At 37.6% G+C, this 250593-nt stretch overlaps 9 protein-coding genes and 2 long non-coding RNA genes across 17 annotated transcripts; 2 read left to right on the forward strand and 9 right to left on the reverse strand.

Moving 5' to 3' along the window:
* Positions 1-371: 371 nt before the first annotated feature.
* Positions 372-20657, reverse strand: ppp2r5ea (protein phosphatase 2, regulatory subunit B', epsilon isoform a). Its single transcript, XM_073855944.1, has 14 exons — positions 20165-20657; positions 11229-11389; positions 10180-10376; positions 9810-9911; positions 9614-9706; positions 8354-8484; positions 8205-8264; positions 6064-6172; positions 5847-5900; positions 5679-5729; positions 5442-5561; positions 5124-5251; positions 2149-2254; positions 372-2065 (listed from the first exon to the last, which is right to left on the reverse strand). Exons 2-14 carry the CDS (start codon positions 11383-11385, stop codon positions 1967-1969), a joined length of 1407 nt encoding a protein of 468 aa, XP_073712045.1. The 5' UTR covers positions 11386-11389; positions 20165-20657; the 3' UTR covers positions 372-1966.
* A 1747-nt stretch (positions 20658-22404) lies between these two features.
* sgpp1a (sphingosine-1-phosphate phosphatase 1a) lies at positions 22405-41343 on the reverse strand. The gene is made up of 3 exons (XM_055187131.2): positions 40252-41343; positions 36448-36537; positions 22405-27324 (listed from the first exon to the last, which is right to left on the reverse strand). The coding sequence occupies exons 1-3, from the start codon at positions 40969-40971 to the stop codon at positions 26773-26775; spliced, it is 1362 nt and encodes a 453-aa protein (XP_055043106.2). The 5' UTR covers positions 40972-41343; the 3' UTR covers positions 22405-26772.
* Positions 41344-44435: 3092 nt separating this feature from the next.
* snapc1a (small nuclear RNA activating complex, polypeptide 1a) lies at positions 44436-71750 on the reverse strand. Its single transcript, XM_055187132.2, has 11 exons — positions 71593-71750; positions 71373-71511; positions 46331-46490; positions 45954-46094; positions 45751-45852; positions 45519-45659; positions 45345-45395; positions 45163-45225; positions 44881-45013; positions 44734-44793; positions 44436-44649 (listed from the first exon to the last, which is right to left on the reverse strand). The coding sequence occupies exons 1-11, from the start codon at positions 71600-71602 to the stop codon at positions 44606-44608; spliced, it is 1044 nt and encodes a 347-aa protein (XP_055043107.2). The 5' UTR covers positions 71603-71750; the 3' UTR covers positions 44436-44605.
* On the reverse strand, positions 49376-55740 carry LOC129422771 (uncharacterized). 5 transcript variants are annotated; one of them, XR_012358624.1, is made up of 8 exons: positions 55722-55740; positions 54540-55044; positions 52759-52818; positions 52542-52616; positions 52322-52375; positions 52046-52132; positions 49938-50025; positions 49376-49779 (listed from the first exon to the last, which is right to left on the reverse strand). It is a non-coding gene; the product is annotated as an uncharacterized lncRNA (long non-coding RNA). The 5 variants fall into 5 exon arrangements; XR_012358625.1 differs by lacking the exon at positions 55722-55740 and having other exon boundaries at positions 49396-49779; positions 54540-54707; positions 54811-54995; XR_012358626.1 differs by lacking the exon at positions 55722-55740 and having other exon boundaries at positions 49404-49779; positions 52542-52568; positions 54540-54989.
* A 215-nt stretch (positions 71751-71965) lies between the features above and the next one.
* On the reverse strand, positions 71966-87499 carry hif1ab (hypoxia inducible factor 1 subunit alpha b). The gene is made up of 15 exons (XM_055187130.2): positions 87175-87499; positions 80560-80750; positions 80055-80203; positions 79889-79973; positions 79692-79801; positions 79132-79334; positions 77499-77605; positions 76075-76222; positions 75698-75948; positions 75332-75546; positions 75095-75217; positions 74696-75015; positions 73705-73813; positions 73502-73619; positions 71966-73415 (listed from the first exon to the last, which is right to left on the reverse strand). Exons 1-15 carry the CDS (start codon positions 87204-87206, stop codon positions 73261-73263), a joined length of 2316 nt encoding a protein of 771 aa, XP_055043105.2. The 5' UTR covers positions 87207-87499; the 3' UTR covers positions 71966-73260.
* A 2548-nt stretch (positions 87500-90047) lies between these two features.
* prkchb (protein kinase C, eta, b) lies at positions 90048-114428 on the reverse strand. The gene is made up of 14 exons (XM_055185910.2): positions 113740-114428; positions 110382-110445; positions 110104-110263; positions 109972-110006; positions 107954-108033; positions 107737-107866; positions 107503-107636; positions 107288-107413; positions 106928-107101; positions 101009-101163; positions 94594-94735; positions 94184-94372; positions 91401-91547; positions 90048-91140 (listed from the first exon to the last, which is right to left on the reverse strand). The coding sequence occupies exons 1-14, from the start codon at positions 114079-114081 to the stop codon at positions 90991-90993; spliced, it is 2028 nt and encodes a 675-aa protein (XP_055041885.2). The 5' UTR covers positions 114082-114428; the 3' UTR covers positions 90048-90990.
* A 1519-nt stretch (positions 114429-115947) lies between these two features.
* Positions 115948-117421, reverse strand: LOC141350561 (uncharacterized). Its single transcript, XR_012358629.1, has 2 exons — positions 117150-117421; positions 115948-116685 (listed from the first exon to the last, which is right to left on the reverse strand). It is a non-coding gene; the product is annotated as an uncharacterized lncRNA (long non-coding RNA).
* A 37181-nt stretch (positions 117422-154602) lies between these two features.
* six4b (SIX homeobox 4b) lies at positions 154603-161070 on the forward strand. Its single transcript, XM_055185914.2, has 3 exons — positions 154603-155626; positions 157491-158107; positions 160134-161070. The coding sequence occupies exons 1-3, from the start codon at positions 154842-154844 to the stop codon at positions 160628-160630; spliced, it is 1899 nt and encodes a 632-aa protein (XP_055041889.1). The 5' UTR covers positions 154603-154841; the 3' UTR covers positions 160631-161070.
* A 6339-nt stretch (positions 161071-167409) lies between these two features.
* six1b (SIX homeobox 1b) lies at positions 167410-169454 on the forward strand. The gene is made up of 2 exons (XM_055185916.2): positions 167410-168269; positions 168835-169454. Exons 1-2 carry the CDS (start codon positions 167710-167712, stop codon positions 169127-169129), a joined length of 855 nt encoding a protein of 284 aa, XP_055041891.1. The 5' UTR covers positions 167410-167709; the 3' UTR covers positions 169130-169454.
* Positions 169455-190134: 20680 nt separating this feature from the next.
* On the reverse strand, positions 190135-193148 carry six6b (SIX homeobox 6b). Of its 2 annotated transcripts, none has more exons than XM_055187260.2 (2): positions 191798-193148; positions 190135-190642 (listed from the first exon to the last, which is right to left on the reverse strand). In XM_055187260.2, exons 1-2 carry the CDS (start codon positions 192419-192421, stop codon positions 190565-190567), a joined length of 702 nt encoding a protein of 233 aa, XP_055043235.1. In that variant the 5' UTR covers positions 192422-193148; the 3' UTR covers positions 190135-190564. The 2 variants fall into 2 exon arrangements, with proteins under 2 accessions (XP_055043235.1, XP_055043234.1); XM_055187259.2 differs by having other exon boundaries at positions 191850-193137.
* Positions 193149-238738: 45590 nt separating this feature from the next.
* On the reverse strand, positions 238739-244030 carry ppm1ab (protein phosphatase, Mg2+/Mn2+ dependent, 1Ab). Of its 2 annotated transcripts, XM_055186205.2 has the most exons (4): positions 243566-244030; positions 242301-243164; positions 242074-242197; positions 238739-239332 (listed from the first exon to the last, which is right to left on the reverse strand). In XM_055186205.2, the coding sequence occupies exons 2-4, from the start codon at positions 243147-243149 to the stop codon at positions 239322-239324; spliced, it is 984 nt and encodes a 327-aa protein (XP_055042180.2). In that variant the 5' UTR covers positions 243150-243164; positions 243566-244030; the 3' UTR covers positions 238739-239321. The 2 variants fall into 2 exon arrangements, with proteins under 2 accessions (XP_055042180.2, XP_055042179.2); XM_055186204.2 differs by having other exon boundaries at positions 238739-242197; positions 243566-244029.
* Between the last annotated feature and the right edge of the window lie 6563 nt (positions 244031-250593).

Raw genomic sequence — 250593 nt, forward strand, 5'->3', positions numbered from 1 at the left:
TAAACACTTTATATCCAAATGTCAAAAAACTTACTAAAATCAATGAACAGCACTAATAAAGCCCCATTCTTACAGATCATTAACTAAAAAAAGTTGGTTTAGGGTTTAGTTACGCTTTAAAAAGAGAGAAAATCCCCATACTAGTGTGTAACAGAATTGTCATATGTCTATTTCATTTGTCTATTTCTTTAATGCTCTTTGACTAGTTTTATTTCGACACACCCATTCCTTTTATAAGATTGTGAAATGCTATACAAAATTAATTTTATATGAAATAATTTCATTGGTTAAAGAAGAATATCTAATTCTCTTTTAAAAAAGCATGACATTTTTCTTTGGAAATGCAATCTTGGGAAAATAAAAACAACAACTTATCACAAAAAACAGGTTTATTTAATATCTCTTTTTTTAAAATAATTAAATTTATTCTATTCATCAAACCCTTTCTTTGATTTTTTACATATCAAACGTGGGCCATCATAAACACACAATGAGCCTGGGAGAATTAAAACAAGGAAGAGCGAAAGAGACACATGATTAAGCCAAAAATAAAATATAATAAAATACATCCTCCTCACATGTAAAATCCACAACCACGATTATTGGAACTTCAAATAAAAGAGAAGAAAGGGGGTGAAGTCCCACGAGAACAACTAATTAGCGAACTTGAAGTGCTTTTGTAGCTCAAGCCTGCCCTGGCAGCTGGTGTTTCAGAAGAAAGATTACGACCTACTGGATCAGCTTTTACCTACATGGGCCCTAAAAACCCAACAGCAGGATTTTATTTTCAACACTCCATTAACAAAAAGAAAAACCTTGTCTTGCTTGACTCAGTCGTGGACAACATTCAACCATTGTGAAATCATTACTAACAGCTGATCAGTGGAAATCTGGGTGGCCCATGATAAGCAGTCCAGAAATGTTTTTTATGAAAAATATATATGTCACTTAACTGTTAAAAACACTGAATAAGCTTTGAACACAGCATCCCACCAAAATTCCCCTGGTTCTTACTATTGTCAGAGAAACTGAGCTTTTCTGAAAACATACTGACAATTGCGTTGCCACTTCTTGGTAAACTACTGAATTCCCATGTTGGAAATCCCAAGAGGCTTCCACAGCAGACAGCATGAATCTATTACCAGATCATAACCTGGTTCACAAGTTAAAAAAATAAAAGGTCCTCAGAGAGGTTTGTCCTCTGAATTCAGCACAACCATTGAAGCCAACTTTGGCCCATTCTTTACATTAAGCTTTCTGGTCTGTGGTGCCAATTGCAGTAAAGCACCTGTCCTTATTGTACAGTAAAGAACTGGACTGAATAGGCGTTTTGTTGATCCTGTCCAAAACAACATGAAAGTGCACACCACAAAGAGAATGTTTATCGCTTTCCCACCAGTCCTTAAACTTGCATCTTCGTTTGAGTATGGGGGTTTGTGTGTCCCCCGAGTCAGGGGAGATCAATGTTGTTTAGCTGGACAAGTCTTTCTTTGTACGGAAATAAAAATACATGGAGGTGAGGTCGTCATAAGACATCTTTTATCGCAGAGAGATCCGAAGCCCTCAAACGTCTTGATGAAAGGAGCCAGGGCACTTTCTTGGAGAACACGGGCATCACGCTCGGTATCGACATGAAGACGCTGAACAATTTCTGAAGTTTTTAAAATATATCCTTTGACCATAGTTGATTATCATTTTACCATTATCTTTTATACATACAGGAGTGCATGAAGTCTTTCTTCCCCATAGGTACACATAATCGATTTTTTTTCTTCCATTCAGTGTAGTAGCATGATACAGGAAAGAGGGAGAGGGTTATTTACAGTGCAGTTGAAAGGGAGGAAGTGATTGAGGGAGTGTGCGGTAAAGTACGTAGAGCATGAGAAGCAAAGAGGGGGCGGGATCCCTGTGGCAAAGTAGAAAGGGATTGGTTGGGGCCACGTAGAGGGGCAGAGCAAAGTCCGTGTTAGGTGGGAATGACGCCATCGCTGTTTTGGATGCCTCGTTTGAGTTCCAGATCCTCCAACTTTCTCCACAGGTCCTCCCGGTCCTTATCCTTCTTCTTTTCCCTGAGGGGGAGACAGAGTTTTATCCAATTCTGTTTGCATACAGCACGACTGCTTAAAGCAACCTTATACAGTGCGTTTCTTCCCTTTGCCTTTCTGATTTGTAACTGGCTGCAAGCTCGTCGAACAGTGCGCTGTTCATCTCCATGAATGCTTTGAGCACGTTGTAGATCAAAGCAGATATTGCCCTGAAGGTGAAGAAAACAGCTGTGATGAACATAAAACCACACACATCTAAAGTCCTGGAATGGGTGCAGAGAGGAAATCCGAATGCATCTTACTGAATCACTTGATAATTGTCATTACAGATCAGAACTTTAGGTTATAAATTAAAGGGACACTCCACTTTTTTGAAACTATGCTCATTCTCCAGCTCCCCTAGAGTTAAACATTTTATTCTTACTGTTTTGGAATCAATTCAGCTGAACTATGGGTCTGTTGCTACCACTTTTAGCACAGTTTAGCATAATCCATTGAATCTGATTAGACCATTAGCATTGTCCTAAAAAATAACCAAAGGGTTTCGATATTTTTCCTATTTAAAACTTGACTCTTCTGTAGTTACATCGTGTACTAAGACCGACAGAAAATTCAAAGTTGCGATTTTCTAGGCAGATACGGCCAGGAACTACACTCTCATTCTGGCGTAATAATCACGGACTTTGATACTACGCAGCACCTGAAAATAGTCCCCTGCTATTGAAAGTAACCATGGGGACTTTTATCGGGCAGTGCATCATATCACTACGCCTGCCGCAGCCATGCCACGGCAGCAAAGTCCTTGATCACTACGCCTGAACGAGAGTACAGTTCCCAGCCACATCCGCCCAGAAAATCACAACCTTCAACTTTCTGTCGGCCCCAGTACACAATCGAACCACAGAAGAGTCAAGTTCCAAATAGGAAAAATATCGAAACTCTTTGGTTATTTTTTAGCGCGATGCTAATGGTCTAATCAGATTCAATGGATTGTGCTTAGCTATGCTAAAAGTGGTACTGCAAGACCCGAAGATAAGCTGAATGTATTCCAAAACGGTAAAAATCAAATGGTTAAAAAAATTAGCATATTTTCAAAAAAGTGGAGTGTCCCTTTAAAGATTTATGCAAAACTTTAGCATTGTTTTCTCTCGACAAAAACCTATTGCGAAATGATGCCATGTTTCCATTAACCGACGTTATAGGCCTAAACGTAATTTTGTTATCTTAAGTCCTTTCAAAAACCATGGCGATGGCATCAAAGCACCGCACAGACTGACATGTTCATATTATCAAAAAGGTTCAGGCCAGTCAATTCCTTAATCGCTGTATTTTGATGTCATGCACTTGACGGTTCTTGTGACGCCAACAGGCCTGTAACGATACACCAAACCCACAATTCAGTTCGTATCACGTTTTTTTTCCTTGCCCCACGATTCTGTTCATATCACGATTCTTTGGGGGGGTTAAGGAGAGGACAAAAAGAAAGATTTTTATTCAAATGATATTTTTTTAAAATAACATTTCAAACTGAACTGTACACCAAAGAACAGATTAACTATACAAAGTATTAATAATATAAATATCGATATATGAAATAAATAAATAGCCAAAGCTATACTTGTGTTTTCTTTTTAACAAAATACTGTTGAAAAACAAACAGAACTAAACTCCATTGTGGAGATGATGTTTTACATTAAATGTCTTTAATGCTCTTCAAATAAATTGTCAAGAGTTAAGAGAGTAATTTGTTTTTTGTACATTTTTCAATTTATAATGTAATATAATAATTTCGTTAAATCATACAGTGAATGTGTGAAAAGTGAAACTAGGGTGAAAGAATTAGCGTCTTCTGCCTTTAAAGGCAGTTTAAAATGACTTTAATTCAACTGATCAACACAAATACAAAGCGCCATAATACAATTCTTAGCGACATTAAAAACACCTTAGATAAAAACCTTTAATGGTTTTATCTGTGTCTATCTACAGCGTCCGCACCGCGGATAAGCAGGTTGCAGCCAATAAACACACAGTAGTAAGGGACCATAGACTTCCATAGTAGGAAAAAAATATTTTAACTGATTGAACACTTGACTCTTACCGGGCATTTAGATATGCAAGTTTTTCATCAACAATATCTGCGTGAAACATTATAAACATGATGATAATCTGCCGACTCGACTGTTTCAGCACGTCCTCTACGTTATTAAGGAGTCTGCTTTATTAACGGCTTTTCGTTTGCTCCGTGAGCTAAAATGTTTTTGTTCTGTACTTTTTTTTTATTTCTACATATTTTCGACCAAGGAACACACAAGATAATGCAAGTTTACATTTACAGGTGCACATATACATGCTAATTTTAAATTCATTAAGACACCGCTGTGTTATTGACCGGGGTTCTATAAATTTGCACAATGTTCTTCAATTTCACCATAAGGGAAATTCCTTCAACGCAACAGCAATAGTCACACGTTATTGAAGGACATTTACAGGTAGGTCTACAATTAAATCATTTATCCTCAACTAGTAGCCTATTGTGTTGCAGGTCTACGTATTTTATTATGTTAACTTCAAATAATACTAACAGCAATTTAAGGATGTGGTAGCATTGGATCTGGATGGGAAGGATAACTCTAGCTGGGAGTTAAAAGGTGTGTGTCGCGATTCCGCCTTCTCAGACCGCGACACAGGTTCGTGGATCGGAGTTTCGCGATTCCGGTTATTTAATATCGCATATCGTTAGCCCTAGACGCCACAAAGCCACAACTTTTCCTTCTTGTCCTCCAATCAAACATACCGTGCTATATTTTAAGAATGATCATGTGACGTTTACACAATAAGCCAGCTAAACTCTTTCTATTACTTTTTTGCAATATACTCCTTTTTCAAATTGCCTAAAAAAGCCTCACCCAAGCATATGAACTTTTTGCAATATATGGGAGTTTATTACCGTGTTTCAATTGGGTGCATTTTTAATTTGCACAATTTGAAGGGTAATGAAACACAACTTATGACACAATAAATTAAGATTCGCTTTACAAGCAGCATATGGACGCAGGCTGGTGGGCATAAAAAACTCACGGGTTCCAGTGGTCTTTGGAGATCCTGTACAGGCTGGCAAACATGATGGGCAGGATGACGCTGGAGTTCTCCTCGATTAGACTCATGATGTACTCATTGTTCCAGTAGTACAAGGCTCTCTCCGCCACCTGGAAAATTGCACAACTTGCATTTCAAATTGGTCCATATATTTTAAAATCAGTATTGTTCAACACAGACCTGGCAGAAGATCAACAGGATTGCAAAATCAGAATTTTATAATTACAGACTAATCGCATGCGATAATAAAGCCTGTCAAAGATTTAAAAGTTTTCTAAGTGTATTGTTCATTTTTCTGACCTGAAAATGAGGGCTGGACACACATCTAGCAATTTGTTTGAAGAGCGGCTCCTGGATCTTAACAAACTGAGTGGGCTCAATCACATCGAGAATCTCCTCCAGCTCTCCAAGATACATAACCTTGAACCAAAGAACATAAGGTTACGAACACAAATTGGGAAAACATTTAAAAAAGTTTTTTACAAGACAGTTTCATTTGAAAGCAGCTCACTCAAAATCATCCTTCATTAAAATTACCTCTTTTTGACTGCAGGTTTTTGGCCAGAACTTCAACAAACCTCTGATCACCTAAAGCAAAACAAACATAACAGCTAGTGAGAAACTTTTAGGAGTGATCTAAAGCAAGACAAGACTCGATTAAGAATGGGGAAGATAATAGTGACAAATGCGGGAAAAAACACTTACAGGCTCAGTTAACGTGGGGTCTTTCTCCAAGAACTGTACGATGCAATAAGCCAGCTGAAACAGAAGATGACATCAGCTTAATAAAAAATCACTGCAATTGATTTAAACTACTTTTGTCATAAGCAAACGTGAAAAACAAGGAATGTATCTTCTTGAAATATATCGAGCAGGCACAGACTTGTATGGATATGGATGTAAGAGAGCAGTGCGTGTGTACCTGGGCATGGAAAAGAGACAAGCTCTTCACTGTGTGGAGAGGCAGCAGTACTTTAACCAGGAACTGCTTGTGTTCGGCTTTGAGCGGGAGTGCAAAACCATTGATGATGCTGTAAAATCAGACAAAGTGATCTGAATTTTGCTGCAAAACTTTTTTAGAAGTCACATACTTTGTGCCTACTTCCCACATACTTGATGTGAAACAGATGCTTTTGTAACTGAAGCGTGTGCAAATAAGTTTAAATTACACAGTAGCATTAATTTAAACCAACAAACAAGGATAGTTGGTTACTATTAAGGCATAAAATTACCTATAAATTTAATACAGACACTCTATCTGACATGTTAGAGGAGTGGTGACAGTGTTTGCCATACAAATATCATTGCACACTTGCATTGACATATCTTAAAGGATTAGTCAATTATCTTAAAAGAAAAATCCAGATAATTTACTCACCACCATGTCATCCAAAATGCCGATGTCTCTCCCTGCTCAGTCGAGAAGAAATTATGTTTTTTGAGGAAAAAACTGCAGGATTTTTCTAATTCTAATGGACTCCAATAGAGCCCAACATTCAATACTCAACTCAACACGTAACAGTTTTTTTTCCCTCAACAGAGTTCCAAAGGACTACAAACAATCCCAAACGAGGCACAAGGGTCCCATCCAGCAAAACGACCGTCATTTTCGACAAGAAAAACAACAAATATACACTTTTAAAGCACAACTTCTCGTCATGTAGATCTGGTCGTGATGCGCCAGCTGACCCAACGCAATATGTCATGACCAGTGTTGGGGGTAACGCATTACAAGTAACTTGAGTTACGTAATAATATTACTTTTCTGAAGTAACGAGTAAAGTAACGCATTACTTTTTAAATGTACACATTAATATTTGAGTTAATTTTTCAAAAAAGTAACTCAAGTTACTTTTTTAGTTTAATTAATTTGATTAAAAAATATGTACGGAATTAAACTAAACGTATGCATTCTCTGTGCCTGTGTGGAAACAGTTTGAGTCAGAAACTGAGATGGCAGGCCAGAGCTAAACATTTTTGTGATGAAATATGCAATTTCTGAATGCTGAACTTTTCAGTCATAAAAACTCCTTCACGGCCTGAAAGAGATCAAGCTTTAGCCAAGAAAAAGTAACGCAAAAGTAACTAAAAGTAACGTAAGCATTACTTTCCATGAAAAGTAACTAAGTAATGCAATTAGTTACTTTTTTGGGGAGTAACTTAATATTGTAATGCATTACTTTTAAAAGTAACTTTCCCCAACACTGGTCATGACATCAAGAGGTCAGAGAGGACGAACGCGAAACTCCGCCCCAGTGTTTACAAGCGTCTTGAAAGAGGACCGTTCCTACGTTGTTGTATGTTGAATGATACTAATTAATGTCTTTATTTCGTTTTATATATGTAACACGTGACCTCCCTACGTCACTACGCATTTACGTTAGGTCGCGCTGGACTGGACCTAGACAAAAAGTTGTGGTTTAAAAGTACATCTTTTTTATTTTTCTTGTCAAAAATGACAATCGTTTTGCTAGATAAGACACTTATGCCTCGTTTGGGATCGTTTATAGTCCTTTGAAACTCTGTTGAAAAAAACTGTTAAGTGTTGAGTTAAGTGTTAATTGTTGGTGTCTATTAAAGTCCATTAAAATGAGAAAAATCCTGCAATGTTTTCCTAAAAAAACATAATTTCTTCTCGACTGAACAAAGAAAGACATCAACATTTTGGATGACATGGTGGTGAGTAAATTATCTGGATTTTTCTTTTAAGAAAATGGACTAATCCTTTAACATATATCAATTTAACTGTTTTGTCCCAAGATGCACACCAGTAACATATTTTTGTAATAACTAAGGCATAGTCCTGGATTAATCTAAACCCTGTCTGGGAAATGGGCCCTATATCTGTTGCATGTCATGCTTTTGATCTTGACCCTTTCGCTTTCTTTTTGACAGGAACTGCTTTCTGTATGGCATTTTGCCTTTAATCTTTCAAGGACCATTTAAACAACATCTTTGCATTTTAAGTGGAGTGCAACCACAGGACAGAACACAGGGATCTGGATGTTATTTGATTATGCAATCGTGTCATGTTTAGACTAACACGTGTGAGATTAAGCTTACCTTCCCAAAATCTCCAGCAGCTCAGCTACTCCGTTGAAGTGCTCGGTCTCGTAAACAAAACTGTCAGAGTGGGAAAGAAGGACAAGGTTATTTCGGCTAACTTGAATATTTCCCCATCTATACAAACTAAAAAGCAAAGGCCACCTTACCAAAGGAAAATGTTGTTGATCTGTTTACGGATGAAGGCTCTGAGACCGAGGAACTTGCCATAGATTCTGTGAAGGACTGTCTTTAAGCAGTCTCTCTCCCGAGGGTCTTCGCTATCAAACAGCTCCAAGAGCTTAAAATACAGAAGCTTAGTTAACTATATAGTCTTATCTTGTGAGCATTGTCTGTTGTTTTTATACTCCCATTCAGCTAAATGAGAGATTATCACTCGATCATTATCACATATATTATATTTCTCGGCTGTTGACTGCTTTATTTTGATTGGTTGAGAAATGTTCCATGGGTATGCATTATTTTTTTGATAAACGCACACCTGACCTGTCAAATGTCTTAAAATAACCATCAGAGGAATGTCTGTGGTAACAGTGGTATAAAAGGAATAATTGACTCTGGTCCTTTGAATTATTTTTGAATAAACAAAAAAAATGCACACCCAAGTTGGTTTTCAAATTATGTTAGAATAATTTAACGGCCCATCGTCAATTATTCCTTGCGCTAATGACCAAATGATCATGATGTGTATTATCCAACTTTTTTAGATTTCATTTAAATTAACTTTACATTCAAATTAAGACACTTGAACTTGCACTGCGTAGAAGTATACCGTTTATATAAAGTCATTTATATATAAACATAATATATTAGGGGTGTCACGATTTTCCAAATCCTCAATTCGATTACATTTTCGATTCTAAGGCCACGATTCGATTCTCAATTTTGAAAGCACAAAAAAATGCTATGCCAATTTTAGACTAGACTTTTATGAAATATTTAATCTGACCTTGAACCCGGAGATGCCCTGCCATGTATGGTACACGCACATACCTGATAAAACGAAACTTCCTGGCAGATGAACATTCCTGTTTTGGATTTCTTGTCAGACGAGATTGTGAGACTATACCCCAATAAGTCATGTTTAAATGCTGTTTTCATAACTCTTAAGCTCGCGTGGTGTCTCCTGCATCTGCCATGCTATTTTTTGACTGGCTGTAGCTAGTGAAGTTAGAGGAAGTTGACTCGCAGCACTCAAAGCGTGTTTTTTCCCCGCTTGGCAAGCTGACCGGACGTGACATGGGGGCGTGGCAGCATTGACGATTCCATTTTTTAATTCGAAGTCCGAGGTTTTGACTTAGTTTCAATCGATTTAAAATTGAAATTGTGACACCCTTATAATATACACACAAAAGTTTATCACAACCAATATATTCAAAATAGTATGAAGCACAAATTATCTCACTCACCTGTAATACAAATTTCTGGTCGATGTATTTTTTGGCAATGCTGGGTTGAAATTCCTGACTCTCCAAGAAGCGAATGAAAAACTCATAGACAAGCTTAGGTGGAAAAGAAAAAGACTTATTCAAAATTCTGTCTCAAAAGATCAAACCTGACAGATATTATTTCATCCTAAAGTTCATAGTGATCATGGCTCTGTACCTGTAAATGTGGCCATGAGGCCTCCAGCGTTGGCTCGTCTTCCTCTGGATCAAACTCATTACTGTCACTAGGGGGAAGAGTCCGAAAAATATTGTAGGACACCTGTGATAAACAGATGCAGCATAAGGTGACGATCTTAACTTTGCATTATTAATGTGCATTCTTATATAGCTCAGTGGTAGAAAATTGCGTAGGCATTGCAAGAGGTCATGAACACACATGCATACATAACTGGATACCATGTAATGTCACTTTCTGCCAAATGCATATAAATAAAAAGCAATAAGTTTGCTATTACATTAAAAAAAATGTATTTCTTAAACACAGGGCACACAGTTATTACTTGTGCTCATGTGCAGGAGTTTCTTACCATTTTGACAACCTCAGGGTAAGTCTGTTCAGTAAGGTAGCCCCGGCTAACAGTGACATAGTCCACCAGCTCGTTGAGGGTTGTGCGTTTATACTCTTTCATTTTAAGATCAGACAGTGTGTCTATGAAGTCAAACAGAGTACAGCACTGCTGCACTTTCTTGAGGAACAACTCTGGCTGCTCCTGAGGCGAAACATCTACACATTAAGAGAGAAAAAGAAAGGGTGACTTAATGCGACAGTCCAGTAGCACTAAAAACCCACACAAGATTTACATCAACCCCCTTGACTTTTCTACTGTAATCGGTCTCAAGTCTCAGCACTGTTGGTGGGACGCCTAAAATACTTCACATACTCGCCCGGAGGTCCAAATGACATTTGACCCCAACTGTTCCAAATAATAGTGCTTTGATTTTTTTTTTAAACGCATTTAGCACAGCAAGGGTGAGGTACAGAATGGGGCGGTTTCTTGTACAGGGTTTAGATTAGGGTCCTTTGTTATAGTAGGACATTTAAGTAGTTTTTACAAACAAACTTTACAAAACAATACAGGTGTGCATCTTGATACAAAACAATGGCACTGATATATGATAGGATATGTCAATGCAAGGTGTTAAAAAAGTCTTGGACTAGGATAAGCCCTGTCTGGGAAACCATTTCAATATGGGCTTATTATTAGTATAAGGCCAATGTTCCCTGCTTAACTCTTTATCAGAAGACATAAGCGTTATTGGTTTATAACATTAACCTTGTCTACATAATGTAACTGACAAAGTTGACTATATCTACTAAAATGATTTGGAGAAGAGCTGGTTACAAAAATGAATCAGAAACATCTATTGTGTAAATGGCATGTAGCATAATTTATCCAACAAATCTCAAACATTTACTCTTTGGTGTCACTGTATATACATGCATGTACCGTATGATCTTGAAAATCAGCTCATTATCAGATCAAAATGAAAATAGTTCAAAGCTCTTTGACATCACAAAATGCTCTGCTATCCTGATATGACCAAGAGGTGTGTGGATAAATGGCATTTTGCATACCTTTGAGCAGCGGCAGCTGCACCAGATCTATGGGCTTATCCTGAGATCTGAACTGAGACGAGCTCTGTGCTCGCTTCTGCCTGGTTTTCCTGACAGACTTCCTGGTGAAGCCGTCCACCTTGTCCACCGACGGGGGTGTGGTGGGTGATGAAGACATAGCCCTGGACAGGAGGAGTAAACAGGAAGATAAATGGAAAATGAATAGAGGGCAGTTGGTTATATGTACAGAACGGATTAAACAAACCTCCACCAAACGTGCTTAAAACAAAAGATCAAAGGAGTTTATGTGAATGAGTCTGATCTGGCATTAATGTAGTGCCTCCTCTTCATTGTCAGGACAGTATTTCGAATATTATTTTAGCATTCATACTATTTTCAGCTGACACTGCTAATAACTTTGGTGAGATGATTCAGAACTAATTTTATGCAACTAAAAATAAATATTCACAATACTTTAATATTACTTAACATTAAATGCAACCCTCATGCAATCCTAGATGTTTGACTTTGTTTCTTTAGTTGAACACAAATCATTTGGAATTAGAGAGCTATAATTTTACCTAATACATAAAAGATTAAAATATAGTGGCACGTCAGTAATGTATTGTTCTATCTTGAGTAACTCCTAACAAAATATATGACAACTACACAAACAAGAACCAGTGAGATGTGATGTCACAGATGGGCCACTATATCTAAATGTTGCTGAAATTTGTTTGTTTTGGTTTCAATTTTGCTAAATAAGCTCAAAATATTAAAAGTTTTCTCTCAAAACATATTTGGTTCACTTCACAAACATTTTTAGCCCAACTGGCCTTAATTGGCTCATTTATTTATTTTGATAACTGCACACACTTTTGGAAGCATCATGTTAAGAGTCCCTAATAAAAATACAAAATGATGGCATTTTAATATAAAATTATTAGTTTGTGTTCAGCTGAAGAAAGTAAGCTGACATCTAGGATATCATGGGGGTGGGAAAAGTGCACTACAAAACACTGTATCATTGCAACTTTGTAACAATTAAAGTCCCCCTGTAGTCAATAATTTTATCACTCTAGAGCTGTTTATCACATACAAAATAAAAGTGTATGTTTGCATGATAAATTTGCATAAGTATTGTGTGTAATTATTATGTATATATAAAAACACACACACATTTAAGACATTTTAAAATCAAATTTATATATAAAATAAAATATATAAAAATGCATGTGTGTGTATCTATACATACAAAATAATTACACACAGTGCACACACATATATTATGCAAAAACAAACTTTTATTTTGTATGCAATTAATCGTGATTAATCTTTTGACAGACCTACTTAAAACTCATATTTGAGCATCATAACAGCCATATGTACAAGTTTTTCCTAAAACAGTATTTTCTTCATGTTTAAAACAGCTTAAATGTTGCCTCATTTAGTATACGCTGATCTATTATTATGCAAATTAGTCCCCGTCTCCACTAAATCGCACAGCTCGGACCATAGATAAAAATATGAAAACTCAATTTTCAGCAACAGTGTTGAATGATGAATTTGCACATGTTTGTCTTAAGCATATTAAAAACACCACAGACATATAACCAACAACAACTTTCACCACAGGGGGACTTTAAATAAATAAATAAATTGCAAGTTACTTGCACAGTTGTTGTTGGCTGTACTTTAGTACTGCCCTTCTACACAGATAAATCTGACAGTTAAAGGTACACTTATGGCCAACGATGACCATATCAGAGTAGATCTGACATTCCTTACTTCAAAACATGACATAAAGCTAGCATTTCACAACAAACTGTCATATATAAAACACATTCAAAGCTACATAACCCAGCACTCCTTGCAGGCCCGTCTGCATAAGAAAAGAATGACTTGAGTCATGTTGTTTGTGAAGGACGGCTTTTGTCCTGACTGTTTGTTGTGGCTAGACTATATTTAAAAGGAATATTCCATTTTCTCAAAAGAAAAATCCAGATAATTTACTCACCACCATGTCATCCAAAATGTTAATGTCTTTTTTTGTTCAGTCGAGAAGAAATTATGTTTTTTGAGGAAAACATTGCAGGATTTTTCTCATTTTAATGGACTTTAATAGAGCCAAACAATTAACACTTAACTCAACACGTAACAGTTTTTTTTCAACGGAGTTTCAAAGGACTATAAACAATCCTAAACGAGGCATAAGTGTCTTATCTAGCAAAACGATTGTCATTTTTGACAAGAAAAATAAAAAATGTACACTTTTAAAGCACAACTTCGCATCTAGATCTGGTCGTGATGCACCTATGCAATACGTCATGACGTCAAGAGGTCACAGAAGACGAATGCGAAACTTAACCCCAGTGTTTACAAGTGAGTTGAAAGAGGACCGTTCCTACGTTGTTGTATGTCAACTGATACTAATAAATGTCTTTGTGTCAGTTTATTGTTTACAATGGTCCGCAAATGTGCGTTTTATATGTAACACGTGACCTCCTACGTCACTACGCATTTACGTTAGGTCGCGCTTGACCGGACCTAGACGGAAAGTTGTGGTTTAAAAGAGCATATTTTTTATTTTTCTTGTCAAAAAAGACAATCGTTACACTAGATAAGACCCTTATGCCTCGTTTGGGATCGTTTATAGTCCTTTGAAACTCCGTTGAAAAAAACTGTTACGTGTTGAGTTAAGTGTTAATTGTTGGTGTCTATTAAAGTCCATTAAAATGAGAAAAATCCTGCAATGTTTTCCTCAAAAAACATAATTTCTTCTCGACTGAACAAAGAAAACATCAACATTTTGGATGACATTGTGGTGAGTAAATTATCTGGATTTTTACTTTATGAAAATTGAATATTCCTTTAATTTTACACATACGGTCTTCACTGGTAAGCCGAGAATAAGATTGTGATACAAGTAGTTTAGCACTACTAATGTGTGAAGGGTATACTGGTATAAAAATGTGTGAACAATTTACCTAAAAAGTGTATGGGTATTTACCCTGTGGTCATTTTATTGTCATTTTCCAGACTCCCGCTGCAAAACTTGCTATATGATTGTGTTTTTGGTTTGGACTTTTTTTGGTCACAGTCGAAACTATGTAGCTCACATAGTTAATTCCTTAAAATCTATTTATCACCTGAGAGGACACCATACCAGTGAGGTCTTTATCTGCCGAAAGAAGCCGAGCTTAATGAGGCTGAAACCAGGTCAATAGATTTCAGAAAGGATCCATCTAAATTTGTCATGTCTAAGGTGTGTCCACTTCATTGAAGTATTGTATTTCAACAACCAGTTTTCAGCACACCTGTGTAGTAGAGTTATTTGTTATAATGAAAGGAAAATACATTTAAAAAATGCTCTGTCATGTCCATACACCTTAACAAGCAGTCCTCTTCAAGTTCCTGGTTTTACTGCGTACAACAAAGCAATATTATTTGTTAACCACAAAACATGCTTGTAAGATAATTTTGAGGACTGTGACATATCAGGTTCATCAAAAATATAATTAAATGCTGGACTAAGTCATGATTACCACATTTATCAAGTAAAATTCTGATATCATCATGCCTTGAATCAGATTTATCCCCTCAAACTTCTAGTAAACACAAGGGTGCCATCACAGAGTAAATGCTTGGGCAGATTGGGGGCACATACAGTGTAAAGGCTGAGAAGGCCGTATGTAACACCCCTACAGGACTGCTGTACACAGTGACAGGAAGTGATTTAGCTTTCGCGCTCCAGCAGATAGCGAAGGAGCAGCAGGAGGAGGTGCAACTCTCTATGGAAACACTGAAGCTCGAGTCGCCATTGGCAAATATGTAATGCATGAACAATTCAAACTAAACTAGCATATTTTGAATTATTCTTCATGGTTACAAAAATGGATTTAATCTAGTTTGTTATAGCAAATACATCTCTTGCCACAGCGGATGATGGGTCATATTAACAGCCAGTTGGTAATTGCGAACTTTTTATGAGCCTCGACCAGAAAAAAACATTATAATGATTCTCAGTTCATTTGAGTTAGGAATGACTGAAGGTAATGACTTGTGTCTCAGTGAATTCAGAACCGTTCAAGCTTATTCAATTAGCGAATGATTCATTGCACTGATTATTTATTGGACACCAAGTCACTTGTTGGACTAAGTCATGCCAGCTGGACTATGCATTTCACGATGACTGTTTGTTGCAGAGTACAACACACAGCACTGTTGCTGAGTGCAGTTTTAGCACAGCATCAATGATCAACAGAAATGCATGTAACCACTGACAAAACAATGTCAGGCAAGTCATTTCACTATAGTATTTTTTTATATTGAGTAAGAACCTGATCTTGGTTCTCAACCCCACCTGTATATTTAGATAAAATCTTAACAACATTGTGTAGGTTGTTGGAGAAGCATCAGCACCAAATAGACAGCAGCTTTTGTTACAGCTAGAGTTGTTAAATATCACTCCTCAATTTGGTTCATTACCATTGCGAGCAGAAAAGCATACAAGGAAATGTCATGCTGGGGGGCTTCTAGACCAATTACAGCACTTGTGGAGATTTGCGTAGAGCTGACGCGCTGAGGTGTGTGTCAGGATATGGCGCAAGATCTGCAACTATACATAGGATTTGTGGTACGCTCGTAGCAGATGTATAAATTGAATTTCAATGTATAGATTTTTACTGTACTGCATTACTGAACACTGGCTTTATGACAGCACTGGGTCAGCATAAAAAAACTTTATGAACTCATAGTTAATGATCGTGGCCCTTTGCTTCCTTCTGAATTCCTGGACGGGGTGTTGGCGTACATTTACGATTACGATTACTGTGCATATCAAAGTACCCTTGATATGACAACAAAACATATATTATAACCATCATCAGAGCAATGTCCCTAACACAACCCTCCAACACAAGGCTGATAATAATCTGATGATAATCTGCCTCTTACTGACCTCTTCTCTTCAACAAGCTACTAGTTTTTTTATTTAGCTTAACTATTAAATACATTTCCATGACATACATTAAGGCATAAGCCTTTCCACTTGATAATTATTTTTACGTATATACTTTATGCTAACCGAGTGCCTGTAAGAGTTTGTAACTGTCAGAAATCTGACTGGCAAATCCGAGTCTCTCATAAATCCAGTAATAAACGAAAAGGACTTTGGAGGCAAAGCCATACTATGTAGGGAAGCATTTTTGCCATCTGTAAAACAGCTCATATGTTGGAAAAAACAGCGCCACACATTCAAGTAAAGCTAAATTTAATGTTTATGCAATGCTGTTAATTAAGGTCACCAATATTTTTTTGTGCAAAACCTTAGATATCAGCAGTCTGCAGCACAGGTAAAGAGATGGGCCACATGTAACCTAATGCCATTCTTGCAAAGCACACTTAAGGCAGCAATACTTTTGAGGTCCCTACGTGAAAGTGATATTTAAAGGTCGGCCTACTGCTTTCGATTCAGCAAGGATTTGTTTACATTGTGGCAGGTGTAATAAAGCCCTAAACAGTGGTGGTGGTTACAGCCTGAGATTTATACCATTGAGAAACAAAGCAAGCACTGTACATTTAGCGACAGTCTAGGATTTATATCATCTAACTGTATTACCAGTATTATAAACTGTTTAAAATACCATGTTGTTTATTACACGTTCAATGTCTATATGGACGGCCAAATAAATTGGTCAGACAAGGTTTTTGATAACATTTGAATAATCAGAAGCACTAATTACAGTCACATGGTACATTCACATGGGGCGTAAGCATTAATGCTTCTCATTTATTTTTAATAGGTGACGTCATGTGTTGCCAAACTGAATTGTGGATACGTCAACATCGCGTCACTGCCGTTGCTCGCCGAAGAAGTTGAACATTTCTCAACTTTTCAAGCGCCAACACATGCGTCAGCCAATCATTATGCAAATAGCTTTGTGTAAGCCAGCCAATTACGTTTATGCAAGACCACTCCATGTGAAAGTACTGGTTAGGCATGGGCCGGTATGAGATTTTGGCGGTATGATAACCTTAAGCAAAAATACCACGTTTTCACAGCATTGTGGTTTTATCATTGCAACACTAAAATATGTTATTTTCAGACGTATACAAACAACACATTTTTAACTTGACACAATACATTTGATTTTTAAGCAACATACAAAATGTATGCTGGGTGAATATAAAGCCTTTAAATTATAATTTTCTTTCAAAAAATATTTTTAATATATATATTAAATGTAAATTACATGACTTAATGATTTAATTTTGTATAAACCCAGCTCATACCTTGCAAATGGTATTACAGAAAATGTTAGTGGTTTTAACCTTGACCATTAAAACCTCGGTACACCTTGAAACCGGTAACGAGCCCAGGTAGCCTTACATTTGAGCTTACCTTCTTCAGAAATGTAATAGACACAGGCCATATTAAACAATTTAACTGTTCATGTACTTTAGTTGGGACACACTTTTGGGTCGCACAGTGGGTTGCACAAAGTCGCTTGGTGCAGTTTAACAGTTTAATCTAACCAATAACAAAGAATGACAATGGGGCAGTTTCCTGGACAAAATTTAGACTAAGCCAGGACTAGACCTAGTTATATTAAGACATTTAAGTAGTTTCAACAAGCAAGCAAGCCTTACAAAAAACATTACTGGTTTAAATGGGTCGCAAAATGAAAAGTTTGGGTACCCCTGCTCAAAGTATGAAACCAAAAAAGCTCTTTTAAAACATCCTGGCACAACAAAGAACCTAATTTCCTCAAAGAGCGCATGCAAATGTCACGTTCCTGAGGGGGCAATGCAGCCCAACCTGTTGAAATGCCTGATTCTTTATGCAAACAAACATTTTATTTTCCGTCAAAACATTCTGTCAATTCTTTTAATAGCTGAAATTGGAGGTCACGATTTTGTCCCTATACAACCATCTTTTGTTTATGTGGCTGGTTTTGCGACACAAGCTGATGTTAGCCAATACAAGAAGTGTTTGCAACCCCAACAGTACCTTGTAACCTACTGAAAAAAAATATTAAACATTTAAAGTCACAATGAAACGGAAGTAGCGATTGTCTTATTTTCCCCCGTTGTGACGCATGTACGAGTGAAATAAGAAAAAAAGGTAGGGGGCAGGACTTGAATTTGTCTATCGAAAACTCATTGGATCGTTGGAAGTTGGGTCTAGTTGCTAATCGCTGCAATTCTTTCCAGGGCCACGCCCTCTTGCCATTCCTTGTAATCAGATGTAAAAAGAGATCGTTACGAGGAGGAGAGGAAATTTGCGCTGTTGATTAAAGATTATGAGGGCACATGGATTTTTTTTAAATAAGAAGCTCACAGATAAGTCATTTGTAATATGCCACAATACTTTCTGCTTATTTAAATCACGCATGCGCAAACTTAGTCATGCAGAGTTTAGCTTTAACTTGCCGCAGCAAGTTTCTAGTATGCTTAGTAAGATCTTAATTAGCTACTTCAGGTGCGTTTGATTAGGGTTGGAGCTAAACTCTGCAAGACACCGGCCCTCCAGGGCCAAGTTTGGGCAACCCTGATTTAGATGGATCTGCCAAACGGTGCCTATATTTCCTTCATTTGTACACTATCTGTACGTCTGTAAATTCTACTGAAACACTTTATGAGTAGCAACGACCTGTTTCCTTATCACAAAGACATTATGCACTTCATAAAGCTATGATTTTAAGAGCATACTGCTATGCAACATCAGCTAGAGTCTGTGTTTGTTTTATAAGGAAGGGCCCTGACACTTACAATTGGCTCAACTCACTGATTGTAACGTCTGACTCAAATTACAACCTTTATACAGATGGTTTGACTTTAGACTTACACACGATTACTAATATAGTGAAGAATATTTTGTGGGATTTTTTAATAAGGCAACAAAACTTTTCTGTGGGTTTTGGTTAGCCTACTACTCGACACTAGCACAACTCACTTTCTGCAAGCTGACATTTATAGAAACTTTTGCTCTACCCACACCTATAAAACTGATAACTGAATTTCTGTTTACAAAAAAAGTGCAATTGCTTATGTCAAAGTCAGCATATTTTACCAGTGCATGGCTTCATTATGCTGGTAGCATGATCTAACATTGCCCTTTCCAACAAAACATCTGTCCTTGAAAGATAACGTTGTGTCCAGCACTTGGAAACAAACAGACCCAAACCTGGAGGTGAAGTCTGAATCAGCGAGCTTAAAACATCTCAATTGTCAGTATATGAAACGCATGACTGCAGCTGTGTAACAAAAACAGGTGTGGAGTATATTGCATTCTCAAGAGCCTGAAAGACAAGGCCAATAAAAAAGACTGTTGCCTTGGTAGATTACATGTAAAAGCTCAAGAAAACCTAAAAGAGACAAACCCAAAACATTATTAAGTCGTGTTTTGTTTATATTCAAAATTGACCCCATTTAACACATTATAGGTAAAAAAAATCTATACTTCTGACAGGAATATCTTGTGTAAAATTGGGTAAACAAACCAAGAGTAGTGAAGATTTGCTAACTGAGATTATGTTTAAGTAGAATCCTCCCATCTAAGACTTATTAGACTCTCATCAACCCAGTTTGATGACATGTGGGTGGAAAAGATCACATGGAAATCGATATTTGTACAAAAAACAAAGTAGTCACCACCACTGAATAGCTAACAGCCGGTGCTCATTCAACAGCAATGTCACCAATACTAAAAATAAATGCGTTGGTGAAAAGTGCAAATATTTATTAAAAATAAAGAAGATTGTACTTTGAATTGCCTATAAATACGACAAATGTTTTACATTTACAGCTACATCAAACTACACAGTAACAAATCGCTCTCGTGTTATAATTACTTAGTTTGTCATTCTAGGATTGACAGGACAGGGCACGTGTTAAATATCACATTACATTATTACAAACAGGTTGGTAATGCAGTGTTTAGTTGGTTTTCTTACCTCTCTTGACGGTTTTCGTGTCCAGGTGGCTCGTTTGAGGCAGCTAACCTTGCACTTGTAGGCGACCCAGCTAGCCAGCTAACTCAACCGCTTTAGTGTGTGACTTTTTAAACTAGTTTTGTCTTTGAAACGAACTCCAATTATAAACGGTAACGGCTTTTCCTATTCGAAACACACTAAATTCACCTTTTACCAGACAAATAGCAAGCCGCCTAAAGGTATGTGAGCATTGCTAGCAGGAGCTCACCGTACAGCTTATCCCTGTAGCTGCCGTCCCCGCCTGCACCAAAAGCCACATTCATACACATTCACTGACCGACTACATACCCAGATGTTTGGGCACTAAGGTCAGATTATCCTTCTCCCTAATGTTAAACTCAGTTAACTAGCGAATAATTGCTAACTTGTTATCACAAGTAATGTTAGCAGGCTGTGCTAGTCCTCAGTGCCAATTTTTCCCTGGCTCAAAACAGACCGCTAAACCGAACATGATGGAATGTCGGTTGGCGCGGTTAAGGCACTGATTGGTTGCTGTCTTCAGACGGAACGCGTCGATTGGTTAAAATGAAATGGCAGTCAAAAGCAGGCACCGCCTTGAAAGTCAAGCGTCATTGATGTCGAGGAAGGATGAAGGTAGGTTGCAGAGCAAATGTCTGAGATGGAGATTGAAGGCAAGGACCAGAAATGCCCGTATGGCGAGAAATGTCACACGAGCTTCAGTCCCTACTTGCCCAATTTGTCTCTCTTAATTTATATTTCAACAAATTAATTAAGTTTAAAATGCCTTAGACAGCTAGATAAACGGTTTCACTAGCTTGACTATTCTTAGAAAAGGATTTGGGGGATTTTTTCCTCTCTTGGATCACAATGTTACATAACATGAATGACACTGACCAGTAATGTTGTATTTGTTAGTAGCAATAACATTTACATTTCATTTTATGTGCTTTATGGGATTTATGGGCATGACAAAAAATGTATTTGCATTGTCAACGCATTTGCTTGTAGTTTACAATAATAACAGGGCAAATGTCTGCAAATGAAAATAAGATGTTTGCAGTGAAACTTTAAATAAAGTGAATTGGATGAAAGAAAGAAATGTATAAAAATAGATAAACAGAGATTCAACAAAAAAATTAAATATCAGAGTAAAAAAATAAAAATGCAAAGAAATGTACATTTAAGTTAAATTTCGACCCTGAACTTTCCACTGAACTACAGCATATATGAGAAATGAATATGTTAACATAAGATGTTTATGACTTAGGCCTACAACACTGTTGTAAGAAACAGCAAACGCCTTTTAAATTTGATGAGGATTAAATTAAGATGATTTTTTAAAATTATTTTGGTAGTTAATTATATTTCAGGATAATCACAAACAAACAAATGTTAGAACAAAACAAAGTGAATATGTGAGAAATGGGCCTACATTTTATTCTCCTCGATGCAGTGCGCACCTAAAACCACAGAGTGGCGATAAAGCACCAATGACCACTTTTTTTTACAATATGAGATCATTATATACTATATATTATATTACTTTAATCCAAACATTGAGATTAAAACAAAGAATATTTTTGGCTCTGTGATTGGTCAATAAGTTTATTTTTTATATTATTATTTTTTTTTAATGTTTGAGAGTTTTTTCTTATTAATTTATGCAGTAATTCTTGCAGTTATGCATCACATTTATTTTTGAAGTTATTTTAAAATATTTAAATAAGAGTTTAAAATATTTAATTTGGTAACCCAAGTAACAGGGTTTAAAAACTATGTAACTGTTGTACAGTAATTAAAAATGTTGTTTAGTTTTAGGAAAAGTGTCACACAACTACCCTCCCAATAAATTGACATTTTTTAAATTATATATACTGCAGTTCATGTAGCCTAAATGTATATGTGCTCTACAATAGTGCATATTCAGCAGAATTAAATCAATATACAATGCAGAAAACAGACCTTTGCCCACAACGCTGACATATTGAGAAATGAGTATGTCTTAACTTTGCTGGAACAAAGTGACCTCAACACACACTGATAACAGAGAGAAAACACTCTTACAAGTGCAGACCAAGAAATCACCTAGTAATCAGAAAGCAGTTTTCAGCCACACTTAAAATATTTTTTAAATGTTCATAAACAGCTTAATATCAGTGCAGATATTTTTTAATGACCGTCAAACCCAAATACAGTGGCTGTTCATGTTAGTTTTATTGCAGTCAATAATAAGAACAGAACATGATGAAAATCAGTTTATTTTTCACACTGCAAAGGAAATCGATAAGGTAACATACAGATTTGTGAGTTTATATGACCATGAACAGCCAGAATGTACAAGCTTCATTAATGTATACTGCACATTACAGGTGAGAAGTCCAAAAATATTATTTACCCATCGCTGTTACCCACATCGGCTCAGTGCACTGTATAATGACAGTAAAAAACAGCTTATCACTTAGAATTGTACATACACTGTACTTTATGCATAATGTGACACGGTCTGTGAAATCCAGGCTAACGTCTCATAATGTCATGATGGGATTAAAAGCATTAAAGTTTGATTTCAATACTTCACTTTGATTTTAAGGTTATATTTTCACAAAATGTTCTTTACAGGATGATTTTATGGAGAAATCAATAAATAAAAAAATAACTTCAGCTGGGTTTTTACAAACTGGGTCACAATTGATCACAATTTAATATATTCACAATTAATTTTTTTTACAGGTGAGTATTTCAGTATGTACTATGTTACTAGAAAAAAATATTACTAAACCTGAAACAAAAAAACTGCTGCATAATAGCTATTCCACATAAACGTAAATCAATCTGTGATGAAAGAAAGCATTAATTTATATTGTAACTAAAGCCTGGAGTAGAGTCTGTTTTATTTGCATGCAAACACAGAGGTGAGGAATTGCAACAAAATGCAAAGCATCTCCTAGTGATAGGCCAATATATTTTGATTTTTTCGGCCAGTAAATTTCTCTATTACTTAAATTTGTTGTTTGTAATGAAAAGACACACAGTGTCACTCGATGTAAAGCCAAAGTCTGACAGACAGTAAAATGACCAATCATTATTCACTTTTTAACATGACGTTATGTTGTGTCACACACAAGACCACACTAGTTCAACACACTTATTCAAACAATACCCTGAGATGTCAGATCCACCTATATTAAGTATATTTATAAATCTTATGAATAACAAATGTTTATTAGTTTCACCAATTTTCTGTTTGTCTCTTATTTACTGTAATAACATTTGTGTTTATCTGCCTCCAAATCGGCCGTACAGCTTTCTTAATATCGGTCTCGGCCATAAACCCCCCATATCAGTCGACCACTAATCTCCTGGGCTACATGCTACATTCTCCTAAATGTAGGCAAGGTTTCAAAAATCTGCCGGTGCACGTACAGTACAGCGGACCCAAATGTACACGTAAAAATTTAGTATTATGGATGTGTTTCTAAACAACATGTGCATCATCAAGTCAAAACAAGTCTAATCCTACATTTACCCTGAAAAGCAACAAGTCAAGGCACTGGGGTTTCTGGGATTCATCAGCGGAGATTAAAAATCACTCTGCATTTTAATTGGCCAGTTGCTTAAACTTGGTTACGTGTTACAAAATCCAAGGTAGCCACCACACTTCTTTGTGCGTACACCAACAAACTATACTGCAAGTACAGAGTAGTGCAATGACAAACGTATTAAAGCCACAATATGTAAGATTTTTGAAATAAAATATCCAAAAACTACTTGCACAGTGTGATATACTTACATTATCCCAAAAGTTTCCAAGAATTTGTAAATCCAAAGAAATTCCTGTTTTAAATAATGTCTCGTTGCTTGTCTACCTTGTAATTGTCGCTCTTTTAGTGACTTAATATTAGGGCTACTACACGATATTGAGAAAATATGCGTTATGCGATTCTACCATTAAATGTTGTGATAACCGTGTTTCTTGCGATATATAATTCCCCCAGAAAATATATATATTTTTAATTATACTGAAATAAACAGGTAATACATATGTAATTAAATCTAATTCAGGAAAAAAACAATTTCAGACATACCGTTCTATTTAGGCACAGGTTGCAATTTAGGAGTGCACCGATAAATGCTGATATACACTATAACACGTGTCCGATAACTATTCTGAATCACACAGGCGATATTATTCACAGCTATTTCATGTACTACGGCTTTTGATCAGCAATTCCTTATCGATCTGAAATCACTGTTAGTTTGAGTCGTTTATAACATGCATTTGAAAAAGCAACACTCGTCAAACATAATCATTATACATGTTCTTTATTATCATGAAAATACCTGAAGAACAGCAATATAAATATATCCTTAAGCCATTTCCTGAAGCTGCGTGTCATAGCTGCTTGTGTAATGGTTCTTTGTCTGCAGCGCATATTTAGCTTCTGCACGAGAGCGCCCCCTGGCTTTTGGATGTAGCGGCATTTCACCGTTGATTCAAGCCGATAGGTTCACCTTTGTGCTGCAGTCTAGCCTATAGTATAACAGTATAACTGTGGGTTCACACCAGATGCGAGTTCACACAACGATTTGTGCGAGTAGATTACATACAAAGTCAATGCAAAGACATGATCAGAAGCGTCCGCATTGGGTTGCGCGATTCCTGCGAAAATGCACTATTCACCTCAAACGCGCCTTTGCGCAAGTTGAAAATATTCAACTCAAGCAAAAAATTCGCATGACACAAAGTTAAATCCTGCGAGTATTCTAGAGCGAGCAACGCGATGCTAGGCGTTTGGTGTGTACGTAGAATATAAGACCTACTTGGTAAATATTGCGTAAGGCCCCCTCTGAATGAATCTACGCATGCAACACACAAATGCTAGACACGCAAAATAAATGTTAAATTATCGTAACTTTCAACAATAGAGATATCGCATACACAATTACCATGTCAGCTGCAAAATTTTTTCAATATACCGTGCAGCCCTACACTATCCTCAGTTTCCGGTTGTAAAAACTGTGGCAATGCAAGTGGACAAAAGCGTTAGCGGCAGGTATACAGCATCTAGTACGTAGTTGTTCTGCCTTTCAGCTAATTAATTACGATGACATAAAATAAAAAATTTATTAAAAAATATATATTTTAAAATAAAATAAATTCATTACCTCATCCATGAACATGATTATCGAACTCCATACATCTCCAGATGGTGAAAACATCACCTCCCATCGTTCCACTCTCCTTCATAACGTCGTTTAGCTTCGTCTTTGTTAATAGTGACCTCTAGTGGTGAAAATCTACATATTGTGGCTTTAACAGATTAATACTGACAACTTCAGGCAATCATAAAATACATGTATTTACTTTGGCAATGTTTGTCACGCCCATAATCATTACATAAAAGTTAAGTTCAAGCAGACAAAGCAAGAAAATCAGTAATAGAGATTTGAATGCATCATTTCCACACTGCAGACCGTCTTTATGACAAGAGGGACACCCTGAACATCTGCAACTATAAGCTGAATTTTAACTTGCTTTACCCATCAATAATTGAGCAGAACTGGAACAAAATTGTGGATCACTAAAAGAAAAATTACAAAATTGTGTTTCCAATTCATTCATTTTAGCTACCCTCTCTTTCTCTCCGTTAGCACAGCATTAATATTTAAAAACCTATGACTGAATTAAACATCTTTCCAAGTAAATGTTGAATTTACTGCCACATTTGAATTTATAGTGGCATTTTCCAAGCAACACATCCACAGGAAGTTTGTGTATACAGAATTCATACAGAGAGGAAGTTCCACTCCCATCATTCTCTCAGCGCATTACCGCTCATTGTAAAACGCCAGATAAGTACACAACTTTTACACCTAAAATTCAATGTGACCTGAATTTAAACATCAGGGTCATGCCACCGTTCACAGCCCAAGGAAGAACAGAGGATTATGGGAAAACTATTTTGCATTTCATTGCATCATGAGCATACAAATGTCTGACAGGCTTGGCCACAATAGAGCATCAGTCCATCACTGGGGTTATTTTGTTTTCCAGGCAAAAGTGCACACAGTACTGGTGAAATACAGCCACAGTCTATATGATTGTGGGAAACGTATTGTTGATGGAGAGATGGTACAAGAGTGCAGGATGGGTGGGATATACGGGTAAACATCTTCAGGAACTTCAAACATCCCGTTCAGGAACTTTTAATGCGATATCAATGCATGGTGCAATCACATACTCCTTAATAGTGTTCATCTAGTTCTGGTAGAGCATTGCATTAGCAGTGCAAAGGTCATGTGTTCAATTCCCATACAGGGAATGCAAAATGTATGCACCGAATGGAAAAGCATCTGCCAAATGCACGAATGCAAATCATGTGATGCTGAGGCCAACAAATTTATACCCCTGTTCAAATGTGTCAGATTAACAAAAATCTGTAAACAAAACCAAAAACATTACATTCTAAGAATGTGAATGTAAAATAAATACCTATTAAAAATTAAGGTGGTCAAATTAAAACAAAACAAAATCTAAACAAATCATATTGCCTACACCTTTGGACCCACAGTCAGGTACATTATATTACTAAAAATAAAAGGAGTAATTATGACAAGCCAAGGTAAATAAACAAAATGGGCACCAGAGAAGCACAGCAGTAGGCCACTGTGCCATAGACCAAATACCGATAAGAGATTTCCACATGTGCGTTTTGCCTAGCCTTCCGCACGTCGTCCGACGGCACGCGGAAGATCCTGCACGCCACAGGGATCGCCACCATCTTCATGATAGCCCTAACAGCCAAAAGCACGGCCACTCCCACCAGGAGACGCATAATTGAGCGGCCCAACAAAGCCCCGTCTATCAAGGGCATGGCGAGCGGCAGAGCTTCCGTAGAAGGATCCGGCAGCACACCCAGCTGATAGTTGAGACGGGACGCCAGGGCCGCACCGGAGGCAGTGGCCAACGCCTGAGCGGTGTCGCCACGGGAGGTGCTCCACGTGTCCAGGGAGAAGGCCACCAGGCTGAAACCAACATGCGAGATCAAGATAGCCAGAGGGGCATAGCTGTGGGACAGGTAGAATTCATCAATGTCATCCAACAAGGGCTGAAGAACTGCTAGGATTAGCACGCTGTAGAGGAAACCCGTGATCACCTCCTGTAAGATACGAGAAAAGAGAAGTCAGAGATTAACCAACAGCTGCTGTTTCAGCAAAAATGTGAATGCACGAGATCAAATGAATGGATATTAAAACATTTTCCATAAATGTTTCTGCACAAATCTGGTATACAGATACAAACATCTCTTCATGTACTATTTTGCACATGATTGTGTAAGTTGTTTTTTCCAAATTTAAAGGGAAAATTTTCATTACCGCAATGTGATTTGGGTTCCTTGACATGGAAATATTTATAATTTAAAAAATCTAAAAAAAATAAAAAGCTTCAGTGCATGTTGTACTATAAACATTTACAGTAAAGAAACATGTGGTATTTGGTGATCATTGGTAAATGTAGAGACAATAATAAGGAATGTTAATGTGTCCAAGAACAATTTTCTCATCCTCCGCAACAATTTTCAATCATCGTTTAAGCCCTCAAGGAAATAACATTTTCAAAAAAATTGTTGGAAGGGACATAATTGACTGTGACACTCAAGATGGCTACCAAGTAAGCAGTTCTTATTAAACGTTGTTTGTCATAGTACCTAGACAACTTTTTAGTTCTCATTACCGAAACATGAGATTGTATTTAATGTAATATCATGTTGCGGTAATGATCATTTTTGATAATGATAATCTAAAAAAATGTAAATAATTCTATAGAAAATATTTTGTACATTTTAAATATATGTGCAAAAAATGGCTTCAAGGGGTTTTTAAAAATTCTGATGCTGGACACCTTCTAAATCTGAATTTCGTGAGAATCACCCTTTTGCATCTGAGCTCCTCATTTCATTATGTAAAACTGCCCCGTTTAACACGTTAAAGATGTTTAGTGAAAACCTTGGCATACAGCAGGCTGTGTTCACACATCACTGATCTGGATAAACACTGAAGTCTATATGGAGGTACACATGACTCCACTGAGTACAGAATTATCAAGATGCCAATGATTTTCAGGAACATCCAGCCAAACTCAAACACTGGGTAGACTAAACACTGCATTCATTACCTTTAAAGGACGTCCACTCATTTATTTTAGGATTACAGGTTAAGAGCTCAAAAACATGGCATGTGAATATTATATTGGGTTTGAAACACACCTCAGCCTCTATTTTGTGGGTAGATCAATGTGTGTGGCACGCAAGTTTGAGATTAACATTTCTTTACTTGCAAATTCTGTTTCTACCACCTCACACTTGATCTTAAGCCCGGAGTATAGTCTGTTTTAACGTGTATGCACACGTTCAAATGCAGAGCCTTGCAAAGTATAGTTTATTTGATTCGTAAACATACACAGACATTCCAAACATGCACGTTGCGACAAAATGCTGGGCTACATACTACTTTCTCCTGTATGCACATACACGACCTGCGCATACAATGTACGCAGGGTTTTTAAAAATCCTGCAGTGCGTGTACAGTACGCGCACACTCTTCTGATGACGAAAATTGCATCACGCGCACTCTACACGGACCCTTGCACGTTTAAAAAAAATTAGGGATGCACGATATATCGGCCGACATATCGTTATTGGCCGATAACTGCTTATTTTTAGTATTATCGGTTATCGGTCTGATAGCAAAATTAGGCCGATAAATGAAAGCCGATAAGTTATGGATTATTTTGGTTTGTTGAACCACTTCACTTGCTCATTGCTGGCCATGTGGAGTTTTGATTGGTGCTTTCTGTGACATAGCACGAAGATGACACGTGTTGCGGGCTTAAGAAGAGTATGCTAGTCTGGCGCATACCACTTTTAGAGTTTTTCATTGTGAAAATAATATGAATATTTATCGGCCTATAGATATCGGTTATCGGCCCCCAAATACAAAGAGTTATCGCTTATCGGTATCGGCCAAAATTTCCATATCGGTGCATCCCTGAAAAAATGGGACTATACTTCGGCCTTTAGACTGCAGCTTTGCAGAAAAAATTAGAAACTGCTTTTAAAGGTCACATATGGTCAAAACTGAAATTTTGTGGCTTTTTTCATGCTAACTGAGGTCTAGGGGCTGTTAGTACCATATAAGTTTCAAAACAGTCATTTAAGAGTCAAATTCACACAGCCTGCTTGAAGTAGCTGTGAGTTAAAACGGTTCGTTTGTACTTCCGTGAAGTTGCTACATCACCGAGAGACAGTCGCCGCCTTCAGTCTCCACCCCGAGCACTGTCCACCGTCCACCACCCCACCCTCTTTTTGCCAAACAAACTCCTAATATCACACCACGTGAGAAAATGCTGTTCAATTGATGGATGCCTGGAAACTAAATCATTGCAAAAGCTTCTGAAAACATGAATATACGAGAACAATGGTTAATATTCATTTAATTAGAAATTCCTCAACAAATAGTTCGACTTTAGCCGTCTGTTCTAAACATTTCACAAGTGACTGCTTCAGTATGGCAGTTTAATGCTGGTTTCTCCAGGAATCTACTCAAGGATGTTGCAATCCTTACTTTGTTGGATCCGACCTCAAATCCACAACCCGTAAGTAAACATATTAAGCAGGGCTGCACGAAAACTTGCACGCGATTCACACGCGCATCTCGTTGTTAGTAGTAAAGCGGCATCACCTGCTCTCAGAACCGGCTGCCGGTTGCCACTTCTGAAAGCAGCTGATGGTGATTTACTACTAATCAATGAACCAGCTTTACTGAAGAGGTGCGCGAGACAATCGCATGCGATTTATCAGCAGTCCTAACTTTTAGTTTTTTTTTTTTTTAGATATTTTTGATAGAATATCTGTTGGAAATCAGATGTTGTTTGTATTCTTAAGTTACAGACACGAGCCCTGTTGGTGTCTGTTTGTTTATTGAGTTAAACATGGTAAGGTTAAAATCTCTAGTCTCTGTGTCTGTTGGTTTACTAACCTAACATTTAGTGTCCAGAAACTAACACTTAGTGTAATTCCAGGGTTTCCCGCAGCACTTTTCAGTTCGGGCGGCCCACCTAAGCTGGGATACCCTACCACCTTAACTAGGTCGTCCAAGTGCATCTCGGAGAATAGCGTGGACGCGCTTCACACCGCGAGCGGGCACGCGCGCCACATGGCCGAAATGAGAGAAAGACATGGTCCGTCACTGTCGGGAGGATAACTAGCCTTTTGATACAACATTTAATTCATTACTACATAACACATCTAGTATGTGTTCATTTTCTGTCATAGTTTCTTCAAAATTGAGTTTTATTTGAGTGTTTTACATTCACAATATTTTCATCATGACGCGTACGCCCCGCCCCTTTGATTGCCACGCCCCCCGCCCCTCCCACCTGCACAACCCTACCACCTTAACTAACAAATTTTCTGCGGGAAACCCTGAATTCCATGGGTAACTTTATTTCAACTGTGTATTTCACTCATAAAGCAACAGGCCTATCAGAAGATAGGCTCATGAATATTACTTATTACAGGCAAAATGACCTGTTTTTAGCAGAGCTCCTGAAAGAGGAGCTGTAAAAAATATATAGAGATTGTTTTTGGTACTTAAACTGCAAATATATATTGATGTGTGCTCTTTAAAACAATCACTGACTTTTTGCCCTTGCATTTTCTTCTACCTTGTCTTTTTGTTTGAGCAGCATCTTGTACAGCATCTTAATGAAGAGAGAACTTTAATATCATGCTCCTTATCTTTAAAGGGACCATGGCATGAAAATCTGACTTTTTCCATGTTTAAAGAGCCAGTAAGATGACAATTTTAAGCATCCTATCACTATTTATAAGTCCCAGACAACAGGTTTAAATGCATGCAAGGTCAAAAAACACTGTAATTTTCTCAAAATATAAATTTAAAATTACCCCATTTCTCAGAGATCCCCAAACGATTCGTGTGAAGCCTTTCAACGACTCAGCCTGCCTAAACCCCACCTTTCAGTAGCCTACTCTGCTCTGATTGGTCAACTGACAGAGTGTCTTTGCACACAATGCACAGATCACAGATCAGTCTCACAGACCAACAACAGTGCAACATGTATTGACCTCGTGCTAACATGATTTACCGAGAAGACATTGTCAACATCAATACACATCATTCATCATTAATCCAAGCAATAAAAACGACAATTGAAACTAACATTTTACACTCATTTAAGCATTTATTTAAACTATAACCGGGTCATAGCAAAACCTTAAATAAGCATGCATTAGCCGTTTGCTAACGTGACTCTCTGACAGTAAATTAACAGTTTAAACACACAACATCATTCATCATTAATCCAAACAATACAAACGACGATTGAAACTAACAATTTTACACTCATTTAAGCATTTATCTAAACTAACCGGGTCATAGCAAAACTGCTTGCTATCGTGGCTCTGACAGTATTAGAGTTTAAACAACAATATCATTCATCATTAATCCAAGCAATAAAAACGACTATAGACATTTTACACTCATTTAAGCAAGTATGTAGCTATAATCATACTTACAGGTTGTGGTTAGGAGACGCATGTTGTTCCAAATAAAGTGGGTACTGAACCATCTTTCATTGCCAAACGTCTAAATCCCTCCGTTAAAAATTAATTTTAACCACTGATTCTTCACAGCCAGACACATTTAGTATATCCCTCCTTGAAAAAGTCTCCTTTGTTAGTGAAAACAACAAAAGCTGAAAACAGCGTGAGCTGATGTTTACACTCACACACTAGCTAGCTGTGGGCGGGTCATAGTTTTCGTTTCTCCCGCAGGCAAGGCTGTAGGCGGAGATTAGTATCTCATGTGACGTGGATAAGTTCGTGTGACGTGGATAATATCAGGAAGAAGACTCACTCCCTATAACGACTCGTTTCAGCGATTCAGAGTCAACTCCCTGCTTTAGAAGCCAATAACTTTATTAATCGTGCACTTTTTGGTTCAACTACTTTACACGTCGTTTACATTGATGGACAGCTACACGACACACTGCAATAAAGGTTAGTTTCGATTTTGGATCTGTGTGGCTCTTTAAGTGCTATAATTGGGTTCCCAGTGCTTCTATCAACCTAAAAAATGTGAAAAAGAACATCCCAGTAACTTAGTTTTGGTAAACCATTTTCTGCAAGCACGTGAAAAATTTGGTCATTGAAATTTGGCTCTCCGTATGATGTCATAAGGAGCTCTTATTATAATAATACCGGCCCTAAATCTGCACTATCAAAGCACAGCACTGCCATTTAGTGCAGAGAGAAAGAGAGAGAAAATAATTCACAGCAAAATTGAGTTTGAATTGCAACAAACCACCATCATTGCGATCAGTGTTTGAATTTCATCCGCTCATTTCCATTTTAATGGACACACCCAAAAACGCCACTTTTTTGCTCAGGCCTACAAAGTGTCAATTTTAACATGTTATAATAAATTATCTGTATGGTTTTTTGAGCCAAAACTTCACATGTGTGCTCTGGGGACACCAAAGATTTATTTGACATCTTAAAAAAAGTCTTGTGACATGGCCCCTTTAAATCTTCCTGTAGCTCAACTGATAGAACATTGGGTTAGTAGTGCAAAAAGGTCATGGGTTCGATACCAGGGAACATGCATGCTGATAAAACGGATACCTTCCTTGTAATGCACTGTAAGTGTCTTCGGATAAAATGCCAAAATTTAATGTTAATAAGTGACACAAAGTGTGGTAAAGGCCCACTTAAGTGCCTTGGAACAGGCAGCATTATTTAATGTGGTAACATTTGTATAACTGAAACAAAACTGGAACTTTCAAGACCACCCCCTTTTTTTAAATAACCAATTGTGTTTCATCTAAGGCACAGTCCAGCAAATACTGTAACAAAACTTAAGGGCGAGATGCTTCATTATTTAAAGAACATTTGATTGGACATGAAATCTGATGAAAAGCTAAAGTGCAGGGTGATGTCATTTAGCGAATTTGCAAAACTACAGGTTTTGAATGCTTATAAACTGGTATGGTCCAAAACACTGACAACATTTTCATACAAAAGAAAAAAAGTTAAATTTTAATTTTATAGGGGCTTTAAATAACTTAATAGGCCAAGCATCAATCAAATCCTATCCACTCTTTATTAAAAACTTTGTTACTTGTGTCGCCTGATCTAACGTACTGCGTTGAAGGTTAACATGTTCAAAGTTAACAGTAGATTAGAACATGAACTTGAGAACTTGAAGACATTATGATCTGATGACTATCGTCTTTGTGTGATATATTCATGCTGAGGTTCACATAAAAAGGGTCAAAGGAACGTGCAGATGAAGGAAGTGTCTAATGACTGGAACTCAAACAATTATGACAAAAACTCTTTCTCTAAAGAATGCAGAAATCTCTGACAGACATACTGTATGGACTTATAGCCTGTTCAACCTGTTCATAAAGTACTTTAAATATGCATGCACAGGTGCACACGTGTCTTGTACTGCTCTACCTTTCCCTATATAGAGTATACACATACCACTGATCATTGTGATATATAAGCTTTAGGGACAATGTGAAGAGCTCAGATGCAAAAAAAAAAAGGAAATTCTTGTAAATTAGCAGTTTTTATTAGGCTCTTATATTTAGGTTCAGTAATTTTCACTTAATGGCAATAAAAAGTAGCCTGGCTCCGCCCTCCTACGTGCTTCCGCTTAATTTTCATTTCGCTTCAGTACTACGTCTGGGACTGCTCTGTAGAGTTTCGTTTTCTCCTTCAAAAATCTGCAGGACCAATCAGCGAACAGATGGGGGTGGCTAAGAACGATGATGTTGAGGTCGTGCGTCAGTTTGAGTTGTAGTTCAGTAATGGCAGCGGAGAAAGACGTGAGAAAATATATTCGGTCCGTTGTTGCAAAACTGCCAAAAATACAGAAGTTAAAGCCGGAGCAAGAACCAGGTTTGCTAAGTTTTGTTTGTCTGATTATTCTTACTTGTTGTTTCCGGACGGTTTCGGCACATGATATATGTCACGACTACACGTTAGCGATTGGCTATGGCAGATTCTGAGAGACTCTGGGCAGATCCAATAGTTTTTAACTTCAACAGAGGACCCTCCATAACGGAAGTAACACTTTGCAATGGAGTGTGGCCAGACTCTCTGTACAAATGAAATGAATGTACGAGAGTCTGGTTGGACCAGGCTAAATAAAAAGGTTATTAGTCAGTAAATGAAATGCCTTATTTTTTACAAATGGCACTTTTGTCATTTAACAAATTTGACTGCCTTTTGCTGAAAATGTTACATTCTAAAAAAGTTTTCAGTCACTCTTTACTGTCCTTTCTAAATAAAGGTTAAAAGCTTGAAAATTCAGTCAATATCCAAATATGTTTGCACCAAGACATCCAATTGTTCTTCCGTGCACTTAGAGGGCTTTGCTGAAAAAATTGCTGTGCAGTTTAACGCATTCTGCCAACAAAGTGGTATTTCTGAATGGTCTGAGGCCGGGATTACGCGAATTTAAAGTGAAAGTGTTTGATGAATGTATGCATGTATGTATGCTATTTTGATGGAGGTGGCGTTTAGTGGCTTTTGCATCTGAGCTCTTCATAATTGCGACTATGTGGCTATATAAATAAACTAAGAATGGAGCCTACATGGACTCTTACAAACTTAAGAGAATTAAACTTCTCCCACAACACTCGAAAAGTACAAGACTTCCTAAATCATTGAGTCTGCAGATTTACACCAAGATGATTCATGCATCCTCACTCAAAGCACAGCATTAAATTTACAAGGCTCCCATCACCTAGGCAACCAGCATCTGCTGTCTAATTTTGGCAGCAAAATTAAATAGACAACAATCCTGTCTTTAAAACACATATCAAGTGTGTAACTGCAAGTCATTTACGATTGTTACACTACACATACCATCAGCAACCCTGCAAACGACTACACAACATGGCAACTCTGAGGAATAACACAAATCTAACCAGATGTCTCTCTGATTTCTGATCTATTCATCTTAGAGACTGGCAAAATGTAAATGATCAACATTGGCTCTTGTAACCCCAGGGGAAGTAATTATCCAAACACGAGTGTTCAATCATCCGATGATACAGAGTCAGCCGTGATGACTCACTGATTTGTTTAGTTCCTGGCGTGCTACTGATGGACAGAAACTACAGCATAACACATTACATTGCTTCACGCTTCTTGAACAGTTCCCTAAATTTTAGTCACGAAGCTGCAATAAAAGTTTCAAAAAAGCTGTGGCTATACATTACAGTGAACAGCTGAAAGGGGCTGAGCAGTAAACCAAAGATATTAAGGTCAATGACATTTAAAGGGATAGTTCACCCAAAAATTCTGTCATCATTTTCATCATCCTCATGTTGTTGTAAATCTGTATGAATTTCTTTTTTCTGATGAACACAAAAGAAGATATTTTGTTAAATGATTGTAAGCACACAGCAGATTACAATCATTAAAGGAACAGTATGTAGGATTGTGGCCAAAACTGGTATTGCAATCACAAAACTTGTGGCTAAAACTGGTACTGCAATCACACAGCTAGTGGCCAATACACAAAATTACAACATAAACATCAGTTGAGGGCTGCAACTGATCTTTTTAAATGACAATATTCTGGCCAGAACACTGTTGTGAGTGATATAAGTATTTGAAATGAAAATGATTTCTTAATGTCTAGTGACATATAAGAGCCATTTTATGATTAATTGATATAAATTTATTACATACTGTTCCTTTAACTACCATAGTAGGAAAAACACATATTATGGAAATATTGCGATGTTAAGATATTTATTAAGACATTTCAATAAATGATGGTAAGCACACAACTGACGGTACACATAGAATTCAATCATATTGGTTTTTCCTGCTATGGAAGTCAACAATCAACTGTGTGATTGCTTACCATCTTTATCAAATATCTTTTTTCATGTTCATCAAAAACAAAAATCAAATTCATACAGGTTTAGAGCAACATAAGGATGAGAAAATAATAACAATTTTCATTTTTGGGTGAACTATCCCTTTAACAATTATTTCTTGGCAAGGCTTACAGGTTCAATCGATTGAGCGATATTACATTCGATTTCAACAGAAACTTCCAACTTTTAGTAGTGTGATAACACATTCTGCTTGTTCTCGTGCAAGCACTTAAACTGAACAACTACATATTTAACTATTTCACAATGATTTAAGTGTGTTGTTAAAAATTGTACTCACCAGCACAGAGTGCATGCCCATATAAATCCTGCTGACGCACACAAGGATGCACCAGGACAGAGCTACACCCAGTCCAAACATGAACGGATACTGTGAAGCATAAACAGCATCAAAGAGTTAGTACAGAAACATGACTATAAATCTCCTTACATGTGGTTTCTAATATTATCCTGTCAATAAATTAAAATTGTATTCCTAGGAAATTAATACTGCCTATATTTCTATCAAACCAAATACTGTGTTACATTTGAATCTACATATTAAGTTGGGATTTAAGATAATATTTTAACATTTGGGTGAATTAAAGAAAAAAAAAGAGGTATTTCAGACTGAGTTATAACTGGCAATGGCATTCAAATGAATTTTAAAAATGTCCTAATAATATGTACCATTTAGGTACATATATGTATACATTTGGTACCAATATGTACCTATGAAATGCTAATATGAATACCAATCAGGTACTAATATAGGTGCAAATGTGTGCTTTATGACAGGGTACCGCCCCAGTGACAGCTAGAGTCAATTTTTCTGACAGTGCAGTGTCGATTAAAAATGCTTCTCATTTGCAAGTTTGCCCAAATGCGCTTTCAGAACGGTTTAAATATGCTGCTTCATTAACTGTGCTGCATGCAAGCAAAGACTGCTTAAGGGACAGAAAGACATGAAGAATAACCTAAAAGCTTATTTTCGTTGAAGCATTACATAATAATGCATTTTTAATATCAGCATTCGTTGCAGTTTCAGTTCTCTTTGCTGAACTGAGAAAAGGCAAACCATTAACCATCATTGTTCAGCTTTCCAATCATATTGTATGTTTATCACCAGCTGTGACTTAAAACCAAACAGCCAACAACCTTAATTGCCATTCATGTTCGCAGCAGGTCTCCCTTAAAAACTGATGAAAAGGCCAGGTGCCACAATCCCTGGTTTTGTTTGAAAAAAGGTTTTGAGGTATCCAGATGAGATCTTTTATACTGTCACTCTTATCAAAGACAGCCTGTTTTAATTCAAAGCCTGTTCCAACTTGAAACAGGATTTGTGATGTGTTTAAATTCAATAAGCCAAAGCTGCAGAGAAGGAAAAGGAAACACGATTGAGGCTATTGTTCCTAGCTTCCGCTTATATCTAACCAGAGAAAATAAACTACAAGGATGCATTTTGTGACAAAAACCTTTTAATATTTTAAGGGGCGGTTTCCTGGACAGGGATTAGGCTAGGGCTGTGTATCGCCAAAAATTTCCTGATACGGTACGTATCCCGATACACGGCCACGGTACGGTGCACATCACGATACATGACTATTTTGAATTACATTTTTGTTCAGAATTTAGTAACATCATCATTATTACTATTATTCAGACGTACACTGAAAGTGAAAGTTTACCCCGCTACCTTTCACTCTACGTACTCTGCGAGTCACATGCATCCTTTCCATATGGATCACGGATCAACAGCAATTCATCACGCTACTTTCAAAAGTGCATCCGAATTGATACGGAAGGTGCTGTATCGATGCGTGCATCGTCATGCGTTCATGACAACATATCATCGTATCAATATTTTGAACACAGCACCAGATTAGACTAGTCCTAAAATAAATTTAAGAGCTGTCTTTCCCGACATATCTTAAAACACATCAGTGCCATTTGTTTTGCATCAAAATGCACACAAGAAATACTTTAGTAAGGCATGTTTGTTGAAACTAGTTATATTTCCTGATTAAACTAAGGCCTAGTCCTGGCTTAAAGGGACATTCCACTTTTTTTTGAAAATGTTCTCATTTTCCAGCTCCCCTAGAATTAAACCCTTTATTTCTTACCGTTTTGAAATCCATTCAGCTGATCTCTGGGTCTGGCGCTAGCAATTTTAGCACAGCTTAGCACAATCCACTGAATCTGACTAGACCACCAGCATCGCGCAAAAAAAAGAGTTTCAATGTTTTTCCTATTTAAAACTTGACTCTTCTGTAGTTACATTGTGTACTTGGTTACTTTCAATAGCAGGGGACTATTTTCGGGCAGTGCGTATTATCACTATGCCTGTTGCAGCCATGTTACATCAGCAAAGTCCTTGATTATTACGTCAGAATGAGAATATAGTTCCTAGCCATATCTGCCTAGTAAATCACAATTTTAAAATAGAAAAAATATTGTAACTTTTTATTTATTTTTTGCCGGATGCTAATGGTCTAATCAGATTCAATGGATTGTGCTAAGCTATGCTAAAAGTGCTAGCGCCAGACCCGGAGACCAGCTGAATGGACTCCAAAACGGCAAAAATCAAATGTTCAACTCTAGGGGAGCTGGAAAATTAGCCTTTTTTTAAAGTGGAGTGTCCCTTTAAGCTAATCTCTGTCCAGGAAACCTCCCCTAAATCTTTAGGAGGTGCAATGCACAACCATCAGCAGTTTTGAGCACTGCTGAGAAAGATGAATAAGAACTCAGATATAAAGTGTATAGAAAACAAGATAAAACCTTGACATATGGCTCTGAAAGCTTGGCAGAATTATGCAGAAGAATTCACAGTTACTGTAATGGTGTTAGTTTTAGAAATAAGTGCTACAAACCAGTGGAGCAATGCACATGACAGCGTTATATAAATGCTTTAATTTGGAATCGTGATTTTCGGATGAACGCCCTAATAATATGGTAAAACAAAACCATACTCCTAGCTAGGTGTAAAGAAAGATGACTTTCATGATGGGTAAATGCTTAAGGAACCGAGATAAATCAAATGTGCTAGATATACTTTGGCACTGAAAGTATTTGGTTGTTTCCAACTCTATTGGTTTGCTTTACAAATGTCATTATGAACCACTAGCTGTTCATGATTAACCCCCCTAAAATCCCTTTGTGTGGTGTATAGGCCTTGTGCTAACAGGATTCATTGGCGTGATGTCATCCACCAACAGAACCAGCAGAGATCACCCTACTGAAAAATCCAGCTAAGACCAGCATAAGCTGGTGGGCTGGTATTAGCTGGTCTCCCAGCTTGGTGTTAGCTGGTATTACTGGTGTAGCAAGCTGGTCTAGCTGTGTTTTGGTCACTTTTTAAGATGGTCAAGCTGGACTTTGCTGGGCAGGCTGGAAGACCAGCTGACCCACCAGCTTGACCACCTTTGCCAGGTTGGGAGAACCAGCTTAGACCTGCTCCTGCCACCTTAAACCAGCTAAAACCAGCTACCAGCTTATGCTGGTCTTTGCTGGATTTTTCTGACAGTTTTCATTAAAACAACACTATTCTCATTATAAACAATGAATCCATTACATTTTTAGTGATGTTTTTTTATTGGATTTAGCAGAGTTTTTAGCAGAGTTCACTGGGTTGAAAGTGGAAGACTTGGTGTTTGGTTATCATCAGCAGAACTGATGGTTGATAACTGGAAAGTTTGTTTTGATTATGATGACAGATGAATACAGGCACAACACACCTAGATTAACAACACAAAGCCAACTTTTACCTGTCTTGCAGGTTTATGCAAGATCACTGATGGGCTTTGTATCAAATATGGCAAATAAGGCAGTGCTCTCCAACCAGGGGTCCGGGGCCCACTAGGGGACCTTAAATGAATTTACATCATATAAAATAAAAAAAGCAATTAAATATGCTAAAATAAACAAAAAAATCGGAATAGTCGGTGTTTGACAAAAATAAACATCTGTCTAATTATGCCAAGGTCTAGAATATTTATAACTGGGTAGAAATCCTGAATGGGAGGGGTATTCAAATACTGCTGTGGACAATGGAGGTGGCTTGGAATAAAACAAACGTTTTAATGAAATGAATGCAAACACAATTTACCTCCCAACGGCTGTATGTGAGCATGAACAGGCTGAAGGGCATTGCGGTTCCGGTCATGGCGTGTGTGGATGGCATGCTGTACTCGGAGTTGTAATACACCTCTACTTTAACTACAGGAGGAGATGCAGGACGGGTCCACCGGATCAGATCTTTCGTGGACTGGCCGATTAACAACACCCAGGCCCACACCACGATGATGCACCGGCTCACATACGGATCCACGTTCCACATAAGAAATGGAAAGAAGACGATGAAGAACATCTCGTTGCCCAGCTCGGTACCAATGGTGAACAAATAGAAGAGAAGCTTGTTCTCGATGATAAACTCCTGTCCGACATCACCAGTCAATGAGTTCCTGCGTAAAGGCGTCACAATTTCTTTGGAGCCCTTCATCTCAATATCTCCCTCGGTCCGGTTTGAGGTTGTTGTTGTGGGTCTGTTGAGATCCCCGGAACATCCATCCTGTTTAATATCCCTATCATTTAAACTTTTTCTCAGCCTTTGTCCCGGAAGTCCCTGTGTTTTATCCCCACCGGCAGCGCAGTCCTCCTGACATTGCCCCGCGCACGCACCGTTGACCGAAAGCCTCGCGTCACCCTCGGACGGTTTTTTAGTAAATGTCCCTCGTACACCACAAAGTTGCTGAAATTTGGCGACGTGGCAAGGGTCTTGTAGATATCGGCATAAGCAAATGAACCTCTTGACCGCGTCGCTTGCCATTGTGAAAGCGAATTAGCTCTTAAACTAAAGCAATAACACGCTCGCTGCTCGTGAGACCCTGCAAACCTAATTTAAACATATGACGCGCGTGCACAGCGGCGCTTTTGACACTAAACGCTGCCAGGTTATAATGTACAGTACATGACTACACTGTGTATATCACGCCACTCTTCTGGAATACTAAAACCACGATTGATGATGGTAAGATAAAGCAGCACGACTAGGAAGTACCCGTCCGTTATTAAGCACCGGAGGGAGGGAGGGCGACGACCATGTGGGCGGAGACGCACTCTAGCGATGACGCACAGTAGGTCTCCGGTTTTTCAACGAGGGTCCGCAGACAGTGAAATGTAAGAAATGGTCGTTTACTTATTTGCATGAAACCGGAGATATAAAAATGGGCAGGGCTTAGTGGCCCGGACGTTTTCTCTAATTGGCCAGGACCGATAAGTTTAAATAATAAATCTATTTTAATTTATTGATTTTATTCAGAATAAATATAATGTATATTTTAAGATATTAGAGCTTTTGAGTTGTTATTTAGTTGTAAATTAGGCAGATTTCAAGGTAGCACGCTGACGGATTGTCACGTGGTGTCTGTTATTTTTCTCAGCGCTGACTGGATGAACGAATCGGCCGTTTCTCAAAGGGAAGGCTGCATCCTTCTTAGGGCGCATTTGTAGGTTGCATACGTCCTAAAGACTGGCTTATTGCAAAATGTTAACAATTATAAAGTTTGCTATTAACTTTAATTAATCGTAAATTGTCGTAATATGTTTATGACTTCCAAATGTAATACTCAGTTAACTGAAATAAACCAGGCTTGATGACGTATGCAGCCTGCATATGCCACCTCCGGAGGATGCATTCTTGCTTTTGAGACACGGCCATCGTTTCGCATTACTAAATACATTTTTTCCCGAAATATATGAGATAATGTTTTTAAGGAAAACTTTTTTAACTGAAAATTATTATTGTTCTAGCATGCAGATTTAGATGTGTCAAGAAGAGATTGAAATCCTGCTACTTTCGGTTACTGAACAATCTAACGCATTAGCGCCCTCAAGTGGAAGCCTTGTTCACTGTGCAAAAAAAAAACAAAATGCTGATGAAATGTAAAATATATTTAACATTTATTAAGCAAGATATAAAAGGCATAGAAAACATAAAATGTTTCATGGTCTTTATGATAAATAAAAAAAATAATGAAGGGGAAGCATTCATATTTCAGAAATGTTTAATTGTTTCCTGGTATTATACATATATTTATTATTTTAAACAATTGTCAAATTAAAAAATATAATTTCCATAAATTTGATAGGGTATACCTTGCAATTTAAAAATTGACTTAATCATATGTATTAATCCCAACAGAATGTTTCTGTAACTCTTTAAAGAGAACTGGATTATAAACTAATAAGATAACAAGATCATCTCTATTATTGAATAAGTCAGAAGCAAATATAACATTTAAAAAAATAAATCTGTATAAAAACAGACCTGTCCACCTGTAATCCCAAACAAGTTTTGAGAAACTGTGGTTTGAAACACACTCTGACACTATCTCTCTGATCTTGCCGTGTTTAAAAATAACTCTGCCTTTATCTGTACCATTGACATAACTTCATAACTTCAGGATTCTACAACATTTCATCATATGGCCAAAAGTATGTGTTAAACAGATTTAATCATTTATGTTTGCACAAATCATAATGCGACATTAACCAATGATACTACAGAAAATAGTGTGCTTTCAATATTACAGCAACAGTTTGGGCAGGGCCTGTTTTCTTTTTCCAACATGACAATGCCTCTACGCACAAAGCAAGGTTCACAAAGAAATGTTTTAGTCTGGTGTCAAAAGACTTGACTGGCCTCTGAAACATCAGTGCCTTGAAGACAGGGTACAGTAATGTTGTCATATTCAGGTCTATACTGTTTTCATTAAAGCATTAATATTTGTTTTGATTGGAATTACTGGAATAATTAAACAGCTTTATTGGAAGGAAGTGTCCATATACACTACCTTTACAACAGATATTACCTTATGAGTATTATTATCTCCTCCAGGCACTTGCAATTGTTATTGTTAAATAAACCAAAATTATAAAAAAATTATTAATTGAAATCTAATAAAATATACACTAAAAATGGTGATAAATTGCACTAAAATCTTTCACTGGCTCGTAATCATATAACCACTTTAAGTGCTGTACAGTATGTGGAACCGTAAGTGGCGCTATAGCACCTTTGGTGTTATTTATCACCCTTTCTTAGAGTGTAGACATCATTTAGTTAAAAAAACTTGATGTTGATGATATTTAGAAATGTTTTATTATCAAAGAACTGAATTAAGTTTGTTAAATTAGTAAAATTCTTAGCTAAAAATCTAGTAAAACAAATAAACATAAATAGCAACATTAGTTTGAAAAAGTATCAAAATGGCAAAAGCTCACAGGACAGTTGCCAAAAATTTAAATTAAGATAAAATCTAAAACATCATAAAAACGAATTTAAAATATTTATAAAATTAAGCTAAAAAACTTTGCTTTGACGTTTCAGAATTTCTTCACTAGATGGAGACATTGTCCATGTTTACCATTATTACCAGCCTAAATCATTTCATTAAAGGGGACATTTCACAAGACTTTTTAAAATGTAAATTAAATTTTTGGTGTCCCAAGAGGACATGTATTAAATTCTAGCTCAAAATACCATATAGATAATTTATTCTAGCATTGCCACTTTGCAGGTGTGAGCAAAAACGTGTCATTTTTGGGTGTGTACATTAAACTGCAAATGAGCTGATCTCTGCACTAAATGGTAGTGCTGTGGTTGGATAATACCGCCCCTTAATCTGCACTATTATAATAAGAACTCCCTTGTGACATCACAAGGGGGGCCAAATTCCAATGACCTATTTTTCACATGCTTGCAGAGAATGGTTTACCAAAACTAAGTTAGGTTGATAGAAGCACTGGGGATCCAATTATAGCACTTAAACATGAACTTTGAAGAACTTCAATACTATTTACCCAAAATAACACGTAATTCGAGTTAGCCAAGAAAAAATACATTACTATTAAAATCATAGTCAAATTATAATGGCAAAAGTAGTTCATATTTACATACAGAAGGTCTGGTCAAACTTCAATATTGGATGCCTTTGCTACAGTTTCCAAGGAAACATCTGAAACGAAGTAATGTGTTGCAGTTCGGGTGCAGGCGTTTAACTCAAGCCACATGTTAACGTCCATGAAGTTTAGATTACATGATTGTGAGCACGACAAACAGTGACCCATTGTTAGACACATTTCAGTCCTTTAACCCATCACAGATTCTCATCTGGTTTAGATGTTTTGTTGTTGAAAAACCACAAGACTGTTCATTTGGCAAAGGCCCAGAACATCATTTTAAAAGCTTCAAAACCTTGTAGAGCAGACAAAACAACGCAACCATAAAAGTGTCAAACAAACACGATTACATTTTATTTATTTTTCCAAACAGCACTTTACATTAATGCTAATGGCATAATATGGTTTTTGACAATGAAATTTAAAGAACTATGTGCAGGCAACACAACTCAATGCTCCACAACTCAATTGTTTTATAACAAAAATTTAAACTGACTTAACTACTGCTCCGACCAATTGAATCTTCTTTCCCTTTTGCGCTTTACTAAAAAGGAAAGATTAACATTAAAAGTAGTAACTGGATAATGCATTTAGTGAACATATGGCATTTATTTAAACATGCACTTACATGCGTTCTTGTCTTCCTCCATCACACTGAGAAGCCACTCCTTCGTCTGTTCAGTCTCCCCTTTTGAGAAAATTAAACAATACTCAAAATATGGGTCAGAAACTCATGTTGAGCTTTTGTGGTGAGAGACACTTGGGCAATTCTGACCTGGATTACCAAGGCTTTGGTAGGTTCTAGCCTTGAGCGAGGGGGGCTTCTTTTTACGGCTAAATAGGGCTTCATCAGTTCCAGGACCTGTCGTGGCCATCTCAGTCTGCCTGTGGCGCCTTGATCTTGATTCCTTTAGGCAAAGTACACAAGAAAAAAACCCGAATACCTTCAGAATCAGATGACTTATGCAAGCCATGAGATTATTTTGTGTGAGTAGATCATTTAGTCATTTAGTCGTTCAATCACCCACAGTCAAATAAAAACAGGACCATCTCAAACCTTTGTTAGATGACCATATGACTTTGTTTTGATGGAAGCCACTAGAGCTGCTCGATTAGAGGACTAGAGAAACACAAAGACAATGGTATTAGATACCATGAGTACTAGTGTACCATCTATTACTATGCATATTAATCGTCTCTAGTATGTCAAGTTTCTGGCAGGGAATGTAATTAACTCACCTCTGACTCCTGACTGGCTTCCTTCTTTTTAGTATTTTTAGTCCTTGCCGCCTGAATACAATGCATATTAGTAAGTTGAAGTAAGATCTTAAACTATTGAATGAAATAATAACATGCAGTGATAACAATAATACAGCTAGTTTAATACAGAGCATTCAAAGTCCACAGACTTACCGCAGCCTTTTCCTGCCACTGCTGGTACTCAAAGGTGCATTTTTTAAGCGCACCTGCCAGGTTAAGCAGCGTGACCCCCGCTGATGTGGGCAGTAACGCATTCTTCATTCTCTCATAACAGCCATGCACATTTGCAATCTCCTGTACGTCAACATGCATTTAAAAAGGTTATATTTCAGACAGCATTTTGTCATTAAATCTTATCCGACTATTATAGGCAATAAATGCTCACTTCTAGCATGTCAGCAGAAGCAAGTTCAGCCACATTATCCCTGCGGGCTCGAAACTCTTCGTTCACATTATGCTGAACCCGGTCACCGGATATAAACGTCAGCTGGAAAGTCAAGAGGACTCATCATCAAAATCCAACTTGTGGTAAATTAGATCCCATAATCATACCGTACATATAGCAGTGGTAGAGTTAGCTTACAGTACCTTCTTAGGCATTGCCGTGAAATAAAATGCCTTTTCTGACAAAAGCCTCCAGAAGATGTAGACAACATCCATATGCTGGCAACTTTTTGCATCGGCGATCAACTGTTGTATATGAAACCAATCCTTTATGGCAATTCTGACCTGAGTGACAGACATAAACTCAATCACCCTTTAATCAATCAGGGCCGTAACCACAATAGACATTGAGGGGGACATGCCTCCCCCCAAAAATCAGAAACTTTGCTATTTTTAATAAACATATAGATATAGCCCTGAATGTTTAAGATGTGGTTACTATCAATTACATTTTTCATGAAGTTCTTGCTCATTTTAATCAAGAATCAGTAAACAGTTATACAGTATAGCAAATTGATCACCTTTTCCTTAGGCCAAACAAGTTGTTTGTTGTAAAGGCCATAGATCATATACAGGGCCCCTACTCGGATTTGAAAGCTGTATGGGGGTATGAGGTAATTGACGGCTACAGTTAAAGTAAGCCGAGTGAAGGATTTCTTCTCGTGAATTGACTGGTAACCACTGTTGAAAAAGAGAACAAGCCACATTCAAGATTCAAAGGAATTGCAATGATTGATATCACACACATCAGTGATTAGTGTTGCCAAGTCCACGTCTTTCCCGAGCAGTTGGGCTACTTTTAATCTGTCACCACGGGTTGTTTTTTGTCTGTGGTTTAAAGGTGCAAGGGTTTTGTTCATCTGCCGTCCATCTTTCATGCTAAAAAAATGCTGGGTTATTTTCAACGCAGCATTGGGTCAAAAAGGGACAAACCTGAACCCACTGGGTTGTTCCAACTCAAGTGGCTGGGTTATTTGACCCATCGTTGGGTGAAATATAAACATTTTCTGGGTTAATTTAGCCCAGCGGCTGAATTTGTCCCCTTTTGACCCATGGGTTTATAACCCCACTCTTAATTCTGCTGGGTTATTATTTATTTGAACCCAAATATTGGGCAGAACACATGTTGGATTATAAATAAACCTATGCTGGGTTGTTCTTAACCCAACCATGAGTTCAAACAACCAATCATTGCATTGAAACAACACAGTGTACGTGTATTTAATAAGCCAACATGTGTTATGTCCAATATTTGCAGCATTGTGTTAAAAGCAACCCAGAAGAAGTTAAAGTGCAGCATTTGTGTAATGGTGATCTTATTAAATCACAATATTAGTTACAATTTATTTTTAAATCACTGTGTATAATGCATAAAATATGTATTTTATGTATAGGGGTGGCATATTTTGAGTCTTGACATTTGGCCTAAGCCCTAAGGTCACGTTTGGGTTATTTTTGAGATGGTTTTGTACCACAAACCTGGCAACCCGGAGAGTGATCCACTGACTATACTGAAATCTATGGATTCGCAGCCTTCAACTAGATCAACACATTTATTGAAATATTTTGGACATTTTAAGGGTAAATATAACTTAAATAAACAGTTATTGGGCAAGTAGGCAGCATAAAGCTAATAAATTATCCTTATTCATAGCAGGAAAGTTATGTTAGTTGACATCAACACAGATAAAAGTAGGCCTATTTCTAAATTTCTACAGACATCTTTTATGTTTTTATGTAATTATCCGAGCAAAAAGTTTACTTTTTCGTCGCTTATATTTGGATATTGTTTGTATTACATAAATACAATATATCATTCAACAATCACATGGCGTAGCCTATCAACAAACCTGCAACTGGGTCAGTGACAAAAACGGTTTGGCAAGATGAGAAATTCAAAAATCTTATTTGTAAAAAATTATGTTAATTTTATGCAATAAAAAATTACATTTGCATCATTTTTATGAAAGTTAAGACTGAATGGACCTGAAATTGTCAAAATGGTGTAGCCTAACCGTCAAAGAATGAGAAATATTAAATATTTTGTCCACCTTGATGGCATGTAAGTGTAATCATAAAAAAACATTTTAAAATAATTTATTAGTTATTTCTAAATGTAAATTTTAATGTGTTTTCGTAATATTTTTCCTGACATATGCTCTGTTTTCTTTGACAAATGATGTAAAAATGTTTAAAAAAATCTTATTTCACTAAACTTGATGATTATATTTTATTCCACATTTTTATGAATACGGTATATTTATATATATAAAAAAACTAGTTACACCAATTGAAACATCGGTTACACCACATTGACATTTTTGCAATTATCCCCCAAATATTCTTTCAAAATGAAATAAAACCAGAGATTTTACACTTCGTCTTCAAAAAAGGGAATATATGCAAATTTATTTTGAAATTTTAACCCTTTTACATTTAATTGAACCATAGGACACAAAATAATTAACGTCACGTCACTGACCCAACTATGTTTTAGACAGAGATGGTGATGAACCCAGACAGCAATTTAGCTCTTACCGACGTTGGGGCGCATGTACTTGCCCGACATAAAGTGCCTCGGTGAGATGTCTTATGGAGATCGGTAGCTAATAGGCAAGACATCGGGAAGATGGTGGCATTAGAATGATCGCCGACCGTGAGCCAACGTAAACCCGCCCTAATTATTATGACCTATATGCGGCGCGATCCGCTTCGCTCTCCCATTGAACACAGCTGATTTTCGGCTGCATCGCTGTAAACGTCAAGGCATGCTTATAAAGCAGCTGTTCCAGTGTTAAAGGGAGCGAGGCGTCAGGATCCCACCGTTATATAATTGATTTGTTTAGGCCAGGGGTCTCCATGGTGCCAGCACATTCTATTAGTCTCAATTGTAATATTTATTTATAACATACATATGTTTTATATTAACTTGGCTTGGTTTACGTATGTTAACATATTAAACAATACTAAAACATATCAAAAAGTAAAATAAAATAAAATCAGTAAGTAAAACAAAAAAGTTTTGAGTAGAATAAATAAAAAAGTAGCCCTCCAGATTGTTTTATACATATTGTTGTAGCCCTTGCTCACAATGTTGGAGACCCCTGCAGGCTAACTCATTTCATATTGTGTATCAACAACAATCAACCCTCAATAACAGTTTATGTTGTGTTAATCATAAAATTTCTTCCCTAACAATTTGACAAGAGCTAGTTGAGAAGTAGGCAACTAGCCCACTTGCATGCAAGACTCCGTCCGTGGCTGCGCAGTCTGCAGCCGCTTCCTTTTGAGTTGCCAGGTTTTATGACAAAAAAAGTTTAAATTGAAAGTAAGTGATTGTTATGTGTAGGGTGTATTTCATACACAATATGACAACCTGGTAAATGTCAGTCTATCAGAAAAAAATGGATCAGTGAGTTTTCCAGGAGAAATAACAAAACAGAAGGGCATCTGGAAATTTTTTTTACTTTGTTTTTGCAAAGGCAGTTTCATTTATTTTAACACTACACAAATTACACTTTGGGGTGGTTTCCCGGACAGGGATTATCTTAAAACGGGACTAGGCCTTAGTTTAATTCTGAAATATAACTAGTTTTAATAACATGTCTTAATAAAAACATAACTTGTGTGCATTTTGAAGCATCACAAAAGACACTGATGTATTTTATGATATGTCAGTGCAAGTTGTTTTCAGTTTGGACAGCTCTTACATTTATTTTAGTCTAGAACTAGTCTAATCCCTGTCCTTGAAACCGTCCCATAGCAAACTGCAACAAAAATAAGAAATTCCCTCCAGAATAAGTCATACTCCAGAATCAGTCCAATCAATTATTTCACTTAAGATGCTTGCTTGTCCCGCCTTTGCCGCCCCCATTCCTGTCTCTGCTCAGACAGCCGCAGCCAGTTTCTCACAGTCATCTTTATATCAGCCTCAGTGGAACTTTGTAGGCAGGATTTCTTAACACAGCACCTAAAAAAATGTAATAATGTAATAAGCAACAGAAAAAAATAAGACAGCACAAAAGTCTATATATCTTCGTGGATGGTTTCTAAAAAGACAATTCAGAAAAGTCAGAGCATTTTGCAAAAAAATAAAATCATGTTGTTTCAACACATTGTAGGACTTACTCAGGAGTACCTGATGAATAGGCTGTGATTTAAGGAGAGCACATCCCTTCATCACTGGGTGTGTCTTGCTGCCAATCATCTTGTGGCACTAGGAAATACAGAAAAAGTCCCGTTACACAAAGAACAGCATCACCCAGGTCCAACTAACAGAGCTAAATAAGTGACCCCACAGTAGTGGTTCTCAAACTTTTTCTGTCATTTTTGTCATTCCCCATTTTATGTAGGACTGTGCTGTGTGTGCGCTGTGTATTGTGTGTGTGTGTGTGCCTGTCTCAGTGTGTTCTTGATCTGCATGCTAAACAGCTTATGTTCAGGAGAGCCCAGCCCTTCATATTCATCTTCCTGCTGCCAATTAACGGTTGTCACTATGAAATGATAAAATTAGATTGTGAAACTGCTAAACAGTATGTAGGCTTTTTGCTCTCAAACTTTTCAAGTGCGCTTACAGCCACAAGTTTAAAGACCCAATAGACCCTTTTACTGTTTGTACACAATGGTGACGTGGCAACGTATGCACGAGCAGTTTGGCAACGGAAGTATGGCAAGAATCAGCAGTGAAGTAACACAGACAGAGAAAGTTATTTTAAAAAGTTGACTTATCAACTTTTTCAACACATCTAACAGATCCGTGTACTATAGTGGAGTGGATAGAAGATGTTAGCAGATGGCCAAATATAAAGTGGCCAGATACATATGAAGAGTTTGGTTCCAAAACCCAATAAATCCATTTTGACAAATTTTGTTAAAAACGTGTTTTCTATACCAAGAAAGTGACAAGATGAAAACCACTATTTTCTGTTACAAACTTTCACATAGCATCTTTAGGTTATAAAAACATAAAAAATTCAAATCCATAAGTTGATTTTCAAAGATTTATTATAAAAACAGATTCTTTTTTCCACAAAATGCAATAAATTCATGACAAGTTTTTATTCAAAATGCTAAAAATCTATTGAATTAATAGCCTTTATAAATGTGCATTCATCTTTGCCGTGTTATTCATTTAGTTGACTAGTGGTATACACCAATTAAAAATATAAACATTAATGGCATTAATCATAACACTTACTTTGTGATATTAAGAACACTGTCATTGATGCGGTTATACTTGACGTCGTCGCTTAACGTGTTTCACAGCGATCAGCTGTAAAATGTTTTGGTCCTGCTCGATTATCGTTGACTTTGAGTAAAATTATGGAAAGTTTTTCATAAGATCCTCTGGGGTCAATGTGTTAGCATGACAGAGACTTGATGCTGTCGGCCCGGGCAAACAAGCACCCGTCTCCCGAGTGTCTCTTGCGTAAATTATTAGATGTTGATGGCTTACGTTTCTTTCCCGTCACAGAAAACCATCACAGGTTTATCAATGCTATTAAAGTATTATTTTGTTTTTGTTTGTTTGTTGATCACGAAGTACAAAGTAGATGAGGAAAACTAGTATTCCGTGTACTCAACGCGCCGCCATTGTTTGTTTACATTGCAATGGTGCGCTGCAAACTGTGGAGCGGATTTATGGCATTCTGTAGAAAAGGAGGAGTGGCGTTTATTGCATTTTGGGAAAAAAGGGAGAAAAGATGACAGAATAAAACGGCGTATATTGGATTTTGCTTAAAATTAAGAATTTACTTTTTAATATTGACCTGATATAATACTGATTCTGGCAGCAACTCATTTTTTTCAAAAATGGCGTTTATTTGGGACCAAACTCTTTATACGTATATTAGTATATTATATTAGTACAACCAAACGCAACAACCAGACATTTTGATGCTGGGAAACCGTTTTAATAAACTTTCTGAGTTGCTAACACGTTAGAACAACTGGCGAACAACAACACTTCCGCACAAACTATTTGATCACGTGGGCTGTAAAAGGGTCTATGCATCACATATTTAAGGGAAACTTACATTCAGTACGAAGAAGGTCCTCATTCACTGATGTAATCACTTAAATGGAAAAAACACAAATGGCCCAGATCCAGCTTGATTTTAAAATCTGGCCCTAATTCATTTGCTATTGAATTATTCTGAAATGTATTGTTTTACTACCTCAGTATGATGTTCTGAGTAAAAAGTGCAGATTCATACATTACATGTAAAATATGTTACTATCGTTAGTCCTCTGACGGAGCCCTGGAAGAGGGTGACGTGGAGGCTGCTGCAAAGCACACAGGCCTTCGTTATTATTCGGTGTCACTAGAAAATACAGAAAAACGAAATTATTGGAGTGAACAGTAAGTCAAGTTTATCACAATTAGATAAACTAATGTCAGTGGGCTGAGTAATTGCCACACATTTCTAAACACACACACACACACACACACACACACACACACACACACACACAGGTCAGTGTTTTAATTGTCTGAGTTTTAAATGGCTTACAGTCAGGAAAGCCTTCAGTTCTCTGCGTCTCTTTCTGAATATTAACCGCAGTCTCTTGGAAAGACAGAAAACCTTGGTTTACTGATCACACTACTAATATAAACTCAAAAATCATATCTCTGGAACATCAAACTATGGTATGTGCTGTGGACCTGTGGAGTACATTGTGTCTGCTTGAATTTAGGGACCTGATGCATTTTACTATATAGGGTACACTTACCTTCACTCTACAATGATGTGGGATGGGCTGGAGGAGTTAAACAAGGGGTGGGAGGGTTAGCCAGCTTTCTTCTTACTGACAATTCAAGAAGATTAAAAAAGGTTACAACAGAAAGATGATCAAAAAGGCACATCAACCATAAAATTTGCACCTTAGATATCTACATCTGATATTCGCTGTATGAGAAGTGCAGCATTATACACATAAAATGTCTTACTAGGCTTGCTCCTTTGATGGAAACTTGGGTGGGCTAGAGAAGGCTGCTTCCTTTTTGTCACTGTCATGGCCATTTAAAAACAAGGATTAAAATTCGAAAAAATTTTAAACACAAATATTACAAATTCTTATCAGGCATAATTAAAGTATGAGCATGTAATTAAAGGGAGAGTTCACCCAGGGATGAAAATAATGTAATTAATGACTCACGAGTTTGGAACGACATGAGGGTAAGACCTCCGTTCATCTTCGAAACACAGTTTAAGATATTTTGGATTTGGTCTGAGAGCTTTCTGACCCTCCATTGAAAATCCACGCACAGCACACTGTCCAGGAACAGAGAGGCAACAAAAAAACACCATCAAAGTAGCCATCTGACACCAGTGGGTCAGCCAAAATGTGCCGAAGCATCGAAAACACATCCTGGTCCAAAAATAACAAAATTACGACATCATTCAGCATTGTCTTCTCCTCCGGTTCCGTTCTGAACGCGCACGAGACTAAAGTCACATGACTGCAGTGACGCAGCTGACGTACAACGTGGCTGATGTGTTATTAGGTGCGTCCCCGCTTTTTTTTGTGCGCCCGAGCTTCGTTTACAGTCTGAGGGAGACGAATGCTGTAAATGTGAAAAAAATTCACAAACATATCTGAGGATAACACGCCATCTGTGTCACAAGACTTTAGTCAGACACATGCGCTACACAATAGACATGGAAGAGAATGCTGAATAAATTTGTCATTTTTGGACCAAGATGTGTTTTGGATGCTTCAACACATTCTGGCTGACCCATTGATGTCAAATGGCAACTTTGATTATGTTTTTTATTATCTTTCTGGACATGGACAGCACACCGTGCATAGATTTTCAATGTAGGGTCAGAAAGCTCTCGGACTAAACATAAAACATCGGAGGTCTTACAAGTTTGGAACGACATGAGGGTGAGTCCTTAATGACATTATTTTTCATTTTTGGGTGAACTATCCCTCCAATTTTCTAATGGACATATGGAAACTTAAAGGAACACGCTGACTTTTTGGGATTTTAGCTCATTCACAGTAATCCCCAGAGTTAGATAAGTGCATACATACCCCTTTCATCTCTGTGCGTGCCGTAACTCTGTCTGACGCACCCACCGCTAGCCTATCTGAGCATAAAGACTTGAAGTAAATGGCTCCAGCTAGCATGCTGCTCCCAATGGGTGACAGAGTGACAGCAGCATTTTCCTGTTTGTGTGTTGTGATTTGTTTGGTCGCACCGTGTGCAAACGGCAGGGTCATGACACAGCCATCTTTTAGCAGTATGCATGCTGGGAGCTGTGTTCTCGGAGGGTGAAGCACTTGCTACGTGGGGGGAGTAACTGCACAACTCTGACCGAACTCTCTGCTCCTCACTGGGGGTTTCTCAGGTGCTGCTAGCAAATCACTGCACCCAAGTAGCCGGGCTTTGCCTTCTGAGAATATAGTTCCCTGTATGTATATGATTAATAGATGGCTGTGTCTCACATGACCTTGTTATCCGTACACGCTGTGACCACACAAATCACAACACACAAACAGGAAAAAGTTGGCATCACTCTGTCACTCATTGGGAGCAGCACGCCAGCCGGAGCCATCCACCCCAAGTCACCGTGCAAAGCTAAGCCAGCGGTGGGTGCACCAGACAGAGACACGGCACGCACAGAGACGAAAGGAGTATGCATGCACCCATCCAACTATGGGGACACAGTGAATAAGATAAAAAAATAAGCCTTTAAGGTCAAAATAGTTAATTCAACTTGCCAACTGTTATGTTGTTTCCAGCCATAGGTAGGAGGGAAGGGGGAGGAGGGTTTTTTGGAAGGTTTGTTGTGCGTTTTCTTCTTTTTCGCCTGTGATGTTTGTGGTGCATTTTGGGTGTCTGATGAAGGGCACGATGCAGGGGATGATGGTGATCTAAGTCAGGATGGTCTGTAAATGAAAAGTTTTTACAAAGATTAGTTTTCATATTGATCACATCGAACATAGAAAGTACAATGAGTAACATCAGAACAACATAGCCCCCCACTCTCACTTGTCTAATGTAGTATTCAACAAGAGTATTGTTTTCATCCTTTAGATGGGTTGGGTGATGTCCTCTTGAAAAAACTTTGGAGTATTTTGTATGAGTCTTTATAGACCCTTTTACTCTTTGTACACAATGATGATGTGGCAACGTAGGTGCACGCAGTTTGGCAACGGAAGTATTTGATCACGTGGGCTGTAAAAGGTTCTGGAGGCCACCAAGCCATGCCTTCATCGTATTTACCTGAGTGAAAAAAACAGAAAAGACATTTTATTTTGCCTAAATTACAAAGGTTAAATAAAGGCTCTATTTTATGAATAGGTGTGTGTCCAAAAACACTTACTTCCTATCACTTTATTACTTAATAACCACTTTGTCTGACTGTCTACAGTGGCTGTGCACTTGTACTTAACTAAGCTCTTTGATTGATATGTCTACTTTTAACGTTACCATAAAAACGCACAACAAGAGCTGCCTTTAATTTTAAGCATGTCACTTAGACAAAATCATTAAAAATGCATTTAGAGTGTAAGGGGTTGATATTATAAAATGACAGATGTCATTTTTGTGTAGACAAAAGACAGTCCGTCAATTTATTACCGTTTACCTAACTGTTTACCGAACGATCCCCTCACGTCAAAAATACTGTCTAAAACAACTCACTGAAAAATATTTAATACGCGAACATATTAATAATAACTAACCAGGGGTGCGTTTCCCAAAACCATGTTGCTTATTTTCCATTGCCAACCAACTAGTTGCTAACACAACAGGTTAGCAACTATGGTTTTGGGAAACGCACCCCAAGTCAACAGTTATAACAACAAACCAAGTCTAAAAACATGTAACGTTGCCTCCGACGCCAATTTCTGTCATCCGTTTATCGAAAACATTTCCACAATCATATTTAATCAACATACCTTCGCGCTTACACTGCCGTTGTTGTGCCGAAATCAGACTCCCTGCCAGAATCTGACTCCCCCTCGCGTGCACGCGCTTGACGCCGCTCGATGATTCTGGTGCGATTGGTTTAGTTTCCGTCTGTGTAAGATGTTTAAAATCATTGTTTTGCTTAAATCGTTGCAAAAATTGATCGAAGGATTAGACAGTGTGTGAAATACTATCTGTTCTGATGACGACTAAACATCGTAAATGTTTAAGTTACTTATATTTCACATCTGAACTGTCGCTCTGCTTTTACATTTGTGACTTTAGCGTTGATTGCAGCCTGTTGTTCTGTACGGTGTGTGTCTTGTACTGTAATTTATATGTAAGTGGGCTGCATGTTGACAGAATTCGGGGGTAAGTAATAAATAAAGTCTCATCAAACTTATTTGACGTTCGCTATTAATTATTAACGTTGCGATGTTGTATTGTATCAACTCGTCATTACACCTTAAATGTGAATACCACTAATAAAATGTCTGGTAATTGACCCGTGTTATTTTACACCTGAGATTTGTGTACACGTAACAAGTTACATTCGTATATACAAAAGAGAGAAAGTTAGAGAGAGAGTTACACATTCTTAAAGATAATAAGGAAGCAGATAAATCTGACAATGGAAAAAAATGAAATAAAATTGTAAATGAGTGCTGTCCAAATGTCTGTAAATAGCATACTTGCAAATTTTCTAAATGGTTAAAGATAATCCTGTTCCATGCAGAAAGATCTAATTTGACATTTATTTCTATTGTAATATATGTATTTTTTTTACTATGATACAATAAGTGCAATATAACCCAATTGTTTAAATTGAACATTTCCAATTGTTAAACTGTGTGTAACAATGTTTAATGAATATTTTTTGTAAGTCACTGGATGAAGTCTCTACCAAATGAATTAATGTAAATGTCAATGCTTATATTACTTTTGTTGCCAGTGCATTTTTCCCTGCCGTAGCTAACGCACTGTAATATCCCTTATGATGAACTAGGATCTTTTTTAGGGGTTACCATACTGTAGTTTCAGCAGTGTTAACAGGACATCTGCAAAAAATATACTGCCCTCAGCTTAACAAACAACACTTTGCTGTTGACAGTTTCGGTCGTGGAGCCTGTGCCTCTGGTTCCATAAAAGACAGTTAAATAGTAATGCCAAAATCATACTTACCTACATTAAAGGCTTATTGTTATGACTTTTATGGGTCTCTGACCTTGCAAACTTCAGTAACGACAAGGCGACTTCTGTTCAATAACGTACTCCCCTACTTTAAATGCTTCAAATTAAATCTAAACACTTGTGCTTTTTTCCAGGTGTTCTACAATATGAGATGTGTCACCAGAATACGTTATTTGGGTCTCTGACCTCGCAAACCTCAGATTTAAAGGGGGGTATGATTTCGGCAGGGGTTGCCAAAATCATACCCCCCCCAAGGTTAAATGCTTATTACTAAAGATATATGCTTTTACTTTTTTGTAGGTGTTCTAGTATAAAAGATGTGTCACCAGAATAAATTTGATGGGTCTCTGAGCTTGTAAACCTCAGATTTAAAGGGGGGTATGAGTTCGGCAGCTGTTGCCTAAATCATACTCCCCTACTTTAAATGCTTCAAATTGAATCTAAACACTTGTGCTCTTTTCCAGGTGTTCTAGTATAGGAGATGTGTCACCAGAATGATTTTTATTGGTCTCTGACCTTGCAAACCTCAGATTTAAAGGGGGGTATGATTTCGGCAGCTGTTGCCAAAATCATACTCCCCTACTTTAAATGCTTATTACTTAAGATATATGTTTGTGCTTTTTTGTAGGTGTTCTAGTATAGGAGATGTGTCACCAGAATACATTTAATGGGTCTCTGACCTTGCAAACCTTAGATTTAAAGGGGGGTAAGATATCGGCAGGTTTTGCCGAAATCATACTCCCCTACTTTAAATGCTTTAAATTGAATCTAAACACTTGTGCTTTTTACCCATTGTTCTACAATATGAGATGTGTCACCAGAATGAGTTTCATGGGTCTCTGACCTTGGAAACCTCAGATTTAAAGGGGGGTATGATTTTGGCAGGAGTTGCCAAAATCATACCCCCAAAGGTTAAATGCTTATTACTAAAGATATATGCTTGTGCTTTTTTGTAGGTATTCTAGTATAGGAGATTTGTCACCAGAATGAGTTTCATGGCTCTCTGACCTTGTAAACCTCAGATTTAAAGGGGGGGTTGATTTCGGCAGGTTTTGACGAAATCATACTCCCCTACTTTAAATGCTTTAAATTGAATCTAAACACTTGTGCTTTTTTCCAGGTGTTCTACAATATGAGATGTGTCACCAGAATACTTTATTTGGGTCTCTGACCTCGCAAACCTCAGATTTAAAGGGGGGGGTATGATTTCGGCAGGTGTTGCCGAAATCATGCTCCCCTACTTTAAATGCTTCAAATTGAATCTAAACACTTGTGCTTTTTTCCAGGTGTTCTACAATATGAGATGTGTCACCAGAATACTTTATTTGGGTCTCTGACCTCGCAAACCTCAGATTTAAAGGGGGGGGGTATGATTTCGGCAGGGTTGCCAAAATCATACCCCCCAAGGTTAAATGCTTATTTCTAAAGATATATGCTTTTACTTTTTTGAAGGTGTTTTACAATGAGAGATGTGTCACCAGAATACTTTATTTGGGTCTCTGACCTCGCAAACCTCAGATTAAAAGGGGGGTAGGAATTCGGCATGTGTTGCCGAAATCATACTCCCCTACTTTAAATGCTTCAAATTGAATCTAAACACTTATGCTTTTTACCCATTGTTCTACAACATGAGATGTGTCACCAGAATGAGTTTCATGGGTTTCTGACCTTGCAAACCTCAGGTTTAAAGGGGGGGGGTATGATTTCGGCAGGGGTTGCCGAAATCATACTCCCCTACTTTAAATGCTTTAAACTGAATCCAAACACTTGTGCCCCCCTCCAGGTGTTCCACAACATGAGACCTGTCACCAGAATGAATTTTATTGGTCTCCGACCCCGCAAACCCCAGATCCAAAGGGGGGCATGATTTCGGCAGGAGTTGCCGAAATCATACCCCCCAAGGTTAAATGCTTATTACTAAAGATGTATGCTTTTACTTTTTTGAAGGTGTTTTACAATGAGAGATGTGTCACCAGAATACTTTATTTGGGTCTCTGACCTCGCAAACCTCAGATTTAAAGGGGGGGGGGGGGGGTATGATTTCGGCAGGGTTGCCAAAATCATACCCCCCAAGGTTAAATGCTTATTTCTAAAGATATATGCTTTTACTTTTTTGAAGGTGTTTTACAATGAGAGATGTGTCACCAGAATACTTTATTTGGGTCTCTGACCTCGCAAACCTCAGATTAAAAGGGGGGTAGGAATTCGGCATGTGTTGCCGAAATCATACTCCCCTACTTTAAATGCTTTAAATTGAATCTAAACACTTGTGCTTTTTTCCAGGTGCTCCACAATATGAGATTTGTCACCAGAATGAATTTTATTGGTCTCCGACCTCGCAAACCTCAGATCTAAAGGGGGGTATGATTTCGGCAGGTGTTGCCAAAACCATACCCCCCAAGGTTAAATGCTTATTACTAAAGATGTATGCTTTCACTTTTTTGTAGGTGTTCAAGTATAAAAGATGTGTCACCAGAATACATTTGATGGGTCTCTGACCTTGGAAACCTTAGATTTAAAGGGGGGTAAGATATCGGCAGGTTTTGCCGAAATCATACTCCCCTACTTTAAATGCTTTATATTGAATCTAAACACTTGTGCTTTTTTCCAGGTGTTCTACAATATGAGAGGTGTCACCAGAATACTCCATTTGGGTCTCTGACCTCGCAAACCTCAGATTTAAAGGGGGGTATGATTTCGGCAGGGGTTGCCAAAATCATACCCCCCAAGGTTAAATGCTGCTTATTACTAAAGATATATGCTTTTTCTTTTTTGTAGGTGTTCTAGTATAAAAGATGTGTCACCAGAATAAATTTGATGGGTCTCTGACCTTGTAAACCTCAGATTTAAAGGGGGGTATGATTTCGGCAGGTGTTGCCGAAATCATACTCCCCTACTTTAAATGCTTCAAATTGAATCTAAACACTTGTGCTTTTTTCTAGGTGTTCTACAATATGAGATTTGTCACCAGAATGAATTTTATTGGTCTCCGACCCCGCAAACCTCAGATTTAAAGGGGGGCATGATTTCCGCAAGTGTTGCCAAAATCATACCCCCCAAGGTTAAATGCTTATTACTAAAGATGTATGCTTTCACTTTTTTGTAGGTGTTCAAGTATAAAAGATGTGTCACCAGAATACATTTGATGGGTCTCAGACCTTGGAAACCTTAGATTTAAAGGGGGGTAAGATATCGGCAGGTTTTGCCGAAATCATACTCCCCTACTTTAAATGCTTTAAATTGAATCTAAACACTTATGCTTTTTACCCATTGTTCAACACTATGAGATGTGTCACCAGAATGAGTTTCATGGGTCTCTGACCTTGCAAACCTCAGATTTAAAGGGGGGTATGATTTCGGCAAGTGTTGCCAAAATCATACCCCCCCAGGTTAAATGCTTATTACTTAAGATATATGTTTGTGCTTTTTTTGTAGGTGTTCCAGTGTAGGAGATGTGTCACCAGAATGAGTTTCATGGCTCTCTGACCTTGTAAACCTCAGATTTAAAGGGGGGGTTGATTTCGGCAGGTTTTGACGAAATCATACTCCCCTACTTTAAATGCTTTAAATTGAATCTAAACACTTGTGCTTTTTTCCAGGTGTTCTACAATATGAGATGTGTCACCAGAATACTTTATTTGGGTCTCTGACCTCGCAAACCTCAGATTTAAAGGGGGGGGTATGATTTCGGCAGGTGTTGCCGAAATCATGCTCCCCTACTTTAAATGCTTCAAATTGAATCTAAACACTTGTGCTTTTTTCCAGGTGTTCCACAATATGAGACGCGTCCCCAGAAAACTTTATTTGGGTCTCCGACCTCGCAAACCTCAGATTTAAAGGGGGGGGGGTATGATTTCGGCAGGGTTGCCAAAATCATACCCCCCAAGGTTTAATGCTTTTTTCTAAAGATATATGCTTTTACTTTTTTGAAGGTGTTTTACAATGAGAGATGTGTCACCAGAATACTTTATTTGGGTCTCTGACCTCGCAAACCTCAGATTTAAAGGGGGGGTTGATTTCGGCAGCTGTTGCCGAAATCATACTCCCCTACTTTAAATGCTTCAAATTGAATCTATACACTTATGCTTTTTACCCATTGTTCTACAATATGAGATGTGTCACCAGAATGAGTTTAAAGGGTCTCTGACCTTGCAAACCTCAAATTTAAAGGGGGGTATGATTTCGGCAGCTGTTGCCAAAATCATACTCCCCTACTTTAAATGCTTTAAATTGAATCTAAACACTTGTGCTTTTTTTCCAGGTGTTCTAGTATAGGAGATGTGTCACCAGAATGAGTTTTATTAGTCTCTGACCTTGCAAACCTCAGATTTAAAGGGGGGTATGATTTCGGCAAGTGTTGCCAAAATCATACCCCCCAAGGTTAAATGCTTATTACTTAAGATATATGTTTGTGCTTTTTTGTAGGTGTTCCAGTGTAGGAGATGTGTCACCAGAATGAGTTTAAAGGGTCTCTGACCTTGCAAACCTCAGATTTAAAGAGGGGTATGATTTCGGCAGGGGTTGCCAAAATCATACCCCCCAAGGTTAAATGCTTATTACTAAAGATATATGCTTTTACTTTTTTGTAGGTGTTCTAGTATAAAAGATGTGTCACCAGAATACATTTGATGGGTCTCTGACCTTGGAAACCTCAGATTTAAAGGGGGGGTATGATTTCGGCAGGGGTTGCCGAAATCATACTCCCCTACTTTAAATGCTTTAAATTGAATCTAAACACTTGTGCTTTTTTTCCGGGTGTTCTACAATAGGAGATGTGTCACCAGAATGAGTTTAATGGGTCTCTGACCTTGCAAACCTCAGATTTAAAGGGGGGTATGATTTCAGCAGCTGTTGCCAAAATCATACCCCCCAAGGTTAAATGCTTATTACTTAAGATATATGTTTGTGCTTTTTTTGTAGGTGTTCCAGTATAGGAGATGTGTCACCAGAATACATTTGATGGGTCTCTGACCTTGGAAACCTCAGATTTAAAGAGGGGTATGATTTCGGCAGGGGTTGCCAAAATCATACCCCCCAAGGTTAAATGCTTATTACTAAAGATATATGCTTTTACTTTTTTGTAGGTGTTCTAGTATAAAAGATGTGTCACCAGAATAAGTTGACTGGGTCTCTGACCTTGCAAACCTCAGATTTAAAGGGGGGTATGATTTCGGCAGCTGTTGCCAAAATCATACTCCCCTACTTTAAATGCTTATTACTTAAGATATATGTTTGTGCTTTTTTGTAGGTGTTCCAGTGTAGGAGATGTGTCACCAGAATGAGTTTAAAGGGTCTCTGACCTTGCAAACCTCAGATTTAAAGGGGGGTATGATTTCGGCAGCTGTTGCCAAAATCATACTCCCCTACTTTAAATGCTTTAAATTGAATCTAAACACTTGTGCTTTTTTTCCAGGTGTTCTAGTATAGGAGATGTGTCACCAGAATGAGTTTAAAGGGTCTCTGACCTTGCAAACCTCAGATTTAAAGGGGGGTATGATTTCGGCAGCTGTTGCCAAAATCATACCCCCCAAGGTTAAATGCTTATTACTTAAGATATATGTTTGTGCTTTTTTGTAGGTGTTCCAGTGTAGGAGATGTGTCACCAGAATACATTTGATGGGTCTCTGACCTTGGAAACCTCAGATTTAAAGAGGGGTATGATTTCGGCAGGGGTTGCCAAAATCATACCCCCCAAGGTTAAATGCTTATTACTAAAGATATATGCTTTTACTTTTTTGTAGGTGTTCTAGTATAAAAGATGTGTCACCAGAATACATTTGATGGGTCTCTGACCTTGGAAACCTCAGATTTAAAGAGGGGTATGATTTCGGCAGGGGTTGCCAAAATCATACCCCCCAAGGTTAAATGCTTATTACTAAAGATATATGCTTTTACTTTTTTGTAGGTGTTCTAGTATAAAAGATGTGTCACCAGAATACATTTGATGGGTCTCTGACCTTGCAAACCTCAGATTTAAAGGGGGGTAAGATTTCGGCAGGTTTTGCCGAAATCATACTCCCCATTAAATCTGAGGTTTGCGAGGTCAGAGACCCAAATAAAGTTTTCTGGGGACACATCTCATATTGTAGAACACCTGGAAAAAAGCACAAGTGTTTAGATTCAGTTTGAAGCATTTAAAGTAGGGGAGCGTGATTTCGGCAACACCTGCCGAGATCATGCCCCCCCCCCCTTAAATCTGAGGTTTGCGAGGTCAGAGACCCGAATAAGGTTTTCTGGGGACACATCTCGTATTGTGGAACACCTGGAAGGGAGCACAAGTGTTTAGATTCAATTTGAAGCATTTAAGGTGGGGGAGTGTGATTTCGGCAACACCTGCCGAGGTCATACCCCCCTTTAAATCTGAGGTTTGCGAGGTCAGAGACCCATCAGATGTGTTCTGGTGACACATCTTTTATACTGGAACACCTACAAAAAAGCACAAACATATATCTTAAGTAATAAGCATTTAACCTTGGGGGGTATGATTTTGGCAACAGCTGCTGAAATCATACCCCCCTTTAAATCTGAGGTTTGCAAGGTCAGAGACCCATTAAACTCATTCTGGTGACACATCTCCTATACTGGAACACCTGGAAAAGAGCACAAGTGTTTAGATTCAATTTGAAGCATTTAAAGTAGGGGAGTATGATTTTGGCAACAGCTGCCGAAATCATACCCCCCTTTAAATTTGAGGTTTGCAAGGTCAGAGACCCATTAAACTTATTCTGGTGACACATCTTTTATACTAGAACACCTACAAAAAAGTAAAAGCATACATCTTTAGTAATAAGCATTTAACCTTGGGGGGTATGATTTCGGCAACAGCCGCCAAAACCATACCCCCCTTTAAATCTGAGGTTTGCAAGGTCAGAGACCAGTAAAATTCATTCTGGTGACGAATCTCATGTTGTGGAGCACCTGGAAAAGAGCACAAGTGTTTAGATTCAATTTGAAGCATTTAAAGTGGGGGAGTGTGATTTCGGCAACACCTGCCGAGGTCATACTCCCCCCTTTAAATCCGAGGTTCGCGAGGTCAGAGACCCAAACAAAGTATTCCGGCGACACATCTCACACTGCAGAACACCCGGAAAAAAGCACAAGTGTTTAGATTCAATTTAAAGCATTTAAAGTAGGGGAGTATGATTTTCGGCAACACCTGCCGATATCTTACCCCCCTTTAAATCTAAGGTTTCCAAGGTCTGAGACCCATCAAATGTATTCTGGTGACACATCTTTTATACTAGAACACCTACAAAAAAGTAAAAGCATACATCTTTAGTAATAAGCATTTAACCTTGGGGGGTATGATTTTGGCAACACCTGCCGAAATCATACCCCCCTTTAAATCTGAGGTTTACAAGGTCAGAGACCCATCAAATGTATTCTGGTGACACATCTTTTATACTAGAACACCTACAAAAAAGAAAAAGCATATATCTTTAGTAATAAGCAGCATTTAACCTTGGGGGGTATGATTTTGGCAACCCCTGCCGAAATCATACCCCCCTTTAAATCTGAGGTTTGCGAGGTCAGAGACCCAAATAAAGTATTCTGGTGACACCTCTCATATTGTAGAACACCTGGAAAAAAGCACAAGTGTTTAGATTCAATATAAAGCATTTAAAGTAGGGGAGTATGATTTTGGCAACACCTGCCGATATCTTACCCCCCTTTAAATCTTAGGTTTACAAGGTCAGAGACCCATCAAATGTATTCTGGTGACACATCTTTTATACTTGAACACCTACAAAAAAGTGAAAGCATACATCTTTAGTAATAAGCATTTAACCTTGGGGGGTATGATTTTGGCAACAGCTGCCGAAATCATACCCCCCTTTAAATCTGAGGTTTGCGAGGTCAGAGACCAACAAAATTCATTCTGGTGACAAATCTCATATTGCAGAACACCTGGAAAAAAGCACAAGTGTTTAGATTCAATTTAAAGCATTTAAAGTAGGGGAGTATGATTTTGGCAACAGCTGCCGAAATCATACCCCCCTTTAAATCTGAGGTTTGCAAGGTCAGAGACCCTTTAAACTCATTCTGGTGACACATCTCATATTGTAGAACAATGGGTAAAAAGCATAAGTGTTTAGATTCAATTTGAAGCATTTAAAGTAGGGGAGTATGATTTCGGCAACACCTGCCGAATTCCTACCCCCCTTTTAATCTGAGGTTTGCGAGGTCAGAGACCCAAATAAAGTATTCTGGTGACACATCTCTCATTGTAAAACACCTTCAAAAAAGTAAAAGCATATATCTTTAGAAATAAGCATTTAACCTTGGGGGGTATGATTTTGGCGGCCCTGCCGAGGTCGTGCCCCCCTTTGGGTCTGGGGTTTGCGAGGTCGGATACCCAGATAAGGTATTCTGGTGACACATCTCATATTGTAGAACACCTGGAAAAAAGCACAAGTGTTTAGATTCAATTTAAAGCATTTAAAGTAGGGAAGTATGATTTCGTCAAAACCTGCCGAAATCAACCCCCCCTTTAAATCTGAGGTTTACAAGGTCAGAGACCAACAAAAATCATTCTGGTGACAAATCTCCTATACTGGAACACCTGGAAAAGAGCACAAGCATATATCTTAAGTAATAAGCACTTAACCTTGGGGGGTATGATTTCGGCAACAGCTGCCAAAATCATACCCCCCTTTAAATCTGAGGTTTGCAAGATCAGAGGCAAATAAAACACATTCTGGTGACAAATCTCATATTGTAGAACACCTGGAAAAGAGCACAAGTGTTTAGATTCAATTTAAAGCATTTAAAGTAGGGGAGTATGATTTCGGCAACCCCTGCCGAAATCATACCCCCCCTTTAAATCTGAGGTTTGCAAGATCAGAGACCCACCAAACTCACTCTGGTGACACATCTCATATTGTAGAACAATGGGTAAAAAGCATAAGTGTTTAGATTCAATTTGAAGCATTTAAAGTAGGGGAGTATGATTTCGGCAACACCTGCCGAATTCCTACCCCCCTTTTAATCTGAGGTTTGCGAGGTCAGAGACCCAAATAAAGTATTCTGGTGACACATCTCTCATTGTAAAACACCTTCAAAAAAGTAAAAGCATATATCTTTAGAAATAAGCATTTAACCTTGGGGGGTATGATTTTGGCAACCCTGCCGAAATCATACCCCCCTTTAAATCTGAGGTTTGCGAGGTCAGATACCCAAATAAAGTATTCTGGTGACACATCTCACATTGTAGAACACCTGGAAAAAAGCACAAGTGTTTAGATTCAATTTGAAGCATTTAAAGTAGGGGAGCATGATTTCGGCAACACATGCCGAAATCACACCCCCCCATTAAATCCGAGGTATACAAGATCAGAGACCAACAAAACTCACTCTGGTGACACATCTCCTATACTAGAACACCTGGAAAAGAGCACAAGCATATATCTTAAGTAATAAGCATTTAATGCAGGGGGGTATGATTTTGGCAACAGCTGCCGAAATCATACCCCCCTTTAAATCTGAGGTTTGCAAGGTCAGAGACCCTTTAAACTCATTCTGGTGACACATCTCGTGTTGTGGAGCAATGGGTAAAAAGCACAAGTGTTTAGATTCAATTTAAAGCATTTAAAGTAGGGGAGTATGATTTTGGCAAAACCTGCCGATATCATACCCCCCTTTAAATCTAAGGTTTGCAAGGTCAGAGACCCTTTAAACTCATTCTGGTGACACATCTCCTACACTGGAACACCTACAAAAAAGCACAAACATATATCTTAAGTAATAAGCATTTAACCTTGGGGGGTATGATTTTGGCAACAGCTGCCGAAATCATACCCCCCGTGAAATCTGAGGTTTGCAAGGTCAGAGACTAATAAAACTCATTCTGGTGACACATCTCCTATACTAGAACACCTGGAAAAGAGCACAAGCATATATCTTAAGTAATAAGCATTTAAAGTAGGGGAGTATGATTTTGGCAACAGCTGCCGAAAATCATACCCCCCTTTAAATCTGAGGTTTGCAAGGTCAGAGACCCTTTAAACTCATTCTGGTGACACATCTCATATTGTGGAACAATGGGTAAAAAGCACAAGTGTTTAGATTCAATTTAAAGCATTTAAAGTAGGGGAGTATGATTTCGGCAAAACCTGCCGATATCCTACCCCCCTTTAAATCTAAGGTTTCCAAGGTCTGAGACCCATCAAATGTATTCTGGTGACACATCTTTTATACTAGAACACCTACAAAAAAGTAAAAGCATACATCTTTAGTAATAAGCATTTAACCTTGGGGGGTATGATTTTGGCAACACCTGCCGAAATCAACCCCCCCTTTAAATCTGAGGTTTGCGAGGTCAGAGGCAAACAAAACACACTCTGGTGACAAATCCCATATTGTAGAACACCTGGAAAAGAGCACAAGTGTTTAGATTCAATTTGAAGCATTTAAAGTAGGGGAGTATGATTTCGGCAACACATGCCGAAATCATACCCCCCTTTAAATTTGAGGTTTGCAAGGTCAGAGACCCAGCAAATGTATTCTGGTGACACATCTTTTATACTAGAACACCCCCAAAAAAGAAAAAGCATATATCTTTAGTAATAAGCAGCATTTAACCTTGGGGGGTATGATTTTGGCAACCCCTGCCGAAATCATACCCCCCTTTAAATCTGAGGTTTGCGAGGTCAGAGACCCAAATAAAGTATTCTGGTGACACCTCTCATATTGTAGAACACCTGGAAAAAAGCACAAGTGTTTAGATTCAATTTAAAGCATTTAAAGTAGGGGAGTATGATTTCGGCAACACATGCCGAATTCCTACCCCCCTTTTAATCTGAGGTTTGCGAGGTCAGAGACCCAAATAAAGTATTCTGGTGACACATCTCTCATTGTAAAACACCTTCAAAAAAGTAAAAGCATATATCTTTAGAAATAAGCATTTAACCTTGGGGGGTATGATTTTGGCAACCCTGCCGAAATCATACCCCCCCCCCCTTTAAATCTGAGGTTTGCGAGGTCAGAGACCCAAATAAAGTATTCTGGTGACACATCTCTCATTGTAAAACACCTTCAAAAAAGTGAAAGCATACATCTTTAGTAATAAGCATAACCTTGGGGGGTATGATTTTGGCAACAGCTGCCGAAATCATACCCCCCTTTAAATCTGAGGTTTGCAAGATCAGAGGCAAATAAAACACATTCTGGTGACAAATCTCATATTGTAGAACACCTGGAAAAAAGCACAAGTGTTTAGATTCAATTTAAAGCATTTAAAGTAGGGGAGTATGATTTTGGCAACAGCTGCCGAAATCATACCCCCCTTTAAATCTGAGGTTTGCAAGGTCAGAGACCCTTTAAACTCATTCTGGTGACACATCTCATATTGTAGAACAATGGGTAAAAAGCATAAGTGTTTAGATTCAATTTGAAGCATTTAAAGTAGGGGAGTATGATTTCGGCAACACATGCCGAATTCCTACCCCCCTTTTAATCTGAGGTTTGCGAGGTCAGAGATCCAAATAAAGTATTCTGGTGACACATCTCTCATTGTAAAACACCTTCAAAAAAGTAAAAGCATATATCTTTAGAAATAAGCATTTAACCTTGGGGGGTATGATTTTGGCAACCCTGCCGAAATCATACCCCCCCCCCTTTAAATCTGAGGTTTGCGAGGTCAGAGACCCAAATAAAGTATTCTGGTGACACATCTCATATTGTAGAACACCTGGAAAAAAGCACAAGTGTTTAGATTCAATTTGAAGCATTCAAAGTAGGGGAGCATGATTTCGGCAACACCCGCCGAAATCACACCCCCCCCTTTAAATCTGAGGTTTGCGAGGTCAGAGACCCAAATAAAGTATTCTGGTGACACATCTCATATTGTAGAACACCTGGAAAAAAGCACAAGTGTTTAGATTCAATTTAAAGCATTTAAAGTAGGGGAGTATGATTTCGTCAAAACCTGCCGAAATCATACCCCCCTTTAAATCTGAGGTTTGCAAGATCAGAGACCAATAAAAATCATTCTGGTGACAAATCTCCTATACTATAACACCTATTATAAAGCACAAGCATATATCCTAAGTAATAAGCATTTAACCTTGGGGGGTATGATTTTGGCAGCAGCTGCCGAAATCATACCCCCCTTTAAATCTGAGGTTTGCAAGGTCAGAGACCCTTTAAACTCATTCTGGTGACACATCTCATATTGTTGAACAATGGGTAAAAAGCATAAGTGTTTAGATTCAATTTAAAGCATTTAAAGTAGGGGAGTATGATTTCGGCAAAACCTGCCGATATCTTACCCCCCTTTAAATCTAAGGTTTCCAAGGTCTGAGACCCATCAAATGTATTCTGGTGACACATCTCCTATACTGGAACACCTACAAAAAGCACAAACATATATCTTAAGTAATAAGCATTTAACCTTGGGGGGTATGATTTTGGCAACAGCTGCCGAAATCATACCCCCCTTTAAATCTGAGGTTTGCAAGGTCAGAGACTAATAAAACTCATTCTGGTGACACATCTCCTATACTAGAACACCTGGAAAAGAGCACAAGTGTTTAGATTCAATTTGAAGCATTTAAAGTAGGGGAGTATGATTTTGGCAACAGCTGCCGAAATCATACCCCCCTTTAAATTTGAGGTTTGCAAGGTCAGAGACCCATTAAACTTATTCTGGTGACACATCTCCTATACTGGAACACCTACAAAAAAGTAAAAGCATATATCTTTAGTAATAAGCATTTAACCTTGGGGGGGGTATGATTTTGGCAACCCCTGCCGAAATCATACCCCCCTTTAAATCTGAGGTTTGCGAGGTCAGAGACCCAAATAACGTATTCTGGTGACACATCTCATATTGTAGAACACCTGGAAAAAAGCACAAGTGTTTAGATTTAATTTGAAGCATTTAAAGTAGGGGAGTACGTTATTGAACAGAAGTCGCCTTGTCGTTACTGAAGTTTGCAAGGTCAGAGACCCATAAAAGTCATAACAATAAGCCTTTAATGTAGGTAAGTATGATTTTGGCATTACTATTTAACTGTCTTTTATGGAACCAGAGGCACAGGCTCCACGACCCAAATTGTTAACAGCAAAGTGTTGTTTGTTAAGCTGAGGGCAGTATATTTTTTGCAGATGTCCTGTTAACACTGCTGAAACTACAGTATGGTTACCCCTAAAAAAGATCCTAGTTCATCATAAGGGATATTACAGTGCGTTAGCTACGGCAGGGAAAAATGCACTGGCAACAAAAGTAATATAAGCATTGACATTTACATTAATTCATTTGGTAGAGACTTCATCCAGTGACTTACAAAAAATATTCATTAAACATTGTTACACACAGTTTAACAATTGGAAATGTTCAATTTAAACAATTGGGTTATATTGCACTTATTGTATCATAGTAAAAAAAATACATATATTACAATAGAAATAAATGTCAAATTAGATCTTTCTGCATGGAGCAGGATTATCTTCAACCATTTCGAAAATTTGCTATTTACAGACATTTGGACAGCACTCATTTAGAATTGTATTTCATTCTTTTCCATTGTCAGATTTGTCTGCATCCTTATTATCTTTAAGAATGTGTAACTTTCTATCTAATATATATTACACGAAGTTAACTTGTTACGTGTACACAAATCTCAGGTGTAAAATAACACGGGTCAATTACCAGACATTTTATTAGTGGTATTCACATTTAAGGTGTAATGACGAGTTGATACAATACAACATCGCAACGTTAATAATTAACAGCGAACGTCAAATAAGTTTGATGAGACTTTATTTATTACTTACCCCCGAATTCTGTCAACATGCAGCCCACTTACATATAAATTACAGTACAAGACACACACCGTACAGAACAACAGGCTGCAATCAACGCTAAAGTCACAAATGTAAAAGCAGAGCCACAGTTCAGATGTGAAATATAAGTAACTTAAACATTTACGATGTTTAGTCGTCATCAGAACAGATAGTATTTCACACACTGTCTAATCCTTCGATCAATTTTTGCAACGATTTAAGGAAAACAATGATTTTAAACATATTTTCAGACAGACGTAAACTAAACCAATCGCACCAGAATCATCGAGCGGCGTCAAGCGCGTGCTCGCGAGGGGGAGTCAGATTCTGGCAGGGGGTACGTTTTCGGCACAACACCGGCTTGATGTGGACCAACAACTGCGTAGATCTAGTGAAGAAAAAAAGAGGCGCGGTCGGCATAAAGGTTGCTCGCGGTTCCTCTGCCGATCTCCGGCTGCAGACTCATCGCGCCGATCGTTTACCCACCAACTTTTATTCTGTGTGCAGGGGAAAAACCCGAACCGACACTTTGCCGCTGGTGCCCTCCGATTGCCGACGTCGGTAAGACTGAACGTGCTGTCTGGGAAGCGAGTGTGTAAAGTTTTGTATTTCAGCTTTGAATTCTGTTCAAATAATGTAGTCCAAACATGTATGTGTGCCCTTACTAAAACACACTGGAGAAGTCCATCTCTCTCCAGACTGCAGCAAACTCCTCATATCGCACCGACTCGGTTTGCTGGAAGCGGCCCAGCAGATCCTCACAGTCGTTTTTTACTGGCAGCCAGTAATGCTCGCACGCTTTCCCTAGCGCGACACGACATTGTCAGTGTGAAATTAGACATGCTATCACGCAATTACGTTTAAATCATATTTGCAATAACTTACTCGAACCCATCACCTCAGGTCTGCTCTGTGTAGAGATAAAACGACGATCTTCTAACCAAACCTTGAACTGTAATTAAATTGTGATTGAGAGTGCACCTGTGAGCGATGATTTGATGGATCCAGTAGGTGTGTTCGACAGGCTTGATGCAGCGCTGCGCAGACCGATCGTCTTATGACGTCACATTATCGCGAACACAGATTTCGAATCGTTCTCGCGATACTTTGGTGTCAATGGTGAACGGTCTACGCAGCGCCGCGTCATGTTGACGATACTGTAGCTCTGTTAAATTCCGAGCAGTATCTATTAAAATAAAATTCATTTGCATCAAATTATCTTTATCAAAGGCGTGTAATAAAAAATAAATCACAAAAATCTGGTCCACAATTGTCTTTTTACTGATTATGCAATAAACAATACATTTAGTGTTAAGAGAATAAAGGTGAATACTGGAGACTGCAGAGATGAATAAACAGAAGATTACCGTAACAACAAAATAAAATGTTTTTTCAATTAATAAACAAGAAAAAAGCTCAGCAAATTTGCAGGACAACGTCAATATGAATGAAAGTTGACTTTTGTCTAAAAGTGAAAAAAGTTGTTTTATTTAACCTAAGCTTTTGTGTTCTAATGCCATTATAAATACTTGTAAAACTTGAATGAATGATACATCGGCTTTGCATGATCTAAAACAGTTTATAAATCAGACAAATTGACTTGCTAGCTAAACTTCTCACAAGCATGAATTACCAAGCATCTACTATGTAGATAACCAAACAGATAAACATGACCACTAAAAATATAAAAATCTATTGCATAATTAAACTATAAATCTGGTTTACGCTCTTTGAGATAAAAACCATTATGAGAACACCACAAAATACCAAATGATTTTGAATTCCCTTTTTGCACACATTCTCGATCATTACTTTTAAATGGCTCTGATAATCCACTTGTGCTGTTCAAGATGAAACTGAAAAATTATGCAAGCAAGCAAACATGTCCTACTGCAATGAAAAGCAACACGAACTCACGAAAACCCAATTGCGTTTAAGCACCGAGCTCATGTAACCGTTACAAAACACAACTCAGGAGACGAGAAATGACAAAAGGAAAATAAATGTTCAAACTTTCAATAAAAGTACATATTTGTAAAAATGGTATCGTATATTGCATGGACTGCTGGTATTCATTATAAGAAAATAGAATATTGTGCGACTGTAGCTACAATACACACTGCTTAAGGGGGGCGATCAATAGCACAGTTTTTTTTTTTTTTAAGGTTAAATTCGGGAATCCGGAGGGCGTGCGAGGGATCATACAGGTATGCACATTTACATCTATTATGTTATGTCATCCGGTACACATTTCACAATAACCCTCCTTCAGTATATTACACTCCTCTGTCTTTACTGCAAGGGAGAGACCGCCTTTTACACACGGTCATGTTTTCTGGACTCTTCACATCACTGATGGGAAAGAAGCCCAGTAAAATCAAAAGAAGGTGCAGGTAGTACATTTTTTTTTAAAACACTTGGGTTTATAGATAATATTATCAAACGGGGCAGTGTGTGGAATAAAGAGATAATGAAGACGGGAAGATTTAAGGGATCAAGGTCAAAGGGCAGAGAAGGGGATGCAGTGTCTGGAATTTCTAAATACAGAAGAGCTCAGTTAACTTGGTCCAGAGCACGCAGGAGTTCCTCTCCCTGGAGCAGATGATGACGGTCCTGGACAGGAGCGTTGACCTCACAGTCATAGCGTGTTAGCTGAGGCAGGCTGCGGCTGCTCTCATAAGAGCTGGACAACAGACGACTGGCCATTTCTGCAATATCAGACAGTCAAAGAAATGAGCATGTTACTTAAAATAAAGTTTAAATACACAGTGGTGACAATGGCCTCTTTACTCACCAGAGGGCAGTATGAGAATGGTTTTATTTCCTCCAAGCACACCTGATCCTTTAACCTCTACAACCTTTGCCCTCTTACCAGGCTCAATAGCACTGTCCACACTCTGAAGCAAAGCACCCTGGAAGATATTGTAAGAAGAATGTTAGATTGTGGATATTATCCCTTAAGTTTTCACACAAAATCGAATATAATATAAGACTAACCAGTCCAACAGCTTCAGAAAGCGACGTCACCTCTTCCAGCTTTCTTTTCCGTTGGGTGTTCTGAATGGCCAACATCTTTGGAGACAGCTCTTTGTCACCAACAGCCATTCTAGGAAATGGGAAAAACAGGCAATTTACAAAATATGCATCTTTGAATATCGTTATCTAAAACAAGGTCTTTATACAAGGTTCCCACACCTTAGTTAACTTCTAACTACCTTTCAAGGACTTTCAGGTCCAACACAATCCTCAAATTCAAGGACTAAATGTGGGGACACATTTCAAGTGAGAGCAAGGTTACATCGTGTTATCTTTTGAGATACATTTTAACAGTTCCCTTTTGAGGGAACTCGCGCTGCGTCACTGCGGTGACACTTTGGGGACGCCTCCAGGAGTAAGTGCGTCTGAATGTGTATATCAAATTCAACCAATGGTGAGGCTTAACGACAAAGACAGGGTGACGCGGGAGCCAGGAAGTTTATCGCTATCTGAAATATTGCCTAAGATGGCGTTACAGGGAAGCAGGAAGTATGGCAAGGGAGATGCAGCGTCTCCTCGTTCCCTTCTCAGGGAACAACAGTTACATACGTAACCCGAGACGTTTTCATGTGTCAAACACAACTATGCAAAAAATGTTGGTATGAATTAACATTTGCATACAGAAGATATAAGCATGTAAAGCGAACGGTTTAGCACGTGTGCTTAAAAAGTCTAGAATTTTATGATATTATCCTACACTACACAGGGAATAATATGGATTTTTTTCCAGAAAACTTCTTGCATAAAATAGATTCAAGCACTTTCAATGACCTGTATCTATGTATGTAGATTTTCAAAAACTTCCCAGGGCATGATTCACAAACTTTCAAGGACCTGTGGGAACCCTGTTTATAATTTACTCAAGTAATAAGATTACAGCTTATACTATCCGATACTTGCACTAACTGAGATTAAGTACATGGTAAATAGTGACAACAGAAAGAAGCTGTACCTGTTGTTCAGCTGTGGGGTTGAAGAACGTGCCGGGGAAGCGTCACGACTACCACTGAAAGGTGAGACGGGGGCACTGCACACCTCCTGCAGTAGATGCAGGGGTGAAGGGGCCCGTGACGATGCCTCCTGCTTCGCTGGACTGCTGGAGGCAGACGCTGGAGATCCAGGTGTGGGCAAAGGTTGGAACAAAGAGTTCATGGCCAGCACCGAGTGAAGGCCGGAGGGGATCGGATCCAGAGGAGATGGGATACGCAGTTGAAAGTCATCATCCATTGGGATGTATGGAGCTAGCATCTCCAAGTCAAGATCTTCCATGTCCTGGATTTCAAAATAAAGAAAGTTTATAGCACCACAACAATGCATGAACAAGCACAGGCAGGTACTGATTAAGGATTACCTGGTTGCTAAATGGGGTCTTTGCCTCTGTATCGATAGCAAATAGTTTCTCAACCAGATCCAGTTTGAATTCAGAACTGATGTCGGAGTCCACTTGAAAGCAGTAATCTATAGGGCTATTGGGCTGAAAAAGATTTAAAAATGAACTATTAATAATGGAAAAATATGCATGCTCCTACAGTCTTCTACTTAGGAGCCCACCAACCATCGAAAAGTAGAATTAAGTAACAGTTTTTACCCCAGGGGAGCAGAGTCCAGATGTGGTGGGTGTGTTGGTGGAGTTGGTTGCCACGCGGTAAGGAAAGTCCTCTGCTTCAGTCTCCAGTTTACTCAGAGCTGGTGTGGACTCAGTTGGGGTCAAAGGAGACAGAGTAAGAGGCAGCTTCTCGCTGCTGGAGGGCAGCATGACATCATTGTAGAGCGGCACCTCCTTGAGCAATTGCATGTCAGAGTCTAAAGAGAGTTAAATACAGTTTATTATTATAGACTGTAACCCTAAGCATTTAATTTGGAAGCAAAAGCATGCAAGCAAAGCATAATCACTACATTATAACTATTCACCAGCAAGCATCTCTCATGGTGTAGTGTGTGGATAAGTTCAAACCTGGGTTGCTGAAGTCCAAAGCGATGATGGTGTCTCCTGCGGCAGGTGCCAATAGGGTGAGGGCCTCGGGGTCCTCTTTCAGCTCGTCATACGGTTGAGAGCCTTTCATTGAGCTTTTGTCATCCTCAGACTTGAAAAGTGTGAGCACATTCACCTCAGACGCTAAATGTTCCACTTCTTTGCTCTCTTTTTCCACATCCTCGGTCTTGGTCTGCTGCAGGGACAGGACAACATCCCCTTCCACAATGCCACTAGAAAAAACAAAAAGTGAGATTTACGGTCACAATTCTGTGGGAATATTTCTATATATACACACCAAGAAACTTTAGAGGCCAAATGTCACATTCATCCCAAAGGTCCACGCCTGAGATCTGTACCTGAGAACGTAGTTGACACACACAATGCACTGTGGTTGGTTATTCTTAGGGCTGTAGATGACGGTGGCCTGAGTCTCCACCCACACGTAACCGCCTTTTTTAGCCAGCATGCGGTACTGGCCTGTGGTAGCCTGGCCTTTTGCAAACACTAGGAAGGCACAAATAGCACCGGGTTAAAATAAATCATCTTGAATAAGAATTCAGAAGCGTTCTGAAATAACTAGATTTCTTTCGGGCAATTCTGCATAATGATTATTTGACCAAAACAAGCTTAAAGTGAAACTTTCAGTACATTCTGTATATATAGCATATGTAGGGCCCTATAAAATCTGTTTTATTTTTTCTCAAATTCCGTTTTATTTTTTCCCAAATTCCGTTTTCTCCATTTTAATTTTTGCAAATTCCGTTTTATCCGTTTTAATTTTTGGCAATTATATTTTTTACCCTTTACTTTTATTTTAGTCATAAAAAGAGTGTGCCTTTAATGTTAATGATTAAAATGTAAATGATTTGGGGGAAAAACTGGATAACAGAATTACTTAATGACTATAAAAGATGCATTTACACACGCACATACACACAACTCAATTCAATGCATTGTTTTTTAGTGTTGTTGCAGGAGGCTACAACAAGGTGTCAAAGCAGTGGTGCCTTCAGAAGTGCCTTAAACACATCAATCCAGCGGATCGCGATCCATATTTTATACACAATCGCTTGAAATGCATATAACTTTACAAACATACACAGGATAGTGATCTGACTTAGGACAACATGAGCACGCAGCTCATTGCACGTGCGAGCGAAAGAGAGACAGAGAGCGGCGCCATGATGCAGATGATTATATTTTAAATGCGAGGGATAGTTAGTTTGCCTCAGCTCACTTGAAATGCATAAAACTGAACAAATACATGAGGATTTGTGTTCGCACTTCGGACAGATGCGTGAGCGCGTGACCGTGAGAGGTACAGTGAGACAGACATGGATGAGAGAGTGCATGTATCTTTGCGCTCACCGTGAACAGAGTGTTGACTAAACTTCCAAAATAACAGTTCTCCGGTCACATAAAAGTCATGTGAGACCTGCTCGGAACTAAGCCCTTTCGTCGAATTTCTTAATTTTTTCGCTGACGAAAGCAGAGTCGTGGAGAGCCGCTTCGCCATGGTTTCAGTGTTTTGGAGGAGGTCTGAAACGACGGGAGGGGGCGTGTCGCCCAGATTTACTTACCCCGGTCTGCATTTCCCCCAGACATACGTTCGTCTCCAACACAAAAACATAATTTTATTCAAAATATGTAAAATTCCGCAAAATTCCGCGTTAATACTAGATTCCGTGTTAATTAGCCAATTCCGCGATTCCGTCCGCGATTCCGTGATCGCGGAAATTATAGGGCCCTACATATGCACAACCTATGTCCGAATACTCACAGTTGTGATGCGTCTTGGTGAGGTGGTCTGAATCAAGTGCATGATAGTACTCATACACAGACCTGTTGAGCAGATCATCTGGCTCATATCCCATAAGCTCTGTGATCCTGCAAAAGAAAAATACAGAGATTGAGTTTAGCTACGTGCACAACAACTACCAGCTGACGAATCCTGAAGTCTTCATGGGATATAGACGCTGAATAGAGGGTATGCACACAATGTCACCATCGGCAAGAGGGACTGCGGTTACGCCCACTGAGTGGCAAAAGACAGAGCGGCAGCATTTGGGTACAGCGTGACATTGGCGAAAACACGGTGAAAACAGGTAGAAATGGGAAAAAGCTGTTGTGCGATAGACTGTACTAACAGATTAACAAGAATTTGTAGCTATCATTTCGTTTTACAGACTGACAAAAACAACGAAAGGAGAAGTAAATTGATCGTTCATTCCAAAGTCCACAGACCACAGGTGGGTTGATAAGTTGCTAGGGTCACTATCAAGCAGAGTTTTTACTTTCTACTTAAAAGTATTTTTCAAGTATTTGTATTAAATCCGTGTTTTTCTTTGGAAAACATACATTCCAAAGCATATTATCATAATTTTTTATCTATTACATTTCATAAATAATACGTTTTTGTTTTACATTTAATATTATGTACATGAATGTACTTTTACTCAAGTAAAAGTACACAATTTAAATGTAATTAGGTAAATTTTAATATGCAATATTAAAGGCGGAGTCCATAATGTATGAAAAACGCGTGGGAAAAGGAGACGGGCCGACTAACAAAACACACTTATAGCCAATCAAATCAAATCAAATGCCGGGTTGCGTATGTGTGGGGCGGGTCTATCAACAGAAGGTCCAGATTCTATTGGGGTAGGGGCGTGTTTATTTGGGTGATTTCAAATATCAACATTGGCTTTCAAACATCGTGGACTCCGCCTTTAAAGAATACACAGTATGATTATATGCTTAAGAATGTAGTAAAGTACAATTTTTCCAATACAAACACCCTAATAAAGCACAGATGCTTGGAAAATGTAACTAATGTAACTAAGTATTGTCCACCTCTGCTTTGAAGTCCAACTAAATTTAATTTAGGCTGATAATAGTCAGTTTTACTGGCATTTTCGCAGCAGCCTCTATGAAAACCAGCCATTTTTTGCACGCTTTGCCACTCAACCAGGCGAGCTCTTGCATGGTCATGTGGAAAAGTGACGTCAATGCATACCCTCTATTAGTCGAATGCAATCATAAGATTGAAACTGAATGGGCACTTCTGGTTTCTACCAGAAGGTGGTGCTAATGTAGCATTTGTAAGGATAAAAACAGGCCATTTTACTTTGGTGTGGTAGACCAGTTCTGCAGCATTGCTTTTATTGTTGTAAACAAACAAAACATTAATTTCAGGTATATATTCCTATTAGGGAACCCCCAAATATATATATATATATATATATAAATAATTGAAAACTTTGGTGTCAAATATTAATTAATATTTGTTTACATATATTTAATGCTGTTCAGTATTTTTAAGCTGTCTGGTATTTTCTGCTATCATTTTCCGTCTAATAAATATTGAGAACATGTCTGTTGTTAATAAGAGGGTATCATGTGTCCTTACTAACCTCTCATCACAATATGAGAACTTCATGTCCAGAGTGTGACGGCTGAGAAAAGTCTTGCTGTCCAGAGGAACCTCAATGTTTGAGGGATGAGGAATGGGTTCACAGATGAGCACAAGGTAGGTCAGTGGAGGTTCTTTAAAGCCACATTCACCAGAAGTGTCACTGTGCTCCTGCACGCGGATGTGTCCTGTGCAGTGGAGAACCTGGAGCCAGAGAGATGTTGGTTAAGAATCACATTACCTCTGTGATCCATTAGCTCTTGTACTTCTATTACCTACCAAAGCATATCTGTTCATTCTTTAGTAAAGCCATAAAATATCCAATCTGCTTTTACATCTATAGATGCTATGCGAACAGGAGGGATGTGGCAGATGGGAATTTATCCACGAGCGCTGGATTAGTGACACAACTTGGACACAAAAACGTGCCTGTTTCATTAGGTGCTCTGCTCCATTGTCAAAATAATCCAGTTTATTATTCACTGACTGTCCTGAGTTCGCCACATGACGAACGCTGAATGACTCACAGCAAACTGCTTAGGTATTCAAGCTCTGTCTCACCTTCCATGTAGCTGATTTGACATTGACAGTGCGTCCTCTGCTTGTGAGCGTACACTTCATTCGGAGGAAGAAGCTTCGCTCTGTGTTTTGCTCCTTGGATTTTTTGGATCCTAAAACAAGGGGAAATCTCAGTCATTACAATGGTATAAAATCGCTATTATCTGCTGTAATAATGGATAAAAGAGTAGCCAACTCACCAGTCCGGTGGACCAGCACCTCTCTTAACTCCTCCTGGTCACATGGGTGTGAAAAGTCAAAGATGCTGTGACCGGTCAGATCGAACTAAAAGAAAACAAAGCCAAAATAATTAGACACATCAATCAAAGGCATTTTAATTCCAAAATAATGCAAGTATCTGGCTACCTGTGTGAGGCCCATGCTCTTGCTGACATTCTCAGAGAGATAAACCATATCTCCATCGTCAGAGAGGACCATGAGGAAACCCTCCAGGGCCTTCAAGTAAAACGGGTTGAGCTGACTTTCCTTCTCGTTCTCCTTATTAGTCTCATCATCTGCACAGACAAACAATATCCGTAAACAATCTAATAAACAAGGGCAGAAAGGTCCAAAACACAGCAAGTCTTCCCAGGGTACTTAATAGCTGGATGTGGTGAGTACAACAGTGCCCATCACTGTTTTCACCCACAATGTCACATTTGTGGTTTTTAAGGTCACTACACTGCTATATGCCATGACGTAACCTCAAAATAAGTGCTGTTGTCTTTGCATTCTGGCTTGATTTGCAAGGCTCAATATTTACATAATCACTAGTGAGAGCTCAGGTGGCTTTTGTTAGTGCCGTACTGAACTTTGCATATCTAGGAAATACTAGGTAAGATTTGAATACCAATGTCTGGTGGAAACTGACCAGAGCTGAACAGCTTCCTCATGCGCAGATAGCTGATGGTCAGCCTCATGATGGAGGCTTTGTCCAGGTGGGTGGTGACATTGTGTGGCAGGGGGAGTTCGTGCGCTAGCTCGTAGAACACTTCAGACTCCTTTCCCCTGCGACATCGGGCCGCATCCCTAGACTTCTCCTTCCTGCGCTCCGAGCTCACCCTGAAAAGATAAGAACGAAGATTGTGGCATTAGTTTTAAAGGCACTGTGTGCGGTGCAGGCTGCAGCAAGGTCAAGTTTAAAATATCTGCATGGCATCGAAGCTCACAGTGTCATTAGTTACTACTAAGAGGCTAGTACTGTAACTGGCTGGTAAATGGGGTGTGCCACATGACTGTGTGTGTGTGGGAGGCAGGACAGATAACGTGACAACTTTTGGAGCTTATCCAAGTGTAGTAAATGTCGGGGTTTCAAACAGTTGTTCACAAATCCTCTCATAAACCTTTTGGCATATTGAAAGAACATCATTTTAGACACTATAAATATAAATATAGTATATACAAGCTATAAATATACTGCAAATACAACAACGGATCAGCAGTTCGCTTTATTATGCTTTCAAATGCAGACAATGTTTAAGTTAATACATAAAACCAGAAAGCTTTAAGATGCTTGTTTTACTAAACTATACTACTTGGTGTTTGCCCTGAAACTGTTAACTGAGTTATGTTTCTGGCCAGAAATCTTTCACTCTTCCATACCAGTGTTTTTTTTTTAAATTGCCAAATAAATGTGTGGTTTGCACAACAGGAACAGTTTAATGTATTGCAGAATATCTTCTTTAAAAATATAAACATACAACATATCAAATTAAAATTGCTTTCAAAACAAAAACGTTTTATCTTATATTCATTTGTTTTTATCACCTTGTTTTATCACAAAAACACCAAAAATAACTTTATAGATAATAGATCTAATAGAATATAGTATAGATAATTGCATTTTTGAAAAAGTACTTTCGTTGGAGATCAGATTCAGAACGATGATCAAAACATACAATGAAGCATCCACTGATCCAAAAACGGTGTTCTATAAGCTATAAAGGTAAGAGCGGCACCTAGTGAATAATATGGATAGCCCAAAAAACTTGTCATTGGCAGGGAACACTTTCTCTTTATTGAAGAGAGAACTCGTTAATAGCAGGAAAAGAGTTAAAATGCAAAATCATAATTGGGGATAAACGATTCATCAATGCCGTTTATGTAGGGCTTAGATAGGGCAGAATTTTACCACCGCGATGGTAAAGCACCAAATTCACCACAGTGGTTATAAAATGTGTGTTTGTGAGCGCATGTGCAGATTGTGTCTGCTGACAGTTTGCGTTCACAAGGACTAAAAACATCTTGCTGGGCGAGACTGTACTTTTTATTTTTCATAGTTTGAGACATGCACACTGGCTTTGGTTGGAATTCACCACCGTGGTGGTGTGGTGATCATGACAACCATCACAGCCCTAGGCGTACATGCAAATTGACGAAAGCATAACTTTTTACTGTCCTACTTCCACTATTAACTGCCCCACTTCCACTTGCTTTTTAAAGTCACTATTAAAAGCTTTCTTGCAAAAAACTTTCTATCTTATGGTTTCCAAAGAACAATTACCCCAGGGACCTCTGACTATTTAGTCAGATATCCAGACAGAGATCTTCCCCCAGATTGTTCTTCAGTTAAGTTCTTCGCTCGCTGCACAAATGAAGACTTTGGCAACAACCTACAACATGATTCAATCAATTTCCCAGCAGGGGATTAATAAAGTATATGTAGAAAAATGTATGTATGTCCCTATCTATCCATAAACAAATAAACTAAGTTGGTTTAACAATTAACCAAAAGATGCCAAAAAAGTAAAATTAAGACACTTTCACTTCATTCTGGTAAAATTAAGACACTTTCCGGTAAAAAAAAAAACAGCTGCATATCTGTTGCAATACTAATTCTGCTGACCAACAAACACTTTTCAATGGAAGTCACAAAGCTTAAAACATGAAGCAATGTCAAAAAAATGTAGCCTACAGTTACTGACATTAAAATAACAATGGAATACAACACAAAAGTCTGGTAAACATGGAAACATAACTGTTTCTGGTAAATCAGCTGTGATTTTATATAGTTTTATCCAAAAACGAAAATTGCTGCAATGGAGTGTTACATTGCAGTGATGCAATTTCTTACAAACTAGCAAAACAATATCTTACTCTTGGCAACTATTTGGATATTCCAAAATGTCTAATAAAACTTTACATTTTAAGTGACACAGGCTAGAGACTCAAAATGTTAGTTATTCAGCGTGTTGCTTTTATATGTAATAGGGATGTGTGCATTTATGTCATTTTTTCATTTCGATTAATCCATAGGTCTGAAGAACTAGAACTTGATTAACTGGGGGCGGGGCAAACATTGCGCGGATCGGCGGGTTCCTGCTGCGCGCCAGGCGTGGAATTATCTGTTTGTTTTTGAATCACGCATGGTAATGTTACTGATGTCATACGCCGGTCTGCGTATCTCGACACGACGTCAAACACGCATCTCCAGACGCAGTCTTTACTACCACATGCGCTTGTAACGCTAACCTGACATCCAAATGCTGCCATATCCACAATAAATAAATAAATAAACCCACATGATCATCGTTTTCGTGATCGATCATCGATGCCACGTTCGAGTACTCGCCTGCAATATGTATGCGATATGGCCCAGCTTGTCAGGGAACTATGGCTCTGTGTAGTTAAAGCTGCTCCATCTGAAAACAGCTGATAGCGATTTACTACTAATCAAGGAACCGGCATTACTGACGTGATGCGCGTGGTATCGCATGCGATTTATCGTGCAGCCCTAACCCAAGGTGGTTATTTTTTCCGCTTGTACCACGATTACCACAGACATTGTTCTGGTGGTATTTTAAGACATTTGATTGGTTAGGTGTGCATTTATTGTAAAATAATGCAAACCTGTGGAACATTTCTAAACCAATCAGAATAAAGGATGCAACAGCCCCATGGTATAATATTTATTAGATGTTAAAAATACGCTTTTTTATTTACCACAAGATAACTATAAACCAGTAAAATGAAATGACCCAAGGGGTTGATCATGATTAGCCTTTTCTCTATTCACATCCAAGAGCTTCAAGGACAAAGCAGCTAAAACAATACGGCGGCAACATTGTGTCTAACAGCAAAGCCACGCAAAACAAAAGAAGGAAGACAGTTAAGACGACCCTCTGTCCTGGCAGGAAAAAACAGCATCTTCACACATATGGTTTCCAAAGTGCAGCCGTGCTTCCAATCAAAGTGTGCTCCAAATAAAGAAGGAAATTGTTCATCAGAAAGACAGGAAGGCTCCTTTCCAAAAGTGATGTTCACACATACGCACTCAACCTATTTGTGTCTGTGCGTGGTACAAGATGCACCTACGTAAGATACGTTAGGTGCAGGGCTCAGTCATGTATGTCTAAATTATTGGGTGCTTTCAGTTTAACAAAAGGGGTCTTTAGAAAAGACAAGGCTTTTGAGATGGTTTATGACTGTAAAGAGAGTACAAGGCATCATGGTGCATTCATTTCAAAGAAAAGTGAAAGGGGAAACACAGAAAGACTGGTACTGTGCTTTAAAGATTTGCAAAACAAATGTGTCAGCTCATAATGACAAGAGGTTTCATTTTTAAACAGGTCAAATATAAATTGTGATGTTTTATACTAGATCTGTTAAATGTGACAAATGTCATGTTTTTGTGATGTACTGTTTTCTACATAAAATCATACAACGCAATGTTAAGAACATTGTGAAAATATAACCTTTATCTTTAATACTGACTGACTATGGTCATTTTAAAGATTTAAATAAATGTGAATTCAATAAGCGAAATCTCATACTCTCATACCGTACTTTCCAGACTATAAGCCGCACCGGAGTATAAGCCGAATTATTCGCGTCATTAAGATGAAATAACATATATAAGTCACAGTGGACTACGTTGCGTTTATTTTAAAATTTATTTCACAAAATCCAAGCCGCAGAACACACATTTATTCTGAAAAGGCAAGTTATTCAACTAAACAATAGCAGACAGAACAGCAGGCTGAATAGACGTCTGTACGTTAAAGTTACATTATCAGTTATTTAAACGATAAACCATAGAGAACTTACCTGGAAGGTTGAATAGGCCAAATTAACCGAACAAGCCAACTAGCGTGTCGTCATTCCACATTACTGAATCTATTGAATTACATAAATACAGAAGCAGCATATGGCAGTCTCTAGGCTGTAGACGGTAAATTGTTCAAATTAATTCATACTGACTTACAAGGCGCACCTGACTATAAGACGCAGCACCAGCCAAGTTAAAAATGCGGCTTATAGACCGAAAAATACGGTAATCACATTATGGGACTTAAGTCTGGATTTTACAGACAGGGTCACACATTTCTGTCAAATCAATTATCCTCCCCAAATATTTACTTTATTTAAGGTTAAATTTAACGTAACTGCATATTTGGAATAATTTATTCAGGAAGGCTAAAAACAAAAAATACTACTTTTAACCAAACTTCTAACTTGGGCTGGGTATTGGCAAGGGCCTCATGATACGATACATATCACGATACAATGTATCACGGTACGATGCATTGCACGTTGTGATACGTTGCAGTACTATTTTTTTTATTTTATTAAAAATTTAAAAAATAAAGCTGAATATTTGTAAGTGCTTCCACAAGTCGGCTTTGAAAGCTGCAGGTGTTTTTACATTTTCTGCCATTTTCTCACTCCCGCTAACTTCTGAGACATTGGCCGAATGTGACAGACAACTGGACAGCGACAACTACAGCAGCAGTGGCGGAGGAGGTCGTTTGGCGCACAGTAGAGATGGAAATATAGATACACTATCATGGGAAAATTTGTCACGATAGTTAGCTGTAGCGATATTTTTGCACAGCCCTACTTCTAACACTAACATACACGGTGAAATACCACAAAGGATTAGAAATTTAAGGCCCTACTGATCTCCTTAAAAGAGTTTGTTAAGTAATTATCAACAAACAACATTGGCACAGATCTACAGTGTAGTGGTTTGCTTTACAACATGATTCCCAGCGGTGTGTCCAACCTAATTGGATTTACATGGATCACACTCAAGTCTCACACACATGGATCACATTCAAGTCACTGGTGAGATACAATGACAGAATCAAGACATCCCTTTGACCCGAAGCTTAAAAACACTCCAGAAAGGGAAAATAAAGCAAGAAGGCCAAACATCCATATTGAACTAATAGCACTCTTGCAACAGTCTTGCCACAAGACCAGGCAGGAAGTTGCCCTGACGTCAATGCTGGGTAGGTGATTAAGATTTGAGAATAGATGAAGGCAGCCCAATATCTAAAAAAACATGTAGCATCTTGTATTTGAATTCCAGCCAAAACAACCATGTCAGACAAAAGCATGGCACAGAAATATAGATCTACTGAATACAGGTAAGCACACAGCATTGCTAAAACTACACAGTAAAGTCCACAGTCTAAAATGTCATTTACATGCTGAAAAATTAACTCACAGTCCCACACAGAGAAAATCAAGTAATATTTTCCAGGCATACTAGTACCACCATTTCCACCTCATCTTTTAAGCTTTTATCCACTTTATCGGACACATCTCTAAGAACATAAAGGCACTCTAAAGGAAAAATCCACTGATCCCAGACCATTATCCATAAATATGTGGGACAAGCGTGTCAAACAAGAGCAACAGGTTAGGTGTCACCTGCAGGGTCAAGTGGTCTGGGGGTCAAGAAGGGGGTCTATCAAATGATTATTCAATGGATCTTTCACCATATAGACAACAAGATCTATACTAATTGATTAAATCAGAAACACTCAGCTGTACCAAGAACAGAAATATTTATAAAAATGTCTAATATAAAACAAAGATTATGCATTTTAAACTACACTTGTAACAGACATGCAGAAGTATGACCACTGAATTGACATAACAGAAAAGTGCATATAAGTACATGTCATAAATACAATAAATCGTTTAGAAATGCTAAAATGTAACAAATAACCATTTCATTATCTCTTAACGTGTATTATGTACTAACATCCAAATATGTCATAAATGTTACAAAATGATAATAAAACTATAAATAATATGTCATATACAACAATCTAGTTGTTTATATAGTATTTTGGGCTCTAAAATGTCAGTGGTCCTATGTTTACATGTTAACGCCAAAGAACGCATGAAATCACGAGACGTATAATATGCATGAGGTTACAGTGTTAGCTTACAGTCACCGGGTGACAAACTTAAAATTTCATAAATACATCCCAAAACCACAAAAATTACTCATTACACCTCACATAACCACATTTAAATCGGATTTAAACACAAATTGTATATTTTTATGCATTTGTGCGGCTTGTAAACTTCCACTCAGTTGTTAAGTTAGCCATCCGGCACAAAATGGCGACGCGTTCAATCTGAGAGGGGGATGAAGACTTTCGGCCTCTGTGCTAGACTAAACACAACGAATATCGCGCCCACATCACTTTATTAGACAAAGATACTATAACAATGGGTTAAACCCTACCTTTTCTTTTCAGTGACAACTCCAGTATCCATTCCTGGGTGAAACCACTCAGTATGTTAGGTTTTTTCAAGCCGCCGAGGACAGAAAATGAAGGACGTGGCTACCTTAGTAACAAATAAAAATGTTTATCAAAAACAACAAAGCTCGGTAAAATGCTCCGATACGGGTCCGATGTGTTGTGTTGAATGCGTCTGAATTGGAGATAAACCCCTCTGGGTGGCTGAAGGTCAAATCATGTGTCTGGCATCAGTCGCCGCTGTGTGAGTTTGATACAAAAGAGTTAAACCGTGCCGTGCTTGCGCTCACTACGCTATGTGGCTAGCGCGTTCACGAGGCGCCACGGGGGCGAGCAGCCGCATGTATGGACGACAATGTAGCGCTCTAGAGGCGATGATGTCAATCAAATTAGCAAGTTAATCGATCAAACAGTGTGATGTAATCATCATTATCGATTTTATGAAGTACATTCATCTTACTTCTGTTGTAAAAAAAGACATTTGCATCTGAAACAATTCCAGGAAGGTTTATTTTATTCTTGTAAATTAAATGTAAGGCAAATTTAATAAAATGTATAAAAGTTAATGAAAGTTTGCGTTCTTAAACAAAACATCCTATCTCATATGTTCTCTTCTTATGTATTAATGCTTTTTAACACTGTAAAGCAATTTATAGTTATACAAGGAAAACTGGTGTTGATGTTTTTTTTAGCTAAAAGATAATTTCATGGGGTGTGTTAGGTTTAAAAATTTCATTCATATTTCAATTTTATTCCTTTATTTTTATATGATGTTCGGTTCATGTAAACACTGCTATTTAATCGACAATTGTGTTGTCTGCAGACATAATGTGTCATATCTCCAGTGTATCATTAGTTTTTTTCTAACTAGTTTATATTTATTTGATACCAGCAAATACTAGATCCGTGGTTTTCAAACTGGGGGCCGCGAGATGGTGCCAGGGGAGGCCCAGTTTTATGACATTTTATATAATACATTAATTTATCATGAATTCTGTGTAATTAAACCTAAAAAAATAAGACTACTAACCAAAAGCACTACTTTTTTGTATAATTTAATGTTTTTTTTTTATTATTAAAATATTGAGTTTTAGAACAGTTTTTGTCACAAATTTTCTTTGGGAGGGCCGCGAAGGAATGCACCGTACACAAGGGGGGCCGCATGCTGAAAAAGTTTGGGAACCACTGTACTAGATTTTCTAGATCAAAGTGTCTTTTTTGCCATTTTTATTTTATTTATCTTTTTTTGAATAAGAGTTGTGGCAGGACCAAGTAAACACTTAGCCTCACATTGACAGCTGATTTCCATGGAGGGCCAGGCTTTGTAGGAAAATGTAAAATGTTGTATTTGGTTGCACACAGGTAAACAAAAAGAGCCAAGAAAAATATTTTGCATTGTCTGTGTGAATGAGTAAATGCAGTTAAACCAGGAATGAAAGAGGATTAGTTTTCATTTAAGGTTGCATGTTGACAAGTTGTAGTGTGCTGTTCACAATGGCTTGAGTTTTGGTCCGTAAGCACCTGACAGCTTTGATCAAAGCTTGAAGTAAAGGAGTTTCTTTAGCAGGTGTTAAACTCTTTCACATGTCAAAGTGGGCTGTGAAGGGTGCTTTAAGGATCTAAAAATAAACCCATGCTTTCTCTCTGTCATTCAGAAAATATCCAGTTGCTGCTGGGAGAGTATGAGGAAAAACAATTATGGCAATTAGGAACGACCAGTAGACAAAACACCTTTTAACAGTGCATTCAGTCTATACATTTGTAGCATCAGTAGCTATTTGTGTTGCATTGGAAATCAAATTTGTGACCTCTGCATTGCTAACACAATTGAGAAATGCTAAAAATAACAAAAGCTAAAATACCATAAGCATGTCTGTATTACTACAGTTTGTCCATCTGTGAAAATCCAACACGTATTGGATGTGGGCAGGACAAAATCGTACCTATTTCACCTCCCAATTTAGAAGCTATCAACAACAACCTCTTATATCACAAGACAGTGGGAGCAGGACCTTTGTTTTATAAATAGGCACGCATGTGATCAGAGCCTTTCCGAAGTTGGAAAAATGATCAGCTGGACCATATGATATACTGGCAAACTGCAGAATGCAGTAAAGCCCTACAATAACATTAGCAGAGCACACTTTCATTCCAGTAAGAGCATAGTTTCCTTGCCAATATAAGTTTCTTTTGAATTTTAATAGTTGCAATACTTCTGGCTTATTCTCACTAAAGAAACTCCATGAACTTCTCAGCAGTGCTGACTCAATGAATGGCTTGAGTCATAATAAAGCCACCTCCCAACCAGACATGGCTGGTTTTTGGCAGTTATGATGACCATAAACCCAACTGAGAAATTCACCAGACCTACCTGACAAATATTTCACGGACCATCACTGCAAATCAAGTGGTATTATGTCACAAGGCTTACACTGGAGTAGGCTATACCAATGGAAACAATATCAAAATACAAAATGTGCTATAAATATACTTAACAAGTGCTTAAAATCATCAGATATGGTAACAAGAGACTGGGTCTAATGTCAAAGTGCGCAAGTGATGACAATCTTTCTTACTAATGTACAAACATGTTTGTTATTTTTGGCCTTTATGTCAATGCTTTGTCTAGCAGGCATGGATCCAAAACGTATCAGAGCAACAATGTTTTCATAATACATTTCTAGTTCCAACTGGTTTGTGGAAGTTGCGTATAAAAAATAATCACTGTTGGGTAATTCTATCATAGCATGAATCTATCTTCAAACAACAGAATGAAAACAAGACGCCAATGAGGTGCCAATCATTAACAGTAAAACAAAAAATATAAAATGAAAAACAAGGCAGATTGAAAAGTCTCTACAAGTGTAGTTGCTTTTAATCAAAGCTATACGGTCACTTATAGATATAAAAAGGGGTTGGCAATGACTCAATGGTTGAATCATATGGTAATAAAAGTGGTATATGTCTCAGTTTTTACCCATTAACAGTGCAGCACTGATATCTATTGTACATTAATCAGTGCATTAGGGCTCAGCACAGCAAATTAATAGATGATAATGAATAATTCATACGAGGATTTTCATGTCTACACAAAAACGTGACATGATAACAGTTCTGCTGTTCTTTTGTGGTGTAAAGAATATGTGTGTTTTTGAGTTTCTCATCAAAATTTCATTCCTCTTGCCACAGGTTAAGCTCCACTGATTTATTATTCAAAACAATAGACAGGTGATATGCCAGTACTGTCACATGATGTTTACATAAACACCACTGTTATTTAATTTTTAACGAACAAACTGACTTTTTATACAAGAAGGTGATGCAAATTTCTTAAACTTATAACATAACAAACTCGTTCCAGTGAATTCATTTGTAAGGTGAATCTGTTCCCATGCTTACCACAAAGTTGCTAAACAAAGCACTTGGCAACTGCATGACAAATATTATCAGCCTAGTAACAAATACAAAAGTAACACTGCACAGCTACACAAGTAACATAAATTACAAACTGCATTCAAAAAGCATCAGTTCTTTTTGGAATACATAATATTCTTTGGTCCTGTTGAAGTACATTGCAATGTATTTGTTTACAGTTATTGACCTTGACCTATGACCTATTTTTAAAAGGTGTGGCTTTTAATTCTGAAACCAGTTTACAGCATAAGTGTATTTGGAAAGCAGGGATTTAGAGAGTGTATAAAAAATATACATATATTTTAACAACAGAGGTTATTACAAGTTGAAAATGAAGTTTAAAATGATCATCTGTTCATGCAAAATAAATAAGCAATGTCTGGCTGCTAACTGGCTGATCGCAGTTCTGGTGCCGTGTACGTGAAGTCTTTAAAATCATCCGGGTTGAATGGGAAAATTCCATCTTCTATGGGTGTAAGTGTGGGTTCTTCTTGGGTAAAGTCAGGGTCAAAATTGTTCACGTCTTCAACCGATTCCTACAGAACACAACAAAGTCGTGAAGATTAAAATGCAGTGCATGTTTACTTTATTGCATTAACCATATAGTATATCAATACAACACAGATCAGCACAAACGTATCAGTTGTTCAATCAACGCTGCTAGCAACACCAATACGTTAAGAGTTTTTTTCTGGAAACACACAAACTGATCTAATGCATACCTTGCACTTTTTTTTTTATCTCACTTTGGTATCTGCCAAATATTTAAATGTATCAGTGGTTGTGCTTGGCTTACTATTCGAGGAGTGAAAGGTGGTTTGATCTCTCGTTTGTTCAGCTTCTCCCAGTCAAGTCCCGCAAAGAACGGATGTGCAGCTACGGCCTCTTCTCCTCCATCTCTGTTCGTGCAACCCAACCGGGATGCTGGGTCTCTGGTGAGGAGCTACGGCAAAAAAGCAAACAGCATTCATTGAAGTTCACAGTTCAAGAGATTAAATCTTCTTTGTGCATCATAAAGCTCTTAATAACGCTCTTAATTTGCATAGAAACCCACAAGAAATTTGGCCAGTATGGGTGATTATTATCTACCTCTCAATATTGATACAACTAATATCATATCAAACTTTCAGCAAAGCTGGTGTCAGGCACTCAGAAACATATGCAAATGAGTTAATGGAAAGGGAAGTTAAAAGGGGAACATGCTGAATGTGCACAGTTTATTAAATATAGAAAAAAATCCCTTCTTTCTTTCTTTTCTTTCTTTCTTTCTCACGCAGGTATGATTAGAAAAACTATGCAAAATTCACTTTCTATATTGCGAGATCCTAACAGATTTCATGAGTTCCTTGACTCAAAGCTATGCATATTAAGCTTGCTGAATAAGCGACAGTCGGATACGAAGCAGCAGAGATTACGCCATCTTAAACTGAGCCAAGGAGATCATAATGCATTACATTCCAGTGGTGTGCACTGCATTAACCGAGACGTTCAGCCAATCAGATCCTCTCAGGCTGGTATGAAGGGTCTCACCACACATCACTTCTGTCTACAGTGTCTGCCTCTAATAGTTTATGTAATGAGACACAGAGGGCAGAAGCAGTCTGCTGCACTCAGATTTGGTTGGCAGTGGGCCTGATTTTGTTGCTTATTAGACTTTCTCTTGGGGTTATACAGGACAGAACAACTATACACTGAACAGCTGGCCAAAACCCTCAGAGAAGTCACTTGACTGCATTTGCCAAAATGAAAAAACAGGTTCACACTAACATTGTCCAATGTTTTAACACGATCATGCACATGCAGTGACTGATTAATACGCAACAGGAAGAGGTTGTTTATTCAAAAGCAGTTACAGGAAAGTTTGTGATTTCCCAACATTGCTGCTTCAGACGTAAGCCAAGAAATTGTCAATTTCGTAAAGAAACAAGGACATGTAAAAGATTTGCATATTAAAGAGATTTGTGAAGTATACTATAATAATGAATGGGGACCAGGGCTGGACTGGGACAAAAAATTGGCCCTGGCATTTTGGCCCAGACCGGCCCACTACATCTTTGTGCAACCCTGACTACCAACTCCATGATTAAGTGCTGTAAAAGGCTTTGCAGGTTGTAAAAATCTGCTAATTGTCTTAGCCAGTGATGTGTAAACTAACCAATCTGACCACTTTATGATAACACTGAGACCTGATAAATATTACAATGAAGTCGCAAGTAAAGCCACAAGTCCCACAACGGTGTTTGCAGAATATTTTTATCACTTTTTTCTGAATAACTTTTACCAATAACAAACCACAGTAATTTTAATAACTAACATTAATTTTTGTATATATCTTTTCCTTTCATCCTATTTTATGACCTTGCTGCCCGAATCAGGATTTCTTGTATAATGGTCAGACTTCAATTTCGCAATTTCCATGCATGACGTATTTCTTATGGACATCAAATAATTAATTTCAAGTGTGTGTGTGTGTGTGTGTGTGTGTGTTAAACTTTTTTTGGCCCATTTTAAATGTAAAAGAAAATGTGCCTAATAATTCTGCACACCTGAATATAAGGTGCTTTTTTTCTCCAGCCAGTCATCATTAACAATAATGTATTACTTATAAATGCTTTATTTACAAAATAGATGGTAGTTATTATTATTTTGACAGACACACACTGATGCTTCATAAAAAAGCCCGAAAAGTTGTGATTGGGCTAGTTAAATGTCAAATAAAAAAGAACCAATGGGCTGCTGATTAGGTGTCTCATGGGCCGGTCTGTCCGAAAAAAAGCCTTTTAGCGCTATTAATGAATTAAAAACAGAAACAAAGAAAGAAAGCAACTGGCTGTGTTGTGCTATTAACGAATGTTATGGGCTGGTCAGACAAAAATAGTGTGAGATGTATGATACGTCTCACAAAATTAGTGTGTGTGGAGCCTGTTAAGTTTGGGCCAGCTCAGTGTCAGTATGGAAAATGAACCAATGGGCCGGTCGTTGGCAAATTAAAAACAACAACAACAAAAAAAACCATATTATTTCGACCGCCCCCAAGTGCTTCGGTATGCCAGTACCAGACCAGCCCTGATGGTGACTAGAGCTGTAAATCATTGAGATTCTGCCTAATATTTCCTTTTGTGCTCCACAAAATAAAGTATATGTGACCCTGTCTGTGAAATCCAGGCTAAGGTCTCAATCTATTTATGAAAATCAAATCATCAAAGTTTAATATTAATCAGTGATTTCAATAATGTCAGTCTTTGACATGACCTTACTCAGTCAATATTATAGATATCACTTTTAAAGTCAGTCAAAAGTACTAGAGAAGAAGAGAAAACTATTATTCAGTACACTGTAAAAAATTTCTGTAGAAATTACAGTATTATTGTGTATTACTGGCAACTAGCTGCCAATAACTTACTGTAGATTTTACATTTATGTTATTTACTGGCAACAGTTTGTTCAAAGTTAAATGAACATGAAACATTTTCTGTCTTTATCGTCTACAGTATGTTACTGGCAACCAGCTGCATAATTACAGCTAATTTTTTACAGTGTAGGTGCGTGATAAGTTAAGTTGAATGTTTCTCGACTCACTCCTTTAAGGATGTCTTCTGCCTCATTGCTAAGCCAGGATGAATAAATAACTTCATCTCGGAGGATACACTCAAAGAGCTCATCCTCAGTGTCTGCTTCAAATGGAGCATGACCTGACAGCATCTCATAGAGAAGAACACCAAGAGCCCACCAGTCCACTGACACACCATATGGTTCCTCCATGATGATCTGAAAGAGACACAATATATAACATCAGAAGAAGGTTCAACATCAGGTTTCCATTTTTATAGGGTCTTTCTCTAAACACAATGACTTGTATACTGTAAACTGTATATTCTATCCCCTTCCCTTAACCCGGTGGTTCTCATACTTTATGGTGTGCACCCCCCACACCCTTGGGTGCATCCCTTTACGCCCCAAAGAAAATTCATGACATTAAACAATCTTACCTCAGGTGCAATGTAATCTGGAGTCCCACAGAAAGTGGTAGTTAGTCTTCCATTTGACATGTCCAAAATTTTGCACATGCCAAAATCTGCCAGTTTGCAGTGGCCTTCACTGTCCAAAAGCACATTATCCAGCTTCAGGTCCCTTTGCCAGAAAACACATCAGAGGGGCATTATTACCACACTGTAAAACATATCTACTATAATGGAAGACACAGTGCAATATCTGATTACTATTTCCACTGCAAAAAAAAAAAAAGAATAAACACATATGACAAAAGTCATAAGTCATAAATCACGAGTAGAACGACAACACAGAAAACGCCACAGAGGGGTGACTGAGTTCATATAGTACTGACATTCCAGGATTAAATAAGCGTGTAATGCTCATGAGCAAGAAAATTCAATAATCTGTCATCAGTAAAGAGAGACAATGATGACCCAGGGGAAACACATACATTGGATGAACAGCTTCCTTGTGATAAAGATTTGCGAGGATATTTACTATAATTTCATTAAATGCAATTAGCAGTTCACATGAAGAGGCGGCTTTTTTACAATGTTTATGATTCTGCTATAAACACTCAAACTAACACTAAATTAAATAATTTCATTATATAATCTGGATACACTTAGACTACTGTTCGAATGTTGAGGGTCATAATAAGGTTTTATTTGTTAACAATTAGTTAACATTAGTTAATGCACCATGAACTAACATGAAAAACTGTATCGACATTGACTAACTTTTACAATTTTTTTTTTTTTTAATTAACCCATGCTGGGTTAAAAATGACCCAATTTTAACCCAACCGAGTGTTCTGTCTAATATTTACCCATTATGGGTCAAAAACAACCCAGACATTTTTAGAGTGAACTGTTTACTAATACAACGTTATTATAAAGTCTTAAAAAAAATCTTTGGTGTCCCCAGAGTACGCATGTGAAGTTTAGCTCAAAATACCTTATAGAAAGTTAAGTTAGCATGTTAAAATTGCCACTTTGTAGGTGTGAGCAAAAATGTGCGGTTTTGGGTGTGTCCTGTTATATGCAAATGAGCTGATGAAATGCAAACAGTAACGGCCATAATGGTGGTTTGTTGAAATTGAAATTCAATTGTGGTGTCAATTATTTTTTCACTCTGCACTAAATAACAGTGCCGTAGCTGGATAATGCAGATTAAAGGGTATTATTTTAATAAGATCCCTTTCTGACATCACAAGGCGAGACAAATTTTAATGGCCTATTTTTACAGGCTTGAAGAGAATGGTTTATCAAAAACTAAGTTACTGGATTGTTCTTTTTCACAATTTTTTAGGTTGATAGTAGCACTGGGGACCCAATTATAGCACTTAAACATGAAAAAAGTCAGATTTTCATATAATGTCCCCTTTTAACAATTTCCATGTTTTAGAATACTTAACAAAAGTGTAACTGTGGGAATTACAATGTGACTAAAAAAATCCTTAAATCAGGGATGGACAGGGGCCAAAAAACAGCCCTGGACTTTCTCCCAAATAGGCCCATCATCCGCCATTCGCCCGTAGCCGTGCGCAACAGACACAAGGATGTCCAGATACTATGCCACAAAATACCATCAGACAAGGTTATTTAATATTTTTTCAATGTCATATTACACTTTGATGTATAATAAGGCTGTGAAATAATGAAAATGGCTAAGTTAGGCCCTATATTTTGTCTGTAAAGCTTTCACAAACAACCACCAGGTCAGATTTTTTTTGGTTAAACTAATATTTGGTCAATTATTTAGCCCACTTTCTTGTATATTAGCATGTTTAGAGTGGTAGCAATGATATTTTCCCGTTTATTTCAAAAGTCTTCATTGTAGCAGAAAATGTGAGGTCACTACAACCTCTCATATACAATAAAGTCAATTAAAGAAATGAAAACCAATGCAATACGATGAATGTCCACCCACAGACTGTTTTAAATGGGGTTGGATAAATATTTTTTGCTTTGGTGTGTGTTTGTGTGTGTGTGATTTTGGTCAGATGACAGTTATAGGTTACAGTTTGACAACAGTTAACAGTTTGACAAAAGCATGTTTTGTTTTATTGCGATTGAATAATGTCCCACCATAAGAACAAAATGACAGAGTAATATGTATTGTTTTTACGTTTCCAATGTTCAACCGCGCTCGCGCCTCTCTCTCTGTCGCGCACGCACCCACACACTCACGTCTCTCTCTAACAGTAGTTGAGCATTACGTTAATTTTCACACAAGTTTTTATATCGTGTATATTATATTCTAATGTCACGTGTCCTGCTACTACTGGCACTTACAGGACCTCTTGCTGATGTGAGGTTAACTCTGTCTGTCCCTCATCATGACCAGGCTGTGGATGCTCAGGCTTGCGAATTCCGGGAATCCGTGGACCAATCACAGCTAGTATCTAGTAGCATAGGCCGACTCTTCTTCTTCCTCGTTTTTTATTTACATGTAGCAGCATATAAGTGATCGTATTAGTGCCCCTGCTGTTGGCTGTTCATATTGTGTTGTTAGACTTTTTTGCCGACGGCCGGCCCTCCATTGAACGGCCGTTCTGGACTTTTCCAGAACGCACAGATTGCCAATCCTTCCCTGCCTTAAATTGTTATGTTTTAGCATCTTTACAGTAGCCACCCTTAGTGAAAAATTTGAAAAGATGTACTCTTGACATTTTATTAACCAGCTTTTTGAGGAATAAAAGAAATTCATTTGTTGGCACATCAAATTTCTCTTCATCTTCAGATCAAAATTATGAAAAACATTTCAATTAAGTGGAATTAGCACATTCATGAATTTAAAGAAAACTTGTACTCTTTGTTAAACCATTCTTCACAAAAATCAATCAAAAATATGTCTTTCTGTACTTCACCGCACTCAAAGCCCTGAGACATGCCGAGTGTTGCGCCTGCAATGGTGGAAAGCTGGTGCTGGCAACAAAAACGATTGCGTGGCACATTCGCCAACCTGGCCATTAGCCACAAACCAAAATCTCCAGCTGGAAAACTGGCAGTGAAATTACAGAGCTTGACATCTGGAAAATATTTGTGTCAGTGAATAATGAGGAAAAACTTGTGATGTACACCTATGACAAAATGTGCTTTTATATGGTGCAACTGTGCTTTTTGGTTAGCACAGCCTAAATAAAAAAATTACCACAACGGAAAAGCAGCTGTAATTGCAAAAGTTTCAACAAACAGCCCTCTGTATCTGACCTGGAGTAACGCACTGTTACTGTCATCCAGTATAGTTAACTCCTCAGATTAAAGCAAGAGCAGATTAAAAACGGCATTACCGAAGCATCCAATATAAGATCACGGGTAAGGTAAAGTGGAGAGAAGCAGATTGACTAACTCACTGAATAATTGTTGTTGGATTAGTGCAGGGGTCTGTTATAGGTAGTCCTGCAAAACGTATGACATCATGAAATATCAATATGAAATTCAATGTGACATAATGATAATAAATGTATATCCTAAATGCACTAAGAAAGTTGTTTTAGATAAAAGCATCTGCCAAATGCATAAATGAAATGTTTTGAGAAGGTATACAAATATATTCATTAGGCATAATTTATGTGCATTGAAAGCTTTATTGCCCTTTGTACAGCAATACAGTAAAATTAGAGCAGAGTGCATGGCAGTTTCCCTCTCGAGTAAACAACTTATGTAATAATAGTTGCATTCTGTGTCAGGCAGGGAATGAGCCGCCCGTGACGTCAGCTCAGGTCCTCACTTAAACTACCGAATAGTAAACACTCAAAGTCTCACGCGAGCAGTTCTACAACAAACCACTGACATTTTCCTACGACCTTTTTTGTAGATGTGTTGTAATTCATTCAAAATAATTAAGCAATAAATGTGAAAGGAAAGGCATGGGTGGTTGTAAGGGGGGCTGTGCGATCATGTGGGGGACAAGGGGTCGGCAAAGTTCGCTGGGAAGGTTCTCGAAACAAGGCCCAGCAGGGAAGCTCGTAAATACCGTTAGTCTCATAGGACTCTTTTGTTTATTTTTGGGTTGGGCTTGCTACTATTACAAGGGTGAATGAAAAGCTTATTCAGGTAGACAAAGGTCATGTGATTAGAGCCAGAAAGGGCATGAGCGTACAGGAAGATTGAGCTTGGGGGCGGAGACTGCATGAAATCAGACTTGAGTGTGCATGCAAAAGCAAATAACTGTGGGCAGCAACACTGGGGTGTGAACATCTGCAATAGGTGCATAATGAATTATAAGTATTCTTTCCATTTTGCGTACATTAATACAATAGAAAAAGATAGTCCAGTTTGCACAGTTAGCTCAGAAATAATATAGCAATCCTTTGTGACAGTTATAAAGACTATAAAGACAAATGACCATAAATGCTGCTAAATCATATGGGCAAAGCTGTGAATTGGCTTTTTTAAAGGGGTGGTTCAATGGTATTTGATGCATTATGACTTATTAACACAGTTATAGAGTTGTTTCCTCATGCTAAACGTAGGCAAAGTGTCAAAAAAAAGTATTTCTGTGCCGAATGCACTTTACCAGGGTTCGTACAAGTTTCGGAAAGTTTTTTTCGATTACGGGTCCAGCTGATGTTTCAGGGGTTTCTATATGTATCACTTATTTATATGGGCACTTCCCCGTCAATCAGCGGGAGACGCTAGAACTTGCAAACATCACATCACGCGACAGCTTTGTTTAATTTCAAAACTCAACAATGGTACGAAAGAAAAAGTGTGTTTTTGGATGTAAGGAGAAGAAAGTCAGCCTTATGGAAACTTAACGGAAACGGTAAGTAAGACTTCTGTCTTATGTTGGAAATAGGCGCGTACATATTATATAAACAACCTGATCTCACGAATTTCCGTGGCATAGTCACTGAATTTTGTGCTAATTTTTCCGTGGCATTCTCACGGATCTCCGCATTTTTCCGTGGCCCTGCTACGGACTGTCTTTTTCCGTGGCATTCTCACGGATTGGTTACACAACTGTTTTGTCCTATTTTCTTACCATTTTCGCTTCGGTTTAGGGTTAGATTTACATGAAATGACATCCCTACCCAAACCCAACTCTAACCCCAACGCCAGGCGACAATTGTTTAAAGTTTAGAAAATATAAAAGAATAAATCAGAAAAAATAGTATAAAACAATAGTTAAATTGACATACTAACGCAAACACCAAATCTAACCCTAAACCGAAGCGAAAATGGTTTGAAAATAGGAAAAAGCAGTTGAGTAACCAATCCGTGAGAATGCCACAGAAAAAGACAGTCCGTAGCAGGGCCACGGAAAAATGCGGAGATCTGTGAGAATGCCATGGAAAAATGAGCACAAAATTCCGTGATTATCCCACGGAACTTTGTGAGATCATGTTGCATATAAATGACACGAACATGTAGTGAATCATAAGTTAACAGTGTTGTATAGTGTTGCATTACTCGTACTCGCTCCTCCCGCGGTAGTAACTCCTCCTCCTTCATTTTTTCGTACATTATAGGAAGGTTCGGTTAAACTAATCTGTCTTTTATAAATCTGATTAAACTAAAGACTCTTCGGAGATATAAAGGATGTAATACTACTCTATAGGTACTCCAGATTAACATCAGAAAAGCAGAAACAGTGTGTGTTATGTAAGCTTTAAAGTAAATTATATTTATAAATACTAATGACAGATAAACAGGGAGATACATAATGGTTTAACAGATCGGGGTGGCTTCCCAGACAGGGCTTATCCTAGTCCCAGACTAAAATGCATGTCTGAGATACCTTTATTTAAAAACACCTTGCATTGACATATTTTAACATATATCAGTGTTATTGTTTTTTTCTCATGATGCACACCTGTAATGTGTTGTGTAAGGTTCGTTGTTAAAACCACTTATATGTCCTAATATAACAAAGGCCTAGTCCTGGATTCATCTAAACCAGTGGTCTCCAACATGGTGCCTGCAGGTTTATTAATAGTCTCAATTGAATTATTTATTTATTACATATTTTATATTAGCTTGGCATCTTTTATGTGTTAACATTTTAAACAATGATAAAAATATTTACAAGTAAAATAAAATAAAATCAAACAGTAAAACACAAACATTTTGAGTAGATAAGTATCAAAAAGTAGCCCTTCAGATTGTCCTTGCTCACAAAAAAGTTGGAGACCCCTGATCTGAACCCTATCCGGGAAACGGCCCGTATAGTTTAGTATGTACCAACACAATCTCATAGCAATTCATAACTAGTTAAATAATGTATATAAAATCATACAATCTCATTTGTATGATGACTGTACATTTTTGTACAACTCTCTTCACACAAATTCATACCTAGTATTAGTCACCTTGTAAAATAGTTACTTATTCCCATGGGATCAGGATTTCTGTACTTGTATGTACGTGTGTGAACAAAAGTGTGTTACGTAGGGATGCTGACCTGTAAATGATGCCTTTGGAGTGAAGGAACCTAAGGGCCAAAGTGACCTCAGCAGCATAAAACTGTGCTCGTGGCTCTTCAAAACGCCTGGACTTCTGGATGTGGAACATGAGGTCACCGCCATTCACAAACTCCATGACAAAGAATAACCGCTCCTGAAAAACCAAGAGCAAATGTGAGCAGTTTTGCTTTATTAACTTTTTCAAGCAAAGAAACCACAAGTGTTATATATGTATATATTTAGAGAGAAAGAGTCATTTACATTGTTACACGTTACAGGAAGGAAACGAGAAAATAGATAGTAGATAGTGTGTTGTGAATGATTTCGACATAAGTTCTTTAAGCCACATATATAGTGTTTGAGGTGAGGACTGGTAATATGTGTAAGCCAACAGAGATCTTGCATCACTTCCTTCCCAGATTCACCCACAACTTTTACTTGCGAGCTGCACAACAACTTCTAACACTGACTTCTCAGCAATGCAAACCGCATGATACTGGTGTACTGCCATCTGATGGTGTGCTGCCATCTACTGTTTAAATTGGTATTACAATGGTGACCCAGTTTCATCTTGTAAAATAAGATCTTGAATCTGTGGTTTTAGTTGCTCCACACCCAAGACACATACCGGTAGGTAAATCACTTTCCTTTGTCTGTTAAACTTTTGCATAAATACAAAACTATACTCGCATTTGTGCTGTTATAGGTACAATGACACTTCAGAGTATTATTCTTTATTTAATAAAGCAATATCACATACTGTAAGCAGAAGTCTTATATCGCCTAGGGGAGATGACTGTCTCACTTACAGGGTAAATGTAATTTCCTAGCTAATAGCAAAACTAAACAGGACTGCAAATGTACTTATTATTTCAAACAAGTTTTAACCACTACATTGGCCACTGAGCGGAAATACAGATAGTCCTGCTCTACACCCACGCTATAAACATGTTACCAACTTCACCTTCTGTTAATCAGATCTTTCTGTACCAGGAAATCCTCTGATGAAAACAATTATGTGTTTCATGAGATTAAAATATGAACGAGAACAGCTCTGGTATTCGAGAAAATTTTGTTTACACAGAACATAATGTCAAGGGTGTTTTGCTAAAGAAGAGTGCATTTCTTGGTCAAGTGAATGACATTTGGTATTTATTCAACAACGCTTTGATTACTGTGTGCAAAACAGAACTCGATCTCTATTGCTTTGTGAAGTGTGATTTATTCCGGGCTCACATTACAAAATAATCCACTCTATGGCACATCTAATCAAACTCAACACTGAGTTTTCTTATGAGGGAAATACTGCACCCTTCTGGTAAATTTTGGTATACGCGGAAATTGTTTGAGAATCATTTCTAGATTCTTCAGGTGAATTCCTTGAAAGCCTTGATCTATTGATAAACAAAGATTTTAGTACATACTGTTTGAAAAAGTGGTCAAAATATGTACCCTAGATGTAACTAGGGCAGTACCCTTTGAAATGGTCCTAATATCTATGCATTGTATACATTGGATACAGATTTTCTTCCAATATGTACCTTTGAGATACTAATATGTATATAATATGAGGTACTAATAAGCTCTCTTTGGTAATAATATGTAATCTTTGACAGTTGGGGTACATATTTTGACCATTTTTTCTGACAGTGCACTATGATCTCATAAAATAACTATACCTACGAACCAAAACTTCCTTCCTACCATTCACAAACACAATTATTTAAAACTACCAGTGATGGCTCGTGACTTTTTTCTGAAGGGCACAAATTCAAAATACGTGTTCGGACTGTCTTGTGTTTTCAAAATATGTGTTTGTTGCGTCATGTGAACCATGTGCATCACGTGTTTTGCCAAAATAAGTGTCTGCTGCAAACGCGTCAAAACCGTTTATGATAAAAGAGACGCTCACTTTCACAAAATACACAAAAGACACTCCCTTAACATTAAACTCTGATTACGCATGAGATTATGCGAGTATCTGGCAAATGCGAGCGTCTCTTTTATCATAAACCCTTTAGACGCGTCTGCAGCAGTCACTAATTCTGAACAGACACGTGATGCACATAGGTTTACTCGACGCGCAGAACACATATTTTGAAATTATGAACCACACACATGACGGGCTACATACATGTTGTGACGAACTTCGCATCGTGCGCCCTCGTAAAAAGAAGTTACCAGCTGCCACTCGAAACTACATTACAAAATTTTAAACACTTATAAAAATTCTGGATTGTTTTCATGCCGTGGTTGGCTTTTCACACTGTTATATCCTATATTCTAGGGGTTAAAGGACAACACCACATTTTTTAAAAATATTTTACTATGTTCTTACCTCAACTTAGACGAATTAATACATATCTATCTTTTTCAATGTGTGCACTTAATCTGTGTACAGCTCGTCGTGAATGTGTTAGCATTTAGCCTAGCCCCATTCATTCCTTAGGATCCAAACAGGGATAAATTAAGAAGCCACCATGTTTTCCCTATATAAAGACTGTTATGTGAGTAGTAACATGAGTAAGTATGGTGGCACAAAATAAAACATGGTGATTTTTAAGCAGATAAAAAATGAGAACTATTGTATGGTGGGAAAGCACTTAGTTTGCATATTTTTCCTTTAGGATCTAAATCTGACGTTTCAAACTGTGTATTCCTAAACCTTTGGTTAATGTTCTTAAAGGGATACTCTGGAAAAAAAAACCCTGTGATTTACTCACCCTCAAGCCATCCGAGATGTATATGACTGTTATCTTTCTTTAAAACACAATCAGAGTTATATTTAAGCAATATCGCTCGAGTAGGAGTGTGATATAGCTCTATATCATCACGGCTGTGATTAGGCCATAGGCAATCACAGCCGTCATGATATAGAGCTATATCACACGACTCCGAGAGCGATATTGCTTTTATACAACAGTTCGACGGCACACGTTTGAAAAACGAAAACTAGAAAACAACCACGGAGTTATTTTAAAAGCCTCTTTGTTTGAGAACTACTTCTTCCGCCACGGATTTGAGGGCGGCCAGAATGACAGGTAAAACTTTCGGCTGCTTTGAAGCTCATAACAACTCAATGGACGGAAAAGCCGTTTCTTTATATTACCGTTTCTTGGTCACAAAGTGTAGTTTTAAGATTAGTTCAGTAGAGAATGTATCTCTATTATATTTAAATCTGCAGTCAATTAGTAAAGATAGCGCCTGTTTGAACGTTTGCTTAGTGAAATTCGGTACGAATGAGAACCAAAGCATGAGAGGACGTCAGTGTTCACTCGCCCCGCTGACCACCGCCCTCTCTGGGCTACATCTCTGAAAGGAATTCCCTGGCTCTCATGTTGGCCTTGTTTGTTTATGATCGTCAAAATGAGATCAAATCAGTAGTATTTGGTGTCATGATCAAACTAGTACTTGTTTTTTTTTATTCATATTTAGTGTCTTTTGTGTTGTTATTGTTTTGGCGCGAGGTAAAAGTGAATAAAACTATACTTGTATAACATTACTATTGCTTTCTCATTTATTCTTAACGCGATACGAGCACTCGATTATTATTATTTAACTTTGTTCTGGTCAGTACTATATAAAACTGTTTTTTATAAGTGTCAGAGAGATGTTTTTGCATGCTGCTTATAAATATACCAGTGGCGATATTCTCATAACATGTTTTAATAGTCACGTCACGATAAAGTAAATGATCAATGTCCACATTTAAAAGCTGCTGGGCTTACCTGCAGTTCCACGGTGTTTTCGCGTTCTAATAAAAGATATAGCTCCAGAAAAAAACGAGTGTTTATATTCCTCTTTCCAAGTGTTAATCGTCCACACAATGTGACAAGACATTTCTCCCATTAACTGTAACGTAACATCCAAGAGCGCTGATCTTTGACTAATAACTTCTGATTGCGGATTCACAGACTGATTTATGAGCTAGTAAACTAATGAGACACACAGAGAGTGAATCAAACAGCGCGTCTGTGTTTTTCCATTCAGAGATGAGCCTGCTTAGGACCTCCATTCACTAGGTGGCGGAATAATACGAAAGGTGAAGCGGTTACAGTGCCGTTATCAGCACAATATCGTATAGCTCTTAGCCAATCAGATTCGAGAACCAGAAAGAACTGTTGTATAATAGAAAATGTGCTGGCTCTTCCAAGCCTAATAATGGTAGAAAATGGTACTACTGATTTTAAAGGCCCAAAAAGTGCATCCATCCTTCACAGACGTAATCCATGCGGCCCCAGGCAGCCCAGTCACACGAAATTACGTACCTATAGCCACATAATTTTTTGATTCGTGATTTTGTGATACTGTCACGAATTTCTGCGTTTTTTTGTGATCGTATCACGAATATCTGTTTATGTGTCATTGTCACGTATTGGTTACTCAACTGTTTTGTCCTATTACCATTTTCGCTTCGGTTTAGGGTTAGATTTACATAAAATGACATCCTTACCTTAACCCAACTCTAACCCTAACGCCAGGTGACATTGTTTTAAAATTTAGAAAATATGAAAAAAAAAGAGCAGAAAAAATAGTATAAACCAATACTTAAAGTGACATCCTAATGCAAACACCAAATATAACCCTAAACCGAAGCGAAAATGGTTTGAAAATAGGAAAAAGCAGTACGTGACAATGACAATGACACATAAACAGAAATTTGTGATACGATCACGAAAAACCGCGGAAATTCGTGACAGTATCACAAAAAATTGTAAAAAATTAACGTGACTATATAATTTTGTGAGACTGGGTAGCCCCAGGAGGGTAATAAAGGGTAAACTATGCGATTTTGTAAGAAGAATATCTAGCTTCCAGTAAAGAAGGCGCTTCAGGTGTTTCACTGAGCTTTTTCTTTGTTTAAAGGAACACGCCCACATTTTGGGAATTTAGCTTATTCACCGTATCCCCCAGAGTTAGATAAGTCCATACATACCTCTCTCATCTCCGTGCGTGCTGTAACTCTGTCTGACGCAGCCCCCGCTAGCTTAGCTTAGCACAAAGACTGGAAATGCATGGCTCCAGCTAGTATACTGCTCCCAATAAGTGACAAAATAACGCGATCATTTTCCTATTTATGTGTTGTGATTTGTATAGTCAAACCGTGTACAAATAACAAGGTGATATGAGACACAGCGATCTTTTAACAGTATACATACTGAGAACTATATTCTCTGAAGACGAAGCACTGCCGCATGGGCGGAGTGATTTGCACAACTCTGACCGAATTCTCTGCTCCTCACCAGGGGCTTCTCGTGTGCTGCGAGCAGATCACTCCGCCCATGCGGCAGTGCTTCGTCTTCAGAGAATATAGTTCTCAGTATGTATACTGTTAAAAGATCGCTGTGTCTCATATCACCTTGTTATTTGTACACGGTTTGACTATACAAATCACAACACATAAATAGGAAAATGATCGCGTTATTTTGTCACTTATTGGGAGCAGTATACTAGCTGGAGCCATGCATTTCCAGTCTTTGTGCTAAGCTAAGCTAGCGGGGGCTGCGTCAGACAGAGTTACAGCACGCACGGAGATGAGAGAGGTATGTATGGACTTAACTAACTCTGGGGGATACGGTGAATAAGCTAAATTCCCAAAATGTGGGCGTGTTCCTTTAATGAAGAATGTTCTAGCTTAGTTTTGAATAGTTTTGAATGGCTTAAAAGTGTTTTCCCTCAATCATTTCAGTATAACAAATTGGTTAATAAATCTCAAATAACATTACTCACACTTTGTAAATAGGAAAATTGCTCTCTATTTAAATGGTTAGTTGTTTTAATCCAAATGTGCACAAATATGGGTTATTTTCTAGGTAAAAACAATAGTTGCCTATATTTACCCAACCATGGGTTGAAACAACTCAGTATTTTTAGAGTGTAGTGATAAAGATGGTGTGCATGTGATTGTCAACTCTTACAGGTGTCTGAAAGCAGTAGTAGAGCTGTGTAAGGAACGGGTGCTGGTGGGACAAAGTCAGCACTTTCTTCTCAATCATGGTCGATTCGACATCATCTTCCTGCAGTATGACATCCTTCTTCAACATTTTCACCGCAAAGACCCTATGGTCACTTTTCAAACGAGCCAGCATCACCTACAAACACACATTTATGGCTAATGTCATGAAATTCTTTTTTTAAAACACGTCTCCATGCTGTCTCACAAAATTTGCTGATTGTAGGTCAGCAAAGGTCATATAAAGTGTTAATAAAGCATGACTGCACCCAATGCAGCCATACTTTTAAGCAAAATGGGCTCTTGTCCAGGTAATGTGTCTTACCTTGCCAAAACTGCCTTTTCCTAGCACTTGCAAAAAACTGAAGTCCTCCAAACCCACTGTAACAGTTTCTTCATCAGAGCCATTTTCCAATTTAATAGAGCAGTTTGAAGTTCCTGGTATGTTCATTTGTGAAAAAAATGTGAAGAAATGTATACAAACATTAAAACACATTTGCTAACTGAAGATGCTTTTTGAGGGAATTCTAATGATATTACTTGTGACTGCCGTTTGGAAAGTCTGCCTGCTTGCAAACCCATCTCTGCTAGTTTGGTGGCCAGCTCTGCGTTGTTTATTCCGCAGTTAGGTGCAACGTTCTGCTGGCATCGTTTATGGATGTTCATCTTGCAACCTGGATAAATCCCCAACAAACACAACAATTGTGTATGACCACAAAGCAGGTGTGTACCAATTATCTGTACCAATAACTCTATAGCTAACCGCATGCTTACTCTTGCAGTGGAGACCCTGTTTCACTATTCCATAAAGTAGAGATCCGCAGTGGTTACAGTACGTGGGAACTTTGTAGTTGTGTTCCCGGAACTGGTGCGGCACGTTGATGCTGAATCCCAGGCTTGGGCCCTATAGGCAAATGTGTGTGTATATCAATTACATAACTATGCTATTATAACAATTATGAACAGGCAACACACACATACAGACTCTTACCTCAGTCATATTTTTCTTCATACGTGGGCACTCGGTTACAACCAAATCGTGGCATTTCTTATGGACCACACATGTGCACACTACATAAAAAGTGGATCATAAAGTTTTATTTAATTCAAAGCAGCTATACAAAAACATTTCACAAGGGACACACCTACACGCGCACACACACATCTTTACTGATCTATCTAAATTAGGACATTGCATAGAATTATATTGTTTTAAACACTTTCAGAAAAGAAGGTGCAAGAAGGTACAAAAATTGTCACTGGGGGGGTACCTCAAAGATATACATTGGTACCTTAGGGGTACCTACTGCTTCCTCAAAGGTACATATCTGTACCCAACACACCAGTGACAGGGTTCCCACACCTTAGTTAACATCAAATTCAAGGAACTTTTAAGGACTTTCCAGGTCCAATATCCTCAAGTTCAAGGACTAAATGTGGGGACACATTTCAAGTGAGAGCAAAGTTACATCGTGTTACCTTTTAAGATATATTGTTACAGTTCCCTTTCTGCGGTGACACTTTGGGGACGCCTCCAGGGGTAAGTGCGTCTGAATGTGTATATCAAATTCAACCAATGGTGAGGCTTAACGGCAAAGACAGGGTGACGCGGGAGCCAGGAAGTATAACGCTATCTGAAATATTGCCAAAGAAAGCGTTACAGGGACGCAGGAAGTATGGCAAGCGAGATGCAGCGTATCGTTCCCTTCTCAGGGAACAAGAGTTACATACGTAACCCGAGACGTTTTCATGTGTCAAACACAACTATGCAAAAAAGCATTTTGGTATGAATCAACATTTGCATACAGAAGATAAGCATTAAAAGTGAACAGTTTAGCATGTGTGCTTAAAAAGTCTAGAATTTGTATGATATTATCCTACACTACACAGGGAATAATATGGATTTTTTTTCCAGAAAACTTCTTAAACGAAAACGGGACAACTAAGTTTGCATTAATATTGTTGATGTAAATTTTAATCTATCACTACAAACTATATATCGTTGGAAAGGTCTAAGCCTCCAGAATAGACATTTCAACAGTGTTTTATAAAATAAATTATATAGGGAGAGTAATTGATTCATTTATGAAGAGAGTGTGCCTCAAAAAAATTATTTTCTGCTAAATGTCCCTGTCCCACCAGCAGGACAACTACATTTACTTCAATGTTTGCATATGAATTCTTATCTAATCATGACAAACTGTATATTGTTTGAAAGCTCCAAGAGTGTAGATTTAATTCAATAGGGTGGGGTGATGCTTACAAGGTTAACTAAAATAGATTCAAGCCCTTTCAATGACCTGTATCTAAGTATGTATATTTTCAAAAATTTCCCAGGGCCTTGATTTTTCCCCCAGATTCACAAACTTTCAAGGATTTCAAGGACCCGTGGGAACCTTGCAGTGATCCGCGGGTTGATCCAAAATGAGCGGTTGCCTGCGGTCACGAGTTATCCAAAAATATTTTTAATGATATTCAGATCGCGGTCGGTTGGGTCGTTTGAAATAAAGATGCCAATTAACTATTTTAAACAATTACTATTTTAAAAAAAAGAGTTGCGGGCAGGTTAGTTGAAAACGTCGGTCAGGTGCGGGTTGCTTATACATTGACCCGCGCATGGTACATATTAGGACCATTTTAAAAGGAAGTGTCCCAGTGACAACCTTTGTACCTTTTTTCTGAAAGTGTAGAGCCCTAGTTATAAATACTATAACCTTACTTTAACCCTAACCAAACAATGTCTACATTTTACAATATAAAAAAACTTTATTACTATATTATAGCGTTTTTACAAATGTGGATGTCCTCAAAGGGAGGTTTTGCTCAAGTTTCTCACTTTTTGGTACAAATATGTGTCTCTAAAATATGGTTAAGTAGGCACACACACACACACACACACACACACACACACACACACACACACACACACGCATAAATAACAGATAGCAAACTAATTGCGAATATGTACATTTTTATTCTTGCTTATTCTTAAATTATTTGCATACTCACCCTGACACTGATAACCTTGCTTTCCAAATACACCCCTGTGGTGAAAATAACACATATTTGCATATTTTCAGTTGCCATTTATTGAATGTAGTCGTATGCCTATGAATACATTTTTGTTATGTTAAGCCTCACCAGATGAAGTTTTTGCAATGGCAACAAAACGTTGGCTGCGGAAGAAAGGTCGCCATGAATTTATGTCCATTGACCTGATGGACCTTTCTTCTCTTCAATGCTCTTTGCCTCTTTCTGGTTAGGTTTCTATGACTCTTTATTATATTCACAACTGCTTCGTCTGAAAGTCATAGCACAGTGCTTGAATTAAGTATGACGCATAGTAGCGGGTGAGTAATGGTTTCACAGAGACAGTTATAAAGAAGACAAAATGTAATAGTATGTTTAAAACATCTCACCATCTGTAAAGGTGCCGGTGAGAGAGAGGGTGATATAAACACTTCCTTCTGGTTCCAGATTCACCTGGAAGAAAAATGAATATCTCAGTGAGTTTATATTTAACACTGTGTGAACTGGCTGACAGTATTACGACACAACTTAGTGACTAAAATGCTAGAACTTTATAACAACATCTTTACAAACATAGAGGGTCTGTTGTACTGTGGAAAAGTGTGCAAAAATTGCCAGAAATAAAAAATTCCAGACGTTTAAGATTCCTTTTAAATAGTTTACGTTCATTCACAAAGTTCAGAAGCTTATGTCACCCATAAAATATTGTGATTGTTGATAAACACACATTTGACAAAAAAATAAATGTATAAAAATTTTAAAGAAACTTTCTTTTGTACACTCGGCTGACCTTCATGTTTTACTGTTGACATTGTGTCGGTTAACGGAAATTATATTGGAATGGAAAGAAGGATGTGGTTAAATGAAAACGATGACAAGTCGCAACAGACCAATGATTTAAAATAAAACACTGAGCTTATTTTATTCTTCAAAGTCTGCACAAGTGAAAGCTTATTTGGTACATAACATGTACAGAATCAAATGGCATGTTGCTCTTTATGTTGAAGTTCCACCGTCTCAGTTATTATATCTCTTTGTCCATCACTTATCTTGTGCAAGGAATTCCCACCATATGAGGTTAGACAGGGAGAGCAGGACAAGCCGGTTTAGTGAGTCCATAACATGCACCGACAACAACACAACAAGCACTTTAAAAACTGTTTAGGCATTGGTGCCCTATCACCTAGTAACAGCATAGGAAATACTTAAAATTCACACTCTAAAAATGCTGGGTTGTTTTAACCAATGATTTAGCAAAATATGGACAAACCCAACCTTTGCATTTAAATTAACCTATATGGTTGTGTCAACCCTACCAAGCTTATATCTTCAGCCACCCCAAAATATGTATATTCAGGAACTGTTCAACACCTAAAGTTCAGACATCGGGGAATTTGAGTTGTAACAGATCTTAGTGTGTATGAGAGATTTTAAAAGGCAAAAAGAGGAATCTTGCTAGTTTGGTTGAGCAACATGTTTCTACTGATGGTATGTTAGTCCGTAAGCAGTGACATCAGTGAAACACGCACACAGATACACTGAGAGTGAGATAATAATGTGGGTTTTTAATGTTACGTAACTACATACACATCAACTTTACCCACATTTCAACTTCATGCACTGTTCTAATGAAGTGCAAACGCATACAAAATATTTCACTAAAAATAACCATGTTTTAAACCATAACATCAGAATTAAAATAAGACTCTAAAATAAAAATGCGTCCTTGAGAAATATCCTAAGCTTTATTACTAGGCATGGGCCGGTTACCGGTTTCATTGTGTACAGAGGTTTTAAAGAGTAAAGGTTTAAAATGTTTTAATTTTCTGTGAAAGCCTACCATTTCCAAGGTATGAGCTCTGTTTACAAAAAATTAGTTAAATCATTAAATCATGTAATTGATTTGATGTTTACATTTAATATATATCACAAAAATGTATTTTTTTGAAAGAATATTATGATTTAAAGGCTTTACCTGGCATACAAGTTGTATGTTGCTTAAAAATAAAATGTATTGTGTCCAGTTGAAAAGTTGTTGTTTGTATATGCAGAGATTTGAAAATAACACATTTTAACCCATTTTAGTGTTGCAATCGTACCCATACCGGCCCAAATTCTTCACATTTAATTGTAGGTTGTATTGTCCCCCTCTTCGGAAAAAGATCTTTCCAAATGTCGACAATATTTTGCTCTAGAAAAGTTAATTTTCTTTGGTCCAGATTAAAAAAGTAGATTTAGTACAAAAACACTAATGTATTAGTAAAAATGTAGACCTAGTGACCACTTAACACTTTGTATCAAACAAAAAACACGAGATTCACGATATTCTGTACTTTTATATCTTTCTTTAGCACAAGTATCTCAATAATCTAATATTCAATATATAGCCCAGCCCTAGGACCCTCTCTGCCAAGCCCAATGACTATAGGCCAGGGGTCTCCAACATGGTGCCCGCGGTCTGTGAGGTGCCCGCCACAGCATATTCTATTAATAGCCTCCATTTTAATATTTATTCATTATATATCTTTTATATAACCTTGGCTTCTTTTATGTATGTTAACATTTAAAACAATGATAAAACATATAACGTAAAATAAAATATAATCAACAAGTAAAACAAAAAAGTTTTTAGTAGACTATATCAAAAAGTAGCCTTCCAGATTGTTTTATCCTTTTCTCGCAAAAAGGGTGGAGATCCCTGGCTATACTATTGGGAACGGTAGTAGCACGGTTTCCCCATCCAGCAACTAAAATGTTAAGGATGCCTAAACCAGAATTAACTTTATTTTAGCTTCTGGACCGATTCAAAAGTAGGACACAATCATATCAAACCAAACATCACACCTCACACAGTTTAACCATAGATCTAACTGCAGGTACATCTCTACAGAGTTTCCGTGATGCATGGTGGGGTGCAACGTGTGGTTTTGAGCACGGCCTAGTTATTGCACATCTGAAAGAGTCAGACCCTCATGTAAAACAGCAGTGTCAGAAAAGACTACAAAGAAAAGGATGTTCTTGTGGCATTGATGGTTTCATCCAACTCCATTTTATATGCAAATATGAAACAATGCAAATGTCAAACTAATGCTTATGTTAACAGTAAAGTGTTAACTGTGCTATATAAATACAATACAAACTGTAATGGTTTCTTCCACAATGCTGTTTACCATCAAAACCTTTACAAACTCCTTTATCTGGTGTGTTTTTATTCAAGTAGGATTTCAGAATGATTTTCCAGTTTGGTCCAAACAATACTCCACTAACAGAAGTCAACACACAGATATCAGTTGAAATCCACAGACCATTACAGTTTTCATTAAAAACAATAGAAATCTCATTATAACCATTAAATCTGTTGGAACTTCTGCGATGGTTTCTATTTCCACTATTAAAATACTGTAGTACAGTTTAGTATTTACTATAGTAAACTGTAGATACTAAATAGCCTACATATCCAGTGTTTACTAATAAATATTGCATAAAACTGTATTTACTACACTAGTTATTACTACATGAACAAGTGTCCTATAATACACCACAGTATACTACAACTTTAGGCTACTGCAGTTTACTATAGGAAATACTAAAGTATACTACGTATTTTTACATGTTGTTTGTTTGTTTTAGCATAGGCCTATTACATTTTCAAATAAACGCATCGACATTTTAGCAATAATATTATAAAACTCATCCACTATATAATAACGTAATTTATTTACATTATATACAGGTGCACACACTCACCCATCCCTCAAACGTTTGTCTTGTGTTTGATGATGTTAATAAATCCTCCAGCTGGATTCTGTAATTGGCAACAAAGTCGTCGTATCCTATAGGGGTGCTGTGAAACACAGCCAGCTCCAACTCTTTGCCATTTGAGATGTATGGGCAGAATTCATCATTGAAGGTCGGTCTGTTGGTCTTTATTTTTGTTTCGGTCTGTCCAAGTATAACGTTATCCACTTTCACAACTATGTAGGGATCCAGGTGGCTTTTCCTTTGTAAGGTGTGCCGAGTCGAGAAAGTTGTCGGTTTTAAATTCACCGCTTCCCCGATACGAAGCCTCAGGTAGCCTTTGAATCTCATAATAGTCTATACTAGATACAAATAAACTAAATAAAGCAATCCTACACGGTGCTAAAAAGTCATATATCATTTGATTTTAAAAATAAAACGAACTAAAATGGCACTTTTGAAGACATTTATCCAGACGATCGTTTCAGAGAAATTCAAATGAATATCCAGTAAATGCGCTAATAAAGTTATTATATTGGTAAGTTTCTACACAGACAACAACATGAAGCAAGTCTTTGCGCAATGTAGGCAGGTAAAATTATTAAAAGAGTGACAGTCAAAAACAGCGACCCAAATCTGTCGTCCTTCGCAGGAAATCGTCTGTCTCTCTCTCTCACACTCTCTCTCTCTCTCTGTGTGTGTGTGTGTGTGTCTGAGTTGTGGCTCTGCGCAGACCAATCTGCCCATGTCATCACAGTACCGCGGAAGCGGTGGGTTTTGAATTTTTCTCGCGGTACTATGATGTCATAAACCGATCGGTCTGCGCAGTCGAATACACATTTAAAGTCCTCTCTCTCTCTCTCTCTCTCTCTCTCTCTCTCTCTCTCTCTGCGTCGTGTAGTAAAGCTCAGCGTCATTCTCACTCGTACAAGCCTCATTCCGCATGTATGCGCTCATAATTTCTAAAAAAGTATGCAAACAATGCTAGCACAAAGACAAAAGCCGATGATTTGACACACCTCACACTGTACTTTCGATAACAGATATGTAAAAAATACACACCTCACTGTACTTTCGATAGCAACCTATGAAAATCCATTCATCCAGAATTAATCGCAGAGTACGCCCAATATAGCCAACAAGGAAATGTGCAGTATTTATGTGAAACGGGGAAAACAGTAGCGTGCACAGACTAGTCACAATAAATACGGTACAATGTTTTCCACTCAATAAAGAGACTCATTTCATGATGTTGTTCATCACCTTAGAGACTTTAAGGAAGAATTTACTTACCGTAATGCTATGCACAGATGTCCAGATAAGGACAGATACAATTGTATGTAAGTTCAAGCACCACCTGTACCAGTAGCAAGACAAGACTGAAATTGTGTTTAATTGTGTTTGTTAGTTTTTTTTAACATTACATATTATTTTATGCTTTTATATGTCAAATTTTGTTACTGTGATTGACTGGTCACAAGTAGGCTATTCACCTTATTCCGCCACGCCCCTTTTTAATTCTTCGCTCTTCCGCATTTTGTCAACCGCCTTCCGCTGCTAATATGGCACAGTGCATTCGGTGGTTAGTTTGGTGGTTAAAAGATTGTTTGTAGTTCACTATAACTTTAGCGAAATGACAAATATCGCTACTGCTGTAAATGTTTTAAATTAGGAGGACGGTTAAAACTTCATATGACGCTCGGATAGTCTTATATTGTCCCATCAATCGTCTCGTGGTTAGACGATATGAAGCGGCCGCGGCAAGTAACCTGGCATATTTAATTACCTCGTCCTGTCAGGAGTTGATGGAGCAGCATTGAAAATTATTAAAAGTATGTCTACCAATATTTACACAGTGATTTAGTCTTTTTTAAAGCAAATGTGCACCTTAGCCAGTCCAATAACTATTTCGTTTTTATGTGGTAATGTATGATAGAATTCATTTGCAAACTTGTCAACACTTATTCCTTCAAATCAGGAGACTTAAATCCTTTTAAGTGGAATCTACAAAGCTCACATATGATTTAAGAAATTCCCTACAGATACTATCTGATCACATTGTAAAGGTTTATATAACTGTATGACAAGTAACATCTGGTCACATTGTGGAGGTTTAATATAAATGCACAACATCATATCACATTGTAGGGGTTTAATATAACTGCATGGCAGGTAACACCTGATCACATTGTAAAGGTTTAATAAATGCACAACAGCTCACATTGTAAATGTTTAATATCACTGCATGACATCTAATCACATATGAAGGTTTAATGTAACTTTACAACAGGTAAAATCAGGTCACACTGTAAAGGTTTATAAAGATAACTAGACTAAGAAACAGCTAACTTTTCAGCAAGACCACCCTGCAATAAATTAAGACACAGCTTTATCAGAGTCATCAGGAGCTGATCCCAAGTGTTTATCTGGAAGCTGTTGGTGTATGTACTGGTAAAGTGCTTGGTGACTGTGTAATTGATGCAATATCAACCCTCTGTAAAGCTGACAAAGATGGTTGTTTCTCAGTAGAGATATGTGTGCCAGCTTAACACATTGAAGCGGTTTCTTCGACAGGGTTTACAGGACTAGGCCTCAATTATATTAGGACATTTTAGTTTTTACAAACAAACCTTACAAAAAAACAAGACTGGTGCGCATCTTGTGACAAAACAATGGCACTCATATATGTTGAGGTATGTCAGTACAAGGTGTTTTTACATTTTTGTAGCTCAAATATGCATTTTAGCCTGGTACCAGCATAAGCCCTGTCTGAGAAACCGCACCATTGTTTTCCCATATCAGATGTAGGTTGCTTCAGGTTGAGTTGTGATTTTAAAGTGTAGTTGTGGTCAGAGACGGATGGATCCTCCCATTGTGTTTCTGCATCACAGTTTAGGAACATGTTGATTGTATCATCCTCACAGTTGTTCACTGCATCACTACACATCAATGCATCTGTGAAAACAATATAACCATAAACATTTTTATGTTAGTATTTAAAGTAAAGTTGCATCATGAGAATTAATATATAAATGGCACCCATACTTAAACAGAACAGTGTGTAAGAGAGAGATGCATTAAAAAGAGACAGTAACATTATACACACAACCTTTAGCTTCAGTGTTAAATAATACGTTGTTTAATAGGTCATTATCAATATCTGAATGAGAAATGAACTTACATTCTAGCATCTGAAATCTCAGTAACTTGTAGGAATCACGTGGGCTACTGTAATAATGTAATGTACTATAATATCTCGTTGTACTATCGTAAATATATAAATATTGGTGGACAATTAAAACCATTCAAAATAGTTGCATTTTATAAACTAACGTTACTGATCTTAAGTGTATTTGTAGAACGGACTTCACAAATCTAACTTTAGACGAACGAGCACATAGTTAGCTAAGATAGCTTACCTGAAACTGGACACCTTTTCAACACCCGGCGTGGTTTAAAGTTACCGGACCATCGTAGTCGAACTATTGCCTGGGATAAGGGTGTTCCTCAGTCGGCTTCCCGTCCGTTAAAATTGGTAAGAAACAAACATAAAGGAGCTTGAATGAACTTTTTAAGCTTAACGCGTCGCCTTCAGTCACTGCCTCAGCTGCTCTTCTTCTATGCGGCCGGAAGTACGTTGACAAACTGAGCGCTATGGCGCCGCCCTTGTTGTCGTGAAAAATAAGGTGAATATGGAAGGAATAAGATGTAGGCTATTAAAAGTAAAAGTGTTTAAAGTATTTTTTTCTAACATTATTATTATTTTTTTTTACAGTAATTGGTAATATTTTGTGAGTATCATATATAGGCCTACAAATAATTAAATTAATTTATTGCCTCAGCCCTTAAATGTTATTGTCTTAAATAAAAAAGTGCTATAATAAATAATTGTTTTTTATTATTATTAATTATTTCATATACATTAAGTCTTTGACGTGGTTGCTAAAGCAAGTGCGAACATTGTGCTAAATAATACAAAATGAATGTAGTTGAATAAATCAGAGCACTAGATGTCACTGCAGCTCAAGAAAAGCAGACAAAGAGTTTTCTCCTTTTAGTTTAACTTTGTTTATAACATGAGACCAAATCTATTTAAAGTGTTCAAGCAATAAATAATTCATATTTACTACGTGTCTAAACTATGTAACATTATATACTCACATTTTTTAAGCCACAACTAATAGTATGCTAATAAACCTCTTTAATATGGATAATTTGCTCAAATGTCAAAAATACACAGCTTTTCATTTACTGTGCATTCAAGCCATACATTTTATCAGCATGTCTATTCGTTGGGAATCAAACCCATGACCTTTGAGGTCCTAACGCAATGCTCAGTTGAGGTACAGCCTCATATCATTAAGACGTCTCTTTCCATTTAATGTGGTAAATGTGGAAGTGCATTAAGATAACCAAATTCCCAAAAGCGAACGAGAAGTTCTTGCATGTATATCTGCCAAAGTGGTTGGGTAAAGTGACAGAAAAATATAGATATTTGTGATAATATCTGTACCATTACATAAAAAATGTAAGTAAAAAATAAATTAAAATACAGCACCTGTTTTACCATCACAACCCTGCAATGTGAATGTCACCAACTGGTGTACTGACTTACTATATTGGCAGCCGCAAGAGTCAGCCCTTAAACTGTGAATAGCACCTCATTCATCATGCTCCGTAAAGAACCCAGGGGAACACGTGCATCACAACCACATGCGTAAAAATAGACGCTGCAGATTTACAAAACCTCTCAAACACCTTCATATTCATATCCAGTTATATTGATTTGGAGCAGAATTGATTGGATGTTTCTTAAGTGGCATGAGAGCAATTCAGGCCGCTCATGTCTCATACCCATCCAATGTGCTTTTAGCTTGAGTCTCTTAATTGTGCCATATGGTGTTTGAAACCAAACCCAGGCTTTAGTGGATACTTCTTTGTCTAGACTATCAGCGAAGACACATTTCAAATGCATCCACCTGCCATAAGGTTTGCCTGTATCAAACTATAGCTGAACCCTTCACCACAATGATGGTAAATTACAAAAGTATCACCATGGTTACAGAATGATTGACACATGTGTACATGTTCGTGTCTGGAGCTGCATGGCTGAAATAAAATGCAGTAGTAATTTAATTTACTGCCTATTGTATTGTCAACAGGACTGTTATTAACCCAGCTTTTTAGTTCTTAGACACTCACGGTGTCATCTGACTCATTTGTTAGAGCAAATCTTAGACAAAGATTAATATTTATGCACAGCACAGTGTATCACATTAATAGAAAACTCTTGATACAGAGAGGTCATATTTGAAAGGTATTGACCCCATCTATAAAGCACTCCAACAGGTCACCACAATTCACCTTTGGAGCAGGAAAAATGGCATGTTAGGGATCCGATTTAGGAAGTAATGTGGACACGTGTAACCCTAGATCCCCGCTGCTCTTTCAAATGATAGTGAGGAGCCAATAAAAGCTTTATCTATTTTCTTCACTTATTTCTTCAAGGGCAAAGCTTGTGTGTCTCTGTGGCTGTGAGGGTCTGATTAAATTAGAAACTATAAATGTGTTTGTATACCCGATCGATATACGCATTCTACCCAATGCCAGGAAAAAGGTTTGTTATTTTGTGGAGTCCTGCTTTGAGGACTTAAAACCACATACACTGATAGCATGCTTCATGTAATGCAAACCTGCACGAGTAAATAGAGCAGTTTATTGTATTGATTTCAATTTGGGTGTGTTATTTTGCAAAGTTGTCTAAAGCAAATGCTTAACTTTATTAGATTTGTTTATATGAGTTTAGATGTGTTGAAAGTGCAGACAGTGTTGGGGGGCTTGAATAGAAATCTTCCATGGGATTTACCATAATAACTGATGTGTACATCTTCAATTAGCAAGACTGGAAAGCTTTGGATACATCTGTATTATGACAGTCATTTTTAAAAGTCAGCGTTGGATTTCTTTGAAGTTATCCAAAATTTCCACGCTCATGCGAAATGAAGCTGTAAGTGTGTGACCGGGGAACACCTGGGAAACATTTGCCCAGTGAAGTCTAATGCAAGCCAGCTGCGTGGACACGCCAGTCACTCTTAGGATGATCCGCTGCATGATTTGACTCTCACCAGAGGGGAGAAAATCAGAGCAAAATGTAATTTTCTCATCCTGGATTTCAATAAAATACTCGACTGGAGCCACAAACTGCATTATAATCCTGCTCTGGTTTCAGTTTGGAGTGATAGATTGTGCGTGGTGTACTCTTCCAGTATTGCTTGTGATTAATCTTTACAGTTTGATACTATACTGTTAATGTTTAAGTGGTTTTACAGGATTAAATGTCCCACCTATGGATCTTAGTCATGGATGATATTGGTATTCGGTTGCTTGCTTAATCAATTGTTAATGATGCAACACTTAAAATACTTAAAAAAATCCAGATGGCATGATCTTATGTGACAAGTTTGCGTAGAAATCTACATTAATGGCAGACAGCATTATTTTTTTTGTGAAATTACTAAATATGACACCTTTAAAATATATTAAAAGTTAAAAGTGCAGTTAAATTGAAATATTTAAGCATTTAAATGTACTTTTACTTGAAAGTAAACACATTCATAGTATGAATTCAAAGTCATAAATTCAATTTCCAGGGACCTAACAAATTGATAAAATCTATACCTTAATTGTAAGTCATTTTGGATAAAAGCAATTGCCAAATGCATAAACACACTGCATTTTTCAAAAATATATGGGTCATTCTACAAAAAAGGTAGAAATGCTTGTCCCTTGCTTTTGCAGACCCATTAATCATTTACATTTGACCCAATAATCCCATAATGATATATATTTAATAAATATAGACTGTCCTTAACATGATGAGAGAGTTTATTTATGTATTTTCTTTTTTTCCCTTTTTTAAACTTTTTTTTAAATGTCTGGTCCTGAAAATTGCCCTGTCCCTTTTATCATACATGGAAGTTGATGTGTACTTATTATTTAAAACCATGTTTTTTATAAAACAAATCTAATTTACACTTACCTTTAACCCTGTATAAATTTACAACAACACTGACATGGTAAAAAATACACTATTAATATGAATAATATCAAATAAATATTTGTCCCCCAAAATTATGTCATTGGTGTTACGCTATCCAAAGCACTTTTATTTTGAAACAATGCATCAGCTCTTTGAAGTTTGTCATTAGTCAAGAGGTCAGTGGAAGAAGTGCAGTGGAGAAGGCAAAAGGTTTGTGAGATGTCTTACCTTATTTGTCTAAAATATCATGATATATCTAAGAATTTTGAGATAAGATTTTTTGGATGTCATTAGTGTTACTCTTTTTTATAGCTGGGAGTGTTAAGATCTTTACATAAAAATACATTATACTGAGTAAGTATGTGATTGTTACATCTCTAATGAAATGGCACATGGCTAATGGCAGCCATTTTGTTAAAATGTTGTTTTTTTCTGTAAATTGTCATTGGTGTTACCGTCATTGGTGTTACTGTACCGTCTTCTCTAATGAGTACTTCCTAAGCACTATTCCAACTGACCAACATAAAAGCATACAAACAAAACAAGATGGAAAAATGTTTAAGTTTATAAGTTTTATCATATTCATTATCTATTATTATTCTCATTTTGTCAGGTATTGAAGATACAACATCATGGATTCTTTATTAAAATGTATTAAAAATTAAACATAGATTAAGCTCCTTGTTTTGCGGATTCATAGATTTGACAAGTTAATTAATGCTATTATAGAAGTTTTGGGTGTTTTGAAAGAAGTTCATTTAAGCAGATTTCCATCTCCCGAATTCCACCTTTTTTGTAGAATGACCCATATATTACAAGGCTTTAAAACCTCCATCAAGCCAAGAATCTTCAGAAAGTAACCACAATTTACTGTAAATCCCAAATGTGACATATTAGGTGCCAAGTAAGCGTATGTTGATTTGTGGCAAGTAAATTTGGTTATGAGGGCAAGCCTTAGGTGAATGGTTATATCAAATTAGACTGATGATTCACATAGGGACATGTCTAAAATAAGATATGAACTTATCCAAAACAAATAATCCTCTGTGACCTAATTAGAACATATGAGAAAACATAATCACATACAGAGATAAATAATCTTTGAGCCAAGAAAAATTTTATGCATCTTATTTCAAGAGTGTGCCAGCAGGTTCAGGAAATCTCTTGGAAAGCCAAGAGTATTAGAGTCCAGGCCCCGACCGGATGCCTTAAAGCCTAGGGTTCAAGCCTTATCCACTTCTTCCTCTCCTGGAGGAAATTCAAATAAATAAATACATGATTTTATTTATTCATTCATCACTTTTGTTTGCTATTACCGAGACTGTACACATATTTTTATATTTAGCCTACATGAAAATCCCCACTCTATTCAATTCTATCCCATAAGCTATGCATCATCCATGTGCCCTAAGCTTTCATGACAGCATACCATCCCTCAGGGATGTTTTATTCAGGTCTCAGTGAAGGTAATCCCCAGACCCTAAGACAACAAGTAGTCCTTTTACACTGTCCCATTGAGAAACACCCTACCCGCCCCAGCCTCTCCCTTTTTCTTCACCATCAGCAGGCCAGCTGTCAGTGTAAACTGAGCCGGGCGGACCTTAGCGAACAACTCAGCCTCTGCCCAGCTGCCACCCTGGGATCTTATCAGCCCCAGGACTGCGCAGAATAAGCAATCTTGACCTGATTGGATCACTTCAGAATGACCTAAATTGTATCAATAATATAGTGGCGGAAACAAACATCGACTCAGAACTGTATGTTTGTATTCACACAAACACACTGGAGAAGGAGTTCAACACATAGACTGGGTACACTGTCAGACAAAATTGTCCCAAGTTTTCACTTGGTCCTAATGTACCATTTAGGTATACATTTGGTACCAGTATGTACCTTTGAAGTATTAATATGCACTCTTTGGTATCAGTATGTACTTTTGAAGTATTAATACACACTCTTTGGTACCATTATGTTCCTATGAGGTATTTATATGAATTAAGAAGAATTATTTGGGTCATATTAGCCACAAATTTTATAGCTCTATAGTCTATAGTTTCTTAACGTATGCCCATGTAATGTGGGCGCCGCCATCTTTGAGCTTTCCTGTTTATGACTTCAGGTGAGCGACTAAAGCTAGGTTATTGCGAAGGACACAAGTGTGCTGTTTTGGCTGGCTGTTTAATGTTTGTTATGAGGAAGACCAACATAATTTGTGCAGTTAGGGGTTGCCATAATAGCTAATACAAATGCAGTAAACCTCTACAAAACCCCATGCACAAGAGCAAAAATCCATCCAGTAAAACCTTTACTAGAAGCTGCCAGTAAACAATAAATACAGTAATTGTTCATAAACAACTAATATTATTCTGATAAAAATATGCTAATTTATTTATTCTGCTACTATATATTATTACAAAAATGCGATTACAGTACAGAATATATACAACATAATCTGCTTAGTTAATGTTTATAATAGTTCGTAATGTGTTTGCGGGTACATTTGTTATTTTTTAAATGAAAAAGCAATACTTTAAATAGTTATTAATTTCATAAGCTCATGTCTCGATCTAGTGCGTAAGAAGCGATGTAATACTATTTTCATAAAACAAAAACAATACTCAATACATGTAGTAGTTTAATATGTTTATTATGGTTTGTTCAAATAACTTACAATGTGTTGAATGAGAAAGATACTGCTGACTGTGTCGGATGCGTGAAGCTCGAAGTGTCGCCATAAACAAGACCATAAAAAAATTTATCGTTTAAAAAAACCTCACACCAGAGGGACAGTTGTGACATTTTAAACCATCCCCTGAAAAAAAAACGAAGTCTTGGTAAATTCCATGTACAAACACTTGACCATTGTAAAGATACTGGTATGTCTGTGTGGTTTTATATTTGCGCATTGAAGACCCGTCACCTCCGATCAACAACACGTAATGATTGAATATATCTTCATATATCAAGCCACTTCTTAATTTCAACCTCACACTGGTTCATAGGTGGCAGGTGTGGTAAATATTAACTGTTTAAATCATGTTTTATGCGTGCTCCCACTACACTGTTTTCTACAGGCTGGCTATTGAACTGGAAGTCTCGGACCGGAAAGGAAATACGTCACATCACTTACTTCCGCGTTTGAGAAAAAGGTGGATTGGTAAAAAGAGTACACACAACCCTGCTGAAAAAACCAGCATACCAGCAAGACCAGCATATGTTGTGTTTTGGTGCTGGTTTGCTAGTGAACACCAGCTAAACCAGCATCAGCACCAGCTAATCCAGCAGCAAACCAGCATTAGCACCAGCCAAACCAGCATTAGCACCAGAATCCCATGCTGGTCATACCAGCAAGACCAGCATATGTTGTGTTTTGGTGCTGGTATGCTGGTGACCACCAGCAAAACCAGCATCAAACCAGCATAGATCAGCATAATTCCCATGCAGGTCCATGCTGGTTTGACGCTGTTTTTTTCAGCAGGGAAGCACTGCAAAGATACATATTAGTACCTCAAAGGTACATATTGGTACCAAATATATACATATCTGTACACATAAATGACACATATTAGGACCTTTTTAAAGGGGACTGCCCCAGTGACAGCTTGGGACCATTTATTTTTGACAGTGGGTGCACTGTAAAAAATACTTTGCTGCCTTAAATTTTTTTCATTTACAAGTCATTTCAACTTATTATTATTAATGTTGACTAGAGAGGAGTTGTTATAACTACAGGTGAGTTGTTATACTTATAAAATTAAGTTGACTTTTCTCAACTATATTTTATAAGTTGTGACAACTCATCTCTGTTGACATGACTTGTTAATCTGAGTTGATTTAACAAAAACTTTTAAGGCAGCAAAGTATTTTTTACAGTGTGGTTTCCCATACAGGGTTTAGATTAATCCAGGACTAGGCCTTAGTTATACTAGGACATTTAAGTTGTTTTTACAAACATCTTACAAAAACATTACTGGTGTGCATCTGGAGACAAAACTATGGCAGGTATATTTTAAGACAGTGGTTTTCGGCGTCTGGCCCACCTTGTATACAGTGCATCCCTTCATGGCCCCCCAAAAAAAAATTATGACATAAAATATTCCAAATCTTAAAATCTGAATTATACAAAACATAAATTATACAATGTAATGAGTTGGTAAGTAACCTTATTTTTATGAGGTTTAATTACACAGAATTTATGATAAATTAATGTATTTTATAAAATATCATTAAACTGCGGCCCCCCTGGCACAATCTCAGGGCCCCCAGTTTGAGAACCACTGTTTTAAGACAGGCCAGCGCAAGCATTTTAGTCTTGGACTAGACTTAAGCCCCGTCTGGGAAACCGCCCCTATATTAGAGTCTATTTTGTGTTTCCAAAATAATTTCAGAAAAATTATGAAGCTGTGATAACTAAGAAGTCTATTGAGGTACAAAAGAACAATCGTTCCTCAACAAAACTTTTCTCTGTTTCGTCAAAATGAATACGACAAAAGCTCTCAAAATGTGCAGGTCCACATCACAGCAGTGGAATTCATGAAACAACATTACCTCAAACCGCGGAGCGCAGCTCACTCATTTAATTGGAACAAATGCCCACCCTCCAGGCTTCTTCCCATAACAGTGGGACTGTAATTAAGCTCAATTAGCTCATCAGCTTTAGACTGGGTTAAGTGATGTTTACTCAACATGGGCTAATTGTGTGGCAGATGGGAAGCTTGGTAAATGGAAGTGTAGAGGTGGGTTTGTTGTTGGAAGGTTTGGGATAGGTCTACTGAACTGCTGCAGTAAGTCTTTTGGGATTACTCAAACTAATGGCGGTAGTCCTAAAGACCTTGAGGGGACTTAATGTTTGACAATTCTTAATCCGCCCCATACAATCAGCAGGGGGCTTCAAGTTCTCTTCCTTAGACAGTGAAGGAATTTAAAAAACTGTATAAGCTAAACATGTACATGTAGATAGATCCTATAACTATGTCATAAATTAAGCTTGGATTTGCAAATAAAGTCTGTTTTTAATAACATTTCTAAAAAAAATTTACAAAACAATTTTGGCTATATGTGTCATAAGTTGCACGAGTATATATAGCAATAGCCAACAATACATTGGATGGGTCAAAATTATAGATTTTTCTCATGCCAGTAACTAAATGATTCATTGAATTTAATAAATTTTTTTAAGGTAAGTGGTTGTAATCAATTTATTTAAGCTACATTTAAGCAAAAAAGATTAGTAAAGTAAAATAAAATATAAAACTTTTGTTTAAATGTAGCTTAAAGTAATTGATTGCAACCACTTACCTTAAAAAATTGATTAAATTCAATGAATATTTTTTTCAGTGTATTATATTAACTATTATAATCAAAGATCATGTTCCATGAAGATATTTAGTAAATTTCCTACCATAAATATATAAAAAAAATATTTATAATTAGTAATGTTACTAAGGCCTTCATTTTGACAACTTTAAAGATTTTTTGCACACTCCGATTGAAGATTTTTATATAAGTTTGAAAATGGTAATCTTACTTATTTAGGATAGGTTTAGGTTTTAGGTTAGGTTCCGCATGTTAAAGAGCACCTATTATCCGATTCACGATTTTACATTTCCTTTGGTTTCCTTGTTGTTTCTACGATCACAAATGCAGATGAGTTTTGTACAAAATCTAGCATTTCAGGCAATACATAAAGGAGCAACAATAATACAGTATCTAAACAAAATGTTTTTTCAACCATAAACTACGTGAACACATTGTATTACACCAAATACACAAAAATAACATTGTTTTTAGCAACGTAATAGTTGCTCTTTATGTCTGACATTATGCACAGCTTCCGGGTCCAACCGATCTCAAATGCCATAGCAAATAATCACTGCCCTCGTATGAAAAACTACCAAAAACACCCAAACCTATTTTTATCTCCATATTAAAAGCCGAGATGACCAGACATGGATTCATGGACATGGATTTTTTATGAATTATTAATATATTTCTGTTTGTGATTCTGTGAGCCTGGAGACTGCAATTTTCACCTAAATGTGTTATATAAATAAAAAGTGCATAATTGGTTGTTTAAATAATATCCTCTATTGAAATGAGTGGAGACTTGGACCCAGAAACAGTATTCTGGAATATCATGGAATTTTAAAACGTCTATTCCGGACATTGAAAGTCAGGGAATTATTATAATTTTTTGACCAAGTCATATGAAATATCAGGGATTTTTTTGGAATCTGTTCGTTAAGTTGTGACATCAGGAATGCAGTTTCTGGGTCCAAGCCTCCACTGATTTCAAGTGAAACTACAATTTAAACACCCGATTATTGGCATTGTTTATTACTTTTAAGCATTTCAACTATTTTTTATGAATCACGGCATCTCAAACGTATGTCATGAAAATGCAACTTTATAATCAGTGAAAGTAAGGAAATTTGACATTTGGAGTGGAAACCCTGAGAATTCCTTAGGACTTAACAAGCTGGTTTAATTATAGTCTTATTGGTTTTTCCTTTTATCTTCTTTCTTTATTAATTTTAGGATTACAAATAAGACTAAGACTTAAAGGAACAGTATGTAAGGAATATATATCAATTAATCATAAAATGGCCCTGATATGTCACTAGACATTAAGAAATCATTTTCATTTCAAATACTTATATCACTGACAACAGTGGTATGGCCAGGATATTGCCATTTAAAAAGTGGAGTGGCAGCCGTCAACTGATGTTTATGTTGTCATGTTGTGTATTGGCCACCAGTTTTGTGATTGCAATACCAGTTTTGGCCACAATCCTACATACTGTTCCTTTAAGAATAAGTTACTTAAATGAAACACAACTAAGAACTCCATCAAATCTTTAAGGAATAATTAACTCCGGTTCTTTGAATTATACTGCACACCCAAGGTGGTAATGCAGCACGACGCGTAGCGGAGTATTCAAATAATTCAAAGGACCGGAGTCAATTATTCCGCTTATACCACAGTTACCAAAAATATTGCTTTGGTGCCTATTTTTAAGACATTTTAAAGGTTAGGCGTGCGGCTCAGCCAATCAGAATACAGCATTCAGTAGGTCCGTGGTATAACCTGAGATATGAAACCTTTAAAGAATAACAGTTTTCTATGAGGATAGATAGGCAGACAGACAGACAGGGAGACAAACTGACAGATCTAAAATGTAGTCATGCAGAAAACTTTAGCTCTCTTATGGCCACCCTAGGGAAACAGACTATTTTATTTTAGCATAAATGTAGATCATATAGCATTCTGTGATTGGTTACAAGAAGACAGGACGAGAGACTCTTCTCCTTCTACCCGGGGCTCAGCGACAGCTGTGAGGCCATCGGTGAGCCCCAGCTCTTTTGCAGCTGTCCCGTGTGCCTGGGGTGGAATGGTTCAATGATCCTTCTCTAACTGGACAAATCCGGACCAACACAACACCTGCTTTTTCTGGCACAGCACACACAGGGCAACCTTGGCATGGGATTATTGTGCAACAACACTTATTGACGATGAACTGATTTAGCTTTATTTGTGCATCACCCATTTGCAATATATTGCGTTGTGCTTCCGAATATGGCTCATTGAAGAGGGATTTTTAAAGCAGAGCTAAATTCGTGTAAAGCTGAGAACAATAGGCCGGAATGCCCTCTGTGCTTCTGGATTTGCTACGCTCAGTATTTTCATGTTTCTGTTAGTCAGCAAATGAATCATATTATAAATTCTGATGACTGCAGGATAAATTGCAGTTTTTTTTAGAGACCCAAAGGAATTGACTACGAAGAAGGTTTCGTAGTCGCTGGATTTTTTGCCACATTATTTTGCATGACCAAACGGATCTGGTTTAGCTTGCATGCAGCTTGATTTATGTCTGTGTCCCATTATTTACTTAAACATTTGAGCTATTTTGGGTTTTTGTCTCCTTCAGCAGTCAGAATAGACTAGCTAAGCCTGTAACCTGTAGGCCCTGGAGTGAGACTGATGTCCACAAAGTACAAAATATAGCCTAATCAATACGCTTTCATCTGACTCTAAAATACTTAGTTCACCCAAAAATAAAAGTTTTGTCATCATTTACTCACTCTCATGTTGTTACAAACCTGTATAAATGTCTCTGTTCTGATAAACATGGAGGAAGATATGTTAAGGAACATTTGTAAACAAACCAATCAGAAGCCCCATTGACTTCCATAGTAGGAAAAACGACAATGGGGCTTTTGATCAGTTTGGGTACAACATGAGAGTGAAAAAATTATGTCAGAATTTTCATTTTTGGATGAACCATTCCTTTAAAGGGCCATGGCATGAAAATCTGACCATGTTTAAGTGCTATAATTGGGTCCCCAGTGCTTCTATCAACCAAGAAAATGTGAAAAAGATCAACCCAGTAACTTCGTTTTGGTAAACATTCTCTACAAGCACATACAAAAATAGGTCGTTGATATTTGGCCCTCTTTATGATGTCAAATAGGGGCTGTTTACACTTGGTATTGAGATGTGTTTTCGTCGATCGGATCACAAGTGGACGAGAGAGACACATTACGTTTACACCTGGACCTGGTATTTAAATCCGTCTCTTTTGTCCACTTTCGACCGCTTCTGTGCTGAATACTATGAGGGGGTGGTCTGTGAGACGGTGGGCGAGTCTCTCTGCTGTCATTCAAACCCGAGCGGGAGTAATTATGAGTGTTTATGGACGCAAACTAATATTATGTTGGAGTGCACTGCTTGTTTAGCAAGTAAACATGCTGCACAGTGTTTTGTACACGAGTATGTAAGAGCTTTCTTTGAATTTTCAGCGCAATTGATGAAATAGGATCGCGCATCTTTCACACGGTTTCAAAACGAAACTACGGAGATCAGCCGCTCAGTTTTATCAATGAAATGCTAAAAACAGCGCTGTTCACCGAATGTTCACGCCAGAAGTCAAAAAAGACGTAAAACTTGTGTTTAATACCTCAGATTAGATAAATGGGCGGAGAGAAGGCGGTCGCGTGTGGCTGTTCGAACGCATTCAACCACATGTGCGTTCCGCAACTCCAAAGCGATCCGATCGAAAGTGGTTTCGACCACCTCTGGATGTGGTTGAAAGTGGTCGAAAGTGGACGAGCTCAAAACGTTTTGAACACCGTTTACACCTGGCATTAACGTCGTCCACTTGTGATCCGATCGATGAAAACACATGTTAATGCCAAGTGTAAACAGCCTTATAAAGAGCTCTTATTAGATACCGCCCCCTTTATCTGCACTATCCAATCACAATTTGACATCTTAAGTCTTGTGCCATGGCCCCTTTGTTTTTTTTTCTCATTAAACTTCTCCAAAATAAAGTTTTGGTAATTTCTAATTTGTTCCAGGTATCTAAAATGTTCAGAGAGAGTCAATGTAGGCAATTGTACAATAATTGAACCTTTATCACAATTTCTTCTTGAAGGGCGTATGTTATTAACTGTGCTGACAGACAGATATTTCACATGGCTATCATCTGCACGAGAGTAAGAGGCTTAACAATGGCTTTTTTGGGATCCATCGCCAAGTTTGAGGAAGTATATATCAGACATCCCAACCTGCAAAAAGTCATTTCAGGGAGGTATCCCGAAGCCCCCTACCCCCCCCCCCCCAAAAAAAAAAAAAAAATTAAGGAGGACAAGGATATGACATTTCAAGATATAAAAGCATAATATTAATTTCTAGAGGCCTATGCAATTATTGGTAACACTTTACTAGGTCTCATTTGTTAACATTAGTTAATGTATTAACTAACATGAACTAACCATGAGCAGTACATTTGTTACTGTATTTGCTAATCTTTGTTAACGTTGGTTAATAAAAATACAGCTGTTCATGGTTTGTTCGTGTTAGTTCACAGTGCATTAACTAATGTTAACAAGATTTGAATAATGTATTAGTAAATGTTTAAATTAACATTAACAAAGATAAAAAATGCTTTATAAATGCAGTTCATTATTATATGTTAACTAATGTAGTAAACTAATGTTAGCTAATGAACCTTATTGTAAAGTGTTACCCAATTATTTGTTAATTATTTTACAATATGTAGATCACTTTTACTATTTATATAAGCTGCTTATAATATTTATATAAACTGTTTTATTTATATTCTATTGCAACCTTAAGCAGGTCTAAGGAGTTTGTTGTTTTCATGTAGCCTTGGCAATTAGCCAGCCTGAAAAATATGCACATGATATTAAACTTGTTGAACTCACCTTCGGGAGAACTGTATATATCTATGTCCGGAGAAGAGATAAAAGCCCGCCCACACTGACAATTGATTGGTTGATTTACCGGAGCAGGCCAATCAGGATGCTCTCTGTCTTACATGCGCTTAATGAGGCACACTAGCACACACACGCAAGGTCTCCCCCTCCCTCTCTGCCGTGCGCGTGCTACTCTTTCTTGCTCGCTCTAGATTCCGGGAGATTATAACTAATTTGCGGGCATCAGGGAGCCGCTATCAAAATGCGGGAGACTCCCGGAACTTCCGGGAGACTTGGGATGTCTGATATATTTAAAGCATTTATAAGGGTCACCCTCTATAACTTATGATCATCGATGGGAGGAGGGATAGAGTGCCTACTGCTGCCCTTCTGAAGGACAAATGTAAAAGTTTGGACAGGGAGAGAGGGAGAATTGGGGAGAAGAAAATGCTGATGTGACCGGGTGATGCGGTAAGACGAGAACAGCATGGCACAGTGTAAATGGAGTTGGCACCGTACAAATAGAGCAAAAAGATCCTCAGTTACCCATCATCACCATTTGCCCAAAGATGCAGTATTTATACTGTAAAAAAACTTAAATGGAATCGTAAGTACAAATTTGCTAGATTAGAAATAATTTTTAAGGGTTAGATCATACATAGAAAAAGATTGTTACACTAAAAATGTTCAAAATAGGTACCCCAGCTGTCATTGGGACCCTTTTAAAAGATCCTAATACAGTATGTACCATTGGGTACAGATTTACAGTACTGTGCAAATGTCTGATGCCACCATGCTACCATTGTTTTTGCAATTGTATAGTGATTATATATCATTATTTTTTCAGTCTCTTTATTAGAATACAACCAGAAAATACAGGACATGTGTATGTAGTATTAAAAACAGTATAAAAGTATAAGCTAAATTGTCAAGTATTTAGGGTAAACTCCCCTTTCAATTGAGTAATAGCAGGCAACTGCAGGATCTCTTAAACCGAAGTTAAATCCTAATTTTTAATTCTAAATTCAGGACTTCAGTCTTCTCAAAAAAGCTCAAGATGTGTTTTGTGCCAAGAGAAGTCACACAAAATACTGACTGATGCCTAAAGAAGACATTTCGTTTTGAAAAGTGGTTTTTCGTTTTGAGAAATATTTCCTGTATTTTCTGTTTGTATCTTAATAAAAAGAGTGAAAAATAAATATGGACGGACATTAAAACTTTGCTAAAACAACAAAGCTGGTGATGGTGGCCTAAGACTTTTGCACAGTACTGTATGTTTGATATAAATATGCATCTTTGAGGTACTAATAAGCTCTTTTTGGTACCAATTATAAGTTCTGAGGTACTAATATGAACTGTTTAGGTGCAAAGCTGTACTTTGTAAAAGTGTAAAGACCCATTTTTGACTCACAGTCTAAAGGTGCACGTTACCACTAGTGTACAGTAACTCTTAAGAAACACATAAACATGATAAGTCGGTTTTTAATTTCTTTTATTATAAAGAAACTTTACTTTCATACTTTGCATGCATACTAAGATCTAATATTTATTATATTATACCTGCACTGTAAAAAATTGCTGTAGTTGTGCAGCTGTTTGCCAGTAACTTACTGTAGATTTAAATGTATGTTATTTACTGGCAACAGTTTGTTTAAAGTTAAATAAACATGAAACATGAAAAGTCTTTGTCTTTACAGAATATAACTATAAAATAACAGCCTCATGCAAAGCATTCTGGGAACCAAAAAATCCTCATGAACCTTTTTCTGTTTTTTCCTTTAGATTTTGGTTCTGTAAAGATAAAGACTTGTTAATGTTGATTTAAATTTTAACAAACTGTTGGCAGCAAATAACATAAATTTAAATCTACAGTAAGTTACTGGGAAACAGCTGCCAGTAATACTGTCATTTCTATATACATTTATTCACAGTGTGGCGAAAAGCTTTATTTTGAGTGGTATTAATTCAAATGCGTATTAGTAACAAAAAGTGCACTTCAAAATAAATAAATAAATAAATAAATAAATAAACATAGGAACAAAGACATGAAACAAGTATCATATGCAGACCAATATCCTTTGGGAAATAGGCATCATTAAATTATCCCCAAGACTCAACAAGCAAACAAATTAAAGAAGAAATAGCTTTACCAGGATATGGAGTTTAATTTTTGGATTTTACATTTTTTTAAGGTTTAACAGACAACAGAGTTCCCAAACATGAACTATTAAAAACACAAACATACATGTGAGTGAGTGTACAGTTTGATGTAAAAAGCAGAATATCAAGGTAACGTTTCACAGTGGTGGGAGTGTTTTAAATGCTACTAACGGGACCCCACATGCTTCACATAAAACTGAGGGTTCACCTCATCCAAACCAGACACCAATATAACTGCCAAACACCTGACCTTTGACCTCAAATTACACTAATACTTCCTGTGTTTATTACAGCACATCTCCTAGAGAAAAGTGACATGAGGGACTTCCCAAAAACACACTAGATCTTCTGCCAGAGGACAGTAAGCTCAAAGGTACGAACACGCAGGCTGATGTGATCGAACACACGCGTATAGATGGTGTTATGGTGGTAAGCAAAACTTAAAAGGAGATTATCTCTGAGAGTCCATCAGCATATTGATTTGCTCAGATGTTTTTTCTCTGCCAGAGCTCCAAGGCTATTTCCAGCTCAACCCGGGCGGCTGTCCTTCCTGGTTTGATCCCCTAGGCAACCGATGTGGTCATTCCTTCCAGAAAATGGAGAGCAATGTGTAACCAAACACCAACAGGGGCCCCTGAAAACCAGTGGTGCGTGTATGCGTGTGCGTCGATAGGTACGCATACATGGCGTACATTATAGTTAAAGAGGGAAAGAAAGTCTGATATTTTTTGCAATCTATGTTTGCATTCACATTTAGGCATTTTATCCAAGGTGACTTACGGTGCATTCAAGCTATGTGTTACATGGAAATGTTGTATGTTTATGTTTTTATCACAATTAGTCATTACACTTTTAGATCCATAAGTGAATAACACTCGTACATCACATATTTATAATTGTGTACCACACACACATATAAAATTAATACTTTACCTCTCTCTCCTTGCATCTCTTTTAGACAATCGTCTTTGTGCCCATCCCTTACTGCTCAAATGTCTTTCATATTCTATTGTGCCCTTCCCACTTTCGGCCTTTCTTCTTATTTCCCAACTCTCCCTCCGAATAATTTCCTTTCTACAGGCTGCGCTCTGCTTTGTTAGGTACCTTGAAACCCAAGCCGTTTCAAATAGCAACGTCTCTCAGCAGCAGGTCCTTGCTATAGCATTAGATGCAACTCGATCTGGGCCCTCAAGCACAGCCTTGTTATTAGATAAATACAGGGCTCCTACAGGGACCAGCATCTCCTACAGGGGGCACTAGAGGAGAAAAGATTCAAGCAGCACAAAATATAATGTTGAAATTTGACTAATTATCTATTTACTGACACATTTCGAGGTAGGCATTTATATACTTTGATAAAAGGATTAATTATAAATGTGTTATGCCGCTGCTCCGTGTGAACTGTTAAAGGGGCAACTAGCTTCTCTATAGGAAGCCTCTTATTGTAAGTAAACAGTGAGAGAGGTTGAGTATGTGGGCCGGCCCCACATCAGTAGACGCTCTCTGAGCTCCATTAGGGGAATAATGAAGATACAAATCAATCTAATCCTATTGTGAAGACATTCCCTCCCACTCATCCACATAATCCCAGCGTGCAGTGAGGCTGAGTCCTGCTGGAATGCAGTGCTGAGGGAATCACAGATCTCACACAGAGATCAGGAGCATCTCACTGTAACTTCAAGCCTCAGTCATACAGCCCTTTCACTATATGACACACAAAATGATCATACACTGTAAAAAAATATTTGTTGGTTCAACTTAAAAATAGGTTAACTCAAAAAAGTTGTGTAAAATTGCTGTCAACTAATATTTTTAAGTTGATTAACTCAAAAAAGTAAGTTTCCTGGTTGCCTTAAAATTTAAAGTTTTTTTTTTTAATACATTTTCCATATTATAATAATAGGCCTATTGTGGGCGTACTGAAAATGCCTGCTTTTCTTTGCATGTGGTTTTTGCAATCTAAAAGAGAGGTTTTCAGTTTCAAAGTACAGTACTTATATAATTAATATATACAATTTATCATACAATATTAGGCCTATATTATGCAACATTACACGCAGGGTTGTTTTTAACCCATGGTGTGATCTGTCCTATATTTACCCAGCATGGTTTAAAAACAACCCAGGATTTGTAAGAGTGTGTAGGGCTGCCAAAATATTCATCGTATACAAAATAAAAGTTTGTGTTTGCATAATATATTTATGTGTGCATTGTGTGTACTTATTATGTATATATAAATACTCACATACATGTATACATTTATGGAAAGAAGTTATTTATATGTTTTTTATGTGTGTATAATACACACACGTAAATGTTTCTTTAAAGGTGCAGTGTGCATAGTGGCATATAGTGGTGATGTTGTGAATTGCAAACAACTGCTTAGTCCACTGCTTACCCCTCGCTTTTGAAACACACAGAGAAGCTACGGTAGCCATCACTGGACAAACATGTAATCGTCGGAGACAACTTTGTAAAAAAAGTTTGTCCGTTAAGGGCTTCTGCAGAAACATGGTGGCACAAAATGGCGACTTCCATGTAAGGGGACCCTCTGTATGTAGATTAAAACATCTCATTCTAAGGTAATAAACACATAACGGTTCATTATGAAAGGTCTTTATAAACACCTGATAATATAGTTTTGTATATTATTTTGCATTTCTGTCAAGAGATCCTTCTAAAAATTACACACTGCACCTTTAATACATACATGCATGTGTATGTATTAATATACACAAAAAACTACACACAGTGGCGCATATATATTATGCAAAACTTTTAATTTGTATGCAATTAATTGTGATTAATCTTTTGACAACCCTAGTATATATCATATAATACAAAATTGCCAAAGTATCAATGCACACAACGAAAGACAAGAAAGATTTGAATAATAGTGATAAAGATATAACATTTTTATTTTTTAAAGTCCCCATGAAATCAAAATTGATTTCTTTTGCTTTTAGTACAAATCTATAAATTAATGTCCTTCAAAACTACCCAGGCTCATGTAGATGCGTATAAATAGCACAAAGTATGAAAATCGTGCAGTACATATGCCAAATTCAACTGTGGCGTGCATATGATACGCCAGTCCTTCCCATTCACTTAAACGGCGCATCTTTTTTGTTGTTTTATTTATTGGTTTCTAAATTTTTTTCTGTTTTTTAAACCATTTTCGCTTGGAAATACAATTTTGAGCTAGAAATACAATCAAAAGGTACGATAGCCGAGAGAGGCCATGCATTATTATTATTTTTGCTTGCTTAATTTTCTCATGATCTCGTAATAGCAAAAGTAGTTTTTCCGTTATCCTGACATGATAATCCAAATGTCATAATGTAATTTCCTGTCCATAATATTTTGTCTTCGCTGTTACAATAGACTAAATAAATAAATAAAGTTGGAAGGTTAATGTTTGTGAATTTACGGACCATCTCTAAAGTAATATTGTACATGTTTCTATCTTCAATACACTGTAAAAAATACTTTGCTGCCTTAAAATTTTTTGTTAAATCAACTCAGATTTACAAGTCATGTCAACAGAGAAAAGTCAACTTAATTTTATAAGTTATAACATCTCACCTGTAGTTATAACAACTCATCTCTAGTCAAGATAAATAATAGAAAGTTGAAATGACTTGATTCAACAAAATTTTTTAAGGCAGCAACATTTTTTACAGTGTAATATTTAATAGTTTATTTAAATAAATATCAAAAATCTAAAAAGTGTGAATTATAGCTAACAACCACATGAACAAGTTTTTATGACTGTTTGTTGACTTTCAGTCATTCCATTTAAATGCTGTTAAAAGTAGGAATGTGTATATTATGGAGTGTAAAAAAGGTGTAAAAAGTGAACATAAAACTTTATTTACACTAAATTTGTGCTCCAGGCGCTTTCTGAAGCGTTTTTTTTTTCCGCACTAGACCAGGCTCAACCAATCACATTCTCTGCGCATGCCCACGCATAGAATTGTGGGACAAGATGATAAAGGTATCCCAGAAGTCAGGAAGTAAACCAAACATTGGATTTGGACGTCCCTTGATGCCTTCCTGCCTTGGAGCTTTCGGACACATCAACGCATCGAACAAAAAACCTATTTCAAGTACTGCATACTCTCTCATATGTAATGGTGCCAATAAAGCTTTGCTGAGGTTGTGATTGAGAGAGAAAAGTAAGAACTGGAGCCTTTGAGTGACTGATACAAATGATGGGAAGGAGGCCAGGTCCATCAGAGCAATTTTTGGGGGCCAGGTCTTCTCAGCAGGGCTGCTTCAGGTTCTCTACCACATGTGTTCCACATAAAGACTATCAAAGGCTAAGTCCCCCCTGCAGTACAAGCCTGCCCTGCTGTAAAGAGCCATCAAACGAAAGTGTGACAGACTGAAATGGCTGTAATAGGGATATGAGGGGTTGGAGAGAGTCCAGATACACACACATACACACAAACGCATGCATAAACTAGAGGAGTTTACCTTTATAACTGTTGCTCTGTGTCACGCACACATGCTCGCATACTCAGCTAAATGAGAAAAAGATTAAACGTGCTGTAGATGCTGACCTTTTATTTGTGGTGCTCTCGCTTATGTTAAAATTGGATGCCTTTTTATGATATGGTTAAAGTAAAGAAACACGCAAAAACCTGTAGCTGAACCTCACCTGTGATGCACAACCCTTAGTGGCTTTTATACCATAGCTTGTTACAAATGGCAATATGCCTAAAGACAGACCAATTTTATTCAATTACAGTTACATTTACTAAAAAATATTGTCAGTATAAACTATCCTTCCATCAAGTAATATCAGAATTTGTTTTATTTTATAGGAACTCTGTATGTTGGCTGATAAGCTCATGGTTCAGATACTGTACGTGTCAACCCATGGGAAAATGTTAATAGACAGATGTTGCTCTTTTATATCTCAGGAAATTTGATGGAGTTCTCAGTTGTGTTTCGTTCAAGCATCAACATAGTCTTAGATGTTTCCAGAATGAGAAGAAAAGAAATAAATGAGACTTTTTAAATTTTGAGCGTGGCATGGTTGTTGGTGCCAGACGGCCCGGTTTAATTACTCACAACCATTTCTAGGGTTTACAAAGAATGGTGTGAAAAGGGAAAAACATCTAGTATGCGCCAGTCCTGTGGGGGAAAATACCTTGTTGATGCTAGAGGTCAGAGGAGAATGGGCCGACTGATTCAAGCTGATAGAAGAGCAACTTTGACTGTAATAACCGCTCGTTACAACCGAGGTATGCAGCAAAGCATTTGTGAAGCCACAACACGCACAACCTTGAGGCGGATGGGCTACAACAGCAGAAGACCCCACCGGGTACCACTCATCTCCCCTACAAATACAAAAATGAATTCACGAGCTCACCAAAATTGGACAGTTAAAGACTGAAAAAATGTTGCCTGGTCTGATGAGTCTCGATTTCTGTTGAGACATTCAGATGGTAGAGTCAGAATTTGGCATAAACAGAATGAGAACATGGATCCATCATGCCTTGTTACCACTGTGCAGGCTGGTGGTGTAATGTGGGGGATGTTTTCTTGGCACACTTTAGGCCTCTAAGTGCCAATTGGGCATCATTTAAATGCCACGGCCTACCCGAGCATTGTTTCTGACAATGTCCATCACTATATGACAACTAAGTACACATCCTATGATGGCTACTTCAAGAAGGATAATTCACCATGTCACAAATCTCGAATCAGTTCAAATTGGTTTCTTGAACATGACAATGAGTTCACTGTACTAAAATGGCCCCCACAGTCACCAGATCTCAACCCAATAGAGCATCTTTGGGATGTTGTGGAACGGGAGCTTCGTGCCCTGGATTTGCATCCCACAAATCAAGATTCAAGATGCTATCCTATCAATATGGGCCAACATTTGTAAAAAAAATGCTTTCAGCACCTAGCACGTAGAATTAAGGCAGTTCTGAAGGTGAAAGGGGGTCAAACACAGTATTAGTATGGTGTTCCTAATAATCCTTTAGGTAAGTGTATATATGTTTAAGAAATTTTAATGTCCATCCATATTTATTTTCCAATCTATTTTATTAAGATACAAAGAGAAAATACAGGAAATATGTACAAAAAAATAAAAAATTACATTTTCAGGACTAAATGTCTTCTTTAGGCATCGGCAGTGTTTAGTGTGACCGCTCTTGGCACTAAACACATCTTGAGCGTTTTTGAACAGAATTAAGTAAAAAGACGAATTTCTTTAAAATCAGAAATTATGGTTTAAGAGATCCTGCAGTTTCCTTCTATTGCTCAAGTGGAAGGGGAGTTTACCCTAAAAACTTGATACATAAGTTTAAATTTTTATACCGTTTTTTAATACTATACAAACATTTCTTGTAATTTCTGAATGTATTCTATTAAAGAGACTGAGAAACAATTATATATGATCACTATAACATAGCAAAAACAACAAATCTAATTCTGGCATGGTGGCATAAGACTGTTGCACAGTACTGTATGTTCCATGCATGTAGATTGGGGAGGGTATGGAGCTGCAGGGCACAGAAGTGTTGGCTCTACTTGAGGGATGGGTGGCACACCTGCTGAGTAATCTGTCATTACAGCTGGGGGACAAATCTCAGCTGCCCACACTAATCATACTCTCCCCCTGTCCACCCCAAAACACCCCCTACATTCCTCACACTGGTCTGTTTTCAGTCCTCTCTCCGTACGTGTGTGTTTGTCACAACACAGATTCTGCTGTCCTGTTGTTTACATGGATAAAATTAAATTAGGATTGGTACAATATGTGACTTCAGACAACTGCATACACACTCACTTTCATTCTGTCTAAGCAGATTACTGATGGAGGTCTGTCTTCTGTCTGTCAGTGCCAAAACATTTTGGTTACTATCTCTATAGCTACTCATAAATCTTCCTCAGCTGGCATGTTTCAATAAATTAAAAGAGCAAATTAGTGACTAACAGTTTGGTTTCCTCAGGTTTAGCTGTAGGGTCAAACCCATAGTGTGATGTGATATGGTAGACAAAGACAGATGAGGTGAATGAAACCATTATCCGAATAGACTGCATGTCTGGTCTTGTTTGCTGTGCCTATAGGCACTGAATTGACAACTGATGGAAGGACAACAAATAAAAAAGCAAAAAACTTAAAAATAAAACTTTAAAATCAGATATTAAATTTGATACTTGGTTTCTGAAATTTAAATTGAAGGGAGCATCAACGTCAATCTTTGACATGACCTTACTCAGTCAGTATTAAAGATATTAAGGTTATTTCAAATAAATTTTTTTACATTATGTAAGATGATTTTTAGAAAACATTTAATTACAAAAAAAAATGACTTAGCTGGGTATTCATAGACTGGGTCACAAATTATTTTCTTTGACTTTTGGGACAAAACATTTTATAGAAAATCTATAAATAGATTTTTCTGAGTATGGAAGCCAATTGCATTATTTGCTCACCTCTCTGGCTGATGTAATTGGCTATAAGTAGGCCTATAGTAGATGCAGTAGCTTTGTGCCTGTGATGGTTTGGCGTGAAACTTGATATATAGGAAATCCCAGCTGTGTTGAGTGCTGTAGACTGGGAATGAAGGCACTGAAAGAGGTTGGGATTTTATTCAAGGTTTAATGGCTGGAGAAAATGAAACCAACAATTTCCTAATCGGGCCAAGAAGATGATTCGTTTAAAACATTTCACAAAGAAACCAAGTTAAAGGTCTAAATTTGCTTCTTAATTAAAACCTAAATTTAGGCATCTTAAGAATTTGTGTGAACTTTAAAATAGATGAGGGCACATTTTACACAATGTAAAAAATAAAATAAATATGTACTGCCTTTAATTTATAAGTATACACTGTAAAAGTGAAAAGTTGGATCAACTTTTTGGATTAAAGTTTTTTTAACCTAAAAATTCACTTTAGGCGAAAAATGTAACTTAGTTTTTTTAAGTGTTACCAATTGAAATAATCAAATCTAATTTTTTACTTCTAACAGTGTAATCCAATTACGGGCATGTCCGCGGAAGGGGGATGATTTTGGGTGCACGAGTAAAGCATGCGGACCACCTCCAGGTCACTTCTGTAACCGCCCCCATTTTGCCGCTTTCCTCATGTCCTCTATTGAAAATGTACTAAACACTCGCGGCTGCTGCGTATTGTGTGAAACGGCTATTAGATTTAAAACAAGTAATTACAACTTACCAGTGGCATCCGGTGACTTTTCTTCCGAGGGACGAGACTTCAAAATATGCGTTCGAAGGTGGAGTTCTGAGTTCGCGTGTTGGTCATCATTTTAAAATATGTGTTTGTTGCATCATGTTTACCATGTGCATCATGTGTCTTGTCAAAATATGTGCCTACTGCATATGCATCAAAAAGGATTTATGATAAAAGAGATGCTCACATTCACAAAATAATTGCAAGACACTAACTTAAAGACATAATTCAATGAAGACAAAAAGTGAGTCATTAAAGACAATGTCATTAATGACTCACCCTCATGTCGCTCCAAACTCGCAAGACCTCCGTTCATCTTCGGAACCCAGTTTAAGATGTTTTATATTTAGTCTGAGAGCTTGCTGACCCTTCATTTAAAATCTATATACTGTCCATGTCCAGAAAGGCAACAAAAACATCATCAAAGTAGTCCATGTGACATCAGTGGGCCAGCCAGAATGCGCCGAAGCATCGAAAATACACCCCGGTCCAAAAACAACAAAAACTACGACCCCATTCAGCATTGTCTTCTCTTCTGGTTCTGTTGTGAAACGCCATGCACAAAACTGAAGTCACGTGACTGCAGTGACGCGGCTGACGTGTTATCTGGTGCTCCCCAGCTTTTTTTCTTTTTTTTGTGTGCCCGGGCTTTGTTTACAGTCTAAGGGAGACGCACTCCGTAAGACTGATAAAAAACACTTCGCAAACATGTCTGAGGATAACACCTCAGCCGCATCACTCCAGTCACGTGACTTTAGGAGAAGAGAAGACAATGCTGAACAAAGACATATTTTTTGTTATTTTTGGACCGAAATGTATTTTCAATGCCTCAACACACTCCAACTGACCCACTGATGTAACATGGACCACCCCGACTATGTTTCTATTACCTTTCTGGACATGGACAGCATACCATACACAGACTTCCAATAAAGGGTCAGCAAGGTCTTGGACTAAATCTTAAATATCTTAAACTCTGTTCCGAAGATGAACGGAGGTTTTACGAGTTTGGATTGACATGAGGGCGAGTCATCAATGACACCATTTTCTGGCAAACGCAAGCGTCTCGTTTATCACAAACCCCCCTAAAGCGTCCGCAGCAGGCCCGTACCTCGACATCTCGTTTGATGCACATAAGTTTACATGACTTGCCGAACACATATTTTGAAATGACAAGCCACACACAATGGGCTACATACATGTTATGATGAACTTCGCATCGTGCACCCTCGAAAAAGTCGTCACCGGTCGCCACTGCAACTTACTATTTTAAATATTATCTACACTTTAACTTACCAAATTAAAAAAATTCAACTTTAAATTGTTGCATTAACTTACAAACGCAAGTTAAAGTTCGATCAAGTTAAAGTTGCTGAACTTAATTTCTTCAGCACAGATTGTGTTGATATAAATTATGTGTTTCAATTATATGATTGTTCAAATGAAAAAAATCCAATACATTTGGGTTGGCATGAAAGCGAGTAAATTATGACACATTTTTATATCTGGGAGAACGATTCCCTTAATAGTCTAGTTTCTGACATTTTTATTGTTATCTCTTAATAGGAACACAAGTAAAGAAAATCGTGTTATGCGTAACACGGGGCTTACAGAGAGAGCCAAGTCACTTGAGATCCCCGGTTAGTGAAGCAAGGGCGTTAGCTAAACTAATAAACATTAAATTATTAATCATGACCTTTCCAGCCACTCAGCTAAGCCAGAGGTCCATAAGGGAGATGGGTGGAGGTCGAACTTCCTGTTTTGTCGTCACATTGCTCTTGCTCGAAGAAAGGGTGCAAGCAGACGGAACGCTCGCTGCCGTCCTTTTCTTCTCCATCTGATGATGAGAGATGACTTCCCGACAACTGCTCCTCTGTAAAAATGAACAGAAAATCTGCTGGGCATTTCACCAATTGACCCAAAAGGGAAAAATGTGTCTTTGTAATGTTCTGACTGACAGTTAATGCGTCTCTCTGAGATGAAATCATGCTTGTGCGCTATGCCAACAGAAACAAAAGCAAGACCCCCCCCCTCCCTCTCTCTCTCTCTGTCAGCACTTGAGGTTTAAGTCAAGTTTGGGGAACTACTTTTTATCCCTCCCCTAATACAGCACACACTGCCAGCTGCCAAGATAGGTTTCAAGAAAACACACTCGCATGTCGAAAACTATATCTCAGCAAGGCAGAATATATGAGTCAGAGCACTCCGATGCATTTTGCACTTATCGATGTGAACGTTTTGCAGATGACTATATTAACATAATGGCTTTCCACTTTTAATGTAGGTATAAAACTTCTAGCATTGATTTGGTCATGAACAATCCTGATATCCCGATCTTCACCAGTGACTCATCTGTGTACTCTTAAATATATAAGATTTGAAGTAGAATGTTAAAACAAAAAACTTGTTTAACGGCATTGATGCGGGTTTATATTTAAGGAAATATGAGATGTGTTTATATCTGCTCTGATTTATCCACATGCTTTCTTTTATTTAACTGTTGTTTGAAGGACAATTATTCTTTTTGTATGATAAACACAGAGCTAAGTAATGACATCATTTCTATAGTGTAATACGCTGGATGATTTATTATGAAACCATGTAGGGCCCATGCAGCTTGCTTATAAAAAGCCAAAAAACATAGTCTCTCGTGGCTTAAGAAATGTGTTAAAAAATGTGTGTGTGTGTGTGTGTGTGCACAGAGAGAAAAGAGAGAGAGAGCAGTGGAGGCAGAGATAATGGCCATTATTAATGGCAATATTAATGGCAAGACAGCACTTGCCAGCTTTCTAATGACCATTTATCATCCTTCTAGAAAATATTGATTATTGAATGAGACATGGTCAGATGAGCTAGGCAGGTTAAGCACGCCATGCAAAAAATAGTATGGTAAAAAACAATACTTATTTGCCTGATGTCTGCAAAGGCCAAAATGTGTGTTCCAGTATACAGTGTATATGTATATAGAGATGACTGCATTATCTGCTGAATGCTTCGGCATCTATTTTTACAAAACAAATGCAGCCCTACCATCTTAAAGGTACAGTGTCTAATTTCTGTAGTGTTAAAGGGATAGTTCACCCAAAAATAAAAATTCTGTCATCATTTATTCACCCTCATGTTGTTACAAACCTGTATACATTTCTTTGTTCTTATGAACACAAAGAAAGATATTTTGAGGAATGTTTGTAACCAAACTGCCCCATCAAAAGCCCCATTGGCATCCTTAATAGGAAAAAAGAATACTATGGAAGTAAATGGGACTCCCGGTCGGTTTGCAAACATTTGCTGAAGACATTGTAAGTAGTGCTTGTTAAAAAACTGTAGGCAAAATTTTAGAGTGTTTTGGGTTGTTGCGAGGGCATTGCTATGTTAAAGGGACGGGCATACCTTTTTTCCGCATCTGGCTCAGCTTTCCAAGTATACTCATCGCGTGTGGCCGCGTTCGACGTGTACGCAATAAAAATTATTTCTTATTCAAATTATTACTCTACCAGGCCGTCAGAGCAGCACAACGTCGAAACATTTACAGTACATAAAAAATTGGATAGATGAAGAAAAATAGCGGATCCACCATTGGAAACAAACAGTTTAGAACAAACAACAAGAAAACAAAGAACAGGAATCAAATATCATGGTGACAAAAATGCTCCTCAGCTTTCTGTTATTGGAAGAAGTGAAAATAAAAGACGCAAAGACGATGGTGTGTGTGCAAACGCTGTCTATTGCCTTCGTGTAAATAACATTTTCACGCGCATGCGCTGTCGTAAGCTTTGTTTATAGTCACGTTTTGGTCCGCAACGCGAGTCTCCACTGATCGGGTGCGCGTCTCAACAAACGGACGTGACATTTATAGTTGACACACTAGCTGTTGCACTATTCTTTGAACCGCCAGGGGTGACGCAAGCAATCAAGTCAAAAACAAACACAAAGAAGAGGATAGAAGTCGTCGTCCGCTGGAACAACCCTGGTGCTTCTAACATCAGAACTAATTTCTGATAAACACACACCTTACTTGTCAAATGTCTTAAGAATAGGCACCAGAGCAATGTTTGTGGTAACCGTGGTATAAGAGAAATAATTGACTCCGGTCCTTTAAATTATTTGAAAATAATGCATTGCACCTTATTTTTTTTAGAATTGATTTGACAGAACGGCATGCTGTTTGACAGATATCCGTGAAGAGATACGTCACAGGCTTGCCTGCTCGGACAGAACGGCTCGAGTTTGGTCATTTTCGGATGCGGAGCTGCGTGCACAGTTACACAACAAATAGCCGTGCACACCTCCACGCGAAATGGGGTCTCAAGCACCCAACGCGCACGACCACCCACTCCGCGTTGACGTCATTTTTGCAGCGCGCACCAGCACACCCATGCAGACGCGTCGGGTAAAATTATGTTTACTTAATAAACATTGGCTTAGAAGTTTAGGTAGCTTTTAGCATGTTAAGGGCCGGTCACACTACACATTTTGTTCTATTAACTTCCATTCATATGCATGCGAATGTGTCAGACAGGAAATGCAAGCTCGTGTGAAGATATTTTGCTGCATACCAAAGTTCAAGATTGGTAAACTCTATCCTGCGAATTCGTATCATATGAAGACCATAACCATATGTGACCAGTAGAAAACCAGTACGTCACGACAGGAACTTTATTTCTAATAAAAAGCAATGATGGATGAAGCGCTCCCCGCCCATATCCCAAAGCAACATCCGAAAAATATTATACTGCCCCATTTTCTCTGTTAGGGTGTTCTGGTATCTAGCTTGTGGTCAAAGTCCAACCCTGCGTACGAAATCCCATACTGTGAGAGTATGTACTGAATTAGATAAAGTCCTCACTGACCGTTAAAACAGTACGTATAGTAAAAATATGAGTAGTGTATCCGCCTTATTGATACATCACATGACATAAGTCGTCATAACAACAAGCGAGCCATTAACTTGATGTTAGTTTGATTAAACAAGCGCAATTTAACCATAATTTATCACAATTGTTTTCCAACTGTTTTCATTTTTGAAAATGAACACGTCACGTCCTTATTTTTTAATCATTTAAACTCAAAATCAACACGAAATGACACATAATATGTTAAATAGGATAACACAAAACAATGTGTTAAAATTAACACATTCTTTCTTAGAGTGTAGATACTATTAGATATTATTCATACTGTACTAATGAGTACATGATCCTTGTAAAACTGTTACGTTTAAACCTTCAATGAGAGGCTAGTTGTCTCTTCTACCAGGTAAAAACTGTACGATGGATCACTTTAAAATAGTGACAGCACACCTTTAGTCAATATAATCAACATAGGAGGTTCTGTCAAACAGCATGCCGGTTTTGACTATGTAAACATTTAGCAGGCTGGTGAGAAGTTATCATCTTTATAGAGGAACTCATCCACAGCTTGCGCTCTTACTGTGGGACGCATGGCTGACAAAGATGTTTCTCATCCATATAAAAATCAACCCGAAATGCAAGTCTAATATTAAGTTATTTAAGCCCATATTTATGCCACATCATAACAAAAGTGTAATTGGCTTTAACTGTAGTGCTGAAATGCTGAGACCCAAATGTCTTTGTATATTTGCGTTCCTCTTTTTATGAAAGATGATTGGGTCCAAGAAAAACACTTTCTCAAACATTTCTTCTAAAAATTTTTTTTGATAATGACATGTCTGACTAGAAGACGAAGGATTAAATACCTGTGAAAGATGGAATGATGCCAGAGGGTGGTATATATAAACAACACTGAGACGTAAGCCAACTATGCCGAGAGCAAAAGCCCTGACGGAGCAAACTCACACCTGCAAGCTTTCTGCAGCGGCCCCTATGTGCACACTCGAGGAGAAAGAGATAGTCAAGTGCTGATAAGATAAGACATTTCCCACATTTATGAGGCTAAATTGAAAACTACTGTTTGAATAGATCAGGTCCTAAATGAATTCTATGAGCTATTTGATATATATAGTAAAGGAGCACTTAATGAAGTGCACAATATGCATTGATGAATCACTTTTATACTTTTATATACCTTTTCTTTTTATCCCCCTAATCTACACTTTTCTTTTTATCAGTCATCATTAAAACCTAGATGTCAGCACTGTATTTTTAAAACACTGTGTTTACACGTAATTACTAGAAACAATAAAACCACAGAGTGGACGTTGTCCACATTGTGAGTATGTATGTACACAGACTTGCGTGTGTATTGTGGTAGGGGCATAATTTGACAAAATTGACATACAGTATAACCACCCATGGAGCAAAAATCACTGTAACAACAAATAGTTTAGTTTGTAGAAAATCATTATTTTAATAAATACGCAGTAATTTTAATAAAATCAGTTGGTCTGGAAAAAGAAAACAAATATTCTTAGACCACCTGATTTTATTATTTTTGTAGTGTTTATATTTGTGTCTGTGTGTGTGTTGTACTCGTCTGTTGTTGACAGTACACAAGGTTAAGACACACCCTGGGCTCAAAGGCCTGGGAATGAAAGGTTTGGTGGCAATACAAAATAATGCACAGTCATCACAGGTGAAAGATTTGTCGAATTATGAAATAATTTAGATTTTGTCAGAATTATAATTGGAACATTTTAATTTTTTGTGAAACGTTTCATTTGCAGAACTGGACATTTTTGGGATTAAATCTATTTTATTACTATTTAATTCCTTTAAGCAAATGTTTGCTAACTGAAAATGCAACTTCTATGATTTTAGCTTTGTGTATTACCAAAAGACACTTAGTTCCTAGGGTTAGTTAATCCCCAAAAAATTATCTTTATTTACTTAGGCCATGTTGGGGAAATTTGGCTCTGCAATAACATAATAATTGTATCAATTTCATTTAAAACACATTGACTGTCTTCACATGATGCCAGTATGTCACCGATATGTCACTAAGAGTGGTAAGGATTACTTTTGTATTACATATTTCAACTTTCAAAGTTGTGGAAACCGCTGACTTTATATACATCACAGAGCACTGGGGTTTTTGCAAAAAAAAAATTCTAATTGTCCAACATATTGGATTTGTGGTTGTTCATAGCCATAGCATGGGTGGAGTGGTTGACCCAAAAAAGCAATTTAATCACAAATTAGATATGTTCATCAAATACATTCGCTTCAAATCTGCTTAATCCCGGCCGCAGACAATTCAGAAATACCTCTTTGTTTGCAGAAACAAAATGTCACATCCATTTTTCAGCAAAGTCTCTAAGTGCACAGAAGATGAATTGGATGAATGACAGCGCGCAAAACAACTTTGTAACCGTTTTCTATGTCTTGCCCAAAGAAGTGGATTTTTTTTAAAAGTGGAGGTTTTTGCAAAAAATTTGAATGCACTTAGAGGGTTTTGCAGCTAAATACAGTCAAAATATGTTAAATAATGAAATGACTAAAGTGATATGGGAAAATAATTCATTTCCATTACTGTCTAATAACCAGTGTTGGGGAAAGTTACTTTTCTTAAAGTTATATTTTAGGGCCTTTATTTGGATGGTATTGTAGTAGAGAGTTGACAGGAAAGTGTTGGGTGGAGACAGGGAAGCAGGATCGGCAAAGGACCGCAGAGATGGAAATCGAACTCGGGTCGCGGTGACCCCACTGGCGCTATTTGTCGACACACTGACCATGGGGCTATCGGTGCCGACGAAAGTTACTTTTAAAAGTAATGCATTACAATATTAAGTTACTCTCCAAAAAAGTAACTAATTGCGTTACTTAGTTACTTTTCATGGAAAGTATATGCTTTTATTACTTTTGCGTTACTTTTTCTTACTTGGCTGAGGCTTGGTCTCTTTCAGGCCTTGCAGGTGTTTTTATGATCGCAAAAATGTCAAGCTCTGGCCTACCGTCGCGGTTTCTGACTCGAACTGTTCCTGGTCAGGCGCACAGAGTGCATAATTCTACGTTAATATGTTCAGTTTAATTCAGTACATTATCATTCTTTTTAAATTGAATTAATTAAACTGAAAAGTAACTCCCATTACTTTTTTTTTTAAAGTAACTCAAATATTAATGTGTACATTTATAAAGTAATGCGTTACTTTACTCGTTACTTCAGAAAAGTAATATTACGTAATGCGCGTTACCTGTAATGCGTTACTCCCAACACTGCTAATAACCTTTTTATTGCCATTAAACTTAAATTACTGAAGCTAAGCATAAGAGCCTGATTAAAACTTTAATTTACAAGAAACCATGTCAGACGCACTTAGGGGCCGATCACACCAAACGCGTTTAATGCAGTTGCAGGCGCCTTCCTTGAATAATTTTCTATGGGCAGTGAGCAGTATGCGCGCTGTTTATCTGTGCCGAACCCCTTGCGTTATTTGTCGCCTACCGCAGCACGTACTTTTGAATGAGCGCTGAGAGCAGAAAACCGCTTGATGTCATTCGCGTCCTTCCATTGTCCAATCGAATAAGGGGAACGGCGGGCCTTCCGTTGTTGTGACAAAAGTTTACAGTTGCTTGAAACAACTGGACTGCACGCGCTCACTGTCTCCTGTGTGTTTGTGCCGACTCGGTGGTTGCCTAGCAATATAAAAAGCTGCTGCACTGCTCTTTTTTAAAGTGACCAAAACAAAGGCAGTGCAGCACGCCTTGCGTTTCTAAGTGTTTAAAACGCGTTTGGTGTGATTGGGCCCCTAGATGGGTTTAGATGCAAAACTTTCACATTAATGATGATTACAGTGATTGTGCCATTCATTGACATACAACAGTGGTTTTCCTGACCTCTTCACAAAGTTCATTCGGTAGAAAATTGTACAAGGGCCAATTAGCAATGACCGATCCTAATAAATAATTCAAAGAACAAGATTACCTGTTGAAGATTAGTTGCAACAACCTATGATTATAGAAACCAAAAAAGCTTACTCTTCAAAGTTACGATTTGTTCCACTTGTCAATCATTCTTAGCTGAATTTAGTATTTCTCCTGCAGCAGAAAGTGACAGCTAGATTACACACACGTATGACCTGAGCTGATGATTACGCACCTAATTCTTCAGTAGTCAATCAAAAAGGTGAAAAATTCAACACCTAAAAAAGGTAACCAGGTCGACTCTAATACAGTATAAAATGGGTTATAGCACAAATTTCCCAAACTTTTGTCATTATCGCCTTGATGGCAATGCATTAGTTAAATGAAGCGTTTATCTAACAGCAACAATGAGACAATAAGTAAAAAGCATTAGTCCGGTGCTGACAGGAGCTTCCTTAGTGGGCTGCCTCACCTTAAATGAGTGTGTTTACCCTCACTGTGTTTGAAGTTTGTGTTTATTTCCCTGTCTGTCAGAGATGGTCATTTAACAGTTCACACACAGACTAACGCAAACATACGCATGCTAAAACACACGCCCCGCGCGGCAACACATTTACTCACAAATGCAAAATATCCAACAAACAACATTAATGGATCTCCGTTCAACCCAAGCGTTTCCAGCAAATATGTCCTCCATACAGGATACACTCAACCATAAACTTACCAGCCCCGATGAGATCACTTCTAGGAAGATGAACCCTGTTAAAGCCAATAAAATCGCTTATTTTTAAGGACGAGCATGTTTTAAAAACACATTGCCAAACCTCTGTCAGAAAGAATCGAAAACTCTTGCGTCGACTCGTTTTGCTTACATTCCATCTTAAACTCGCCATTACAGTCAAATCAAGAACATTTTATTCTTTAGCATGCATAGATCTCATAGATAACCGCTCTGTACGAACTGAAAAAATCCCCTTTGTAGGACTGGTAAAACCAGACATGGGGGAGAGCCAAAGAAAGACATGCAAACAGATGCACAAAGCACATAGACAAACACACACTAGCACAAATGCACACATTGCCATAGACTCTCTCTCATAATCCGTCACCTTCAGAAACCTGTATTATGAAAGGACACATGTCCCTTTTCTTTCCGTATCCTCTTTCTGATATACCCAAATCATGAGTGTCGCCCTGTCCATCCTTTATAAAGAATAGACCTCATTGTAACTGGGCAAGGGCAGGGGCAGGTGCTTAGTGGTAGCCCCCAGGCCACAGGTTCAGATGTATTAGGAACATATGGAGGGAAGGGTGGAGGTTGCATAGGGGTTGGGATGGGTTGCTTCTGTGCAGTCGCAATACCACAAAGGATTCATTCATGGCCATAGTGTTCGACATGTGGAGATGCCACAAGCGACGAAACAGACAGCGGGCAGAGTTCGTGTCCGCAGTTTAGAGGAACAATGATCCACACTTCACATTTTGAATGCAAGGGTGGTGATCACAAAGTAATTAAATGGATGATGGACATGTTGTATTTGGATCCCCCGAAGCAGCTTTGATATTTAAATATTATATTAATTATTAAAATAGTGCACTGGTTTTCATTGCATGTGTTTCCTATCATCTGCTGGTATTACAGTCACAATTATGACTAACCCAATGAAAAACTGCATCCGACTCATACACATGGACTTCGCTAAAAGACAAAACTCACCAAGAGTAACAGCACTTTTTCAATTGCGAAGCAAGAAAGATAAATTAAATAAAATGTGTGTGTGGGTTTGTACATGCGTACGTGCTGACAAATATGGTCATGTGACAGTGATTGATTGTTAAAAGTGACTGATTTCATCATACCTTGATTAGAGATAACACCCTTATAAAGAAAATGTGGAAAATAAAACACGCCAATATGAAAATAAAAACAGAAGACATGCAGAACGACTAAGCGTACAATGATTTGTGATGTTCACCACAAAAAAAAACTAGAAATTAACTGATAATCAGCCTAACAGACAGTAAGCAACAACAACAGGCGTGTTTTAAGGCACAAAGGCAACACAGTGGACAATTTACAGCTGCAAGCCGTCATAAGCTAGCTGTGAATACCTCAAGGTTACGCAAAGGTTGTATACTGATGTTCGTAAAGCGCCATAAACACAAGTTCATGACAGCTCTCCTCATTACACGTCCGTTCCTGATAGCGCTGTAGATCCAAGACTTAGTTTACTGCTGTAAACCGGGCCACGCGCCCCCATGAGCACTGGGCAGCATAAATACCGGTACCTACGTACCACCCTCATACCAAAGAGCATGTGAATACTCGGTTGTGCACAGAGCTGCTGCCAGGTATTCTGTTTGTGCTGCGTTTAATTTTAGGGATGCAGTCACGTCAAACTCCCTCTGCTTTTGTGTAAGAGGTTTCTAGGGCCTCCTGTCAGCTGTTGCCGTTGTTGGCTCCGATACAAAACTTCAGTTTCCAGTAAACAGCATGACAAACTGAGAAACAAAGTGTGCGATGAAGAGGCAGAGCATGTCTGACAAATAAACGAACGGATATGCTCTTAAAAATAAAGACTATTCTAGGTTATTCTCTGCAAAGAATCTTTTGTGGATATGAAAGGTTCTGCAGATGTTAAAGGTTCTGTATGGAACCATAAAGCCTGACAAAGAACCTCTAACTTTTATTTTTAAAAGTGTAGACAGTTGAGAGGCACAGTGCAACATTTAGGATTCCCAAAATGTTTGGTTCTTACAGATCACGCCATACAAAGATAACCAATTAGCTTTTACAGGCTGCATTTGGTTGTTGTATTATTCATATTGCGATATTAAGGTCAGGTGCCCCATTTGTTTAAGGTGGACAGTAATGTTGGATATCTCTGAACTGAGATGGTACGTGTACTTAAAAGGAGGGTTCTTTGCAGTGATGCCATTTTTGGTCCCAAAAACAATTTCTTTGTCAAATGTTCCCAAAGGAACCATTTCTTTCAAACCTTTTTATAAATCCTTTCTCCACTGCAAGAACTTTTTGTGCAACAGAAAGGCTTTAAAGGTTCCTTATATATCATCTGGCCTATCATCGAAATATGTTTTGGATGTCTATGAACGTGCAAGACAGGTGCAAGTAATTGACATATGAACTAAATTTAAATGTTGTCAATGTCAGCTAGGGTGAATAGCATAATATTAATATTGCTGCTATTGTGTTCTGTACAAACATTTGGACAAATTGTTGGTATTAATTTTTTTAACAAAATGCTAAGCCAACAGACCCTTCAAAGGGATAGTTTAGCCAAAAATGAATAATCATTTATTCACTCTCATGTTGTTGTTACAAACCTGTGTAAATTTCTTTGCTCTAATGAACACAAAGGAAAATATTTTGAGGAATTTTTGTAACCAAACCATTTATAAGTCCAATTCACTTCCATAGTATTATTTTTTCCTACTATGGAAGTGAATGATGCTCATGATCGGTTTGGATACAAACATTCCTCAAAATATCTTCATTTGTGTTAAATTTATACAGGTTTGTAACAATATGAGAGTAAAATCATTTTTGGGTGAACTATCCTTTTAAATTGAACCAAATGTTAAATAATTGTATGCTATGTTACAACAGTAAACCATGCAACGCCACCTAAACTAAATGTTACACTTTTACACAGTTCTGTGTGTTTATCAAAGTGGTGCAGCCGTACCTAGCAGTCCAAAGGGGCATCACACATCCATACCCTATTATATGTGCTGCTCTTGCAAGGACAGCGTTTCATCAAGCTTGTTGAACACACCTAAGGTAAGGTCAACCAAGTCAATGTTATGTTTATGAATTTGCTTAGTGTAACATTTTGAAAACCAATGTCAGCCTGCTATGGCTAGGTACTGTAACAAAGTTGGTGTGTACAAGGAATTCAAAACTTGATGTTTTCAAATAATGTACTAAAGCAGCCTGTAGTCAGTTTGTTTCACTCTTGCAGCTGCAGTAATAAAATAGGATAAAATGCAATCAAAAAGATCAAACAGCATGCACTGGAACAGCCTAAACATGCACTAGCAAGAAAAGGAGTTAAAAAAACTTTCAAATTGCAAAAAAATGTGTTAGGTGTGTTAGGTGCATTGATGTTGATTGATATTTGTTAATTGTTATTCACTGCAGCATAGTTTCACTTTTGTTTAATAATTTTTGAAAACAAACATATAGCCTACATGTAAACTTAATGTACCAAGAAACTCTTTGTTTGGTCCAGAATCATTAAATATCTCAAATGAGTTTCACCACGTACATATTAATTAACTACATTTTAAATAGCGTTTAACCTTGCACAGAGGTCCTGAGGACATCAACATTTAACGTTCAGAAGACGTCGTAAATAATTTCATACTCAGAGAAAATCTTTTCTCTCATACCTGGGAAACACATCTTCTGCACGTTTCTTTGCTTAATGGTTCGCTTACCTTGCACAGGTACCAACGTTATAAACTCCACGCCTGATAGACGTTCCCAGGGCAAACATTTGCCTTCGCGTACTCGCTCCTCCCCGCGGAGTCCCGGCGGCGAATCAAAAACGCGCACCCCACTCGCACTCCTTTTCAACGTGGGCTGTGGAGTTAAACTTGTGGTGGAGACGCGAGATCTTATCCACAGCAGTTACCTGATCGCGCTAGGATGGAGGGGCGAAACCCGATCGCCTGATGTGCTGCCTGAAACCCATAGGAGTGACTTATCAGGACGCGTTAAAAATGTCTTCTTCCTCGAGCGAGGTCATTGGTGCCGATGAGATCAAGAGGGAGAACGCAAGAGTACTGGAGAACCGTGGGAGTGTCAAGCTGTCACCGCTGGACCCCGCGGAGTTGTCTATGGAGAATACAACTTCAGTCTCGTCCATCGATGGAGTCCGAGCCGAACTTTTGGACTGCGCACCGGGCTCCCTGGCTTTCTCCCCCGAGCAGGTTGCGTGCGTCTGCGAAGCGCTGCTGCAGGGTGGAAACGTGGAGCGCTTGGCGAGGTTCCTCTGGTCACTGCCGCAGAGCGACCTGCTGCGGGGCAACGAGAGCATCCTTAAAGCGCAAGCCATAGTTGCGTTTCACCAGGCGCGCTACCAAGAGCTGTACTGTATTTTGGAGAATCACAGTTTCAGTCCGTCAAACCACTCGTCTCTCCAGGATATGTGGTACAAGGCGCGTTACACCGAAGCGGAGAAGGCGCGGGGTCGACCGCTGGGTGCCGTGGACAAGTATCGCTTACGCAGGAAATATCCTCTGCCTCGGACTATTTGGGACGGAGAGGAGACAGTGTATTGTTTTAAAGAGAGGTCCAGAAATGCCTTAAAGGATATGTATAAACGAAACCGATATCCCTCTCCGGCCGAAAAACGAAATCTGGCAAAAATAACAGGACTGTCTCTGACGCAAGTCAGCAACTGGTTCAAGAACAGGAGACAGAGAGATCGAAATCCCTCCGAAGCGCAGTCAAAAAGGTAGGACACAGTTTATATTTACGCATATTTTAGTGATTTTATCCAAAGCGCAATGCATTGAAGCTACAGGCATTTTATTAGTATGTGTAGCCTATTCCCTGGGAAACGAACTCATGACCTTGGTGCAATGTTTTACCAGTTGAGTTACAAGAACACACTATACGTCAAGTTATTTGTGTGGATATTATGCATTAGTTTAGGAGGCTCTTAGTGAAAATGGATGCGAGAACGCGCACTGATCTGGCCGTGGGCACGTTTCGTCAGTGTTTTGAAATACGAAGCTTAAATGAGGTGTAGTTTTTACAAACCTTGAGACCGTGACGCCTTTAGTTCGGCCCACACACAAGCCTCTATTTTATAAACTGGATAAGTATTCAATTAAACGTGTCGCATTAATTGGATAAGTAAAACAAAGACCCGACAAACATTTTAACAGGCAAAATACAGTCAAAACAGACCCTCGGTTTACCTTAGATATCATCAGTCATTACATTACCATAGCCATTGTCTGTGTTTGTTTCTGGATTTGAAGCCCATTGTCCCACCCTGATAATCAGACAGAGAGATCTCCACTCAATCTCCTGACGTGCCCAAAATCCTCTTCACAGCTTGAGGCTCTGAAGCAGATAAGGACGGATCTGTATGTGCAAACTTCTTGTTTGCTTTACAGAGTTTCATGCTGCGGTAGAAAATAGTTTTAAATCATCCCGCATGTGTTGCTTTATCATATACATAAATTCAAAGTCTTGTAAATAAGGGAAGTCAACTTTTTTTCCGTATGGGTCAGGATTGCTTTGACGCCGAGATAAATACTTATTGTGTGAACGGAGATGCTCATGAACTCCATATGTGCGCCGTATGGATGAAGAAACACTAACGGCTTGTCGTGTCAATAAGATCTTTGTATAGATGACTTGGCTGTTCTGGTCTCTGGACGATGCACCCGCAGCTGTCATGGTCTGTAAAGAGACCCACCAAATGCCTCCAAGAGCCAAGATGCTTTTATCTGTTTTTTGACCCCAGAGGGCAAGAGGTCCTCTCTGGAAATGATGACTGAGATATTTGCAGATTGTTTTTATTGTGAATACGTTTTTTAGAGCAGTACTTTTTATAGAGATGAACTACTGTTAAACATTTGGAGTATTATGGATTTGATAAGGTCTAATTTATTCTGTTTTATTACATTATAGTGCATAAGTGCTGCTGATGAAGCTATTAGTGGATTACCATAAAACCAAGATAATTGTTTTAAATTTGTATGCAATTTTTCCATATTGAAATATTGAACTATTTTTTTTAATTCACAGATTAAGGTGCAATGTTACAACTTAGTTCTCTTTTTTGCAGCCAACACAGCTTTGCAATGAATATGGATAATTTTCATAGTAGAATCTAAAATGGACAAAATAATTAAAAACAGAATTTGGGGTTTTTACATAAATGCATTTTATGTAAACACCAACAACTATGCTTTGAATTTGTTGACAATTAATAACATTAGCTGAATCGGTTTCTTACCAGACTGAGCATTAAGAACACAAGATTATTCAATAAACTACTCGTTTAATTCTATCATCACTTCATCTCCTGCCCGCTGTACTTCCCCTCCATCTCTGTTTTTGCCTCATGGTTGAGTAGAAGTGTTAACTCACAACAGAGTTAAGTATCTTTGACTAACGCACAAAGATCTATTGAGTCCTAGTGCAAGAACCAGCAAACTAGATCCCAAACCTGGATCTGCAGGATCATAGTTAGATAAATAATTTCTGGTGTAGTAGGCAGGATGATTGTTTGGACAAAGGACAAAGATTTTGGTTTTAACAAGGTGATTGATCTGTTTCATAAACCACATGTCTTTTTTCAGTGAGTCAGATGGCAATCACAGTACAGAAGATGAGTCCACTAAGGGCCAGGAGGATTTGTCACCACGTCCCCTGTCAAGCGGCTCTTCAAGCTCAGTCACACATGGAACAGCCCCCCCTACGCTTTATTCGGATGGAGGAACGACTGTCATTCAACAGATCGGAGATGTTAAGATGTCCTCACATGCAGCTGGAGGAATGGGTTTTAATGGCGACCTGGCAAGTGTGAATGCTCACTACATCAATGGTGGAGCCTATGTTCAGTCCCATAGTAACAATGCTCTCCTCAATGGACTTGGTGCCACAGGTGGCCATTTCTTTTCTCATCATAGCCAGGAGAGACTGTTGGGTGGGTCTTCTGTGTCATATGCTCCTTTCTCAATGGGGGTCTCTGAAACGTCCTCTGGAAAGCTGGAGGCCATGCAAACTCTCGTTTCCAGTGGTGAAGATGGAGTCATTTCTTCGGTGGTCTCTTTTGCTTCTGCCCCATCCACACCATCCACTACCTCAGGAGCTCTTCATCTTAGCGGTTACAGTGTAGTCAACCTCCCAGGTACTGAAACAACAATGGGTCTTCCTCCTCTGATGCTTGCACCATCCTCTACATCATCAAATCATGGTAGGAAGGCCTTTGCTATGTTATATATATTTGTTAAACATGTGACCCTGTCTGTGAAATCAAATTATGAGAGTAGGATTTCACTCATTGATTTATTTACTCAGTCAATATTAAATAGATCAAGGTTATATTTTCACCGAAATGTTCTTTACATTATGAAAAAGTCTTGGTTTGGGTTTTCACAGACTGAATCTCATATGCATACATATGCTGTGTACTGTAAATGTCGTCCTTTATGATTTATTTTACAATCCAATTGGGTACAGAAAGAAGTTGTAATTTTTCCTGCCACTTTTGATTTGAAACTGCAGACTCTGCTTCTCCGCGTCTCATGCATATTTCTTTGAAGATACAATTACAATGTGTAAAGTAGTCAGAACACTTCTAGTAAGCTCATAAGAGCGGGGTAATTACATCATCACTTTGGAGAATACTTTGACGGCACATTGTATATGGATAAGCTCGCCAAAAGTAACCGCAGTGCTTGGTGCAAAAAAGCTGAGGTCTCGCTAGAGAGCACAGAGGGTCATGGCCGGTTGGAGTGTATTGTGGGTAAAATCGTGAGAGGCATGTGGGGGTCCAGGTCAACTGGCTAGAGGATCATACCAAATGCAGGCCTCTCAACACTGTCCCCACCTCCTCTCCATGGCCCTAACCACTCACTAATGGTTCTTTCCATGAATATTTTATGGCCACATCAATAACAGCAAGGCTAGCTGTGTTCTGCTCCTCTCTCGCTCGTCTGTTTTATCCTTTAATATGCAGTTTACGAGCCACATAAAAACAAACCCACCCCTGGCTGAACTTTTGATTTAGAAGGAAAACAGTTGAGCACAAACGATCCAGCAAGAAAATGAAGATATTAAAATTGTTTAGCCAAAACCCTGTTTCCTTCTGCTCGTAATTTAAAAGGCAATTCAATAAAATAAGTCTTCATAAAAACGCAAAGTTTGATGTCCAGCGCCTCACTCAAAAATACAAAGAAACAATAGCAATTTCCTTTTAGTGGCGTTCTCGTCTCTGTAGTAAAGACTGGGGAGATATGGTTTCTGAACAATAGCAGAAAATCCAACGCTATCTCATGGCAATTCGTACGTATTTTATGAGTTGAGTAATTCGTACGACCACATTCATACATTTCTGTACGATTTGCCTTGACCCCTGTGTCATTGGGGTTAGGGGTGGGGTTTCAAAATGGTTTTTTATGATAATCGTACACTTTTGCATGATTAACTTTGTACGAATTCATAGGAATTAGCCATCTCGTAAAATATGTACAAATTCTCGTGAGATCAGGCTGGAAAATCTAATGGTTTTGGATTCCAGCAGTCTTCTCCAATAAGCAATGCTTGGGGAAACTAAAAAAAAATCATTAAAAATTCTCAAGATTTTTTGGCACAAAATTCTAAAGATTTTTGTGAGATGTAAAGAAAACAAAAAATTTGGTTCTAGTTTTGAGAAAGTAGGTATAGGGGGAGTACGGGGTGTGATTGTTTATCAGACATTTGTGCGAGCCTAATGGAAGAAAAGTGTCGGGCCACAAGCCAGAAGCTGTCACTGCAAGAGACATGTGCCAAGAACCACATTCTAGAATTACAAGGAAATCATAGCGAGTCTAACCGCAAACAGAAAAAGAAAAAGGTGTTTCATTTTACAGTTCACTAGAAAAGTTCAGAGCAAAAGAAAGAGAAATAAAGAGAGAGAGAAAAACAAGCGAATCACTTGGGATAGAAATTAAAGAGTCTTCTCTGGATAAACGTATCGCACCTTCGCCTCTCTCTCTTATACATTCAGTTGTTTTAAGTGGTAATGGTTATAGCAGCTATATAGCCAGCTAAAAATTGCATTACACGGGGGGAGGGAGTCTGGTTTATCTGGTTTGGCCCGGTCAAAGTGTTTCGGGTTACCTTGAAGTCACAGCACAATATATTCATTGGTTTAAAAAGCAAAAAAAGTAAAAAAGTCAAATCTTGAGCATGATGAGAACAAACCAAACTAAGTTTGTTGTACATTTGTTCCCCCACAGGCTCGGCTCCTTTGGGCAATGTGGTCAGCAACTCCCCCCAGCACTCGAGCCAAACTCTGCTCTACACCCAGACCGTCAAGCAGGAGCCTTTGGACGTGGCTGGAAGTTATACCTATCCCTCTGAAATACCCCTGGACCAAGGCGGCAATCTGGGCTACACAGCCTCCCTCTTCCTTTCTTCAAATCTTGGCTCTTCTTCATCCACCAGTGGTTCTCTCGGCCCTACAGTCACAGCCACCGTCACCTCTGCTCTCTCCGGCTCAGAAGTCCACCACACCCTGAATCAAACTGGACGGGGCCTCCAGGAAAACAATGGAATTCTGTCCTCAGACTACGGATCCCGAGGTGTCCGGTTGTCCCTGTCCAACAGCCTGCCGGTCCCCGCTAGGCCAGGAGAAGGTCCGGTTAGGGTTGTTTGTGGAGATCTGGACATGGAAGGTAAAGAGCTGGCTAAGCTGCAGACCGTACAAATGGAAGATGACGGAAGTGACCTATGATTTGTGCATTAGCAATCAAAACTGGTTTTGTCGCATTGCATCGTGGCGTAATAACAAGGACCCCGCAAGCACAAATCAAAGCTTCAAAGCCTAATGGTGGATTTTAGTAGTGAAACAATGTGAACAGTGCCTTTTTGTCCTAAGTTGCACTAAGAGGGCTGCAAACATACCAGGCAATGCACTGACCTTTTGAAGATTATTTAGCTGCACTGTCTTCACGCTCACCTCATAAAAATATAAGACTGAAAGACGGACCCATTAAAGCACAATGCAAATGTGCTCTGAATCAAAATGCAAAAACTGTAGCCTTACAGGAATTTCTTTTAAGAGGACGTTATTGAAGCACATGTGTTTTTGTTGTTGTCGTTGTTGGTCTTTTGTATTTAAATTCTTTAAGTGTGATTATACAAATGCGATAAAGCTTATTTTGTTATGTTTGACTTTTGAGGATTTTTGTGTTATAATTTTTGTGATTCAAACTTATATGCATTGATACGCATCCCGGTGTGGAAATTGTTTTTTTTTTTAAATATGTAATCTTTAGCGAAACGTGCCTTCCACATAAACTGTCAATATGCAAGGAAGCGATAAGAGCGAAGTTAAACATGCATCTTATTTGTTCGCAAGAAATCATCAAAAGTAATTCAAGTATGGAGTGCTTGTTTTTCTCTGTTGTATTTTCAAATGACTTGGACGTGTTGATATGTCTACTTCAGTTTCGGTTCACACTTTCTTTAGAATTAAGCCCAACACAGAGTTTGCCGCAGGACGCCCAAATATAAATATACAAACATATGCACTGTACATACTGCAAGAACCATGAAAAACTTCAAACGTACGTACGTCCTGCTTGAAAGATAGCTATTTTTCTAAACCCTCCCACCCTATTAAATATTTATATTTGTACATATATAATGAATGATCCATGAGTTGTCTATGTCATATACACCAATGTCTCACGTTAGAATCCTTAGTCTCAACTTGTGACATCACCTGAAATCTTTTATTGGAAGCACCAGGTAAGATGCCTCACGCTTTTAACCAATATCACGTGTGACGTCAGTCTTCAGGATACCCAAGACTCTCCATTTAACAAGATTAGGCTACGGCTTGGACCCCCTGGATGGCTGGCTGTGATCTCAGACATTACTAATGCATGAATGTACACATATGCAGAGCACTACAGATCAGGGTTGTGTTCTCACCAGGGGCGTCCTCTATGATCGTCTGCCAAAGCCTGGCAGCTGAACACCCCCACTCGGTCTTACAGGGTGTCATATGGTACCTGTCATTACTCAAAGTAAAGGTCATCCAAAAAGACAAGAGTATATGAGGAGAAGTTACATATCCTTATTAGATTTCCTGAATCTTTGTCACATGATCTGACAGAAATAGAATTTTGGCTAGGACATCGGGGCAAAATCGGGGCAAGGCATAATTTGTGACTGTTTATGAAGAGGCGATGACAGATTTTTTTTTGATATTATGATGATCATTAATCAGGATTCTGCTAAGGTTTGTTAGCACTGCTTTGGTAGCTCATTGCTTTATTTACTTCAAAACGAAATTTTTGATTGTAGAAACATGAGTGGGACAGTCTGTGTACTGTCGTGGGAACGTTTCCTTCTCATGCACAGTCGTCTACCAAGTGCCGTGTGAGTCAGCGCTTACTAAATGCCGCCCAGGTAAGATTTTCTGTCTTGCACAAAGGAAAAGACAAAAAAGCACATTGGGCAAAGAATCTATTGTTACCTGCCCAAAGGTGACCTTGTCGCCTAGGGCACTAGATTAGATGATTACCAGGTATCAGATAACGCCTCCTGGAATATTGAAGGGTAAGAAAGCGCCATTGTCTGGGGCTTTGAGCAAAGAAGCGATGGCCGCAAGAAAAAGGGACATGTGTGTTTCATGTCCCCAATTTCCACCTGGCTGACTATGTGTCACTTTGTGTTTTATGAGAAACGGTATTATGTTGCTTTTACAGTATTATTTCAATACAGATATCACACCATCATCTTGTATGAATAGGGTGAATTATTGAGTTACCTTACAAAAGGCACAGAGAAGAAGAAAACATTTTTCCATTTAATTCGCTATCCAATTTCACCAAAAGAATGAAGTAAAGATAAGGTCGCTTAATGTGAAGCATATCAAACATCTTATGAGAAAAGCACTTCAAAATCATAAACAGAGTTCAAGGAATTTTAACAGACTTGTTTTTATCACATGACGTAAAAATAGGTTCACGCTGCAGCAAAAAGAAAAGCAATGTTCTGTCCACGTTTTTAAACGTAGTGTTAAAGATACCAATAAATTTTGGGAGAGACGGGTCGTAAAAATGAAGGAATCCTGCAGAAGTGGGCTTATTAAAGAACCTGACCCCTGACTTTTTCTATAGAGGTTTCAAAGTGTGACATTTAGTAAGGCACAGCAGACTCTGTGGCATATGTAACCTGACCCTCGTGCCCACTGCGCCACAGCACTATACACTGTGCTAATGTGAGGTCAAGGGGCAACTGGGTCTGGGACCCACCACTTGTACACTCCCTCTTAAATCTAGGGAGCAGGGATTCAGTGGGGCCACATTTAGGGTTTGTTTATGAAGACGCTGGGCAAAAGAATGCATGAGTATGTGTTTAAGAATGGATGTCCACAAAAATTGCTAATAATTTTATACACATAGTCAATAATTAGGGGTTATATAAAAGTATATTATATAACCATATTTCATGAACACACAGACACACGCACAGATTTTGTTCTATCACTAGAACATCCGAGCCAGCAGGGGTCAGTGCTAAATGACCTCCATTTTTATAATCCATTAATATTGTGAGAGATGATCATAATTATACATTTGAAAATGTTGATAAGAAAGGATCACATCTACAAAATAACTATTGTAAAAAATAGCCCTTTCCTGGTAAATTAAAGTCATTTAATAATATTTTTAAATTCATCTGAATATTTAAATTTTTATATCCTCTTCACCTGTTTGTGTCATTCAAATAAGTGAAACAATAAGCTTTGCATTTGAATTTTTCAGGATATGTTTATTTAAAATCCATTTAAAATCCATTTATGGATGGTGAAATAAAACACATAAACAAGACATTATCTACAACAGTGGTTCTTAAACTTTTTCTGCGTGCGGCCCCCCTTGTGCATGGTGCATCCCTTTGCAAAACTTACATTTTTTAATTAAACAAAACATATTAAATTATACAACATATTGCTGTTGATTGGTGGCCTTGGTTTTTTAGGTTTTAGGTTTAATTACACAGAAATTATGATAAACGAATGCATTTTATAAAATGGCATAAAACTGGGCCCCGTACCATCTCGCAGCGCCCAGGCCCCGTGACGTCATTACGCCCATGCATTAGTGCTCGTCAAAAAGTTTTAAGAACCGCTAATCTACAACACTAAATTAATAAAAAAAACATCCAGACTTTAGAAAATAACTTTGGTAAAATTTAAAAACTGTTTTATTGTAAAGTACTTAACATACTAGCAATAAGCTTTGATTAATGACCCTTAAGAAAAAAAAACAATTAGCTTAAATGAGCTAAAGTGATGTATTTGGTGAATTAAGGTAATTTGGGACAACACTTCAGACCACCTATAGCAAATGAGATCAGCATAACCCATGATTATGTTAACATAAGACTGCTTGTGAGGCCAGATTACATTCATTTATCCAATGATGACTACAATAATTAAAAGTCCAACTTCCGCCTTTTTGAATGAATTACCTCTTCATAAATGATTAAGAATATTAGACTTGTGAGATTTGTTAAAAATGCTTTATTTTAATCAGCATTATTTAATTAAATCAAATTAAATGATAATTGAAAAACAATCGTTTTAGTCATCTCAGATTAATGGATTATTTTGAGCACAGTTGAGCAGATTGCATGAAAATGGAAGTTTTGTTGTGTTTTTGACACAGAACTGTAATTCTTTTAGCATGCTTATAAATATATGAATAGACATTTCTGCAGTTTTACAACATCTGATTTAATTTTTTACTAATTACTAACTCTGATTTTCTTGTACAATTTAAAAATAAAACGACAAAAAAAACAGAGTAGGGATTGTTTGGCCAGCTATGAATATGATTAAAGCTCATTTTAGAAGAATGATCTCATTGTATACATATTGTATAAGGTATACCGTGATGTATTTTTGAGGGAAGCAGTTTATGGTTTGTTTACCATCGGTATGTGTGCAGGAGTTAGCGTCGACCTTGCCAACCCTCGCCTTTAGGCCATAAAAGAGCACATCTTGAAATGATCAAGGCCTGAGAACGGGCACGGCCTTTCGATTTCTGAGGTTTAGGAGGGGGCGCGCCGCAATGTGCTGGAGACATTACGACAACCCGCTCGCCGTCAATCACAACCCTGCAGCTGATACTTTATACTATACTGACGAATAGACCTTAATGTCGTTAAATTCAATAAAGTCTCATACAACAATAGAAAATTTGTTACGAATTGGAAAACCACCGTTACAAACGTATAAAACTTAAATCCAATAAGAAATAAGGTGATCAAAATGTCATAAAATAAAAAATTTTCTTGGCGATACGCCTTTAAGTAAATATATTTAATTGATGTATGTTTGCAAAGTTGGTACGTCGACACGTTTATTTTAAAATCACAAAATGAAAAATATTGAAATCAAAATAGGCCTACGTAATTTTATTTATTTGTATTTTAAAATTTTGTAATATTTTTTATTTATTTAAACATTTTAAAACTGCAAGATTTAAAAAAGTATTATTTGTGTATTGGGTGATCCTTCAAGACAGACAGATGGGGCAGCTTTCATTAGCCGGTTTCTCGCTGACCCTTCAGAGACAGTGAGCAAAAAAAGTTGTTTTCACAGGTGTACGGATTGACAGCTAAACCGATTAAGTCCTCGTTTCATCCCAAAATTCTGAGGCCGAAAATGAGCTTGCAAAATCATTTCAGTTTGAAACAGAAGGAACAGGGGAAGCTCCTAAAGTGTAGTCTACATAAACGACCCCTGCTTGGAGAGTGCTTTAATGCTGCCTTAAACATGAACGCTGCGTCTAAATTAAATTAAAAAGAGGTGCTCCATTCTCGGTGAGTGATTGTGAGTTTTGCGTCGCCGTGGTGTCAGATTGCAGATCTCGACGTAGATAAAGAAACGCGATCTATGCCTTAAAACAACGTCTGGATGGCAGAACCTCGACGAACACAGAACTCATTTACTAATGCACCGGTTTTAGATTTCACTGTACCGGGAGAGAGAGAGAGAGAGAGAGAGAGCGAGGGAGAGAGAGAGAGAGAGAGAGAGAGAGAGAGAGAGAGAGAGAGAGAGAGAGAGACTGTATATACGAGCCAGCGGTATATACAAATCAGTTATGTGCCATTTATTCACAGTGTCTGATGTCTTTATCTTAAATGAAAGTAAACACAATAGAAAAATAATTAAGCAATTTTATATATAGAATATTTATAAACAAATTACACATCTAGCCCAACCCACATCTAAAACAACCCAAAGTGCAAGCTAAAAATATATGTATGTGTATGTTTATATATGTATTTTTGACATATTTGAGATGACTGCCAAAACTGTCCCTATTGAGGTGAAATCATCAAGTTTAACCATTTTTTCTTTATTTTGAAATTCAAATAAACATCTGATGCAGGGCAATTAAACTGAGTAAATGGCTTTGCTATTCTCTATAAATGGATCTCGATCATTTACAATCGCCATTTCAGGGATCGTACCAGGCTTGGGCGTTCGGTCGAATAATCTGAAGAGCCGAGGACGCGTGTTATCTGTGTCAAGCATTAGGTTATCTTACCAGCTCGAGAGGATGATTGTTTTTAATGGACCTCCAAGTATCTTTGCGTGTATCTGGACCTTGCGCACAGCGTGTGCCCTTGACAATAAGCACAAGCCAAGCCATAAAATGAAAATAGCCGTGTACCAATTACCTGTGTGACAATTATTACACCCTTAAGTGCTATCTATAAAATACTCGCTAGCATTGTTTTTGTACTCTACACTTAAAAAAAAATTGCATTTATTCATTTATATCTAGGAATTTATTCCTAAAGCAACAAACTATAAAACCTTGTCAGTTTTATAAAAAGTAAGAATGAAATGGTTCTTCTAAGAACCTATGACCGAATGGTTCCTTAGGGAACCAAAATGATTCTTCTATGCCATCGCTGTGAATAACCTTTTGTAGCACCTTTAAGAGATTGTGTAGCAATTACCTATATGACAGTTATTACACTCTTTATTGTTATATATAAAACACACTTTAATATGCAATTGTTTTGTACTTCGTTCTCGCAGCGATGCTATAGGAAAACATTTGTGTTTTTCCGTATGTACCGTTTAATTAAATGCAATTAATTGGAACCAATTCTTTCTTATCTTATGAAGAACCCTTTGTGTGCATTATGGTGGAAATTAGGGGTACGTAAGGAACTATACTGTCAAAAAAAAACACTCTTGAGAGTGTCAAATAGAAAAGAAACGTCTTTTCTCTTTAAAGTTTATAAATATAATTAATCGCCGTCTATCCTGATGTCTTTGTTTATAATATATGATTCAGATTTGGCAAACCAACAACGTTTGCTTAATAACATGTAAAGGCTGTATGGTGAAATGTGAGTAAATGCTACCTTTAGACAGTTGCTATAATTGATTAGTATCGAGGTGCCCGTCTCCCTCAGGTAGAACTGGAGACGGGGGATCCAGTTTCAGACCACCGAGTCCCCGTGGGAGGAAATGGAAGCAGACTTCTCTCCACACTGCTGCTGGGGATAGGGCAGATGGAGAGCCAATCAGCAGACGCGCAGTGCTCTTTTAGCGCGACATGACTCGATAGTGAGCAAACTGTCTTGAACAAACACCCAAAACTTCACGGCTCGCGCAGCGCACGTCGCCAAACGCACAATTACCTGCGCAAAATCTCGTCCAACGACCTCATCACTCTAATTAAACGAAGACTGAGGCTGTCACCCATCCCGCTTCCTTCATAGCATCTAAAGGAGAGCGGCTTGGATACAGCGCACTGACCAGACGTCATGTCAATGTTGCCTTCTTTCGGGTTCACCCAGGAGCAGGTAGCGTGCGTGTGCGAGGTACTGCAACAAGGAGGAAACCTTGAGCGTCTCGGCCGATTTTTGTGGTCGCTTCCGGCCTGCGACCATCTCCACAAGAACGAAAGCGTCCTTAAAGCCAAGTCTGTGGTCGCGTTTCATCGTGGAAACTTTAGGGAACTTTATAAGATACTTGAGAGTCACCAGTTCTCCCCGCACAACCATCCGAAACTGCAGCAGCTGTGGCTCAAGGCCCATTACATCGAGGCTGAGAAGCTAAGGGGGCGACCGCTGGGAGCGGTGGGCAAATACAGGGTGCGGAGGAAATTTCCTCTGCCGCGCACGATATGGGACGGCGAGGAGACCAGCTACTGTTTTAAGGAGAAATCCCGTGGCGTGTTACGCGAATGGTACACTCACAATCCCTATCCATCTCCCCGGGAAAAGAGGGAGCTGGCCGAGGCCACTGGGCTTACCACCACACAAGTGAGCAACTGGTTTAAAAACAGAAGGCAAAGAGATCGCGCAGCCGAGGCGAAAGAAAGGTGAGATACATTACCTGTGAAAAAAACATAAAATCCATTTCATACACAAAACAAGCATACTAAAAACAATCGTTTTACTTCTGGCATTCTGATCTACCTTACATGAATCTTGTTTTGAAATATAACTGTTGTTATCTATTGTTGACAAACAGAACAATTTCTACTTCTATTTCATGTGTCGCCTACTCATTTATTTTAGTATGATAACCCCTAAATATAATATATAAATGACAATATAAAATGAGATTATTCCTGCACTGGACTTTATAGTCTTCACATAGAATAAAAATAATATACAGTGAAGCCCGCTTTTAAGATTGAATAGCCTACTATTATTTTATATAGCTACTTTGCGAAATAAAAAAATCAATTCGATTATGATTAGAAATGTGTTTTTTTGCTATATTTGTTGATCTGTAAAATGCACAAATTCATCTTTATGACTGCTAATGAATTCTTCATTTTCAAAATCTGCTATTATGTAATTTGTTATTTAAATCGAAATACAATGTAAACATGTTAAATGCTTCTGCGTTACACTCATGCATCTCATAATTTGTTGCAGAGAAAACACCGAAAACAACAACACGGGCGCTAACAAACAGAACCAGCTGTCACCGTTGGACGGCGGGAAGTCCCTGATGTCAAGCTCGGAGGACGAATTCTCGCCCCCGCAGAGTCCAGACCAGAACTCCGTGCTTCTGCTCCAGAGTAATATGAGCCACCCCGGCGCGTCTGCGTACCCCATGACCGGGCTCGGCGCCGCGCAGTCGGTACACGGCATGCAAGGACACCCACATCAGCTCCAAGATTCATTACTGGGACCTTTAACTTCAAGCCTGGTGGACCTCGGTTCTTAAGCGATTAAGACTGGGTTTTTATTTATTTTGTTTATTTTATACCGAATAGACTGAGATCTGCCACTTTTACTGTATATATGAAAAAAATGAACAGTATAAATCTAAGAAAATCCCTTAGTTGTTCTCTGACTTGCAGAGGAATACTCAGTGAAATGCTTTACCACGGTGGGCTATTACAGACTGACATTTGCCAAGTCGTTAAACTGGTCAGAAGACAAACCAAAAGCAGATAATAAAACGATTCATTTCTTTAAATTCATGAGACCTTCAAGCATTTCATCATGCAATGTACTGTTTTGCACCAATAAAATCCGTCGAGACTATACACACTGGAAATTAAACTTTAATTTCGGGTGCTATTTTTGGCTATAAACATGGAATATGGATGCTGAAAAATTAGTTACAAATAGAGCGCTTGTTTTTGTACTAGAATTCAATTATTTACAAACACAATACATTTTAAGCAATGCAAGAGTGAATTAAAGGTGAATATTAGGTGAAAAGAGGACATATTATTCAGAAGTTCATTTTGAAGATTTTTTAAAAAAGATTTAAAGGAACAGGCTAAAGGTCAAATATTTAAGCTTCAAAAAAATCTACTAAACTTAAAAAAAATCCCGATTAGTTTGTCGCAATCATTCTAAATAATCATACTACTACGTTTTGTTTCGCTGTTTATGGTCCTACGGTAAAGGGGAAACAGCTATTAATAATAATAATAATAATAATAATTGAGACATAATTAATAAAAAGTACATCACGTGGTATGATCAATACGAATTATGATTATTACGTTTTAGCCCTCATTTTTTATAATTCATCCTGCCTATTTCTCTATAATTTAGCCTGCGCATGACATAAACGTTCTAATAATAATATGGGTCAACAAAAAGCTGGGAGTTGTTGATTTTCCTTTAGCCTCAGGAGGCGCGTGTTGCTTTTGTGGTCTCAGTGCATCGTTAGGTTTGTAGTGGGCTGTTTACTTTGCGCTCTCTCAATGTTTGTTCTGGCGGTTCTGGGCCATAGAGAAGACATACCAGCTGCGGGAGGCACACTCACGTGGCTTCATTCATAAGTTTCTTTTGAGCAAAAACGCAAACATACATTTTAGAGCAGCTGACTCGTGCTTTTATTTATTACATATTATTATTGTATTCTGTGCATTACAGCGTTTATTTCAAGAGGATGCCATTAAGTCTTAAGGTTATAATAATTTTAACAACAACAATAAAAAATACACGATTTGGCATTGCTCAATGTTGGCTCACTTAAAATGTGGTTAGATGGAAAAAAGATTTTACAAGGACCCCTGATATTAGGTCAAGCGAAAGGCAGACTCCCACCCATCTCCACGCACGCATGTCAGCGTAATTGTTTTTAACAGAGAGTACCGAGGATTTCCGGTCGCTAATCGGAACCAGTTGCTCGCACTAGGTTCGCTTTGTAGAGCACCGGAGGCCCAGAACCGCCCATAGAGGGGAAACTTCAATTCTGCCCCAAGGGTATGTGCAATTTTGACATTGAATGCAACATTTGTTGACGGCTGTAACATTTCATTTATCTTTTTTTTTTTGTTAAACGTGGCTTCATTTATTTTCAAATATTGAATTATCAAAACAGTAAATTCCTCTGACGTTCTTGAACGAATTAACTGGTCAATGGCTCGACTTTAACATTTTAATTTAGGCTAGGCCTATAGGGCGACGCATCTTTCTAATTTGCACTCATTTACTTAAATTGGTTAATTTATGTTAATTGATCTACTGCCAAATAAATCTCACAAGAAACAGACTTAGTCGTAGGATAGCTCTGCGTCTTACGCGTTTTTAACGAGTTCTGAAACATTAACAGAAAAAATATGTAACCTATACGAAGAAATTTATTTTTTATTTGTGCACATAAAATTGACAAATATAAACAGTCTAGAATAATTAACGTTTCTTATTACATAATAATTTTGGAGTAGGGGACCTGAACTTGAATATAAGAATGTGAAATTGACACAAATAAAAGTCAAGGCCCTTTAAATGAAAACAACAATAAAACATTAAAAACAATAAAATAAAATAATCATGAAATAAGTGATTTTTCACTCTAGTTGTTATTTGGCCTGAAAAGCGGGAACGAGTGTTTGGATCTCTAAGCCAAGGCTGATTTTAAAAGGTTCAGGTTTCTAGTCCCTGTTCTCTTTCAGTCCTCTACACCAGTGCTACCAAGGTAAGCACACAAAGCAGAGTCCTGTGCTGAACGTGAATGAGACAAATAGATTTTTTTTTACATGGGAAGAAAAAGGTTCAGCTGTAATGTGAGCAGCCTTCGTGGGGTTTAGGAGGGGGAATGAGTGAGTGCTATTTTCTTCATAGATAATAGTTTAGACTTTTGGGAGTTGGTAAGGGGGGTCAGGGAGAACAGGTGGGCTTCATGGCTCTCTGCCCTCTCTGTATTACCTTTTGTCACCTGAGCTCAGGTCATCCCTTGCCTCGAGGTTTGGCTCAGTGAAACATCATGGGATCCTAGGATGGGACAACAAACAATTGGAGGAATATTATGAAAAAGTCTTAACATACACACAGAAATGTTTGTCGGATGTTAAAGGTTCTTTATGGAAACATTTAAATAAAAAAAGGTTCTTATGGCATCACACCTTTACTTTTAAAGATTGAACATTTAGGAAATGTATAAAGATGTATAGACATAACGCTGTTTAAATTCATCTTGGAATTAGGAAGATTCAGGAAGATGTTAGTTTGTGCTAACGGCTTATAATAAATCACTGAAGCGCTGGGGGAGAGGTTGGGTATTTATAAGGAAATGTGAAAGCGGTTTTCCATATGGTTGTAATGTTGAAGAACCTGGCCTTGGAGAGATGGTGAAAATCCCTTATTAACTCTAGTTGTCTCTGAAAACCCTATGGACCATTTATTACAAGAAAGAGTCATAAATCAAAGAAAATGGATATATCCCATTCATGTTATTGCAATATAATGTAACAACAATAGAGAATCATAAAACAAAACAACACATGTTTGGTAATCCTCCTGTGCATTAGATTAAAAGATTTAGTTTTACACTGTTCTTCATGAAACAAAGAATCGAGTGATTCGTATGAGCCCTTTGCAGTACATTGGATCACTTTACAGGAAGTCCTGACTAATGACACGATACCACAGTGACTCTGCGTTTCTCAGACTGTCAATTGATCAGCATTGTATTGCATTTCAAAATGACATCAACATCTACATGAACTATTAAGTTGGTTTAATAACTCATCAGGCCGCAGTGCTTTTACAGCGCATGGTGCAGAATAAGAGCACATGATCATCTGCGCAGAAGGTCAGAAAAAAGACATCACTTGTGAACAAACACACGCCACGTTCCTTTATGCATTTACAAACACTCGAGCAAACACGCATCATAAAGCGTTGTGTACAAAAGGGTGGGACTGAACCCGTGCCGCACACCTGCCTGTCTGCGTGTCATCCCTGTACGGTAGATGAACAGCTCATTTCAGATTGGCTCTGGGAAAGCTTTTGTCTTCCATTATAGATTTGTCAAAAAAAGATTTGCTCCATCAATTTGGCAGGTTTTCACGCTTTTATCGGTACAGACTCAAGGGTCACACGCTTTCCCAGCACCCTCAATGGTCATGGTCTGTTCTACAGAGTTGGGTAACGGATTACTTCCAAACCGTCACAGAAGCTCAGGTTTCAAAGCCAAGCCCCACTGATAAACGAGTGGAGGCAGTTGTCGCCCAAGCAGGGAGTCCTCCATCAGCGGTGTCTGAGGAGTAAGAGGGCAAGGGTTTTTCACAGTCTCTCCGCAAGCCTGGCGTCAGTCGCTCCAGGGTTCATAAAGCAGGTATTTGTGGGTGATTGAAGCACACAAGAGGCAGAGCGTCGGTTGCCTGTGACCCTGTGTGCATTAACTTGAACTTTTTCACACATATAAACCACACTTATTTTCTTTGTACACTAGATCACTTGGTGGTTGAACTGTTTAGATAACTATTAGTAACAATAAAGTGACTTTAAGTAAGGGACTGTAAAAACTGTTATTCGTATCTTATTGTTTACACTTTAAAAAAAAAAATCGTCAAAAAAGTCCCTAGCTGCCACTGGGGCTGTACCACATATTTTCACCTAAAGAGGTCATATTAGTACCTCAAAGTTGCATATTAGCAAATATATTCACCCTTAAAAATGGTACTGTAGATATTAAAGGGATAGTTCGGCCAAAAATGATATCAAACCCATGATTTTCTCACCCCCAAGCCGTCCTGTTGTTGTAGAAATATTCATAATTAAAAGTTAATAAAGGAAAATAACTAGCTTCCGATAAAGTCGGCATCTTAGTCGCGTCCGCATTCAAGAGCGTTCGCCGTGTGTGGTGTTTGTCATACGTCACTAAGAAAAGTGCCTACACTGCTCTGATACTCTCTCCTGAATACAAAGTCGTCTAATGCTGCGTTTACACCAGTCGTGGTAGAGGCGTGAAGCGCGAGTGATTTCAATGTTAAGTCAATCTGAAGCCGCGTTGACGCACGTCTGGAGAACTCGCGGTGCGGATGTGGCGTTTGCCGCGGAAGACACCCTTCCGCCTCATTCGCGCATCTAGTTCGCGCTAATTGAGAACCTGGCGCGGTACGCGCAAATGGTGTTTTTTGTGCATTTTGCGCTTAACGCGAATTGCCGGCTGACGCCCTGGTTGAAAAATTTGAACTTTGGCGGAATTTTGCGCCGCGTTAACCATTCAGGAGCCTGCTTGCTGCTGTGGTGGCAGCCCCGCTCGGAGTCACTCATTCAACCTGAAGGAACGCTTGATATGGTCCGTAAGCAGTCACACGGAGCTATACGACGCAAGTTCTTATTTCTATAGAAACAGGAATAAAAAGGACCTCGCTTGAAAGAGTGTCAGTAAGGACATCGGGCAACCTGGTAAGTTGTAATACACATTTCACTTTTGAGTCACGTGACGTTTATCGACCCGCACCATTTATTTTTCCCCTATAGTAAGGTTACCAAATACAAACCGGTAACTCTGTCAATAAATGCACAATCAACATCAGTCATCTTGCAAACAGACAACCGCATAGCACTTGCCCCTCCCCACAAGAAGCGGATTTCGCCTCTGACGCGCGTCAAATGCTTGCTTTTTCCGCGCGTCTAGAGCAAATGCATTTAAAATGTTCAAGTGGCAAACTAGATGCGGTAGATGCGATTTTGACGCCTCAAACGCGGCTGGTGTAAACGCAGCATAAGATGGGGTGCTATCAGAAGCTAGACATTTTTGTTTATAAAGTTTTAAATATGGATTTTCTACAACAACACCGTGCGGATTACCCTCAGAAGGCCTTTGTTTATCATCCTGGAGCCATTTAGATTTCTTTGGGGAAGGATTACATTTTTTGGACTTGAAGGATGTAGATGCCGTAACTTAACATTTGATTAACTGAAAGATCTAAAAAAATTCTAAAATAACTGAAAATGTGTTCGTCTGAAAAATGAGGGACATAGGCATCTAGGACGGCTTGGGGTGAGTAAATCATGGGTTTAATATAAATTTTGGCCAAACTATTATTTTAGGTAATGCCCCATTGACAACTTGGGACCATTTTTCTCCGACAAGGCAAGATATGTCCCTTTGGTTGGGTTAAAACATTTCAGAAATCCCTCTTTTAGGGTAACTGTTTACACAAATATTCTGACGTTTTAAACACGGTAAACGCAGCGGTCATTTCACATATGGATTTTCCAATTTTTTTTTTTTTTGGAATGCAGACTTGACAAACACAGAAAGCAGATCCTTCCTGTGAAGAACAGAGGTGAAGATACACACAATTACAGAGGTGAAGAGGGGCATTATGGGAGGAGACTCCAAGGTGACCGGTGCTGACAGACACCTTGTCACAACATCTTAATATGAAAGAAAGATAATTATTTTGATTTATAATCATTGCTTAGCATCATATACTGCTATAGTGGCGGTTTTAATGAGACCGTGCTGGTTCTAATAATTTTATTTATTTATTTCATTTTTATTTCATAGCCATTCCAGTATATGGTTATATTAATGGTGAGAAGAACTGTTTAATCTATACATAAGTTAATCCACATACAAGTTGATGTATACATAAATTGGAAGAGGTGCAACTTGGCATCTCCAGTCTACCTAACCTACATGTTTTTGGACTGTGGGAAGAAACCGAAGTACCCGGAGTAAACCCACGGTGACAAAGTGAGAACATTCAACTTCACACAGAAAAACCTCCTGATGGGGCTCAAACCAGCAACCTTCTTATTGTAAGGAGGTTTGCCACCCCTCTAATAATTTTAAGCATCAATAGTGTAGATCAGTGGTTTTTCAGTGTGCAGTCCCCCTTGTGTACGGTGCATTCCTTTTGTCATTCATTTATGACCAAAAACTGTTCTAAAACTTTACATTTTAATTAAACAAAACATTAAATTATACAAAGTTGGTTAGTAGCCTTATTTTTTTAGGTTTAATTACACAGAATTCATGATAAATTGATGTATTTTGCAAAATGTCATAAAACTAGGGCTCCCCTGGAACCATCTTGCGGCCCGACCCCCAGTTTGAGAACCATTGGTGTAGACTGATAATAATATCAGTCATCTTGACCTCGTGCTGGTTGACTGAGATAGTCAATCATAAAACAGTACTGTTTAAACAGTATGGGGGGTATACTGTATGAGAAGGACAGATGCAAAAGCTGCTAAACGGCATGTTTTTTAAAAAAAAACATGCTGCTCTCGGCATGTAGGCCTATTATTTGTTCAACAAATACTTTTGCTTCAAATCTGCTTAATTAATTCCTGGCCTCAGGCCATTCAGAAATACCATTTTATTTTGCAGAATCCATTAAGAGTTAGCTCATTTACAAGACGACATGTCAGACGCACACTTAGAGGGTTTTGCATCTAAGCTCTTTGTATAGTTTTTCGTGCACATGTGCATTTTTGAGCGTTCTGAGCAAAAATTAATGCTAATGGAAAGGGGTATATACTCTGATCTCAAGTCAAAGAGAGAGTCGTTTGTTCATTGATGGCTAAGTAACTGGCCAGGTAACTCGAGCTCCCTCACCCCCACCCCCTTCTCCTCATTGAGTGTAACGGGCACTGATAAAACCCTGGATGTTCCCTCAAACATTTCAGGAAATGAAAGTTTGAAACATGATCTGGCTGCGCCAACATCTCCTCCTGCTCTGGGACAAAAGAGGCTCACAAAACTGGCGGATACTGTTCACCTAACAGATGATGGAGGGAAGAGTGAGCTCAAGGAGAAAAAGAGAGAGAGAGAATGAGAGAGAAAGAGGGTGCCAGAGAGGTAAGGGAGACAAAGTGGAGAGGAAAAAAGTGAAGGAAAAAAAACATCCTACAGACGGTTTCATCAGACGCAGGCGCGTTGCCACTGTTACGCGTCTGGCCTTAAGTTAACTTCCGGTCTGTGCTTGTTTATCGGTCTGCCTAGTGACTAAACTGACCTCTGGAACAAATACCTTGTGGAAAAAAAATTGGTTTTAAAAGAAGAGAGGAGAGAGTAAGCATTGATCACCGCTGTGTGGATTTGGGAGTCAGGCAACAATTTAAGGATCTGTAGCTCACATTGTATAAATTTATTACACACGGTAATGTTAGCTCAGTGTGATGGTTGATACGCTTTAGTTATAATTTGAACTAAGGTAATTTTAATTTAATGGTTATGTATTTTTTTTGTTATCAGAAATAATTTACTCTGTTGTTACTGATGGGCCACAAAAGCCGTTTTTTATGCAGTTGTCGCTGAAACGGTCTTAGCAGGCATAAAAAGAAAAGGTGGTTAAGTATATTTTTATATGTGCCAAAACAGTAATTATGTTTTTCATTTAATTATTTCTAATAAAAGTAAAACTAATAGTTGTTTTGTAAGAATAGCTGGAATCTATAAAGAAAAACTAACTTCTGCTGGAAAATTTCAATTACTTTATAAAGCACATAGTAATACAACAGTATTGACCAGTGCTAAACATAAAATAAACATATATCGCCCAATAATCGGTATCGGTCAATAAAAGCACTTTTTTCTCACTATCAAATATCAGTCGATTGTTTAAAAACAGACAGTAATGACCGATATATCCTTTTAATCAAAAAAGAACAGGAAAATGCAATGATTTTGAGCTTTGTGTATTGAAAATGTAAAAAATAAATGCACTTTTTCTCACTATCAACTATCGGCTGATAGTTTAAAAACAAGCGAAAGTCAAAACCGATATATCATTTTAATAAAAAAAGAACAGGAAATAGGGCTGCATAGTGATTAATCGCAACTAATCGTTTGCAGAATCAAGGTTTTTGTTTATATCACATATGTGTGTACTGTGTATAATAATTATGTAAAAATAAAAACACATACATGCATGTATAATTTTAAGGGGGAAAAATATTAATTATTCATATTTATATATAATATAAATTATATATAAATATATAAAGTTGTGCAAATATTTCTTAAACGTATAGGTGCATGTGTGTGTACTTAGTGAGACATATATATGATGTGAACGAAAACTTTAATTCTGCAACCAATTAGTCGAGATTAATCGCTATGCAGCCCTAACAGGAAAATGCAATGATTTTGAGCTCTGTTTATTGAAAATAAAAACGCACTAGTTTAATGTTCAATATTAATGGTCATTATGTGAATTAATAAAATTCACAAAATGTAATCTTCAGAATTTAGTTTATGCAAGTTAAAGGCGGAGTGCACAATGTTTGAAAGCCAATGTTGATATTTGAAATCACCTAAACAAACACGCCCATACCCCAATAGAATCTGGACCTTCTTTTAAAAGACCCGCCCCACACATACGCAACCCGGCAAGGATGTCGGTTAGTAGACACGCTCCTTACTGCTGACTGGCTATAAGTGTGTTTTTGTATTCGGACGGTCTCCTTTTCCAAAGCGTTTTTCAAACATTGTGCACTCCGCCTTTAATATAAACCCCAAACTATAACATACGACAACACTGTAAAATATTCTGTAGAAATTACAGTATTTCTGGCAGCTGTTTGCCATTACTGTAGATTTAAATTGATGTTATTTAAATGGCAACAGTTTGTTCAAAGTTAAAGAACAATAAACATTAAAAAATCTTTCTTTACAGAATAAACCTATAATAACACCCTCGTGCTAAGCATTCTGGGAACCAAAATCTGAAGGGAAAATGAAGAGGATTTCTGTAAAGACAAAAACTTGTTAATGTTACAGCGTATCAGCAGATATCAGTCTGAATAATCGGCTATCAGTGGTAAAATTAGTGCATCTCAAATAAAATAAATTCATCTATTTATATAATTATATATTTTGGTATAACTTGCAAACATATAACTTTCAAATAATTATGTTTGCAAGCAATCGCAATTTTGACAAATGTAACTGAGCCAGATAACTAGGGCTGCACGATTTGGGTAATTTTCCCCATTGCGGTTATTGGTGCTAATATTGCGATGTGCGATTGCGATTATACTAAATGGTATCATGAGTCAACCTGATGGGTTTTAAGAAAAAATCCACACAAAGTTTAGCTAAAATGTGTATTTGTAAAACTAGAAATTTTTCGTATTGCCACGTGATGTAGCAACTGCTCAGTGTCAGTAATCCTAAATCCAAAATACCGCCATACAACAGAAATAACGTTTTTTTTAGCTACCAGATCACCGTCAACCTCCTCTGCATCCATCTTCGATCTGGTCTAAGTGACGATGCACACCACACATGTGCATGCCCACACGTGCACTGCCTTTTTTGTTCGTTTTTCTTTCTTTTTTAAACAGCAAGGAAAATCATCAAACTGTTATTAGAAAGTTTGTGTTAACAAGTCCACACATTTATTTATTTAATATAATTGCAACATTTTGCAGTCATATAATCGCACAGGCTGACATTAATTGCGATGCGATTAATTGTGCAGCACTACAGATAACCAAACTTAATAAACCAACTAAAAAAAATGAATCGCAATGACAATGTTTAAACACTAATAGGCACAAAAACACATAGTACAACACAACTGAAAATATGATTTAACAACAAATCAGCACTGGCCTGATATGATGACTCTTACATTGAACCTGGACCCTTGAGCCATCCTGCTGAGCCCTGACTTTAGCACTTACACATCACAAACTCCAAGCACTCTCTCTCTCTCTCTCTCTCCTTTTCTGTTCTTAGTACATGAACAGCTGTCCTGTTCCCCACTGCTTGGAATGTTTAGTGCTGTCTGTCATTGCTCATTGCAGAGCCGGCCATGCTTCACTGAACCATGTCTTGAGAGTTAAATGAGTGACAAAGCATAAACTTATAAGGTGAGACAAAAACTGAAAACCTTTGATGTCCTCTTTCTTTCCTTTTGTGAGACAGGCCTGGACAACACTGTGTAGAAAATAAACTCACCTCCAGTCACCTCTATTGTCTCTGCACTGCATGCTAAAACGAGGGAACCACTGCCGCAATACGCTGCCCGCATTTCTCCCGGATATTCAAGTCATTGAACGTCAATAAAACAAATTATGCGAACACATCATTTGTACGCATGCGTTTACATATCGTTAGCCTCATAGCATAATTGCCGAAGTAATTTTTTGGCCAAATTGTGATATCTGCCTACTTTTACTGTCCTTGCTGCATCATCCTGCCTTTCTGGCTATGTCCTTACCCAATCCAAAAACTCTATTTGCCTTAGCATAACAATGTGATTTCTAATTTTAAATATTGTGTTTTTTCCATGTTTTCCAAAAACATTGAAATATGACTTAGGCAATTACGCTATGAGGCTAACGATATCTACATTATAAAATGCTGTGTTGTTGGGTAAGATATGGACAAACCCAAATTAACATAGAAAATAAAATGAACCAACATATGTTTTAATTTAAATCCACATAGTTGTGTTTGTCCATTTTTTACCCAACCATGCACACTCAGAAAAAAGTACAAAGATGTCACTGGGACGGTACCCTTTAAGAAGGTCCTAATATGTACCAGTCCAGATACCCGTGAAATACCAATACAGTACCTGATGTGAGGTACTAATATGCCCTCTTTAGGTACAAATATGTACTTTTTTTTTAAAGAGTACCATCCCAGTGACAGCTTTTGTACTTTTATTTCTGTAACAACGGATGGGTGATTCTCACGAAACCATTGAAACACCACGGCACTAATGATTTTAGCTTTAAAATGTGTAATATAGCAACATTAAAAAGCATCAGAATTAACACAATACTGTGTTCTACCTTGCACAATGTGTGATTTCAACATAAGAATTTATAATTGTAAATTTTATCTCATTTTCTGCTGAAATTCTCATAACCGCAATGTGTCCGGCTGTGTTTGAACATGCGTTATGTTGTAATTTAATCAAATGAATACAAAAATATTATGAAAAAAAAATAAATGGATGTTTTGCAAGACTACTTTAGATGACAGAAAAAATATTTACTGAATATTCATGTATAATAATAATGAAGAAAAATTAGGAAAATGATGTGTCCATGCCTGATGTTCTCATCCTCCGCAACACTTTTTGAGAACAGTTTAAGCACACATACAGAATTTTAATAAAGTTTGATTTTGAGTGACCAAGCACATGGACCAGTTACTTCAAGATGGCTACCAGGTAAGATCATTTTTTTACAGTTAATTTGAAATATTGTCTTGTCAGAATGCTTACACGACATTTTGATTATCATTACCGCAACAGATGCTTATTAAATGTTAATTTAATTAATAGAAGCATAATACTTTGATTTTAAATGCAAATGCAGAATCTCCAAATTATGTTCTTTCAGGTTTGTCATGTCATTTTGAATATATGTCAGGGTTGATGTTTTCTGACTGTTGCGGTAATGAGATTTTTTAGGACTAATTTTTTAAATTATGTTACAAAATTTTTTAAATGATAAGTAAAAGTTTTTAAATTAATATTACCATTTACTCCAGACTTTGTTTTTCAATGTCTGGTGGGAAAAAAAGTAAATTTAAGCAATTTTTACATTTTCATGCTTGACATTTTTAAAACCAAGTTTTCGTGAGAATCACCCGGATGCAGTGTCTGAATGCTTTGTGTAAATTTGTTCGAATGCGTTTATAATGTGGATTTCCCCAGTGGTGTCCCTTTTCTTTCGTTCATCCACTTAAACATCTTAGGGATTGCATTAATAGTGGCTATTCCAGTATATGGTGTCAAAAGGATGAAACAAAGCCCTGATGCCCTACTGAACATTCAGCTCCCTACGGAAGTGGCTGCTTTAGCCTCATTAGCACTCGGTCTCATCTAAAGGCCCGACGGGGTTCTGTGTGTGGGACGGGAATAACACCAATGAGCACAGTGATTCAGTAGCTCAGTCTGTATCCGGCCATCCTAAACCAGAATTACTGAGGAGCATTGGGGTTTAACACGCACTAATCCATGGTGGTTGCAGGGCGATAAATATTGAATGCAAGGAAGAAATTCAAATAAAAGCTACTTTACAGAAAGTAATATGCTTTTGTGTCTTATCATTTATCTCTTAAACTTTGTATTCAAATTGTACATATCACAAATTTCAAATGTGACAAAAAGATTACCTTAATGCCTGTTAGCTCATTAAGACTGCCTTCGTAGCTTTTTTCCTTTATAAGGGTGATTTCTGGTCTCAGATAAATATGCAGACTCTAGACCAAGACTTGTTAGGGTTTAGAGGGTGTACACAAGTAGTAGGAATTAACCATGGTGACAGCTGCAGAAACCGGAGACTAGAGTTATTTATAAACCCAGGACTGTAACATTTCAAGTCAGCATCCCTCCTCGGACAAGTGCACTTATTAATTGGTGAAATTAATCGTATGCTTTCTATACATACACACATCTATATACACAAAAGCAAAAACTCCTCAACCATCCAACATGTGATACTATTCTGCATTGTCTTTGCATTCCAGTGAAAATGGAGAATTACATATATTTTTTCAAGCATGCCAGTCCTTTTTTATTTGTTCAGAGCATCTGTTCAATTGTGGGATCAGTTGTGTTTTGGGGTCATAGTCACTGCATCATTAATGTGCTGCCATGCTACCAAGAAGTGCTAAAGCTACAGACCATCTGGACTGCAGGCCCAAGTAAGTGGGAAGAGTTTGTGTCCCAGGCCATCAATTTAAAAACGACCAGAGTCATTTTACAGCTTTTCATTAAGATCAAATGGTCAGTGTTCATGTATAAATAATTGTTTATAGGTGTCATGGCATTTTTCAATCATAGGAAATCAATTGCCACCATTGCCATATTTGTTTGTAAGTAGCCTATATGATATGTGTATATTCATGTATGCACCATTCAGTACAATACAAATGGTTGTTTGTATATTTGATGCAATAATCAGTTCTATGGATGTCATACAGATGGGAGCTGCAAAGTGATTTTAAAGCAACACTATGTAGTTTCCATGTAAAAATGACTTACAGCTCCCCCATGTGGTTGAAGAGCGCAACAGTGCCTGATATCAGACACTCTTCTGCAGGCAGGGGGAGGGGCGGGCTGTGTGATCTACCCTCCACCGCCACTTTCAGAGTGTGCTTGTAGAAGCTAGGAGGCTGCTCAGGTTGCAGCAACAGTACAATTTTTCCAGTTAAAGGTTGTTCTATCACTGAAATAAGTTTAGAGACATTATTTAAAGGTTAAAAAAACTACATAGTGTTGCTTTAAAGTCGCCATGAAATGGAAGTAGCATTTGCCTTATTTTCCACGTGGTGACGTAAAATGTGGGGGTGCACCGATATATCGGCCTGCTATGCTTCTCAATGAATTACAGTGAAATGCCGCTATATCCAAAAGCCAGAGGGTTCTCTCGTACAGAAATTCAATATTCAATAGACGAAGAACCATACACACGCAGCCAAAGAGTATAGAAGAACAAGAGGCAAAACTCTGATTCGTTTTTGCCAACAGCCACTAGGTGGCGCTTCAGTAGCGCGGCCGCCATTTTGGAATGAAAATTCTCACAGCCAATTCAGCCAGTTTTATGACATTTTATGAAATACATTAATTTATCATGAGGTTTGTGTAATTAAACCTAAAAAAAAATAAGACTACTAACCAAAAGCACTACTTTTTTGAATAATTTAATGATTTTTTTATTAAAATGTTGAGTTTTAGAACATTTTTGTGTCACAAATTTCCTTTGGGGGGCCGCAAAGTAATGCACCGTACACAAGGGGGGGCCGCACACTGAAAAAGTTTGGGAACCACTGTTATAGAACATGATGCATGCTCTGTCTGTTCTCCTATTGCCACGTTTGGACAGTGGCTGTGTTTTTTTTTTACTTAATCCATATTGAGCAATTCTGATGTATATGTTTGTATATGTGCATATGGAGCCAAAATATTATGTGTGGATGAGTTTATGTCGGTATGCATGTATGTAAAGTTAGCCTATATAAAAATGGAAGACTTGTCTAAATATCTGAAAATAAGCTGTAAAAAGGGATTAATGATCACTGTCTGATTGTATGTTATTCTGTGTTATCATCATTCAGTTTGAATTTGATCTTTTAATGTACAAAGTAGCAATGTAACGTTCTATTGACTTTCACTTCTTGTCAATATAAGTTCTTTGACGCAGCCATGACATGCAGATCCAGGAAATGGCTTAAAGGAGCATTTCACCCATAGAAACATTAATCTTTATTGAAAGTGCGTCATTTGTAGTCAAAATGTGACATACATTTCGAATTTCATGCCTATTTGACCGAGAAAAGGGGTGTTTGTAGTATCAACTCCTCAACAAAGATATTGGACTTCCTGCTTTCAATGATGCAAAATGATGGTTTTACATCATTGAAAGAAGGAAGTGCAACACTGAAATCTGTATTTCTTCTGTCTCAGCGGCAACTTAGGAAATGATGCATGACCGTACAAAAACATGACTGGGGTTCTAACTATACAAAGCTTAATGCAAATAGGTGAAGTGTCCCTTTAAGGATATATTTATATTGCTGTTCTTCAAACCATTTCAGGTATTTTCATGATAATAAAGTATATATGTATAATGATTATGTTTCACGAGAGAGGGCACATGATTTTTTTTAAATAATGAAAATTTTAAAACTTTAAAGGGATACACTCTCAAAAATAAAGGTACAAAAGTTGTCACTGGGACAGTACCCTTTCAAAAAGGCGCACCTTTGTACCCAAAAGTGCATGTAAGTACTTCAAAGGTACATATTGGCAGTTCAAAGATACATATTTGTACCTAAATGGTATATATTAGGACCTTTTTAAAGGGTACTGCCCAGTGACAGCTTTATAACTTTATTTTTTTACAGTATAGTTCACCCAAAAATTCGTATGAACGGTTCGGTTACAAACATTCCTAAAATACCTTCCTTTGTGTTCATCAGAATAACAAAATGTATACAGGTTTGTAACAACATGAGAGTGAGTAAATGATGACAGAATTTTCATTTTTGGGTTACTATCTCTTTAAGCTACCCCACACTTAGGACACTGAATTCTTAAAAGTTAAAAAAGTGGATTTGTTTCACAAATCATGGGTAGACCTCCATCTATTGGCTATAACTAGACATTACAAGTTTGGCCAAAGCTTTGTTACTTTGTAAACTTACAGATATGGCCAAAGGGACAGGACTTTTAATCAGTAAAATGTATACAGTTTATACATTTCTGAGACCGGATATCAATAAAACATGTAAAACGTGCTCGCGAAACAACCAAACTAAAAAACTGTGGGAAAAAATAAATGTGCTAATACAATTTGTTATATTTGCTGCCATCTGTAGGACAAAGTTTATAAAGCACTCCACTATATTACGGTAATCAGAATAAAATAAGGATTAATAAGACTGATTATGTATGATGTGTTTTTATAATTCTAAATAATTTAATATTGTATCTATCAGTCAATATTTAAAATTTTATTCTATCTTTTTTATTTAAAAAGATCATATACCAGAATGACTTAAGTTAGTAATAATGTACTATTTTATAAAGTAAATGTCAAATAATAAACAGACTGTTCCAGGATGTACACCTAAATTTGATCTGAAATATTTGCTTGTTAGAAACCTTATTTTAACCAAAATAGAATTAATCGTTTTACAAAGAGACTCGCCTCTGTGAAATATCTATTGGAAGAAATGTCATGTATAAAAGTGCCAGTTCTGTTGCAATTTGTGGAGTTGATTTAGGACATCAGTCCTAAACTTTCCATTACATGATACCAACTTCTTCTCAGAGAACAATATGCAAGACATCTACTTGCAAAAAAAAAAAAAAAAAAGGATAGGCCTATATTGTTTCAAAGGCACTGGCCATGGTGCTGAAACACTGAAATGCTAAACATAAATGACTGCAGTAGTGCAAATCAATAGAATACACATACTGGTTACATACATTTGAAGCAGAACATTATCAGACCTTACTACAGCAAGTCAGCCGTTAAGATTCTTAATATGATTTCTAATATAACCGTGTTTGACATCCTATGTTATCTTATGAAGATATACTTTATGCTGCAAGGTGCACAAATGACTGCTTTCTCTAGCAGTGTTATGCAGGACATAATTTGTAAAGGCAAAATGTATCTAAACTTGAGGTATTTTGTCCATAAATGTCAGTTTGGAGCATTATGCACAATTTTCTAGGCCAAAACCATGCATGGACATTTTGGAATATTACATTTTGTCTGTTTAGGAAATTGTAAGCATCTTTTTTTTAATTTATTCCCAAGCTTTTGTAATCTTAGTTTTTCCACAACTTTATACATCTTACTATCTTCACAACTATTTCAGCCTGTGGCCTAGGAAAGAACCAGAAATCATTGAGCTGAAATAGCTTTACATGGCTTCCCAAAAAGCTGAGGTTTGTAAACAAGTTAAATGTAACAAAAACAATTCAAATGTAAATAAACAATATAAACACATGTGATGCATTTGTTTGCCTAACAACAGATTACATTTATTATTCTTAACCAACTAATTTTCATCAGTAGGCAATATTAATTAGATGTCAATTTTTAGTAGTACCATTAGTGCTTCCATTGGAAACCGCTGGAAATGAATTTGATGATGTTGTTACAGTGAAAATAAAACAGGCTGGGGTTTTGAGTGAATGTAAGTAGTTTTTCATCCCAACTACATTTTTTTTTCAAAATCATTATTGTAACGTTACATGAACAAGCTCGTAGATTAGAGTCTTGAATCACTTAGATCCATATATGTATGAGATTTTAATAAAATCGAACAAAAACTAAATAAGCAATAATGCGTTTTGATATTTCTGAAAATAATAATAAAAATAAAGTGTGGGGGCTAACAATACTCTGAACTCCACGTGGCAGGCCCAAATTCACATGAGAAACAAGCCGGACAATCAAACCCTGCTTGAAACGAAATTATCTGAACGGTTCAGAACCATCTTTTGATGTGTGGTGAAGCAATTCTGTGGATAATGTTTCTGATAGCATCAATAAAGTAAAGGTTTAAACTTACTGCTTGTAAAACTGAGGAAAGCTGCATTGCTCGTTTTCTCGTCAACGCGTTGGATTATGGGAAACGTTTCCAAATCTATCCCACGAGAACTCGTACATATTTTACGAGTGGGTTAATTGGTATTAATTCATACGACCACATTCGAAAGATTTTTTTACGATAAATAAAGTGTTTGTACATTTGCCTTGACCCCTGTGACGTTGGGGTTATGGGCGTGGTTAGGGGTTGGGTTTCGTTGTTTTTCTTGAGAATCGTACGTTTTTGCATGATTAACTTCAAACTTAAATGCAAAATTACCGACTTCCGATAGGGTGCGATAAAAATGTGAAGTTAATACGATTTTATATTATATGCATATTAAAACAATTTACTTACCACTAATTAAGTTAAAGTCAGTTTAGTTTAGATTAAAATTATTACGTATCTCCACAGTCGTGGCGTGACCAACATTAGTAGCCAGTGTACACAAAATATAACTTTAATCATATTAAAAAAATAAAATCCAAAATTCGTGAGATCAGGTTGAATCCAAAACTTCGTTTAAACTAGCTAAATTCAGGTATGCTTTATTTAACTGAAAGAAAAAAAAAACATCCGTGTAGTGCTGTTTTATTACTGTAAAAAATTATCAGATACATCCGTTAATTACACAGAACAGGCTAAAGGTAGGCTATGAATCCGGGCAATGACGTTGACTGATAGCTTTATTAGTCTTGACAGCGGAGGGCGCTCTTTTCTAACAAAGTAAATCATCATGCACTGTCCTCGTCTGTCTTTTGTTCACCAGACTTAAAACACAGCGTTAAAAGAACATTCACCATCCTAAACACATAAGGAAATGATTCCACTCATAAACGTAGGAAAAAATTATTATATTACCCCTAAGAAAATTAAAATTTTTTGCAGTAGGCTTAACCATGTTTTTTTTCGTAACGATTATTGGTATCATACGCAAAACCATGGCTATTTGTAGTACCCTTGGTTTACCTATGTGGGTTTAGTCAAACCATGGTTAGGCTAATCTTTGTTATGCCGGTAAGCGTAATATCCTGTCAAACAATGTTAATTTTTGAGAGTGGATTTGTTTTTCACAATAACAGTCACATAATAACAAGCATTAGTGTGCGTTTTATATAAATTAGGAAGAAAAAACATAAATGAATAAAAAATGAATGTTTAGCCCTCCTATGACGTAAGCCTAGCATTTAGGTTTCTTCCTTATTCCTGTGACTAATGAGATTTCATTTAATATCCAAGAGCACGGCAACAAACACTTATTCAACACAATTATCTTAAATTAATCAAGCTAAACATTAAAGTTAAAGAAAAAATAATATCTTTGAAAAATAACTGTAATATTAAGTTTGAGGAATAGGAACGTGATGACATTTGAGTTATTGAGTCGTTGGACAAAGTAAACCATCCAGTGATTTCCTGTTTCAAAGATATAATTTTAGCATAATTTATCAATAGTGCGTGTTCTGGCCACAACAACTTTGCACGATAACTTTGCATTGTTGGTATTTTCATAAAACGCATGACAATTGTGAGGCGCTTACAATTCTGAATAGTCTTTTCATTAGCTTTAAAGATCTTTGTTTCATTGAATGCAAGTCACTGCCTGATGTTAGTAATGCCCTCCAAAAAATCTAAAATATTTGTGCTAACTTGTCTTTTGGAATGAAAATAATAATTAGTACAGCATCTATTTTTACAGTTAATTACTATTCTCAGTGTTTGTGGCATGATGTTTTTTTACACATTATTACAGTATACAGTTATAATACTTTAGCACTGAATAAGGCTTCTTGTTAGAGGGCGAAGGGAAGAAAGCTCCCCTTTAACCCCAACAGAGTTTGAAGGGCTCACTATTGTTCCAGTAGGGTTTGGAAATCGGTCATTACCGCTTATTAGAGCTGAAGAGTTTGACAACCTTATTGACTGTGAGAAACACTCTTTTCACCTAACCATTCCGCTTTTGTCCCTTTGCAAACTCAGTAACCCACCATCTCCTTTCCCCTACTTCAAATATTCATTTTTTTTTCTCAATGAGTTAGCCAAGCATTGTTAACAGACTATACAACTTGTCCTTCGCTCCTGGGACAGAAGTGAAAACTAACTTTGACATGACATGAAATATAAAACAAATAAATAGCAAGTAACAATAAATAATAATAATAATAATAATAATAATAATAATGCGTATTACACGATTGCTTTTAGATATTGAGGTTTCTCATACCAATAAATGGTTGAAATGGTTATAAAACAGTATTGAACTTGTGTCTGAACTTTATAGTTTATTTGTCTCTTGTAAACACTGCATTTTTGCAGTATCTATGTGGGACAAAATTTAAAGCAAAATATATATATATGAAGAGTTTCGTTGCAAAACGAGATAACCGCCGTTTTTTTAATTGTTCAGAAATCTCGTTTTTGGTTGTGCATTCCAATTAATTTCAATGCAACTGCAGTTGGTTTGTTTTGATTTAAACCTTCCTAACTTAAAAAATACAGCTAAGTAGCACCATAAAACAAAATAATAACATGATAACATACTAATAAACATGTTTTGACAAAAATGTTAAATATATATATATATATATATATATATATATATATATATATATATATATATATAAATACCTTAAATGTATTTTATTTACGTGACAATTTTCCACGTAAAATTATTAGGTCAACATTAAAAGAGTTTATTTGCATCAAACAAACATATTAGATACACCTATATTAGTGTAATAATATTACATGGAAATATGCCACGTAATTAAAATATATTCAACTGATGATACATTTTGAGTGTATGTTTTTATAAGTTAGAATTGTCTTATTTTAAAAGCTTTTCTTAGTTTGCTCGTTTTTAAAGCAATGCGCTACGCCCTCTCCATGACCTTCTCCTGTCAAAATGCATTACCGAACTGCAAAGCCAATCACTCCGTGCGGTTAACGCGTCTGGACACGCGGTAGCTATCAGGTTAAACACACCGATATATCCTACATTTACCACACACCACTATATCCTACATTTGCCGATTAGGCTACTGATTGTTCATTGACCTCACATTTTTACCTTTTATATCTGGAATACGGAGAGAAAAGTCCAAGTCCTTTGCTTAATGAATACATTGCATTCACACATGCTAATGTTTTTAAACAGGCTAACAAAATAAAATGACCTTACAAAATTAATTTAATCAAGTTTATCATAATGACAGATTACAGAAATTTAAAATAATAATGGGTATTGATAAAAATGTCTTTATGATTAGTTTGATAATGAAACATTTTATTAGCTTCAAGTCTTGCATTCATTAAAACATCTTCACTATCGGCGCACATGCTTTAAAAAATCAGTTGTTTATCGTCGAAAATGACCAGACTTAAAATGACCAAAAAACATTATTCAACAATTTAATGGTCAAACACTTTAGAAAACCAAATGTTTCAACTTAAAGTCCTTTCAAAACAAAACAAAAATATTTTCGGGGGCTTACAAAATCACTTTAATACAGTTGTTCTTTCTTCTGAATTTGATTTTTTGTTTGCCCCCTCTTTTGCTGTGGAAAAACGATAAATATTCTTTTTAAAGATAAAGCATTCCATGAATCCCACGACTCCGGGATGGTGTAACGCCCTTCAAATAAAAAAATAATAAAATAAAAAACACGGCCTCTGATACGTTAAGGCAGGCACTATTGTGCTTGTTTATCTTGCTGATTGTCTGTCTGAATTTCCTTCGTTATGTGTTAATTTTCTCATAGTCTTCCTGTATTGCCCCCGGGGCGGTTTGTGGTGCGACGTTAGATGTCACATTCGCTGTCACTTGAAGTGATGGAGATCGCCGAAGCAGCGGCTTTGCTCGACAGGCTCGCTTCAGGGCTGGACGCGTTCCCCAGTCGATCTACAGCACCATCCTCTCCAGTTAAGGACCGAATCGAGCCTTGTTGTAACCTATAAGAAAAAATAATATCACTTTTAGATGAAGGCTGTTCCTTTGAATAAACTTCAGTTATTAAATCCGTGTTCCACAATTATAGAATTTATGCGAAATTTTCCAATAAAATGCAGAACAGATTAAAACCCATATGACGTAATGTAATATTAAACGATGATAAGCTTGTCAGATTTAGCTTTGGATTTAGCCTTTTAACTTAATGCCCCGGAAGAACATAAAAATAAAGAGCATCTGTACAACCAATAGCCTACACGTACAGCACATTTATTTTCTGTGCGGGCTTTGTAAAAAAATAGATTGGCAATTTGAAGTAACAAATGCATTTCTCGTTTATTTACCCAAGCATTCTAACCAGGAGTAGGCTACCTAGTATAGTTTCAAATCCATTAATGTATTTTAAATATTTTAAGATTTTTGATTTGCTCTCATTTAATAAAAGCTTTAACCGGGACAGAAAAAGAAACAGAAAAAAATATCTACAAAAAATATAAAACAATTTCTGACAGATTAAATTATAAAGCTATTTGTAAAGAACTCCCGTTGTTAATGTCACTGACACTAACAGCTAGCAAAACAAATAGCAAATAGCCATAGCTAAGAGATCAAAGCCATAAACATTCGTTATGGGTAGATAAAATTATAACCGATAACCAAGAGTTAATCTTTCATTTTATTCATTTCTTGGTTGTTGTGATTTTTTCGTATAGCTATCGAAATGTTTTGCCCAGTGATGTAGACTAGGCCCAAACCATAATAAACACACAACCGCAGGCGATTAATTTTTCGTCAAAAGCGACGAGTCAACCTTGTTTGAACCTATCACGACACATTTTTTTACAATATTAAATCCCTGAAATAAGAATGTAAATAGGCGTCCAATGTTATGGCAAACTTCATCTTAAATGAGAAGAGACGCCTTACATTATACAATTACAAAGAACTACTCGTCACAATGATGGCGAGGACAGTTCGAATACCATTTTAAAACCATGTGTGATTTCCCATGTGGTTTGACCAATAACGCTGTCGAAAATGTATTAATTAATAACCCTGCCATTTTCATTATGCCGATAAAGCGCATAATGTTTTAGCCTTTGTCCAATTTTATTGTGTAATGTGAGTTTAATGATGGAGAAGAAAAGCAGCTGTACCTTGAAATATTTGCACAATGTGCCCGAAAGGTTGAAATTTGGAAAAACACACCTGTTTTTCGCGGCCGCCGCTCTGTCCCTTTGTCTGCGATTTTTAAACCAATTTCCCACTTGAGTGGGAGTGAGTCCAGTAGCTTGTGCAAGCTCTCTCTTTTTACTTGGGTTCGGATAAGGGTCCTGAAGATACCATTCTCGAAGTAAATGCCTGGTCCTTTCTTTAAAGCAGTGTGTCTTTTGCTCTCCATCCCAAATAGTTTTAGGCAGAGGAAACTTCTTTCGCACCCGGTATTTGTCCACTGGCCCTAGCGGGCGGCCTCGCAGCTTTTCTGCCTCCTGGTAGTGTGACTCCAGCCAAAGTGCTTGCAGTTTGGAATGCGACTCTTTGGTGAACTTGTGGTTCTCCAGAATGTGGTAAAGCTCACGGAAATTCCCAGTGTGAAAGGCTACGATAGCCCGAGCCCTCAGCACGGACTCATTCCGGCTAAGTACGTCGCAGGCAGCAGGTGCGACGGGCAGCGACCAGAGAAATCGGCCGAGACGCTCGATGTCTCCGCTCTCTTCCAAAGTCTCGCATACCCCCGCTACCTGCTGGGGACTAAAATTCAAGATTGGCAACTGAAACATGAAGGCTTTTCTTCCCCCCGCGGAGTCCCCTCTACCTTTAGCTTCAGGCTTTATGTGCCTTTCCTCTCTCTTTTCAAGTCGAATCCAGACAAAAACGCAACTCCAGTGTCAGCAGACAAACGATGATGCAGACGAATAGAAACGACGCTCCGGCTGGCTGCAGTTGCCTCGGCTGGGAATACCAAGAGTTGGAGGGCAGGAGATTATGGCACAAGAATGAAGATTTTTTTTGAGGAGGGAAAAGACGTGCTGCCCGCTTCTGATTTTCTATTGGACTTGGCAGATTGGTTGCGTAGTTTCCACGGACGCCTGTCAATCACTGTCAAGTGCGCCAATCAGGCGGAATGGAAGAGAGTGGATTTCAGCACCTCCCAGACCTCGACAGCGCCTTTTACGCTGTAAACATAAGCGATCTTTGCTTTAGTACTAGTTACGTGTTTTTACACACATCTTGGACTTAAACTGTACTTTTTGAGATTTAAAGTGTATAGGCTGCATTAACAGTTGTCTCATTTGGTCTCATCTAGTACGAAGTGAGATATTCGCGTAGAAAACCACTTTAAACTCAGGGCACGATTGGCTTTTAATCTTAAATACGTGCCCCCGGCAGTGCATTAGGCTACAAAAGTACATTTTTCAGATTGAAATTACATTAAGCTTATAGATTTTTAGTGAACGTTAAATAAAAAATGACGAACGCTGATGGAAAAGGGGAAAAGATAAGCAAGATTTTTTGAGCTCTTACACATTTGACAGCTCAGAGCAGAGCAGTAGTCACTAGACTGTCAAATTTTATTCTGTGCCGTTGAGGATGAAAGTAGTCTGAACAAATTCCGCTTTACAGATGCACGTCGTGTTTCTTTTGCAACCAATAGGCTAAATTATGAGGATTTGCAATCGAGCATTTATAAAAATGACAATGCAAAGATCAGTTTCTTTTTTACTTGCAATTTTATCATCCATATATTCAGCATTTTTGAGAATGGATCACTATTTGAGGAGGGGTATCACTGGACAGACCTGTCACCCTGCAGTTTGTGGAGATGCGATAGAAACAATGTGATGCTATGGTATCAGCCACAGCACGTTCTGTGATCCGACTGGGGCAATAAATAAGAAGGCGGATGGATAGCGCAGATGGTTTGAAGTGTCGGGTCAGATTATTTCACGGCTGACTACAGTGGAAAAGTTCATTCTGACGGAAAGCCCCTGATATTATTTTCACAGACCCACACCGTTCATTTGAAGAAAACCCTTCGGGCCCTTTTTGCATGATGTATGAGCTGCCCGCATCTCGCTACTGCTACGGGAAGCTGCTCATTTTCATGCACCACGGTCATGTCACAGAGACTAATCCTACTTTACACCATCGTGATCTAGATTTGTACCATTACTTCGGAAACAAATTAACCTCAAGGTTGTTAGCAACACGTTACATTTGTAACTAGTTGTGTGGCTGTAATAATAATAATAATAATAATAGGCCAATAATAATAATAATAATGACAACAAATTTCATATTAAAAAACATATTTATGCTAATAAAGGCGAAAGATAGTCAGGTTCGACGAGGCCAACATTTTTTACATTCAATGTTTGTCTGGGAAACATTTAAGAATTTGACTTAACTTTTCTATTGAATTGTAAATAAAGCTAACAGTGCAAAAAAAAAAAAAAAAAAAAAAAAAAAGCTAACAGTGCAATGAAATACATATTGCCGGTGGTCGTACAGGCATATGAAGCAAGGCAACAGTGCTCAACATTTTTCCATCTTCAAACATTAAAAGACTCTTTAAATTTTTATATTTTATCTTGTATGTTTGAAATGGCCTAAAAATTATCGTGAGTCCCTCCAAAGAATGACAAAAAGCGACATCGTCGCTTATTGACACTGTGAAAGAACTGCAGGTGAGTATGTATTTAAATCTATGAAAACACTTCACTGTCTTTGATTAGGTAATTGGTAAAATGATTAACCTGTAATTTGATCAAAAATGCGTACACTTTTGTTGTGTAGATTGGTGAAGTGTAACGTTTTGGATGGTCTGTGAAGTGTAACAAAACTGATATAATAATTCATTTATAATGTGTTTTTTACCCAGTGGTTCTCAAACTTTTTCGGTGAGCACTGTCCCTTGTGTACAGCGCATCCCTTTGTGGTCCCCAAAAAATGTATGACATAAAACATTCATAAAACTTACATTTTGAATTAAACAAAACAGTCAAAGGTTCTTTAAAGAAACATTTATTTCTTACCTTATTATAATCTGAATAAACATTTTTTAATCACAAAGAACCTTTTATGAAAAGGCTGTTAAATGTACTTTATAGAACAATTTAGACAAAAAAGTTATTCGTGAAGCACCTATATTTTTAAAGAGTACTTTCAGATGTAACAAAGTGAACACTTGCGTTACAAACATATTCGATCTGCATGGTTTCTCTTGCTCTTGTCATTTCTTATGTTCATGATTATCATGATTTTATATTACATTTTTTTTTACATTTCTGAATTGTTGTATTTCATGTGTATTCTACATTGTGTCCTTTTGTAAAGCTGCTAATTTAATTATGTTTGAATAGTAATAAAATATCACAAATATATTTGTCATTTTTTTGTTTTGTTTCGTTGCACATTTTGTTACATTTTTGTCAGACACAAAGGTTGTAGGTCTGTTAAAGTGAGAGGTAGTCACTTTTATGAGACAGTTAAAGTAATTTGCTGACCATAGATTCCCACGGTGCAAGGTCACAGCATTGCCTAAAGCACAAAAAGGGAGAAAAGAAGTGATGGAGCAGGAATAGTGGGTGAGGGGTCGGTAGGTGTCCCAGATTCCTCTGCATGAGCTGTGCATGCCTCATTCACAGACATTTGAATCGTCTCTCTCTCTCTCTCTCTCTCTCTCTCTCTCTCTCTCTCTCTCTCTCTCTCTCTCTCTCTCTCTCTATATATATATATATATATATATATATATATATATATATTTATATATATATATATATATATATATATATATATATATATATATATATCTCCTTCTAAATCCATGAAGATATGCTTCAAAATTCCATTAATCTTTTACATGCCATCATCCTGTTTCAAAGTGTGCTGTTGTTCGTGGCTCAATATCCATGTCCAGCTTTCCCTAGTCAAATAAAGGATTATCATTCATGATACATGTTAGATCAGTGACCATTAGATTGTGAATATTCCAAAAATCCACAAGGGAATAGATTAAACAAACATGGGCCTAATTTTGTCAGGGCACCACAGAATTTGCTACGACAGGCTGCAATCTGCATAGGGAGGACATCAATTGCTATAGTTGGATTATATTGTAATTAAGGTATCATGCCAGCAGTCATATTAAAGAACCCTCTGGTGGACTAAATATGCTAGAGTTAAGTCGTAAATGGGCATTTAGAGTGACAGGGATCCTAGGATCATTTGGAAAGTTGAGGATAATGCAGTGGATAAATCTGCTGCTTTAGATGGTGCCATCCAGCATTATAAGAGCTGGCTTTTTATAAACCATAATCTACAGATGTACTGTAACTGAGATCCAATATTCACAGGCCAGCATCATCATTCACACAAATACACACAGACCCAAACACAGATATGGGCTTAATCATCGTACGCAGTACTGTATTGCAATAATATTTTCGTTTTTTTTAAACCGCTCATTAAATTCCATAGAGCCATAGTGTTTTGCATTCATAGTGTCTTATTAATTCATCGTACATAGAAATGTGCATATAAATTAAATTATTTAGACACTGCATGTGGTTATGTTACCTTGATGTGATTATGTTAACTGCCTCAGTTCAATCAAGCATCCCTGAAAATATTAATAATATGCTATTCCTATACTGTCAGCTTTGGCATCATCTATTCCATTTGAGTGCACTTTCAGTTTGATGGGAATAGTAAAGGGCCCAGTAATCTTTTGATTGTGCAACATAACCTTATTTAAAGTTATGATTCAAAACACAAGGGTTTAGAGCTCCATCTCGCTAATTGGCTTATTGGGAATAAATGTAAATTGGCACAGAACCAAATATGACTTGTAAACACACACATGCTCAATATTTGACGACACTTGACCATGCGTCAATATGTTGACGCGGAGGGTATACCTTTCGCGTCATTTTTTGACGAACTGGGGACTTCAATACTATTAAGTCCGTTGCATTCTCTTTCCTATTTTCTTACCATTTTCTACCATTTTCGCGTCGGTTTAGGGTTAGATTTACATAATGACATCCCTACCCAAACCTTTCCCTAACCCCAATGCCAGGCGACAACTGTTTAATTTCGCGTACCTAATAGTATTGAAGTCCCCAGTTCGTCAAAAAATGACGCGAAAGGTATACCCTCCGCGTCAACATATTGACGCATGGTCAAGTGTCGTCAAGTGTTGGCGCCATGGGTGTGAGACCGTGTTAGCTTAACACATCGATTTCAATTTGTCAGTTTACATTTGTTAAATCCAGTTGGGCATCTACTCTAAGCAGTAGTCCGTCATGAAGCAGAAAACAGCATTCATTTTTAATCGGAACATATAAAGAACATCAAACAATATATAGAACAGTAATACATACATACATTCATACATATACATACATATACATATACATATACATATACATATATATATACATATATATATGTATATGTATATGTATATATGCTGTTTATTCAGCCATTCACATTGTTTACAAATCAGTGCTTAGCTGATACTGTAGTTGTGATAGTCTAATACATTCAACCTGTACAAAGCTGCCCTTAAGATATAAGACATGCTTACTTGACCTTGATACAAGGACCTTTACAGCACACTGCTTCACACACTCACACTGACAGCTCAGCGTCATCCTCCAACTCTAAATCTGCGAGGTGTCCAACAAACAAGATCATGCACTATGTTGAACCCCAATTAGAGCCCTGTGAATGATTTCACATCCATTAAATGCTGACAGCAGACAGGATTAAGAGTTTCAACCAGCCCATGAGCATTCCAAGAATTAGTAGAATGAGTTATAAATAGTGTTTTAAAATGGGTCGTGCTTTACCACAAATATCACCTGCTACCTAGAAAGATTTGCACAGAAATAGTTTTTTAAATATAGAAAGGGTGATTAATAGGGTAAAATAGCTTGTGTGGATTATACATTAAATTAAAATAGCAAAGTAACAAAACAGTATAAACAGAATAAAGTTTGTTTTGTGTTGAAGGGAAATTTAAATTGTCAAAATTAAAATTAAATTGTTTGTGTATTGTAAATAAGCCTTTGAAAACACTGGCGCTATAATTAAAATGCTGTAATTTCCAATTATATGTCAGGATTTAGGGACCTAAGCAAGTATGATTTAAAGGAACAGTATGTAGGATTGTGGCCAAAACTGGTATTGCAATAGCAAAACTTGTGGCTAAAACTGGTACTGCAATCACACAACTGGTGGCCAATACACAAAATGACAACATAAACATCAGTTGAGGGCTACAACTCCACTTTTTTTAATGACAATATCCTGGCCAGACCACTATTGTCAGTGAAATAAGTATTTGAAGTGCGTGCTCGAACTCATGAGCGACGGCCAGACTGAGACGCTACCGGAAAAAGCACCACACAACATGCTGGAAACACTCTTTAGTAAGCACAAATAACATTTTTGAACATCATGCTGTTAACAACAACTCTCCTACTCAACTTCACATTGTTGTAATTAAACACCCTCCACTTCTGAACTTTAAAGAGGAGCAGGATATGTTGCTCTCAACATTTCCTGAAGAAGGCAACCCTCTCATCGTACTCGGGGACTTTAACGTCCACATGGAGAAGCTTTACGCTGCGGACTTCCACACACTCACCTCCTCATTCGACCTAACTCGCCTCACCATCGCTGCCACTCACAGATCAGGAAAGCAGCTTGATCTCATCTACACCCGCAACTGCACTACAGACAACATTAAGGTTGTTTCTCTCTATTTATCTGACCACTTCTTCATCACTTTCAACATACATCCTTCAGGGCGTCGTCGAAGAGTGCACGGTCCACAGCTCACCAGATGGTCACTGGGGTCCCTCAGGGATCAGTGCTTGGTCCACTCCTTTTTTCAATCTACATAACATCCTTAGGACCTATCATACAAGCATATGGCTTCTTCTACCACTGCTATGCTGATGACACACAGATATTTTTCTCATTTCATCCTGATAATCCCACCATAGCAGCATGTATTACAGGCTGCTTAGAAGACATCTCGGATTGGATGAAGAAACACCACCTCCAGCTGAACCTCGCAAGAAACCTTGGTGTAGTCTTTGATGACGAACTATCCTTTTCTTATAACATTGCATAGATCATGCCGTTTTGCGTTATACAGTATCATGAAGATACAGCATACCTTCACACTTTTATACATTCCTACACCCCATCAAGAACTTTACTTTCAGCAAATGAGCAGCGCCTTGTGTTACCTTCACAAAGGGGCACTAAATCAAGTTCCAGTTCATTTTCCTTCACTTCTCCCCACTGGTGGAATGTAAATGAATGACATGATGATTAATAAATGTTGTCAGATTTTTTTTTTTGGGGGGGTCCCTTTAATGAAGGTGATTTTTATGTTGTAATTTCACTTTTATCTTCATAAATCTACAAAATAGATTCCCTAAAATCTGTGTAAGGTCCGATATTAAATGTATTCTCAGTTTGTGACACCACAGAAAAATATGTTATTAACCTCCTATTTGAATGATTGAAAAAACCTCCAAATAAATAAAATAAGTTATCAAAAACTATGGGCACTTAGGGGAAAGCTGCCGTCATCTCTATCAACCTTAAAATACCACTTGAATGGGTGCTGGCGATTGTGTTAGGGGTGGTACTTTGCTTGGTGGCTCCAGGGCTCATTGAGCCACTGTTAACTCCAACTCTACAATTACATAGTTCACAGTCTTTATAAAGTGTTTCAGCTATATTTCTAACATTTATAATATGTCTAGAACTATTTTCTCTGAAATTAAGAGACTTTAAGAGAGGATCATGCAAGCTGTTGTTGTCCTTTCTCAGTTCCATTTCATCCCAAGCAGTGATCTAGTGTGCCTGTTTAATCCGAAGAAGACACTGCTGTCACTGAGGTGCCATGTGTGGATATGAAGCTTTTGAATAATGAAGAGAGCCAATGGCACCCATGCAAGTTTCATGATGCCTGCTCTCCATGTCCGTGCAAGGGGAACGTCAAAAGCGCGTTGCGGTGTCGTCTTGTCAAATGGAGAAGACAAGTGAACTTTCATTTCGGCTTGAGTGAGCTGCCTCTCTGCCCCTACAGAAGCACACACACATACAAAAAACACAACCTGTTTCAACATTATAAATGTGCTTGGTTAACAGTTTTTCTGCTGTGTTTCATAATCTAAATGAGGTCAGAATTCTTATGAATTTAGCTCCTCTTACTCTTATTTCACCACATTTGGAGAAGTAGGAATCCAGACAGTTAAGCAGAGTCTTCCCTGACATGGTGCTGTATCAAAATGATGAGGTTTATTTTGCGCTAACAGCTGACTGGATGTATATTTTTACCTTTTTTACACAAGTAAATAATTGGACATAAAACATTGATTTGAAACAATTTATTAGCTCATTTGTCCTATTATGAAAATAATCACAGCGAACCACACAAAATTAAACATACACTGTAAAAAGTTGGTTCAACTTAAATATTCAACAAAATATTTCAATTGATAACACCTAAACATTTTGGGGCGGTTTCCCGGACAGGGATTAGACTAGTCCTAGACTAAAATAAATGTAAGAGCTGCCCAAACTGAAAACGACTTGCACTGCATATCTTAAAATACATCAGTGCCCTTTGTTTCTCCTCAAAATGCATACAAGTAATGTTTTTAATAAGGTGTTTGTTATATTTCCTAATTAAACTAACGCCTAGTCCTGACTTAAGCTAATCCCTGTCTGGGAAACCACCCCTTAAGTTCATTCAACTGTGGTGAAAGGTGAAATTTTAAGTTTAAATAACTTACTTTTTAGGTGTTAACAATTGAAGTATTTTTTTTTTACGTTGATCCAACTTTTTACAGTGTAAGTACCATTTCAACAATCATGGATTTTTTGGGGATTAAAATGCATCCAGAATATTTATATATTTAGCAGGCATTTTTTGGCTTCTTCACTTGAATCAAACTGGCATCATTAACATGATATTATATAAATGAATACTTGAATCTATAATTATTAGGTAATGTACGTATATTGCTCCATATATTATGTTGAGTAGTTATTTAATGTAAACAGTTTTAAAGTGTTATCAAGTGAGAAGATTTAAGTAATGTCAGATTGTTTTAACTTTGTATTACAGTTGATCTGCATAATCTTTACTGTATAGACGGTTTCAGCAGTAACAACATAAACAAGCGGCTGTCGTGGTCCGCACGTAACTTCATTGTTAGACTTAACTGTAATTTCTACAGTTACTTACCACAAAATGGCCAGTAAAATACCATAATTTTCTTTTCCAGTTCATTACTGTAATATACATTGCATTATGGGTATTAACATTTAATTTACAGTGATTTACTGTATGTTTTGAATTTGCGGTAGACTGCTGTAAAACAACAGCAGTAGTGCTGAATAAAAGCATATAAAATGGAAAAATAAAATAAATATCTCTAGGAAATGAAATACATTTTATTTGTTATGCTTTTAGCAGTGAAGCAAATTTCAAAATGTGATTTTTTTTCAGCAGTGTAAATAATTTATTGAGAATTGTAGATAGAAACAAGAAAGGGATTATGGATAAATGCTTGACACCAACACTAGTGACACCAAGATTTCGCTCCTCAGAGTGTCAGGGGAGTGACAGGAGAGGCTAATTGGGGAGTGTAGCAAGTAACTTTTACTAAGTGACTGTGGCACTGTGGTAGTGTTATGGACCTTCGACATGGGTGTCCTGGGTTCGATTACCCTTCAAGGCAATTTATTTTTTAAAACTAGGTTACAGTAAGGGTATTATACTGTAAAATGGAACTGCGGTAAAGTCATCATACTGTAAAAAAACATGTACAGTTATGGTACTGTAATGGGGCAGTTACAGAGTTACCGCATATATACAATAAAAAGTCTAACAGTGTTCCGGTAAACTCCACTAAGAATAAATAACAACAAAGTTCTTAAAACATAGTTTATTTATATAACAAGCAAAAAGCAACACATAGTTTACCTAGGAAACAAAAATCCTAGGTAAGCGCACGTGCGTCCGATGAAACTGTCTATACCCAGGTGAGAGATCTTAAAGGGATAGTTAACGCAAAAATGAAAATTCTATGATTATTTACTTACTCTCATGTTGTTACAAACCTGTATAAAATTCAAGGAAAACATTTTGAGGAATGCTTGTAACCAAACCAATGAGCCACATTCACTTGTTTTACGTGAACTTAACAAATTAAGTAATTTTAACTAGTTAATGAGTTATGTAAACTATATACTAGTCAAAACCTTAAAATAGTAGGTTCAATTGACTCTCATAACTAATATGATTAAACTTAGCCTACTGCTGCTGATAATATTTAATAAACACTAATGTGTTGTAGCATTAATATCAGCAAACATTAATCATACTTGATTGTTTAAACATTGGTTTTGGGTGGTTGGTTGCCCTTAACTTAACACTGCACAGATTTATCTGATGTGAGACACAGCCAGTCGGCCTACAGTAATGCCATCTTAGTGTCGCTGAGCCTCTTATAAACTCATAAACTTCAAACCAACAGGGAGATGGGAATCACAAAGGTAATCCACACCGGCTAGAATAAAAAACAAACCCTTGAAATGGTTATAATTTTAAAACATCATCATGAAGACACATTCAAATGATCTTAGACTGATACAAATATGGATATTCACTTATTGTGGAGCAGAATGGCAAATTAGCAATATTTTCACCAATTCACGTTAAGTAGTGTAACAAAGATGAGACGATACAAATGCGGGTTATTTGCCAGAAAAAAAAGTAGGCTTTGGAGACAGCACAATGTGGAAATGGAAAACTTGACTTAAGGAGGGATTGTAAGAAGGGAATGGGGACTTGACTGCTAATATGATCAATCAGTGGTTCTTAAACATGTGTGACTAGTGGCATAAACCCATATAGGGAATTATTGCCTAATTATTTCTGCAGATATAGTAGGGTACCAATTCTCAAGAGTGTAAAAGAAAAGTCTCTTTAAGGAAGTCGCACCACTACAGTAGACGGGAATGTTTGCAATGCAGTTATTTCAGTTATGCAAGACTCCAGTGCAAACTTAAATAGGGAAAAACATATCACGTGCTAAGATAACAAGCATATTTCTGACTAACAGTTAAACCTGACATCAACTGCACCAAAGCTTTTGTTTCTTAAGTTCAAACTGCAGTAAAAACACCTTGTTCAAGGTTGTTTCAGCTACTATGTGCACAGGTTAGCAAGTCTCTCATGCGACCCTGTACAAAACCTCTCCCCGAGAGTATCATCAGTCTTTATCGATTAGTTCTTTTAACTGAAAGGCAGGCCTTCCATCGCCAGAGCGGCCATATTGAGTGTTGCATTGTCCCTTGTTTATAGTGATAGCAGTGCACATCTTGTTGAATCCAATATTTTTTGGTAAACTGGCTCCCTTTTTTGGGAGTTTCCTCGCTTCAATTTGGACAAAGAAAGTATCATGTCTCTGCTAGACGAGCAACATGTGTGCTGAGTAAATGGAGAGTAACTAACCATAACTGACAGCCCCAGCATGCTGAGAGCATCCATGCTGTCAATGAAAGTGAGGTGAGAGTAAACAGTATACTGTTTGTGATTAGGATTTCCGAAATTTACACCTACACAATTCATTCTGCTGCTTGTTTATGTGTTTGTATGTGTATTTGTTGGCTTGTTGAAAATAAATGTTTGTCAAGTATTATTGATGAATATTTTGTGCACTGTAAAAAAAAAGAACTCTTCAAAATTAAACTGTTCAACTGGCTAAGCTGAGGTTCTATAAACGTATCACTCTTGGCAACAGTCTGTTCCTTAAATTTACAGAAAATGGAACTGAGCCAATTAAAAAATGTTGATTCATTTTGAAAATATACTTCGGAGGGGAGCCACATCCAACTTTCACTGTTTAAAGTCGTGTGCAGGATGTGATTGTATCCATTAAAGGACAAGTTCGGTATTTTACACTTAAAGCTCTGTTTTCAGATTGTTTATGATGAAATAGAACGGTTTTTACTGAAATTTCGACATATGCGGCTGCAACGAGAATTTTCGGGTGTTTGTTGTTTCACCTCCCACCTCTAGAATGGGTGTATAGGTGCACAGGAACAATCCTTCCTAAAATGCATTAAATTTTCATTTACAAAGACGTGAAACTCACCGAGTGGTCAGGGGTGTTCACTGATATGCTCACACAAAAATCGCTGCAAAAGATGCTTTTTAACAGGTGTTTTAGCATTCGTTGTAAACTTGTGGACCTATTTTTCCAAACGCCTCGCACTCGTATATTCTTCCGCTAAGAGCTTAAATAATAGACACTCCAGCCCAGTTGGTGGCGATAATCCACCTTCGCCAATTGCAAGAATACAAACAAAGTTCCCGGCGCGGAGTAATATTGTACCTCACAGCACATCTAATACAAGTCACGGGAGTTGGACAAAATCAGGGACGTCACTAGGATTGGAAGACAGGGGGGGCTCAGCCCACAGAGTATTTGTAACTTGTGTTTGCAAAATTTTTGCACTCACATCTGAGCTACAATTATGTCAACAACCAGTCAAGAAACCAAGATGTTAACAAGTAAAACATGACAGACATATCCTCCTCTTCCATACTCTGTTAAATAAAAGTTACTGTAATGTTAGCTTTTAGACACATCAAAGCTGCATGGGGGAATTTAGGCCAGACTTTGCTCCTGATTAGTTATTCTATAAGCAATGACTTAAATGCTATCTGTATGCTTTTGTAACTGTATGATAAAGTAATAGCATACTATATCTAATTTCTATATTAAGTTGTCCACACACAGAATGCTATGGTGGATAGGTTCAATCAGAGTGCAATTTTGTTTGACTTGCATACAGTTTAACCCAAGAACTAGAGTTTTAAAGTCATAGTGATATTTGACAACACACAGGTTTGAGCATTTCTCAATTAAAGATGATTTATTCTGCCAAATGAAAACAATGTATAATATAAATCAACAACAAAAACCCAGTATTTTACCAGGTAAGCTATTGATATGGATCCTTTTTAAAGTGGCTACTGTATAAATACAATAACCTGATGGCGGAAGGAATAAAAGATTTGGAGTAATGATTACTGTATAATATGTACTGTATGACTGCTTTCATTTTTGTTTCACATGTGTATCTGTGGAGAGTGTGGGCATTTACTCATCTTAAGCCTACTTTTAGGTAACATCTACGTATTTAATATTTAATTTATCACATTGGGGCAGTTTCCCGGACCAGGATTAGCTTAATCCAGGACTAGGTCTTAGTTTAATTAGGAAATATAAGTAGTTTTAACAAACATGCCTTACTAAAAACATTACCTGTGTGCATTTTGAGGTAAATCAAAGGGCCCTGATGTATTTGAAGATATGTAAGTGCAAGTTGTTTTCAGTTTGGAGAGCTCTTAAAAGTGTTTAAGTCTAGGACTAGTCTAATCCCTGTCCGCGAAACCGCCCATATATGATTAAAATAGTCTCAGGCCTAGTTAGAATATAGCTAGCATATTAAATATAATGAAAAAAAATGTAGTGTATGCTATGCATAGTGCCTAGACCTGCCAACAAATGCTTATTGTTATAAGAAATTCAAGAAAAGAAAAGAAAAACTATCCTTAGACCTATAGACCATTACTGACCTCAATCACACCGGGTCCGGCTCCCTCAGAATCAACTGGCCTGCCAATCTCCTGCAGTTGCTTCTCTTTCTCTCTCCTAAAATATTTTCTAATATCCATCTCATCTGCTCAATGAATTGAAGGATACAACAGTATTGCATTAACAGGGACCCAATGATGACATTTAGTTTTCAGTGACAACAACATTCTATGGGGATTGATACTGTTGAATATGCCTCTTTTAGAGATATTTTATTTAAGAGATATTTTATTTTAAAGATTATTAGGCCTATATTGTTGGCAAAGAATAAAGAGTTGTGATTAGATTGCTAAGTTAACAATTTCTTGTATTTTGCTTGTGCAAGACTAAAGTTTTTCATGACATAGCAAACCAAAATATTCCCATTCCTTTACCTCAAGAAAACGTAGCTAAAGGTAAGCAGCCAGCAGGTAATTAAAAACAACTTACAATTTCACTCCTCCGTATCACGACACTTACCAATCTTTATTTTACCATTAGCGTGCGTACTAGCGTGTGTATTAGTGATGGGCAGTCCAGCTCTTTCCATTGATTCGGCTCTTTCGGCTCAAGCGCTGGCTCTACATTTTAGTGATGGCAGTCCGGCTCTTTTCATAGATTCTGCTCTTCTGGCTCGGCTCCCTTAGAAGAGCCGGCTCCCCTGCATGCGTCTGAAGATTCGGCTCTGCTCGTTCGCTACAAAGAATCAGCTCTTAGAGCCGCTCGTTCGTGGACAAAACTACGATAAAACTTGTTGGAATGCGTATTTTGCAGCGATTTTTGTGTGAGCATCTCAGTGAACATCCCTGACCAATCGGTGAGTTTCACGTCTTTGTAAATGAAAGTTTAATGCATTTTAGGAAGGATTGTTCCTGTGCACCTATACAGCCATTAGAGGTGGGAGGTGAAACAACAAACACCCGAAAATTCTCGGGCCAGCATTATATGTCCAAATTTAATTCAAAACCGTTCTATTTCATAATAAACAATCTAAAAACAGGGCTTTAAGTGTAAAATACCGAACTTGTCCTTTAACAACACTGTGACATTTTACACTATAAACTTATGCAGTAATAAAAATGGCTGTTTTTAATGTTATGCATCACTGTAAAAAAGTGAAAAGTTGGATTTACTTAAAAATATACTTCAGTTGGTTACACTTAAACAAATTGAAAAAAGAAAGAAAAAAGTTTATTAAATTAAAAATGTGTGCCTAAAGTAAAACTTAAGTAAAATTTGAAGTTTTTTTTTTAAGTTGATCCAACTTTTCACTTTTTCACTTTGTGAATAATTTAATTCAAATTAAAAAAAGATTAGTTGTATCCCTTGAATCTGATTGGCCAATTAGATTTGTACTTCGTAAACTTGCATTCCACCACTGCCTAACAGGATGTTAGATACCTAACCTAACTGCGGCAGAAGTAGACATGCACAAAGTTGACAAGTCCTGCCCACGAAACCCGGAAGTGTGATAATCCCCTATTGACTTGGCTTCACATGCTTAACAAAGCCCTTCAGCCGTGACTTATTCCAAATTATTACACCGGTTAAATGTTTTATTCTGATTGATTGAGAAATGTTATATAGGTCTTTATTATTTTTCTGTTAAATGCACGCCTAACCCATTAAATGTCTTAAAATAACCACCAGAGCAATGTTTGTGGTAACCGTGGTATAAGTGGAATAATTGACTGTGGTCATTTGAATTATTTGAAAATAATGCACACCCACAGTGTAACTGCACTTCGCGTCATGCCGCATTGCCACCTTGGCTGTGCATTATTTTCGAATAATTCAAGGGAATAATTCATACACCATAGCCTACCTTATTGTTTACTCAACTGTTCTTGTTACTAGAAGCTAGTCCTATGAATGATTCATAGTAATGTACTGTAGAAATATCAACGTTACAAAAGTGTCTTGAAATGCCTGCACAGTAAGATGTTACTGGCCATGGTGTATACAGATGTCACAGCAGTCTACATCACATCAGGCCAGTTATAGGCACTGGTCCAGTCCAGTGTTTCTGGTTGGCATGCCAAAGTTGATTTATCTGGTCAGATGCTTGCTGTCATCAGACCGGGTGGAGGAGCTTAGAGTCCCTCTGGAGACTGTCTTAACATAGATGTGTAATAGTAAGTGAAGCCAGTGGCAAGCACTGCTGTCTACATGTAGTGTAAATATGGAGACTTGAAGACAGTGATATGCAATACCTACAGGGAAAAAGCAATCCTTCTGACCTCTGTGAACATTCTGCCCCTGTAAATCAGTAACCCCAAACATAATTTTCTCTATTTCCTCAGGATATAAAGCTTTTACATTTTAAGTTACATTTACATCTATGCACTTGGCAGATGCTTTACACAAAGCTAATTGCAGTGCATTTATATTTAAATGTATATACTGTATAATACAGTATCATATCAGTTTTATAGGAATCAATGATTTTGGATTTGTTAGAATGCTCTACAGTTGCAATAAATATTGTCTTCTTATCTCTATTTTTATACAGTTCTGTGCAAAAGTTTTGGGCCACCATGCTACCATTAGATTTGTTGTTTTTGCAATTGTATAGGGATCATATATAATTATTTCTTAGTCTCTTTTTTAGAATACAACCAGAAAATACAGGAAATGTGTATGTAAACAGTATAAAAGTATAAGCTGAAGTGTCAAGTACTTATTTTCTTCACATTTTTCATTTTTATTTTAAAATAAATTTGATTTGCACTTCTATAAATACTTGCTTACATTTGCATTTATCCATATTCTATTCATTTTGTACACATCTGTACTTGATATACTGGTTTAGATTCCGTACACTCCAGCTTACATTTGTTTATACTTGTAAATACATATACACAAAAAATACTGGGTTCTTTTCAACCATGTTATTGCATTGTAAATTAAGCAATGATGGGCTTTTTTAACCCTTCGTTGGGACAAATATAAATATATTCTTGATTAATTAATGGTTGGGTTTATCCCTTTAACACCTAGCTGGGTTATAGTTCCTGTAAAGTCAATCTTGGAAACTGTTTCCAAACACATATATGTTAGAAATGTATTTCACCATAAAGACTGTAATATGTTGTTGTAATGAATAGCAGAGTTATATCGTTAAACCGTTTTTACCAGTTCTGAGTTCAGGGTTTTTAGGCTGGGCTAAAACAGTGACACTCTTGAGCCACAGTGCATGTCCCCGCCCCTAACACAATCACAAGCATCCTTTCAGATTGTAGCTATATTTCAAAGTTAGCTGGTTTCAGCGCAGACAGTGGATATGCCCCCACTGCATGAAAGCAGAGAATGCTGCCTGTTTTCCAAGATTTTGATAACGTATTCAGGTTCAGGTTCAGGACCTCGGTTTTTTTGTACCCATAGATAAACTAAGTATGAGTGTTATGAAGTTTGGCAGAAGTTTAAATTCATTGTTCAAAGGATGAGAGTCATCATTTAGAATTGAGTTAAGGTGTTTTCACATCTGTAGTTCGGTTAATTTTGTCTGGACCAAAAGCAAAAAAATTATACATTGTAGCTTTTTTAGCACTTTTGGTTCCTTTTCATACCACACTGATCGCTCTGGTCCGCACCAGTTGAAACGAACCAAAAATTGGTCATGTGATAAGATCCACATCACTCATTGGCCACATGTCTTTGAACGTATTTCCTAAATTGCTTCTCGGTTGGTCAGAACCAACGTGCGGGAAATTCCAACGGAATACCAGAAGTAAACAGGAGGAAAATACAGCAGACACTATGGACAGATGACTGCGCGCTGTAATTATGTCCATGATTGTTATACATGGTTTGTATACAACACTCTCTAGTCTAGACACTGTTCATTTCCAGAATGAAGCGTGGATGTGGCTTGAAAACGTTTTTATGCACTGCAAGCAGCGAACCCACCAAATTTCTGAGGCTCCGCAACTCCAGGTATGTCCGCGACCTGCCATTGCTAATAGAAACTGTCAACAAACACTTCCTTATCCCGTAATGCACAGCGCAGCTAACTACGGCAGCTGGTTTAGTCCAAAAATGCGCAGTACTTTTGCAGTTAGGTCGGTTCGATCTGGGATCGTGTTCTCACCACAAACGAACCGCTCTAGAGTTCGTTTGAAAGCGTTTAGAGATCACCTCTTCAAGGAGGTCTCGGTCCGCTTGTTTGGTCCGCTTTTGGTGCGCACCAGAGTTCGTTTGCTGCATTCTCACCTGCCCAAACGAACCGCACCAAACGATTCAACCAAACTAAACAAGGCAGGTGTGAAAGCACCTTTAGTCATCCGCTGTAACTGTCTCGTATACAGGGATGCTGGACTAAGCTGTGACTCCCCAATCAGCTTACTAGACCATCTAACAATTTGACTCAGTGAATAGACAAATTTCCGAACCAAGACACAAAAGAAAACATTAAGATTGATTCAATAAAAGCACGATAAAATAACACCATCATTGTCATGTCAATGTGAAAACGGGTCAATTTTCTTAAACATAATATACGCTGGTGCCTCTTTTTACACACTGCTTCACAATTCGCTACAAAGTTCAGTTTAGAGTCAATGATGGTCCCAAGATATCATAAGATAACTTATTTGACTTATTTTATTAACTTGCCATTTTTTCATCATTCAAATTTTGTTGGATGGTTAATAACACATTTTTTCAGTGGCAAACTCAGAACACATTTAATATCTGATTTTATCTGAGATTTTGTTTGTTTATTTTATTTTATTTTATTTTATTTTTTATATTTTATTTTATTTTATGTTTTATTTATTTTATTTTATTGCATTTTATTTTATTTTTTTATTTTTTTATTTTTAATTTGTTAATTACATTTTATTTTTTATTTTATTTTATTTTATGTTATTTTATTTTATTTTATTTTATTTTATTTTATTTTATTTTATTTTATTTTATTTTATTTTATTTTATTTTATTTTATTTTATTTTATTTTATTTTATTGCATTGCATTGCATTGCATTGCATTGAATTGCATTGCATTGCATTGCATTGCATTGCATTGCATTGCATTTTATTGCATTTTATTTTATTTTATTGCATTTTATTTTTTGTTTTGTTTTGTTTTGTTTTGTTTTGTTTTGTTTTGTTTTGTTTTGTTTTGTTTTGTTTTGTTTTGTTTTGTTTTGTTTTGTTTTTTGTGTTGTGTTGGGTTGTGTTGTGTTTTTGTTTTGTTTTGTTTTGTTTTGTTTTTTGTTTTTTGTTTTTTGTTTTGTTTTTTTTTGTTTTGTTTTGTTTTGTTTTGTTTTGTTTTGTTTTGTTTTGTTTTGTTTTGTTTTGTTTTGTTTTGTTTTGTTTTGTTTTGTGTTTTGTTTTGTTTTGTTTTGTTTTGTTTTGTTTTGTGCTTTATTTCATTTTACACTGTATTATGTTTATTTTGTATATCGGCTCGATATAGAGAATCAAACCAATTTTGGATTCTTTACAGTGCAGGGAATGCTAGTGTGATTTGATGTGTGATTGATGCACCGAGTGAACTAAGGAAATTCAATGCTCTATGTGTGACACTGGTACACTGACTGAGAGCTTAAACAATACAAGCTTTAAGATTGTGAAATCATGCCATGAGCTCAGAGACGGCTCTACGATCTGTGATGTCATCCGGCCAGAGACAATAGAAGATGTTTTTATAAAAGAGGACTTTTAATCATATGTCAAAAATGTGACAGAAAATTAGAACTGGTTAAGACCTTTAATTAAAACTCAATAACACATTGCAATCAAAGCACGCAAAAATAACAATCATAGTTGCATTGATTAAATTGTTCATATAGATTAATTGGTATTTAGTAATGCAAAGGTTATGGGTTTGATTCCAAAGAAACACACGTAATGATACATTTTATAGCTGTGAGTCACTTTGGATGAAAAAGCCAAATGCATAAATGTAAATAGAGAGCTACAAACTCTGTTCACATCTTACAGTAGGCTATAACATCTTTGCCTTAGAAACTTTCTGGCAAGACACATCTCTTTTTTGCAGAATTGTGATATTTTAACAGTAAAAATTGTGAAAATAACAGTTACTGCGAGTGTTTGGTGTTGTATTGTGCAGAAATACTGTGTCCTGCTAGTTCTCTGTATAGACTTCTGTTCAATAGCTTTTTTTAAATCATCACTGTAACCAGCACAGAGTAGCACATGGAGGGTTAAAGACAATGTTTCCCCTCTCTGAGAACTCTCTTTATTTCACAGTAAGTGGCAGTAGTAAGGACAGGATGCGTCGAGAAAGAAATGAAGCAATCGGACTATCTGGGAGCAGAACGGAGAATTGAACAGCGCATAAAGGAAAAGAAAAAGACAGACACGCAGCGGTTGTTAGTCACCTAGCAACAAGTCTCCCATCAATTCCCTCAGCCTCTCTTCCAAAGTCTCCCCACTGTGCTTCCTTAATTCAGCAAATGTACTACGGATGTACCTCCCTCCCCCCGGTGATGTGCCGTGGACGCGAGACTGCACCTCACACACAACCACTCAGCCGCCCCATTGACCGCTGGGGCCTTTCTCTCAGCGCACAAAGACCCAAGGCACAAAGCCCTGAAAAGAGGGGCAGGACCAACAGGGAAAACATTTGCTTCTAATTGTGATTGACTGCATAATTAAATGATGTTCTTTTTTTGTGGGGGGGTCCCTAAATACTGAGGAGGGGCAGAAGGATGCTTGTTAAAGACAGCACTTTGTCACCAAGTAATGAGGAGAAAGCATTCCTGCTGGGTAGAGTGGCCAAATATTGAGATTGCGTCTGGAACAACTCAGAGCGCCTCTTCAAGTGTTTGCACAATGAGAGGAGAAATGCAGCGGGGTCTCACACATGTGCACACGATTAGAGGCGTATTTAAGCAGACATTTGTGTAGAAATATGAATGCACATATAGAAAATACACATACGTGAGACATAAAGAACATAGTAGAGCTGCTCCTATGCCAACACTTTCAAGAAACCCATTGCATTATTTTGTGTATCACTGTAGTCTTTCTTTATGCATTCACTTTGTGAGTGCAGTAAAGCTCATTCAGAGGCAATTTTGTATCATTTATGAATACTGAATGCAAACGTGTTTGTGTACATTGTTAACACAGCAAAATACAAAAAGCGCTTTCTGCTCATAAAAAGCCAGACTGCAATTCAGTCTTCCACGCTGGTAAATTGATGGTTTGTCATCAGAAGTCTCACCCAGGGTGCCATAATAGAGACATTCAAACACCCCCCAAAGGTCAACTTGTTTTCATTGCTTTGAATGTCAGAATCACCTTGGTCGCCGTTCTCCTCTCACCTCCATCACTGGGTTGCCTGTTCTGTTTATTCTCTTTGTCTCCTGCCTCAGTGGGTATATGATGGGTCACACGACATAAAAACAAACAGACTGGAAGGTGGCAAACCTGTAGGACACTAACAGGGATTCAAAATGCATTATACATTGAGCTGTTTTTCTGCAAATTCATTGAATTTTTTTATCTGTATCGAACACTTCATGGTTTGTTCTGGCATTGCTATTAAAGAGAGATACAATATACAGAAAGGTTGCAAAGTCCTGACAGTAGTTCTAGTTGTAAATGGAAATTATGCACTGAGGGTCACAGTTTGAATGTGCTGGAATTAATGCGTTTTGAATAAAAATAAAAAAAGTGTGATGTGACCCATTGGTTAAAGCTAAAAATCTCATCTTATTGGGTGTGTATGCATTTCAAGTGTATTAATATACTCATAAATCTCTCATGAAAATCATTTGAGTGGTAAATTCAGTAGGGGTGTATGAGATTACACAGCTAAGTTGAATAAAGAGAAGCATATTGCAAATATATGGGTCAGTCTTAAAAAACTGTGTCATTTGTGCTTAACATTTTTATTACCCTGGACTCCAAAAGTAACAAGCACAAGTTAATTAGTAGCAATAGCCAAAAATAAATAGTATGGGTCAAAATTATCGATTTTTCTTTTAAGCAGTGGTGGCTCTTGCCTGCTCTTAAGAGGAGGCGCAATTTCAAAATAAGTGTTCGGAGTGTCATGTATGTTGCTTGTGTTTTCAAAATATGTGTTTTTGCGTCATGTGAACCATGTGCATCGCATGTTTTGTCAAAATAAGTGCCTGCTGCAAACGCGTCAAAACCGTTTATGATTAAAGAGACGCTCACGTTCACAAAATACACGCAAGACACTCCCTAAACACTAAACTCTGATTACGCATGAGATTATGCGAGTGTCTGGCAAACGCGAGCGTCTTTTTTTATCATAAACCCTTTAGACGCGTCTGCAGCAGGCAGACAAGGTTAATTGACAAAGACACGTGATCCACATAGGTTCACTGGACGCGCCAAACACATATTTTGATTTTCGCCTGGATTTGGCCTACCCAATTTCAAAAGCTTCCCATACCCACATGCAGAGGTTTACATACAAATGTTTGGTATCATTTTACAGGAAACCCTTTGAAATTACATAAAACACTGTTGAAAGTGCTAAACATGGTTGTATGTGATGTCAGTCCTCTAATAAACACAAAAATAAATAGGCGCTTTTTGATGTTTTTTTTCTAAAGTTTTTATTTAAAAGTGTATAACTCTGGCCCTGGGTGCCTCAGCTCCCTGCAGATAGTTTTGTTTGATTCCAGCAATTGCCAGCTTACAGAGGAAAAAAGATTTTTTTCTCTATCATAATGTATGCAAAAGTTATTTTACTCCAACTGATTGGAGGAATAATACCCTTTTTGTATACAATTTCTGCCTAAAAACATTTAAAGTGCTCCATTAACCACATACAGTGGAATAAATGCAATTTCTTTATATCATTTTAAAGAAAACCCTTTGAAGTTACATAAAAAGCTGCTGTTTGTGACAAATAGTGTTATTTATGTTGTTTTCCATATGATGAAACACCAAATTTTCTTTTTTTATGTTGTAAATACTGCCTTTGATAGTGTATAACTCTGGTTCTAGGTGCTCTAGCAGACTGCAGACAGTTCTGGTTGTTACCAGCAGCAGACAGTAAACACCCAAAAAAAGAATGATCTCTTTAGCATGTCGCATTCAAAAGTTATTTTCATTTTACTGAAGTGTCAGAAAATACATTTTTCATATAAATATTAATTTTTTGTTTTGGACATATAATAAATAACAAGGGATTATTCATGCACACAACCAAAGAAAATGTTGTGAATGGACTCATTTTTTAGAGTAGGACCTAAGAGAAAAGATGGTGTATTATTTGTGGCTATCTGTGCTATCTGAGGCAGTCCACACTCAATTTTCCCATATGTTTACAAAAGACGATTTTTTACATCATTATTCATTCAATTATTGTTGGATATGTGTTAATAATAGAACAAAAATAACGCTGTAGCCTTATTCCTGAGAATGAGAGCTTTCATTTGATATAAGACTTGCCCATGTTTGTCATACTTGAAAAATATGAAATATGTGAATATTAAATCATATACAAAATTATGGGGGGGGTGATAGTGTAAATTAAGTGTAAATAACTTTCTTACAGTAAAAGATTTCTCAAAGTGATGCATATCTGGAGAAAGTAGAGAGTCTAAGCTTTCAAACAGTATCTCATATGTGTTACTGGGGTCCATGATGGACCATTAAAGATTAAAAGAATATTTTATTTGAGTCAAAATACGAAATTTTGTCCCCGGGACTGGGTCCTTAGGGTTTAAGAGGTTAATTTCCTACAGTAAATATATCAAATTATTTTTGTGAGTGGATGCAGTGCTAAGGACTTTTTTGTCACATCAACACCATAAGAAACCATACATCAATGGAAAGCTTATTACTTCAGCTACATCTCGATTTCAGTAAATTGACTCTTATGACTGGTTTTGTGGTCCAGGGTTACATATTTTGTATTTGTGTATTTTTTATTCCACCCTTTATGTCCTATCGTTTCATTTGAAAGGAAATGAATTGCTGATTCATTAACTATCAATTAATTATCTACATTCCCAAATATGTATTCACAGCCTTGCAAAGGAATTCATTTAAATATCATTTGAAAAAAAGTGAATTCTTGTAGTATCAGTTTTACTGTAATAAATGACACATTAAAAGACAGCCCAATTCAAAAATTATGACACTTTTCTTTTAAAACATGTTTTGTTCAAAATATTTTGGGGTAGAATATTACAATGTTTAAGATCAATGGAATACATTTTTAGCTAGAAATATCATTGCACCACATCATTTACAGTTAACATTAAAGTCTTGTATTCAATAATTTTATCAGTTAAGACTCACCTCGGACCATAGATATATATGAAAATAGATGCTACATTCTGCGCGTATTGCAGCACTAACCTTTTAGTGCTCATGCTAACAGGTGTGGATGTAACAGAAGTAAAGCTGAAGCAGCTGTGCTGCAATTGTTTCAGGGCAGAGTCTATGCGGCATTCATGCATAATGTCTATGACTGAAATTACTGATCAATGCATTTAACTGTGTTGATGTGATTGGTTACATGTTCGTGACTTTGGAAACCAAGGTTATTTTAAACTGTAGGAATGAGACTGTCTCCAATTGTATGATTAAGAATAAGCAGCAATGGTGTTGAATGATTGATTAAATTTGCATATTAAAAACACCATATAGACATATAAAAAAAAGAATTTTCCCCACAGGGGGGCTTTAACATATTCTTGCCCTACAGTATATGTATTACACACTTTTATTGAAGCAAACATCAACAAAACTATATGTCTGAGGTTGAACACAAATGACACAAATATCCTAAAATATCTTGATCAGCCCTTGTTTGGACTATTCCTGCAAGTTATCTGTCTCGAAATAATGAGCTTGAGTTCAAATATAACTGTGCTTTCCAAGACAGGGTGGAGTTGAGCTCTCCACAGGCAACACTTAGTTCAGGCCCTAACGTCACCTTTAGGTTTAAAATGATGTGACAGAGCAGGGACTGATCGTCTAGGGCAAATCCAAGCGAGGAAAGCCCAGTCACTACATCCCTCTTTAAAATAGAGGTTTGTTAAAGGTCACGAATACTTGCCATCCTCCCTAAGCCCCTCAATGTGTCTCTTAGCTGCAGAGACTCTAAGTTGACACCAATTAAAGAGATTACGTCTCAGTTTAAAAGAAAAGCTGAAGTCCTCCATGCTGGTGATTTTATCTGACAAGGTTACCAGATGCCAGGCAGGGAGGGCACGACCTCCGAGGCTTTCAAGTGGCCTCTTAAGAGTGCTGATTTTGCCACCCCAAACATCAGCACCCAGAGGCCCATTACTGAATTATGTGCTAGACACTGAAATTTAGCATGTATGATAATGTTGCTTCTGGTAAGAGATAAATATACATGTATGACTGCCCCATGAAACCAGCATTAAAATAAGTTTAATTTCTTTCTAAACAACATGGGAGAGCGGGGTAAGTTGTCACAGTGTTCATAACTCCAACACAAGAGGCTCTATCTCAAAAATCAAATAGCCACTTTGTATGACGAATTCTATAGTCAGCTCAGCGTAAAACATTTGCACTTTAAATTTTATGCAATACAACTTTGTTAGGTATGAATGTTAAAAATTATTATTTTGGACAAAATAGAGGAGACAAAACGTATCTTTTGATACTTTAGCTGACGTGCTATGTTGAGATTTAGTCAACACTAGCACACATGTCTGTTTGGGGCAAGATGCCTCAATGACTTTGGGGCAAGTTGTTGCATTTCACACTGGTTATAGTTAACCCCGGGTTATTCTAAACCCCAGATTATTCTAAACCCTGGATTATTCTAAACCCCGGGTTAATGGAATCCTAGGTTATCTGTTTCACGTTTCACACTGTTTGTACTTAACAAGGGGTTAAGAGATAACCCTGGGTATTCATAATCTGACGTTTTACACTGTGCATTCCTAAACCCTAGGTCAGGTGTTGACACCCTGCTCCTACACCTGTCTCTAATTATCAAGCAACCCTGCACACCTTGATGAGCTGTACAATTGGGATCATAACATTCTAACCCTGCTTCATTTCACATTGTGTGCGTTTGGCACCGCAATGCAGGGTTAACCTCACAAAAGCAGGACTAGCAGGATTTCATAACCCTGGGTTATTTTCAGGGATAACCCCGCTCCTAAATTACAAGAAGGGTTTCAAAACCCTGGGTTAATTTCAGGGATAACCCCGCTTCTAAATTACAAGCAGGGTTTCATAACCCTGGGTTAATTTCAGGGATAACCCCGCTCCTAAATTACAAGCAGGGTTTCATAACCCTGGGTTAATTTCAGGAACAACCCCGCTTTAAAATTACACACAGGATTACATAACCCTGGGTTAATTTCAGGAATAACCCTGCTCCCAAATTACAAGTAGGGTTTCATAACCCTGGGTTATTTTCAGGGATAACCCCGCTCCTAAATTACAAGCAGGGTTTCATAACCCTGGGTTATTTTCAGGGATAACCACGCTTCTAAATTACAAGCAGGGTTTCATAACCCTGGGTTATTTTCAGGGATAACCCCGCTTCTAGATTACAAGCAGGGTTTCGTAACCCTGGGTTATTTTCAGGGATAACCACGCTTCTAAATTACAAGCAGGGTTTCGTAACCCTGGGTTATTTTCAGGGATAACCCCGCTCCTAAATTACAAGCACGGTTTCATAACCCTGAGTTATTTTCAGGGATAACCCCGCTCCTAAATTACAAGAAGGGTTTCAAAACCCTGGGTGAATTTCAGGGATAACCCCGCTTCTAAATTACAAGCAGGTTTTCAAATTACAAGCAGGGTTTCATAACCCTGGGTTATTTTCAGGGATAACCCCGCTCCTAAATTACAAGAAGGGTTTCATAACCCTGTGTTATTTTCAGGGATAACCCCGCTTCTAAATTACAAGCACGGTTTCATAACCCTGGGTTATTTTCAGGGATAACCCCGCTTCTAAATTACAAGCAGGGTTTCATAATCCTGGGTTAATTTCAGGGATAACCCCGCTTCTAAATTATAAGCAGGTTTTCATAACCCTGGGTTAATTTCAGGGATAACCCCGCTCCTAAATTACAAGAAGGGTTTCATAACCCTGGGTTATTTTCAGGGATAACCACGCTTCTAAATTACAAGCAGGGTTTCATAACCCTGGGTTAATTTCAGGGATAACCCCGCTCCTAAATTACAAGAAGGGTTTCATAACCCTGGGTTATTTTCAGGGATAACCACGCTTCTAAATTACAAGCAGGGTTTCATAACCCTGGGTTATTTTCAGGGATAACCCCGCTTCTAAATTACAAGCAGGGTTTCGTAACCCTGGGTCATTTTCAGGAATAACCCCGCTTTAAAATTACAAGCAAGGTTTCGTAACCCTGGGTTATTTTCAGGGAAAACCCTGCTCCTAAATTACAAGAAGGGTTTCAAAACCCTGGGTTATTTTCAGGGATAACCCTGCTCCTAAATTACAAGAAGGGTTTCAAAACCCTGGGTGAATTTCAGGGATAACCCCGCTTCTAAATTACAAGACGGGTTTCATAACCCTGGGTTATTTTCAGGGATAACCCCGCTTCTAAATTACAAGCAGGGTTTCGTAACCCTGGGTTATTTTCAGGGATAACCCCGCTTCTAGATTACAAGCAGGGTTTCGTAACCCTGGGTTATTTTCAGGGATAACCACACTTCTAAATTACAAGCAGGGTTTCGTAACCCTGGGTTATTTTCAGGGATAACCCTGCTCCTAAATTACAAGAAGGGTTTCAAAACCCTGGGTGAATTTCAGGGATAACCCCGCTTCTAAATTACAAGACGGGTTTCATAACCCTGGGTTATTTTCAGGGATAACCACGCTTCTAAATTACAAGCAGGGTTTCGTAACCCTGGGTTATTTTCAGGGATAACCCCGCTTCTAGATTACAAGCAGGGTTTCGTAACCCTGGGTTATTTTCAGGGATAACCACACTTCTAAATTACAAGCAGGGTTTCGTAACCCTGGGTTATTTTCAGGGATAACCCCGCTCCTAAATTATAAGCAGGTTTTCATAACCCTGGGTTATTTTCAGGGATAACCACACTTCTAAATTACAAGCAGGGTTTCGTAACCCTGGGTTATTTTCAGGGATAACCCCGCTCCTAAATTATAAGCAGGTTTTCATAACCCTGGGTTAATTTCAGGGATAACCCCGCTCCTAAATTACAAGAAGGGTTTCATAACCCTGGGTTATTTTCAGGGATAACCACGCTTCTAAATTACAAGCAGGGTTTCATAACCCTGGGTTATTTTCAGGGATAACCCCGCTTCTAGATTACAAGCAGGGTTTCGTAACCCTGGGTTATTTTCAGGGATAACCACGCTTCTAAATTACAAGCAGGGTTTCGTAACCCTGGGTTATTTTCAGGGATAACCCCGCTCCTAAATTACAAGCACGGTTTCATAACCCTGGGTGAATTTCAGGGATAACCCCGCTTCTAAATTACAAGCAGGTTTTCATAACCTTGGGTTATTTTCAGGGATAACCACGCTTCTAAATTACAAGAAGGGTTTCAAAACCCTGGGTGAATTTCAGGGATAACCCCGCTTCTAAATTACAAGCACGTTTTCATAACCCTGGGTTATTTTCAGGGATAACCCCGCTCCTAAATTACAAGAAGGGTTTCAAAACCCTGGGTGAATTTCAGGGACAACCCCGCTTCTAAATTACAAGCAGGGTTTCATAACCCTGGGTTATTTTCAGGGATAACCCCGCTCCTAAATTACAAGAAGGGTTTCATAACCCTGTGTTATTTTCAGGGATAACCCCGCTTCTAAATTACAAGCACGGTTTCATAACCCTGGGTTATTTTCAGGGATAACCCCGCTTCTAAATTACAAGCAGGGTTTCATAATCCTGGGTTAATTTCAGGGATAACCCCGCTTCTAAATTATAAGCAGGTTTTCATAACCCTGGGTTAATTTCAGGGATAACCCCGCTCCTAAATTACAAGAAGGGTTTCATAACCCTGGGTTATTTTCAGGGATAACCACGCTTCTAAATTACAAGCAGGGTTTCATAACCCTGGGTTATTTTCAGGGATAACCCCGCTTCTAAATTACAAGCAGGGTTTCGTAACCCTGGGTCAGTTTCAGGAATAACCCCGCTTTAAAATTACAAGCAAGGTTTCGTAACCCTGGGTTATTTTCAGGGAAAACCCTGCTCCTAAATTACAAGAAGGGTTTCAAAACCCTGGGTTATTTTCAGGGATAACCCTGCTCCTAAATTACAAGAAGGGTTTCAAAACCCTGGGTGAATTTCAGGGATAACCCCGCTTCTAAATTACAAGACGGGTTTCATAACCCTGGGTTATTTTCAGGGATAACCACGCTTCTAAATTACAAGCAGGGTTTCGTAACCCTGGGTTATTTTCAGGGATAACCCCGCTTCTAGATTACAAGCAGGGTTTCGTAACCCTGGGTTATTTTCAGGGATAACCACACTTCTAAATTACAAGCAGGGTTTCGTAACCCTGGGTTATTTTCAGGGATAACCCCGCTCCTAAATTATAAGCAGGTTTTCATAACCCTGGGTTAATTTCAGGGATAACCCCGCTCCTAAATTACAAGAAGGGTTTCATAACCCTGGGTTATTTTCAGGGATAACCACGCTTCTAAATTACAAGCAGGGTTTCATAACCCTGGGTTATTTTCAGGGATAACCCCGCTTCTAGATTACAAGCAGGGTTTCGTAACCCTGGGTTATTTTCAGGGATAACCACGCTTCTAAATTACAAGCAGGGTTTCGTAACCCTTGGTTATTTTCAGGGATAACCCCGCTTCTAAATTACAAGCAGGGTTTCATAATCCTGGGTTAATTTCAGGGATAACCCCGCTCCTAAATTACAAGAAGGGTTTCATAACCCTGGGTTATTTTCAGGGATAACCCCGCTTCTAAATTACAAGAAGGGTTTCATAACCCTGGGTTATTTTCAGGGATAACCCCGCTTCTAAATTACAAGCAGGGTTTCATAATCCTGGGTTAATTTCAGGGATAACCCCGCTTCTAAATTATAAGCAGGTTTTCATAACCCTGGGTTAATTTCAGGGATAACCCCGCTCCTAAATTACAAGAAGGGTTTCATAACCCTGGGTTATTTTCAGGGATAACCACGCTTCTAAATTACAAGCAGGGTTTCATAACCCTGGGTTATTTTCAGGGATAACCCCGCTTCTAAATTACAAGCAGGGTTTCGTAACCCTGGGTCATTTTCAGGAATAACCCCGCTTTAAAATTACAAGCAAGGTTTCGTAACCCTGGGTTATTTTCAGGGAAAACCCTGCTCCTAAATTACAAGAAGGGTTTCAAAACCCTGGGTTATTTTCAGGGATAACCCTGCTCCTAAATTACAAGAAGGGTTTCAAAACCCTGGGTGAATTTCAGGGATAACCCCGCTTCTAAATTACAAGACGGGTTTCATAACCCTGGGTTATTTTCAGGGATAACCACGCTTCTAAATTACAAGCAGGGTTTCGTAACCCTGGGTTATTTTCAGGGATAACCCCGCTTCTAGATTACAAGCAGGGTTTCGTAACCCTGGGTTATTTTCAGGGATAACCACACTTCTAAATTACAAGCAGGGTTTCGTAACCCTGGGTTATTTTCAGGGATAACCCCGCTCCTAAATTATAAGCAGGTTTTCATAACCCTGGGTAAATTTCAGGGATAACCCCGCTTCTAGATTACAAGCAGGGTTTCGTAACCCTGGGTTATTTTCAGGGATAACCACGCTTCTAAATTACAAGCAGGGTTTCGTAACCCTGTGTTATTTTCAGGGATAACCCCGCTCCTAAATTACAAGCACGGTTTCATAACCCTGAGTTATTTTCAGGGATAACCCCGCTCCTAAATTACAAGAAGGGTTTCAAAACCCTGGGTGAATTTCAGGAATAACCCCGCTTCTAAATTACAAGCAGGTTTTCATAACCTTGGGTTATTTTCAGGGATAACCCTGCTCCTAAATTACAAGAAGGGTTTCAAAACCCTGGGTGAATTTCAGGGATAACCCCGCTTCTAAATTACAAGCAGGGTTTCATAACCCTGGGTTATTTTCAGGGATAACCCCGCTCCTAAATTACAAGAAGGGTTTCATAACCCTGTGTTATTTTCAGGGATAACCCCGCTTCTAAATTACAAGCACGGTTTCATAACCCTGGGTTATTTTCAGGGATAACCCCGCTTCTAAATTACAAGCAGGGTTTCATAACCCTGGGTTATTGTCAGGGAAAACCCCGCTCCTAAATTACAAGAAGGGTTTCAAAACCCTGGGTTAATTTCAGGGATAACCCCACTTCTAAATTACAAGTGTGAAAGGATCTTTAACCTAGGGTTAAAAGCAGGGTTTAGAAGGAAAATAACCAGGGTTAAGCACAGTGTGAAAAGCCCTAGAGTTAATATTTCCAGTTCTGGTCTGAATTTAAAAATTAAAATCAATAATCACAATTAAATTGTGTTGTTCATTTTAGATAATCTAGTGAATTTACCCAACGATATAGGTCAAATTGTCACAAGTGAACATTCTCTATTCAACAGTCTTCAATTCCATAATGAGATAAGATATGAAAATGTAGTGACTACAACATATGTGCCCAAGACTTCCTTCTTTCATTTGGTATGAGATTTATACCATTAAGATGTATTGTGCTCAGTAAATGTTAGACAACATTAGTGTGAAAATGTGACAACTTACCCTACTATTACCCATCCTAAATACATAAACACATCAGATAAACATAATTTACATTATAAAAGATACTAATATATGCTAGTAGTAGCAGATGTAATTCTTTTGTGCCCCCCCCCCATACAGACAAGAGCTCTTGATGTGGTTGACTGGTGCACTCTTTTAGTGAACTCTTGCTCCTTCAAACTGATTTTTCACCTTCCTGTGGCTTCTCTCACAAGTCCCCTCAAGAGTTTGTAGGAACAGCCTTTTTTTGGGCTATTGTAGTATGACGTGGCATATAGACGGTTTCATCGGACGCATGCTGTCATGTTTGCACCCCTGAACCGACCATCCGGTCCTTATTCATTTATCGGTCTGGGTAGTGGCTAAATGATCTCTGAAACAAATACCTTGTCGAAAATAAAATGTTTTGTTCTGCTAAAGATGAGGGGAGACGACGAGCATGGACCACATCTGTGCTGACACTTTTGATATGTGCACTTACTTCTTTGAAATGATTTTTGTATTCATTGTAACATCAGTCCTTTCAACTTGAATAATTTAAATTTAGAACATACATTGTAAAAATTATGTAATCAAGTCAACAATTTGGGTTTAACTCATTAGAATTTGTTAAGTTGAAATGATTTCTAGTTAAGATAATAAGTTGAAATGACTTGTACAGACAATTTTATTATACTTTTAAACTTTTCGATACATGAGGCATGTTTAATAGTTTATAAAAATCGTTATAAAGTAGGATAACTGATTATTTTGTCTGTATAACATACAGAGGAGCTTCCACATCAAAACATTTTACACTGCAATTGCGATGCTGTTAAAATTAAAATGTGCATTAAAATGCTCATCGTTAATTAAAAAGCCTTGTGTGTTAAACAAGCCTCATGTGATGCTCTATGTGAGAAATGGCTGCTGTGATTCTAATGAATGCTTTTATGTGTTATTTGTTGCTTTAGAATTGAGTTCTGTGGGGAAGGTTGCAGCATATTTACTCTCACATTTCACATAGCCGGCTGTGATTTATTTTCCTAGCACCTTGTCAGTGTGGTTTTCACATTAATCTGTTTTAAATATTATTAAATTATTTCACCGTTTTTAATATACTGCAGTTCAGAGAGTCGTTTTATTATATAAGTAAATAAATATTTATTAAAGAAAAAAACGAAAGCCATTTTCAGCATGTTTACAGGAAAAATTTATTTAATGGATGGCATACACTTTCACATGATTTAAATAAAGGAAGTCAGGAACTAAAGGTGGTGGAAAGGCCTGATGTTTCATTTAAAAGAATGTTTGGATAAGACATTATTCTGTATTGTACTATATGATAATGCAGAGGATGCTGTTGATTTGTTTGGCTGTTTCTGGCTGCCCACTTCTTTGTCTATCTTCCTGCACTTCATTGAAGAGTAACTGACCAGCTGCAAAAGTCAACACCCCCACCCCATCCATTTCCCCAATCATAGTGTGAAGAGTTGTTCTGCTGTACCTCCGGAAACCAACATGATGCAGTACACATGAGAGGCAGGTGCACAGAAGGTTTGTTTGTTTGTGTATGTGTGTGTGTGTGTGTGTGTGTGTGTGTGTGTGTGTGCGCGCGCGTGCGTTTGAGAAACAGGTGCAAAGGAACTTGTGTAGATGGGGTGCGCGCCTTCGCTTTCACAGTCTGCTGTGTTGGCTTGATGTCTGTATAAAATAGCTTGACGTGACCTGTTTTATAAAAAATGTACAGGCTTAATATTTGTATTTGTTGGTAGGGAAATTATGAGATCTTACGTTTTAAGAAAATTGGAATCCATAGTTCAGATGAAATTGCTGGAAGTGTGTGTGTGGGTATTCAAAAAAACATAATGTATTTTCCCATTACAAATCGAAGAAGGCATATAAGGTAAAGACTCAATTCAGGAGAAAAGCCGACTAGCTATTGCAGTGTACCAATCCCTTCCAGTGGTTCACATTAAAATCTACATGAAACTTTTAATTTTCAAAGAGTTACAAAAAAATTAGAATAGTATGCTAATATTTTATTCATCTAATTATAATAAATGACTTTTTACATTTTTCATTTTACATTTTCCATCTGCTAGGCCGCATTGCTACCGTAACTTTTGTCAACATAATGTGATTATGCATTTCACAGAATATTGAGATATATGCTAATACACTGAACAATATACTTTATTAGCCTACTTGAAAAATTGTTTCAAAACATTTTTTCCATACCTAATAAATGCATTGCGCCGAAACAACGCTTTTTATGAAAAGGTTAAATTGTTTTCTCTTTATACTCACTCGAGAATTTAAATAAACAAACAAATAAATAAATAAATGCAAGGAAACAAATCCGCGGCATGTTACGTGAAGGTCTTTACGTTTTAGTTGCTTTTTTAATAAGATCTTGGCAATTTGTTTAGGTCAGGCAACGTTTCAAATCGCAGCTGGCGACAAATATTTATTTATTCCCTTCCAGCTGTGTGCTGCTTAAAAATCTATATTAGCCTAATGTGTTGTTTTTGGCCTTGAATTTAATTTGCTTATGTTTTAATCGCTCAGGATGCCAACTGCGAAGTCTTTGATTTTTCAAATAAATCTCATTAATGCTTTAGGTGACCTTTATCAAAAGCAGTGCTTTTCCACAAATACAGCGAGAGTCCAATCAGACGGGCACTGTACATCTCATTGTGGATTTAAATGGAACATTCACGAAGCCTTTGCCTCCAAACACTGTGGGTTTTTCAGAAGAACATTGAATGGAAAAATGCTATTGCACAGCTGAGTCCTGCTGTTTGTGTGTAGATGCGGTGGGTGTGTGAATATCATATAGCCTATGTGTTTGTTGGTGCCATCTAGTTCATTGTTGAACAAGTTCAAAACATTTACAAACATAAAAAAATAACAAATAGAAGCTGCATTCGATTCCTGTATATTTACACGTGTAAATGTGTGCCGACCTTGAAAATATGGACAATTTTGGAATAGGCGCAGCAACAGAAATTTTGATAAAATAATTCATAACTCTGTAAATCCATATTTTAGTTATACATATTGGATATGAGATCCTGATATCGGATGCTGACGTCGGATCAACGTTGGATTTTCACGTCAATACCCAATGTTGAGCAGATGTCAAGGTGAATTAGACTATTTAAGACCTGCAGAAACCCTTTAGGTTGTAAACTAATATTTTATAATAAATGTCCACAGCAGGCTTGTGCCCAGACATTTTGAGGGGCAGTTGCCCAATCCAAAAAAAGGGGCACTAAGGGGGTGGTACCATTAATATGGTTTTAATAAAGTATTATTATTATTATTATTATAGATTACTATAGCAACTATGACAAGTGATTATAATATACTTAATATCAAGAATTAAAGTGTGACAAACTGCTATATATTCATATGATTTACCTGCTGGCTTGCTGGAGCTTTGAATTAATCCATGTTTGCAATCCTTTAGCAGCCTCCCTTTCCACTTCTTTTTTGTGAAGGCATTGTTTTTTGTATTTTTTGTCTACAAAGTGTGTCAACAATACAACAATCACAAATTTGGTGATATTTATGATTAGGTATTTTAATTTGATAAGACAAGCATTGTAATTCTAAGAATGTGAATATTGTTGTTACTGATGGCACACATACATCTCGCAGATGTCTGTTTGATGTCTGCATTTACATCTGCAAGATGTTGTTTTTTGATTGTTTGCTCATCTGCAATACGTCTCTGAGAGGTTTCCTAAAAGATGTGATATAGACACATTGAAGAAGTCTTTGATTTGATTTGGAATGTATGTATAACAGTTCTTTGGCAGACATCTGACGTACCTGCTTGCTTGCTAAGTTGTAAGCAATTTTAGAAGACAGAGAGCAAATCATTATCAACCGAAATACAAAAACAAACTACCAAATTACTAATTCAGCTGATCAACAACTGAGGTAATGTTATGAATCTACCTGTGAATGCAAGAAACTTCAGGGTTCCCACACCTTAGTTAACTTCAAATTCAAGGACCTTTCAAGGACTTTCCAGGTCCAATACCCTTAAATTCAAGGAGTTAATGTGGGGACACATTTCAAATGAGAGCAAGGTTACATTGTGTTATCTTTTAAGATACATTGTTACGGTTCCCTTTCGAGGGAACTTGTGCTGCGTCACTGCGGTGACACTTTGGGGACGCCTCCAGGGGTAAGTGCGTCTGAATGTTTATTTGAAATTCAACCAATGGTGATGCTTAACGACAAAGACAGGGTGACGTGGGAGCCAGTAAGTATATCACTATCTGAAATATTGCCTAAGACGGCATTACAGGTACACAGGAAGTATGGCAAGGGAGACACAGCGTCTCGTTCCCTTCTCAGGGAACAACACTAACATACGTAACCCGAGACACAAAACTCTCCAAAAAAGCATTTCAACATTTGCATACAGAAGATAGACCTGTATCTATATATGTATATTTTCAAAAACTTTCAAAACATTTTCACCAGACTTTCAAGGATTTCAAGGACCCGTGGGAACCCTGAAACTTAGGGAACTGTCGTCTTCACTCTCCAAATATATATATATATATATATATATATATATATATATATATATATATATATATATATATATATATATATATATATATATATATATATATATATATATATAATACCTATTTGTATCTTGCAAAGTTATTACTTCTTCATTTTAGACATTCAAATGTCACCGTAATTGTCACATATAGCGCTCAAACTGTATCTCATATCAAAAAAGGCTCTTATATCTGGGGACATGAAGTCACAATTTAGGACCTTGAGAGAAAAACTAGCTCTATTAAACCTGAACTCTCAATACATTCATGTAACAAAGACTTTGTACTTACAGTACAGATACACTTAAGAAGGTAGACACTCTAAGTCTGATCTAACAAAGACAAAAACCAATGGCAGAGACAACTGTAATCACAGAATTAATTGCAAAGTAAAAGGCAAAATGTGAAAATCATTGTGTGATATATCAACAAAACAGAACATAAAAGAGAATAATATCCTCTGTCAGCAGAGCAAAGGTTTACCCAGCACAGTGTTTTTAGACATTTCAACCGAAAACATTTAATGGTATTTTGCAATTCAAGGACTGTGAGTATTTATCATGGACTTGTACAAGTATTTCTTACTCTTTTGAAACAACGGCATTTCTTTTGACCCTGCAGCAAAAACAAAGCAGACACTGTGAACCATTTTCAGTCAGAAGAAACCGGAATGATTTTAAGGTTTGGGATTTTTAAGATTTTACTGATTGTCTTTTTGTGCAGTATGATGATCCCATATCAGACTGTGCATTTGCCTGGCATCAATCAGTACTGTGTTCATGTCTGAGTGGTGGCCATAGACTGAACAGGAAATACACCAACCAATGCTAAATGAGACATTTGCTGTTAGATTTAGGTCAAAAGTATGCATTCCCTTCTACATAAATGGAGCATGAAAATAAATCATTTCCATGCATTATGGATTATTAGTGTCTACAGTAATATGAACGGGAGTATAGCTTGGTGTTTCTGTGCATGATAAATCCTGACACTAATAATGCCTTTATTAATGGTTTGGTGATTTGCAGGGGAAAATGTATATTCTGTTGCACTGTAAGTTGCATGTATTAATGTGTATGTCAAATGCATAAATGTAAGTTTCTAAAAGTGTAGGTATTGTCTGGTCTGTTATCATGGGCCATGGCATCAGTAAACATGATATAGTGTCACATATTTAGGTGATAAAATGAACAAATTCATAAAATTCTATTACATTTTCTTTTTTTAATAGTGCTCTACAGTACAGTCAAGCAATTGATTATTAATATTAAAAATAGGTTTTATGCCGATTGTTATGTCCCAAAAACCTGTCTCATCGCATTCACTTAATAAAGAAAGGGTTAACAACAGCATTATGAACTGATGCTGAAATCTATTGGCAAGACAATATCTATTGATATCTATGGACTAAGGTAATAAGCTTACCTATATAACTGTTTTTACTCTGGGTGTTTTATTCAGTTTATATCTGTGAAAAGGAGAAATATATCAATAGATATTAATCTGCATATGCAAAATACATCTGTTATGCTCATCTTTGGTAGCTCCTTTGAAGGCATCTTCAGTAAAAAGCTCCAGAAGCACACACAAAAGACTTAAAAACAGGAGTGATGCATCCTGTTTTTTAACGAATACTGAACTTTGTTGTGCGTAACTCAAATTCTTTTCAAAATTCTTCCTAAGCGATTGGAAAAAGGTATGAAAATCTGACAATAAATAATACACAGCAGGACTTGCAGCTAACCGCATCATTTGTTGCTCATCTCAAGCAAAACACTGTGCAATACTACAACCTTTAACCCTCCGTACCCTGTCAGTCACGTCCTGGCTCAAGAGGGCCCATGCAGGAAGAGCAGACAAAGCCGGTCCAGTTCCAGATGGACCGCAGCTGTGGTTCAGTGGAGCGTGGGCAAACAGTCCTTGTCAGCTGCCTGCATTGCAGCTTTGTCGCATGTTATGCAAGCCCCTCGCTCTCTTGCTGTCTCCACTGCACGAGCAGGGCTCTTAATGGCACCCCGGTGACTCAGGGGAAAAGGAGCGAGCTATTTTACCCAGCAAGCATTGCGGAGAAATCCAGCATAGAGTCGTGGGGGCAGATATCTTTGCTGAACCGTCCATCAGGGGAGTGTGGCAGAGACAGCGAGTCCAAAGCACCTGAAGACACAACGGCCACTGGTGAAATTTATGTCATGCCCTGTCAGGATGTCTTTTATTCTTGTACCTCAACTGCATGTCAATTGGGAAACCGAGTTCAAGGATTTGATCCCAGGAACACACACATTGAATGTGACCCTGCTTGTAAAATCCAAGACAAAAGTCTCATAATTAAGTCTCAAGATTAGGAGCATCAAAGTTTGATTTCAATTATAGATAGTCAGTGTTAAAGATATCAAGGTTATATTTTCACAGAATGTTCTATAGGGTGACTTTATGTAAATAGCTGGGTTTTCGCATGGCAGGGTCACAAATATGTACTTTGAACAAAGCATAAGCTAAATCCACAATGAATGCAATGTATTGAATCTAGAATATTTCATCTATTATTTAAAGAATTTGTTTATACAATTATTCAAAGTTCAAATTAAAACAATGCTTGACTTTAATTGGCTATGTGTAAAATTCATCCTCCAGAACAGTATAGCTTCCGCTAGTCAAATATTAGAGAGAGAAATCATGGAACAAAAAAATCGCTAGTGAATGTAAATGTTCAGAGCCAAACTTACAATGATAGTTTCTATTGTTTCTGCTAAGCAAAAATGAGGTCAACTGACATGGGATACAAACAAGGCAATTTAAACTAATTGGGTGAAGCCGGAGGCTGGGATATGGCAGAAGAGCTACTGTCAGAACAAAATGGTCAAAAAATTGTTCCCAGACTGTAACTGAGGCAGTACCTTTTTAAAAGGTCCTAATATTTACCAGTTACAGATATGTATACATGTGTTACTATAGTACCTTTGAGTTACTAATATGCACTCTTTGCCAAAGTGTACCCTTTATTTTTATTTTTTTCTGACTGTGTATAAGTAACAATCCCTGTTAGCTACAGTTTGACTGTTTATTAAAAACCACACATACACACAAAAAAAAGAATATGCACTTTTGTTTAGTAGCATAAAGCATTGTGTTAGGTTGTGGGTTTAAGGCCCAGGAAATACACATTAATTAAATGTATTGCTTGTCATGCACTGTCCATTTGGATAAAATTTCACAAAACTTTTTAAGATGTAAAATAAATCTTTGGTGTCCCCACATATGTGAAGTTTTAGCTCAAATTACCATATAGATAGTTTATTATACTGTAGCAAGTTAAAATTCACTTTGTATAGGTTTGAGCAAAAATGTGCTGTTTTGGGTGTGTCCTTTAACATGCAAATGAGCTCATCTCTGCACTAAATGGCAGTGACGTGGTTGGATAGTACAAGATAAGGGGTGGTATTATCCCCTTCTGACATCACAGGGGACCCAAATTTCAATTACCTATTTTTTCACATGCTTGCAGAGAATGGTTTACCAAAAGTTACTGGGTTTAAACTTTTTCCAGATTTTCTAGGTAAATAAAAGCACCGGGGACCCAATTATAGCACTTAAACATTGGAAAAGTCACATTTTTGTTGTGAGCTGATGAAATGCAAACACTGATCACCATGATGGTGGTTTGTTGAAATTGAAACTCAATTGTGCTATCAATTATTCTCTCTCTCTGCGCTAAATGTCAGTGCCATGGTTGGATAGTGCAGATTAATGGGTGGTATTATTATAATAAGATCCCCTTTTGACATCACAAGGGGAACCAAATTTCAATAACCTATTTTTCACATGCTTGCAGAGAATGGTTTACCAAAACTAAGTTAAAGGCAGGGTGCATGATCTCTGAAAGCCAATGTTGACATTTGAAATCTAAACAAACACGCCCCTACCCCAAAAGAATCTGGACAACGCACCTTACTGCTGATTGGCTACAAATGTGTTTTGGTTCTCGGCCGGACTCCCTTTTCCAAAGCGTTTTTCAGAAACCGTGCACTCCACCTTGGTCTTTTTCACATTTTCTAGGTTTATAGAAGCACTGGGAGCCAATTATAGCACATAAACATGGAAAAACTCAGATTTTCATGATATGTCCCCTTTATATTCATGATATGTCCCAAATTTGTGGGCAACCATACAACTTTCATTTAGTGTGGTTGACCTTGAATTTGATCTTGATGGCATTTGTCCTGGAGGTGGGGTCACAGATGACTGTGAATCAATAGGAGTTGGCAAGTAAACACACTTACTACGCAAAATTCACCACAAAATACACACACACTTTCAACCCATTAAAATGATATAATGGATCCCAAGACTGGAGGTAAACTGCAGGAGAGAGGGTTGACATCAGATCCATGGGCCTCAGGGCGGAGCCGGCTAACCGTGTGCATGGCCGTGTTAGTCACACTTAATGGCCTTAGTAAGATAAACAGAGCATGATGATGACATGGGCTAAATAACACATGCAGCCAGAGCAAGCCCAGCACTCCCAGCTGATACAACTGGTTTGCAAGAGTGCAATGCAAGAGAGCATCACATCACCCAAAATAGACTTCTATATTAAGTGCTTTATGGCATGGATGGATGTTTAATGTATTTTATGTTTAAATGTTTAAATGTAATTTAATTTGAGAACATTCATTTTACATCTATAGATGTTAACGACTTTTATTTATTTATTTATTTATTTTAAAGGAAGCTCATGAGGATTGAATGCCTGTGCTTCTCAGTGCTCATTGTTAAGAAAAAAAAGAGGTGTGATTATTATAGATCTAGACACAGAGCTTAATGAGGTAATAGTGCCATTATACAATACAGTAGTTACAACTGAACTAATATTAAATCCATGTATTAAGCAATTTTATTTAAATATTGTTTTCCAGTGACTGTCATTCCATACATCCCCCTACTACAATAATGATAAGGGAATTCTAACTCTCAATTCAATTCAAGAGCACTGTAGCTAATGAGGTCCTATGTGACCTGTACATATTTAAGTTAACAGCAACAGTAAACATCAATTATAATGCATTAGCCCCTCTTACCCACTCACTTAAAAAGCAGTTCAGCATAATGACAGTGTTAACACAACCTAACCTCAGTCGTGTTACTCTCTTGAAGACCTCCAAAAAAACAAAAAAGCAATGTAATAAAATTATTTCATTTCATGTCCTTTATGATATGTAATTCTGACATATTCCCTGACATTGCACTACCTTGGTGTACACGTGGTATTGTTTATTATCAGGTAGTATTATAATGCTGTCTGCGTCAGTAATATTTTCTAATATTAAATAAGACTGAAAATATCTATAAAATGTACCTAATGATTTTCACCAACCATGACATTATAAAGAAGGCCATCTTATTTCTGCTGTAAAGAAAACATAAGAGAACGGAAAACGGTTTTGTTATCAATAGTACTTTAGAGGGAATAATAAAAAAGACACTTTAACATGTCAAGGAGAATGTAAAATAAATCTAAGCAGAAAGAAGCGAACAGTAATTTAACAAGTGTTCAAAAACGACCCTCTGGCGCCCTCTAGCTACAATAAATAGAACGGCGCAGTTTGACATTGAAGTCTATGCGGGTAAAAATTGTATATTTTCATTTTGTGATAGTTTAAAAGTACGCATATATGTAAAATAAATACAATAGATAGCAACACTCAATAGCAATAGTTACATAAATGCCTTTTATTTTCATCTGTGCTTTGTATTATGACCAATTTTACAATACCATGTATTCTATTTATTTCATGCAACTTTCGGCTCTATTATTTATTTTCCACTCTAAAAACAAACTATGCTAAATAGCACTAAAATTGGTTCTTGGCTCGAAATCATAGAGGAACCTATATAGCACCTATGAAGAACCATACGGGGGCCATATAGCACCACATATGGTTCTACACCAGTGCTATATGGCACTAAAAATGGTACCTCTATGATTACGAGCCAAGAACCACTTTTAGTGCTATTTAGCACCGTTTGTTTTTAGAGTGTACTGGAAAACAAAATTGTTTTGTAGTCACTTTGGAAATAAAATTGCATTGAAAATTACATATTAATAAAGAAGTATGATAATAAAAAAACTAAAATCATTTAAAATCTATAATCATCAAAGTAATAAAGCAATAAAAAATGTCTCTTCCACAATAAAATCTCAAGGTCTGCTCATATTCCCACACCAGATGTGTTTTTGTGAGTTTGTTTGCATCCTTACATGCTCTCTATCTCCCACTCTGTGCACTTGAGGGCAAAGCCAGGTTAGGCTAACCGACCCACACAAGGTCGCCATATGGCTGCCCAGGAGCTCAAAAGGCCAGATAGCAGAAAGTATCATGCATGAGCGATCAGTGAAGCTGTTAATGCTGTAATTAGACAGGCAGAGTCAGGTCAGCTGACCCGCATGGTTAGGACTCCTGATGATCCTATCCCCATTAGTGATACTGACAACAAAAGGGCTTTCAGAGAAGAGCATCACACATAACCCAATTTATACATTCTAGAAACTCAGCTCTTTACTAGCTTAACGAAAGTATATCTTTGGATGTTCAATAAGAATTAATACATACTGAAAAACTAGGCTATTGTTCATGTTAGGTAATGTATTTACTAATGTTAATTAATACAACCTTATTGTAATATATATTAAAAAGATATATCATAAAAGCATGACAATAAAAGCAATTTAAATAAAGAATTGTAAGTTAGCTGATATTCTGATGGAAAAAATCTATTAAATAATGTGATCAACAAGCTGTACAAACAAATGAGATGATGTCTCAAACAAAATAAACAAGCACTGACCAGACAGAAGCAGATATTAAGCCTAAATATATGAAACATGATTTTGCATGCAGCGCTGGCAATTTGCTAGTCGGGTAAAACCACTCTACTGTTGCATCCATGCACAATATCCATTACTCATAATGCTCCAAGGGAACAGCTGATTGACTGGCATTTTCTCCCTGATGCCTAAAATACAGCTTGGGCATCTGTTTTCCAAGGGATAGAGAGACAAACTGTATAACTGTAAATTGATAAATATATTTTTCCATAGATTTTCTGATGCAAGTCGTCAACACATCAGAAAATGTCTATATGAATAGCTTCAGTCGTCTTAAATTTTATTGCTTACAAATAATTTATAATAAATCGTTTTTAACTTAAAGGTGTATACAGTGCAAACCATCAAACAGGTTTGTACTTCTGTCACACATTCAAAGAGAAGCCTTTTCTATTTTAAGTTATTTGGTGCCAGGGGTCACTCCTTTGATCATCAAAGAAAAGGGTCAGCAAACAGATGCGGTATGATTCATATGATGCTCTGATCTGACCAACAATAAATCAGCAAGTGTTACCAGTTCAGTTACTAAACAATGTCTGTATAATAAACTGAATCGTGTTAATAGCATAACATTGACTCAGTAAAGATTCAAATGCTTTGTTGCCCAGCCCATATAGTCAAAAATAAATATAAAACTACACCCAGTGGGTCAAATCGTACAATGAATCGTACTCGCACAGGTTAATGATTAAGACCTCTTCAATGATTCACATTCAGACCTTCATTGGGAATATGAATATATGTGCGAAATGCCACACGTGCCCAATACAAGCATGTATATTATAACGCTCACATACCACATACAAAGCTATGCAAGTCAATTTCAGATAAAGTGAAATTTGAATAGCGAGGGCATCAGCAAGATTGAAACAGGCAGAGGTCTAGGTCTAATTATGTCTATAGATTTATATAAAAAATGTTAAGTCAAAGGTTAAATCGTTTAGCCTGACACAATATACTGCATTATTAAGCATCATATACTGTATATTGCTGAAGGCAGCAGCTTGAACAGGCAGGTCTAAGGCAGTCTGTCATTTATTTAGTATTCAATCTCTACTTCTAAATCACTGCATAATTGGTCTCTGGAAGGTCAGACAACAAGAGCAAGGCCTGCGTGCTCTTTTTTCACCTGCTTCGCTTTTGTCTTCATCTTAATACAAACCAGACTGAATAGAGATCTTCTCCTTTCCAAGGACAATCAGAATCTTCAACCATTGTAAGGGGAGGCTTTTCTTTGCAAGTTCTCCTTGTTAGGGTGGGTTTCTTCCAGATACAGTTTTCCCCAAAGTCCAAAACGTGCAAGTGAACTGGAGATGTGAATGTGTGAGTGCCCGCCTGGTGATGAGCTCACCATCAATCAAGGGCACTAGTCACCAACCCTGTTCCTGGAGATCTACCCGCCTGCCTACTTTTGATTCCACCCTGCTTCAGCACACCTGCATCTAATTTTTGGGTAGCCATGAAAAGCTTGATTAGCAGGTTTGTGTGTTCGATCAGGGTTGGAGGTGAACTTTGCAGCAATGTAGATATCCAGGAACAGAGTTGGTAACCACTGATCTAGGGCGTACCCTGCTTGTGGCCTGAGATGATGGGTTAGGCATCAGCCCCTTACAATCCTGCAGAGGACAAGCGAGTTATGAGGTGTTTTTCATACTGCTGGTTTTACTGGTGTGTTTGAAGTAGGGCTGCACGACTAATCGCATGCGATTGTCACGCGCATGTCGTCAGTAAAGTCGGTTCCTTGATTAGTAATAAATCGCCATAAGCTGCTTTCAGATGGAGCGGCATTTACTACACAGAGCCGTAGTTCACTGATAGGAGGGGAAATATCGCATTCATGAGTGCAGGGGATTCATCAGAGATTATGAATGCGATTGTTTGAAGTTGGGCCCTTTATAGTATGGGAAAAATTTGTGCTTCAAACTTGATACACTTTATGATAATAGTAATGAGCACAGAAGAATCGTAGGGATGTGCGATAATTTGCACACGATAGTCATTGCGCTTCTCGTCAGAAAAGCCTGTTCCTTGATTAGTAGTAAAATCGCCATCACCTGCTTTCAGATAGAGCCTCATTTACTACACAAAGCCGTAGTTAACTAACAAGCTGAGCATAGATTAACGCAGGGCCTATAGAGCCCTTCAAGGTTTGTAAACATTGAATGACTATCGGGTGCGCGAGCAGCATGGGGTCAAACTGTTCATACCATCCATGCTTTATAATTTAATCTAACAGGGCTGAAAAATGATGACTTACCTCAAATGAAGTGAGCACTACAAACACAAGCCTCTTTGATATTTGCATTGTTCCAAACTGCACGTTAATTGCTTGCAGCCACAGATTTTTTTTTGAGATTCTGCATGAATAGCGAAAACTTAACGGAAGACCTGGTGCGATTTTCACAGCCCACGACGTAAGTAGGCATTTTTGACGATACCGAATAATACGCAACTCAATCTGCTGTAATGACTTTTCTGCCCCCGACATGCGCAGTGGGAACCACCTGTGACGTGAACCGTGAAGGGGTCTATTATAAGTGAACTATGGCTTTGTGTAATAAATGCCGCTCCATCTGAAAGCAGGTACTACTAATCAAGGAACCGCCTTTACTGACGAGAAGCGCAATAGCTATTGCATGCAAATTATCGCGCATCCCTAGAAGAATGTAGACGTTAACATTGTCAGTGTCTTCCTGTAACTCAAATACACAGCACTCATAAAACAAGGTGAGGATATACGTTTATCTTATTATATAGACGGTTTCAGCAGTAACAACATAAACAAGCGGCTGTAACGGTTCACACGTCACTTCCGGTAAACTCCGCTAATAATAAATAACAACAAAAACTTTAAACGTAGTTTATTTATATAACAAGCAAAAATACAACACATAGATTACATAGGAAACCAAAACATTTGTTATTTTCAACGAGGCATTTGTTCAAGAGATCAGTTTAGCAACTGGTCAGACCATTAAAAAAACGAAACCGGAAGTAAAGTTCGGATCCAGACGTGTATCACGTGCGTTCGATGAAAACGTCTATATAGACACAATACAACAAGGGCATGTGAAGCTACCAATTTTAAAATAGTCAAAGCAAGCTCAAAGCTTAAAATATAAAAAATGTTCTCAAATAGGACTGTGCAAAAATATCGATACAGCCAACTATCGTGATAGTTAGCTGTATCGATAGTGTATCGATATTTCGATCTCTACTATCTATATTTTAAAAACCATCAAATTCCTCTGTGTGCGTCAAACGACCTCCTCTGCCGCTGTAGTTGTCACTGTCCAGTTGTCTGCCATATACAGCCATTCGGCCAATGTCTCAGAAGTTGAAGGGAGTGAGAAAATGGCAGAATGGCTGTATATGGCAGACAAACGGACAGTGACAACTACAGCGGCAGAGGAGGTCGTTTTTCAAAAAACTGCAGGTGTTCAGCTCTATTTTTTACATTTTTGATAAAAAAAAGTATTGCAATGTATCGCAACATGCAACGCACTGTATTGTATCGTGATATGTATTGTATCGGGAGGCCCTTGCCAATACACAGCCCTACTCACAAACATATCTTTTTATTTCTAGAGTCATTTGGAATACTTTTAATGATGGATGGATGGATGTGCTTTCTATGAAATCAATAGTTCTGTGACTAATGGGGCATATGAAATGTACATTTGACATTACTTATAAGACTTTTATTTAGCAGCATCTTAATCTGAAATAGATCCATTAAACATTGCTTGAAGCATATTGATAAGTGCAAAAACACAATGAGTCACAGCTTTATTATAACGGGAAGTCGAATAATTGTTGTTCTCTACGATTCATGCCTCTCTGCTCCCCTTTGCCAAGAATAAAGATTGCTATTTGTACTATTATGTAAATTATATCTAAAAATGTGCAGTACTTTCCTGAATAAGCTAACCTAATAGCAGATGTTTACTTATAGTCTTCAACACATTAACTTTATAAAAAACAAACAGTGCAATATTAAGGCATTATTTAGATTGTTTGTACCTAACAACAAAAACAAAAACAATGTGGTGCACATTCATGGCGTCTTCATCTTCGGCATATAAAATTTTAGGGTTAAAGTACAGCATGTCTTTTCAAGAAAGATATCAATGTGTTTGTCTAAATCAAAGACATCAATCCTATAACATATTGTACTTGGCCAAAACACTTCAACCACAGCAACACATACAGGTTTCATCAAAAGCAATATTTAAGACAAATTCACAAGTACATTGGCATCATCCTATGATTCAAAAAAGCTCACGAACTCTGTGTTTCCGTAAATAATTTTATTTGAAACATCTTTGACAGCCAAGAATTACAAGATCACAGTTTGTCTACATTGCTAATACCTGGGTGCTAATGTACAAAAATAAAACTAAAGAAAGAAAATACTGGGGGCTCACCCTCTTAATATTGAAATACGATTCTATGAAATAGTATTTGAAAAATTGTTCAAAACGAGCTTTATAAAACAGTTACCTTCTGAGAGGTAAAATCGAACAAATACAGACACAAACAGTCTGCTGGGATAAGAAAGGACCGATCAAAGACTGTAACCCTTACACATCATCAACCTTGGACCAATCAACTCTGATAGAATAGTGAGAGATGGTTGACTTTGAACGGTAAAGTGAAGCAGCTACATTTACTTCAAATGGACCAATAATGACATGGTTGTATAACTCACAGATACAAAGAGAAAAGAAGACAAGCTTTTCTCATTGCATTAGTAGTGCTTATTTGGCTAAATAAAATGGAATGCATGGACTGTTTCATTCCATAGAGATAAAACATTATAAAGACAAATAAATTATTTAAATAAATATTGTGTCCTCTGTTGCTTGCTTGTCAGTTTGGACCTGAGAGATAAAGACAAAAGTGAAATAAATGTAGGAACTAACGGGACAATTATATAACAATACTCAGGGCTCAGTTTGCCCAAGATGAATACTCCAAAATATACATTGAAGTTGTTTTATGTTTTATAAAGGCCTACTTTAGTTGCAGTTGTTTGATTCACTGACAAGCCAATGAGTCATAATTTACTAGGACAGATTTGTAGTTGACATGTTTTCTATTCTTACCCTAAAGAAGCTTATCCCAATTCAACGGTGCTACAGTGTTTCCAGGCAACTACATAAAACAAGGCAACGTCCTATATAAAGCAGATAATGCCTGCCTTGTTTTTCAATATAAGGCAATATTTCCACCCCATGGTTGACTTATGGGGGGTTGGGGTTGTGCTTTATGCGTGAACGGTTAAGTAACCATGCCTGGGCCGAGTGTGCTTGTCTATTGCCTGGCAAAATTAGGCTTTAAATCATATACAAACAATCAACAAACAAACGTTGGATGACTTAAAAGTAGGGGTGTAACGATAAATCGCGACACACACTATACCTGTCCGATACCAATTTTAAATCGCAAAGGTGATATTATGCACAGCTCTTTCATGTACTACGACTCTTCAGTAGAAAGTCCTTATCAAATTTAATATCACTGCGAGATTGAGTCGTGCATTTGAAAAAGCAACACTTGTCAAACATACTCATTATACAATTTTTTACTATCCTGAAAATACCTGAAGAGGTTTGAAGAACAGCGACATGAATATGCTTGATGTATGATATGCGTGTAATTGCTACTACCTCTGCGGCACATATTGAGTTTTTGCACGAGAGCGCCCTCTGGCTTTTGGATGTAGAGGCATTTCACCGTAATCCATTGAGAAGCAAAGCAAGCAAATCGCACGATTTATCGTTACACCCCTACTGAAGTCAAGTTAAATGCTACAGTTGGCCATAGAATCACAATCATAGGCACAATTAAAGGCTCTTTGTATAGGTATATAATCACAATATGTCTTGTAAGTTACACAAATGTCAATTGTGTTATTTTGGAAGAAAATAATTAAGGCTAATATGATAAACAGTGGATTTTTTTATACTAAATACATCAAACAGTGAGGAGGAGACCCAACAGCAAGCCCAAGCTAAAAAAATACAATTGATATGGTACTGAAGTGACCTACAATCACTTTAATCTCAAGAGTTCACTCTTAGAGCAGGCACACTGTTTTCCATTCAGTTTAACACATCTTAAAGCTTAAACATGCTAGGAAGTTGTGGGAGCTAAGGGCAAATTTGGAAACGTTTAAAAAGACACTTGCCCACCTTTTAACAATGCAGACAAATAAATCAATTTCTCCTATTACAAATGGCCAAATCTAAAGGGTGCAAAAATATGAAAATCAATGCAACACTTTCAAAGTACAAGAGTTAAGGAAAAGCAAACCCTCTGCCAAATTTTGTTGGGTGTTACGGACATACATCAAGTGCAATGTACAATTATTGTACCATCGATGTTTCATCAAAAGTGCTGACTGCCTAAATCCCAATATGCACCAAAAATGTAGTGAATTTCTTTTCTTCGTAGTGACATAGACAAACCAGAGGATTGACAAATTGTCAGTTTGAGGCAACTCCGAAAGCATTGTAAAACATCAACACCATCTTTCAAATACTGGGTTTAGTTCAGACTGAAGCTATTCCTTACAGTACAAATTTTTTGACAAAGTATAAAACTTTAACTCTAAATAATCCCTGTTTATTTGAATGTAGCGCGCATGCAGGAGGTCTACACAACTTTTCGTGCTTTCGGTACAGTGCATGCTCGAGTACCATGTGTTGAATTCAATTTTACTTTTTTGGGGGGGTTGAGTGCTAAGTGCTAGCCTACCAATTCTAATGAGGGTAGTCACTGTAAATTAGGACTAAGGCAACAATGTTTCATAATACGGCTACAGAACAGGAATCATGCAGACAAAAATCCTCATGGCAACAGCTAACTGCATCATCAGGCCGTGTACAATAAACAGAGTGTCCGCTATAATTTCAGATAACCAGCAGTGGATTGCTGACATTCACACTCATTTATGATGACAGCCATATTTTCAGAAAGATGCTAATGAAAGAGAAGCAGACTTAAACACATGCTTGTACGAGTTGATGACTATCCGAAGCCAAACTGACGCAAACAGTACGCATAACATTAAAAATGTTCTATTCGAAGAAGATCTCAAATTTGGTCTCTGCTCTTTTAATAGAAGATGCCTCTACGTATAGCAGCTTTTAATGAAAAAGTGCACAACCAAATATTGGGTTTTCGGCATTCTACAGTCCTAATCTACGACTGCGCTTACCATAACTTAATACATCAACGTTGACGTACAGTATGCACTGGAGCGCTAGATTTTGGGATGCACTTAAATAAAACCTCTGGTAAAGCTACAGGTTATATCTAAATTGTGTAAGTGCTTTTCGCAATAAATAATCAAAGGCCTCTAACTGTCAGTATAAGCTCAGATTTGTGTAATTCTTTAGACTGCAGAATAGTCCTAACTGTGCTAATACAGTACCAGCGAGTCTTTCCTCTCCAATATGGGGATTCGTTAATTGAAAACCTTACGTTAACTCTAACGTATGTTTGTTCGGCAAGTGTAAACTGCCATCTAACAAGCTTCTCTATTTGAGTAAGAATACTCAGCATCTCTAATTCTCTCTTTAGCTTTGTAATATATTTTATTTGTTAGCTTTTTTACATGCTCCGCCTTCTCTGTTCTGCAGGTACTTATCTAGCTCCGCCTCTTTCTTCACGGCTTCCGGGTTGATTTTCGGGGCACCAGGAAAACATACCAAAACCACACTCATGTTGTCACGACTACCCTGTTGACACACAAAGAAAACAAGGGTCACAGTCAAAAAATACATATTCAAACCAAGCTGTTCGAGAGCAAAGGCCAAACGCCGCTTATCTGATTGACCTTACCTTGTACAAACAAGTGTCGACAATCTCATTACACACTCTCTCTAGGTCTTCTGTCACCTCCAGACGTGAACGCACGAAATCGCATAGTTCATCATTAGCCATAACGTCCCATATGCCGTCGCAAGCCAGAATCACAAATTCATCCTCCATCTCTGAACGTTCGATCTCATAGACTTCTGGTTCTGGGGACACCAGCTGCTCGGTGGGCCCTTTCCCATGCACACACTTGTAGTCAAAGTCCCCAAGAGCTCGAGAGACGGCGAGAGATCCGTTGACCCGCTGGATCATGACAGAACCGCCCGCGTTCTGGATTCGCTCCTTTTCGAGAGGGTTGCTCGGCTTGTGGTCCTGGGTGAAGAAGTGAACGCGTCCTTTGCGGCTCAGCAAGGCTCTGGAGTCGCCACAGTTGATGAAGTAGAAATGATTGGGGGAAACCAACACACCCACTGCCGTGGATCCGCTGCGGTCCGCCCCGTGCTTGCGTTCAGACATGGCCCGCATGTGCTCGTCGATCTGTAAGAAACCGGTGCGGATCCCGCATTTAACTCTCTCCACGGAAGGCTCGCCGCCTCCTGTCTCCGTACCGGCTCCCCTAAAATCCGGGTTGCTGGTGATGTGTTCCAGCAAATGCTCACAGCAATATCGGGCAACCTGGGAGCCAGCGTGTCCATCATAGACAGCAAAAAAGGACCAAAGGCCGAGGCCATAAGGTAGACCTATCACAGCTGTGTGTGCATCCTCCATCTCTACACGCCAGCCCTGCATGCTGCTGAGTCCATAGCGCAGACCGTTCCCCTCCCCTTGTGCATTGTGCTTCTCCATCTTTGGCTTGTCTAAGAACGCACCCATTCTTCTTATTTTGCTCTATCAACAAAAACACAAAGCAGGTGGTTATTCGAGTTTCATTCTAGTTGGCAGACTCTATCAGTTTATCATCACTGACAACATATTGATACATGTGATGGACGTAATGTTATGAGTTACATGACAAGCCACAGGTGCAGCAAGCTTTTGCAAGTACACAACAGCAAGTCAATGTTTCACGAAACAGGTTCAGCAAGTTTTATCACAGCAAAGTTATTAACAGTATTAGTATAGTTTGGTGTATAACGTTGGCTTCTTTTAAAACCGTATGATGTTAAAGCATCTGTAAAGCGTTTGCAGATAAAGCCACTGCCCTGACCAGCAACGCTGCAAACTCACATAGCAGTGACGGTCAGGCTAACCCAAAATGTAATGTACGCCAGTGTAATATTATCACTTACCCAGCTTCTTTGTGTTCTTTGCTGAATGGGAAAACGCACAAAACCCGCAGACAACAGTCTTGATATCACTTTACAAGACGAGACAAAAACTATAAAGCAAACGTTTCGCTGACAGTCACAACACACGTAAATCGATGGCTAGCCAATTAGCCAGCTAACTAATGGCAAAGCAGGCTGAGTCGGATTACACTATTATTATATTCTATGAAAATAAAAAATAAAACCATATACTGCGTTCGAGAAGCATCACATGAGTCCATTAAGGGGTATCCGCAGCTGGGCGGTGGGGCATTTTCTGGCTCCGGTGTTTGTGTTTTCCCGAGGGGGGGCTACCGGAGCCTCGCACAGGGATCTCTCTCGCTCTCAATCTGTCTCTCTCTCTTTCTGCGCGCGAATGTGTTTCTTTGGGACCCGGATGCTGCGACGAATAGTGCGCATTTTGTTTTTCACACAGTTGACGTATTCGACTTCCTGCGCAGATCGCTTAGCGCATGACATCAAAGTACCGCGAGAGCTGTTAAAAAGCTGTGCTCTCGCGGTACTTTGATGCGCAGCGCTGCATTAAATCGAACGCCCATATTATTACATCACTGCCACGCAAGTAAGAGCTGGAAATAGATTCATTGATGAGAATAAACGACTTTTTGTTGGAGACTGTATCAAATCTCTCTCGGTTAATGTCCAACTCAATGTGATTAAGTAGTTTTGTTGTTGTTAAGCGTTTTCAAAGGTTTACAAAAGAGCACATTTCATTCGTTCGTTGACCCAGCTGTCGTGGTTCCCATAAACCTTTAAATTAATCAAAACAGATTCGGTTGATACAATAAATAAGTGTGGTAATTTATCTGTCATTAATTACAATACTGGTTTTAGAAATATCCATTCTTACGTGTTTATTCTTTATGAATAACAAAAAAACTAGACTATATGTTTTAGCATCTTGGATTGTACCCACCCTAAAATCGTTTTATTATTCTGCTTACATATTGTGCTCATTTCTACAAGATGTTATAATTCTCAGGTGTGCCTAGAATGTATCTGTGAAGTTTCAGCTCAAAATACCCCACAGAGATCATTTGTCATAGCATGTTCAAAACCCCCCTATTTGGGTGGGAGCAAAAAAGCTCTGTTCTCTGTTTTCCTTAAAATGTAAATGAGCTACAGCTCCTCACTCCCATTCCAACTGACAGATCTGATTCCTGTGAATAGTCTGAGAGTATATTTAGCCACACTAACGCTACAATGTGCTAACAAACACATTTAGAAAAGCTTTTGGGTAAAATTAACCAGTCACAGGTGGGCTTTGTTTGTGTGATGTCACATTAACAAGAGAACTAAAGCAGCATGTCTAATAAAACCACATTGGTAAAAGATTAACAAAGAAGGAGGGGGTGTATTTTTTTCATTGTAGAGTTGTTGTGTTTACACACTGACAAAAAGGATTTTGCATCATAAGTGCCCTTTGTGTGTTCCTATCCTGGCTCTTATTGCCTGTCCAACTAATTTATTTCAAAGTACTTTTAAAAGATATATGCCAACTTAGTTTATTTTGTTAGAAATATATATATATATATATATATATATATATATATATATATATATATATATATATATATATATATATATATATATATATATATATAATTTCTAAAAAAATAAACTTTATGTGACCCTAAGGTTTTGAAACCTTTTTGTATAGAAAACGTTAACATGTATTTATGAGCTTATTATTTTACATAATAACTTCAGCAAATACCCTGAAAAATCCAGCTAAGACCAGCATTATGCTGGTGAGCTGGTAGCTGGTCTTCCAGCTTGGTTTAAGCTGGTTTTGCTATGTTTTGGTCACTTTTTAAGCTGGTCTAGCTGTGTTTTGGTCACTTTAAAGGTCACAGTTTAAAGTTTTGTTTATACTTTACTATACGTATTGTAATTTATGTGTATCATCTTTAGCACCCAGAATCTTTTGTGGCTCAAACATATACAGTTGAAAGAAAAAGTATGTGAACCCTTTGGGCTTACTTGGATTTCTTTATAAATTGGTCATAAAATGTGTTCTGATCTTCATCTAAGTCACAACAATAGAGAAACACAGTCTGCTTAAACTAATACCGCACAAGCATTATACGTTTTCATGTTTTTATTGAACACAACATGTAAACATTCATAGTGCAGGGTGGAAAAAGTATGTGAACCTTTGAGTTTAATAACTGGTTGAATCTCCTTTGGCAGCAATAACCTCAACCAAACGTTTCCTATAGTTGCAGATCAGACCTGCACAACGGTCAGGAGAAATTTTGGACCATTCCTCTTTACAAAAGTGTTTCAGTTCAGCAATATTCTTGGGATGTCTGGTGTGAATCGCTCTCTTGAGGTCATGCCACAGCATCTCAATCGGGTTGGGGTCAGGACTCTAACTGGGCCACTCCAGAAGGCGTATTTTCTTCTGTTGAAGCCATTCTGTTGTTGATTTACTTCTATGCTTTGGGTCATTGTCCTGTTGCATCGTTCATCCTCTGTTAAGCTTCAGTTGGTGGACAGATGGTCTTAAGTTTACCTGCAAAATGTCTTGATAAACTTTGGAATTCATTTTTCCATCGATGACAGTAATCCGTCCAGGGCCTGAGGCAGCAAATCAGCCCCAAACCATGATGCCCCCTCCACCATATTTCACAGTTGGGATGAGGTTTTGATGTTGGTGTGCTGTGCCTTTTGTTCTCCACACATAGCGTTGTGTGTTCTTTCCAAACAACTCAATTTTGGTTTCATCTGTCCACAGAATGTTTTGCCAGTAGTGCTGTGGAACATCCAGGTGCTCTTTTGCAAACTTTAAACGTGCTGCAATGTTTTTTTTGGACAGCAGTGGCTTCCTCTGTGGTGTCCTCCCATAAGGTACATTCTTTTTTAATGTTTTCCTTATTGTAGATTTGTCAACAAAAATGTTAGAATGTGCCAGAGATTTCTGTAAGTCTTTAGCTGACACTCTAGGATTCTTCTTCACCTCATTGAGCATTCTGCGCTGTGCTCTTGCAGTCATCTTTACAGGACGACCATGCATAGGGAGTGTAGCAACAGTGCTGAACTTTCTCCATTTGTAGACAATCTGTCTTACCGTGGACACATGGACATCAAGGCTTTTAGATATACTTTTGTAGCACTTTCCAGCTTTATGTAAGTCAACAATTCTTGATCGTAGGTCTTCTGAGAGCTCTGTTGTGCGAGGCATGGTTCACATCAGACAATGCTTCTTCAGAACAACAAACTCAAAACTGGTGTGTGTTTTTTATTGGACAGGGCAGCTTTAATCAACACATCCAATCTCATCACATTGATTGGACCCCAGGTTGGCTGACTACTGGCTCCAATTAGCTCTTGGAGAAGTCATTAGCCTAGGGTTTCACATACTTTTTCCACCATGCACTATGAATGTTTATATGTTGTGTTCAATAAAAACATGAAAACGTATAATGTTTGTGCGGTATTAGTTGAAGCAGACTGTGTTTCTCTATTGTTGTCAGAACACATTTTATGACCAGTTTATGAAGAAATCCAAGCCCAAAGGGTTCACATACTTTTTTTTCCAACTGTATGTGTTCGGCTGCTATTTTTACACATTCATGTTTTTAAAACCACACATGTAATGACGGGGAATGAAGCTGTCCAATCATAGAAGTGGGCGTTTACGTCCAGGTCTTCAGTGCGGCCCGCCCCTTCAAACAAACTATTTCTTCAGACAGCATCAGAACCATGTTACAAAATAGCCCATTACTTATTGCTTTTGATGTTTTTGAATGTAAAAAAACACACGAACATCATAAGTAGACATCAGACAACAGTATAAAACAATAAAATCGACAAATTAACCGCCCCTTTAAGCTGGTCTAGCTGTGTATTGGTCACTTTTTAAGATGGTCTAGCTATGTTTTTCACTTTTAAGTTGGTCTAACTGGACTTAGCTGGTCAGTCTGGAAGAGCTGACTCACCAGCTTGACCAGCTTTGCCAGGCTGGGAGGACCAGCTTAAACCACTGCCACCTTAAACCAGCAAAAAACATCTACCAGCTTATGCTGGTCTTATCTGGATTTTTCAGTATGGTAGACAACCACTGCTTTTAATTATCAGGCTGTTAAGGCATATACAAGAGCAATAAAAAAAAGAAAATCTTAGAGTATGTAACATGGTTTATGGCCATCCATGAACACAGGATTCTATAGTGTGTAGTGTATAGACTATAGATGTGACTTAAATGGTACTAAATCAAATGGTCATGGTCAGAGAAGTGTTGTGTTGCTATGCTTTTGTGTCATGGTGGGTACAAGGCTTCAACCTAATGCTAATGACTAGGGGTAAATAATTTATCTAGGCCTGGATATCCAAATTAAAAGCATCTTACAATAAAGATATGCTCTCTGCAGGGTGACTTAAGTGTGTAGCTCATAATGCGGCGAGCACTTAGGATGAGTAGCTGCCTGTATAAACACCAAATGCATTAGGCCTGAACAAGGGAACCTCCAGCTAGATTTCCATTGTGTTTCTGAATCGCACAACATGTAAACAAATAAAACCTTAAAGCTATTGCCAGGCTTTACCATTGCATTATTGGTACTAATTTTTCTAAATTGTTTACAGCTATAGAATAATCTATAGAAAAATTTGTTGATTCTTGATTCTCCGACAATTTCATGTATCGTAAGTCTGGAACATACAGCATACAGTAAGGAATGAATGAATGAGAGATGGATGAACACAGTGCACAAAATTGTCTGCCACATTGTCACAGGTGAAGTCTGCAGAGCAATGTGTCACAACAATAGTGGACACTTTCCAAATCCCAGACAGTGTATTTGGACTTGGTTGTCTGAAACAATAACAACAGCAGCAGCAGCTGCAGTAAATGTAGAAATGTATGAAGCGAACCAAGTGAGTCACTGTTTACTGCAACCACCCTTAAAAAACATCTTCTGTCTCAGGAGATACAAGTAAGAAAAACTTGAAGAAACTAGCTGATGCAAACACAGAACCCATGATCTGCATAAATGTCTCCGGCAGCTAAAATGTGCATAATTAAAAGCATTATTCTAGTTTCATGTGAACCATCATTCTTAATTTTCATATCTTCAGTGCCCTTTGCCACTAAATTGAAAAGAAAGAGCAGAGCAGAATTTTTTTTTTTTTTTTGGGTTAATCACAGTATTTCGTAGCCTTGGGGCAGCTTTGTTTACATGATTCAGGCCACAGTTTTAATGATTCATACTTTCCCAAACACTGCCTCAGTCTGTTTTCAGGCAATGAAACAAAATATAACCTTATAACAGGGAAAATCATGATTATCAACAGTCACCTTTAACATATTTATTCGTTATAGATGGCTAATTTAAGTGGAAGTATAAGGATGTTAATTTAAGGATCTGTGCTTGGACGCTTCAGTTCTCCATATACAAATACTTGGGTCCCATTATACAGGCACATATGGTTTCTTTTATCGCTGTTATGCTGATGACACCCATTTCTTATTTTCACTCCAATCAGATGACCTCACTCCAGAGGTTTGAATATAAGCCTGCCTGGAAGACATCTAAGCTTGAATAAGAGAGCAATTCAGCCTAGCTAAGATCAAAAAATTGTCTTTCCGGCCCTCTTAAAAGCTGGGATTTTTTACCCATGGTCAGGTAAAAGAAAAACAAGTGCAACCTCAATTAAATAAACAGAAAATGTCCATATTTGACCCAACTATGGGTTGAAACCATCAGTATATAGGTTAATTTAAACTGAGGTGACCAGATGTCCCCAACGGAGTTTGACCATATTTATTTTTTAATGCCCTTTTATGTTTTAAGTTAAAAAACATGACAAGTGCACCTGCTTTGGTAAGCAGGGCTTAAAATGTTACATTGTTCGTCCTCTCTTGTCATGTTGTCACATCCTCATTTCTTACAGATGAAACAGTCACATTTATGCCAATTTACTGAATAACATTTTTTTGTTTGTTGTTATTATTGTTCATCAAACAATGAATGTGATGCACTTACCGTTTCTTCAAGTTGTCTCCGACAGCATTCATTATTTGCATTGTAAACGTTAGCATGTTTGGATATTGTTATTGTCTTATAAGAGATTAAATTTGACTCTTCTCTCCTGCAACAAACAATTTTTCAATCTGTTTTTGGGATCAGCATTAACATTTAATCGTATGCATTATTTTATTAAAAATATAATTTTTTATCTAAATGTACACGTGCAGTGCAAGAAAAACAATTAGTTTAAAGTGTGTTGCTATTGAAGAACTATCTTTTAAGATTAAAGATTATCTTTCCATATTCAATCTTCACATTTCTCTTTCTATTGTTTCGCTAATACGGTAGATGTTATTTAAAAAAAAAAAAAAAAAAAGGAAACATCTAAGCCCTTTTTGTTATTGCATTCCAGCAGGACCAACCAAATGAACAATTTCAATATTACTTCCAAGAGACTTAATGACATTATATCTGACAAAATTACATTTTGTTTGGTCTTATTTCTGTGTGCAAATTTTTACCAGTGTCCCTAATTCCAACAAGGGATTACAATCTAAAGATTATCTTTGGATTATCAATACCACCCAAGCCTCTCTGTAATATGGCACAAGTCAAATGGTACACACCATTTCTAAATCCATGGCCCAATTTTTACACAATATTTGTTGCAATTTTAATCTGATGTAACTGAGATTTCAGATGGTGTGCCAGGATCTCAGTTTCTTTGTAAGGATAACCTTGCTGTGGGTTCCATGGATTAACTCTGTTTGTTCCTCTTTTATTGCTTCCTATTTTCACAGGAGTTGTTATATGACACGTTTTTATAAACAAACCACTTAAATATTATTATAAAAATTTTATTTTTTATTGTCTTTTTATTACTCACACAACTTTATACTTTGAAACGTATTATTTGAAGCAACAAGAATGGATGTTTGCAATGGTCAAATGTCGAGATCCAGCCTGGTGTAAGTAATAAGGTGGCCAATGAGTGCAGATGCAGAGATGACACAT

This window comes from Misgurnus anguillicaudatus, chromosome 18, assembly GCF_027580225.2.
Source record: "Misgurnus anguillicaudatus chromosome 18, ASM2758022v2, whole genome shotgun sequence".
NCBI classification, from domain to species: domain Eukaryota; kingdom Metazoa; phylum Chordata; class Actinopteri; order Cypriniformes; family Cobitidae; genus Misgurnus; species Misgurnus anguillicaudatus.

Excerpts from the sequence above, each read along its gene's own strand:
- ppp2r5ea (XM_073855944.1), bottom strand. The coding sequence starts at position 11,385 with ATGTCTTCATCACCCACCACACCCCCGTCGGTGGACAAGGTGGACGGC. Across the intron at positions 9,912-10,179 it reads ACCCTGAGGTTGTCAAAATG|GTGTCCTACAATATTTTTCG; the intron begins GTAAGAAACTCC and ends TGTTTATCACAG. Across the intron at positions 9,707-9,809 it reads CCTCATGGCCACATTTACAG|CTTGTCTATGAGTTTTTCAT; the intron begins GTACAGAGCCAT and ends TTTCCACCTAAG.
- sgpp1a (XM_055187131.2), bottom strand. The coding sequence starts at position 40,971 with ATGGCAAGCGACGCGGTCAAGAGGTTCATTTGCTTATGCCGATATCTA. Across the intron at positions 36,538-40,251 it reads TCACATACAGCCGTTGGGAG|TATCCGTTCATGTTTGGACT; the intron begins GTAAATTGTGTT and ends TATGCTTCACAG. Across the intron at positions 27,325-36,447 it reads TGGGCATGCACTCTGTGCTG|GAGGTGATCACGGGTTTCCT; the intron begins GTGAGTACAATT and ends CGTATCTTACAG.
- snapc1a (XM_055187132.2), bottom strand. Across the intron at positions 45,396-45,518 it reads AGTGGCAGGAAAAGGCTGCG|GCGGCAAGGACTAAAAATAC; the intron begins GTAAGTCTGTGG and ends CATTGTATTCAG. Across the intron at positions 44,650-44,733 it reads GGAGGAAGACAAGAACGCAT|TAAAGCGCAAAAGGGAAAGA; the intron begins GTAAGTGCATGT and ends TTTCCTTTTTAG.
- hif1ab (XM_055187130.2), bottom strand. The coding sequence starts at position 87,206 with ATGGATACTGGAGTTGTCACTGAAAAGAAAAG. Across the intron at positions 79,974-80,054 it reads AGAGCATGGGCCTCACACAG|TTCGATCTGACCGGTCACAG; the intron begins GTAGCCAGATAC and ends GTTTTCTTTTAG. Across the intron at positions 75,949-76,074 it reads TGTGTCAACTACGTTCTCAG|TGGCATTGTGGAAGGGGATG; the intron begins GTACAGATCTCA and ends TGTTTTTTCTAG.
- prkchb (XM_055185910.2), bottom strand. The coding sequence starts at position 114,081 with ATGAGATTCAAAGGCTACCTGAGGCTTCGTATCGGGGAAGCGGTGAAT. Across the intron at positions 108,034-109,971 it reads GCAAGGTTATCAGTGTCAGG|TGTGCACATGTGTGGTCCAT; the intron begins GTGAGTATGCAA and ends CTTTTTATGTAG. Across the intron at positions 91,548-94,183 it reads CAGAAGACATCCTTAAAGGA|CTCCTCACCAGAGACCCAGC; the intron begins GTGAGTCGAGAA and ends TTTTTGCCGTAG.
- six4b (XM_055185914.2), top strand. The coding sequence starts at position 154,842 with ATGTGCTGCCTGAAACCCATAGGAGTGACTTATCAGGACGCGTTAAAA. Across the intron at positions 155,627-157,490 it reads TCCGAAGCGCAGTCAAAAAG|TGAGTCAGATGGCAATCACA; the intron begins GTAGGACACAGT and ends GTCTTTTTTCAG. Across the intron at positions 158,108-160,133 it reads CTCTACATCATCAAATCATG|GCTCGGCTCCTTTGGGCAAT; the intron begins GTAGGAAGGCCT and ends GTTCCCCCACAG.
- six1b (XM_055185916.2), top strand. The coding sequence starts at position 167,710 with ATGTCAATGTTGCCTTCTTTCGGGTTCACCCAGGAGCAGGTAGCGTGC. Across the intron at positions 168,270-168,834 it reads GCAGCCGAGGCGAAAGAAAG|AGAAAACACCGAAAACAACA; the intron begins GTGAGATACATT and ends AATTTGTTGCAG.
- six6b (XM_055187259.2), bottom strand. The coding sequence starts at position 192,421 with ATGTTTCAGTTGCCAATCTTGAATTTTAGTCCCCAGCAGGTAGCGGGG. Across the intron at positions 190,643-191,849 it reads GCGGCGGCCGCGAAAAACAG|GTTACAACAAGGCTCGATTC; the intron begins GTGTGTTTTTCC and ends TTTTTCTTATAG.
- ppm1ab (XM_055186204.2), bottom strand. The coding sequence starts at position 243,149 with ATGGGTGCGTTCTTAGACAAGCCAAAGATGGAGAAGCACAATGCACAA. Across the intron at positions 242,198-242,300 it reads TCGACACTTGTTTGTACAAG|GGTAGTCGTGACAACATGAG; the intron begins GTAAGGTCAATC and ends GTGTGTCAACAG.